This window comes from Ictidomys tridecemlineatus, chromosome 10, assembly GCF_052094955.1.
Source record: "Ictidomys tridecemlineatus isolate mIctTri1 chromosome 10, mIctTri1.hap1, whole genome shotgun sequence".
Classification (NCBI taxonomy): Eukaryota; Metazoa; Chordata; class Mammalia; order Rodentia; family Sciuridae; genus Ictidomys; species Ictidomys tridecemlineatus.
In genome coordinates this window covers 14,987,962-15,235,849 of record NC_135486.1, presented here as the reverse complement: position 1 = coordinate 15,235,849, position 247,888 = coordinate 14,987,962, and the positions used below count along the sequence as shown (strand labels likewise).

The 247,888-nt window shown below is 43.8% G+C and overlaps 2 protein-coding genes, 1 long non-coding RNA gene and 1 pseudogene across 5 annotated transcripts; 2 read left to right on the top strand and 2 right to left on the bottom strand.

Annotated features, from left to right (window-relative positions):
- The first annotated feature begins 42,946 nt into the window (after positions 1-42,946).
- Nmnat2 (nicotinamide nucleotide adenylyltransferase 2) lies at positions 42,947-185,138 on the top strand. The gene is made up of 11 exons (XM_005319713.4): positions 42,947-43,200; positions 151,389-151,477; positions 152,262-152,329; positions 154,478-154,556; positions 159,025-159,154; positions 160,565-160,645; positions 162,024-162,068; positions 166,135-166,211; positions 179,911-180,012; positions 180,113-180,180; positions 181,274-185,138. The coding sequence occupies exons 1-11, from the start codon at positions 43,116-43,118 to the stop codon at positions 181,374-181,376; spliced, it is 927 nt and encodes a 308-aa protein (XP_005319770.1). The 5' UTR covers positions 42,947-43,115; the 3' UTR covers positions 181,377-185,138.
- LOC144367143 (uncharacterized) lies at positions 94,809-101,878 on the top strand. Its single transcript, XR_013426431.1, has 4 exons — positions 94,809-95,074; positions 95,857-96,033; positions 99,636-99,722; positions 101,113-101,878. It is a non-coding gene; the product is annotated as an uncharacterized LOC144367143 (long non-coding RNA).
- On the bottom strand, positions 172,609-177,749 carry LOC144367234 (small ribosomal subunit protein eS1 pseudogene; annotated as a pseudogene).
- Positions 185,139-188,163: 3,025 nt separating the features above from the next.
- Lamc2 (laminin subunit gamma 2) lies at positions 188,164-246,729 on the bottom strand. Of its 3 annotated transcripts, none has more exons than XM_005319714.5 (23): positions 246,463-246,729; positions 228,022-228,210; positions 219,487-219,622; positions 216,187-216,285; positions 213,187-213,323; positions 212,270-212,392; positions 211,016-211,205; positions 208,139-208,251; positions 206,796-207,014; positions 206,026-206,208; positions 204,960-205,205; positions 202,345-202,490; positions 200,798-200,957; positions 200,289-200,494; positions 199,259-199,338; positions 198,045-198,194; positions 197,180-197,324; positions 195,974-196,123; positions 195,374-195,488; positions 194,276-194,475; positions 192,321-192,479; positions 192,128-192,227; positions 188,164-189,850 (listed from the first exon to the last, which is right to left on the bottom strand). In XM_005319714.5, exons 1-23 carry the CDS (start codon positions 246,539-246,541, stop codon positions 189,597-189,599), a joined length of 3,579 nt encoding a protein of 1,192 aa, XP_005319771.2. In that variant the 5' UTR covers positions 246,542-246,729; the 3' UTR covers positions 188,164-189,596. The 3 variants fall into 3 exon arrangements, with proteins under 3 accessions (XP_005319771.2, XP_077878587.1, XP_077878588.1); XM_078022461.1 differs by lacking the exon at positions 246,463-246,729 and adding an exon at positions 244,145-244,286; XM_078022462.1 differs by lacking the exon at positions 228,022-228,210.
- Between the last annotated feature and the right edge of the window lie 1,159 nt (positions 246,730-247,888).

The window sequence follows — 247,888 nt, the reverse complement described above, 5'->3', positions numbered from 1 at the left end:
GAATGAAGCTTTTATGTTTGTGTAAAATAGTTACTCCTTTATCTCACGTCTGGGGCACATAAATCCAGTGAACAGTATATGAGCAGATCTGGTACACTTACGATATAAAATTTATGAAAATATTACTACTGTTATTAAATATTTTGGAAACAAAATGGAATCAGAAAGATGAAACCTTTTGTAATAGTTTGCTGATTGATGTTCAATAAGCATTTACTGAGCACTTATATTTCAGGGACTGTCCAGGTTATTATGAATACTATGATGAAAGAAACATGTTCCCAGTCCTGGAAGAATTTATCTTCTGGTAGAGATATTGTAGTAGATAAATGATTAGGAGGTAAAATAATAGGTGTAGTAATTGAGGTAAGAACAAAATAAGAACACTGATGAGGTCAGAAATAATAAACTTAGACTTTTACAGGGTTTGTTATGTTTTACAATATCCCTACACACTAGATAGGACAATAGCAACATCACATTTATGCTAATCTTTTTTAAAAAAAAACATTTTTTTTAATTTTTGGAAGTAATTGGAAATAATACCTTTATTTTATTTATTTATTTTTATGTGGTGCTGAGGATAGAACCCAGGGCCTCACATGTGCTAGAAAGCACTCCATCCCTGAACCACAACCCCAGCCCCACATTATGCTAATCTTAAAAATAACTTAAGGGCTGGGGATGTGGCTCAAGCGGTAGTGTGCTCGCCTGGCATGCGTGCGGCCCCGGTTAGATCCTTAGCACCACATACAAAGATGTTGTGTCTGCAGAGAATTAAAAAATAAATTAAAAAAAACTTAAAAATATGATTCAGAAAAATATATTATTTGAAACTTACATATATTGCTAATGCACATTTTATTGTCTCATCTCCTTCTACTGTCCCATTTAACAGACTTGATTGTCATCCAGTGAAGTAAAAAATCATAGAATGCAAACATTTTTCTGCATTAGGTTTTATTCACCTTTTCCCCTTGCAGCTGTAAATTAAATATAAATCAAAAGAAATTGTCCTATTTCCATTAATCCTACCAGATTTAAAATTATTTGGTTTATCTTTCTGACTCAAGTGATTTTGTGGAAAGTTCATAAGTAACAGGTCTGAGTGTGTCCCAGTTCTTTCATCATGGCATCTAAACTTCAGTTTGCTGAGGACATTACCTATCACAGGCTTCCTGTGAAGTTTAATAATGATATATTTTGACTGTTACAGCAACTGAGGTTGAGGCAGAAGGATTACAAGCTCAAGGCTAGCCTCAGCAACTTAGTGAGACAGTCTTAAAATAAAAATAAATAAATAAAAAGGACTATGGATATGGCTGAGTTGCTAAGTGAACCCTGGGTTCAGTCCCCAGTACAAAAAAAAAAAAAAAAGATACATATTGACTGAATTTATAACATGTATAACACTGGCACATAATAAACATTCATTTCCTCTGCCTTTTTGCTCTTTAATATCAAGCTAAAATGAATAACTTAGGACTTCTGCAACATAAAATTATTTTTTATCTTTTAAATGAATTAATTTTTTTAGTTGTTGATGGACACAATACCTTTATTTTATTTATTTTTATGTGGTGCTGAGGATGGAACCCAGTGCCTCACAGGTACAAGGCAAGCACTCTAATGGTGAGCCACAACCCCATCCCCTAAATAAAATTATTTTAAAAAATATTTTTTAAATAATACTATAGTCTTTGTGCATAATACTCATAGATCTGAGCATACTTCCAAAGCTATCATTTGGTGGTAGAAGATCAATTTCTTTATTCATAATTTTGATTAAAGAAAAGAACACTATATCAGGATATTATGAATTAAATTCTAGAAGTTTGAAATTTTTCAAAAACCTTTATTTTTAACTAAATACTGAGAACTTGCTGAGAAGTTACTCTTAACATTCTCACCAAATATACCCAGAGCTTCATTAACCTGACAATTAATACATAGCAAGCCTCCTCCCTTTTTATAATAATAGATCCCACCTGTTCCATGAAACCTTAATAAGTACTCATGTATTTTAATATTTAACCTACATATTCTGAATGTTTCCAAGTCATGTGCACAATTAAGCACTTAATAGATGTGTTTCTATTTTGATGAGAATGATTCATTAATTGCATACTTGAGCATACTGAGTGGTGTTCTTTAGTACCACACCTGAGACAATGGAGCTAAGTAATTCAATCAAGTGAATGATTCATTCTCTTCAAATAATGAGTAAGATACAAATTGGCATTTAAACTCAGGTCTTCAGTTGCACAAAATTTCTTAGATCAAGGGTCAGCAGCATCTTCAAAGAGTTTACCTAGTGTATGTTCATTCATTCATCCCTAAGAGGGAGTTGCTTAGCCTGAAAAATAGTAAGAAAGCATTATAGTCCTAGATCCATGGAAAACCACTTCTGGTTTGGGAGGCAATAGGTTGCCAGTTAAGAAATGGTAGTCAAGGGCTGGGGATGTGGTTCAAGCGGTAGCGTGCTCGCCTGGCATGCATGCGGCCACAAAAACAAAAGATGTTGTGTCTGCCGAAAACTAAAAAATAAATATTAAAAAAATTTCTCTCTCTTTCTCTCCTCTCTCTCTCTCTTAAAAAAAGAAAAAAAGAAAGAAATGGTAGTCAAGAGTGATCTTTATCTGTCTCTCTTCATTTTCCTAGTGTTTACTAAGGGAAACTACTGATTTCCAAGAATTTCCCCAAACACTCAAGAAGCAAATACCTCTGAGAAATTACTACACCAGAACACCTGATAATTTAATGTACACAATCAAAAAAAAACAAGAAGAGATGCTGACAGGGAAGATGGAAGAGTATTTAAATATAAAACAAATACCTTAGCCTCTCATCCTTTATTGTCAGAGGACCTTAGTGTTAGTGCAGCACTTTACTACCCAAACACAATGCTAATCAAAGCCATCCTGTGGTCCCAAAATCACTGTATTTCATGTCAATGTCTGTTGTATTTGTGTTATCCATGACTGCGGGGTTTTTTTTAACAGTCAACTAAAGGAACATAATTAATGTCTTCTAGTCTTTTCTAATTTCTGCTTTGTAGATATTTTTGAGCACATAGAATATGTTGCTGATATTGTCATAAATCTGTTCTTCAAAACTACAGGAAACCACATGTTCATGTATGTGCACAGACACATATCTTCTTCCTTTCACTGCCATTGTTACTTGCATTTCAACTTAAAATGTGATAAAGATGAAAAACAAAGAAACTTAATTTCTGAATCTGAACTTGAATGGGATTCACCTGCCTCAGCCTCCAGAATTGCTGGGATTACCAGTGGTGCCACAGTCTGTCCAGCTGAAAATGCAAAGAAACTTGAAGCAGGTTCATTGCTCTGAAGCATACCAAGGTTATGTACCCAAGCACAATTTCACTTTGCTTTACTAGCCCAGTCTTCTCAGGAAACTTCTATGTATCAGTAACTTAGATGGTTTGTCCCATGTTTATGAAAATTCTTAATATCATTGAATTAAGAAATAAGAGGACACTGTACAACAAATTAAATGGTAAATTAATGTGTTCTTTAATTCCACATTTTAGCCATATTAAGCTTTTTAAAAAGCTTTCTTTTGATTTTCCTCCTAGATCAATGTCTCTACTGGCTTTCCATTACCCTTAGGACTTTGTTCCCAATCCTTTGGGTGACCTGAACGTTCTGACCCCTGCCTGACTCTTTTCCAACCCCCACCTACCTACCTATGCACCACCTTTACCACTCCACCTATAGTGACCTCTTAGATATTCTTCTCAGAGATTTTAGACAAATGGTTCCCTCTATATAGGTAACTTTTCTTTCCAGATTACTTTTCTCTCTTTTGCTGAAAGCCTATACCTGAACTTCTTTGGACAAATCTCCTCTACTTCCCTACCCGCCACGACCAAGCTAAGAAACTATACTAGTACTGTGCCCATAGCACTGGGCCCTTCTTCTTGGCACCTTTCATGGGTATAATTCTTTGTTCAATGTTACCTCCCATTATAAGCTCTGTAGTGGTACTGTGCTTGTTTTGCTCACTGCTGTATTATCTTTCTCCTAGCAAAGTGCCTGGTACAAATGGTGTTCATTAAATGTTCAATCAGTAAATTTAAAAAGAACTAATACTGCTAGGTGTGGTGACATATGCCTAGAATCCCAGTGGCTCAGGAGGCTAAGGCAGGAGGACTGCAAGTTCAAGGTCAGTCTCAGCAATTTAGCAAGTTCCTGAGCAACTTAATGAGACCCTGTCTCTAAATATAACATAAAATGGGCTGGGGATGTGGCTCAGTGGTTAAATACTCCTGGGTTCAATCCCCAGTACCCAAAACATAACATAGGGTCTACAGAGATAGTTCAGTTGATCAATTCCTATCTTTCTTTACTTTTCGAAACAAACTTATCATATCTAAATCAAAATTTTACTTCTACGAAACTTAATCTGGTATATCCTTATATTAAAGAAAAGTTTGATGAGTTATGGATCCTCTACAAATTCCCTATGTATTCATTCTTTAATTCATATATCAAAAGTATACTGAGAATTCACTTTAATGGTGAATAATGCCATCTTACCCCCAGAGATTAACGTTTAGAGGAGAATTAAGCTAAAGGGTAGTTATATTGTAAGTGATAAATGCTGTCAGGGTGGATGTCTTTGGAACCATTCTACCTTGAGATTGAGTGCAGACATGCAATCAGATAATCTACATTAACATCCCAGTCAATTTCAAAGTTCTTCACAATGAGACTTTGATAGTTCACTTTTTCAAATTCTGTTTCCAGCAGGAATAGGAATGCATATTACCTGCCAGAAAAGTAATGGAAAACCATGGCTAAAAAATAGTCCATTAAAATATACCCAAAGGATGTGAAACTACATATAAAGTATAACTGTGAAATAGAATTGCATAGACAAATAGCCAGAAATAGAACAGAATGTTAATAGCAGTTATTTCTGTGGTATCACATATTTTTCAGTATCTCCCACAATTAACAATTAAAGCCAATTTTATTTTTCTTGCTGTTGTTGTTAGGGGTTGTTGTGTTGTTTTGTGATGCTGGGGATCTAACCCAGGGGCTTGCGCATGGTAGGCATGTTCTCTACCACTGAATACATCCTCAGCTCTGTTGTTTTTAAAGAATGCTTGAACTATCTACTATTTTACAGGAGCCTGAAACTAACACTGGAAATTAAAAGTCAAATTAAAAATAAATGTAATCGTTTTTCACAACCTAATACTTGAAAACAAGATCGTATTACAGGAATTCTGTGATTCTAATATAGCATCTGATACTGATACTATGTACGAGTGAAAATTGGTGTGTATGATCACTTTTTGAATGCACCGTTACTTGTTACTGGGTAGTGAGTTCCTCAGTTCTTGTCTTCCCTAAAGAAAGACTTTGTTGAGAGATACAAATAGAATAATCATAAAGGATTTATTCAACAAAACAAAAGCACACTCCAGAGAGCATGAGCAGGCAATCCCAAAAGAGGGGGCCGCCTGGGGTTTCCCATGTGGTGGCTTTTAATATTCAGTTTGGAAACTCTTCCTCATGTATTGCGTATCCAGGGCAATTACTGCGGCTTCCCACTATAGGTTGGTGTGCCTGCGCCGATTTCCCCATGTTGGAAAATTTCGCCATGTTGGAAAATTTCCCATGGGAAATCCATGGGGGTGGGGTGTGTGTGTCAGAACCACAAATGTAAATGATATTACAGTGAGACCAGATTCACCCTTGGACAGTGTCTCAGTGCTCTGCACATGCTCCAAAGTTGAAGGCCAGTTCCTTACACTGGTCACACCCAGTTCTTTTTAGTTTTAAGAAGGCAGTTTCTGGCCGTGAAGGAGGTGGTTTATGAGTTGGGTTCTCTATCTCTCAAGGTGAAGTGAACTTTCATCACTGGAGGTGGAGTGAGCCTGTTCCTCATCCCTTCATCCTCTTGCTCTTGTCTGCCTTTCTATCTACTTTAACATCACAGACCAGCTCTTAATCTACTTCTGGGAACCATCACAGTCTGAGAAAGATGGTAAAGCCTGCGTGGGATTAACCTGAGAACCAAGTGAAGTCAGAAAAGTCTAAAGCTAAACCTGTATTTAACCTTTTTGGCCTTTTCTTACCTTTGTAATTCTCTCCTCATCAACTTTAAGGCACACCCTGGCCCCTCCCAGTTATGTAACAACCTGCATTTCCTCATTTCTCTGGAATGTGACCAGTCAAGAACCACAACCCTTCCCTTCCCCATCCCCTTTCTTCCTTTTCTCCTTCCTTCCCCCCTACTTCCTCTTCTTCTTCTTCTTTTTTTTCTTTATTTCTTTCAAATAAAAAGGCAGAGAAAGAAAAAAGAAAACCCTGAAATCTGGAGGAAGAGATAGATGAGCAAAGAAGCACCCTGCCTGGTGGTAATAATATTGTTAGACATTCATACATCCTGCTTTCCAGAAGAGATTTCAAGAAGAATCTAGATCTTCAATCCATCTTAAAAGCAAGAAAAGCGACTTTGTGGATGCTGGAAATATATTTTCAAACTCAGCAATCTTTAACCTTTGAATGAGGCATCCCAAGTTTTGTTGTTATGGTCTAAATCAATGATGATTCCATTTAAGATCCAGTTCAAGGAGCCTGCTATACACTGAGAAATTTTGCATTACCATTTTGAAGAACATATCATTTGAATTTGGTCTTTGGAGCCAGATACATTGTAATCCTAGCCACTGGGTGGAGAGGCCTGAGGCAAGGAGGATCTTGAGTTTCAGGCCAGCCTGGGCAGCATAGTAAGAACTCTTCCCACAATAAAAAAATGAATTTGGCCTTTGGATATAAAGTGGACTGTCACCCTACTCTTACATATTTAGTAAGAATGAAAACATCATTTAAAAACAAAACAAAAAACTGGTTGGGGTTGTAGTTCAGTAGCAAAGCAGGTGCATACTTGAGATACCGGAGTTGATCTCCAGCACCACAAAACAGAGCAAAAACAACCAAAAAACAAAAACAAAGAACAGTGCACAGTGAAGTCCAGAAGTTAAACTACTCTATACTTTATAGACTATATAGTGAAGTTAAACTACTCTATACTTTATAGACAGAGATAGTCAGGATCTTGAGATAAGTTTAGAAACCTTTAAATTAAATATAACAATGTCTTATAAATTTTTATTCTTTCAGAAAAAATTGTTTATGGTACTGGGGATTGTACCCCAAGGCACTTTACCACTGACCACACCCCAGCCCTTTTATTGTTTATTTTGAGATAGGTTCTTACTAAGTTGCTTTGGGTCTCACTAACTTTCTAAGGCTGTCCTGGAACTTGCAATCCTCCTTTCTCAGCCTCCCGATTATTGGGATTACAGGTGTGCTCCACCATGCTCAGCTCTTTCAAACTTTTTGAACTATTTGAAAATACTAAACATGCTTTATGTTTGTTCTACTGAATCTAATGACATTTTCTTTTTCATTCTACCACCCTAACCTCATCTTTAATTCATTATACTGATGTGACTCTGGTCCTATTAAGTGTCCTTTATCTGAATCATTGGAACTAGAAGTGTTGTAGATTTCATATTTTTCTGATTTTGGAATATTTACATGTACATAATGAGGCATCTTTGGATAGGACTGAAGCCTAAACACTAAATACATATATGTTTTCTACACCTTATACATATAGCCTGAAGGTAATTTTATATAATATTTTTAGTGCACCTGCATTTCTACTAGAAATCATAACATGAGGTGAGGTCTGGAATTTTCCAATTGTGGCATCATGACAGAGCTCAAAAGTTTTGAATTTTAGAGTATTTCAGGTTTTGGATTTTTGGATTAGGGATATTAACCCTATACTGATTTTAAAAAAATGCATAGATTGAAGAAATTTAGGACAAAGATTTATGACTTTAGAGCAAGAATTTCAGCATCAGTGTGTTTATATATATATATATATATATATATATATATATATATATATATATATATATATTTTAATTTCTCTTGATTGGTGTATACTAAGATAGTCAGAGAAGAGACTATACACTGCTTCCAGCCCAAGCCAGAAGCCCTGGAAATTTATGAAGATTCTAAATAAGTTTATGACATTTGAGAACAGAGGAAATATGAATCCCCATTACAAGTAAAGCCAAAAAAGTTAGCAAGATCACAGAGTTCCAGAATGTCACAGGAAAAGAGTCAAAATGATATTATGAGCTCACACTTTGAATTTCTATATCTTCTCCAAGAATTTCAATAAGGAAAAAAATGAAAAGACATCTCTGGGTTCATTATCATAATAATCGTCTCTGGGTATCAGAAACAAAGGAGCAGCACAACTGGGTTAGTGGGGCTACAGTTATGGCTCTGAATGTCTTCTGTGTCTGGAAGCAGGTAGAAGCTGGCTGGGAATTTGAATCTTTCAGAGCGGTGGCAATCAAAAGAGCGGTGGCAATCAAAGGCAACCTATACAGGCTATAGTGCCTTTATCAGTTTCAGTGTAAAACTGGGATTTGGGGAAAATGTGACTTCTACCCTGGGCTGGATTAAAAAACCTAAACAGTGGCTTAGGAGGCTGAGGCAGGAAGATTGCAAGTTTGAGGCCAGCCTGGGCAACTTAGCAAGACCCTTTCCCCCCCAAAAAAAAATAAAAATAAAAAGGACTGGGGATGTAGCTCAGGGGTAAAGTATCCCTGGGTTCAATCCCCAGTAACAAAGCCACACAAAACAAACAATTGCTTGGCTGGGATGGTGGAAGAAAGCAGAAAAATCAGTGCACACAAAATGGGCCAATCTGTTTTCTACCTCAGTAAACAGACCTACCATGTCCCCAGTATCCCTGAGAGACAGAGTCTTGGGCTACTTACTTCTGGACTAGGGCTTCTCAAGTCTACAAGGAAGCTACACTAAAATAGGAAATGGATGGAGTAAGTAGAAGAGTAAAGAAAAACGACCACTTACAAATGAGCTGCAAATTACAATTTGTGTTCAAGGAAAACTAAATTAAAAAATTAGCCAATCTTTCAAGTTAGTTTTTATGTAATCTGTGAGTTTCTAATTAAGATTATATTAAAATATCCAATGTAGTTGTTGTAATAATTTTTCCTTATAATTTTGTTAATTTTAGTGGTTTTTTTTTTGTTGTTGTTGTTTTGTTTTGTTTTTTTGTGGTGCTGAGGAGTGAACCCAGGACCTTGTGCATGTGAGGCAAGCATTCTACCAACTGAGCTATATCCCCAGCCCTAATTTTAGTTTCATATCACGGTTAGCTGCACAGAATTTCTTTTACTTTTTAATCTTTACCATTATGTAATTTATATTTATCCTTACTCATTTTTCTTTGCTATATACTATTTTGATACTAATATTAAATTTTGACTTTCTTTTTATTGGCATTTGCTTGCCATAAATTTTTCCTTTCTTTATTCTTCCCTTTCTATATTATTTTATTATGACCACACCTTTTGTAAATAGCAAATAGCTGCTTTTTAAAAAAATTCTTGACAGTTTATGTTTTTTAACTGAAAAGTTCAATTCACATGAGTATAATCACTTTGAAATTATCTCTATTATTCTCTGATATACTTTTGATTTTCTGTTTACAGTACTTTCTGGATTGGTTATTGTTGCTTATTTATTTGCCCTTTCTGTCTTCATTGGATTGATGATTTAAAATTTTCCTTTCTTCTACCTCTGCTGATTTGAACTCTGTAGATTTTATTTTATTGTTTTTTAGAAGGTACTCTTGAAACTTTGGTGTGCAAATTCAACCATTTACTTACTTAACAATTTCTGAAGTTTTAAAAATACAACTCTCATTTTGCTCCAACAAGACTATGTTTTGCTACTTGATGCATAGAGTGGTTACTTTTATCTGGAATTTTAGTTTCATATTTATGAGAACATAAAACTATTGCCACACAATCAATTGATAATTATATTTATCAACCTAATTTGTTAAATTTTGTGTTTACCATTTATTTACTTAATGCTACAATTTTCTTCTGAATTCACTTCTTTTCTTTTCTTTTCTTTCTTTCTTTTTTGGGGGGGAGGGGGAGGACACAGTCTCACTAAGTTCTTTGCATCTAGCTAAATTACTGAGGCTGGCTTTGAATTACAATCCTCTGCCTCAGCCTCCTGAAAGGCTGGGATTACAGGAGTGCACCACTACACCTAGCTTCACTTTTTTTCTCGTTGCAATATGTCCTTTAGTAGTTCTTTCAATAAAAATTTATGGTTGGGGGTGAGGCTGGATAGTGAGATGTAGAGATCAGTGTTGCCAAATATTTCCCCCTCAGTGCTTTGGAGATGTTACTGAATTGGCTTCTGGTTCTCTTGCTACTGATAACTCTGGTATCTAATTATTCTCCTATGGGTCATCGGTGTTTTCTCTTTGATGGCTTTTGAAATTTTCTCTTTATCCTTAATGTTAAACATCTTCATTACAGTTCATCTAGGTGGGAATTTACTTTCAGTATTTTGCACTTTATATGTAATTTTATTTCAAGAACCTTAGGAAATTTCCAGTATTGTCTCTCCAAATAGTACTCCAACCATTCCCTTTTTTCTTTCTTTCTGAAACTATTAGATATGTCCTTCATGTGTTCTATATATTGCTGTATAAGAAAACACTCCAAAACATACTGGCAAGAAACAGTACCCATTTGGATAGATACATCAGATAAAACTTGTCTCTGCTTCACAATGTCCAGGGTGCCAGATGAGAAGACTTGAACAACAGATGGTCACTTGAAACTGCTGGGAGATTTTTTATTCACATATCTAGAGGAACAAAGTGTGGGCCAGGCTGGGATAATAGCTTGGGATACTTGCACATGTCTTCATCACAGTGGCCAGAGGGTATCAGACTTCTTCCATGGTGGCTCTGGACTCCAATAGTGAGTATTCCAGCAAACAGAGCTGAAGCTGCATGGGTCTCAGTTATCTAGCCTCAGAAGTCTCAGATTATCCTGTCCACCAGTAAATACCATAATACACTGAGGACAAATAGTTTACCAAAAATGTAACAATAGAGCAACAATTTGAACCTACTTCCTTATTCCACTAAGAAGAAGACCCATAGTCTCCTCTCACTGGATACAAATAAAGCATGAAAAAGTTAAGAACCATAATTGAAAACTAAATCTCTTAGCTAACTAGGCTATTAATTTGATATGGGTATAAACAAAATGAACTCTTCAAACATATTTAATAATGAGATTATAGAAGCATTCCTATTAGAGTCAGGACATGACAAACCTACTGTGACTTCTACAGTTAACATTATACTATAGGTTCTAATCCTTGTATTTAAGACAAGATGAAAAGGTACTTGATGATTAGCAGGGAGAAGTAAAAATTTATACACTCCATATTTAGTAATTCTGCTTGATAAAATATCCCATAAATAAAATTCAAAGAAAATTTTGAATAGCCTGGGAGAAGTTAATTGTAAAATATATATATAAAACAAAGCATTAGTATTCAGACAATATAAATTACTTTCATAAATAAGAAGACAACCTGATAGAAAAATAAGAGAAAATATGTAATCCGAAAAATAGAAGCAAAATATCCATTAGACAGTAAAAATTTCTAAGTCTAACAATCTCATGTGTTGGCAAGGAACTAGGGAAGTAAGAAATCTTAACTATATTGCTAGTAGAAGTATAAATTGGTACAAATACTTAGGAGAGTAATTTAGAAATTCCTTGCCTTGTTGAAAATGCATACATTCTGTGATCCAGAAATATCTCTAATTCTAAAAAATGTTGAAAATATTCATAAGGAAATATTGATTTATTTATTTAGTAAATAAATGTTTATTACGTTGCCATCTAAACCAAGTATCATGCTAGACCATGGGAATAAAATGATGAACAATACTACTCTTGTGAAAGGAAAGAGACTTATAGGTAAGCACATATGTTAGTCCTGGCAATGGTGAGTGCCTGGAAGTAAGTTTATTAGGGTGAAGGGATGGGGGCTGGAGATACTATTTTAGGTAGGATGGACAGGTAAGGCTTTCCTATGAGAGAAAATTTGAGGAAACTTAGAGAAGTAAGGGAGCAAGATCTGTGTTTAAATTCTGAGGAGAGTGACTGTCAGACAAGAAGGAAAAGCAGTATTAATGCTTTGAGGTAGAAATAAGCTTGAAATATTTGAAAGAAAGAAAGAAAGAAGACCAGTGAGGTGAGGTGGAGATACTAAGTAGCAAGTGGGAGAGAAGAATCCGGAGAGTGGGCAAGAGCTGGGACACAGAGGCCTTTAAGAATAGGTAGGGAGTTTGAACTTTTCTTTTTAATTAAAAAAAAATTATTGTTGTTGTTGTTGTTGTTAGCTATAGATGAACACACTACCTCCATTCAATTTACTTATTTTTGTGTGGTGCTGAGAATCGAACCCAGTGCCTCACACGTGCTAGACAAGCGCTCTACTACTGAGCTAAAAATCCCAGCTTGAGTTTAGATTTCTTAGTGGAATTCGAAGTCATTGGAGGGTTTTGTGCAGAGATATTATTCATTTAATTTTCATAACTTTGAAAGATCAAAACTCCTTATAAATGCTGGTTTGATAAAGGCTTAGGGAAGTAGCCACTCACAGTTGATGGCTGTGTAAAGGATTAAAGAGCAATTTGGAAATATCTTTCAAAAGTAAAAAATGAACATAACCTATGGGCACAAGTTTCATTTCCAAATGTTTATCCAGTGAGTATACTCAATGCAATAGTAGTAATAATGTGAACTATTGGCAATATTATCCTTCAAAATAATGGTGAAATAAAATGGTACAAGCATTCAGTGAATGCCAAGCAGCTATTAAAATAACCAAGACACTAGCTAGCTCTCCATGTACTGTCCTAACATGGAAGAATATCCAAGATATATTGATAAGTGAAAAAAATCAAAGTATAGAGCAGTATGTATATCATGCTCTCATCTGTGTGAAATAAAGAGAAAGTGTATATTTACAAATGAACAAAGTACAAGTGAAAAGAAATTGGTAAGCGTGGTTCTATCTAGAGAGAATTGTTTTAAGGGATAGAGTGAGGAATGAAATATACTTTTCATGATATACTATTTTATGCCTTTTGATTTTGTATATATATGCTACTGTTAAGGATTAGATATGAAGTGTTCCTTAAAGGCTCAAGAAAGTTTAGAGTGAAATGATTAGGTTATAAGAGCCTTAACCTAATCAGTGCATTACCCTGCTGATAGGGTAACTGTAGGCAGGTAGGGTGTGGCTAATACAGGTGGGTCACTGTGGGCATGCCTTTGGGGGTTTCTTCTTTCTTTTTGGTGGTCCTGGAGACTGAACTCAAGGCTTTGCACATGCCAGGCATGCTTTCTACCAGTGAGTTACACCCTGGCCCTGCCTCTGGGGTTTATATTTTGTCCTTGTTGAGTAGTATCCCCCTGCTTCCTGGTGCCATGACCCTAGCTGGTTTCCTTTGCCATGCACTTCCGCCATGATATTCTGCCTCATCTCAGGCCCCGAGGAATAGAATCTGTCATCTATGGGCTGAGACCTCTGGAACTGTGAATTGCAATTAATAAACTTTTTTTCCTCTAATTGTTCTTGTCAGATCTTTTGATCATACTGGCAAAAAAAATCTGACTAAAACAGCTACCTATTCAAAAATAAACCAAAATTAAAAACAAAAGAAAAATCTATAGTAAGGCAGAGATAGCCATTTATTTAGTCATTTAATGTAAATAGACACAACCTCACCACTTAAGTTATTCATGGAACACTACTGAAAAACTATTCTATACAATCAAATTTGACTCCTTCGAAAGAGCACAATCCTGCAGACTCAGACCCTTTCTCACATACACACACACAAAAAAAAAAAAAAAAAAGAAAAAAAGAAAGAAAAGGCGACTTCTCAAGTGGTATCTCTATGGATCATTAAAGAATTCTCACCCAAAACATTTTGTCCTGTTAACTTGTTCCAGCTCTGGAAATCCCTACCTTGAACTTTTTTTTTTTTTTTAGATAAGGGCATTACATTTTCAGGAAACCCCTATTATGCAGCATATATATAACCCTGGCTAATCTGGAAACATTAAGAGGGGTTTCTTTGTAGGTTGCCTAACATCTATTTCCACAGAAATGAAGTTGGCTTAGTGGGAGGCAGTTTAAAAAATCTACTGCATGAAATCCTGCAAAGGAGAGTTACACCCTGGAGATTTGCCATATGAGAGTTCCTAACAGATCTCATGAACACACATTTAGAAGAATTGGGGAAAATAATGGAACTTGTTGAAATTATCGAATACAAATTTATGAAGTGGGGGCTGGGGATGTGGCTCAAGCGGTAGCATACTCGCCTGGCATGCATGCGGCCCAGGTTCGATCCTCAGCACCACATTCAAACAAAGATGTTGTGTCTGCCGAAAACTAAAAATATATATATATATATATTTTTTTAATTTTAGGGGGGCTGGAGTTGTGGCTCAGTGGTAGAAAACTCACCTCTCATGTGCAAGGCCCTGAGTTTGATCCTCAGCACTGCATTATAAATAAAAAATAAAGGTATTGTGTCCAACTACAACTAAAAAACTTTAAAAAATTATAAAAAAAATTTATGAAGTGACCCCTGACTATAGACTAGGGTGAAGTCCTACACTGGAATGACACGAAGATCAAAATCCACAGTTATGCTGGGTGTGTTGGTGGTGCACGCCTGTCATCCCAGAGGCATGCAAGATGATTGCAAGTTTGAAGCCAGTCTCAGCAATTTAGTGAGACCCTGTCTAAAATAAAAGATTAAAAAAGGGCTAAGGATATAGTTCAGTGGTAAAGTACCCCTGGGTTCAATTCCTAGTACCCAAACTGCCCTCAGTAGTATGGGCAGGGATTTTCCTCTTGTAATAATGATTTAGCCTGTTATAAAATAGTTTTCTATATATCATCTACCCTAATATTAATTGATGCATATTCTGGATTAATATTAGTATCTCGGGATGTTATAAAATGTTGCTAAAATAATGTGTTCCATGATCAAATAAGTCTGCATAATAATAGGGTTAAAGTAGGATTTTGTTTTTATTTTCATTTTGATAGGATTTCTCAGAGCCTATAGTGTAGGCAGAGAGAAAAAATGTCCCCAAAAAGTGTTCCCAAAATTATCTTCCCACAGTGCATCTTATGGACTAATGTTGTATGGGACCTTTGAGAACTGCTGATCCTTCCTACCCTTATCCTGGCCTCCTACTTCTATATTGATAATCATTTTTGTCCTGTCTTACCTTTTTTTCCCCCTGAGTTACTACATATCCTCTATTATGATGTTCAGATTTGGAAAATATTGATGACATAAGAAGTGATGCTGAGACCTTCATACAAGGTCTTCTTTAGCATTTATTATCATCCTCCTAGGCATGACTACAAGAGAGGGGCTGTGCATTTTCTGAAGCACATATAATCTGTAACGAGACTAAAGAGATCAGTGTCAGACTGGAGTGAGCCTGAATGCCACATCTCATTGTCTAGGAGGCCTGCCTGTCCTGTAGGTGTCACAATGCCGTGTGTAACCTTGTTTTTTGCCTTCTATTAGGCCTCAAAGGCTGGGTCCATGGCCTGAGCTTAGGCCTCCCCAGAGGGGTGTCTATTTCCACTCTTAAATTTTTTTGTTTGTTTTGGGTTTGGCAGAGCTGGAGATTGAACCCAGGGCCTCACACATGCTAGGCAAATGCTCTACCACTGGCTCTCCATCCTTCCTTGTTCCATTTACCTAAATTCCTAAAATCCATGTGATTTTGTCTACTAAATGATGTGAATCATAAAATAAAACTCCTTTAAGTTTAAAATGAATTAGAATTAGACATTCCGGACAATGGAATGCCACCTCTGTCAAAATATTGCCTGATTTGAAAGTAGAGCAATTCTGGTCAACAATCTCCAAGGGTAAGAGATTCAGGTCAACGGGGCCCCACCTATTATTTTTCTCATGTGCAGGACCCAGGCTCATTCCCAGCTCTGGGGAAAAAATAAAGTGGGGAGGTTCTGATTACATATATATATTGGTTCTTGTTTTTGTTTGCTTGTTTTTTTCAGTGCTGAGGATTAAACTCAGGCCACTGCACTTGCTAGGCAAGCATTCTGCCACTGAGCTACATCCCTGGCCCTCTGAGTACATATGTATTTGTAAAACCAGAGCTTTCTCCAGCCTTAATATTCATCTAAATATTTTGTTTCATTGAAAAGAATCACAAATCCATCTTTAAAGAGCTTTGAAAAATAATTTGGGTTCACCAAAATCTCTTGAAAAGGTAACAGATCGATCACATCACATAACAACCAGTAGAACTTATTAAAATCCCCCTTTCCTATTCATTTAAATGTAGTCCCACAGAACAGCTGCTTCCATATACCCCTGCTCTTCTTTTCTATCGTATATTTACTTTCCATTGTTCTACTTTCTCTGTCCCTTCCCTTTTCCACAGATCTTTTTCACTGTGGAATATATATATACACTTTAGCATATTTCCCTGTTCTTCTGTTTCTTAGCACTCTTTCTTTCTATTACCTTCCCCCACTTACTCATCAACTCAAGAAAGAAGCTGGAAAAGTGAAGGTGGACAATTCTTACAGGTACACTTTGTGTCTGACCTACATATGTTATATAATATAAATTATGTCCTATATAACATGTCACATTCAATATACATGAAATATACATTGTGTTATACCATATATCCAGTAGAATGTCAGTTTAACATGTATTTGTCATGTGTTCTGTAAGATTATCAAATGAATGGACTGATCAGGTTGTTTCTTCTGATGCTCTAGTAACTAGCTCATTCATACCCTGTACTCAATTCTGCTGCAGAGCAAATGGTGTTCTTCTAAGGAGTTTCTCCAAAGACTGTGTAATTAAGCTGTGTGTGAGTAAAGCACATGGACAAAAATATTCAGGTATTTTTCATTCATGTGAATAAAGCTGCCCATCTATCTTTCTCTGGTCAGATAATCTGAGCTCACGTGGGAAGTCCTTTGTGTCTCGCTTGTGCTAAGCAAGATAAGAGAACCATTGAGTAGGAACTAGGTCAGCTGCCTTCCACTGCTTATCACAGTCATCAAAGCAAATTTCTTAGGCTTAGAAGTTTCATGTCTTTTAAATGGATTCCTTGTTCTCTTTTCTTCTATCCAAACTAGAAGATTTATGCTTTTAAGCAGGTTTATACATCATTGTGTGTGTGTGATTTTTCTCAAATTATTATTTTTGGTTTGCATGTCTAATTATTTGCTGAACAAATATATGTAAAATATGCAAATATATATTCAGGCTGAGTATGAAAGTTTAGAATCAAAAGTAAGAACTTCTTCAGAGAGAAACCAAACTAGAAAAAGGAGAGAAAATGTCAGAATATATTCCCTAATGTTCCTACTGCTTGATCTTGGTCAGAGTAAAATCAGGATTCAGTGGTGAGGACCACACACTGTTGCCATGGAAATAATTGTGCTGTCACAAATTTAGTACTATGACTTCATGATGAAGAGAAACAGATGGTCTGGAAGAGAATGAAGACCTAGGGGTTAGCACAATTGTTTGAGGAATAAGCCATCTTAGGTCTTTTTTGGTAGTGGGTGGAAATAAATAATAAGCAAAACCTAGTCATTGTAGCTTTACAAAAGTCACTGAGCAAGAAAGCTTAGCCAGGGTAAAATCACAGAGCTCTTTCCAATGAGAGAAAATAACCAAACATTTTAACTTAGAGGGAAGCACAGGTAAGAAAATAAAATAGCTTACAGTAAGTCCATATTCCAAAGATGCTTCTCCACCCTTCCCTGCCTCTCACTATATCTGACCACTAATAAGGTCAGTAATATCTTGAATGCTTAGGGCTAGCAGTGAGGCCCACATGTGCCATAATTTCTATACTGCCACATTTTTAGCATTTCATTTGTTTTCAGTGTTAGTTTGACAGCCTCAAAGCACAGACTTGGGCTTGAATTTACAGTTGGGTTGGTAAGTTTAGAGATTACACAGTAAACTCAGGGGCATATGTAGCTTACTTATCTTGCTCCTGAGTGGTTAGAGGGCCAGACCAAATTCTCCAGTCATGGAAACAAGTCTCCACTGATAGGGCAATAAAACTAAGATATCTCCATCTACTCAATATTGACATTGATCAAAAGTACCAACTTTTAAAATTGTCATCCTGGTATATTTCCACCAGGATTTTGTTCATGTAAAGGGTAAAATCAATTTCCAAACCTATTGCTGTGTACTGAATGTTTGTGTCCCTTTAAAATTCATATATTGAAATTCTAACCTGTAAGGTGATGGTATCAGGAGGTGGGCTTGTGAGGAGGTGATTACATCATGGGCCTTCACCAATGTGATCAATGTCCCTATAAAACAAGCCCAAGAAAACTCTTTCACCCCATCTACAATGTAAGGACATTCCTTTGGTTGTTGTTAGGCAGAGAAAGCCTATGTAACTAGTCCCCAAGAAAATTTCTAAACCCTGAGTCTTAAAATGGAGTTCCCTGGAGGAAATATTAGCCACAGGCTACTACATTTTCACTGGTAGAAAAGGGAGTATACCTGACGTGTGCTCTCCTGGGCTGGGAGGGAAAGTCTAGGAAACCCATCTGAATATTTCTCCAGATGCTGATTTTTCTGCCTAATCAACCTGCTAGGTAACTTTACTGTGTCACTGTAATAAACTCTCGTGTTTGTGCAATTTTGAATTCTTCTAGCAAATCACAGAATGTATGGTGATCTTGGATACCCCAAAACATGCCCAATCCTTTATTTATTTATTTGCTCCAGGCTCATCTTGTATTTTCCTTGTCCCAACCATAGAAGGAACCATTTCTTCAAGGAGCCTTGGTTTCTTTTATTGGAGGATGATAGTACTTAGAAACCAAAATGTGTATACTCATTGCTACTGGGATGTCATTGCATCTAGGCATTTTCAGCAGATAGAGTATGTACGTATGTTTATTAACACATTTGTATATAATTTTAAAAATTTATTTCCATATTTTTCTACCTTTGTACACACACCACACATACCTACATATACCACACATACTTACATAGATGTTTACACATACAAACATTTTGAATTCATACTAATATTGCTTTTTTTTTTTTTTTGGTACCAAGAATTGAATCTAGGGGCACTTAACTGAGCCACATCCCCAGCCCTTTTTTTTTTTTTTTTATGTCACTTGGAGACAGGTCTCACTGAGTTGCTTAGGGCCTTGCTAAATTGCTTTGACTGGCTTTGAACTCACTATCCTCTTGCCTCAGCCTTCCACGCCCCTGGAAGTGTGTGCCACTGCACCCAGCTGATATTTCGATCTTTAATCTGGAACCACAGTTTCAAAGAAAGAGTGTGTTTTCTTTCTATTTGCTCATATAACTTCTTTTCTGACAGTGAGAAACCTGGTCTCCATTGGCTATAATGTATTTTCATCTTTATTTAGCCTTAGCATATAGATAAAATATATTCAGAATTACTTACTCATACCCTTGTGTGACAGAGTTCTAAACAAAGAAAAATTATGTTCAGTGTGTTTTATTTCAGCCTTACAGTATCCAGTCAAACACATTTCCAAAGTTACTTAGGTCAGCTCCATTTTCCCCAACCATTTCAGCCAGGTTACATCATAGATTTGTAACAGATTTGTCAGCCTGAATTCTATCCTGGGATCCCCCACATCCAGGTTGATTTTTTAAATTACATACAGTAAACTTCATTGTTTTAAATATGTTTGAACTTAATTTGAATAGGCACAACATTCTATGGATGTTTGTAAGTGAATATAATCATGTATCCATGACCACAATATCATACACGAAAAGTTTTGTTTCCCTAAAAATTGTCTCAGGTGGTCCCTTTGTAGCCATCCTCTTCTCACACCCTGGAAACTATGATCTGTTTTCTACATCTATAGCTTTGCCTTTTGCAGAATATCATATAAATAGAATCTGTTTGTGGCCTTTTTACACTTAGCAAAAATGCATTTAAGATTCATCTATGTTGTTGTGGGATTTAATAGTTCATTTCTTTTTATTGCTGGGTAGTCTTCCATTGAATGGGTGTGCTGCATGTTGTTAATCTCTTCACCTCTTGAGAACATCTCATTTGGTTCAAGTTTCTGGTGATTATGAATAAAACTACTATAAATACTCATTCGTAAGTTCCTATAGTACAAGTTTTCATATCTGTTTGCTAATTAATTGTTGAGTCATATATGTTGGACATATATGTTACCAGTTGTACCATTTTATAATCCCATAAGCATTGAATGAGTGTGCTTGTTGTCATAACCAGCATTGGAACTACCAATTTAAAAAACGTAGCCATCCTAATAGATATGTTGAAGTATCTTATTTTCATTTATATTTCCCTAAAGACTAATAATTCTGAGAGTCTTTTCAAATGCTTACATGTTGTTTGTCTATCTTTAGAAAAGAAATCTTTCTTCCCACTCCAGTGGATTTCCCTGCATGTATTAGTGGCTAGGACTGGGTCATATAGTACACAGGCCTCAAAGAGAATAGGGTCAACAGCCTTGAAAAGAAGAAGATGGAAACCAACAGTATTGGCAACCATACTCATGAAGAAAGAGTGTATTTTCTTTCTGTTTAAAAAACAGCCTTCTGGTCTTATGAGCAAATAGTATTGCAACCACCCTTCTCTTAGACTCTGAAATTTCTTTCTTTTTTTTTTGGTGGGGGAGGGGGGATGGGTACCAGGAATTGAACTCTGGGGCACTCAATCACTGAGCCACATCCCCAACCCTATTTTTGTATTTTGTTCATAGACAGGGTCTCAATGAGTTGTTTGGTGCCCCTTGCAGTTGCTGAGGCTGGCTTTGAACTCACAATACTTCTGCCACAGCCTCCCGATCTGCTGGGATTACTAGCGTGAGCCACCACACCTGCAGGAATTTCTTTCTTCAAAAGATTCATAAATATCAATATTTTACAGGTTAATTGGGAAGAAGGTAAGTCTTAATTTGTTTCATATAACAAATTATCAAATGATTTTAGGAACTTGCACATCTACCATTTTATATTGCAGCTTATCAGTAAGTACTGGACTGAACAGGGAAGGCCAAGAACTAATTACTAGATAAAGCTATGATGAACAAACACTAACCCCTGGGATGAACACTCCCTGTGTATACAAATCCATCTGTGAAGCTTCTTAAGCATTTTTCCCTGGACCCCACCACTTTCACAACTCTGTTTAAGATGTGTGTCTTTTGTGTATACAGGGAAAGCAGAGATGTTAATCAAGGATAAGTGAAAAAAAATTAGGTAAATTAAGTTATATGGGCTTCTTAAAGTATCCATACTTAGCTTTTGTTTATATAGAAAAGCTCTTTCTGTTAAAGATTCATTTTGATTCACTCCATTTTAGTTCTGGTATCTTTTTCTACTCAAAAGGTATTTGTGTCTGAAAATTTAAGAGGCTAAATTAATTTTTCCTAAATCTCTAAGCATGAATGTCTATTCAGGAACTTGGTAATTAGAGAAATCCTATCTGTGAGTCTCTGTTTAAAATAAAAAATTCCACCATTAAATCAACCAATTGGAATTATCTCTTTTGTAAACACTGATTTACATATGTGAAGTTTTACTAATATATGGTATATTTTTCTGACTTGGTTGTCTTTAGTTATTTTAATAGTGTTTCCCTTTCTCCATAACAAAATTTCCTGGTAAAATTTCAAGCTCTTTTTTTTTAATATTTATTTTTTAGTTGTAGTTGGTCACAATACCTTTACTTATTTATTTTTATGTGGTACATGAGGATCGAACCCAGGGCCCTCTCTCTCATGCACATATACATGGGCACTCACACACACACACACACCAAACCCCACTTGATGTTCAGAAAAACCCCATCCTGTACAAACTTGCTTTTTTTTTTTTTTTTTTTTTTTTTTGCAGTGAAGCTTTTGGGAAAAGATATGAGTGAGGTTCATTCCACGCCTCCCCACCCTGAACCCCATTTCCAGGACTAACACTTAAATCTGATCTGGGTCAGTCTCATGTGAAAAGTACTTTCTTTTCCTTCAGTATCTGGTTTTGCTAAAGAGTACAATGGTCCTTTTACCATTGAGAATAGTGTGTGAGAGTCAGCCACTAAGAAGGGTCACTTACAATCGCATTGTGGAATTGCCTCCTTTTTGATAGCATATTTAATTCTAATTCATATTATGGCTCCTGCACTTTTCCCAGAGAGGCTGACAAAGTAAAAGACCTGCCATTCCTAATTATACAAAGTTTGATTACTTCAAAGTACCCTTTCAGTGTCATTGATATAAGGAAGTGAACTCTCTACGAGGTTACATAAAAATGCCTCCTCTAGGCCTGGAGAAATAGCTTAGTTGGTAGAGTGCTTGTCTTGCATGCACAAGGCCCTGGGTTCAATGCCTAGCACAAGAAAAAAAAAAAAAGAAATCTTCTATGTGATGAATTTGCCCAAATGGTGTTAGAAATCTTTACAGGGCCTAAGGAAGATTTTAAAGTATTTCATCACAAATGGTCTATGCTTATTCTCTGTCAAGAGCCTTCCTTGAAAGAAATGTGTTATGCTAGAGAGCCTCAGAGCTGAGAGGCGATGGGTGGAGGGAAGCAAAGCAAGGCCCTGATGATCACCAGTTAGTTCTGCCTTACCTCTCCCACAGTCACTGGGATTTTATCTGGCAGGACTCTGGCAGCAGTCACTTCTGGATAAGCTGATGCCCTCAGCTTCTGTCTGGAAATGTCACTAGGCTCCAAAGCCAAAAGCACAGTTATGCTTTCTTTCCTTACGGAGGCTAGTTATCATGTTTGAGGGTCAGGAGAGCTCCAAAGAGAGGTGAAAATTCTCACTAAATTTACAGTCCCACTGTTGAGAGATCAGCTTACCCTGAACCTTGGTCTTGCTTCAAAATGGCAGCATGGGACTTTGTAATAGGAACAAGCCCTGCACTCAGGCAGGCCAAGTTCAAATCCTGGCTTTGCCATTGAAAGTGGTTCGATAATGTTGGGCAAATTATCTGATCTCTGATTCTTCTCATTTGGCAAATGACAAAAATAATCTTTAAAACCCCTCTATGACACACACAGGTATAGAGAAAAAGTCAGAAAGCATATGACTTTTAACATTCTTAATGTTTTTCTTCCCTTCCTTCCATTGAACATACCTTTCCTGAAACTGTTGCGGAGAGTGAGCAAGCGCTTCCTTCTAGAAAGACGGCAGGAGGAAACTTTGTGGACATCTTGCCTGTGCAGGCTGGTAGAGGTGAGCAGAGGGGAAGGTTAAGAGAACAACATGACTAAAAAAGCAGCCTTGAAGGTGAGTCATGTGACATTCCCTCCACATCCTCTTTACATGATGAAATATCAGAACTTCCAGGACTTGGAACCTCTAAGTGCAACTTTTCACCTTCAGCTCAAACAGCCACATGGCCATCAGTTAGTCTTAAGCTTGAGAATGTCCATTCGTATTATTATGGATGTCCAATATGAAGAGTGTCCTCTGCACATGTCTTTTTAGCTTAAATCTGCTGGTAACTTTTAAAATTTCCATATACACATATACAGTTCCAGATTCCTTCTCCTTCCTGAGTCCCCTTTAGATCCTCTTTTCCTGAGAGACAGTTGCTGGCAAGGTGAGCCCCTCCCTTCCTTTTTCTCGCATTTTCTTTTCTATCCAGGGCAACTCCATACCCAAATAACACTTAGGTGACTATCAGCTGTATTTGCTGGCATAGGGGCCAGTCAGGGCAAATGCCACCAGACCTGACAGAATTGGGGGAACCCTTGCTCTATTGTGTCTCTCAGGAAATGTTTTCTTCTTTCCTTTAATTTGGAGGCCAGGGCTAAATACATGAATATTTATCATCGTGCCTGTCACTCAAGGAACAGAAGCCTGCCTTCCTTTTGCCTGATCCTACAGTGTCCCCCAGACAGGGGAAACAAATAGTAGAGCCAACTCTTTTTGGTTCCCCTAAATAACTGTTTGTCCATGTCCCCCAAACCTCTTTTGAACAGCTATTTGTATGTGACGCAACACTAGTGGGGAAAGATCTGTCTTTTTCAAGATCTGTCTTTTACAAGACCCCTTGTAACCACACCTTAAAACAGGAGTGACCAGGGTGAAAGAAAGTGTGAAGCTTCTAGGGAGCCTGGGCAAGGGAGAACACAAACACCAGGATCTCTCTGCAAAGAAGGCAGACCTTCGCCACCTGTCCTGACTCAAGCACTCAGGGAGTCCTCTTTAGGTTAATGTGGCCTTGGAACCACAGTTTACTCTCTCACTTAGCCCTAGGGCCCTTCTCTAAGCTAAGTCAATATGTACTGAATCAAGCTCTAAAGCACCATATTGACAACATGGGAACATCTAGCCAAGACTATTTATACAATGCCAGATTTTATCCATTCAGCCTAGAGATTGGCTACTTTGATCTTCAGCTCAAGTCCAATCACTCAGGTTCTACCTCTCTGGGACTAGCCACTGAGAAAGAATAAAGAAAGGCATCTCTTAGTCTTGATAAGGACAAGGATCTTTGTAACTTTGTGTTCAGATTGAAGATAGCATGCCTATTATCCTTGACAGTTTGAAGTCCCCAACTCTCCCTCTTTCTTAAACCAGGAGTATTGTCAGCTGCCTGGAATAGGAATCAACTTGGAATCAACATTCTGATGCAGTCAAAACCTTGAATAAGTCACTTAAACTTCCTGAGCATTGCTCTCTCCTCATATGCAACATCTGTGACAGGGCCTGCCAACATTTATCCCACAAGATCAGTCATTTGTAAAGACCAAAAAACATAATGTGTGAGGGAGCACTGTGAGCTCTAAATAACTCCACTCATGTAAACAATTATCAGATTGGAATAATAATATTTCTATTATTAATTCCAAATCTACTCTGCTATTCTCATATACAACCCTAGGCTTCTCTGTTCCTCTCTCTCTCTCTCTCTTTCTCTCTCTGCCCCTCTCCCCAGTCATCTCCATCGTTCTACTTGATTCATTCTTTCCAACACAAACACTCATGAAACACATACACACACACACTCCCTATAATTCTTTCATCCATTATTCTAATTCCTGTCAATCAATTTCTTATGAATCACACATTTACATTTCCAAAATAACTACATTTACATGTAATTTGTTCTTGCCCTACACAAAAAGTGGGTACAGCTGGATACAGCAATTAAGGGGGTGTGTCAGTCAGGCTTCAGTTCAGGAAACAGAAACAATTCTAGGTATTTCGAGCAGAAAGTGGATTAAAAATAAAAAAAAATTAAGTGCTCATGAAATTCATTAGAAAAGCTAAAGAAACTGAATTCTAGGTTTCAAGGCCACAGTATAATAGCTACAGTCCAGAGGTCAGCTGCCAAAACTGCCGTTAATGCCATAACTGTGGTGACTAGAATTTTCTTACCACTGGAATGTGGGTACTAGCCTCAAACATACATCACAGTGTGGCAAGAGCAATAGGAACACAAGTTCCTTCTCACTGCCTTCTAAACCTCACACAAGTGCATCTTGGTAGAATCTAATTAGTATCCAGAAATCTAGCTGCAAGGGAGTCTGAAAATGTAGTTTTTAACCTTCTAGCCATTAAAGTTCAAGAATGTACATAGAAAGCTTTGAGGATGGATGCCTACTTCTTGTGTGGTCTCTCCAGATTCTCCATGGGAGCTAACATCAGAGGTTGCTTGTGAATGCACCTGATGGTGTCACTTTACTGGATTCTGGTTGACAATATCCCTGCACAAGGCAGAAACTCTGTTCCTTACAGAGAATGAACAACACAGACTGCCGAAGTCTGGCTTGGCACAAATCAGGAGCCACTTGTCAAAAAGAAACTAACTTTATTTTTAGAACTACAAACGCCAAACAAAACAGCTCCAGGGAAAAACCCTCAGAGCCCAACTGCCACCACCGGCTTCCACAAGCCTCTCTCCCCCACACCAGCCTTTTCCTCCCACAATCCTCCTCCTCTTGAGGCCGATTGGCTGGGTTGCGTGGGCAGAGCCAAAGAAGTCACCCAATGAGCAGCTCCGTGGAGGAGCCAATCAGCTAGATGTTGCTGGGGCAGCTGTGAGCCAATCATCAGCTGGCAGTCTGAAGGGCAGGGAAACAGCCCAATGAACATCACCGCAGAGGAGCCAATCAGCTAGATGTTGCTGGGGCAGTCTGAAGCTTGCTGGCAGCTGGAAGTTTGCTGGGGCCCCTTTGGCTGTGGCTCTCAACATCTCCCCCTCTCTGTTTAAACAACAAGCATGTGGCTTATGGACCGTGCCTGCCTTAGGTTGTCCAATACATATGGTCCTTACCCGTCTTCGGATGAGCTGACCTCAGGGCGTCAGCCTCCTGTCTTAGGTTGGTACCATTGTAATTGGATCTTACCCGTCATTGACTACCGGTCCAGTACAGCCACACCTGTGGAGAGGTCTCAGCGGGGGGGGGGGGGTGAGGTTCTTTGCCTCACCTCTGTTGACCCCCAAATTTTAGCTGAATGATCATGACAAGCAGAAGGGAGGAAGATATACCAAGTCAATTGACGGTTCTGTAAGCAGTTCAGTGTAAGTTCTGTAAGCAGTTCAGTGATGGCTATTGCAGAAACTGTAGATTAGTTTTATCTTTGTCTTCACCGGCACAGGGATGAAGATAGGAATTCTGGCAATAATGACTAAAGAAAAAATTAGGTAACATTCCAGAAGACACTAAAAGAAAACAATTTTCTTAACAATTTATATTATCTTCATCGGCACTGGGATGAAGATAGAAATTCTGGCAATAATGGCTAAAGAAAAAATTAGGTAACATTCCAGAAGGCACTAAAAGAAAACAATTTTCTTAAAAGAAAACAATTTTCTTAACAATTTATATTATCTTCATCGGCACTGGGATGAAGATAGAAATTCTGGCAATAATGGCTAAAGAAAAAATTAGGTAACATTCCAGAAGACACTAAAAGAAAACAATTTTCTTAAAAGAAAACAATTTTCTTAACAATTTATATTATCTTCATCGGCACTGGGATGAAGATAGAAATTCTGGCAATAATGGCTAAAGAAAAAATTAGGTAACATTCCAGAAGACACTAAAAGAAAACAATTTTCTTAACAATTTACATTATAGTGAAGAGAATTATTAAATATAATGAAAACTAAAGGTGAGAGTAAACAAACAGATCTGTTAACCTCCTTTTTTGTTTACATATTAAAACAATTCTTAACAGTTATTTACCCAATTTAAATTAAACCATTTAAATCACGTGAATAAAAAAAAAATATTTGGATCCATCTTTTCATGAGCGCTCATCATATATGATATATAGAAATATGTACATTGGACATACGTACATTCAAACATATAACACAAAACACAAGTGTGCACACATAATATAATACATACAACACATAACACAATAGTAAAGGCCTTATAACTTTTTACAGGTAAAATCTCTATTGCAATGTTTAAAAACTCTATAGTCAAAAAAAAAAAAATAGAACTGATCAGCAAAACATTAACCTAGGTCTGTATGAGCTCAAAAAAATAAAATAGAACTTCATGATATGGGAAAGGGCAATAATAAAATAGATATTGAAAAAAGCATCCTGGTTCTGTCGCAGATGTAAGGATAGCCAAATTGGAGTTTTGGATATCAGCTATTATGGATTTGAGCTAAATCATCTTCTTTTTGGTCTGTAGAAATCGCTTTAGTTAATCTCTCTGGAATCCAAATCGGCTGCTGTTCTCTCTGTGGAAACACAAAAACAGACCCCCGACTCCAGACAATCACTGGGTCAGGATTTTAGTTAATCTCTCCGGAATCCAAATCAGCTGCTGTTCTCCCTGTGGAAACACACAAACAGGCCCCCGACTCCAGACAATCACTGGGTCAGAACCTTGGTTAATCTCTCTGAAATCCAAATCGGCTGCTGTTCTGGGTCAGAACCTTGGTTAATCTCTCTGGAATCCAAATCGGCTGCTGTTCTTCCTGTGGAAACACACAAACAGACCCCCGATTCCAGACAATTACTGGGTCAGGACCTTTCCATTGTCCTGTTAGAATATCTTTCCAAAGTACCTTGGGCTTATGTACATTTTTTGGACACATATGCCTTTCTGCAGCACTAAGTCCTGATGAATCCAAATTTAAAAAGTTTAGAGTAAAAAGCGTTATTTTAAGTTTATCTTTGGGGAATATATACCCCTTCCCAATTCCATCTTTTTGCTTTAATAAGTACATTTTAATAGTTTGATGAGCTCTTTCAACTATGCCTTGACCCTGTGGATTGTATGGGATTCCTGTTATATGAGTAATGCCAAATGATGAGCAAAATTGTTTAAAAGAAGTAGACGTATAACCAGGGGCATTATCTGTTTTTAACTGTTTTGGAATGCCCACAGTGGCAAAATTTTGTAAGCAATGAGCTATAGCATCTTTAGTTTTTTCGCTGGCATGAAGGGAGCCCATCAAAAATCCAGAAGAAGTATCAACTGTAACATGCAAATATTTTAATTTTCCAAATTCTGGCAAGTGTGTGACGTCCATCTGCCAAATATGGTTAGGCATCAATCCTCTAGGATTGACTCCAAGATTAACTTGTGGTAAAAAGGTCACACAATTTTGACATTGTTTTATTATTTGTCTAGCTTGTTCCTTAGTTATTTTAAAACGCTTTTGTAAAGTATTAGCATTGACATGGAATCTTTCATGAAAATTTATAGCTTCTTCTAGTACAGAGAAAATATGTATGTCACGTGTAGTTTTATCTGCTAAATCATTGCCTAAACTAAGGGCTCCAGGCAATCCTGTATGTGCCCTGATATGTCCTATAAAGAATGGATCTTTTCTGTCCCAGATTAAACTTTGTAAGTGTGGCATAACATTCTAGCAATGTGTTTTTAGCTTTGTGTGCCAATAACACATCATCCATATAGTGAAATATTTGTAGTTCAGGATTTTGATTTCTAAGTGGCTGGATTACTTTGTTAACATAAATTTGACACATAGTTGGGCTGTTAGCCATCCCTTGAGGGAGTACTTTCCATTCATATCTCTGATCAGGACCTTCATGATTTAGTGCAGGGATAGTAAATGCAAAACGTGGACTATCCTCAGGATGAATTGGAATTGAAAAAAAACAATCTTTAATATCTATAACTAAAACATACCAAGTTTTTGGCAAAGCAGACAATTGAGGAATCCCCGATTGAGCAGGTCCCATAATGACCATTTCATTGTTAATGGCTCTTAAATCTTGCAGTAATCTCCATTTACCAGATTTCTTTTTGATGACAAAAATGGGAGTATTATGGGGAGATACAGAAGGTTGTATATGTCCTTCCGCTAATTGTTGTTTGACCAGATCATGGGCTACTTGTGTCTTTTCTTTAGTCAAGGGCCACTGAGGAACCCATACTGGTCTTTCTGATTTCCATGTAATTTTTATTGTCTCAGTGGCCCTTTGTGAAAATCCAACCCATGTCTGTCTGTTCCTTGATCTATTTGTATTGGTGCTGCTATACATTGTTCTTGTCTTTCTAATCTTTTTCCTTTCCTAAAACCTTGTCTAGCCATAATAGTGGGTGCATTTTGATTGATATTATTTGTTAATGTCAAACCTAATTGATCTAAGACATCTCGTCCCCATAAATTTACGGGAAGATGATCCAATACATATGGCTGTATAGTTCCTTCACATCCTTCAGGATCCTTCCAATCTAATAGCATTGCACTTCTATCGGGATTAGTCGCCACTCCTAGGCCTCGAAGCGATTGAGTGGCTTGTTGTAATGGCCAATGTTTTGGCCATTCTTGACGAGAGATGATGCTAAGATCTGCACCTGTATCCAGTAGCCCATTAAATTCATGTCCTTGAATATTTAGTTTTAGCATGGGGCGAGAATCTAAATTTAAAGAAAGCATAGCCCAATCTACACCTGTGGAGCCTAATCCCTTGGAACCTCTTTCTACAACATGACTGGAAAATTTATCATGTAGGCTTGGTATTATTAGTAACTGTGCTATTCTATCTCCTGGTGAAATTACTGATATACCCTTTGGAGAACTGGCTATAATTTTTATTTCACCTTCATAATTGGAATCAATTACCCCAGGACTTATCAAAAGTCCTTTTAGAGTAGAAGAGCTGCGTCCCAATAATAAGCCTACTGTTCCTTTGGGAAGAGGTCCTTTTACCCCTGTGGGAATGATTTGAACTCCCATCTCTGGAGTTAGTACTGATTTGGTGGAGGCGCAGATGTCCAACCCTGCGCTCCCTCTGGTTTGTCTGATGAGGGATCTGATGTGCTGGGCACTACCCTGATGGGGTTGCTGGGGTTGCTGGGTTCCTCCAGTGCTCCGTATATTTGTGGTTTGGGGCCCCGGAGCATTGGGGCCCCCTGTCCATTTTTTGGCAACGGAGCCCGATGCCTTTGTCCACGATATTGTGGATAAACACCTTGTCCTTGTTCGTTTTTTGATAATGGAGTACCCTCTATGGTGGTTTGAGGACGGTATTCATTAGCCCAATATAATGGAGTACCCTCTATGGTGGTTTGAGAACGGCATTCATTAGCCCAATGTCTCCCTCTACGGCATCGTGGGCAAATACCCGGTATTCTACTTGTTTGATACCTAGTTTTGTTAAACCCTCCTCCTATGGGGCAATTCCTTTTAAAATGTCCTGTTTGTTGACAATTGTAGCATGTTCTTGGCCTGGCATCTAAAGCCTGTTTTACTGCAGCTGCCACAATTTGCCCTTGTTCATTAATGTCTCTGGCATCTAAAACCTGTTTTACTGCAGCTGCCACAATTTGCCCTTGTTCATTAATGTCTCTGGCATCTAAAGCCTGTTTTACTGCAGCTGCCACAATTTGCCCTTGTTCATTAATGTCTCTGGCATCTAAAGCTTGTTTTACTGCAGCTGCCACAATTTGCCCTTGTTCATTAATGTCTCTACATAATTTAATATATGTGTTTAAATCTTCATGTTTCCATGGTCTAATGATATCTCTACACCAACGATTCGCTTGGTCATAAGCCAGTTGTTTTATAAATGGCATTGCTTGTTCTGTATTCCCAAAAACTCTGGTAGCTGTTTGAATAAGCCTATCTACAAATTCAGCGTAAGGTTCATTAGCTCCTTGTATTATCTTAGATAATTGACCTTGTAAACCTCCAGGTTCTTGTAAAGACTTCCATGCCCTAACTGCATCTACAGCAATTTGTAAATATACACCAGGATCATATGCAAGTTGTTGCTGCCGATCCTCATAAGGTCCCTTTCCTAACAACATATCTAGATTTCTCTGAGGATAACCAGCTGCTGCATTTCGACTAGCCGTCTCCTTGCAAAATTCCTCATTGGCAACCTTCCATAACAGGTATTGTCCTCCATTTAGCACAGCTTTACACAAACTAGCCCAATCTGCTGGCGTCATGCTTAAGTTGGTAATGGATTCGACCAAGCTTACAGTGAAGGGTGCTTGAGGACCATAGGTTGCTACAGCCTCTTTTAGCTCCTTCACTGATTTGAAATTTAAACCCTGGTAAGTTCGCTGCCCTCCTACCTCAAATACAGGGCATACTTGAGATCCTGTCTCAGGATCCAAACTATCAACTGCGGGGGTTGGGAGTCTCTTAGCATATGGAGGTGGTGCTGTTGATTGGACACTTATGCCCTCTGGTGATAGAATGCTGTTAGTAGCAGTCTCCTGTAGAGGCGGTGCTGTTGGTTGGACACTTACGCTCTCTAACAAAAGGGTCTTATTAGCAGTCACCTGTTTTAACTTTTCCCCTGATAGATTTTTCTGCTCTAAACTTCCTTCCTCTGTCTCACTATCTCGAAAGACCTTCTCTTTTACTTGAATCTTTTCCTCTTTCTGACTAGCTCGAGCTTTTACTTGAATCTTTTCCTCTGTCTGACTAACTTGAGAGACTTCCTCTTCTACTTGAATCAATATGTCTTCTTCTTCCTCTACCTCTGTCTGAACTGAAGGCTTTGGACTAAGCAAACTAGATACCAACGTCCACAATGACAATGTGCCAACTGGCAGAGTCCCTGGGTTGTTCTTTTCTATTCTTTTTAAATCTTCACCATGATGGTTCCATTGTGATATATCTAACAACCCCTCCTTAAAAAGCCATGGGCTATATTCTTGTATTACATCAACGTATGCCCTGACTGCTCTTGGTTTTACTGGGAAGCTTCCTTCCTCTAACAATTTACTTAACACTCTTTCGGTTTGTTTTTTACTAATTGCTGATCCCGTATTTCTACTATAATACAACCCAACAAGATGACGCCAAACAAAACCGAGACAGAATCCAATAAAAAGGGAACCACACAAAATCATTATAACAGCCTTTCTATCCTCCTGACATATGCATCCGTCCTTTCTCCCTATCTGTTCCTCAAACGCAAATAGTTTTTCCCCAGATGTGAGTGGTTTTTCTTCCCTCTCACTCATCTCCAGGGACAGGCAAGTTAAAACAAAAATGAAGCAAAACAAAAGAGGAATCTTAGAATGGCTCCCCATCCTCTCGCCCTGCCCTCAGGGGCGAGCAGTTTACTTACCCTCAGTTGCTCCCCGTACGGGCCACCAAATGTCGAAGTCTGGCTTGGCACAAATCAGGAGCCACTTGTCAAAAAGAAACTAACTTTATTTTTAGAACTACAAACGCCAAACAAAACAGCTCCAGGGAAAAACCCTCAGAGCCCAACTGCCACCACCGGCTTCCACAAGCCTCTCTCCCCCACACCAGCCTTTTCCTCCCACAATCCTCCTCCTCTTGAGGCCGATTGGCTGGGTTGCGTGGGCAGAGCCAAAGAAGTCACCCAATGAGCAGCTCCGTGGAGGAGCCAATCAGCTAGATGTTGCTGGGGCAGCTGTGAGCCAATCATCAGCTGGCAGTCTGAAGGGCAGGGAAACAGCCCAATGAACATCACCGCAGAGGAGCCAATCAGCTAGATGTTGCTGGGGCAGTCTGAAGCTTGCTGGCAGCTGGAAGTTTGCTGGGGCCCCTTTGGCTGTGGCTCTCAACAACAGACATGGTATAAAAGAAAGCTTTAGGAGAGAAGGGAGAGGGTGTATAGATCTTATAGTTGCAGGCTTTACAGATGCCTATTGGGATTTATTTGGGGCAGTCTTTTTCTTGAATTTTAAGATGTCTAACTTGAGTAGAAATTTTTAAAAATGCCTGGGTGATGGATCTAGCAATGAGCAAAAATCATACTTTATTAGACAAATATGTTTGAACACTTGCTGAGGACTAGACTGTGGTAGACACAGGAGGTAAAATAGTGAACAAGGTAGAAGCAGTTCCTGCTCTCCTGCAGGGGTTGGGAGAGTAGGGTGTTAGGAAAACCTGACTGATTTTCCAGATACAGAGCCCCCACTCAGTCCCTTATGGGCTGTATAGCTTGAACGAGTTATTTAACTTCTCTTCCTCTATTCTTATCATCCGTGGAACAGATACAGAGAAAATTAAATGAGATAACCCCTGTCAAGTGCTAACCATACTTCCTGGTACATGGTAGGATACAAATAATGATGGAAGAAAGCAGAATGGAATCAAAAGGCAATTGCAATGCAGGGCACCATAAGAAGTTCCACAATATAGGACAACAGCATATAGGGAAGAAGTAATGTAGACCCAGGGGCTATCAGAAGGCTCAGGAAGTAAATCAAGTAAATTCTGAGTTGAGCCAGAGCTAGCTATAAGGGAGGGAGATGAGAAAATAGCATTTACCAGCTAGGAGAGACAATGTCCTACTTGATGATTGCAGGAAGTTCAGAGCATGGCTGGAGTAAGGAGAGTGAGAGGAGGTTGGGAAGCCTCAAGGAGCCAGATCATGAGGAGACTTATGAGATTTTTAAGACTTTAATTTTACCCTGAGGGTACTGGGCAGCCATTGAAGCATTTAAAGCCAGAGAGTGATATGATCTGATTTATATTTTAGAAAGTATCCTTTGGCTGGAGTAGGGAAAATGGCTAAAAAGTGGGAAAGATTACTGGCAGGAAGTTCAACCAGAAGAATTCTTCAGTAATTCAATCAGAAGAGCCTGGAAAGGGACAGAAAGACAAGAAAAACAGAACCATTTAGTAAGTAATCGGCTGGAATGGGGTATGCTTTTTTCACGATCCTTCATCTTCCTTTACTTTATCCTACTTCTTTATTAGTTTTAATTAGGAAACAATAGTCCTTTAGCTAATCTATCTTCAGTGCTGGGGTTGTGGCTCAGCAGTAGAGCGCTCGCCTAGCAGGTGAGAAGCCCTGGGTTTGATCCTCAGCACCACATAAATAAATAGAATAAAGTCCAAATACTACTTAAAAATAAATTAAAAAAAAGATATTCTATCTTCTTAGGGAAAAAATAATGCTCTCTCTTTTGTTAGAGGCTTTCAGAAGCTTGTTCCCATGTTAGTCACTTTATTGCAAATGTAGGGCCATGCAGAAAAATTGAATGACACTTGCATTTGGCTTTCACTTTGGTGGCCTTCAAAACCTGCAGTACAGTTTAGAAATGATCATCCATTCTCTTTTTAGGATAATCTTTTACTTTAAGATACTTCTCTCAGCAGTCACCCTAGGGATAACAAGAAGGACCATGTCACACCATCCATTCCGTCAAGTTCCTGGTCTGGTGGAGTTTAATTCTGGACATGTTTGGTAGTATTAGAAGTGTACCAGTGCCCCCTTAAGAACCCCAGTGACGTAGTGGAGGTAGACCAATTTTTGGCCCCAGGTGAGTATACTAAGAGTGTCCCATGACTCAAGTTGAGCTAACAGAATTTTCCATCTACAATGTGAGCCAAGACACAGAAACTAAGGTTAGTGGATGTTGAAAAGCAAGAAATTTTCACAGAAGAATGATACTGAAGCATGGCCCAGACAAAGATTATAGAGGGAGGTGGGGAGAGGGAAAGAAACTGTGAAGGGGTTTAGAAGTTTCTAGATGCCAAACTCAAGAGAGAATTTCTAACATTGTCCTCAATCCCTGAAATTGCAGCATAAACATCTTGGATTCATCTAGAACCACATTTACTTTGAAATGTCTTGCTCCTTCCCCATTGTTTTCTGTTTTTCTCCCAAATCAGTTTCATTTACTCCTACAATGTGCTAGAGTTCTGAATATTAAAAGAACATTTCCAGATTTAATCTGATTGTTGAACTTCAAATCTGTAAATATTTTCTTCTTACAGCAGTGACGGCGATATTATTTTGTCAAAATTCTTTTCCCTACTCTATAACAATCCTGCCTCATCCAGGTAGTTTAGATGAAGTTAACTTTCCTTCCTGATCAGTTTGGTCAATTTAGAATATTTCCTCTTTCTAGTCACAGTGATGATCAGGGATGGCACATCATCAGTGCAGTTGTAATCAAAGTTTCCCTTGAGACTTTTACTGGCATTTTTGTGAAAGATGCTCTCTCTTTCAATGGGATGATGATTTGTAAGGACAATGTCATACAAGACTGCCAGCAATCACTTTGCTTTAATGAGGACAACCTCCACTGTAGAACAAAGCAATCAGAGAGGAAAGTAAACTGGAAATGTGGAGAGAAAGAAACTGGTTCTTAATATTATTTGAACTCTTGGATACAGCTAGATCTATCCTTTAGACTTCCCAATCATAAGAATCCATAAATTTCCTCTTTTGCTTAAAATCTAATTTGAATAGAGTTTCTGTCATTTACTTTTGAAATAGTTCTGAGTAAAACAAGCAACCGATAAAGTCTAAAAGTGTATATTTACTAACTTTGAGCCACCTCATTACAGGAGTAGAATGAATAATTTCTGAAGATTGGGACTAGCAGGTTCAATTGGTGCAAAAATTTTTGCCTCCATTTCATCTGAAATTAGTTTAGATATTACTGGATTACTGGCAAGTTGTTAGTGTAGTTCAGCTGCAACACTGTATTGTTTTCTACATCTAATTTGGAGAGATAATGGGATGGAAATTCCAGATAAGACAAGACTTATCTACATAGTGAAGTATTGACCTCCTAATGGAAAAAATATTTTGTATTTTAAGTTCCCTATTCTTTATTTAATGCTCCCTTGAGTCAAATGTATTTTCCATTTGGGTGACTTAAAGGAGGGAGGCAGAGATAGTCTCAGATGTCATTTCAGGGAATAATTTTACTTCTTAATCATTTATGCTTCTTTCCAAGTCTGTTGGAACTGATTTTTCTATCTCCTATTTATGCTCTTGGGAAAAGAAATATAAATAGCAATATCTTTAATCTTCAGATGAAATAATTATTTGTACAACTCTAAATATCTGAAAGAAGTCATGATGAATAAAACAGCAAATATTCGAGTTAGCTGAAGAAATTTACTTATTTAAAAAATTTGGGGGGGGTAGTTGTAGATGGACAGAATGTGTTTAATTGTTTATTTTTATGTGGTGCCAAGGATCAAACCCAGAGCCTTACATATGCTAAGCAAGCGCTCTGCCACTCAGCTATAGCCTCAGCCCAAGAATTTTCTTTCTTTCTTTCTTTCTTTCTTTCTTTCTTTCTTTCTTTCTTTCTTTCTTTCTTTCTTTCTTTCTTTCTTTCTTTCTTTCTTTATTGGTGGGGGGGGGATACCAGGGATCGAACTCAGAGGCACTCAACCACTGAGCCACATCCCTAGCCCTATTTTGTATTTTATTAGAGACAGGGTCTCACTGAGTAACTTAGTGCCTTGCTAAATTGCTGAGGCTGGCTTTGAACTCCCATCCTCCTGCCTCTGCCTCCTGAACCACTGGGATTACAGCTATATGCCACTGTGTCCAGACAAGAAATTTATTTTTAATGGCATACAATGCTTATTGGTTATAGAGATCTTCCCACTTTTCTCCCTTTGCTATGTCGCCAACAGTATAGCCATGTTTATAACTGATAACCAGGTTTTAAAATAGGAACATATATCACTTATGAAATGTGATTTGAATAATTAGAGAAATAAATCTGTGTGAGATTTGGGGGATCGAGAACTGGAGGAAGGAATGTTGATCTAGGGACATATTTCACTCCATGAAGGTGAAAACATTTATTTGTAGGGAAGAGGAGGAAAGTAATGGCCATCATTTTAGCTCCACTCCTGATGAGTTTTTCTTGAAGAGAACTAGAGAAAGCAAAGGAAAAGAACTATACAAATGTAGCAAACTCTAGAGACTAGTAAAACATCATGGTTTTCTCAGAATGTTTTTATTAGGAAAACATAAAATAAATAGTCAGTATTATATTTGATCCCATGAGCGGAGAGAGCCACAATTTACATATATCTTTTTATTCTTGTTATGAAGGATGACCCTCAATATTATTTTCAAAGACAATTTATAAACATGGAATATTCACCCCCTGATTTGTGGTGAAAACGCATGAGTAATCTTTACTAACATGAGTGAGCATTAGACTCTCCATATGCACATTTCAAATCAGACCCAACAGACACTTAAACCTGCCCCAGCAGGGAAAATTCTGGGTTGTACTGTCTGGCTTGTGTCACTAGGACACTAAACTGGTTGGAGCAGACTGCAAAGTTTAGGCAGTGGGATTTCTTCTTTTCAGCTTAAAGCAATTTCTAACTGTCAGAAAGTTTTGAAATATTGGACCAAATGATGTTACTTAAGTTAAAATAAGCACCCCTGAGAATAGATCATGATATACATTAAGGTATATCTATTAGGCAAGGGTTGATATTCCTATTTCTATATCTTATAAGCCAGTGTTGTAATCTTCATTGAAGATAAATTCATTGTTTTTTGTTTGCTTGTTTGTTTTTGTTTTTGTTTTTTGGCTATTTGTTTTCAATGGTTGCTCTATTAGCACATCCCTAAAGTCATTACCTTCTAAGATGGACACTTCCAAAACATCCCTGATAAACCCATCAATAGAAATAACTAAACACTTAGAAACAATAGATTTTTTTATAGAGCAATTGTGCAGTTTGACCTGAAGTTGACAATATGCTTTTAAAAACCTCCTTTACTCACTAATTTGATCCATACAGCAATCCTATATGGATACCCCATTTTATACTAATAGTGTGGCTGATTTTTTAAAGTGTATATTATCTTTCAGGCTTTTGATAATTTCACAAAATGTTATATTGATATAAATGTATAGACATAGATATATCTTAACTTAGAGGCAGGCAATTTTAGTTGACAAAATGAAAGTTTAGCAATGAAGGACTTGCCCTATTAGCAAGGAGCAGAGCCAGTTCTTACTTTCCGTGTTTTCATATTCTAATTCCAGAACCCTCTTTAGGCATACAAGAATTAGAGACAAGAATAATGAAAATTACAGGAGACTATTAGGATTGCAATCTAATTTTAGAATTTAAACTATTACTTATGATATAACCTACAAGACTAAAAATATGTTTATTGCCTTGTTATAAGTACTCATCTCATTGTTACTCCCTGGACACTGGGCTGGTAAAAAGAATTTTGTGTTTAATCCATCAATATTTACTGAGCACTATTCTGTATGGGAATTTGAGTTGGATGATTTTTCTTTCTTTTTATTAAAATCAACTTGAGGAGTTAAGTAAATATCCAGTCAAGTTATTCAGAATATTGTGGCCCACTTATCCATTTTTCCTGGATAAAGAGGAAAGGAAAACTTGAAGAGGTGGTGTATTAGTTTATTCAGACTGCCTTAACAAAATACCATAGGCTGGGTAGCTTCTGAACATCCATTATTGCTCACAGTTCTGGAGACTGGAAAATCCAAGTCAAGGAGCTGGCAGATCCAGTGAGGGCCTGTTTCCTGATTCATAAATGGCACCTTCTCACTGTGTCCTTCCGTGATAGAAGGGACTAGCTAGCTCTCTTGAGACCTCTATTACAATAGCACTAATCTCATTCTGGAGGGCTCTATCCTAATCACTTAACCCAAACCCTAAAACCCTACCTCTAAATACTATTACACTGAGGATTATAATTTTCAAAGTATGGATTTTAGAGGAAAGCAAATATTCAGATTGTAGCACCTAGTAGGGTAATCTCTGTCTATTTTTCAACCTCTGCTAATACTTCCATTATATTGATCATCTATGATACCCTCAGTGTTCTATTTACATTACGTCTAATCTTAACATCCCTGTGGCTTGGTGATACTGTTATTCTCATTTTAAAAATGCAGTTCATATAGGTCTGGGGTTGTAGCTCAGTGGTAGAGTGCTCACCTAGCATGCATGAGGCACTGGGTTCTATCCTCAGCACTACATTAAAATAAAATAAAGATATTGTGTCTACGTAAAGCTAAAAAATAAATATGTATTTTTTAAAAATGCAGTTCATATAGCATAAGATTGAAACAATGTGAGAGTGACCTTGGATGATCTGGAAGAGGACTTTCAGTCAAAACTACCAAGGTTTGAATCTGGCTTCATCAGTACCAGTTTCTTGAACTCAGACTAGTTACTTATTTTCTCTGTGCCACTATATGCCCAGCTCTATTAGAGATGGCAGTCTTATAAACTCATAGAGTTATTGAGAGTGTAAAATAAGTGAAAGAGCTTTGAGTGCCAGGGCCTCTAGTAATATCCAATGAATATGAGCTACTATTATTAACTTGGTGTGCCCCAGGGCTGAATCTGAGGGCCTTTTTTCTTGTCTGTATATCTGTTCCTCCCTAGGTGACCTCATTCAATCCTATAACTTTAAATATAAACTATACTGATAACTCCAAAATTTCAATACCAGTGCCATACTAGTACTTTCCAAATGTAAATGAGCTCATGTCATTTCTCTACTCAAGAGCACTCCAATGTCTTCCCATCTCATTGAAAAGCAAGATTCCTAACCAGGGCCTATGAGGCTCTACGTAATCTGCTCTACTTTTCTGATCTGTCTCCAACCCTTTTCACATGGTTTTCTTCAGCGTGTTGAACTCTAGTCTTGCTTGTTGAACACCCCAAGCCCTGTTCTTCTCTGACCTGCTGTACTTGCTGTTATGCCTGCCTTATGCATCTTTGGATATACAGATGACAGATTCCTTCACTTTATTCAGGTTCCTGCTCAAGTACTGTCTCATCAGAGAGGCCGTCTCTGATCCCCTTAAATAACAGAGGAAAGAGAATTTTCTTTCCTTCTTTTTTCTTTTCAGCTTTGTTTATTTTTCTTTGGGGCATCTATTACTCTTGTACCCATTCATTCATTTATGGGCATTTGTTCTTTAGAATGTGAGCTGGATTAAAGCAAGAACTTTGTTTTGTTCACAGCCCCTAAATCAGTGCTTAGTGCATGGCAGACATTCAATAAATATTTATTGCTTAACTATAATTATGTTAATTGCCCAGCTAGTGAAATCTCTTGCTCTTTCTACCCCACTAATCTGCATCCATATGAGGGAAGACACAAACTTCATTATAAATATGTGTTAGTCCTTAGGACTTTTGTGGGGCTTTCTTGGTTGTTTTGTTTATTTTTTTCATTTTGTTTTTAGTTTTTGCAGTACTAAAAACTGAACCCAGAGTCTCTCATATACTAGGCAAGCACTCTACCACTGAACTACACCCTCAGCCTTTAAAAAAATATTTTCAGGCAGGGTCTTGTTAAGTTGCCCAGGCTAGCCTTAAACATGTGATCCTCTTGCCTTAACCTTCCGAGTTGGTGGGGTTATAGGCAAGTGTGCTGTATGCCCAGCTTAAGACTCTTTTATTTGAACTAAAGAGTTTATGAATTTTAGGGTTGATTTACTATCCAGCACAATTTTTATTTATTTATTTATTCTAATTTGTTATATATGACAGCAGAATGCATTTCAATTCATACTATACATATAGAGCACAATTTTTCATGTCTCTGGTTGTATATAAATTAGAGTCACACCATTCATTTCTTCATACATGTACTTGAAGTAATGATGTCCATCTCATTCCACCATCTTTCCTACCCTCATGTCCTCTCCCTTCCCCTCCATCCCTTTTGCCCTATCTAAAGTTCCTCCATTCCTCCCATGCTCCCTCCCTGCCATCCCCATTATGGATCAGCATCCTTATGTCAGAGGAAACAGCTGGCATTTGGTTTTTTGGGATTGGCTTACTTCACTTAGCATAATATTCTCCATCTATTTACCTGCACATGCCTTGATTTTTTTTCTCTTTTAATGCTGAGCAATATTCCATTGTGTATATATACCACAGTTCCTTTATTCATTCATCTACTGAAGGGCATCTTGGTTGGTTCCACAACTTAGCTATTGTGAATTGTGCTGCTATAAACATTGATGTGGCTGCATTACTACAGAATTCCAGCACAATTTTTAAAGAATTTACAGCATTCCTACTACATTCTCTTGGATAAAACAGTGAACAACTCGCTACTCCAGGGTAGAAATTTACCCAAGATTGTCAAATCCTAAAAAGACAAATATCTGTACCTGTGAATCTCAGATTACTGGTTCTATTGTGTAAGAATAGAACATTTGGTCATCCCTCAAACTTTTCCTTCTCCCATTTTTCTGAATCTCAGTCCACACATTTTTTTAAAACTCAGATTTCTAGATTTTTCTACATTTTTCTAGATTTCTTTCCTTCCCTTTTCCTTCATACCCTACCCATCTGCAAAACCTGTAAACTCTCTAGAAACCCTTGTCCAGGGCAACTCCACTTGCATAGGCCACAAGCAGGGTTTCTTAAATGCCTTCCTCATCTTTCCATTTGTACCTTTTCCCCATACAATGGCTAGAGTACTCTTATAAAAATGGAAATTATATATTGCTCCCATGATTAAAAGCTTCAGCAACTTCCTTTTGTTTTTCTACTATAGGTTATTCCACTCAGAAAAACTTCTGACCCATTATCCTAGCTGACAAGCCCTATTTAATTTTGGCCTGATCACCAATACTTTTTATTTGAACCCCCATGCTTACCACTGAGCCATATCCCCAGCCCCTTTTTTTTGGAACAAGGGGTTGAAACCAGAGCTTTGCGAACACAAGGTAGATGCTTTGCCACTGAGCTACATCCAAGCCCCCCAGCCTTTTTTACTTTCTATTTTGAGACAGGGTCTCACTAGGTTGCTTACAGCCTTGCTAAATTGCTAAGATTGGCTTCCAAACTCGGATCCTCCTGCCTCAGTCACTGGGATTACAGATGTGGGCCACCACGCCCAGCACCAACACAGTCTCTAGGGCTTCCCCCCATGCCCATACATTCTAGCCAGAGGAACTTCTTTCATTTCTATAAGCACAGGACACCTTTCCCTGTCCCTGAATATTTGTACTAGCTACTATTGTCTAAATGATCTCACCTTAAATGTTATTTCCCCAGAAAGGCCCTCTCAGACTACCTGATTTTCCCTTCTTATCCACTCTGTTTTTGTCAGAGTGAATTGCATTCCCTTACAGTGTATTGCACACTAGCCATTTAATATTGTCTTTCTCTGTTTGTCTCTCTTCTTCCAGTATAATATAAACTCAGTAAGGAAGTGGGCTTTGCTTTATCAGCAGGATTCAAAATAGCACATAATACACAGTGAGCGCTCAAGAAACATTCATTGAATGGTAAATCTTTGTCTCAATATCATATGTAGGGTCCTAATAGTTTTCTAATACAGATATAGCAACTCTACATATTCTCTCAAACTGATGGGGTTGTGGCAACCTGCACAAAACGGGCCCATGTAGCAGGGGAAGAGGTTCATGTTCCTCCCTATTTCTTGATAAACACTAGGTAAAGATATGGAGCCAATTCACTAGTTCATAATCATTTAATATAGAGCTCACACCATACTTTAAGTATCCATGGTTCTGGACTTGAGTACCAAGCCTTCCTTGTAGATAAACTCTAAGGAACACAGTGATGAGTTAAGTGGGGTGGGGAGGAAAGAAAGGGTAGGGAGAGGCATCAGAACCAGAGATACGAAAGAGGCTGGAAAGGAAAGAGAAGAACTGAGGATAGACAGCGGAGAGCAATACAAAAGCAGACTCGCATCTCGCCGGAGCTGCAAGCGTTAAGGGGAGGCTGGGAGTGACGCGGTTTGCGTCTGGAGCGGCTCCTTGGAGTCCACAGCATCCACCGCCGGAGCCTCGCCTTCCTTTCTCCCTCTGCAGACAGATCGAGACACAAAAAGAGAGGCAACCAACCCCTAGACCAGGGAGAGGGACCTAGCCGCACCATGACCGAAACCACCAAGACCCACGTTATCTTGCTGGCCTGCGGCAGCTTCAATCCCATTACCAAAGGGCACATTCAGATGTTCGGTGAGTCCTCCCGCCTACCCCCGGAGGCGGCTTCCGCTCTCCTCCTTTCGCCGGCACCTGTGTTTTCCTGGGCGGCTGAACTGCAAGGCGTGTGCAGCTCCCGAGGGGTGCGCCGGCTGATCTGGCTAGTGCTAGGTCAGTCACCAATTCCTGGCTCCAAGGAGGGGACGCTGACTGCATTTACCAGACTTCGCTTGCTCGGGGCCAGACCGTCTCGCAGGGGGCTACAGGGTGGGGGAGGGGAGGGGCTGGAGGTGAGTGTCTTTTGGGGTCGGGCGGGGGGTTCTAGGTTGGAGAATTAGAGTGCCGCGGTGCGGTGGTTTGACTTCTTGGCGGGCGAAGATCCGAATGGGGACAGAGGATGGGGCGCGGAGAAGGGATGAGAGGGTTGGAGATAACGTGCTGTTTGTTTAGGATGGGCAGAAAGCTCGAAGGAGTTAAATATGGACACAAGCACACTCGCACATGACACCAGCGACAGGGACTGGGGCTTCAAGGAGATTAATATAGGGTCTGAATGATGGTTGGGGGCGGCCCAGAGGCGAATGTTTGGGGATTGTGGGCCGAGTATTGCTAGCGCGAGGTGGATACTGAATGGGGCGCAGGGTGGAGGTGTTGCTGGCCTGCGAAGGTTTGACTACGTGGACCCGCTGCCTAGGAAGGGGAGGGGGCGGGGCGGCCTCTGCGGGAGGCCGTCTGCGAGTCGGTGTTGACAGATCCGGGCCCAAGTTGGCCGAGGCTCTGCCCAAGGCGGCGATGGCACGCGAAAGACTAGCGGCGTGCGAGTGTACGTATGAATGTGTGTGTGTGTGAGTGTGTGTGTGTGTGTGTGTGTGTGTGTATACGTATGTGCGCGTGAGTGGTGGGATGGGGGCGCACCATCGCGCGTTTGTTTCTTAGAGGCTTTGGGGCGTGGAGAGGGAGAGAGCGAGCCGGGGCTTCTGGCTGCAGGTTTAAGGTCCAGCAGAGACAGGGGAAAGGTGATCGATCGATGCCTGTTGGAGACCTCTCGTCACCGGTGGGGAAACCACGCGGCTTAGCTGCTGCTCCAGTAGGACCCAAAGGGGCTGGGTGTGCGCTTTTAAATCCTAAGGGAGGGACGCGAACGTAGCTCTAGAAGCAGAAATTGAGGAGAAGTTAGAAGTTGGGGGTGCTTTTTCCAGGGACTCATGGAAATAAGGAGTAAGCAAGAGTGAGTGCACTGGAAATGGATGGGACCTGGTGGGCGGCCCTCACCCGGCCCTTGTGTAAGGCGCTCTCCAGAGGCGGCGGTGCTGAAACGCAGGGCGCGACAAGCTGGCTGCGGGCACACGTGTTTACCCGAGTCTGAGAATTGCGAGAGATTTCTTAGGGCTGTTTGATGAAAGCCGGATCGTATCTGTAAAGACCCCGCGAGGCGATTTAGCCTAAAAATACTCTTGCTTCTAAAACTGAAAGGTGTGCCGAACTGGGGCCGCTTTTCAAAAACCCCCTGAAAAGAGTATAAGACCACAATGAAGCAGAGGGCAGATCTGGTAGGCATTTTTACATGATCCAAGGAGGGAACCTGAGAGAGAAGTAGCCATCCCTTCCTCGCTATTCCTTTAGCTTTTAAAAGAGTTTTATTTGGAACTAATGCCAACTTGTCTGTTAAATAAAAGCTTTTGTTCCAGCATCAGGGTAGATCAGAGCATCCTCACCAGTCTTCTAAAGGGTGTGGGTGTCCTAGGAGCACTTTACTTTCAGTTTCTTTTGATTCTAGTCTTCCACTTAGCCTCCTTTACCTCTCTGTCCATATTTCCTCTAGCCATTTTATTTAGATTATCTTTATGCTTTTCCCTTGATCAAGTAAGGATTATCTTTATGCTTTTCCCTTGATCAGGAAAGGATAGGCTTTCTTCAGAACCCCTTAGCTCTAGGAATCTAGTGGGCCAGAGGGTACTCCTCCTTTCTTCTTGGAGCTAAGGATGTGGTTAATTCTGCTTGTTTTAGATCAAAAAAGGGAGTGAAATTTAGAGGGAGAACTAGGGACTCTGTCCTGCAGCTGAAGAATCACTTTGTGGCAGTGATAAAGGCTTTTGTTAGGGAGATGCTGAGCTGCCATGAGCTTTGAGACTAGAATATGTGAAAAGAGATGCAGATTGCAACAGAAGAGACCAAAGGAGACTTTTGACTATGGTTATTATTTACTTGGTATCAGCAGGAGGACCAGGCAAGAATATCTGTCAACAAAGTTGCCCATTAATTAAGGGCAATTCAAAGAGCGACCCAGAAAAAAGATGTGATGTGCTTTCTATGACTTTAAGGAGTTATTACCTAATTAAGGATTTGGCTCACAAACATGTGAAAAGCAAAAACAAGAAGACAAAATAGATATTTAAGAATATGGGGTAAAATCTCTTATTAGGATCTTTGAACTCTTAGTAAATTTTGACATTCACTTTTTTAACTTTATTACAGCTACTATGTTTTTTTATTATTATTATTGATTTATTTTATGTGGTGCTGAGGTTTGAACCCAGGGCTTTACACATGCTAGGCAAGTGCTCTCCTACTGAGCCACAATTCATTTTTGTAGAGCAGTTTCTGGTGAACAAAGCTTTTTACATCTGTTATGTTACTTATTCCTATAAGAACTTTATAAGAAAGGCATCATTATCTCCATCTTACAAATGAGAAACTGATATCAGAAGTTAAGTGATTTTCATGAATCCACATGGAGAACAGGTAAAAGAGTTGTCTTGAACCCCACATTCCTGGTCCTTCTTGTAGAGGCCTGTGTACTGCATGAAAGGCAGAAGGAATGCTCACGAGTTTACTGACTGCTAATCCCACAAATACTTTATTTCCTTCAAACATATACTAACAGATTAGAATGAAATTGACCACCAACCACATGGGTTCCTAAATATGCATCTCCTTAATAGCTTTTTCCCATCTCTAAAGAAAGAAATTATCCATGAACTATTTCCTTCTTTGAAACGTTTTGAAAATTTTTCTACTCCAAAACACAGAAATATTTAATGCAAGTAAATTATCAGACTTTTTTTGAGGTGACTGAAATTTGTAACAAAAATTTTTAAAATAGGTAGCCAAACAGGACTTTGAAATTAGATACCTTTTTTAGAGCCCATCTTTTAAAATCCAATTACATACCAGAGGGAAAAAAGAGAAAGAATACAAACAAAAGAGTGGCATTTAGAACTAGATTCATGCTTCATCTCTGTAAAGTAGCCTTTGTACAATTCTCCGTACATTTTTGAATGAGCTTTCCTTTTACTCTGAAAGAGAAAGGGGTATTGATATTATTTCTTCTATTTGTGACTACAGAATTATATAGGGAAAAATGTGATAGAGATATTTGACACTTCCAGACTCAACTGTAACTAAAATGTTTTCAGGGATGAGTTTTGGGCAAAGTAAACCTATAAACTAATGCTATCATATTTTAAGGGTTTGCCTCATTTCATAAGAAGATAATGTGAAGCTAGATGTTGATTTTTATATGTTTTTTTTAAAAGGAGAGAGAGAGAGAGAGAGAGAGAGAGAGAGAGAGAGAGAGAGAGAGAGAGAGAGAATCTTTTTTGTAGATGGACACAACACAATGCCTTTATTTTTATGAGGAGCTGAGAATCGAACCCCGGTCCCACCCATGCTAGGCGAGCGCTCTACCGCTGAGCCACAATCCCAGCCCTAGATGTTGATTTTTTTAATGTAAATTCTTAGGTTTTACAACTTTAAAGAAAGATATGCTAAAGTATAATCTGTACCATATTAAAGTGTAATTTCTACATACTTAAAAACTAAGAACTTACACCAAACATTTTTATTGCTGTATTTGTCAATAAATTCACCACTGGGAAGTCAACAAGTTTAAATACAAAAGTAAAAAAGGACTAATAGATGGGTTTGACCATAAAAACTAGAATTAGGGGAATTAATCACAGCAGAAATATACCCTGTTTGTTGATGATTTTGCAAAATAACTGGATTTTCCAATGTTTCTGTTTCAAAATATACTTACTTTGAACTGTTGAATCCATTGAAAAGACACACTATCAAATCCTGCTCCTCTTAAAGGGTAATGAAGAGAGCTCTCTACTTGTTGCTGTTGCTACAGTTAGAAATTGTAAGAAAAATGAATTTGAGTTGCTACTGATATATAGAGAGCTGTTAGAAATCAACAAAGTGTTAAATATGCTTGAAATGAGTATGTAAAACATCAAAGCACAGTATTATACTTTAAACTTTTATACTACTATCTCATTTGCTCCTACCTTAAGAGATAAACTGGATAACATTATCATCCCCTTTTACACATGGCAGAGCAGAAATACAGACATAAGTCATTTGGTCAAGGTTATAAGCAAAAATCAGGAAAGAACCAGTTCAGGATATCTAGACTCTCATCTATGATGCCCTTTCTTTATTCCCCTATAATGGCAAGAATGATATTGAGATTCACCAACACTTAAGGAGAGGCGCCATCTGAATTCAGCTGTCAGCAAAGGGTAATGGGAACTTCACAATTTTTTCCTTGACAACACAGGCCCCCAACAAAATATGTTCAACGAAGGTATCTGTTCCCAGTCTCATATTTATAGCAAGAAAAGACTTTTCTTAATATGCTCATGTTTTCTATTTAACATCCCTTCTATGCATACTTCCTCCCCACTCCCAGCTACCTCAGCTAACACCTGTCCACCTTTATTTCTCCAATCATTTTCTCTTATTTTACATCTCAGTAAGTGGCACTACCTTCATCCTGTATAATTGTGTGTGTGTGTGTGTGTGTGCTGGGGATTAAACCCGGGGCCTATATGTATGAGGCAAGCACTCTACCAACTGAGCTATATCTTCAACTGTTCACCTTTAGATTTTAGCTTCACCAGTAGTTTCTCAGAGAACCTCCACTGACCCCTACATTAAGTTTAGCTACCCTGACATTTGCGCCCACATCATTTTATATTTTTTCCATGCTGTGAGTCTCAGCTCATGTTTTATGACTGTTTTCCATGCTAGAGCTTAATCTCTACAGGGTCAGAAACAATGCCTGAAACAGTCCTCTGAAACTTCTTGCACTGTCTCACACATGAGCTTTTGCCTGGTTTCATCATTGGTACATTTCCTAGTACCTAGTATGAAATAGGCTCCCCCAATGGTTGTTGAATAAATAGAAAATAAATAAATGTATAGAATCTTGTGCTAAACAGAGGAATGAGCCTCTTCAAGGGCTGGGATGAGAAACAGGGAGTCATGCATGGTATGACAGAACAAAGAAAAGTTCAGGATGACTCGAGATAAGACTAGAGAAGTAGGTGGGAGTCTGATCAATTATGAAGGCTTATAAGTCATGTTAAAGTACTCAGACTTTATCCTGAAGATATTGAGAAGACATCACATTGTTTTTTAACTAAAGGAGTAAAATAGGCATATCGTTTAAATTAAGATTTAATTGGATTTTGAATGTAGGTTAATTAAGAGTAAAAATGTGATGACCACTTACATAGATATCTCAGCAACACAGGTTTAAGACAGAGAAAATGGTCACTCAGCTTTTTTTGGTGGTATTCAGAGTACAGAGTGAAATTTGTATGTTTCTGTTCAAGGTAGATAAATAGAAAACTCTAGAGGAGTTTGATTGATAGGGAAAGTGAAAAACTCATATTTTTTAAATTCTGAAAATTTGGAAATACATGTTCTAACCAAGCACTGATGCAAAAGAAGAAAATTCCTAAATTCAGTCTCTTTGTAGCCAGAGATATCTGTCTTATAATAAAAGCTCCCAGTAGGTTCCTGTTGAATTAAAGTTCTTCACACAAGAAAGACATTGAAGTTCACTAAAAATATGAAAATTGAAAGATAAAAGAATGGATTTTTTTGGTTTGTTTTTAGTATGAAGTGGGAGAGAATCAAGATCTTAATTTTTAACATTGAGGTTGGGGAGTTGGGCAGAGTTGATAGAGTTCACACAACCCATCCAAAACTTACCTGTCACTGAGATGATGGCTGTAATAATATGCTCAGGTAGATGTTTTGGAATCTACCCCACTTGTTGTTAAGTGGATTGTCCACCAAGGGAGGCATATGGATCACTTGTGGTAGTTTTCCTGACAGTAGCTGTGTCTGCTTATGACACAGAAGAATGGACTGAAAAGGGAAATGTTGATATTTTTGTTTACACAGACAGATTTGCTTGATTTGCTTCTGTTGAATTCACTAACTGAACCTCATGTTGACAGAAGCAAATCTCCCCTCTAGGGTTCATCCCAAACTAAGAAACAGGATATAACCAAGAAGATTGATGTTTTAAGTTTCAAAATGAAGAACTATTTATTTTCAGTTTCTCTTCTCTTTTTGTTTTACTTGATCTCATTCTACATATCAAAGCTTTTCAACTTAGAATTAAGAGACTCAAACACACACACACACACACACACACACACACACGTTATTGAGGATTGAACCCAGGGCCTCGCATATGCTAGCCAAGTGGTTCTACTACTAAGCTACAACCCCAGCCTAATTTTATTTTATTTTTATTTTGAGAAAAGACCTTGCTAAATTTCCCAGACTGGTCTCAAATTTGCAATCTTCCTGCCTGGCCTCCTGAGTAGCTGGGATTATATTCTGTGCTATGTACCTAATTTCATATGCTTCTTAAGAAATAGGTTGATGCTTCCTAAATAGGTTGATGCTTCCTACTGCAAAGAAATGATGAATGTTGAAGAGAGAAATGCTAACTACCTTGATTTAATCATCATACATTATGTACATGCATTGAATTATCATGCTGTACACCATCAATATGTACAATTATTATGTGTCAAAAAAAGGAAACAGTTTGAGTTCTTCTTTGGTAGGAACATCCTTTGAAATGTTATGAATCTCACAGAAACATTTATATACAAGTTTCCAATGTTAGACCAACTCAAATGAACAGCCTAAAGTGTGGAAGCAAACTAAAAAGCATAACCTGCCAACACTCAAGTTTGAACCTCTCTGTTTCTAAGATACCCTCAGACATGAGAGGATGAGAGGAAAATGTAAAACTAGATGGAATGTGGATATGTGTGTGTGTATACACATGTATATATACACATATAAATTTACACATAGTTATTTTTCTATTGATAGCCAGAAGTTGTGGAAATAGTCTGTGCATGACTGGAAAAAAGAATGATGAAAACACAATTTTGAAAATGTTTCTTTTTAGGGCTGGGGATGTGGCTCAAGCAGTAGTGCACTTGTCTGGCATGTGTGCGACCCGGGGTTCGATCCTCAGCACCATATACAAACAAAGATGTTGTGTCCACCGAAAACTAAAAAAATAAATTAAAAAAATTTCTCTCTCTCTCTCTCTCTCTCTCTCTCTCTCTCTCTCTCTCTCTCTCTCTCTCTCTCTTAAAGAAAGAAAGAAAGAAAGAAAATGTTTCTTTGAAAAGATTCAAGTCAGTCCATGTATGTGACCTCACCCCATCTCCACACTGCTAGGCCAGCGCTTTACCACTGAGCTACACATGTAGTCCTAAGATTCAAGTCTGAATTTTATAATATCCTTGTTCTCAGAGCCACCCATACAATGTTCTATATGTGGTCATTGCTTAATTAATCTTTGTGATACTGTAAAAAACTCTTCCCAGTACAGTTCTCCTTCAATTTTAGAGTTCAAATTCCATGCTTAATTGCTCAAAAAAGATCATAAATACATAAAGGAATGCATTAGAAATTTTTCAGTATTTTTTTTACACTCCTTAGTACACAAAATTTTTGTTTAACTGAAGATATTTAGAGTAATTCTTTAAGATTTTACAAACTAAGACCTAGGGTACAGAAGTTCATTTTTACAGAGAATTATATAACTATGGATTTGCTCCTTATCTCAATATATGTAAATGCAGCATCAGTTCACAGGAGAGAAGTTTTCCATAGCCAGAGATATTCCAATTATAAGCATTCAATTGCGCGGAATGCATTTACTTTTTTTGGGTACAGTTTGGCAGCTAGCCTCAGAAGTATTTTAGCTTTAAAAGATGTTTCAACAGCTTACATGGTGCGACCAAGGCCATTCTCCTGACATTGACTCCCTCCTTTTGTATTTTATATCTCCACGATTTATGAACTCTGCAGCAAAGGCAAATGCTATAACCACTACTACCAGCAGCATCTTCCCCTTATTATCCTAATAATGGAGCTATCTTATATGAGCTTTTTAAAAATCCTACTACCATTCAGCTGTTTTCTAGTAAATTATGTATCACATACTTTTCTTCAGTCTTAGACAAGTAAGCCAACCCAGAAAAGACAAGGGTTAAAAGGAGGAGGGAAGGAGGGAACCAGACTCAGAGGACAGTCATGGGAAGTGGTGAGTGGTGGCAGCCCAAAATCACTCTTCTGCTTCACTTTCTCCTGCATCCTGTAGCCATGCTGCCATACGTGGGCCTCATTTAGTGCTTACCAGACAATAGGAACATAAGCAAAGTATGCCCCTGGATAAAGCTGAATGCTCATAGCTTTTCATTTCTTCCAAATGCTTAGGCCAAAGATCTTGAACTAATGCTTACTTCTTCCCTCTTTTTCACCTCTGTCTATGCCAGCAAATGTTTGGGGACCTATCTTCAAAATATAACCAGAATCAACCATTTCTCTCCATCTCTACAATGCTGGTAAAGCCACTGTTGTCTTCATCCAAATTATAGCAGTAAACTTTTTTTTTTTTTGAATTGGAAATTGAATCCAGAGGTACTTTACTACAGTGCTACATCTCCAACCCTTCTAATCTCCCCTTTTTTTTAAAAAAAAATTGTTTTTTTTTAAGTTATCAATGGATCTTTTATTTTATTTATTTATTTGTTTGTTTATATGTGGAGCTGAGGCTGGAATGCAGGGCCTCACACATGCCAGGCAAGTGTTCTACCACTGAGCCACAACTCCAGCCCCTTAATTTTCATTTCTTAAAAAATTGGAGACAGGGTCTTGTTAAGTTGCCAAGGCTGGCGTGTGATCCTCCTGCTTCAGACTTCTGAGAAGTTGTTACTACAGAGACACACCACCACAACTGAGGAGTGTTTTGTTGAGAGCACCAAAAATCACTGGGATTAAAAGCATGCATACCATGCCCAGCTCCATCTGGATCTTAAACTGCTCTCCCTTCATTGGAAGTAATACTCAGTTCTTTGTGTGTGTGTGGTGCTGGGGATTGAACCCAGGGCCTTTTGCATGCCAGGCAAGCACTCTACCAACTGAACTATATCCCCAGCCCTCAATACTCACTTGTTAACAAATAATCAGATCAATCATTAAAATGTAAGTGTCAGCATATCTCTTCTACCTCATTTTTAGCCACCCTCACTGATCTTGCTTCAGCCTTTCTTTGAACTTAATGTTCCCTCTGCCTGGGATGCCTGTGCCCCAAGTCTAATTCAGTATCCTCTAAGTCTTTGCTCCACTGTAAAATCCTCCTGCTCATCCACTGGATGGGTCATACTCTACCCATCGCAGAATTTTAATTGCCTTGCACACTCCCAGTTCCCTGACCCTGCTTGGCTTATGTCTCTTTTCCCTTAACTCTTATCACCTCTTTACAAATATGTTGTTTCCCTGTTTGTCATACTTATTGAATGTCTGTCTCCCCAGTGAGAATTGAGCTCCTCGCACACAGAGGTCTTTGTTTAGTCAGCTGACAAATGCATCTCAGGCTCCTAGAACAGCACCTGGCACAGAGTGGGTGCTTGATTATATGTTTGTTGAATGAGTGAATGAATGAAGTCTCAACATCACTACCATCCTTACCTCAAGACTCCAGGAGACTTGTGGCAGAGGGTAGAGTCACGAAGAGGACTCAGTGGCTGTTAATTCATTCAATACATTTTATTGAGTTTTATGAATGTGCCCTGGCACATTAATAAAAGTAATGACATTCTTTCCTATGTCTCAGGGGATGACCTCTAGATCTTGCACTTAACACAGCAGTTCAGGTGACTGGTATAATGAAACAGGTGAGAACCAGGTAAACTGACACATAGAGGAGGAAGCTGTCACTCTGGACATGGGGAAAGGGCCTTCAGAGTAGTTATTAGTGAAAGCATAAACTTGAAAGTCAGAGCTGCCCATATAAAGGATGAAGATGGCATTCTGGGCTGAGAGTAGGATAAATGTGGAGCCCCTCATATCGTGACCTATTGAGAACTTCCCAGGAGTTGGTTACAAACCTGGAGTGTATATGGGTGGGCAGAGGGGAGGACAGAAAACAGGTTGGGAGAACGCCGTATCCAGGGGGTCAGATTCTACCTGGCACTTTTAGTGAGCCCTGGAAGGATGACAGGATGTGGCAGATGTTGGGCTGCCACCCAGAATGTCAACATTCCTTCCATTAGCACTTTACTAGGGATATGCCCCTGTGATATTATCCAAACATCTTAAAAGTTATTATTTCTGTATCATCCTTTGAAATAAAGAGGGTTTTTCTTTTTTTTTCACAATCTAATTTATTTTCTGAAATGGAACCACTGAACGTTGTATAAGCCATCTCTACTAATGGAATAAATAGGTAAAATATAGTGCTATATATCCCCCCAAAACACCAAGAATAAACAAACAACAACAACAACAAAAAAAAAAAAAAAACAAACAAACAAGGATCCCACATCCTGGATGAGAAGCACTTCTCTCCTGGATTCTAAACTTACCTCCTCTTGTGCTTCAGTGGATGGCTCCTGTTGTTTGAGTCTTCTCAGACTTGGCGAACTCACTTTACCCTAATCCTATCTTCTGTGATTTTGTAAAATTTGGATGTGCATGCCTGATTTCTTTTCCATAGGCTAAATTGTCTGAAAACTAAGTACAATGGAGACCCTTTCCTTTGATACTTGTTTTAGTTCTAATTCTAATGATTTTGAAAAAGATATATATTTCTAATCTTGCTATAAAACTATGATTTTTCATGACTTTTTGAATTATTATAATATCATTATGAAAACTCAAATAAGTGACATTCCAATGAGAGTTGGGCTTCACAATGCTTTATTCCTCAACATTTTTATAACCCTTCATCTTGGTACTCATTTTAAGAGGTGGAATGTTCATTCCATGAAGCATTGAGATGAAACTATATCAATAGCTATTCATACTATTTTTGAAATAGTTATGGGCTTATAATACTTAGCAGCATGTGACTCATCATGTGAACTACAAGTGCTTTAAAATAACGCAATTTTTGCGGGGTGTGATGGCGCATGCCTATAATCCTAGCTTTACAGAAGGCTAAGGCAATTGGATCTCAAGTTTGAGGCCAGCCTGGGAAACGTAGCAAGATCCTGTCTCAAAAATAAAAATTAAAAAAAGGACTGGGAACATAGCTTAGTGGTAGAGAGCTTGCCTGGAATGGACAAAGTCCTTGGTTTAAATTCTCAGTACAGAAAAAAATAATTAGAAAATTTTAAAACAAGGCAATTTTTAAGGAATTAAAGATTGTTATTGATTACAAATTAAAATGAAGAAAGACAATTATTTTGTAAATATAAATCCAATAATTACTTTATTTACCACGAGCCAATCTTTCTAAGCAGCATTTGAAAGTTATTTACATGTTGTGACCCAGGGAATCAAAGTTGATAGGTAATATATGATTTTTCCATGCTGTGAACAATGTGGATAAACAGTGGGTAAATGTTTCAGTTTGTCCTATTCATTTTTTTTTCTCTTTATATGGAAACTAGTAACTGAATTGGTTTGTGGATACATTTAGTCTCTTGGACCCCCATCTGTAAACCAATATAACTGAGGAGCTGACAAACTGTGGCCTGTGACCCAATGCAGCCACCTGTCTTTGTAAGACATGAAACCTCAGAATAGCTTTTACATTTTTAAATAAAAAAAAAAGTAAAAGAAGAATATTTTGTGATGCATGAATACTTTATGAAATTAAAATCTTATTGTTCATAAATAAAGTTTTATTGGCATATAGCCAATGCACATTTATGTGTGTATTACTTATGGCTGTTTTTGTACTAAAATAGCACATTTGAGTACTTGCAAAAGAACTATTTGTGTCCATGCTTCATAGTCCCCATAAACAGCAAAATCTAAAATATTTACTACTGGACATTTTTTATAAAAAGTTTTTTAGTTGTTGATGGACCTTCATTTAATTTATTTAGTTATATATTGGTGCTGAGAACCAAACCCAGTGCTTCCCACATGGTAGGCAAGCACTGTACTACTGAGCCACACCCCCCAGCCCCTACTACTGGACATTTACAGAAAAAGTTTGCCTGCTCTGGGGGTTGGAATGAAAGTGAATCAAGGGTTCTCAACATAGGAAGTGCAGTTGAAGTCCATTATATGGACAAACTCTTTAATGAGCAATTTTCAGTCTAAACTAATCTCTAAAAAGACTCATTTAAGCAGCAAATGTAGTTTCAATTTCATGAGTGTCATTTTTCTGGCTGACTGGGTAAATGATCATGTTCACAATGGGGATGATTTTCTGGCGTTTGGTTTACACTGGACGTTGATTAGCCCCTCTGGCTAATGTTGGACATTTATCTGCTATTGATCATTAGGTATACTTCCCCATCCTTTTCTTGATTCTTCACTACCTCTTTTTTTAAAATTTACTATTTTATATACCTTGTGTTTGAGAATTTGAAAAACCTAGCACACCATTTGCATAAGGCTTTTACAGGCTGCTCTTGCAGTCACATCAGTTTTTCTGCAGCCTCTCACCTCCTTTGGAACTTTGATAGCACTTGGTTTGTACCTCTGATATAGCACTTAGCACACCGTGCCAAGAATCGTAGCTATTTGTGTCCAGGCTTCATAGTCCCTCTTGGACTTAGTCCCTTGCCAGGATCTTTTGACTTTTTAATATCTCCCAAGGTGCCTAGCACAGTGCTCTAAGCACATGGAAGATACTATAAATATTTAGCAAACGAATGAATTATTAAACTGTTAGGAACATTCAGAATTGCAATACCAAGGCAAAATAGGTAACTAGAAAAAAGTCAAGTATTTGGGAACCAGAGATTCATGTAAGACAGGCTCAGGAAACAAGACAGATAACAAATACAAGGTGCCAATGATTCAGGGACTTTAAAGGTGAGATAATTCTTGCCTTCAGATAAGAAAGTTAGAGCTTGCTATGCTGGAACCCCCCTCCCTGAGTAGAGTCTTCACAAATATGGTGGTCACAGTGGGAATCTGCAAGTCATGTTGGGGAGCTATTAAGTATGCAACTTGGCAGGAATTGAATCCTAACACTGTCCACTGGAGGTTTTAGTCAGATGCATGGTACATCTAGAAATGGCTTCTCAGTGAGGTGGAAGTAGGTTTGAGGTGGCAGAGGAGTTGAATTTTCTCTTTTGTATATTCTCAGTTTTAAAAAGATTTTATGGGGCTGGGGATGTGGCTCAAGCGGTAGCGCGCTGGCCTGGCATGCGTGCGGCCCGGGTTCGATCCTCAGCACCACATACAAACAAAGATGTTGTGTCCACCGAGAACTAAAATATAAATATTAAAAAAATTCTCTCTCTCTCTCCTCTTTCACTCTCTCTTAAAAAAAATAAAATAAAATAAAAAGATTTTATGTACATGGTACCCACTTTGAAATTATTTACCAAGAACAAACCAACAAGATAAACATTCTTGGCTTGTCAATTTTAAGTTTTCATTTTCAGAAATCCCAGAATCTCCATTTGAAGGAGATTTCAAAAATCATGCTGATATTCATCCAGTCCTGAAATCCTCTGTAAAACATCTGCATAGTGTCTGTTCAATTTCTGCCTGACATAGAGGGGATGTACTATCTTTCAAAGCAGCCAAGGAGAACTTGGCACAGTTGTGTTTTTCATGATTGTTCCTTCTTTTGGACGGACCCTGGGTTTCTTGAGACTTTCATGCATTGGCCTTAGTTCTTTCCTTTGAGATCCAGGGAGCTGGTCTCTTTGTCTTGTACTTGGGAGACAAATAGTCAACACAGCTAACTCCATCTTCCTGGTCAATCTTTAGGTTTCCTTCAGCTGGACATGCGTTACCATTTCTTCACAGCACCCTGCTCATCTTCGAATATATCCTCATTGTCTTTATCACTCTTATGTTTAATTCACGATGCAGTATTGATGTGGTCTGATGCACTCTGAATTACTGAATTTAATGTAGTGTTTATTCCCTTTATTGGTGCTGTGTCTCTCTTTCTACTTGAATCAGGTGAGGTAAGCTATGACTTACCTGCATGAAATGTCCTGACACTGTGAATAATTGGTCAATTTGGCAGATTGAACTGCTAAACTAGTCCAATTTATTTTTTAAAAATCTAACTGCTATATTGTCAAGATGTGCTGCCTTTGGAACTTTGCAGGTCAGAGCACATGCTTAATTGTATGAGATGTCAACCACACACTGGGAATGACATCCTGCCTTTGAAAAACGAAAGAAACTCTGCAGGTTCCTAGACAAGAAGTTTCTAGATTCTGGAATCAAATTTGATTACAGAATCAAATTTATTGATATTTCATTATTTCATTGTTGTCCCCCACCCCCCAGTTTTAGGGATTGAACACAGGGCTTAGTGCATGCTATGCAAGTGCTCTATCTCTGAACTAGATCCCCTCGTCTTTCTTAAAATTTTATTTTGAGACAGGATCTATATACATTTCCCAGGCTGGCCTCAAATTTGTGATCCTCTGCCTCAGTCTTTGGAGTACCTGAGATTATAGGCACATGCACTACAACTGATTGGGCTGTATGTTTTTTTAAAATATATTTTTAATTGTAGGTGCACACAATACCTTTATTTTATTTTTTAAAGTTAATTAAGTTATTTATTTTTGTGGTGCTGGGGATTGAACCCAGGGCCTTCTGTAAGCGAGGCAAGCACTCTACCAACTAAGCTATATCCCCAGCCCCCTTTATTTTATTTTTATGTGGTGCTGAGGATCAAACCCAGTGCCTCACGCATGCTCGGCAAGCGCTGTACCACTGACCATTGTACTCAGTTGTGGAAAGTTCTGATTTTGTGTGTAGCTCCTTCCCTCACCACCATCCTGTGAATACTGCCCTATTCCAGGATTCCCGTGAGAGTGGAAAAAAATTCCCTTGTTTTCTGCAATGGTTACTTTGTCCCAGCAGAAATGGGCAGTGTCACATTTAAATTGTGCTGGTGGAATCTTAAAAAAAAAGTCATTTTTCTTAGGGAAAATCCCAAACAAATGCAAAAGTAAACAGAATGACCCAATGAACCCCAATGTACCTGTCACCCAACTTCATTAATTATCAGTTCGTTATCAACCTTGATTTATTGATTCCCCTGCGCACTCTCCGACTCCTTTCCTGTATTATTTTGAAACAAATCCCAGACATCTCATGTTTCCAGGGGAGACCCTTTTCACTGGTGTATAATTGCTTCTCAGATTTCTGTCTTTTCTCCATTAACAGATTGGGTCTTTTTCCTCCCTGTATTGTTGCTTGACAGTTTGGGTTGCAGGTGGGGCTGGCGTGGGGACAATGTCTAATTCCCAGCTTTGAGCAGATAGAATGCCTCCACTCCAGTCAACAGTCTGCGATACTTTAACATCAACATTGCCTGAAGAATGTGGGATTTATGGCCATTCCCATCTTTCTCCCATGTGGGGTCCTCTCAGGCTTCCCTCCAGAGGAGGGCTTCCATTAAACACAATGGGCCATTCTTCCTTGACCTGGAACATTCAGCTCTTTATCCCTTGATGTTCAAAGCCATGAATGTGTTAGATGTTTCTACACCAGTGGTTCCCAAGATGGGGGTCTCCAACGCCCATGCTTTCTCATAAATCAGAATATGGATCTAGGAAGCGTTTCCAGTGTTTCTAATCACACATATTCACCCTCAATATGGCATACTTGAGTTAAGTATCAAGTTTCTGAGCTTTTGCTTGAATTATCCGTTTCGTTAGGTGGATTCATACTGATCAGGAGTCAGGATTGGTAGCCGTGGCTATCTTTGGTGAACAAAAGAATGGGAACAATTTTTCTTCCATTCCTTCACAGGAGGAGAAAAATAATTAAACAAATCCTGTTTGGTGACAAATTTAGCCCCTGTAATACCATTGGAATTCTTGACTTGTTTGGCCTGACTTGAAACTCTGTATAAAATTAAAATAAAACCTTTTTTTTTTACTGGTTTCGTAATCCTTCCCTTCTGCTGCTTTAAATCAACTTTTCAACGTGTATTGTCTTGTGTTTTGTTATCATTTGCATTTAAATGTCATGGATAAAGAACTCCCCAGTGAAGGTGAAAGCCCAACAGCTAGCCCAGTAAATCATAGGGCTATGAATATTCATTTCAAAGGTCTGACTTCTCCACGTGAAATTTGCCCCTCTTTGCTGGTTTGGATAAAGTTCACACTAAGCTCTGACAGTGGGCGGGGAAGGAATTGGAGAGGAAGTGAGGACAGTCTCCCTTCTGGCCTCACTAGCTCTGGGTGCTCTCAGGTGGCTCCCCCACTTGCTCCTACTCCCCACTCAGTGCATCTGTCTCTTAGATGCAACTTTGTTTACTTCAGTCTTTTGTGACTTGTAAAAACTTTTGCTTAAAGAAATGAACAGGAAAAAAAGTATTTTTGCTGTCATGAAAGGCCTAGAAGGTGGGGAAAAGGAAGAAGAAATGTTTATAAGCAATCATTTAATTATTATATGACAATAGCTTGGGAGTATAGTCTGAAATTTGGGAATTAAAAGAGACCTGGAAAGAAAAAAAGAAAATTCAACATGTCGGTTAGAGCACCCTCAGCCCCTTTTCTGTTTCCCTTTTGAACCTGCCTCAGAGGCCTTTGTGGGAAACGGAATCACCTAATGAAGCTCATTTTGTCTTGGGGGAGCAGAGTGGGGAGCTTGTTGGCCTGACATCCCTGACACTGCAGCATTTTCTGGCTTGTGTTGTGGCCAAGCTTGTTCATCCCTTTCAATAATCACTGTAAACTCACAAGTGAGCTAATATTTACTGAACTCTACTATGTGCCAGTTGCTGGTTTAATTGCTTTCCTTTTCTTAGCTCATTTCACCCTGAAAACAATTCTATTATCATCTGCCTTCAACTAATCATTAGAGAGTTTAGGTAAGTTGTGTCAAGAAACATAACAAGAGTTCACAACCCACTTGAATCTAATGTATGAAATATGATATGTCAAGAGCTTTGTAATGTTGTGAACAACCAATTAAAAAAAAACAAACAAAAACAGAAACATAGCAAGTGAATGGCAAACAGTAATGTGAACCTGACTTTTAAAATTTATTTATTTATTTATTTTTGTGGTACTGAGTGTTGGAACCAGAGATGCTCTATCACTGAGCTACATCCTCAGGCCTTTTTATTTTTAGATGGTCTCACTAAATTGCCTAGGTTAGCCTCAAACGTGATCCTGACTCAGCCTACCAAGTTACTGAAATTTCAGGCACCCACCACCATGCCCAGACTGTATTCTGACTCTTGAGGTGATAGTTTAAGCTACTGAAGATGCTGTCTTGCTTTGGTGTTGAGTGCAATGCAGTCCTCAGCACTGAGTTAAGGGCTGTGACAATGCAGAAATAGGGGTCAGGTCTCGTTTGGAACTTGCATCTACCAAGTGGGCCGGCACCAAGGTTTAGATGCAGAGAGGCTGGTGCTGCTCTGGGGAGCTTGCTGAAATCAGCTGAGTGTGCAAAGGCAGAAGACTCTAGTCCACCAATGAAACCTGTAGGTAAGTCCAGGGGACAGAGAGAGAGGAGCAAGAGAAGGGCACATCCCAGAACCAGGAGCCACTGGAATATCACCCCAAGAAGCTTGGGAGCAAATCAAGAAGGGTCCTGGGTGGTGACTGTGAACAAGCCACACTTGCCTTAGTGCTACTTCAAAGACCCAGAGTCAGAATAGATGAATTCTTTTACACTGAAGTTTTTAATTTCATTTATTTTTAAATTTTCAATATTTTTTCTGAACCCAGGGTCTTATTCCTGCTAGGCAAGTGCTCTACCACTGATCTAGATCTCCAGTCCTCTTTTACATTGTAGTTGATTAGATTATGCACAGATAACTGTTCAATAATCTCTCTCCCCCTACACACTGTAAAAATCAGTATACCTGCCTGGGCCATTGTGAGGATTAAATGGAATAATGTGCATCTTCTTGAACTGCCTACCCCTTACCTTGGGCCCAATGCTCTCTTGCACCCCTACAAATTCCTAGACCTGAGCTCTGACGAGTGCTGTAGGTTTTGCTAAGCAGTTTGGGACAAGATGGCAGAGCTTGTGGTGCAGTCACCAACAGCTCTCTGAAGATCCCACTCAACTCTAGGGAGGGGAAATTCAGTTCTTCTCCATAAGGCAACAGGTTTGTCTCCCAGTTTTCCCTACTTTCCCCCACCTCCTCTCAGTTTTCTTGGGCCACCTGCCCTTCTGTCAATTTTCCCATCTCTAAATCCCTTAGCTGGCTCACCCCACTCAATAAGCTAAAAATCCTCTGCTGGTCAAACTCTGACAGCTGTGGTTTTCCAACCATGTTCCTGCCCCACATACAAAGATTACAGCCCATCATTTCATAGATGGTGTAATGGTGAATACCAAGGGGTAATATTGGCTGTCATTGCCAGTGATGTCTTGCCCTGGTCCAGTATGCACTCACTCTTGGGGGTCTGGGTGCTTGTGTTAGTGGAGGGTTGAAGTAGCTGAGGCAGAGGAGGGCAGGTGCTCAGCATTGATAGGTGGACGTTGTCAGTGAGCATACAGAAGCCACCAGAGAGACAGACTCCTGGCTGGGACAATTTACTCTCCTTTTTGAGGCTACTGGTAGCTTAACTGTCAATGAGAACATTGGGACTGCCTGTGCCCAATGGATGGAGGACCTCATTTAGGTGTGAGCCCGTGGTGGGTCCTGCAGGGAAAGCTGGGGAACTTTTGCCCTTAATCTCCCTGCAGAAGGGGTGGGCAGCTTCTGCTGCTGCTGGAAGGACCAGAGCAGCTGTCAGGTGACTGCTCCTCCTCTGGGAGGACTGGCAAGAGAACCACGGTTTGGGGCCAAGTTTTGGTCCTGTCCTCACCCTATTGACTCTCTCACCCTTACAGATCCTCTCACTGGAACTAAAGGTGACTTAGGGTAGACACAGCCTCCACAGTATAGAAAATAATCAGATTTGCAGTTGGAAGGGATTTGAGAGGTCATTCATTCATTTATTGGATACTTTCCATGACAAAGAGCTCACTTATAGTCACTTTCATTGCTGGGCAGCTTCATTTATTAGAAAGCTCTTCTGACTTAAACAAAATCTGTGCCTCATAACTTGGGTTTGTCCTATTTCCACCTTCTGAAGCTGTCAACCAGGCTCTGTTTTATTTAGCTTTAATGTCACCCCATTTCTTGGCACATGGACTGGGAATCTTGAACATCTTTTTTTGGGGGGGGGGTACCAGGGATTGAACCCAGGGACACTCAACCACTGAGCCACATCCCCAGGTCTAATTTGTATTTTATTTAGAGACAGGGTCTCACTGAGTTGCTTAGTGTCTCGCCATTGCTGAGGCTGGCTGTGAACAGGTGATCCTCCTGCCTCAGCCTCCCAAACTGCTGGGATTACTGGCGTGCACCACTGTGCCCAACTTCTTGAACATCTTTGATACCCAAATGTATAATAACACATATTTTAGCAGCCCCAGACGGCTATGTAAAGCATGATCCACCCCATTATAAGATACAGGGTTTGTGAGTGGCATGTTAATGACTTATTATTGGATATCTAACATGGCTCATCTATTCTGCTCCCCATGAATCTCTTTCTGTTTCCCCTTCATGGCACTATCCTCCCCTGGCAATATTTTAGATTTTTTTTTTTTTATCGTCTGTCTTTTCTCAAAGAACATAGACTCCATGAGAGCATGACCTTGTCCTGGTCTGTATTATCTTATATCACATCCCACATTTAGAATAATGCTAGGATACAGGGAATAACTCCATTAGTATTTTTTAATACATCAAGAGCCAGATTCAGATGGTGAAGATCTTAGATTCCATTAGTATTCTTTGAGTACTCCAGAAAGGGGCAAGTTGATTTTTTAAAAGACTGACTGGTAGAGCAGCAATGAGCCTAATCCTGAAGTAAGTGATGTCTTTTCACCCCAATTTTGCACTTGTCATCTGGGTGACCCTTAAGCTGGATATTTAATTGCTCTGAGGCTTACCTTCCTTATCTGTAAAATGGGACTGGCATTCTGGGGATGAAATGTGACTTTGTAGGAGAAAGAATTTTTATGAGCTGGAAAGCATTATATAGATATGAGTTGTTGTTATTATGATTGAGGTTGTAAAATCTTGATCTAGTAAAAAGTGTATTTGGGGCTGGGGTTGTGGCTCAGCGATAGAGCACTCACCTAGCATGTTCGAGGCCCTGGGTTTGATCCTAAGCACCACATAAAACTAAATAAAATAAAAATATTGTGTCCAACTAAAAAATAAATATTAAAAAAAATAGTATATTTGGCCTAAGAATGAATAGATCTTCTACTTGAGGTGAGTTAATTTCTGGAGTGCTAGGGATCACTTAATTTTTAGAAATGCTCTTTACAAGTTTGCTTACTAAGTCTGCCATCGACAAACACTTGAGTGGCTACTATGTGAGGCTTTATTCCACTTGAGGTACAGCATAGAACAAAACAGGCAGAAATCCCTGTCCTCCTGGTGTTTACAGTCTAGAGGAAGCAGAAAGACATGAATAATAATTATGTGGTACAGTAACATTCTAAATGTCAAGAAATAAAAAGAGAAAAAAGGAGGATTAAGGAATAGAGAGTACTGGGGTAGGGGTTGGAATTTTGGGATATAGTCAAGGGAATATCTCACTAGAGATGATGCTTGAGCCAAGACTTAAAGGAGATGAGAATCTGACCATAGAGACGGTGGGGAAAGCATTTTAAGGAGAGAAAATAACAAGCACAAAGGCCCTAAGCTGAGAGTTTTCTTGTATGTCCAACAACAAATAAATAAAAATGAGACTAGTGTGGAGGAAGAGAGATGGAGGGATAGGTGGCATTAGAGAGAGAATGGATGGCCAGATTGTGCAGGGCCTTATAAGACATTGTAAGGATTTTGGCTTTTATTCTCAGAGGAAAGAGCTATTTGAAAGACTTGAAGAGAATTGTTACATGGTCTGACTTCTCACTGGACTTATTCTGGCTACAATAATAAAAATAGAGCGTAGATGTTGAGCACTGAATGAAATCTAGAGGAGAGACCATGATGGTTTGGACCAGGGAAGTGGGAATAAGAAGCCACAGGATTCTAGATGTGTTTTGCACGAACTTCCATAGGATTTGCTGATCTGTTTTGGTCAGAGAAAAAAAAAAAAAAAACAACCAAGACTAAGGATGAGCCAAGAGTTTTAGCCTGAGCCCTTGGAAGAATAGAGCTCCCTTTTACTGATGTGGGGTGACTGTTGGAAGAGTGGGTTTGGGAGAGAATATCAGGTGCTCAGTCTTGGACATGTTACTTCTGAGAGGTTGATTAGACGTTCCAGTGGAGATGTTGAGTAAGCACAGAAGAGCCCGAGCCAAAAATAAAAAAATAAAAATAAATAAATACATTGGGAGTCATCAGCATATTGTTGGTATTTAAAGCCACAAGACTGTCTGAGAATAACCAAGGGAGTAAGTGTGAATGCAGAGGTAGTCAAGGGCTGAGTGCTCTGCCATGGTTAGAGGCTGTGGAGACGGGGAAGGGACAGCCAGGCTGACTGGGAGAGAGCGGCCAGCGAGGCAGAGGGAAGTCAGGAGACTGCGATGCCCTGGAAGCCAGGGGAAGTACAGGCTTCAAGGGGGCTGTCAAATGTCACTGAGATGTCAGCTAAGGTGAGCAGAGAGAACTGACAGCATCCCAAAGAGGAGATGTGGAAAGCTTAGACAAGAGTACATTTTCCAGAGTGGTGGGGACAGAAGCTGTGAGTGTAAAATAGAAGAGGAACATAACTGCAAAGAGCAAATTTAGACACTCTAAAGGAGGATGGAGGGGGGTATAGCTGGTGAAGGACATGGGTCAAGGGAGGGTGTTTGCTATTTATTATTTTTCCAAGATGGGAGAAGGGATGGCATATTTGTATGCTAATGGGAATCATCCCGCAGATATGATCAAATCTCTAGTACCAGCCAGACATGGGAGAAATCTTGGACAAATGTCCTTGAGTAAGTGGGAGGGGTTGGGGCAAGGTGAAATGGAGAAATTGGCCTTGCCTACAACCACCAACCACATATCCATAGTAGTAGAAGAGAAGGTGGAGAATGTGGGCTCTCGTGCAGGTGGGTGGGCAGATAATGGAAAAGAGGGCATGGGGAAACTCTCCAGAGAGCTTCTGTTCTCTCAGAGAAATAAGGAAAAAGGTCATCCTTGCAGAGGGAGGCCAGGGACGTAGAGGAGGCATTGGAATTTGAAGTGAAGAGAGGAATATGAAAGAGGAGCCGGGACAGCGGGACAGCGCCCAAGGATTTGGTGATGAAAGTGTTTCTCCAAGGACTTTGGGAGGGAACTCTTCAGTGTCAGTTTAGCTTGCATTACCTCGGATGTTCCTATCCTTTCTTCAGGCTTTCTTGGTTAAATTTGTATCAATTTTTAGGCATAAGTTTTGCCTAAAACTCATTTGCACATCACTCCAAATGATTTCAGGCTTATCAGAACAGCCATGGTGTTTTCAAAATTAACTTTTTTTTTTTTTTTTTTTAAAGAGAGAGTGAGAGGAGAGAGAGAGAGAGAGAGAATTTTTAATATTTATTTTTTAGTTCTTGGCGGACACAACATCTTTGTTGGTATGTGGTGCTGAGGATCGAACCCGGGCCGCACGCATGCCAGGCGAGCACGCTACCGCTAGAGCCACATCCCCAGCCCCTCAAAATTAACTTTATAAAAATAAAAAAATGTTATGTACTAACCTACGCTGACCTTCAGAATGTTCCAAATTTATGCAGCATTACACGGTTCAGTTTTGCCTTCACATCATTCATTAGGAGGTCAATCTTGACCTGGGAGAAGAATTATTTCCTTTGTTTTGGATAAATGTGTTATCCTTTACATCCCCCCCCCCCCCCCGTAAAACGGTTTCTCTGGCAAGGCCTGAGTTATATTATGTATCTTAAAAATTTTAAGTGCTCACTTGAATCACTACCTTTTAGATAGCTTCAGAGTCTCCAATTTTGGTTTTAAGTATAATTTGTATATCAACCATTAGACTCAAGTAGTCAACCAGTGTTTGTGAGGCAATTATGATGCACCTGCCTGGAAATCATAATGTGCAGTGATAGCAGGTATGTATTTGGCATTAACAAAGTACCAGGAGGCAGGGTGGGGTGCCTTCTCGGGCTGCCTACTCATAAGGAAATTGAGGATTGACGGGAGTGGTGGGTGATAGTGTATGAAGGTAACCTTGGCTGTGACTTTCCCTGCCCCCCCTCCCCCGCTCTTTGTGCTTAACCACTAAGATATATGCTCAATTCTTTTTATTATTATTTTTTAAATTTTGAAACAAGGTCTTGCTAAGCTGCCCAGGCTGGTCTAGAGCTTGCGATCCTCCTGCCTCAGCCTCCAGAGTAGCTGGGTTACAGGCATGCTTGGCTTGCGACATTTTCTCACTGTAAGCATTAAAGCAGGCATATTTCTTCTGGTCATGAAGATGTGTATCTCTCCTTTCTAAGGCTGACCCATATCAGTGGCATTTTCAAATCGCTGTTTTAACAAGAACTGCATGCTGCTCACCCCGCTCAGAAACTTCCAGTCCGTAAATGACCGTGGGGACTGTGGCGCTGCTCCCCACCTCCCTTGCCATTGCTGCCCACAGGAGCTGCCAGCACAGCTGATACCCTACCCACCCCCGCCAGGCCCTGGCACCACAGAAACCATCTTTTAAATGGCGATTTGTTTCCGTCGTGCTGTTACCACGACTTTCCTTGCTTCCCGGTTTCTTTTAGATTGTTGAGAATTTACTTCAAGGACAAAGCGAAAACTAAAGTCTTCCTTAATGTCTACTTTGCACAGGTGCTTCTGCCTATGTGGTCCCATTTAATTCTCAAAACAGCCCTATCAGTTGGGTTTTATCCCCATATTTACAAGACAGGGACACCCTGTTGGTGAGATTTATGTGATTTGACCAAGATCATGCAACTTCGAAATGGTACAAACTTGGATTCAATGCAGGTATTGTGTCAGAGTGGAAAAATAAAGATATTTGTAAAGAAAAAAAAATATTGTTAATTCCCTCAGTTCCTTCTAAGATGGGTCCCAAGGGGTGTGTTCTTTGCTCCATAGGGATGACAGGTGTGAGGGGGTCAACCCGAGACCCTACATTATTCTGTGAAGTAAGAAAAGGGCTATAGAGATGCAGGAGGAACAATTGTGACCTGCAGTGGTGGAGGGGTGGCAGTGTGAGAGGGTGGAGGGATGGCCAGCTGGCAGGCCAGGGGCTTGCTGGGGACGGAGGCCCAGTGGAGATTTAGAGGAGAGCAACTGCTGTGCTCTGCGGGAGGTTGCTTCCTCTCTCCCTCCCCACCCGAAATCTCCAGCAAAGCCCCTTCTTTCCCTTGGGCTCCAAGACACGTGTGCTTCTCAATGTGAGAGTAATGAGATCATGTTGGTACCCTCACTCAGAATGGGCTGGCAAAAAACCAGGGCTGCCCACATGGGTCTGGCGCACATCTTCAAAGCCCATTCTTTTTAGAATATTCACTTCATGAATATTCACTGAGAATTTCTATGTGCCAGGCATTGTTCTCGGGTGCCAGAAATACAATGTTAAACAAGAAAGATGTCTTTGCCTTTCTGTAGTTTATGTACTAGTGGGAGAGACAGACAGTTTTAAAAAACGAGAAGGTACTATTAAAAAAAAAAGACAACAGAATCAATTTTTAAATGTTGGGAAGAAAATTTCTTAAATTTCTTGGACATGTGTCTCCTTTAGTAAACGGAGACTACTGAACCTAGGAATAATGGCTTATGGACATTTGTTTAACAGTGTTTTAGTTATTAATTCTAGATACTTAGTGCATTAAACATGGATGGCTTATGTCAAAGATGTGGCTGGTTTATTAGTAATTTTAAAAGGGAGGAGGTACCTAAACTGTGTGGACCTCCCAATGTATTTGGCTAAGGCATATTTCTTTAGGACCTTAAATTGGCCCAGAGCATGGAGAGAGACCTTACTTGGTTATCCCCAGGTCTCCTAATGCTTCACCTTTGCTTCCCCAAGCAAACCTGTGTGCCTCTGTATCTGCAGCCCACCAGCCTGCCTGCCTGGTAGTCCTCACTAAGGTACGACCATAGTGTAATGGTCCTGTCCATGGTTTCTCAGCTCTGCAACTTATAGCTGGGCCATATTGGGTGAGTTACTAACTTGGGCTTGCAGTGTCCTTATCCTGATGTGAGTAATACTATACCTGCTCCTGATCTTCTTGTGAAGATCAGATTAACTTATGAAAAGTAACTAGAAGAGCACCTGGCACATAGAAAGCTTGAGGTAGACTGAGCACTTATTACCCTGGTGTTATTTGAACTGACCTCACTTGCCACTGCCTTAGGTCCAGTCCTGCTGACTGTCTACCTCTCCTCTTCACCCCAAAACTGAAAGGCCACCAGTGCTGAGCTTTGACACTTCAGAGTTGGGGTTACAAGAAAAAGAGGATTGCTTCTACTTGAGACCCATGAAACAACAAGAAAGTGGTGTTTTGAGTTGGAGCTTGGAGATGGGGAGGACAAAGAGATGGGGAAAAGGAGAGGAAAGCCATTCTAGTCAGAGGGAAGGAACACTGGAGCCAGCCCTGAAGTACTGGGGGTTAGGTTTGTTTGCTGAATGTATGAGTTCAAGTCCAATAGACAGGAGTGGGAACGCAGCAAGCTAGTTCGAATTGTGGAGGTAACTGAAGGATAAGGTTGTTGGTATCAGACTTTATGGGCAAATGGGGAACTATTGTGGATTTTTAAGGATCCAGATTTGTTCTGTTACAATGTATAGGTGCAGGTACAGGGGCCATTAACCCCAATGTCAAATGACACAAAGCTATGTAATTTTTTAAAATCTCCAATTTATTTTTTTCTAACAAGTTTTATGAGTCTATTAGCTACCCCACAAGAATTGGGCAAGGAAATCTAAGTAAACTTATTACATATTTATCATTTTCTTAATAAAAACAAATAAAAAACCCATAGGGATTTTCCATCATAGATATATCAACTTTTAGGGCTGTAGATGACCTTTTATGTAACATTTAATCCATAAATATAACTACTCATGCAGATTTAGAATCATGTACATTATGAATTGACATATTCATTTATAAATATTGCCTTTCTTCAAGTACATTCCATCAAATGATCTTATTCAAACTCATCAGACAGGCCTTTTTAACATCAATGTTTTTGTCAAATTGAAAGTGAATTTTTGAATCATCAAAGCACTTTTGAATACTTACCAGAGCACAAGTCCTCATGAATAATTATATGCATGTTTAAGTTGTTTGATATGAAGCACTTCTAGCATCTGTGTATAATAAAATTTTATCCTGTCAATTGGTATAACACAAGAACAAAGAATAGATTTGATTTGGCACTTACCCTATAGCTAGCTATTCAAGATCTCCACAACATAGGTACTTACTGGATTGCTCTTTTCAGTTGCTAAAGAATTTTTCATTTTGTGCAAAATGTTGACACAGTGATATCAAGTAGAAAAGGCAAGATACAAAAAAAAAAAAAAGGAAAGAAAGAAAAGGTAGGATATATACTTATAGAAAGATAGAATAACCTCAACTATGAAAAAAATAATATCCAAACACATATTTTGCTTTTTAAAAGTGATCTTTAAAAAGCTCCTACATATACCCAACCCTTGCTCTTGTGAGGTTATAGCCCCAGGAATAATCATTGCACTTATGTTACTTTTTTTTTTGCTTCTCCCTCTTACCAGTCTCATTAGATGTTTCCCACAAGCACCCGAACAGCAAAGGCAGAGGTTATTTTGGATAAATATAACATCCTCCAAATGGTATATCGTTATGACTGAAAGAGCACATCAAAATATTAGAGACTGTAGGATTTTTTATTTAAGTTAACCCTGTGTTTCCTGAGGGATTTGATGTGGGGGAACCTCACCCTATATTTTGGACATACATGTTCTTTCCTGTTGACAGTGCCTGGTCTTGGTTCCTTTGTTCAGAGTCTTGATCTTTTCTAAGTGGTTATAATTTTGCTTTAAAGATAGTCCTTCAAATAACATAATACTAGAGCAAAGTTAGGTAAACAAAAAGGACACAACAGTTTAATTTCCTAGCGCAGTCTTCTCAACAGTCATCCCGTCTGGGTTCTTAGGTTTCTTCTCTCTAGAGTTTCCCTGACACGTTGCTCAGTGCTCTCCTGTGCTCTCAGCTCCTGGGGCCTTCTCCTTGAGCCCCTCGTCAGCTGACCTCAGATGCACCCATTTACTTGTCTGGCTCTCTAACTGGATGCTAGGTGACCTGAGGGCAGGTACCATGTCTTGGTCACTACTTCAATCCCTGGCACAATGCCTGAGAAACGAACGAAACAAACAAGACCACACACCCTCATATGACAAGGAATCATTCCAATATCTTGGAGAGTTGGTGCAAATTTCAGATGATGCCATATGCAGACTTTAATGTTTGTTGATTCCAACTATGTACACACATTCGGATCGCTCCCATCTGTTGCCTAAAGGGATTGGTGGCCAAATCTCATGCATGAGGTGATGAAGGGAGGACAGGCAACGCCTGCAGCTTAAATATGGAGGCTCTTATGAAAAGAAAAAGAAAAAAAGAAAAATCCAGGCTCTGTTTGTTTACACCAAGGCTTTGGTTTTGTGACAGTGCCAGGCCACACCCTGTCTTCCTGGATTGTACGCAAGTTTGGCCTGTCCATAGACTGGTAATCTGCTTTGGCTTCTTTTATCTCTGCTAGACCTGCACCCACCTTCTTCCAGGGCTGTCTTTCGTAGGAGTATTTTTAGATTGTTAGATAGCTGGGGAATGTTTTTTCCAGGAACTTCTGGCATCTGGGGATTTTAGGCCATCGCTTCACCCACCTCAGACACTGTCAATAGCTCACGTTTTCCGACCACGCAAGGACATGCATACCTATAGGCTGTCATTTGCAGTGTTCTTCTTCCATCTGTTCCATATTTTATGATGTCTTCATCATACCATATATGCAGCATTCTGCCCAGCACTCTGCTCAGTCACCCCTAGTGACTGGCAGGGCACCCAATATACCATGGGCATTCATCTTTAGTGTTTTCTTTCTCCTTTTTCTATTCTCTCAGCCAGGAATATCAGCACCTCCTGCTTCAGGGCAATGAGAAACCCTGTCTGGGTAGAGATGTGAGCCGGGAAATTACTCCTCCGGCCAGTCATCAGCCTTGGAGCATGATGGCACAGAGCCCGGACTCTGGAACCAGATGCCTGTTTTGGATCTTATTTCTGCTGTTTACCAGTTATGTGATCTGGGGCAAGACTTAATTCTTTCTGTTCCTCAAATCTCTCATCTGTTAAATGGGTATATAACAGTCTCTATTGCATAGGAATTTGGTGAGGAGTAAATGGATTAAAATACGTGAAATGTTTCATGCTGGGTTTCTGTTCTCCCGACTAAAAGGCTCAGGGGTCACTCCAGTTGAACTGGGCTAACTGGGCTGCACAAAATAACCACACAAGAGACACAAATACCTTTTTCTTTGGGGTCACTGTGACGGCTCCTCTGACCTTAAGGGTCCGCAGGAAGAGAGAGAGAGCACAGGCTGACCCTTTTTATTGAGGAGAAGCTATTCAAATGAGGCAAGGGGTCAGGTTTCAGGGGCTGAGTCTATCTTCATGTTGTCCACTATCAGCAGGTTGACTGACACCTGGGTAGGCCACACTCAAAGGCACAGTAAGAGAAGGGGACACACACAAGGTGCTTTCATGGAAGGTTCTATCCTTAAAAGGGCAAGGAGTTATATTACAAAGGAACAGGTGAGCAAGCATAGCTTCACCATGGGGCTGTAGCAAGACACACTCATGCACGAGACACCGACCCTCCGACCCTCGAACCCAAGATGGGTGGGGAAAGCTCTGCCACATTTCTGTGACTGAGTATGACCCAGTCACGTGCAAGGTTGGTCTCCCACAGTTTCACACAGAATAATTGTTATTTTAAGTTTTGTTTATTTATTGTAGCAGATTAGTACTGATGTATTACATATGCTATTGGCTCTTGCTAACTGGAACGGAGCTGACCACTATCACCAGTCCATATGGGGTCAGTGCCTTCCTGGCAAGGTAGGGGTCAGCTGTAGTTTGTTTGTGGAGGCTGAGATAGGGAAGACACAGAGCCTATCTATCAGTCTGGAACGGCAATGATTCCCATCCTCCCCATCATGTATATGATCAGTCTCTCAGGCTCCCTCCTCTGATCCTTCTTAGAAAATTCTTGCCACTGGGCATCCCACGTCACCTCTCCCTCACTCTCCCAAGTGGTTAACCCAGGTCCTCATTAAACGGCTACTCGACCATTGAAGAAGCCTCTCCACTCTATTCTCTACCTTTGGTTCCAACATCCTATCCATTGAGAAGCTTCTAGAACGATCTTTCTAACACAGTTCTCATCTTCCTTCTCTGCTGAAAACTTGCACTGGCTCCCTATTTCCTGCAGTGATGTAAGATGCTATGTGGCCCTGAGAACTGCCGCTGGGTATGACAAGAGCCTGATTTCTCCATCCTTCCGCTGGCCTTCTACTCCGGCCAGTCCCTATATGTCTTGCTTCCTACTTTTATTCAAGCCATTTCCTATTCCAGATAATCTTTCCAGCTATATAGTTCTTTGAATTTCTACCATTAAAATTTCAAGGAAGCTTTCCTGCCAAGATTCTTTACTTATTCAGTTAAAAATTTTTTTATCTTCTTCTATACTCCATGATAGATGATTTTTTTTTTGCATTTCTATATAGTGCTTAGTGTAGACTGCCTTATGTATTTGTATTTACTTTTACTTACTTCAAAACTGATTTTTAGATGGCTAACAAAATGATATGGTAGTATTTGTCAAAATTCATTGAACTCTACATTAAAAATAGGCTCATTTTATTACTTGCACATTATACCTCAGTAAAATTGACTTAAAAAAGAAGAAATATAGTTAAAGCATAGCAGAATAAAAATAAGTGGAAAAATGGTGTGAAATTAAAAAGAAAAGATGGGAAAGTAAAAGAAGTTCAAGGGAAAGGTTAGTATAAAAATGTATGCTAGGGCTGGGGTATGGCTCAAGCGGTAATGCGCTTGCCTGGCATTCATGGGTTGCTGGATTCAATCCTCAGCACCACATGAAAATAAAATAAAGATGTTGTGTCCACCGAAAACTGAAAAATAAATATTAAAAAAAATGTATAGATTTCCATGGCTACAAACTTTCCTCTGAGCTTCCCAGGTGCCAAAAGAAATAGAAAATTATGACCAGAGAAGTAGAGATTTTCCTAGTTTTGAAATCTGATCAAAATCAAGGGCCCTTCTGAAGAGAACATTGTGTGATCTGTCAACAGTTTTCTCAACAATAACCCATGTTAAATGCAATAAAGAGTGGTATGGGTTGTTTCTTATAACATCTCAGTTTAAATTGCTGGCAGAGCATCAAAGTGCAATTTAAAAAAAGAGTTCTATGAAGGCCTACAGTAGTACAATTTAAGTGCACAGCTTTCTAATGGTTTGGCTGGACTAGGAAATAAAAATTAAAATAACTGTAAAAATAGGTCGACTGCTTATCCTTCAAGTAAGTCCTTAAATTAATGTATCATGAATAAGTTTTTTTGTTTAATATTTGAGGGAGTATATGGCTACAGAATCTGTGGCCAAATGTTGGAGTACAGGTGACTAATGACATCAATCAAGGGCAGACCTTTGTTTTTGAAACTCTGTTGTCATGTGCATAGATGTTTAAGATTGTTATGTCTTCTAGCCAATTTGATCACTTTTATCATTATCTTTATTGCTGATAATATTTCTTTGTCTGAAGTTTGCTTTGTCTGAAATTAATACATCTTCTTGATTTTTTTTCTTTTTTGGTCAGTGTTCATGTGTATATCTTTTCCCATCCTTTGTTGTTAACCTATGTCTTTATATTAAAAGTGAAATTCCAGAAGATAGTGTAGAATTGGAACCTTTTAAAAGAATTCCATCTGTTAATATTGGATTTCTTTTCTTTCTTGAAAAAAAAACCCATATATATATATTTAACCAGGAATTGAACCCAGAGGGGCACTGAGCTATATGCCCAGACTTCTTTATTTTGTATTTATTTTGAGACAGGGTCTCACCAAGTTGCTGAGGGCCTTGCTAAGTTTCTGAGGCTAGCCTCAAACTTGTAATCCTCTTGCCTCAGCTTCCTGAGCTGCTGGGATTATAGGTGTGTGGCATTGTGCTTGGCTCAATATTGATTTTTTTTAAACAACATCTTTATTTATTTTTATGTGGTGCTGAGGATCGAACCCAGTTCCTTCCACATGCAAGACAGGTGCTCTACCACTGAGCTACAGCCCCAACTCCATTAATATTGGATTTTTAACTAGTTTTTAAACTAATGTGTTTAGACTATTCACATTTAAAGTGATTATTCATATGATTGGGTTAATTTACCATCTTCTTCAGTGGTTTCTATTTGTTCCAAGTATTCTTTTTTATATTTTATTTTTTTTGTCTTCTCTAGGTTTGATTGGAAAAATTTCATGTAGTGCATTCTGCTGTCATATATAACAAATTAGAATAAATTTTAAAAATGTTAAAAAAAGAAAAAGTTTCTATTCCATCTCCTTTATTAGCTAATTATTTGTTAGTGATTATCTTGGAGCTTTAAAATCCCAGCGCGTATGAGCCACTACTGTAGAGCATGGTTGCCTTTTCCTCTAACTCTGTCTTCTATATTTTTGTTATGATGCCCTAGAAAGCAGGATTATGTCATGTTTACATTTATTTCTTTTATTTGACTCTCAAATATGGCCCATCTAATAGGTGCTCCGCTAATAATATATTAACAATGTATTGATATTTAATGATTTATTAGGTTAATATATGTTGATATCATCATTTGGATATCATCATTTGGATCTTTAATGTTCCCCGAAGGCCAATGTGTTAAAAAGGCTTAGTCCCCAGCCTGTGTGCTACCAGGAGGTGATGGCTTAGTGGAATGATATTCCGTCATTGGGAGTGTGCCCTTGAAGGGGCTGCTGGGACCCCAGCCCCACTTTCTGGCTCCCCTACACTCCCTACTATGAGGTTCTGCCTCACCACAGGTCCTAAAGCAACGGAGCCAGTCAACTGACCATGGGCCAAAACCTCTGGAACTGTGAGCCTAAATACATTTCCTCCCTCTGAGTTGACCAACTCAGGTTTTTTGTTATAAATGACAGAAAGTTGGCTAACACACTTAACACACAATAAATATTAATGAAACTGAACTGACATCCTGGCTCACCCTGTCCAGCTCTCCTTATGTCCTTTCCTTGTTTCTCTCTATGCTGACCTGGAAGGATGGGCATTTAATTATATTACCTTTCATCCTGACGGCATTTAGTGGGTGCTCACTTTTAGATACTGTGGGAGATTTTTTTTTAAAGATACATAAGATAAACATAAGACAAAAATTTTGCCCTTGAGTAGTTTCTGATTATGTCCACAGAGGTCTATAGTGCCCAGCAGAATATGATTAATGCTCTAATTATGAACACAGAGAGCCACAAGAACAGAGAGGGAAGCATCCATGTGCCCATTTTCTCACGAATACGCCTCCAAGTGGCTGCTTTGTTCTGGATTTATAGAGGGAGAAGAACTCACCCTTTGCTTTTGATGGATGGTAGTCAAGAAATAATACCAGGAAAGTGTAAGGAAATAACAGAGGGACATGGGAAAGCATGTTAATAGAAGAGTATGTGTGTGGGTGGGAGGGAGGAACAGTTCCTTCTTCCAGAGGACAGGGGAATGGCAAGTGGTTGGAGAAAGAATTAATGCTAACTTGAGGCATCTGAGAAGGTTATACAGAAAAAGTGGAGTTTGAATTGCCCCTGAGGCTGAGTAGAACTTGAATATGTGGGTATGGAGGAAGGGAATTTGCCACAGGAAACAGGCTGGGCAAAGACCCAGAAAAGAGTCAGGAGATGGAAGGCAGGGAAGTGTGAGTGGGGAGTAGATGTGGGGGTCAGAGGTGGGAGTGGAAGACATGGCTGGAGACGGTGGCCATGGCCGGACAGGGGGCTGGCACAGTGCACATGCTCAATTAATAGTTTCCAAATGACTGGATAAAGAAGTGGAAGCCGTGGACTTGTTAGGACTTCATTTGTTTTCCTAGCTAACGTTGACGAACTTTGAATAGGGAAACGGTCCAATCTTATTATGGTGGCAGCTCTGTGAGAGACAGGATGGGAGACAAGGCTGAGAGGGGCAGGGACACGAGGCAGGAAGCTGTGGTGATTGTCCTAAATGGCCTCCCTGCCCCCAGTCCTGCAGTTCTGAATTCTCTGCCTCTGAAAAGCCAGGCTGGAACGCTTCCCTCTTCTGAAACGTTTATGGGTCAGTGAATGTCAGCACTCAGGCTAAATGCAGAGCAGTTTAGATGCACCCTGGAACATCAACACAGCCTATTCTTAGGGAGGGGACCAAGGTCTCCCAATTGTATTTGTGCCAAGGTCAGCCTGACTGCACAGGATTTATATGGAGAGGCAACACTTAAGGTGACTGTCAGCCCTGAAGATCGTCTTAGCCTCAGAAACTTCTGAGCCTGATGGTCCTCATTTCTGCCTCTTCAGGGAAGATTGGAAGCCACCCGACTCTCCTAGCGCTTCTATTTGATATTGACATTGATGAACAAAGGAATCACAGGATCCAGATTAAGTAAATCTGTGTTTCTAGCATGTGGTACAACACAGTTGGAAAATGCAAACAAATCAAATGTTCTGAAAGTGAAATGAATGCAAACTAAGTCCTGGAGAAATCTGTCGGGATCCAAGCATTTCTTTTGCTTTCATCTCCCCTTTGAATTAACACCATTTTCTGAAGCTCGGATGTGAATCACTGCCCCTTCTGGAGTGAATGATTATGACTCAGGCCTAGTTTAAGTGGATGATCCCCCACAATGGGGAAAGAAAGGCTGTTGCCCAGACCCTGGGATATATGGACAAATCCCTGGAGTCCATCTTGAATCAGTCTGTCCTTTCCTTTTATTAATGCTTCTTCTTAAAATTCTTAAATGGCATGACAGTGTACTGGTCAAGAGTGGTCCAGACTGCCACCCCTAGATGTGTGATTCTGGGACAGTTATTTAATCCCTCCAAACTTTGGTTTTCTCACCTGGAATTTGGGGATAACAGTATCCAACATCTGGGTCATTGCCTAAGGGTTAGCTGATATGGTAGCTGAAATGTATTGAGCAAAGAGACACATAGTAAGCGCTCAGTCTGAGGTAGCTCCTCTCTGTTATTAACCAAAAGTAAAGCACAGCTATCTTTAAGGAGAAGGCAGAGGGCTTAGAATAAGTGCGGACTCTTGTTGTGGACACTTGCTCTTTCCTTGGCATGTGAAACATTGTGGGCATTCATGCAGTGGTTTTTATAGGAGCCAAGGTGGGTCCTGCCAGACCAAGAGCTGAGCATGACAGTCAGACCCTACTGCATCCATACTTATTCTCCAATCATAGGGGAGAAGAAAGGAGAAGGCTCTGGTGGTGCATTGAGAACTATAGAAAAGGCCCTTTTGCAACTAGGCTCCTCAGACAGGACCTCAGGAACCTGACTCATCTGGAGAGTACTGGCTTTTAAAGAGAGTCATACATTGTATTTGGCAGTGTTGCCCTATCTTTTCCTGTTTAAGATTACCAGGAATGTTGGGCACTGTGGCAAAAGTCTGTGATCGCAGCTATTCAGGAGGCTAAAGCAGGAAGATTGCAAGTTCGAGGCCAGCCTTGACAAGACCCTGTCTCAAAATAAAAATAAATAAATAAAAAGGGCTGGGAATAGAGCTCAGTGATAAAGCCTCCTGGGTTCAATCCTCAGTACAAAAAAGAAAGAAAGAAAGAAAGAAAGAAAGAAGGAAGGAAGGAAGGAAGGAAGGAAGGAAGGAAGGAAGGAAGGAAGGAAAGAAAAGAAAAAAAAGAAAGAAAAGAAGGATTAACAGGAAATGACAACTTCAAGGGCACACAGATAAATAGAGAATCTACTCTCAGGGGAAGTAGGGGAAGTGGTGGCCTTGGCCCCTCTCATCTGACTTAGGGTGGAGTGCAGCAGAAACAGCCCACCTGGCACCATCCCAGGTACTCTGATCCAATAGTTCTGCTTAATCTGTGAGCTACAGAAGTGGGACGCATGGGCCTGGACTCTATAGCCTCCCTGGGAAGCTGGTCCTTCCTATATGGAATCCAGAAAGACTCTGGACCTTCTGGTGTTCAGGAGGAAATCCATGGAGGGTGCTTTCTACCCCCAGGATCTGGGGGATTAACCTTTGCTACTCATTCCTGGTCTCAAATTCCAGGCTGAGCTGCTCACAGGGCTTCAAGGCCAAATTCTTTTTGATGTCATAGACTATCTTATCTCTATAATAACATCCCTGGAAACCCAGCTGCTCAGTTGGTCATTTTCTAGGCTCACTCTTTTGGATTTTGATTTGCAAAATCTCCTTGGAAATTATCTTGAAAGGGTAAAGTTTCTAAGCTGGAAAGCTTGAATTAAAATGTAAAAGATTAGGTATTATTAAGTTCCTCTGTTACACCCAGATTCCTGAGATAGTTAAGACAACTGCCCTACTGGCCATTTAGCCTAGGGCCCTGTGCAGTTTGTCACAGGGCCCGAACCAATCAGTTTGAATGTTTATCCCGCTTAGGAGTGACCAATCACCCCCGCCCGACCTGTTCCCGCCAATGAATGTGCCAATCACGTCTCAGAGTTGTTGTTCAATTTTCCCGCGCCTCATGATGATTTGTTCTGATGTATGCAAAGCCCACCGCCCTCTCCAGAAAGTGTACTTAAACTCTGCTTGACCTCTGCTCTGGGCTCCGGGCTGCTCTCCCTTCTTGAGTGAGCATGGAGCCCCAGTGCACTGGAATGGATCCCCAATAAATCCCCTTTTGCCAATTGCATGGAGCCAGTCTCTTGTGTGGTCTCTTTCTCCGACACTCCGCCGAACCCTTACAATCTAACCATTAAATTAAAAAGTGAGGGCATTTTTTTTTTCTCTTGTGTTAGCAGAAGTAGAACATTTGAAGACAGGACAAAGAATCAAGCAGTTTTGCAGTAGGTTCTTGGACATTATTTTCATGCAAATTTGTATCTATTTTTTGAGGAACAGGAAGGACCTGGGGCTCCATCTGCTGTTCCACACAGGTGGCCCCACTCAGATGACAACTAATTTTCTGTAGTTGAAGGCCCAGGCTTGGAGTCCATTTTCCTCCTCCCGGCTCTGTCTTGGTACCCTGCTTTCACTCCTGGGCTTGGTCTCCCCTGGCTTTGCCGTGCCCTCTGGTGTCTTTCTTCCCTTGTTTGCGGTGGCTGGCATCTCCTGTCATCTCTGTGCCTGTGTCTTTCTGGTGTGATGAACATCTTCTGCTCCTCATTTATGTTCACTAGCCCAGTTCCTTGGGGCATGCCGTTGTTTCTGGAACTGCTTACTGGTTTCACAGTTCCTTGTGAACCCCCGCTTGTTTTCTGAGAGAAGCAGGTATTGCTCGCCCTCTTCACCACACTCCTCACCAGGCAGAGAAGATATTTGAGATGCCCAGAAAGCAGTTTCCTGTCTCCTTGCCCTCCAGCCACCAGCAGGCCCAGCAGAGTTCAGAACACCTGAGTTTCAGGCAAACTCTAATTTTTTAAGAGCAGCCCCTCATAGCAAAATTGAGAGGAAGGTACAGAGATTTCTCAAGTCTCCCCTGCCGCCCCCATGCACAGCCTCCCATATTATCAACATCCACCACCAACACGGTACATTCATTACCACTGGGCTCCATTGGCACCGTGGTCATCACACAGAATCCATGGTTTACATTCGGGCTCTCTTGTGGTGTTGTGCATCCCATGAGTCTGGACAATGTATGGGGACATATAACCACCATTATGGTATCCACTGCCCTAAAAATCCTCTGTGCTCTGCCTTCTTATCCACCCTCCTCTCAATCACAGGCAACTGGGCATGTTTTTAAGAAAAGGTTTATTTTGGCTGATAGTTCTAGAAGTTGAAGGTGGAGGGGCTGCGTCCTCTTCTTGCTAGTAGAGTCCCAAGGTTGTGCAGGGCATGGCACAGTGAGATGAGTGAGACATGTGTGTGTGTGTGTGTGTGTGTGTGTGTGTGTGTGTGTGTGTGTGTGTGTGTGGTGTGCGCCTCTGATCGCTCTCCCTCTTATAAAACCACAGTGATTCCATCATAGGGGCTCCACCTGATGGCCTTATCCTTTCCTAATCACTTCCCAAAGGCCCCGCCTCTAGATTAAGGCCTGATTTAGGCCTGATTAAGTTTTTGCCCTCCTAACACCTCACAATGGGGATTAAACTCCGAATGAGTTGCAGAGGGGACAAACCATTTCCAACCACAGCAGCAGCCTTTTCCAATTGGTTTCTTTCGACAGGTGACGCGCGCTCCTCATATTAACAGTGATGAGAAGTTTGTCTTCAGTTGGCTAAAAGCGTCAATCACAACCACCCCACCTCCTTTTTTTCCCTTACTGAGGTCACCTGGAAATCCAACCGGAAATGTTTGTCAGGCAGTTGATCTGCTTTTTTTCCTGAGTAAAAGCACAGAGACCCTGTGGTCAGGCAACACGCACTCACCTGCTCATTGGTTCCACATGGTTTTCCCGCAGCCCAGCGCTCTAGGAGGCCCAGCTGACACCGTGGAGAGTGTGCTGCTGCTGCAGCGGGAGCTGTCAGGCCTGCCTGCAGGGGTGCTGGTTGGCATAGCATCGGTATAATTGGGAGTCACCATAGTCTCCTGTGATTTTCCTGCCAACACTTGAGATTCCAGAGGCAGCACATATTTTTCTGGGAATATTATTTTATTCCCTAGGATCGAAGCATCCCAGCCGGTTCCTTCCCCTCAACTCCTCCTCCTCTTCCTCAGTCCTCTCTCCCAGCACACTTGATGTGGAGAGCAGCCTGCTGGCTGGCTGGCTCCGTATGCTTGGAGGTTTTTCAGTTTTCCTCCAGGAAAGGGTGAAGTGGAGAAGGTGGATAGGATTGAGCTGACTGAGTCTCTCCTCTTCTCCTCTGTGTCAGGTCCTCTGCCCTATCCTATGCATACCTGGTGGGTAGATAATTTCACTCCCACATTAATGAAGAGGCTCAGAAAAGGCAGATTGTCCAAGGGCAGACACTTGGTGCATCACAAAACTGCTTCTGGAACCCAGGTCTGTCTGAATCCTGAACTCAGATTCTTGCCAATACAGTAGTTTGGTGTATACATGTGGGAGGGGGAGTGGGGGGAGCTGGTGGTAGTGGTGGGAAGCAGTGGGAGAGGATAAATCAGGCTGTGAGAATCATCTCTCTTTCTTTCCACCTTGAGTACTGGCTTTGAGGAGCACCTTGCTGCTCTTCTGCTCTGGCTAGAGTACAGCCATGTGTCAGGGCCATGTGAGGCCCTAAGGACACAAGTTCCCATTTCCCAAGAAAGACCTCCCTTCTTTTCAGCAAAGCCTAGTGGGCTCCAGAGTCAGATCTTCTGAGTTCTAATTTCAGCTCTTCCTTTTGTTAGTGATGTTACCTTGGGCAATTTTTTTGTTGTTGTTTTGTTTAATACCAGGGTTTGAACCCAGGGGCACTTAACCTGAGCCACATCCCCACCGCCCCCCTTCCTGTATTTTATTTAGAGAGGGGGTCTTTCTAAGTAGCTTAAGGCCTTGCTAAGTTGCTGAGGCTGGCTTTGAACTTGTGATCCTTCTGCCTCAGCCTCCTGAGCCATTGGGATCACAGGTGTGCACAGCTGCAGTTGGCTTGGGCAAATTTTTAAAACAGTGCTCTGGTTTTCTCTTCCATAATGGAGATAATAATCCTATCCTCCTTCCTAGAGTAGTTGAAATCGTAGAGAAAGAAAGTAGCATGGAGGATGTCAGGGGCTGGTGAGTGGGGAGTTGGTGGTTTAGTGTAGGGTTGGTGTAGAGTTTCCGTTTGGGAGGATGAATCTTCTGGAGAAAGGGGTTGGTGATAGATGCTCAACAATGTGAAGGTAGTTAGCACCACTGAACTCTAAAAATTGGTTTAAATGTTGAGTTTTTATGTCATGAATGTTCTATCACAGTTAAAAAACAGAATACCTTTCTTAAAGGATCTGGGGCAGGCTAGAATGAGATACTAATGTGAAGTACTTAGGGCCAAATCTGGCCACAGTAAATGCTCCATAAATGGCAGCTTCTTGTACCCTCCAGGCAAGAGGGTACTACCCTCTGGGTATCACCTCTCCCAGAGAAGTTCTGGAAGCTGGGGCAGAGCTTTGTAGTGCAGGCTGCCATAAGAAGGGATCTCATAGCTGTACCTGGAGCAGTTCCCTATCCTGAGATTAGGCAGCTGTTGGGACAAGGGCTGGTGACTTCATTTCAGTGGAAGAGCATTCACTACCGAGGTTGAGCATCAAGGTCACAAATGGAATGTTGCTTGCTCAATTGTCCCACTTTGCACAGACTCACCCCATGGGTGGCAGGCTCTGATGTGTGGCTAAATTTGATGGCTAAGCTAGAACAAAAGAATTACCAACCCACTGAGGAAAACACCCAATTAAATGACCTCACTGTAATGTGTCTGAGAAGAGAATGATGTTTGCATGTGTTCCCCGTTCTTGCCAAAACATATTTATGGGGTGTCAACAGGGAGAGCAGAAGGTGCAAAGTGCTTAGAGTTCAGATCAGGAACAGCAATGGCATGATGTGGAACAGAGGACAGAAAGCAGACACATACAATAGATCTCCAACAGAATCTGCATCCTGGGAAGGGGCTGAGTTCCTTCAAACCTACATGCTTCCTCTATATAATCTGCCCCACACACCCAATTCTGCTCAGACGACCTTTATTGTGTCTTATACAAAGACCTTGGGCGCAGAGAGAGCAAACAACCCAGCCCAGTGGCAGGGAGCAGTCTGGAAAAAGACTTCCTTGTCCTCAGTATGGCCTCCAGGAATCCATCTTAGTGCATTGCAAGCAGGATGGCTGCCCCCAGTTCTGAACCCAGAGGACCCTGGCCCTCTGTGCAGACTTGGTCTCCAAGGCCCTTCCGGCAAAGGAACTGAGGCTGGCTGCATGATCTAGAGCTTTCACACAGTCTGAGGTGAAAGACCAAGTTTTTATTTTGTTTTCCTTTGTTCTTAGTTTCTAATTCACTTTGGGTTCAGTACTTTCATATATTAAACACCAAGTGAATAAACGAAGAAATAAATTATCAAAACGAACTCAGAAATAAAGGAACTCAAAATGCAAGACCGTGTTTTTAAATCATTGCCTTCAGCAGACATGCACTGACTGGTCATGTTGCTGAAACAGTTTCTAGGTGCTCACTCTTCATTTTTGTGCTTTTATGTGTGTGTCACAGAGTAACAAAATGGTTTGCATGACCTCACTGTGAGTGGTTCTCTTCTATATCATGGTCTGCAAAGTGGTATGCCAAGACAAATCCATCAGTGACAGGGAAAAAACCATTGAAGGCCTATATGACAGCACGTCCTCTTTTAATTTTTATTTTTGTTGATATTTTCCATGTACAGAGCATAATTGTGAAATAACCCATAGATAATTTATATATACAGAAACTTTATAAGCACAGAAATCATATATGGTGAGTTGTTCTCAGTCTTCTTACTGAAGGTTATATGGTTAACAATGTTTGAGGTCTGCTGCCCTCAATTAGTCACGTAAAAAGTTACTGTTGTGCCTCTTTGGACATTTCTTATCTTGCATTAGGCTCCTGTTATTTAAGATTTTATATATTTAGGGCTCTCCTAAAATTATAATACAATTATGCGTTCTTGCTTATCTATGGTTATTTCCTTATTCATTAGGCAGAGAAAAGCTTAGATGTGATGTCTCAAGACACTGCGTTAGGATGTGGGAAAATGATGATGGCCAGGAAGTAATCTCTGTTCTTTAGGATGTACATGTCTAATTCCGGACAGAGACTTGCAAATTGATCATTGCTTTTGCTGGAATGTGCAATCAAATAATCATGTACAAGAAGCAAGCCTGAGGCATTAAAAGTGGGAAACTATGGAGAGTTGGTGCTCAGAAAAATGTGCCCAGAGGAGAGGCTGAGGAATGATGAGGCTTTGCTTTGGCAGAAGGAGGTACTCTATTGGGGGTAATATTAACATAAAAGGCACAGAGGTCTTCCCACCCAGTGCCCACTCACATTCCCTCCGGCTATTGTTAAAATCTCGTAGATCCCTAAATTAACATCTATCTAGAGCTCTCATTTTAACATAGGATCATCCTCCTCTTATGTTGATTCATCCTCCTCTTATGTGTGCCTCTGTCAGCTCATGCACAGTGGCACTGCCATCTATCCTTCTACCCACATCTGACTTCTCCTATTTCTCACCCCCACATCCTTTTTGTTAATATGTTTGATTCTACTTCCTTAGCATGTCTTAAATGCATTTCCTTTCAATATAAACAATGATAAAACTTTTTATAAAGCTACTATTTTTGACTACTGCATGTTCTTTTAAGGCAGGAACAGAGACTGAATCATCTCGTAAGCCTCGGTGACTAGCATCTGGCTATACAGGACTAACACTAACTGCAGCTGCTGCTGCAATCTAATGCTCATGTGGTTGCTTAATGAGTGCCAGTGTTCTAAGCACTTTGTATGTAATAGCTCACTTAATTCTACAAATAACGTATTAAGGTAATTACTATTATCATCCCCTTTTACAGGTAAAGAAACTATGGCACAAAGGTTAAGTAATCTGTCCAAGACCCAGAGCTTATAAAAACCCAATGTTGGCCAGGCATGGTGGCACATGCCTGTAATCCCAGTGATTTGAGAGGCTGAGAAAGGAGGGTTGAAGTTTGAAGGCCAGCCTCAGCAATTTAACAAGGCTCTCAGCAACTTAGTCAGACCCTGTCTCAAAATCAAAAAAAAAAAAAAAAATTAAAGGGCAGAGAGCTGGAGATGTAACTCATTGGTAAAGCATGTTTGGGTTAAATGCCCAGTTCCAAAACCAACGTTGAATGAATGAATAAATGAATACAAGAATGGAGTAATAAATGAATGAGACCCGTAAGATGCGTAAGATGGTCTGGGTCCTACAGTAATGGCTTCTGCTCATGTAAGTAATTATTACTAGATAGTAATAATACTATCTCTATTGTGTGTAGTTTATAGATCAGGAGCCATTCTTTGTGTGTCTTTCTCGGGAGGCACTAATTGCTATTTTGGCAGTTGTAGTTTGACCAGGGTTTTGTGATGCTTCAGAGAGAATAGGAACCTGATATATATGATCAAAAGAAGTAAAGGACCAAAACATTCTGGATGAGCAGGCAAGGAAAATGGCTGGTCCAAGGTGTTATTTTGGTTGGAGGTATGAGTCAGGGGTGGCCTATTTGCAGCCTGTGCCTGCAGAGTGATGCTGGCATCCTACCTCATTGAGCCCTTGCCACAGAAACATCGTGACAAGTATCCCCCAGGGAGCCACATACCTGGGGTTTATACTGCACAGTGCCACCTGCCATTGTCCCTTATTTAAACAGCTCATTCTTGACAACGTCATCTCATCTATCACTTTGGAGCTTGGTTACCACAAACACTTGGTTGTCCATTTTCCTAATCCACAGCAATGGTGCTGCCTGGACCTGTTTGCTGACGTCCTAAATTACTAATCCTCTTGGCTTCCTTTGGTTGCTATGGGGTTCCGGGGTCCTGCCTTCCACCATTGAGAAGGAGACGCCATGGAAAGGGTCCTGCTCACTCCTTCAGTGCCCTTCATAACTAAGTAAATGTGAAGACACCTCCACTTTTCCTGATACTCATTTTCTTTCTTTGTCCCAGCTAAAAATAAATACATGAATAAACAGCCCACTCTGATATATAGACTATCAGAACCATAAGAAATCATCAGGACCTGCTGGTTTGATCTCTTCCTTTTAAATATGGGCAAACAGGGATCTAGAGAAGATTGAGGATCCTGTGTGGGGGCACAGGTTGAATGGGAACCTTTGTCAGGTTCTGGGGGACATGGGACATTGCCTACATTTCTTCCTGCAATTTCTACTTATATATAACAAAATTAAACTACAAAGTGATTTTAATACTTTCCTGTGATTTTTTTCTAATCTCTGTTTACAAAAACCATTTAAAAATCTATTTTCATGTCTTCTTTGCTGTTCCTTTCTCCAAAATATTCTTTAACCTGGAATGATGAAGGAGGAGTGGGTTGTGCAATTTCACTCCTCTGTACTAGTGATTCTCTGTTAATGGAGGGCAGCTGCCCCGGATCCCTGAAGTCAGATGATACTTGACTCTCTGCTTTTCCTGCAAGTCCTACTCTGTGAACTCCAGTGATTAAAATTACTTTTTGGCAATCATCAAAATATGGCCTTATATGTAAATATCTGGTTTACCCAGGCATCTCCCCCAACATATTATGAGCTTTTTGAAGGCACAGAGTGTCATATTTCCTTTTATGTCCGTAGTACATACTGCAATGTCTTGCACAGAGCACATGCTCAATAAATGACTGCAGGATTAATGAGTGAGTGTAATTTTCATTCTGGCCATCATTCACTCTGGGCTTACACGCCCCCAATAAGGAGGACTACTTAGAGGAAATGGCCTTTGAACTGAACTTTAATGGAAAGAAAGACAGCTCATCATAGCAGAAAGAAGAAAGTTGTTTTTATGCACATAGAACCATCCACACAAAGGCTTGGAGCAGGAGACTAAAATTACTAGTTGCCCATCAGGAAATTAAACAGCCTATCCATTCATTAGAGAAAGAACAAATGACAGGCCTGTGCATTGCCAGACGGTTAATAAGCAAGAGCCAGACTTGCTATTATGGAAAGCCAGACTCTGAATGTCATGTTACCCAACCCTCTCAAGCCACCCTGTTCTTAAGGTCTTGCTATCCAACCTTGCAAAGATGAAGCTGGGTACTGGTGCAGGGTTACAATCCCTCTCTCATAACTGTCTCTTTCCCCTATTTCACAAGCTACTGAGTGACTTATTTTTGTTCAAATGATCTAATGCGGAGATCAGCAGGGCTATGTCACCCCTTAGCCTAAAGTGGTTAGAAGTCCTGTGGTGTGTGTGTGTGTGTGTGTGTGTGTGTGTGTGTGTGTGTGTGTGTGTGTATGTAGGGGAGACCTCGTAATATACCCACTGGCTTCTTCTAGTTGAGAGCCCTACCTTTCAGACTTCCTTTGGCCATGTTGAAAATGGTCTGCCTAGGTCAAAGACACTTCCTAAGGGGAAACATGTCTAAAAGGAAGACAAAGGAATGAGAGGGTCTGAAAGATGTTGAGTGTCTATTGGGCACCTCAAACTCTGCCTGATGCTTTAGAGATCTCATTTATTTCTCAAAATGGCCCTGGGAGACAGGGAGATATGAATCCCACCCCCATCCTTCATCCTTTTCCCTCCTTCCTTCCTTCCTACAGTTAATAAAGCTAAGGTTTAGAAAAGTGAAATCATCTTTCTCGAGCTCACATAGCTAGATGATGGAGCCAGAGTCACATACAGGCCAAATATAGGAGAGCCTGGGATTCTCCTAACACAGAGCAGCAGCCGTAAAAGTATCTGAGGCCAGAATAGATGTTTATTCAGAAAAGATATACAAATGACCAAGAGGCTTGTGAAAAGATGATCAAATCCAGGCTTGGTGGCACATGCCAGTAATCCTAGCAACTCAGGAGGCTGATATAAGAGGATCTCAAGTTCCAGGCCAGCCTGGTAACTTAGACCCTATCTCAAAATTAAATAAGAAAAGCAAAAGGGCTTGGAATGTAGCATTGCCAGACAATAGCAAGAGCCAGACTGGCTATTATGGAAAGCCAGACTCTGAATGGCATGTTACCCAACCCTCTCATGACACCCTATTCTTAAAGTCTTGTGTTCAACATTACAAAGTTCCTGTAGAGTACTGGTGCAGGGTTACAATCCCTCTCTTATGACTGTCTCTTTCCTTCCGTTTCTCAAGCTACGGAGCTACTTGTATTTATTGACCCCCTGAGTTCAATTCCTAGTAACAGACACACATAAAACAAAACAAAATAAAACAGGGCTGGGGCTGTAGCTCAGTGGTAGAACGCTTGCCTCGCATGTGTAGGGCACTGGGTTCGATCCTCAGCACCGTGTATAAATAAATAAAATAAAGTCATTCTGCCCATCTACAACTACAAAATAAAAAAAAAAATTAAAGCAAAACAAAACAAAAAACAAGGATACTCAACAACATTAAACCATCAAGGACTTACAAATCAAAACCACTTCACACTCACTAGAATGGCTATGATAAAAAAATAGATAATATCAAGTGTTGGTGAGGATGTGGGAAATCTCAACACTTAGGCTCTGCAGGTATGAAATGTAAAATGGTTGTTTCAGAAAACACCCTGTTTATTTCTCAAGAAGTTAGACGTAGATTACCACGCGATCCAGAAATACCACTCCTAGGTAAATACCCAAGTGAACTGAAAGCATATGTCCACACGGAAGCTCATACATTGATGTTTATAGCAGCATTACTCATATTAGAAAAAAGAAGAGAACCAGCCAAATGCCCATCCGCTGATAGTATAAGCATATCATGGAATAATATTCAGCCATAAAATGAATGTGGCACTGATCCATGCTACAATATGAATGAACATTAAAAGCTTTATTTATGTTAAGTGAAAGACAACAGTCATATGATTCCATGAACATGAAATTCCCAGGAAAGGCAAATCTATAAAGACCAGACTAGTGGTTGCCAGGGACTGACAGGGAGAGAAAATGGCAAGTGACTGCTAAGGGGTGTGGGGCATTTCTTTAAAGTGATGAAAATGTTCTAGGATTAGATGGTGACGATGGCTGCACACTGTAAACACACTAAAAACCACTGAACTGTACACCTTACAGTTGAGGGTCCATTTGATGGTATATGTTTTGTATTTCATTAGGGCTGTTATAAAAAGCATATATCAGACCAGAGGGCTGGCTTTAGCTTCAAGTGTTAGCTAACCATACTTAGGAAAAACGCTAGGCGTTGAGTGCATGCTATCGTGATTTAACAATAACATGATTGACAGGGTGCTTCTGAGAGTGCTTGGAAATGAGGCTCTTGATAAACAGTCAAAAAGGAGAAAGCACACCCCTTTTGGTTCTGCAGGGAGGTACTTTACCCATTACAAGTCGTATTAATGCATCTCACAGGGGTGAAGATGCCAGGGAGTATCCAGTCAGTAGGCAAGACATCCATCCGTTATTTGTAATTCAATATGATAAAGGTAAACATTACTAGGGTTTATTGTCACTTTCATTTGTTAATTTATTAAAAAGTATTTATTGAGCACTTGCAGGGTGCCAAGTTCTTGGCTAATTGTGTTTTAGTCTTTGCATTTATTCCCTCAAACCCCTCATGAAGTATCCCACTCTGCGGATGAGAAAACCGAGGCTCACATAAGAAAACTGTTCAAAGTCACAAAGCTAGTGAGTGCTAGAGACAGAATTTGTGCCAAGATTGTCTAACTCCAAAGCTAAGGGTCAGAGTGTTGGCTTGGAGAGTCAAGAATAAGCAGTGCCCAGTCAAGTGTGGGCAATGAGGATGAGGGGGGGTATCAGAGCCATGGTGGGCAAGTCATACTCTGCCCAAACTCAGAGGTCAAGTGCCTGGGTTTGAATCTTGCCTCTGCTGCCTTATGGGGAGGTTGTGCAGATTTAATGTGCATGAGCGCGAGACGGCCCTCAGCAGAACTTGGCACATAGTGCACACTCACTCACAGAGATTTTATTATTATTGCTTGCACTTGTTCGAGGTCATGGCTCTAAGAGAAAAGCCTCTCTGAGCTTTGGAGTTGTCATGTGGATAACTCTGGGCTGTGGGTTTGGGAGAGAGGCAGAGTAAATAAAGAAGATGGATGGTTTCTATTTCATCATTTTTATAAGGTTTGAAATTTTTTACAATCATGCATTGCTTTTTGAGGGGGGGAAGGGTACCAGAAGATTGAACCCAGGGGCACTCAACCAGTGAGCCATATCCCCAGCCCTATTTTGTATTTTATTAGATATAGGGTCTCACTGAGTTGCTTAGCACCTCGCTAAATTGCTGAGGCTGGCTTTGAACTCATGATCTTCCTGCCTCCGCCTCCCGAGCCGCTGGGACTACAGGCGTGTGCCACTGTCATGCATTACTTTTTAAAATAAAAAAAAGTACAGTGATAAAAATGCTTCTACCCATAAAAGAACACTTACAACTGCAAGGAAAACCACCCTGGGAGGAGGTGGGGGATCCGTGTTTATTTAGTTCTTCAGGAACCCCAGAGAGCTTGTCTTCTACCTGCAAGCCACAGATCAAAGTCTTTGCGGGAGGGGCCCCAGGCCAGCTTATAGATTCACTTTTGCTCCTTCATTCTGTTTTCCATTATAGGTAAATTTGCTGTCATTTGATCTTGACAGATGACCTAGCTGATGTCTCTGGGCCTCAGCTCTGCACAGGGCATCTCTCAGATGCCTTCCTGCTGAGTACTCCCCAGATGGGTGACATTTGCAGGACTCTGCAAGCAGGGTCTTCCTCCGAGAGACTCTTGGGGGGCTGAGGGGGAAGACTTGTGGAGTGGGAGTCTAAGAATTTCAGTCAGGGGTGGGATCTGGGACTGAGTAGAAAGAAAAGGTGAGCGGCCAGCGTCCTTCTAGATGTAAGATCAGCTGTCTCTACCACTCATCTGGGAGTGAAGCACACCTATACAGTTTCTCTCACTCTGCCCTGAATTTTCCATCTCAACTCTCTAAGCTTGTTTTCTTTGGCTGAGATTTGGCTTTCTCATCTGTGAAATGGGCTTAATATTTTCTTTGTTCAAAGGATTTGGGGAAATCTACTTAGTTCTGGTCTGAAATGTAAGGCTTCTGTGAGCAAAGTATTGAGCTTTTTTGGGGATGGAGAGTGCAATGATGGAGAAATAAGAGCAAGGCCAATTGAATGACTCATCATTGGGCTTAGAGGAACCAGAGGGTGTATAAAGACCCCTAATTCACATATAGATTTACAGCCCCCAGAATTTAATATTTTATTTCTAACTTTTTCTAGGAGCAAGGGTATGGATGGTGCAAGGACCAAGGATATTTATTTTAGAATATTGTAAAGAAAAAAAAAACAAGCAAAAGCCTAGAGTCTTGCAGGTCTCTTTACAAGAAACATAACTAGAAATTTTTATATCCAGACTAAAGTTCTGAGAACAAGTGCCTCCCAGTTCTTCCTGCTGAGCCAGATCTCAGCAAGGCAGGAAAAAGGAGACAGCCTGAGGGCTTTGCTCCCCTGTCTGAGCCGTCTCCATCTCACATAGCCCTCCAGATGACAAGATGCCTCCGCCTGGTCTCCTGTTCTTGGACAGAGGTTTACCCCAGGCCAGTGTAGCCTCACCCAGAGAAGGAGCAGAATTCAGAGACCACGTGGCCCGAGTTATAGATGATTCAGGAAATCAGGAGGTTAAAACCCCCAGAATCTCCCACTGCTTCTCCTCTGATGTGCAACCAGAGGGTACAGGGTTAGCTGCAGTCCTGTTCCAGCTAATAATCAAAAGGGATTTTCTCTTTTTATTAATTCTTAATCTTCTATGGAAAGATTTCTAATGGCAGAACATATATGTGTGTATTATTAAAAGTTCTTATTTTATTAATGTCATAATGTGGGACTGGGGGAGCTCCAAGGAATGCAGGGTGTGTCCTAGCCCCCATTTCCAAAAAAAGAGGGGGTATTTTTGGAGATGTGATAGAATTATTAAGTTACATATTAAAGTCAACTATATGATGATGACAGTTTTGCATGTCTGTAATTGGTATTAAGTCTCACCTTTTAAAATTTCCTCTTTAAGTTAGGGTAGGAAGAAAATCCTAGAAGCACATTTAAACAACTCAACTAGCAATGAGACTTTAATTGAACCATCTCTGACCTGGTGTTTTATGCCAGTTTATATGCTCAAGCTTTGTTCAGATGAACACTTTCTTAGCTCTGTATCATCAGGATGCTCCTGCCTCTGGATCATTTGTGCAACTTAGCTGGAATGAATTGGGAGCAGCTTGGCAGGGTGCCTGCACCCCACACCTTTCAGTTCATTGCCATCCAGAGAGGAGGAGATGAATGTAAAAAGACAGAAAAAGAGTGAAGCCATATCTTCTTGGCCCGACTGAAGAGTTTGGAAATGCTTAGGACCCAGCATGCTTAGGAATCTAGAGCTGGCAGACCATTGATGAGGGAGAAGTGATGAGACTTATTTGCCCCAAGTTCTCTTTGGTGGGAGCCTCTCCCGCTTCTCTGACTTGGTTCTCTGTTCTCCATATGAATACGCAGATCAGGGTATTGCAGAAGGTGCTTGTACAATTTCACCTTTACATCTTTACTTGAGCCTTTTCTCTTTCCTCCCTACCTTTCAAGGACCAGCTCACGTTCTCCATGAAAGCGCCCCTGGAATAGCCTATTGAATTTGGTATCTCTCTTCCCTGAGTCACCTAAGCATGTGTCCTTGGTATCTTTGATCTTCCTAGTATTGTTTTTCTGTTCCTCACCAATGTCCTCTGTCCTCTTTTATCCATTCCATGTCATAAACTTAGACTTTTGGAGGTCAGGGATTTGGTCTTACTTGTTGTTTTTATGCTATCCAGAGTATACAGCATGAATCCAGACCACTGTGGGCACTAAAAATTAAATATTGACTGTGAGTTCCCTCAATAGGCTTGATTCTATTAGTGAAAAGTGGATATATGGATACAGATATATCTAGTTTAATCTAGAAAACACCATCTTTCACTGCCACAAGAGGCCCTGGAAGCCTGACAAAGTTTCAGCACCTTCCAAAGGTGAACATTTGTCACCTCCTTGCTGGTTAACACAGCTTGTTTATACACCGTGAGTACCGCAGTTGTGACAACTGGCCCATGTTTTATCCAGCTGATCTTGTCTCTGGCTTGGCATTAGGGGATCCGTGGAGATGTAAGATCTAATTGGAGTTGGGTCTCAGCCAAGTTGAAACAAAAATATTTGGGATCTAGAACAGATATGTGTGATGGTGGTGCCACATTTTCACGCTCTGTGATTTAGCAGGGACATGCTAAACTGTACATCTGGCTGGGTGGGGGCCTGGTACCCCAGGTTGTTCCCTAGCATTGCCAATCAGAAAGACTTCAGGAGCCAATTTACTGCTTAGAGAATCCCAAGAGACTGGCATACACCCGTCTAAGAGTCTCTGACTCGTGGAAAAGTGTGCGTAAGGGTTCTGGCTTGGACAGAACTAGGTTCAAGTCTGGCTCTACCACCACTAAAGGACTGAGACAAGACAAATTACATTAAAATTCATTTTTTTGAAAATCTGTAAAATGAGGAAATAGTTCACTTCATGGCATTATTTTTATGATCAGATGAAATGGAGTGGCAGGCATGTAGTAAATACTCGGTCCATCCTCGCTATTATGGGCTGGCTACTTCCACATGCTGAGTGACAGGCTCAGCCCTCCGCAGCAGCTCTCCATTTGTTCTGGCTTTGAAGCAGGAGACATTGTTTTGGAAAGACTTTGCAGAACCTCTTCTATCCTCAGAGACTCTCTGAGGTTCCCAGAGAAGGGTCTAACAGGTGTAGAGATTAATGGTGTGTTGTCAAAACCTTTTCTGAGTGCCTGAAACTAAGGGCAGCAGATCTTCTGTCTCTGCAGCAGGGACTCTCTGGGTTGCGCAGCACCACCCACACAGGACAGGAACACGCTGTGAGCAGAATGTGGCTGGGCATCTGCTGGAGAGATAGCCATTAAAGTCCGTGGAACAGAGCAAGCTACAGGAGCCCACGCCAAGGCTACAGTTCTGATCTTGACCTCATTAGCATCTTTCCCGACCAACCAATATAATTCGTGTCTATTAATTCATTCACTCAACAAAATTTTATTAAGTACCTGCTCTGTGCCAGGCACTGAGAGGCTCAGGAAGTTTTCATTCAATTAGGGGAGTCAGATGTTAATCAGTTTGCCACAGGAATAACACAGCACTGGTTCTCAAACCTTAGTGTGCATCAGAATCACCCAAAGGATTTGCTAAACACAGACTGGGGGCCCAGACTTGCCTTCTGATTTAGTAGGTCTGGAGGGGCCCAAGCATTTACATTCCTAACAAGTTTCCAGGTGATGTTGCTGCGTCTGGGGTAGGAACCACACTCAGAGAACCACTAATATAGAGTTACAAACTGCGGTAAGTTCTCTGGATAAGAATATAAAGGGCTATGGGAAAGCAGATGAGGTAGTGGTGGTCCTAATTCCCATCTAAAGAGTCTTAGAAGGCCTTTCTGAGGAACCGGCATTTAAGCTGAGCCCTGAAAGAGGAGCAGGTTTGAGAGGATTGGGGTGTGTTGGGAGGGGGAGATAAGGCAGCCACAAGAAAGGAGCAGGGTGACTTGGAGAAAGGAGGCCAGTGTGGTTGCAGCATGTGGGGTGGGGCTAGGGAAGTCGCACGGTGATGTCAACACGACAGGGTTGGATGGACCAGGCAGGACCTGGGGATGAGCAGAGGGTTGTGGGTCTGTGCCAAGGTCAGTGGGGGAGACTTTGTTGAGCAGAGAAATGACAGGCTGTGATTTCTGTTTTAAACTCTAACTCATTGTCACTGTGTGTAGGACAGAGTGAAGAGAGGGACAGTGGTAGAGAGACAGGGAGGAGGCAGGAGGAAGCTTTTAGAGAAGTCCTGGCCGCAGTGGTGGCTTGGCTGTGGGTGAGTAAGGATAAATATGAGGTACTGCTTGGAGGTAAAAATGATAGAATTTAGTGATGGGTTGGATGTGAGGGAAGAGAAGAAAAGGAAAGAATTAAAGATGGTTATAAGGAAATATAATGAAATTATAACAGCAAAACAGATGAGAGGATCTTCCTTAAGTGCTGTGTCCACTTTCGCTGATAGTCTTTATTTAACCCCTTTCATTTCTTTGTGTTCAAGCCAGCCTGTACCCCCCTGTTATTCTGGGGGCCTAGGTAATTGCTGAAGCAATAAGCTACCCTAAAGATAAGGGCAAAGCTCTGGCAAATTTGAGGCTGGGGAAGTCGCACAGTGTCCTTTTGACAAACATGGTAGGGAGAAAGGATTGTCCAGAAATGTGGACTCTCAGTTCTTTCAAACTTTATCTTCTAAACTCTTAAAGCATTCTCCAGAGAAAGCTTAATACTGTCATCCTTACTGAGCTGTGGCACCCTTGTGCCTTGCTCCCTGGTAGAACGGAATAGAGCGAAGTCCAGGGTGGGGGCGAGAAGCACCCTGGCTCCCAGGTATCATAGTGGGGCCTCTGGCTCCAGCAAGTAGAAGTAGGTCATGAGCTGCAATCAGGACAGGAACGGGATGTTCCCAGCTGGAACTCTGAATACCGGTGAGTCAAAGTGGAGGTTCCCATGGCAATGAGAATTCCGCCTCTTTTTTTGAGACCAGCAGCCCAGCAATATGGGGGTGAGTCAGTGGTTTCTTTGAAAATCGGTTGAATTTTTTTTTTCATTTTTATGTCTCAGATTGGGAATATCTATGAAGACTCGGGTCCTGAGCATTTGTAGTTTCCCGTGGTTTCCCACATGGCGATGCAGTCTTCGGAGAGCAGCTCCAGCAGCAGTACCTCTCAGTGTGTCTTTTCCCCTATCCACTGCACCATCCCCAGAGAATGAGGGACTTCAAGGCTCCTATGGCATGAGGTTTTCTTCTAGCTTAAAACTCTTTCAAGGCATTTCAAATGTTCCAACTTTTCTGAATATGTATGTGTATATATATATATATATATATATATATATATATATATATATAACATGTGTGTATATAACATGTGTGTATATAACATGTGTGTATATAACATATGTATATATATATATATATATATATATAACAGAAGGATGAATAAAAAAGATCCAGCTGTTTCCAAAAGATCTCTGAGAACCTCTGAAAACCTCTTCCCTGCCTTTTCTATCTCTTTAGGATGTATTCAGAAAAAGATATGGCTGGGGCCCCTTCAGATAGCCTTGCTCCTCGAGTTAGACTACATGCCCAGGCCACTCAGGCACCCCAGTGCTACCTCTCAGGATGAGTTGGAGGATTCTTGAATCATACAATCTCAGAGCTGAAAGTGCTTCACCCCATAGCAGGTTCAGCCCAGAGTTGCCTGAGACTTTAAAACTTCAATTGAACAAGGCCCTCCCTATGGTGAAGGACTTCCCTATAGTGAAGGTATGGTCACTGTGTTCTTGGGATCTGCCATTAGTTTTTATAAGTCCTAGTCTTATAGACTGATTTCACAATAATCAGGTTTGAGATTAACTGACATGTAAAACCAAATGACCATATCTGCTTTTTTTTTTTCAGTGAAGGATAGTCAATTTCAGAGACCAGAATTCTCATACTCTCTTATCCAATGTCAGAGCATTCAGGAGATTGAATTAGTAATGAGATGCTTGCTTAGTGATCAAAGCTGCAGAGCATAGGGAGGTGAATGACCTTGAAGGATCTTTGTTCTGGAACAGAAACCCCTGATAGACCATCCCAGTGTAACAACACTCTTTTGGGTAATAAAAGAATGCTCAGGTGCCCCCTGAACTGGCCTTTCTCTTCCTAGGATAGCCCTGAGAAAACAAGTGTTGATAAATTCTGTTCCTTTTGGGTTTATATAGTGTGCACTGAAAGATAGCCTGTTGGTAGCACATTGCATTTTATTGGTTTTCAACTGTCTCAATGCTAATATAATTTGCAGTTATATTCTCTTAAATCACATCCTGGTCACCGTGACTCTTGATTTATTGATTTTTCTCTGAGGGTGAATTGATTGCTAATAGCATCTCTTTCCACCAGTCCTGAATTTTCATATTCTTTCAGGAAGCCCACTGAAGTCCCCTCTAGCACTACGAAAGGACCAGCAGCTCACCCTGTCCAACAGTTGAGAACTTGGATCCCCAGGGCAGTTCACCCCTCTATTGGAGGCTCAGTCCTTTCAACCAAGTCTTAGTCCAAAAGGGATGACCCAATTAGAAGATATTAGCAATGTCCAACTGTTTGTCCAGTACCTGCCTTGTGGACAAAGTTGTCTAAGAACTGTGGGGGTTATAAAAGAAGATAAGTGAGATCAGGAGCGGATAGCTGGCCCATCTCCAAAGTTCTGAAGGCAAGGAGGGTTCAGACCTTCACGGACTTGGCAATTTGTATCCTCAGCATCCCCAAAGCTCATCCAATCACGTAGAATGACACTACTCTTGTCTGCCCAGACAGAAGTAATTGCTGCTATTCTAACTTGTCCATCAGGGCTTGTCCATCAGGACTCTGAGTGTCTGACACTCTAATGGAAAAACCTGAACCAATGACCCATGTGAAGAGTTGTAAGGGCAAGGTTAGGTTTGGCACAGAGGGAATAGGCAGCTCCCAAGACCCTAGGAGGCTTGTCAGAGTGTCTGAAAATCCTACCATGCCTGTGGATCCTTTTTATTTATTTATTTATTTATTTTGCATGGGGAGTGGATTATAGTACTTTCTCCCAAAGAGTCCCATTATAATGCAAATCAGTTTATATGAAACCATCAACAGGAAGACATAAGTGATGGAGCAAAGAGCAAGACGTTAAGCAAATAGGGCCCAGATACTGAAGCCCTATCTGGAGTATGAGGAGCAGGGAGATTTTGATTGCTGATAGGTTGGTTGGTGGCAGTGGTGGGGACATGGCTGCCAAGTACTTCTCAGTCCCCAAAGCAAGATCCCATGGTGAAGTTTTAATGTCATTTTTGCTGACACAATTCTGGAACTGGGAGGTTCCCTTCCAGATCCATCTTGAACTCAGTGAACTAGCTCATGGTTGAAATCCCAGCTCTCTACTGGAACAGAAGTCCGAAGGAGGTCCCCAAAGGAAGGTTAACCTCAACTCAAGCGGTGAGGATCTTTAATGTTGTAGAAAGGAATTTAAGAAAGGGTCAAAGTGACGCACAGACAGACTTCAATTGAGAGAAAGCAAGAAGTACACATTCTGAGAGGCAGGATAGAGTGTGGGTGTTGGAGAGAAATGCACTGGCCACATCCTAGCCTGGCATATTGATGTAGGTAAGATCTAGAGTGCTGATCTGATCTCAGAGGGTATTTTTAGTCCTCCTTTGTGTTGGTAACTGCGTATGTTAACCATGACCGCTAGGCACTATTCTTTGTTTTTGGTGAAAAGTCTTTTAACAATTTCCCTGTCAGGGGTTTTTATTGTTCTGCCTTGTGAACAGTGTTATATTCATGTAACATTGAAGGTTTGATCAAAGTCTGATGTATAGATCAAGTAATCAGAGCCTAAAAATATAAATCACAAAAGCATTTACTTCTTGAGCAAAGGCGTTCTCGGACTTGTTTTTCTTTTAGGTCCAGGTTATGAAATAAGTTATTTATGGACTAGTGATCAGGCCTAATAATCGATTGACTAGTGCTGTTTGTGATCCAGGTGTGCAAAAGCAAACTTCTGGACTTTCGATTCAGGTGAAAGTGGACTTTAAATCTGGACTTTTACCATGGCCACTCTTGTCCTATGTGTCTCTTTTCTACCTACTTTTTCTTCTTTTTTTTAAATTTTAATTTTTTATACATGACAGCAGAATGCATTATAATTCATATTATACATACAGAGCACAATTTTTCGTGTCTCTGGTTGTACACAAAGTAGAGTCACACCATTTGTGTCCTCACACATGTACTTAGGGTAATGATGTCTGTCTCATTCAACCATCTTTCCTACCTTCCTGCCCCCTCTTCCCCTCCCTCCCCTTTGCCCTATCTAGAGTTTGTCTAATCCTCCCATGTTTCCCCCCAGACCCCAGTATGAATCAGCCTCCTTATATCAGAGAAAACAGTTGGCATTTGGTTTTTGGGGATTGGCTTACTTCACTTAGCATTATCTTCTCTAACTCCATCCATTTACCTGCAAATGCCATGATTTTATTCTCTTTTAATGCTGAATAGTATTCCATTGTGTATATATGCCGTACTTTCTTTATCCACTCATCAACTGATGGGCATCTAGGTTGGTTCCAGAGTTTAGCTATTGTAAATTGTGCTGCTATAAACATTGATGTGGCTGTGTCCCTGTAGTATGCTATTTTTAAGTCCTTTGGGTATAGACAGAGGAGAGGGATAGCTGGGTCAAATGATGGTTCCATTCCCACTTTTTCAAGGAATCTCCACACTGCTTTCCATATTGGCTGCACCAATTTGCAGTCCCACCAGCAGTGTATGAGTGTGCCCTTTCCCCCACATCCTCACCAACACTTATTGTTGTTTGTCTTCATAATAGCTGCCATTCTGACTGGAGTGAGGTGGAATCTGCCTACTTTTATGTCTTCTCTCTTACCTCGGCTCTACAACCTAATGACTTTGCGACGTAAGTAAGGGACTAAATTTCTCTGAGCCTTAGTTCACCTACCTTTAAAGATAGAAAATAATACCCAGTAGGACTGTTGGTGAAGATTAAGTGAAATTGCCTGTGAAGTGTGGACGTGCAAAAATGGAAATTGTTATTCTCCTTTTATGTCTATCGCAGTTTCCATTAGCGATGTCCATGAAGAATTCCTTCTACTCCACTTTCAAGGGCCTTATCTAGATGTAAAATTGCTAACTTAAATATTCCAAGGACTGAACTGTAATTAAGAATGAATTTTGACAAATTAGTATTGGCTTGGAAGGCCAGCCGTGTGTATTCTCTACTACAGATAACTTACATACCTGGATGGTAAACTGTGCTAATAAAATTGTCCTCTTCCTGAAGCAGGGGCTCATTCTTCCCCCTTATCTCCTTCTTCCCTTTATCATCAAGACTGCCAGCCTTCAGGGTATCTTTAAATAATTTCTCTCAATTTTTTCTCCTAGGTTGATCAGGGCTGACTAAAGTAGTTTCCTGATTGGGGTGAATGAGTGGGAATGAGAATCCCCTGTCCTCCTGGACTCTTTAGGTCACCACTCTTGCTTGGTGTTTGAGGGAAAGGAAAAGAAGGAGGACCCCAACCGTCACATCACTTGATTTCTTTATTCAAAGCTTTTTCCCACCCTCGGAAGGTGAGCTCCGGGAGGACATCTTGTATACCTCCCTGTGCTCCCTGTGCATAGTGTCTGATGCACGGCAGGGATTCAATATGTTTAGACTCATGAAGGTATGGGACTGTGGCCTGGGGGGCACGGTTCCAGGCAAGTCTAGGAAGGAGCCAACTCTCTAAACCTTCAGACCACACTCTGCCAGTCCAAGTAAGGGAACTTCCTATTTTGGTCCCGTGACACACATCTTCCAGCAACATCAGCATCTGGGTGGTTCTTGAGCTTTCCTTCCTTCCCAGAGGGTTGAGCCTCCCAGTTCTCCCTCCCCAGGTTCCCAGCCTGCATGGCCAATGTCCATTTTGAGGAGGAAATCAGAATTTGCTGTCCCTTCCTTCCCCAGTGTTGGCTTACTGCTCTGGAAATCTCCTGCCCCCCTCACACCAGCCACATGGGAGATTTTTCCTTTGGCTTTTACCTTCTGGGCCCAGGCCACCCACTGATGTTGAGGATTTTAGCCATATTATTTTCTGTTGCTCTGAGTGCCAACAGCACACTCAGCAATAGACCCAAACATGCAAAGACACAGCTCTCGCCTGCCCCAGAGGCTTGCTGGGTAAGTTAAACAGACAATAAAATGCAGACTTCAAATATGCCAGAGGAGAAGGCATTTAAAATTCTCAGCGGGGGCTGGAAACAGAAAGCTTTTAAAGTCTTTTCATTTCTTTCTCTTCCTTTGCTTTCAGCATCGGAGCTGCTTGGGAGTTGTCCTGAGTCTTCTCTGTCTGGGTGACCATTTAAGGATGACTGACTGGTCCTTTTGTGAGCAGGCAAAGGCCTCGCATTGCTGACTATGGGCGCAGAGAGCGCCTCCCAGGCTGCCTGAAGGAGCAGAGGGAGGCACCTAAACTTGGCAGCAAACATTTCCAAGCCCGATTTCCACTCTCCCATGCAGAATGGTGTTATTAAATTGATGATTCAGGATCACAAACCAGCACAGCTCTGTCCTGTGGGGGAAACATAATCCTTATGACAGCTTTCACCGAGCTATTTCTGAACACTAGAAACCAGTGCCCAAGACAGTGTAGATCAGAAAGCAGGTGAGCCAGGTGCTGTGGGTCAGGTGGGCCTGGGCTGGAGTTCCACAGGTAACTCTCACTGCCTGACTTAGCGACAGATGTAACTGAGGCACCCAGGTGCGCTGAATCTGCCTTATGTCCACTCTGGTGTCCTTTCTCCTAGCAAAGACCTAACTTGGGATCACATCCCTCCTGAGTGATGTGAGGAGAAATTTCAATGACTTCTAAGCATTCGCTTCCTGATCTTCTGGTGTCATTTCAGGAAAAGTCATGCACCTGAATAGAAATAAAACAATGAACTCAATTTCAGGTGCTAAGATCTCACCGAAACCGTAGAATGCACAATACTTCCTCAGATCTGAAATGAGTGGCATGACTGGATGAAGGAAAGAAGTTTTAGTTTGGGTTTCATTAAAGCAAAGGGTCACAGCCACACTGGGCTTCAAACTGATCTGTTGTGTTATGTGAAAGCATTTACCTTTTTCTCTATCATTCCCTACCCACTCCATTCTCCCCCTTCTCTTATTCTGTTTCTAGTATATTCACATCAGCACACAGGTCCTAGGAGCAAAGAACATAAATATCTCGGTTACTCTAATCTTTGTGTTTGGTGCAGCTCCTTGTACATGGGTACTGATGGTGAGGAAGTAAGTACAGATGATTGAACCACTGTTTTTACTCCTCATTCCCAGAATACACAATTTCCATTCCAAGTCACTCCTGTGTGTACATGTACATTCTCATGCATGAGTACATGCATGTGTGCACATGCATTAGGACTAGGCAAACCATGTTCCTTATTCAAGGGACCAAAAATTCTCTAAATGATGCCTTTTCTTCGTTGACTGCTGTAACTAAACTTCTAGCCAAACTGAAAAGGATGTTACCCAGGCTGAGAAAAACAAGAAGAAGAAGGAGGAGGAGGAGGAGGAGGAGGAGGAGGAGAAGAAGAACATTTTATACTAGGTCTTGACATTGTAAAAAAGGTAGTTGAGGGCACACTTTCTGAGTGGGGGGAGAAGGAGATATGTAAGGAATCCTCTTGGGGACACCTTTCCATGTTCATTCATTCCCCGCTCTCTGCCCAAGTTACCATTGAAGGTCGCCATATTTCTGAGGACACAGTGTGCTGTCTCTCAGAGTTGGCATGAAAAAAAAATGGTTGAAGTCAACTGCTGAGGGCCATTACCAAGTAGGAATGACGCATTGAAATTTCCTTGCCAAGTGTACCCCATGCTGCTTAGAGGACATTCGATGGGACATTGCATGCATGCTTTCATAAGGTGACCTTGCTCAAGGACCAAGGCGGATCCGGGTTTAGAGCTGACCAGGTTTGAGGAAGTAACCGGCTCCTTGAGTTTAAGGCGTTGCCAGTTTAAGATAATGGGTTTTAGGGAAGTTGGAAGTTGAAGATTATTGCTGGGATTAGGGTGTTCCTGCTGCTTGTTCCCTTTGAGTTCTCGTGAGATTAAAATGGGATTGGGAGATAGCCTCGTGGAGTAGGTGAATTGTGCGGGAGACGGCCGAACACGTTTGCCCCTGGACCTGTGTGGAGGCGGTGTGAGAGCTGGAATAAAGAATTGCTGTTTGAACCTACAAAGCTGTGTGGTGGCTCGTGATTCTGGTGCCAAGCCAAGACCTTGGCAGTCAACTGGTCTAAAAGAGCATGATGATTAGGGGGCCTTCTGCTGTGGCTGGATGTGGTTTGAGTGTGTCCCCCGAGGGTTTACATGTTGGAAGCTTGGGTCCTCCATGTGGTGATGATAAGGAGTAGTGGGACGTATGAGAGATGGAGTCTATTGGGAGGTCATTGGGGGTACTATCTTCAGAAGGGAATTGTGGTGGCTGCCTTCAAAAGGGAATAAGGTATTTCTTGTGTCCAGAGTTAGTTTATAAAAGAGAGAGCTGGCCCCTCTCCTCTCTCTGCCTTCCTGTCTTGCAATGTGGTCTCTTCCTCTTACACAGACTCCTGCAGTGATACCAAACATCTTGAGGTCCTCACCAGAGTTCAGTCCATGCCTGTGCCCATGCCCTTGAATCTCGAGAACTGTGAGCTAAATAAACCTCCTTTCTTTATAAAGTACCCAGCCTCAGGTATTTTGCTTTAGCATCATAAAATGCTCAGGTACTCCATCCTAACATGAGGATAAGTAAGGGTAGTTCTCAAGAGAAAATAGTTTCTGTTATAAAATCTGAGAGGTAATAGGAATCCTTGCTATATGATGTATGATATCTTTAAAAAAAAACAGTGCTACCACAGTCACTCAGAGGCAAAATATTTCCAAGTAATTTCTATTCTAGTACTAAGTGATTGATTCAAAGATACAAAGATAATACTAATAACAACAAATACTTTTTTTTTTTTTGGTACTGGGGATTGAACTCGGGGTGCTCAACCACTGAGCCACATCCCCAGCCCATTTTAAAATATTTTATTTAGTGACAGCCTCTTGCTAAGTTGCTGAGGGCCTTGCTAAGTTACTGAGATTGGCTTTGAACTCACAATCCTCCTGCCTCAGCCTCCTGAGCCACTGGGATCACAGGCGTGTGCCACCATGACAAGCAGGAAACACTTTTATAACACTTATGTGTGTCCAGTACATTCTTAGGCATTTTCCATAAAATAATTTAATCTGATTTAATTTTTTCAAGTGCCCCATGAGGGGGCTACTATTATCATCCCCAGTTTAGAGATTATGAGCCAGGGATTTGCAAATGTCTTTGTAAGGACAGAACCCTCACAGGAGAAAGTGATCATTGGCCAGAGGAGGAGACTCAAGGAAATGCCATAGTTGCTTACAGGAAGGAAAGATCACTTCCTACCTGGAAGGTCAAGGAAGGCATCACGGAGCAGGTGGCATCAGAACATGGTCTTGCTTTGCCATGGAAGGAATGGAGTTGGGGGTGGGTGTGTGCAGGGATGCTCCGGGCAGTGAGCAGTAAGAGCAGATCTCCTAGTATTAGGAGGAGACAGACGTGCAGTCAAACAATTATATGGAAACAAGGTGTGTGCCCCCATGGGAGTTTGCATAATCACCAACTGGAACAATGGAGAAGCAGCCCAGCATGGCGGTTGAAAGCAGCCTCTTTGGAACTGGTCACCCTGAGTTGGAATCCCAGCTGTATTCTTACTATGTCACCCGGGGCAAGCAACTTAACTCCTATGAATCTCAGTTTCCTCATCTATAATACAGACAATTATGCTTGCTTCATTGTGCTATTGAGAAGTAAATGAATTTAGCACAATGGTAACACAAAATAATTTAGTCAGTAAATGATAATGGATGAGACTACTGCTGCTGCTAATGATGATGAAAATGATGTCTGCCTGCCTGGGGTTTAGGAGAGCTTCAAGAATACCATTTAATCTGAGCCTTGAAGAACGAGTAGAAGTTTGCTAAAATGTAATGGAGCAGCAGTATTTTAGACACAGAGAACTTCATGAGCAAAGACCCTGGAAAGAATATGTCAGGCCCTTTTAGATAGCTCCATGCAACCACAGTTTTTTAAAAGCTGGGTTAATGGCAGGGTGTAGAATTAGGGGAAGATAGGAAACTGGATAAGGAGATGAGGTCCCATCTCAAAATGCCTTTTAATCAATGCCAAAGAGCTCAGCTTTTGTCTAAAAATTGTAGAATCACTGGAATATTTAAAACAGGAGGTGAAAAGGTCAGAATTAGGAGTTTGGGGAAATTAATTACTCTTTCTGAAGCTTGCAGGATGGGTTGGAGAAGGCCAATAGACATATAAAGACACTTTTGCAAAAGTCCAAGGGAGAGAGAGGGGTACTAACAGCTAGTTCTTTATCTCAAAGTCCAGTCTTCATCCATTCAAGTAGTTTTTATGGAGCATCCATGCAGTTCTATCTGATAGCATAGAGGCTGCATTCAATTGAGATAGACATAGAAAAAACAAGAAAAAAATGGCCAAGTTAAATATTGTAGAAGAATTAAGTTAGACAGCATAATGCAGGTGACTGGGAGAAGCAACCTGAGGCAAGAGGTCAGAAAACATCACTTTGAGCAGATGACAGGTAAACTAACACCTTGTGATGATAGCATTGTGGTTGTTCAATGGGTGTTTGTTGAATGAATGAATGACCAAATGAAAGAGGATGAAGGAATGACGGAGAACATGAGTGGTAGCAGAGGGGAGGGAGAAGGAAGAGCTTGGTGGTTAGTTGCCTAGGCGGGTAAGAGAGGGAGGCTTCAGTGACCCGGAGGTAACATCCACTGCAATAAAGAGGAAGAGACACATACTTGAAGACAAAAGATCTTGCATTAAACTCTGGTAAAATGAATTTGAGATGACTTTAGAATGTTCAACAGGATATGTTAAGAGACTGTTTGACTGGAGGGTCTGAATACCAAGAGAGAGAGCTATTTGAGGACGAGGACTTGGAGAGCCACCATAGGGGTGTCAGTTGGAGTGTTAATCTGAGAGGGAAAGTGCATCAGTAAGGAGAGTGGAGGGCAAAGCCCTGAAGAACCTGGCCAGTAAAGCAAGCATCTAGTCCCTTCTTAGAAAAGTCTGAAGGGCTGTCCCTCACAGTGGGAGCACACAAAAGAAGAATGTACACTGTGATTTTCCCACAGTGGGTCCAGGCTTCCTCCAGCCCACTTCAGAAAGCACTTTGAGTAGCCCTCTCCAGCGGCTGTGACCTGCGAGCCTGAAAAGCAGGGAGCCACCACTGTGGAGGTTTTTCCAGCAGCATGGGAGATTGGTCACGTGGAGAGTCTGCTTTGTAGGCCTGGCCCACAGCAAGACCAGCAGGCAGGGCTCCCTACATGGCAGGAGGGTGGGAGAAGGGGTGAAGATAAAACAGTCACAGGGACAGTCTACGGGAGCCCCCTGAAGGAGTTCATGGATGAATTTTATCCCATGTAAATGTCTTTGGGGCCCAGATTCCATAAATTAATTTGGCCATTGTGTCCAGGTGAAAAGAACCTTTAAGAAAATTGAGAAAATATGGACTGAGGTTAGGGCTCAGAGGTAGTGCACCTGCCTGGCATGTGTGAGGCACTGGATTCAATTCTCAGCACCACATAAAAATAAATAAAATGAAGGTCTATCGACAATTAAAAAAAAAAAATTAAAAAAAAGAAAGAAAATTGAGAAACTATAAGTATTCTGATTCACCTTTCTGGGCACTCCAGAGATGACTCGCTCTGCGTGTGCTGGATGGAATTAAAGCCATCTTAAACACGTGAGTCTGGAAATAACCTGAGTTGAAGAAAACAGTTTCTCATGGTTACCAGTGACTACCATTTATTGTGTCTGGCCACCTGTTCCAAATGCTTCACTTACATTATTTAAAGATATCATGGCTGTATGTCACCACTAGGGCAATTGATGAGTAAATACATGACAAAGACCTGGTATTTCCCGAATCTTGGATTGAGCCATGGTAAAATGCCTTTCTTGTGACTCAGCGCTCAATTCTGCCAAACTGCCACCAAGAAAAGGGCCAAGGACTTGAAGTTAACAGACGTGGGTTCAGGTTCTGGCTCAGCTGCCCACTCACAGCATGACCCTGGGCAAGCCACTTAACCCATAGAACCTCCGTTTCTTCCTCGGCAACACGAGGACATGTCTAGCTTAGGTCACAGCTCATCATCAGGACCTAATGGAAGAATGCACGTGGGGCCTTGTGTACCACGGTGAAGGATATTCATCTAATCATCATCACCCCACCCTTAGCATAAATCTAGGTTGTTAGGTGGGACCTCTGGTCCAAACACTTTGCTCCCCCGCCGTCCGGGCACGTGCTAGTTGCTATAATTAAGCAGCAACCTGGCAGATCATCCTTGGATTGCCCTTGTTTGGCCCAGTTTAGTAGGCCTGGGAGGACAGGTACCTCCCAGCACCCAGGCAGGTATGTTTACACCATAGTCTGGCAGGTATTTGCAAATAGATAGATAGATAGATAGATAGATAGATAGATAGATAGATAGATAGATAGATAGTCAGACTGGGATTTTTTTTTTTTTAATCTATCTGTGAAAAGCAGCCAGTCAGGGAACACTTTACCACCTGGGTACCAACCAGCTGCATCTGTCTGAGATGCTTCTTCAGCTGGAAGCCCAGATGTCTGCTCTTCAGTGCTCTGGCCCTCTGCTGGGAGGCAGCACCCTGGAAGGGAGGAGCCAGAAAGGCTGATTCTCTAGCCTGAAGGCTCCTTGTGAGGCTGGCTGGCAGCTGACCTTAGGGAATGTGATGGGACCTGGCTGTCTGCTCAACCTAATTATAATCAGCCCAACAGGCTCAGCTGGTCTTCCAAGGTCTTAGAGCCACCAACACTCCCCACTGCATGGCTCTATGTTTTCAGGATCTTGGTTCTTAATGGTACTGGCCTGACCTCCCAGGACAGGCCTGTGTGTTTCAGGCATTAATGAACACTTCCAGCTTGACCTCAGGCAGATGTGCCTCCTTCAGGGCCTCTTGCCAGCCACACAGAAGGTCGAGATAAAGGGACCTTAACTTTAAGGGTGCACATGGCTCTCCCTGGCTGCCAGGGTGATTATCAGACATTATCAAAAAAGGTGTTGCATGAGGACTAAATGAGATCATTCATGCCGAGTGCGTAGAGCAGTACCCAGCACCTGGTAAGCATTCGATGAAACTGACCATTATTTTACCTTCCTCGCAGCAACCCTGTAAAGAAGCTAGGATTGTCATCCAGGAAGCTAGACGGGTAAATCTCTTGCCCCAGGACCTTTAGCTTGTGACTGATGGCCCCCAGATTCCTCTGGGCTGGGCTTTCTCCCTGCTGAAGGGACCACAGCAGTTCTTTCCAAGCACTTCCTCTGAGCCCTCAACCCTGATTAAAACTCTGATCATAGGAACTGACGCTGTCATGCCTACCCATAATGGGATATATGTCCCTAGGGGAGTCCTTGTGGAAAGGACAGAGGGGCAACTGGCAGGACCCTAGGAATCTAGCCAACAGCCAGTAGAGGCACTTGGCTCTGATCCCCTATGACTTTCCTTGCCTACTCCATCCCCAAAGCCTGAGACAGAGTGAGGCTTTCTGGCAAATCTTGGAACCCAGGACAGTTTCAAGCTGCTTTCTGCTCTCCCCAGCCACCCTGCTGTCTACTGTGGGGTCTGCTACTGCTCCTCCTCTGCAGCCTCCTGAAATCGATGCTGCCATCTCAGTCCTTAGATGAAGCACAGATTTCCGTCTGTGGTCAGCTGTGGAGTCTAGGAGCAGTTTCTTAGACTGATGGAGTGTACTCAGGAGACCTGAGTTCCAGTTTCAGCTCTTCCATTTACCAGCTTGGGCAATAGTAATAACAAACCTTAACACCAACTTGACAGAACAGCCTCTTAAACTTTATTTCATGAGATTCTCATAAGACCATGTGAGTAACCAGGTCAGACTGTCTTACTTGGCGTTGTATTGAAGAGAATCTGAGGTCAAGCACTTGATCAAGATCATCCCTCTAGTAAGTGAGCGACCAGGACCCCGGCCCAAGATTTTAAAACTGAAATTCCAATATTATTTCCACATTGTCATTCTCTCTCCCCTTCCCCACCCCACCTCATTTTTCATGTGCAAAATGAGGGTATTTGGAATGGACGATCTCTGATGTCCCTTCCAGTTCTCAAACAGAATTAGTGTCTGTCATTTTCTGTTGTACCCATATTCATCTGGAGTTGTAACACCTGGATCAGAGTTGAGATCTTTCAGATCTTTTACCACTCTTCTATCTGTGTCCTGTAACGTCCACTTTTATAGTGACATACGCTTTGTTCAGGGAGAGGACCTATTTGAAACCAATAATAAGAGAACTAGTAGCTTTACTTCTTGAGTTCTGTTCACAACTGAAGAAGCAGCCCTATCAGTGTGCATGCACCCCAGCATTCCTGCCCCTGGCACACTGAACATCGAAACACAGCACAGACTTCTCTAAGTAAGGAAGCCAAGTTGGTGACATCTTCTAGCATTATCTAAAGGCATTTAAAGGCATTTAGACTCTTGGAAAATGGCAGTAATAGTGCAAATGGATTGGGGAGTATTGATGGCACGAGATATCTAAGTGATGAAGAATTTTTAAATGGAGCAGGAAATGATTAATGCCAGAGGCAAGGCGTTCCAGCTGAATCCTGGGTCCATTAATTGTAAAAGCCCACAGACTGATGGCAACTCTCGCTTAGAGATGCTTCTTAAACAGATGGTATTTTTTTCTGCAAAGAGGAGGTGATGAAGATTATTGGTAGAAAACCTAGATTTAATATCTTATTTTTTTTTAGTAAATGACTTTAACTCTTTGTTTTAGATTTGTGATTTATAAAATCTATATTGTAATAGTAATAAAATATGTATCAAACAATGGTGTAAAGATTTTAAAGATAAGTTGATATTTTCATCAGAGTAAAACATATTCATGGCTTAAACAGTATAATGTTATTTACAGGTGGTAAGCAACATTCTCTCTCTCTCTCTCCCTTCCCATCTATATTTCCAATTTTTTCTTATTTCCTTCCTTTCATGACCTTATTCTCGCCCTCTCATTGTGGAAATGTTTTTTATCTTAAAAGTTTTTTTAAAAAATTACATAGAGTGGCAAACATTCACTGAGTTTTGATAAGTAAATAACTCCTAGATAACCAACTCCCCAATAAAGATATACACCATTTATTTCCATTGCTTCAGAAAGTTTTCTTTCACCCCTTCCAGCCAATTCTTACCCTTCATAGATAGTCGTTCTGATTTTTGTCACCATAGGTTAGTTTTGCACCCACAATCTTCATGTAAATGAAATTACACAGATAGTTTGGTATTTGACTTTCTATACCCAACATAATGTTTTTCAGAGTTATCTGCGTTCTTCCAAGTAGCATAGTTTATCTTTCTTATTGAGTCATATTCCATTATTTGAGTATATCACTATTTATTTTACCATTTTTCTGTTAATGGAAATTTTGGTTGTTTCTGACTTGGGGCTATTATGAATATCCCTGCTATAAACCTGAGGACTTCTCTGATCTTTGTGTTCAATTTATATATATATGGAAATGTTTTTATTTCTCTTTGCTAAGTATTTAGGAATGGAATTACTGAGTTTTATGGTGTTTATTTAACTTTATAAAGAACTACTATATGGTCTTCTTCAGCAGTTGTCATTTTACAATTCCACCAGCAAGATATGAGAGTTCTGGTGCCTCCGTGTCACCAGCAGATCTGACATGGTCAGTCTTTTTAATTAAATGTCCTCATATTGGTCTAAGTGATATAAGATATATGCAGAGGGAGAAACTGAGTACTCTCTCAGTGCTCTTTTTTGCAATTTCTTGTGAGTCTGTAATTGTTTCCAAAATAAAAAAGAAAATCAAATATATTGTCATTGTTTTAAAAAAAACTGGTGTGAAGTGGTATCTCATTATAGTTTTATTTTGCACTTCTCTGATTACTAATGATGTTGAGAACTTTTTCATATGTTTTGGGCCTCTTGTATATCTTCTTTAGTAAAATATCTGTTTGATTTTTCATATACTTTCTTTTGATGGGGTGTTTGTCTATTATCAAATTGTAGGAGTTCTTTAAATATTCTAGATATCAGCCATTAGATTAACAGTGTCTTTTGATGAGTAGGAGTTTTAATTTCATTTAAAAATTTATCATTCTTTCTTTTATTGTTAGTACTTTTTCTATTCTAAGAATAGAAATATTTGCCTATTCAAAGATCACATTTATTTTCTTCTAGAAAATTTGTAGTTTTACCTTTCATATTTAGATAACTATGCTATGTTTCAACTCAAATTAATTTTTGTGAATGTTATGGATAGGATTTTTTTCCCCACAAATTTATCTACTTGTTTCAGTACCAATTGTTGAAAAGATTTTCCTTTCACCATTGAGTCTCTGTTGTTGAGAATCAATTGGCTGTATATGTACGTGTCTCTGTAAAGCCTTTTAATCAAATTGGACCTCCTGAAATCTTCTCTCTCTCTCTCTCTCTCTCTCTCTCTCTCTCTCTCTCTCTCTCTCCCCACTCCTTCCTATCCACCTCTCTCTCTTCTGTTGTGCTTTGCCTTCCTGATTTTCAACCTCTTCCAGTGCTTTTTAGAATTTTCAGTTTGGGCTGTAATATTTTTAATGGATAAGAATCTTTTCTTGTCCTATTTGTTCCCTGGCCTCTGTTATTTCTTCTTTTCACATTTTTTATGGGTACATTAAGGTTGCACATAATGGTGGGATTTGTTGCTACATATTTGATCATGCACGGAATATAATGATATGATTTAACCAATATCACTCGCAGCACCATCCCCCTCCCTCCTTTCCTCCCACCCCCTTTACTGATCTCCTTTTGATTTTCATAAGATTCCCCGAAAACTTTATTTTTCCTTCTTCCTCTCCAGCTTCTGCATATGAGAGAAAACATAAACAACCCTTTACCTTCTGAGTTTGACTTATTTGGCTTGACATAAAGGACTCTAGTTCCATCCATTTTCCTGCAAATGGCATAATTTCATTTTTCTTCATGGTTGAGTAAAACTCCATTGTGTATATATACCACATTTTCTTTATCCTTTCAACCGTTGATGGACACTTATGGCCTCCATCATTTCAATGTTCACAATTATGTTCAATGTAAACTTGTTGGTGAGGACTTCTCTGATCTTTGTGTTCAATTTATACAATCCCCTCTGCCCCTGCTAGCTTTCCCTAACCTCATTCCTTGCTATTTTGTTTTTCTCCATAGCATTTTTCATAATATGTTATATTATACTTTTTTTAAACTTGTCATGTGATTCATTCCACTAGAATTAAGCCTTCATGAAAGCCAGAGTGTTTCAGTATTTTGTACACAAGTGTAACTGCTGTGCTTCTTATATCTGGAGGAGTGCCTTGCACAAATAGATACAGTAAATATCTAATGAATTAGTTAACAAATAATCATTTCCTCTTTATAGCATTCTGTTCTTAATTTGTGGACACAAAATCTTTTTATATCCCTCTGCAAATATAATGATAGCTTTCTCTTCTACTTTCTTCATTTCCTTTGTCACTTAGAGCTCCTCCCACCCCATTGATTTTGGTTCTCCCCTTTATGTTGTGTGTTTTCTTCAAGTGATAGGTGATCCTTGGCCGTTCATTCCCTGGGCCCTGTTGAGTCATGGATGGGGTTTGTTGACTCTATGGATGTGTGAAGATGTTTCCACAGATATTTACCTTTATTTATTTATTTTTTTCTTGAGCTATTCAGTTTCTTCAAAGAGAGGCCTCAATTTCCGGCTTGTAGAATATAAGCCAATCTGCTAGTAGTCTGGGAGCCTCAGGGGAAGAGGGCTATGGATCTCATGGTTTAGGAAGAGATTTCCATTTAATCAAGCATATGTTCCCAAGAGCACTTCTCTTCTGCACCTTACTTTGCCTGGCTTCTCAGAGAGTAGAGCCTCTTAGGATTATTATTTACTCCATGCAATGCTATGCCATCAAGCAGGGCAGCAAACCCACTATGTGGAGAAGTCAGGGGAATGGGGCTGAACAGCCTGATTTTTACCCATTCCACCTGTACTCAGCTCCACCTGTACTCAGCTCTAAGGTAACTGTGCCTCAAATCCTGAGTCTGTCCAAGGTCTGAGGGTGCAGCTTGGCTTGCTTGTGATTGGCGTTTCCATCTTCGGCACTGAAGTTTTGAATTTCTCCATTCTACTGATTCGATCACCACTCACGTGACTGTTTTCCATCTTCCCAAAATGTGTCGACATCCTTTTCCTAGTGATACCTCCCCTCTCATTTTCTTTCTTTGAGATTTTTACCTTTTTATTCCTTTACCATACTTTTAGGGGTGATTCCAGTCTGCTATGTGTAACAGCATAAGGATTAAATAAGAAGTGAAGGAGACAGTGGCTTATACCTGTTAATAGTTGTCATGTTTCATCTAGTCACCCTCGCTTGATTCCTAATCTAATCAACCAGGTTTAGATTCAATTATGGTACTGCTGTACTCTAGTAACACTGTGGTACCAGCGAGGGTTACAAACCAACAAAGTAAGTTCACTGTGGTGATTCAGGAAGCCATTAGAGTCTATTGCCAGAGAATAAAGTTGATGTGAGAGGAAATCACATAAATTTAGGGAGCAATTTCTGACTGTACTACATGTTCCTCCCAGAAGAGAGTTTCACAGAGTTCAAACACTCTCATAGCGAAGGTCTCTGCCTCCTGCTCCCCTTGGAAACCTCTTTATCTCCTGAGAGCATCTTGTGCTCAAAGGATCCCTCGGTTGTATTTATAGGTCTTTACCCAACAAACTTTGATGAAAGCCTACAGTGTGCAAGCTACTTGTGACGCTGGGGATTAAAAAATAAATGAGACACGATCCTGACTTCTGAGATCCTACAATCGAGTTGGAAAAGCATATATTAAAAAATGATAAAATAAAACCAATTACAGCACATAGGGATAACTTCTAAAAAGGGTATGCATAAGTGAATGTGGTACCAGAGAGAGAGGTGTGCTCATCTAACTCTACCCTGTGGTGCCAGCCAAGTTATATTTTTTTCCTAAGCTTCAGGTAGGTATCTGTTTTAGTCAGCTTTTTCACTGCTGAGACTAAAAGACCTGACCAGAACAACTATAGGGGAGGTAAAATTTATTCGGGAGCTCATGGTGTCAGAGGTCTCCATCCATACACAGCAGGCTCCATTCCTCGGGGCTCAAGATGAGGCAGGAAATCATGCCAGAAGAGTGTGGCAGAGGAACCAGCTCACATGATGATCAGGAAGCAAAGAGAGAGAGGCTTCACTCTCCAGATACAAAATCTATACCCCAGAGCCATACCCCCAGTGAACCACTTGCTGTGCCTCCAGTTCCCCCAGTTAATCCCATCGGGGGGGGGGGGGTTTAACTCACTGATTAGATTAAGGTTATGACGTGATCATTTATCCTCCAAACCTTCTTGCATTGCCTTACACATGAGCTTTGCGGGGACACCACATCCAAACCGTAACAGCATCAGATAGTTAGAAGTGTCCATCCAAGGAGACCTAGCCAAGCTGTAACTGAAGGTGACTACAGCAGAAGTACCTTCAAGCTTGCCTTCAGCAAAGGATCAGAAAAGGTGCCCCCAATCACTTCACCACAGAGGAGGGACAGGGGAGACCCTGCTGGTGGCCACCTTGGTCATCCATTCACATATACTAAGGAGTGAAGGCTGTCTCCCCACCTGCAGGTATGCATTTTGTAAGTTGTACATTTTTGAAGATGTAGGGATAGAATAGGTCAAACCTTGTGATTTCTACCAAATATTTTTAAATTGGACATCTGAATTGATGGTGCTGCCATTAATAGAGATAGGATCTAACGGGAGAAGGAAACTTGTCATTTAGGAGTTGTTATTTTGGTTGTGGTTGTTCAGAGACTTTTCACAGAAGCCCTCTTAAATGGGAATAATGGAATAGCTGAGGGGATCCAATGAGAAGACATCTATAAGGTGCCCAATAGCTTATATTTCACAATCATTATTAATCCACCTGGTGAGGCATTGAGACCTGGCTGAATTGGATTTCTGTGAGAACCTTTCAGTGGGGAAGTCAGCCATTGTCTTTCTGGAGAGTTCTTCTGCCCAGAGGAATACCAGTCACTCTAAATGGCCACCTTAAGTCTTAATATCTTAAATAATTAAGCCACCCTAAATTTTAATATATCAGGTAAGTAACAAATAATAAAACACAAACACTCAGAACTATATTTACAAAAGTGAAGCCCCTGGTAAAAGAGAGAGAGAGAGAGAGAGAGAGAGAGAGAGAGAGAGAGAGAGAGGGGCAGGCTTCAACCCATCTAGTCCAGATGGGTTCTTGAACTAGACAAAGACAAAATGGCTCTGGGGGTTTATTTAAGGATGTATGTCAAAGAGACAGGAGTAAGATTTCAAGGGAGGAGTCTTGCTTTGTGATGTCAGGTTGATTGACATCTTGTCAGTTCACACCCATCTCAGGTGCTATGTGGGATTTTAGGTAGAGTTTGAGGGGGAAGTTCACCTGCTTCAGGCAGTCAATCCCTGTGGGGAGTGCCCCAGGGAGTTCCCAGTGCCAGACTTATCCCCGTAGGAGGCTACAATGCGCAATATAGTCCACACATAGCCCAAGGAAGACTTGTGACAATAACCGAACCCCAAACTATGCTCTAGTTCCTTAATTGTCTCCATTCAGGACAATATCATGTGACCTACTCCTAACCTGCTAACCAGAGTGGACAGGAAGTGCAGAGATTCCTCACTAGGGCATACTGAAGCCCCCCAAACACCAGTGCTCAGCTGTCCTGGGTGTCTAAGTCAGGACCTGAAGGATGGCTGGTCCTGTACTCACCTGGACTGCCTTCCATGGGGCTTATGGCAAGGGCAGACCTGGATAGACTCTGGAGTGTGTTGAAATTCATCCAGCTGAATCTGGATTTTCATCCTCAGTAGGCTTTCATAGAAAGCATAGATCGTGCTGAAAGGCAAGAGGAATCAACTCTCTTGGTGGGGTCCTAAAGACTGAAAGCTGTTGCATGTGGTGGGAATATTGGTGTAGAAGAGAGTGACTTTCTCAAATGGGGCTCAGAGAACTTTGAAATGGGCTTTAGCCTCTGCAAGGGGGAATAGAGATGGACACTTGCCACTTGAGGTTTCCTTTGACATGTTGTGTTTAACCAGATTGCCAAGGTGACAGCTGGGGTGGCTGGGAGACCAATGGAAGAGAAGTCTGATAAGTTGTTTCCTTCCCGGTGCCCTCTTCATTCAGGAAGGAAAAGGCATCATGACATTCCCTAAAGTGTTGGACTTACATTTATCATCGCCCCCTCTCAGCTTTCCAGCTTACTGGGAACAATTAGATTGCGCTGGAAGACCCCTGGGGTAGCTGAGGAGGGCGAGTTTACAGCCGGAAATGATAGCACTAACAGCAGCACTTATAAGTCAGGACGGGGAGCATGAGCATCAGATTCTGTGAGGAAACCAGGGTGTCACCCAGAAGTGGCTTGAGTCAAGGGGAAGTCAAGTCCCTTAGCAAGTGGGTATTTCCTATTATTACTGTAAAATACTGCCACAAGCTTAAAACAATGCAAATTTGTCATCTTGCCATTGTGGAGGCCAAAAGAGTGAAATGGGTCAGAGGGGCTGGTCTTGCAGGCCGAATGGAGGAGTCGATTTCCTTGCCAATTCCATCTTCTAGAGGCTGCTCGCATTTCTTGGCTCATGGCCCCACATTATTCTGATTTCTGCTCCCTTTGTCACATCTTCTCTAACACTCCCGCCTGGCTGGCCATGAGGCTGGGGAACAACTTTTTGCAGTTGTCATCTCTGGGCGAAGTTACCCTGAGATTTCTGATGGCTGGTGGCCATCACTGCTGCAAACAAAAGGAGAAGAAATGGCAGACATCAGCAAGAAGGGTGGGCGGGCAGCACACCCAGACCTGGGTGAGGCTGGGATTTTTCCATGGATTCCTAGAGAAATGGCTAGATCCAAGGAAGCTGTGGAATTTCCTTCTGGGATTTAAAAAGTGATTCTGGGGTGGTCTTCCTGGGCTTGGCTAGCATGTTGTCCTTCATGCTCAAAGGCAGGCGAGAGTATCTTTTTGATGTTTTTCGAATCTCTACCCCTTCGCTCCCTGTGGTGCAGGGCTGGCTGGTGACCTGTCTGGTTGCATCTCACTTTCATCCCAGAGCTCCTGAAGATTCCAAGCCTCACTTTCTGTCTCTTCTCTGTTTTTTTGTCCTCAGTTTCCCTTCCCTTTGGTTCAAGTCTACACAACCGAGTCATTTATTCAGCATTTGATGCTTTTTAAATGGAATATTCTCAGTGACTAATATCACATTCTGGCCCTTGTAATTTAATTCTGCAGTGTATCCTGGACTATCATTTCCTCCAAGGACAGATAAGATAAGGCTGTCATTTTTTTTTTTTAATGCCCATATTGGTGAGATCAGAGAAGACAGAAAGGAGCAGGCTTACTTTGAATCTGGGCTCTGCATACAAATTCTAGAAAAGCCTCACTGCCCTTTATCTAGGGTAAAATAAATAGTTCTCTAACAGAAAGCTGGACCTCCTGGCTGGTTGGCACATGCAAGGCTTTGGCAGGGCTGGGACTGAGGGTACAAGTTCCATTTGGGGGGTTATCAAAGAGTGGATGCACAGTCATGGTGCTGCTGGCCAGAGGGTCACCTGGGTGGGGGTGTTGGATGACTTGCCAGCAGTGAGTCTTGGTCAGGCTTTCTGGAAGGCTCAGTTCTCACTGCAGGGTGCCTGAGGGAGCATCCACTCTGAGCCCATCAGGAGAGACAGGGAGTTCAAAAGAAAGCCTGGTGGCTTTTCATTAGGGGGGAAAATGTTTGCATTCCAGGCGCCCAGACTCCCTTGGCCACCCCTGGAGACCAAACCTGCCTCTGCTTCCCTCTGCCACTCAGCCCCTGGCTGTCTCCTCGCCTTTCATCTTGCTTATCCAGCAGGCGCCCTGCCAGCTCCTCCCCCTCCAGCCTCCTCCCCTCCTCCAGCAGGCCTCCTCCTCAGCCTTACTCCTCCCCAGGTCCCCAGCTGAGAGCTGAAAAATAGGCTTTGGCAGCCCTCCACCAGACCCCTCCTGGTCTCATGCATGTTTTATGACAGCAGCTGAGATTGATGTCTGCCCTCTTTCCAGTTCCAGTGCTCCATACGTCACTGCCACCCCACCCCACACTTGCCCCCCAGTTCTGCATGCGTGTGTGCTTTCACTGGAAGAGCCGGGAGGGGCTCATTTTGCAGGAGATCCCAGCTGAGTCTCAGCCTGAAAATTAAGCCTGGACCTTGAATAAACCCAGGGGAATCGGGGCTGGGGTGGGGGACAGGGGCAAAGAGAGCAAGTGCAGAGGAAGAGACAGGAGGTCCCTTAGCATTTCTGAAAGGTTGAGTGAAGATCTGAGGAGGTAGCATCACTGGGCAGGGATTGGGAGCTCTGAGCCCTGAAGGAGGAGAAAACCTTTCTTTGCATATTTTACTGTAGATGTCTAAGAGCCCATGAAAGGAGGAGGAGCAGTGAATAGGAATAGACTTCACCTCCCTGATCCTGTTTGAATTAACCCTTAAAGATACAGGTTGGCAGAAGAAAATACATGTTGAGGTTAATGAGAAACATCTCTCTATTCAAGAGTTCCTTTTGTGACCCAGCTCCATACTTGGACCTTGACTCAGACTTCCTGACGGCTCAGGTCCTCTTCTAGAAGGAGCCTCAGAAGTTCTTCCTCCCATCAGAACCTGCTTTGGCAGGAGGCAGTACCTGACCCCACTATCATCAGCAACATTCTCAAGGGGACTCTTAGCTAAAGCAAGGCTGAGAATGAATATGGAAGTTTCCTGCAGAGGGAGTGTGGCAAGCCAGTCTGTCTCCAGTCCTGCCCTCCTTTGTTCTGCTCTCTGCCTGGCTGCTTTGGTAACACAGACCCCAGCCTGGTGTTGAGGGACTCTGTTTATCTGACCTCCCAGACTCCTCACCAAATCCTGGGTGTCAGAGGTTCCTTGATTTTATTCAATAAATGCACCCAGAGGATACTGTGTGCCAGGCACTGTTCAAAATGCTTTACTCCCATTAACTAAAGTAAAATGTCTAACAATCCTGCATCATCGGCACCATATCTCCATTCTACAGATGAAGTGACTGAAGGATAAGGGGTTGAGTAGCTGGCCTGAGCACATGCAGCTGGGAGGGATGGAACTGGGATTTGAACTTGGCTCCAGACCCTGGATCTCAATCACTGTGTTTCACAGTGGCTCCCTCGTCTCCCTCTTGGACATTCAGTCTCCCTGCTTTGCGGGGAAGAGGAGGTATGGCAGTGAGTAGAATGGAACCGGAAGTCGATAAACCTGGACTATAGTATGGTTGATGCTGTTGCCTGATCAGGTGACCCTGTGCAATGCACTTAAGCTCTTAAGCTCCAATTCCATATCTTGCAAAGTGGGAATGGGATTAGATGATTTTCACTGGATGCTTGCAGGGTCGCCGTAGAGCACTCAGTCATGGGCCCAGCTATACTGAGGCCATCTGGACCCCACCTTGGTGATTACCAGGGGAAAATGGGGCATACACAAAAGTGAACACTCTTAGCAAAACTGGAGGGTGGGCAGCCTCTGATGTTAAGGTGGATAGCTCAAGGTGGTCTGATAGTGTCCCACCACGGGAGGGATAGTAAGGCCTTAGACAATGATCTTAGCAGGTCTGTCACATGGCAGGCTCATTTGGAAATTGCTAAGAGCCATTCCTGGCCAGCCAAAGGTTATCCAAGTGGGTCTCCTCCTAGGCAGGTGGCAACAGAGTATAACTACTCCTGAATGACTTGGAGACACGTAGTTTAATTGGGCTAAAAGAAAACATTTTACTTAATTAAGAGTCAGCACCAAGGAGTTTAAGATTAAAGTATACTATTTCCTCAGTGCTAAAATCTGTGCTTTTCATGTTGTACATTTCTGAAATTGGAATAAGTCTTACAACCAACAATATTTATTTTTAATGTGGAGTTTCTCCCCCAACACATAAACACACACAGCACGTACACACATGTGCTCACGCACAGGCACTATTAAAATTGATGGTGCTGTTAGAATTAAGGAAATAGAATAGTATTACATTTCTCTAGACTATGTTGGTGGTGGGAATAGAAATCATTTTAGCAAGAACAGGTACTTTATCAATAATCATTTATAAATGTTCCTGCCACAGGCAGAAATGGGCCTCAGGAAGGCTAGAAGCCCCAATCTGGAAGGCTGTGGGGAGTCCCTGGAGTATTTCCACCTCTCACCCTTGCCTCTGTCTGTGTGTCTTTCTGCTCACTTGCTTCTTCTGGTTGTACAACCCCAAAAGGGCCAACTCTAGCCTCAGGGAAGAGCCAGATCAGTCTCTGTGTTTCTCTGACTCTCTCTCCTCCAACTGAACTATCAGGGAAAGGATTCTGCTGGCTCTTCCAGTTCAGTCCACAGAAGGTGGAGTGAAGATCAGGGTCACCTTTTATAAACTGGCTGCCAGCTTCCTATAAACGTGGGCCCACAGGGCAGTACAGAAGGACACTGTGGATAAAGCGGACACCTTGCAAGCTCTCTCACCATGGCACTGGTGTTGGAGTTGGAAAGGGCAGTGAGCAGGACACCAGGAGACAAATCTCCTGGATGCGAGCCAGGAGATCACTAGTTCCTGACACCAAACCTGATGGTCAGATCAGCAATGACCACGCTGACTCAGCCTGGGGCTGGCAGAGCTTTGCTCTGATCCCTGACTCCCTCAGACAGGACTATAGGACAGAGGACTGTTGCCCAAGGGCATCACCCAAGGAGGCAGAGATGGTGAGTTCCAAAAGACGATGTGTTAACCTTTATGTTAACGCCAAGGAGACCTTTCCAAAAATGCTCTTTGGGGCACCAGATTTTGCTCATCTCAGTCTCATACTGTGTCCAAAGAAAGCACAGCCCCTTCACAGTCTCTGGAGGAGTGAAGGAGTGGAGCAAGTGGGTAGGGAAGAAGGCAGGAAGCCAAGGTCCTGGCCCCTCACCTTTTTTAGGGCCTGCCAACTCAGTGCTGGAGTCCAGCCTCAGCACTGTGTGGACTGCAGTTCCAGGACCAGGTGATAGTCCCCTCATATCACACCTTCTGTGCCCCTCACCGGCCTGAGTGCTGACTATAGCCACTTTCCTGCTGCCTGGGGAGCTGTGGGGGCAGCTGATGTGATGAGCCACCAACCTAGAGATTTGGCAGAAAAGCTGCTTACTAAGTTGGAGAGGATGCGAAGTGAGAATGAGTGGCATTCAGTGCCAGCTTCTCTGAAATCTGGGTGACCAGGGAGCAGTCAAGGCCAGGGAGGAGCAGAGAGGACAAGCAGAAGTTTCCCAGGGCAAAAGAAAACCAGCAGCCAAAAAAGACTATTTTTATTTCCAATTCTCTAGGCATCCCTCCCAAGACTGTCCAAGTCACTCAGAAATGTCCTTGTGGCATTGAGAAATCACCCAGTGTGTGAGCACAGAAAACCGTGCCATCGTCGAATGAACATTTCCACTCATCTTTGGCCACTCACCTCTGCCACCCATCCATGGGAAATAATTGTTCTAGCAAATGCCGGTCTCTGTGTAGTCTAGAGATGTTCAAATTTGGATAGAGTTGTTGGAACACAGAACAGAAAGAAGTACCAACGTAGACGAACCGCCAGTGTGATAAGAAGACATGCAGGCAAATCAGCCCATTCGGCTTGCTGGATTGGTGGTTCTTACGTCAACACATCTCCACACTAGGCTGTGTGAACCAAGAGAAGTTGTCTCACCAATTTTTGTCTCCATGTTTCCATTCAAAAAAAAAAAAAAAAGGAACTCTGAACACTGTTGAGAAATGATCTTGGTGACGGTTATCCCAATGGTTCCACTTCTAGGTGGTGTGATTGGAAACCAATTCTATTCGCCTTATTTTCTTATTCCTCCCAGTCCTTTTCCACCCGCCATGTTCTTCAATCCTTTCTCCACACTCAAAGCCAATGCTTCAGCTGAGCTTTTTGTTTCCTTCAGTGTACATCCAGAGTCCCTCCTCATAATGGACTGTGTCACCTTGGCTACTATGATCTTTATCCCTTAGTTTCTCAATTCAGCCTCCCAGTCTGGGGTACTTTTCTTAAGATGTAATCAAGATCACGTAGTTTCCTTTCTTAAATGCCCTTAAGGCCTTACATTTCCCATAGAGTATGGCCAACATAACACGGTGCCTGCTGACCACTCCAGTGACACTAGGCTCTTCCTGTTCTAGAACTCTTCCTGCAGTCTTTGCACATGCTGCTACCTCCACTTGGAAAGCTGAGCCTCTCAATCTCTAACCCCTGCATCCTTCCTTTCACTTATATCTCCAAGTAAAGCTATTACTTGCTGCATAACTTCCCTGACAACTATATCTACATAGTTCTCCTCCCCTGTCCCATGTGTGCCTGATTACTGCTTTCTGTTCATTACATTCTTACCATTTTTCTTCATTTATATATGTGTTTGTGTGTGTACTTAAAATAAATATCCATGCTATATGTGTCTCCCTCCCCTGAGTGGTAGACTCCACGGGGCAGGGGCTGTGTCTGGTCCACCTCTGAATGTCAGTATCCAGGCTGGGTACTTGGGACAGAGCAGGCACTCAGTAAATATCTACTTACTTCTGTTTTGAGCCCTCACTGTATGTAAGGAAGTGTACCGTGTGGGAGCAAACAGTGAGGAAATACAACGCACTGCCTGCTCAGGGCACCCGTCACACCACATGATGTATTATTTGAGTGTGAGAAGAGGAAAGATGATGGCTCTTTTAATATTCAAAGCACACTGAAATTACATTTTAAAAACAAAAGCAGGAGCAGAAGGCTTATCTGTTTAGCTATGTGTGCAACGCTCCACTGGGGAAATACAAGGTGAAAGGAAATTTCATTTAACGTCGCTCTAGCCCAGGTGGAAAACTTTGGGCCTATTGAGCCATTTTCTCTATAAGGTTCTGGAGTGATTTTCTCAGTTAAGCCTTCACAACACTAAAATAGCTTAAAGATGTCCCAGAGTCTCTTAAAGAACATGACACTGTTCAATTGTTTTCCATGCAGATACACGTAGGCACCTCTCCAAAGTATTCATGGATTTCAATCCTTTTGCACTTTGTCCGTGTTTGTGTTCAGTTGAAGCAGAGGAAGAAATTGAATTGAGGATGAAGCTGCCAAATGGGAGGAACATTGATGAATAGGAATTGAGTTGCTCGGAGGGTAGGTCCAGTTCTACCATTGACCAACTGGCTAATCTCAGAGCCCTCGTTCAAGGGGCTGAACTAGATTTGGTGTCTTTCCACTAGATCAGGAGGGAAACTCTGAGCTAGGCTCCCTAATCAGAAACTGTGCATCCAGATAGACAGCTGATGTGACTTCTGGTTTCTGAGTGGACTTGGGGGCTGCTTGGTTGGGCCATAGCCACGGAACCCATGTTTACCTTGTGTTAGACACTACTGGGTGCACTTAGGGGTCCGGAGATCCATTCAATTAGCAAATATTTGCCAAGAACCTCCTACACACAGTGTTGGCAGCTGAGCATAAAATAGTGATAGAAGGAAGGCCTAAGTTCCTGCTCTCAGGACTATCGAGCCTAGTGGGGAGACAAGTATCAAGAGAAAGAGAGAGTGAGAAAGGAAGGAAGGGAGGGAGAGAAGTTCAATATGAAGTGCTAAGAGGACAGATGTGAGGTGCTGAGATAGAGGGTGTCATGGGAAACCATTTAGAAAGTAGCCCAACAAGATCCAACAAGGATCGGGAAGGAGGAGGGAAGATGGAGAGCTATCCAAAGGCAGGAAAGGGTCCTGAGTGGGAGTATTGAAGAAACTCCAAGAAAAGCCGAATGGTACCAAATGGAGACTTGACCCACAGATGGTTAAGAAGTTGGAAGCCTGACCATGCAGGGCCTTCTGGGTCAGACGAAGAGGTTTGAAATTTAAGTAAGAGAAACAGTATGACTGGATTTACAGTCACAAGTGTGAAATTTCCCACTTCAAACAGTCCAGTGGGCAGAGATTTAATTTTATTTTAATGCTAACGTGAAACTGAGCTTAGCTCATGAGGGTTGTTTCTCCCTCGTCCATGTATAGTTATTTCTGGTACCTTCTCAGCAATTTCAGAGTCCTCCCCCTCCTCTTCCTTCTCCCTTTCTCCCTGGACATGCTCAAAATTCCAAGGGGGTGTGTGTCTGTCTGATGCTGCAGGAGGACCATCTGCCCCTGTTGATGCTCCGTCGGCTCCCGCTGTACTAACGTTCCTTGGCACTTGTTCCCTCACCCTGGGCAACAGGAAGAGAGTTCTCAAGGGGGCCGAGGGATCTCCACCTCTCAGTTCTGCCCCTTCTCAGCTCTCACCACTGTGCCCCACTCAGATGCCCATTTGGGGCATCTGCCAGAGGCTTCTGACACTGGATCCCCTGGCCCACTTTATGGCAATACCCCAGCACCCCCTGAGCTCTCAGTCTCAGCTAACTTTGGTCCCACATTGGCTTAACTCTCCAACTTTCTCCCCCATTTTTCTAAATAAGCTTCTATTCTACTCCAGCCTCCCAGGCTGCTGCTGCTGCTGCTGCTTTCTGTCTGTCTCTCTATCTATCTGTCTATATGGTTTAGCCTCTCTTAGGAGAAAAGAAGGCCTCCTTTTGCATATGGGGAAAGAGGTTTTATATCTACCTTTGTCAGATTCTGTGTCTTAAGAAGCAAGGATGACAGGGGTTGGGGACACTATAATGAAGGTCATATCTCAGACCCTCTTTCTCCCTAACTGCTCATCGGCACTAACAGAGCATCTCATGTTGGTGCTGGAATCTCCTTGCAGAGTTGTGGAGGGGAGTAGGGCCAAGGGTTTTCCATTCTCAATTACCAAACATTTTGAATTTTGATCCCATGCAATGGGGTGAGGGGTATCAGTGATCAGGGCTCACTTTCCCAGCTCCCTCTACCCTTTGATCATCCAGATGAGACATGGGGCCTCTTGGAATATGGTCATGGAGATGCAAGAAGTTGATGGGTTTTTAGAGGCTGTTAATGAATGGGATATAGGGGCAGAGGGAGAGGGAGGAGCCAAGGGTAACTCCCTGGTTTCTGCTTCAGCAGCTGGGTGCTGGGTCATTATTGCAAGGAGGAAAGAAGTGGGTGGGTGATGGTGGTGGTGGTGTTGGTACTGATTTCAGGATGACTATGGAGAATCTAGTTTTGTATTCATAAGTTTGAGATGTTTGTGAGAGACATCCAAGGGAGGGATACCGGGCAGATAATTAGATTTCTGAGATTACCACTCAGAGGAAAGAAAGGTCTGGGAGGTGATGTAAATTTGGAAGATATCAGCAGACAGATGGCATTTTAAATCATGGGACTAGAACTCAAGTAGTCTCAAGTATTGGGGTGAGGCTTAGGCTTCTGTGTGGTCTTAAAGTTTCACCCCAGGATTTGGGTGAGGAGAAGAACTTAGGCTCCAGATGGCTGTTCCCAGGGGCCCTCAGGACCCAGGGGGTGCATCACAGATCCCCTGACAGCTGCTGCCACTCAGTCTGTAGACCATTAGTCTGGTGATACGCGGGAACACAGGGCCAGCTTTTGAGGAGCCGAGAGAGCAGGGGTGTAAATCTGCCCAGCTGGTGGGCAGGTAGAGGAGTGTTTTCAGATGAGACGGAGGTGCTGATCCCTAAAAGATTTCATTTGTTCCTTGAGCCTCAAGGCTGCAGGCACAATGCAAGAGAATGAAGTCAATCCCAGAGGCCGCTGCACCCAGGTCGAAGAACAGCCTGGGACCTGAGCTTGTTCTCCGCTCAAGGATCTCAGAGGCAAATGACCCTGTCCTCACTTTTTAACTCTTGTACTTTCGGAAAGCCACAGTTCAATCTGAGAAGGTGTCATATTCAGGAAAGTCATTTCAATCTTTCCTTATAATTTCAAAGGAATTCTACCAAAGATATTAAAAGGCATTCAAACAGAGTATAAGTAACATTGTTTAAATTCTTATTTCCCTGTCTGTGTGTCTGGCACATTAAAGCTGCTCTGGTACCACCATTCCCAAACCCCTCCCTCACTCCTCTTCTCTAGCCTTTGAAGCATATCTGTTTATCTGTCTGTCTCTCTTTTCCCTTTTTTACATATATGGGTTTGGCCTGCAGGTACAGATGCCTTGACTTAATGACAGGGTTATATTTCCACAAACCCACTGCAAGTTGGAAATGTATTTGACATGCCTAACCTACTTCATACTCAGCCACACAGAGCCCTGTAGAGTGTTGGTGGCTTACTCTCCTGACCACTCGGCTGACCAGACTGCAGCTTACTGCTGCTACCCAGCTTGGAAAGAACACATAGGAAGGCAACTTGCTGGCCAGGGACGAGATCAAAATTCAAAGTTTGTTTTCTACTGAATGCATACGGCTTTTGCATCATCCCAAAGTCAAAAAATCATTAAGTGGAACCATCATAAGTCAGGGACTGTCTGTACATAATAAGAAAATCAGAAGGAAAGAATTCTAACTTTCCATGGAATTAGGTTGAAACTAAAGGCCTGTGGTGGGATAAAGGAATGGGTGTTTGAGTGTCGACTCACACTCAGAGGTCAAAGGACACTTCCATGATTTCACATGAACTTCCCTGTGTGGGAGCAATCTGAGGTTCAGATGTGAGGTGATGTGCTTAAAGCCGCACAGCTGTAGAAAGGAAGGTATAGCAAGACCTAGAGCTGCTTGTCAGTATGAAGGCGGTGGAGATGTGGGGTGTACACAGACGGTGGAAAAAAGAAACAGAGAAAGAGGGCTCCTCTCTCCTCTCTCACCAGTTTCCCCTCCTTCCCCTTCAGCAGCAGCAAGATGGAGGCAGTCCCACCCTTTGGTCAAGAAATAAGGTAGAGGGCGCTGGGGTTGTGGCTCAGTGGTAGAGCACTTGCCTAGTATGCATGAGTCCCTGGGTTAGAGCCCCAGCACCACACAGCCCCCCTACACACAAGTGAGAAACAAAGAACTGGGACCTGTCTGTCCCCTAGTTTCTTCATCCATGTAAAACAAAGAGGTTAGAACAGATGGCTTCAGATTGAATTCGGTGAACGTTGATGTAACCCACAGAAAATGTCACAGCTGCCTCGTGACCCAGTGCTGACACGGCCAGGTACATAGAGAAACAAATGCCAGGCATCCGAAAATCAATTCACCAGAAGTTTAATCTCTGCCAAAATCTCTCAAAGAACATGTCAAAATGGTCAGAAGCAAAATGGAGTCCCTTTAGACAAGTCCCAACCAGAAAGAAAGGGAAGAAGAAAGCAAGCAAGCAGGTAGGTTATGGAGGAAAGGGTTTCATGTATGCCTGAGAACAAGAAATAGTCACAGAAAGCCTTTCACAAAGGCCAGAATAACCATACTCCAAAAACAAACAGAAACACAAACTTCTGCAAGGACATCTGTCCAACAATGATCGGTTCAACCTCAGATCGATACCACTGTTGTTATTAACCTTTGTAGCCCATGATGATGGTTTCAAAATATTTTATGTAATCCTTGTTCACCTTTAAAGACTTCCCCTGGCCTCAACCTCTCTACTCTTGGAGTTTACAATAGCTTAAGTGTTCCCCTTGAGGTGCTCTGCTATTCCCAAATATATCCCATTATTCTTTGGAGAATCTCTCTCTATTATTCAGGTGGACCAGTCTTTGAAAGAACACAACTTCAACACCGTCACCTCTCTCCACCTGCTGAAAACATGAAGCCCAGAAGGTCCCCATCTTTCTTCCCCTTTCATCTCACCCTCAGGACTATTTATTTCGCCTTCACTGGTAATCCAGAGAGTTGCTTTCCAGAGGACAGTCAATCTCCTGGGTCTGGTTTCTCTCAATTCTCTCTTTCCTTTTGCCCCGTTCAGCCAGGATGTTGGTGGTTATCCCAGAATCCCCCATGGCAGAGAAGAGAGAGGCCTTTGGTGGAGACAGAATGCTTTATCCTGTCACAGTGGAATAAGTCAGAGCCAGGAGCAAGAAAGGGAGATCTCTTTTGTACCACAGATGCTCAGAGACGGGGCGGATGGTGGAAAACTTTCTCATAGGGTCTTCTTAGATTAGATCCTGCTCTCAGCCCCATAGCTGTGGACACTCCCAATTGCTGTCACTTGTCAGTTGGAGGAGGGACATAGTGCTGGTTTTCCTGGTGAGGGCTCTCTGTGAATACTCAGAACAGGGGAGGCAAAAAAAAAAAAAAAAAAAGGAGAGAGAGAGAGAGAGAGAGAGAGAGAGAGAGAGAGAGAGAGAAGGAAGGCAGGAAAGAAAGAGAGAGGGAGGGAGGGAGAGAGGGAGGGAGGTTAAAGATGGCATGTTACCATAGCAGGTGGAAGCAGGAAACAGCCCTGGCCTGGGCACTGAAACACTGCTGAGAAGACAAGTCTTGCCCTGAGACATTCTTGTAGAGCTTCTGGTCCTGCTCTTCATTTTCCTTCTGTTTCTAAGAGAACTGCTGTTTTTTAAACTCAAGAGAAATTGGGGTAATACTTGGTTTTGCTAAACACTTGTGTGTATCATCTTATTTAAACTTTACAACCACTTGAGCATGTATGCGTTGTACTGAAATAATCTGTTTATAAATCCTCCCAACTTGTGAGTAAACTTCTCCAGGGTAGGATTTTCATTGCACAAATCCTTAGATAAATTGTATAAACCCTTCCTAGCACTCAGCCTCATACCCTGGCACATAGTAGGTGTTTGATCCTCGTAGGACGGAAATAAGTGAAACAGATTGTTTTATGGGAATTCACTAAAGTCCAGAGCCACCAGCCAGTTTCTGGTGAGTCAGGACCTGAGTTTAGCAATCTTGACTTCTACCCTCAGTGTGGTTTCTACTGTGGCATAGTCCTGGGGAATGTGTAAGTGGGGGTGTAAGGTGTGCACATACCTGTGTCCCCACAAGGCAGTAAAATAACAAGGAGAATGCAGGGGCTCTTAGTCCAGACCTGGTGTGATTCCTCTTTCTGCTCTTATAAGCAAGAACCTTCTTTCCCATCTGTGAATGTGCTTAGTGATATCAATAGAGCTGAAGTGGGATGATTAAATAAATAATAGTGACAAAAAGGTGATTTTAAAAATTCTTAGCTGGGGTGGTAGCTCAGTGGTGGAGCAGTTGCTTGGCATCTGTGAAGCACTGGGTTCAATCCTCACCACTACATTAAAAAAAAAAAAAAGGGTATTGTGTCCATCTACAACTAAAAAATATATTTTTTAAAAAAATAATCCTTCTGTCCCTTCTGCTCCAGGCCCCAGGCCACATAAGCATGCATCTGGGTCACAAACAGCCTCTGCTCCTGTATCTAGTTTTAGGGAGTCCAGCAAAGTTGAAAGTCTGGTCAGTCGTGTGGGCTGCTTGGTGTGTGTCTCCACAAGCCCTCAGCAGATGGAGCCCGTGGCCTCTGGCTCACTGGGAGTAGGAAGGACTTCGGGCTTTTCCCAGGGAGAGGGGGTTGTGCAATGATTCCCTTCCATGGCCCCTCCCCTTTTGCTTCCAGAGACTCCCTGCCCTCAGAAATTCCTCCCACCACCCTGTTGGGGGATTTCCTTTCTCAGGGAGAACAGGATGACCTCTCTCTGGTTTTCCAAAACTGGCTGGGAATAAATCTTCCAGCGCTGACCTGGCTTCCAACACAGAACCCAAATGACTTCCTCCCTTCCTGGGGGTCACTGCCTCCTCATCCCCCTTCTCCAGACCAAAGAAGGAGCTCTGCTCCCGCCTCTGGCCTGAACTTTTAACCTACAGGGTCTGCAAACAGGCAAGAAGACTTTAGGCTGAGGCCCAGAAGGCCCAGGGAGACAAAGTGGAAGGAGCTCTCAGGATCTGGGCTCAAGTTATACCCTGGGCCTCCCTCTGAGATGAGGCTGAGGCTGAGGCTGCCTTAGCCCCGGGCTGGGGCCTGGTTGAGGAGCTCCATTTTCAGCTGTGTCTGTGGCACTCGGGGCTTCCATAGCACAGGAGCACACCTCAGCCATAAAGCAACCAGTCACCCTGAGGCCTAAGAGGAGTGGCCAGCAGATTGAAAGGCACTCAGAAGTTCTTCTGACCCTGTTTCGTTTGTCTATGAGTCTTCAGAGTTTAGCATACTCTCCAGCTCACAGTTGATGCTAATAAAAAAACAACAAAATTCAGACACCAGTCAAAAATCTTTGAGCAGCCCCTTGGGCACGACAAGAGCCTTGAGGTTAAAAGACCTGGGGTGGGAGGTTCAAGAATCCTTTTCCACCCAAGGGATGCTCTTAGACAGTCTCTGGGCTGTTGCTACTCTGCCAATAAAATGGGGGAGGAAATGGTGTCTGCACTGTAGGGCTTTTCTGCTTCCAAAGACTAGCAAGAGATGACTTGGTTGTGGATGATAAGGGTGTCAGCATACAGAAATCCATGGGCAGGCTCACAGTGGGCTGTGAATCTGGGGCTGAGCATGGCCCTGTGGCTGTCACTTTTGAGGTATGACATGAGTTTTCCAATCTAGAGGGGTTGCCCCACTTTGACACAGGTGAATGAAATTCCCATTTTAGAGTCACTCTTTTGGGGAGAAACTTGGGGCTTTTGTTAAAATGTATGTTTTTTTTTTTTTTTAAGTATGTGTTTGTCATGGAGCAGGTAACATTTATTAATACATGCATGTCTAGTGACAAAAAGTGCTAGATTACTGAGCAACTGAAGGAATGCGGCACAGAGATCTGGACATGGGGCATGCCAAGGATCTGAAACGAGGGACTTTTGACTAGTATTTGGACTTGATGCTGCTGGGAAAAGACCTCAATTTCTATATTAGGAAAGAAGGGGAGTCAGGCAAAGAGTGATCTCTAACTGATTTCTAACTCAGGGTTTGCTAAGTATCAATAATATTTAAGGTGCTCTGCTAAGGGCTGGGGCTGGGGCTGGGTAAGGCAGTGAGCTGGAAGAGATACAGGTCCTGCCCTTCAGAATGCAAGCTAAGTGTCCACGTCCCAGGACAGTCCATCAGTACCCGTGCCTGACCAACTCTGAGGCCCAAGATGCCCAATGGGCCGGTGTATCCTGGCACTGGAGTTGGCACTACGGTGATCTTTGGAGGAAATCTAGGACTGTCATCCAGCTTGGCATGTGATCTCAAAGGACATGAAAGAGAAAATGGGTCAGAAAGAATGTGTGTGCGTGTGTGTCTGTCTGTGATGAAATCTGCTCCCTTTTCAAGCTGTAAGGCCTGGAGGGGAGAGGGGCCAGTCTTCTCCTCTTGGCCACATCCCACAGAGCAGCCATTGATCTCAGGAGGAGTTGGGGCCACAGGCCCCGGGTGACACAGACATTTGGCCTGCCACCCACTCCCTCTTTATTGTTCACATGGCTCTCCATGACCTGTGCTGGAATGAATTCCACATTCCAGGGAGGAATATCCCTGGGAACTGAAGCATGTGGGGTCAGAGGGGACTCTGGGCCTGTAATGTCACCACCACTCCTTAGCAAAGCATGTCTCCGTGTCTCAACACCCCCATGTGCAGATGACATCAGGATTGGGCAGAACCTGAGCCCAAAGAAAAGAAAGCCAGGCTGTCCACCCGCCATCTGGTAGGAGTGTTTGATTTCAATAGTCATTAAGAAGGAAAAAACCTCGAAGAATCAAAGGTTGCAGAGTTCAGACTTTGGTTACTCTGACTTGGGTGGTTTGCTCAGTTCACCGTTTATTCTAACATTTTAAAAGTAGTTTGGATATGATATTTTTATTTTTAACTGGATTGAATTAAACACACACACACACACACACACACACACACACACACACACACACACACACACACCATGGCTTGTCCTCTCTGAATTACGACATCTAAAGAAATCCAGGGCCAGTTCTGGAACATGAGTGATGTGTTTTTGAGTGTTCACTAATGTGGAAATACTTTTCCAGTGGTGAACTTTGTGCTTATTTTTTCCTGTTGTTAAGACAATATGTCTGATAGTATTTTATTTCTGTTATGTCTTCCCTGAGTGAGTTGAGAGTCAGGGATGGACAGCCACTGAAGTATGATGTTGGCCCAGTACATGTTCTTTTGTTCTTTTTTTGTGGTACTGGGGATTGATCCCCCTGGTACTCTACCACTGAGCTGCATCCCCGCCACCTTCCCTACCCGCTTTTCTTTTTTCTTTTTTTTTTTTTAGAAAAGGTCTTATTAAATTGCTGACATTGGCTTTGTACTTGCAACTCTCCTGCCTCAACCTTCCAAGTCTCTGGGATCACGGCTGTGTGTGTGTGTGTGTGTGTGTGTGTGTGTGTGTGTGCGCGCGCCACTGTGCCCAGTTCCCAGCCCTTTTAAAATTTTATATTGAGACAGAGTCTCACTAAGCTGCCCAGTTTGGCCTCAAACTTGCAATCCTCCGGCCTCAGTCTCCCTCTCTCCCCAGTAGCTGGGATTAAAGACCCACACTACCCCGCCCAGCATGAATAGTCTCTTTTATTTTTTAATCAGCAGCAAAACCTTTCCTGTTGAGGTAGACTATTAATCTGAATAACATGAGAAAATATAGAATTGGTTGGAATATTAACATGAAGCATTTAATTCAAGCTTTTTATCAGTGATTATTGTATGTATTTATCTCTTAAAATCTGCATGAGGTGATATTAGGGATTTAAATTCACAAAACTACCACAAACAATGTATCCAATTCCCCCCATAAGTTACTGTACCTGTATATAACAAATTCACTTTTAGACTGGAAATTCTGGCATAAGATCCCGAAGGACATGAAAGCGAACATGAAAGGATCTGTGTTCGAGCGCCTGTGCGACTGTGGTGGAATCTGGTCCCTTTTCAAGCTGTAAGGCCTGGGGGGGGGGGCAACCTTCGCCTCCTGATCACATCCCACAGAGCAGCCACTGATCTCAGGGAGGTGTTGGGGTGACAGACCCTGGGTGACACAGGCATTTGGCCTGCCACCCACTCCTTCTTTTAAGTTGCCTGCGCTTTTACACACGTGTGTGCTGTAGCTGAGCACAGGGCTGCACACACCCATTAAGTATTATTGGATATCTAGTTGATAAGGAGCGGCCAGAAATGGAGAGACGTCCCATGGCGGAGGCAGCTCTGCCCCCATCCTCCACACCCTGTGTCCTTCTGTGTAACCTAACCAACTTAGTTGAGCATCAGTTAGGTGCCAGGCCTTGGACCAGGTGCTGGAGAGCAAAGAAGAAAGAGTAAACCACAGTCCTACCGTGATAGGAAACTTGACCCAACCTGTCCTGGTGAGTCTAGAGTTGGGGAAGGACAGAATCAATTCCATCCCTGAAGGTCAGAGAAGGTGGCATGGTGAGTTGGATTTTGAATGGTTGGCAGATGTTACCAAGATGGGGAAGAGCCTTTTAGGCAGAAGGAACACGTGTGTGAAGGCACACATTGCTGGGGGAAAAGGTACAACAACGAGCTGAAAGTCTCAGATATAAAAACTCCCTAAATATGCTGCACTAGGGAGGGTGGGCCTTGTCTTTCAGACAAGAGGCTGGGGAAGGGCTGCAGGCATGTAAGAGTGTGAATGGTACCTCTGGAAACCGGCAGAAAGGTCCCTGTGGGAAACACTGGGGACTGCTTCTGACATTCAGCAGCAACTGCTGTTGGCAGAACCTGCTTCATAAACATGTGGCCCAAAGCTGTTGCTCAGCAAAAGCCACCCTGTTCCCAGTGGTTTCACACCTGGAGACAAATCCCAACTGCAGCCGGAGCCCTTGAAATCAGAGCTTTCTGCTTCAAGTCCTTGAATCCAGTCTTCTCCACTGGGACTGTACATTGGTAATAATTAGTGATTAATTAGTGTGTGCTGTTGATGCTGGATTTTAAGAGGTCTGTTTGTCAAAAAGAAACGCTTAAAAGTGAAAATATCTAAACATCTAGCCACAGTGCCAGGAATACTGATAAGTCTCTGCTAAACACGTGTTTTCTTTTTCTTACTAACCAAATTCTCAGTTATCCATGACAAGGGAAAGAAAGTTCATCTGGTCAATCCAGACACCAGAAGCTGGACTTAGCTCTCTCTCTTTTCAGTGGTGATTACTCAAGTCACAGCCCACTGCTGGTTAAGAGATACTGGATCTCAGGCAGGGCCCCTTAGATTCTTTGTAGTTGTCCTGTTTTAAAGCACAGGTTCCTTAATAACCTTACAAGAAGATACTTCTTTCTTTTCTATTCCATGCTAAGATTGCAAATTTCTAGATTTGTCATGGTTAAACTGAACAGAAGGCCAAGATGTGTGTGTGTTGGGGGAGGGGGGCAGAAATTAGGGACATTGTGTCCAGTAATAACCGCACCATTGAACACTGGGAGTAGGCCTCATGGGAAAGGGCTCTGGCTGGAGAAATATTGAATAATAAATATGAGAAAGAGAAAGTACTGGGAACTGAACTGAAGCAAATTATATTCCATGCATGTATGATTGTGTCAAAATGAACCCCACTTTCATTTATAACTAGGATGCACTAATAAAAATATTTTTAGAAGAATAATAAATCTGAATAATTAAAACAAAATGAGAAAAGAAAAAGAGATCCTAGTATCTAATAATAAAGCAATGTTGTTACCAAGCGGGGGTGTCATGGGCGTGTTCAAAATGTCCGCGCATAGTTGTAACTTAGTTCAATTGATCGCCACAGCAATCTATGAGAGGCACTAACATTAGCCCCATTTCACAGATGAAGAAACTAAGAACTAAGAAGGTGTCCAAAATCACACCACTGAAAAATAGTGGAGAGCGGATCTGAACCCAGAGATGCCCCGAGGTCCCTGGAAAATCCCATTCTGCAGGCCCAGGCCCCTAGGTCATTTGCCAAGTGTTCATCCTTCCTGCAGCTAGAAAGAGAGGAACTCAATCGACTCACCAATATGTCCTTTCCCTCAAGAAATACACGCAGGCGTGTTTACAAGAGGCAAATAGTTTACTATCAAATGGCTTAAAAGGTGGTAATAATATGAATAAACAGACAGCAAAAATGACCAAGTAAATTCAGTAAGATATTAACAAATGAGGAATCTAGGAGAGTGGGATATGAGAGTTCTTTGCACCATTTCTGCAGCTTGTTTGTTTCTGAAAATTTTTTTTAAATAAAAGAAATGACCAAAAAAAACCCAAAAAAACAAAAAAACTCTCTAACTAATGTACCTAGAAAAAAATACCCTCTTTTTCTCTTTCATAGTATGATTTTAAATTTCTAAATTCATTGTAGTTAAATTGGGGAGAACCAGAATGTGTGTGGGGTGTATGCCCATGTGCATGGTGTGTGTGTATGTGGGGGTGTGGTGTAGTGTATATGGTGTGTGGTGTGATGTGTATGGTGTGTGTGTGTGTGTGTGTGTGTGTGTGTGTAGCGCCTGAACTGTGAGATGAATTGTACAACTCATGTTTTTACTCTCTTCTGAAATGAACCCCATTTCTTGGATCTGCATGAGAAAAGAATAGTAGTGACTAGATTTCACCACCATTAATCATCAAGGGATCTCTTGAAAACAGAAGGGAGAGGTGTTGGGGATATGGCTCAATCGGTAGCGCACTCGCCTGGCAGGCATGCAGCCCGGATTCCATCCTCAGCACCACATACAAACAAAGATGTTGTGTCCGCCGAAAACTAAAAAATAAATACTAAAAAATCTCTCTCTCTCTCTCTCTCTCTCTCTCTCTCTCTCTCTCTCTCTGTCTCTCTCTTTAAAAAAAGAGTGAATATGAAAAATGTTATAATTCAATAAATTTGGGAGACAGTGAATAAAAAAAAAAGAAAGAAAATAGAAGGGAGACCATCAGGATAGAAGAAGGGGATCAGGAAGAGGAAGGAGGGGAGGATGGAATGAGATTGGTCAAATTATTTGCATGTTTAAATATGCCACAATGAAACCCACTATTGTAATAATTAATGTGCACAGATAAAACAAATCACCCCGATTAGAAAGCCCATCCCCTGAGAGGCAGGCAGTAGACTCTGCTGAGGAGCTTGGCTGGGCTAAGCCTCTGTCCATCCGCCAGGAAACACAAAGAGGTCTCTGCTATTGAACTTTCAGGAGAAAAGAAAAAAAAAAAAAAACTCGGCTAGTAGAGAGCCAAGAAACCAGGGCAAAGAGTTTTACCTGATTATTATGTAGCATTATTTTAAATCTAGAAAATAGAAGACTGCAGAAAATCCTTTTAGTGCCATTTGTCTGAATTATTCCTTCGAAGCTTTTTCACAAAGAACCAATTAAGTAATTAGGGCCTGTTTGGAGAAGGGGTCTTCTCTGGTCTTTGGCCAATAATTCCCCCCAGTTGCCCAGTAGCTTGGAGGCCTGACACCTGAGGCTGAGCTTTGGCTTGAAAAGCAAAGGCAAGGGAGCAGAGGGAGAAGAGAACTGGAAGGTGGGCAGCAAGGAGCCTGGTCCCGAGGGCGGCTCTTCCCTCCAGCAGGGGCGGATCTCAAAAAAGCAGCCTCATGGGTGAGCAGGAGCCTTAGGATCAATCTCTCACGACCCTCGCTGGTGGTTTGGAAGCCCCTTTGACATGCAGAACATTTGTCATAATGTTATTCCACTTGGTCACTTTTTCTAATAATAGTCCCTTGTGCTAAAAGGGGCCGAGTGGCAGATTCTGAAAGCCCAGCGCCCTCTGGGGGGGGTCAGGGTTCCTCCACCTGTGTTATCCCTGTTGGTTTCCACTCCACCCTGCAAATGGAAGTCTTGCTACCTTGACCTTGAATCTGTCAGAGGACTACATTACAGAAGTTTAGTGTAAAGATCTTGCTTGGCTTTCTTTTCTATTCTAGAAGAGGGCAACACTTCATTCCATAAAACAGAATGTTTTCACGAGCTGAGCAGATGAGTTTGGTTTTGTAGACAAAAAGGACTTGAAAGAAAGCCGCAGCAAGCACAGAAAATCTGATTGGCCATTTCAGAGTTATTTTCTTTGAAAGGCAGACAGGGAAACAGAATGACTGAAAAATAACTGATTTGGTGAACATCAGGTTATTTTAAGATACCTTTTCTGTGAAAGAATCGAGGCAGAGAAAACTTCATTGGGTCAATTAAAACTGATTCGTTTGGGAAATTTAGCTGTTAATCTCTCTCGTTCTGCTCTCTCAGGTCAGATAAACAGCCTAGTTTCAGCTTGGCGATGTGGAATCTTAGGGAGAATGGCTCCATTCTGAATTTTAGTCTGGTCTGTGAGGCCCTGGGCAAGAGCCTGGTGAAAAGCAATGTCCTCGTACTCTTTTTAACAGTACTATTAACCTGTTGGACTAGATAATTCTTTATTATGGGATTGTCTTGTGCATTATAGGATATCTAATAGCACCTGTGACCTCTGCCCACTAGATGCCATTTATTCTTCCACCCCTGTCTTGACAACTAAAATGTCTCCAGATGTTGCCAAATATGCCCAGGCAAGGGCCAAAATCAGCCTTGGTTAAGGATGATGGATCTAGAACCTCTTTATCAATAGGGGTCTTTTTGGTCTTCTTGAAGAACCTCTGGAGACAGGAGAGGGACCAGTGCAGACTGAGTGGCACTGGATTTAAATCCAGGCTAATGCAGGGCAGAGGAGGAGTGGATTTGCTATCTGAGGCATTCTGGAAGAAGGGTTTGAAGGTTGCTAGTTCTCACTGGAACATAAGAGATTCTGCACTGGTCGTTCATGCAGGGAGTTTTTAAAGTAGTCCTAGGATCGGGTGGTACAGGAAGCTAACCTAGAGATATGAAGGTTTTCCAGGCCTTGGTCTTTGAACATTTGTGGATGTGGCATCCTAAGAATGTTTGGGAGAGTCTATCTGAGTCGCACCCAGACCAACTCTCCAAATTCACTGATGCTGGCAATCTTTCTCTTTCCTCTCTAATTAAAACTGCCCTCTCTGAAAAAGGTCACAGAATTCATCTTTTACATTCCAAGAATAGAGCTTTGGACTGCCTGGGGCAAATTTCCATGATTCTTCAGGTGTCCACCCTGTATTTTTAGAATAGTTCCAAGAGGGTTCACCTGAGAGAAAATACTTGCAATGCTTTAAATTAGAGTGGAAAAAATAAAGTCTAATCTTCTAGGGGGCACTGCAACTGTAGCTGAAGAATGAAGCGAAACAGAGTCAGAGAGAGAGAGAGAGAGAGAGAGAGAGAGAGAGAGAGAGAGAGAGGGAGGGAGGGAGGGAGGGAGGGAGAGAGAAGTGTGCTAACCCACTTAATACGTTTAGCATGAGAATACAGGGCTATGATCCTTATGGATTTTGTTTGTGTTTCCTTAGTTCCTGGGGTCTCCTTTTGACTTTTGTGATGGGGGGGGGCAGTACTGCACTCATTTCATAAACTAAGGCAATAACACCAGGTTGATGAATGCAATGCAGGGTTCTAGGAGTGAAATTCACCCAGGTCACGTACAATCATAACAAAATAATCTGCATAATTAATGAACTGTGACAAAATTCAGTTCTATTAAAATGCAGTCATATGTCATTCAACAGGGACACATTCTAAGAAATAGTCTTTAGGCAATTTCATGGTTGTGCAAACATTATAGAGTAGACTTAAGTGAAGTCAGTTACAACATCAGTAGGCCACCTGATTTTACGGGACCACCACTGTGGATGTGGTCCGTTGTGGACTAGATGTCACGTGGTGTATGGCTGTTCCCTCCACTCAATGTAGACATTCTGACTTTTAAAAATAATATCTTGTTATCAAATACTTGAAGATGCTCACGAACGTCTCTCAGAGGTCAAGGGTGGGAGATCTGGAGATTGGATCTCTCACGCCTCTGTTATTTCTTCCTGGACTCTTGTAATGGGCTCCTAATTGGTCTCCCTGGCTCCACCCTTATTTCCCACCCAACCGCCAAATAATTTTTTATAAATGTGAGATTGGATCATTATTCTGCGTAAGCCTCCCCTTCCTGTCTTCTCCTGCGCGTCTACCTTTGGCACCCACAGTTGTCCTAATACCACAGCCACATGGCCTGGCTCTCCTGCCTGAGAGAACCATTTTCTCCCAGGCCCTGCCACTCTTTCCATTCTGACGGAGGGGTGTGTTGGAGAAGCCAACCCACATCACCCAATCTTCCCTGTTCCCAGTTTTATTTTCTTCACTACTAGTATTGTCACCATCCAAAGTTACCTTATATTCATAGTTTTATTTAAATGTCACCATCCTACAGGTATTGAACTACTAACTTAATTTTTTGGGGGGTGCTGGGGATCGAACCCAGGGCCTCATGTAGGCTAGGTAGGCGCTCTACCACTGAGATATATCCCAGCCCACCACCCTTTTTAATTTTTATTTCGAGACAGGTTCTTGCTAAGTTGCCCGGGCTGGCCTCAAACTTATGATTCTCCTGTGTTGGCCTCCTGAGTAGCTGGAATTACAGGGGTATACCACTATACTAGCTGTAACTTGATTTTTACCCCCTCATCTAACAGTATGTTTTGGAGATCTTCCCATGCCAAACCAGTTAGGGCTACCCCATTCTTTTTAATGGTATGGGCCACAATTTGGTTTAACTGCTTCCTTATTTATTTCTGATTTTTTACTATTACAAATAATGCTGAAGTGAAACATCCTCTTGGATTCATCTCTGTGCACATGCTCAAGTGTTTTCTGAAGTATGGATTCCTGGAACTAGAATCGCCAGGTCAGAGGTTGTGCCCATTTGTCATTTTGATGGATGCTGGCTGCCATATTGTTCTCCTAAAAGGCTTTATCCATTTATCCTCCCACTAACTATGTGCTAGTATGTACACTTCCCCCTCATCCTCACTAATTAAAGTCATGTCTAAAAGAGTTTTTACTTAATTGACACATACGGTGTCTTATTTCCCGCCACGATCCTGAGGGTGATTTTTATACTGTTTTGTGCTGATGTCTCCCAGAGTCTTGCCTCTGGGTCAACTGGGAGAGAAGTAGCAAAATTCTCTGTGAGCTCCAAGAGTTTCACAAGACAAATGAAACCTTTCAAAGCAACCTCATCCATCGCAGCCGAAGCCTCCTGTGTCCCACCGCCAGCAGAGTTCAATCAATAACCTGGTGAGCAGTGGGCCAGCCGACATTTCCTGCTCCAGGTCTCTCTGCCATCCATCTTCTGAACGCCCGCAACTCTGAAGTGAGCCAATCTGCCCAAGAGCAAGCAGCAGAGCGCCAAGGCTAATGTGGCTTCTCTGGCATTACTCAGAACCCTTTGTCTGGTTTCCCTTAAAGAGGAGCGAGGATCAGGGTCTGGTAATAGTCAGGCCTTCTGTCTCTGCAGATGGCTTCCCAGGCCCAGAGGGGAACATCTGCTCTCTCTAAGGGAGGGCAGGACAATAGAAGCAAGGAGCACCAAGAAAAACATCTTCTTGGGGCCGTTAAGGAGCTTTGCTTAGATGTAATGTTCTCGCTTTGGCAAGCTGCATATTTTTTTAAGGGTTTTTTGAGTTTTCCTGATCCTCCTCTGCCTTCTTCCCTGGAGTTTTTGGACTTCCAAGGAAATAAAAATCATTTTCTCTGTGCTGATCTTTTGTTAAGTTCTTTGCATGTAAGGACCCTATGAGCTGGATATTATCACTCCAGGATAGAGGTGAGTGGGCTCAGTAACTAGTTGGGTAACCCAAGGTCACCCAGCCAGTAATACCTGGGCAGGATTTGAACAGAGGCCTATTAGCTTATGCTCCACTGCCTTCTAGGTGGGGGCTCGTGTCCTAACCTAAGTAATTACAAAGTTTATTTGGGGGTGTTTACAGATTTTTGTGGATTTCTTTAATTTTAGTTTTTTTTAGAGTAAAGTCCAAATAATGTATGTATGTAGACTGGGTCTCGCTATGTTGTCCAGGCTGCTGTTAAAATCCTGGGCTCAAGAGACCCTGCCACCTCAACTTCTCCAGGACTACAGGTCTGCACCATCATGTCCAGCTGGAATTATTTTTATTTATTTATTTTTTTGAATTTTTTATTGGTGCATTAGAGTTGCACATATTGATGGGATTTGTTGTTCCGTTTTCATACATGCTTACAATAAAATTTGGCTAGTATGGAATTATTTTTAAATGGTGTCCTTTCTGTGTCTCCAAAACAGTCCTATACATGGTACATTTTTCTGTGAGTGGACTCCCTTGCTTCACTTTAGTGGTAGCTGATACATACCTGTTCTTTGGTTCTGTGCCTAAATGTTTCACCAGTTCATTGGGCAGCCTTGTCAAGGTGGGGAAAGGGCTCCCAACTGACGATATTAGCTTCTGGTTGCTGCTGGAATAAATGATCAAAAACATATTGGCTTAAAGCAACACAGATTTATTATCTTGTAGTTTTGGAAGTCTTAAAACCAAGGTGTGAAATATACAATAAAAATTTTAAATGGTAACAACAACAACAACAAAAAATCAAGCTGTGTTCTCTCTGGAAGATCTAGGGGAAAATACATTTCCTCATCTTTTGCAGCCTCCAGAGGCCATCTGCATACCTTATATCATGGCTCCTTCTTCCTGCTTCCAAGTCAGCAGAGTAGCAGCTTTAGATCTCTCTCTCTCTCTCTCTCTCTCTCTCTCTCTCTCTCTCTCTCTCTCTCTCCTTCTATTGTCACATCTCCGTCTCTGACTCTGACCCTCCTGCACCCCTTTTATAATGATGCTGGGCCCATCCAGATACAATACAGGCTAATTTTCTCATTTCAAGATCTTTAAATTGCATGTGCAAAGTCCCTTTTGCCATGTAAAGATAACATTCACAGGTTCCAGGTGACTGTCCTTGGAGGGCTGTTATTTGGCCCCACAACCATGGTCAGGGACTAAAGTCTCCTGGGACCTGGAGCTTTTTGTGTTAAAACCAAGAAAGTCTCCACCAAACTTGGACAGTTGGTTATCCTAGAAAGAAGCTTCTGGTTGTGGAAAAAAATATTTCTTCTTGGGAAAGTAGAAAAAGAAGATGAATACCAATAACAAAGCTGTAAAAGATCCACTGTTTTCCCAACAGCATTTCTTAGGGAAAAAGCAACGTTTTTGTTTGTTTTGTTATGGTCCAGGGTCTCACACATGATGGACAAGGCTCTACCGTGGAGCCACATTCCCAGCTCTTTTTATTTTACTCTGAGCAGGGTCTCACTCAGTTGCCCAAGCTAGCCTCTAACTTGCAATCCTCCTACCTCAGCCTCAAAAAGGTTATTAAGGTGTGGAAAAATAGATTTGTGGTTTAAAATAGAGCCCAATTCCATGCAGGTGACAGAGCTGTCACCCTATCGTGAAGCCATGGTGGGCTTCCTGCCTTATGGGTCCTCTTCCTGCCTTTAGTCCTTCCCCCTCACCTTCCATCCTATCCCCCGCCCCAGTCCACCCACCCACCCTGTTAAATTTAGACTTACAGTCTGTGGGTTTCCAAAATAATTCTCTCCTGTGTTTTTGAGTCTCGCTGAAGGGAGAGCTTCATTCTGTGTCATATTTTTGTGTGTATATTTAGTTTGTGTCATATTTTTACCCATATATTTAGCTTTCCACTTCTGAAGAAATAAATATGTATATTAAAAAAAAAATCTTTTTCAACAATGGGTGAACTCCAAGAAGCCAGAAGGTTTTAGGAGACTGGGTCCGGGATGGGAATCTGGATGGTTTTTGCAGTGGAAAGGATTTAATAGGGCCAAACTTCTGAGGTGGCTCTTCAGGGCTGGTTCATTCCACAGGGCCTGTCAGAAGTGACAGGTGTGGAAGTGAGGTCATAAATCACTCCTCCTCCCTGAAGACAAAGGGACTTGGATTCTCTCCGGCTGAAGGTAGTGGAACAAATGGGATCACCAGTAATGAGGGAGCAGCGTGGCCTCCAGGTGACATCCTGACAGCTGGCACAGGACTAGGGGCAGTGGCTGTAAGAACCAGAGGAAGGGCTAGAGGTCGGGAGCTAGAGAAGGTCAGGATTCCAGGGGTTCTGGGAAGTGTTTGTGCTTTCTCTGGTGAGTTCAGACAGCCAGAGGCGCCTGTCGTGGGGCCAGGGGAGCTGGAGGGAGGCAGAGATATTCAGAGTCTCGGGGTCTCCAGTGCATCTTCTTGGCAGGCTGCTGTGTGCCTGGGTGTCTGCTTAGATGCATCCCAACCCCTGAGTCTCCACTGGCCACAGAGACTGGGCAGATGGACACACCACATCTGGGTACCCCATCATCCCCTTCGAAAAGCTAACTTTCATCAGTTGCCTTCCTGAGTCAGAGAAACAGGACCCCAAAAAGAGGTCTCTCACGCTCAAGAAAAAAACTGTGGCCTTGTAACCTCAAGGGACTTTGTATGTCATTGCTTCTTCTAGAGTCAGGGGTAATGGGTCCAAGGGAGAAAGAAGGCATCGTGTTGGTGTCCTGTCCTCCCGGTCCTCTGAGGTCTGATGACAAGCATCTGCAGATGGCCAGCCATGCAAGGGGGAGCAAAGCTGATGGCTTTTCCTGGAGGGGGCACATCCATAACTGGCCTGTGCTGACTGGGGGTGTCAGCCCACCCAGCTAATCCTGTCCAGGGGATGCCAGGGAAGTGCCCATGGCCCCACCTATGGGTCAAATATCAGAGGTAATACCTACCCTTTCAGACTTATTTCAGACTCAAGTATAATTTTCACTTATGACATGATTGGTCCACCTTCCTCTCCTGGCTGTTGGTTGTCAGTTCCCAGTTTAAGGTCACCTATGTCAGGGAGGTGTCCCGGGCCACCCCATCCCACCGGGATAGCTCCCTCCTGGAGTCCTAGATCACTGAACATCCCTGCTGTTCATTTGGGCATCTATTATCTATACTGTGTCCACTCATCAAACATCCAAACTCCTTAACCATGAGGACTGTGTCTTGTTTTTCTGAGCCCCTCCCAGCAATTGGCCCAGAGCCTTACACATAATAAACCCTCATCACATATTGTTAGGGGATGTTCAAGGTTCAGCTTGGTGGCCTGGGGTGGGGGGCTCAGTCTCCTTTACATTTTTTTTCCTTTTAATCCTTAAACAGAGATAACTCTCCTGGAGGGACTCAGCTTGATTTCTTCCTTTATTATCCAGTGTTTGATCTTTCTACAATTTAGAATGTTTACAAATCCACACAGCCTTTGTGAAATTCCCAAACCAGGAAAATACAGCCAACTCCAGCTGTGAAGACGGCTGAGGAGGGGTCATTTCTGATTGCAACCGAAGGGTTAAAAATTGAGATAGTATTGATGCCCTGACCACAGTGTTTCCTCCATTAACTCCCTGGAAGGGGAGAGGAGATTACGCACCTCAGCCAGGAACCAAGGTATGTGTCTCATGAATTTTTATTAACAGAAAAATCCTGTGTCATGTCTGTCTTAGTGGGTCAGTCCAGCACTGGCTACCAGGAAGGGAGATTTAACTGGGTCCAGGTGGCCTGGGATAAGCCGTGGGACACAGTAGACCCTCAGGGTCCTGAGGGCAGGATACAGAAATGGTGCTGCTAGCTGTGGGCATGGACCAGGTAAACCAAAGAGCAGGTCAGACCTGAGTGTAAAAATGTTGGAGCAATTTGGCTCCTTCCCTGGGACAGAACTGGTGGACAAAAATAGACTACATTTTTTTGGAGGCCTGGCATGAAATTAAATTCCAGGGCCCAAGCTACAGCTCTGCCAATGGGCTGGCTTCCTGCCAGTGTCCAGAAAGTCTTTGTCATGCAAGGTGGAGGTGGTGGCCCAGTGGGAGAGGAAGGAAAGCCTTTTTGTACCCCCCCCTTAACCTTGCAGGGGGCTGCTCTATCGTTAGTCTATATATATATATTAGTTGTACACAATACCTTTATCTTATTTATCTTTAATGTGGTGCTGAGGATCAAACCCAGGGCCGCACACGTGCAAGGCGAGCGCTCTACCACTGAGCCACATCCCCAGCCCCTATCTTTAGTCTTCACTGTTCAAAACATAGTCCTGTAGTCCAGCAGCATTAGCTCTTTTGCAGGCGAGAGCGAGTATGTCAGAAATGCTGATTCTCAAGCAAGTGAGGCAAGGGGATGCCCCTCAAGTGCAAAATTTAAAGGAGCACCCAAATGCTCAATAATTGAGATATACACTATTTTAAGATATCAAAATTAATGCAAAAAAATCATGATGAACAAAATATCAACATTTTAACCAAAGGCACTCTCTGACCCAGTACTGGAATAATCTCACCCTGCTCCCCTCACCTTCGTCTCAGCTTTGATCTCAGGCTCCACCCCAGACTACAGAATAGGAATCTACTTTCTAACAAGATTCCCCCCCCCGCCAGGATTCCCATGCACATCAAAGTGTGAGAAGCACCGCTTTAGAGGACACCCTGCCATGCCTTAACAACCCCAAAGCTTGGCATTCAGAGGGCAGCAAAAATGGAAAGGGAGGGGCAGAGAGAAAGTTCCAGAAGCCCCCAACTGGAACCAGCTTGCTTGCCACCTTAAAACTGTGATGTGTGAATTAAAAAAATCTTTTTTAAAAAATAATTATCAACTCATGGGAGAGTTGCAAGGATAATACAGAGAGATTCCAGCTGCCCTTCATCAGTTTTCAACAGTGGTTATCATCTTAGTCCATTTGGACTGCTGTAGTGAAGTACCTTAGATGGGGTAACGTATAAAAAAACATGAATTCATTGTTCACAGTCTGGAGGCTGGAAAGTCGAAAATCAAGGTGCTGGTGGATTCCATGTCTTGTGAGATTCTGCTCCTCATAGACCTTCTGTGTGTTCTCACATGTGGGGAGGGCAACAGCAGGGCACAGGAGCTTCCTTGGGACTCTTTCATACTCTTAAAATCTTTCTGGGATGTTGATAGGAATGCATGAAATTGATATAGCATTCTGGGAGGAATTAACCTCTTTACTGTGTTGAGTCCTCTAATCTATGAAAGCTATTTACTTAGATCTTTTTTTATTTCTTTTATCAGCTTTTTGTAATATTTAACATACAAGCCCTGTATCTGTTTTTTTTTTAAATTTATACCTAAGCATTTCATTTTTTCTGAATGACAAGTTGCCTTGTGTTTTTAGTTCAGTTTCCATGTGTCTGTTGTTAGCATATAGAAATAGAATTCATTTTCTTATGCAGATCTCGTATTTTATGACCTTGCTGAACTCAGCTCACGTCTTAGTTCTAGAAGTTTCCTTGTGGATTTCTAAGTAAAAACCATCATGTCATCTACAAATACAGATAGATAGTTTTTCGAAATTTCCCTTTTTTTGATTCTTCTGTCCTTCATTTCTTTTTCTGACTTTACTGTGCTTGCTAGAAAGCTGGTCCAGTGTCAAATAAAAGTGGTAAAAGCAGAGGTCCCTGACTTGCTCTTGATCTTAAAGGGACGTGCTTTGTCTTTCACGCTTGACGTTAGTTGTAGGTTTTTATAGGAATTTCTTTATCAAGTAAAAGAATTTCCTTTTTATTCCTACTTTACTGACAATTTTTGTCATAAATGAAGGTTGAATTTGTCAACTGCTTTTTCTGCATCAACTAATAGAATCATATGATTTTTCTCCTGTTAATAGGGAGGCTTACACTGAATGATACCTCAGATAGTGAAACAGCCTGCATACCTGGAGTCCAGGCCTCTTGGTCATGGCATAAAATTATTTCTTTTTATATATGTAGCTGGATTCTATTTGCTAATATTTTGTTAAGGATTTTTTATGTACATATAGTCATAAGTGATGTTGATCTGTAGCTTTCTTTCCTTCCTTCTTTCTTTATCTTTGCCTGGTTTGGGTATCGGGATAATACACAAAATGAATTGGAAAGTTGTAGAGTTGGTAATTCATTAAATGTTTGATGGGAACCTCTAGTAAAACCATCTGGGCATTGTGCACATTTATATACATAAATATAATTTATGAATTATATAATTTATATAATTTATAAACTTGAGTTGATCCTCATTACAATCTTGCAAAGAAGGCATTTTAAAAATATGGAACTTAAAGCTCAGAGAAATTAAGTGCCTAGCCCAAGGTCTAAAAATCTTCTTATCCCAAGTTCAGTGTCATTTCCAGTATTCCACAGTTCTGGGTTTGTCTAGGCAGACTTTTCAGGCATTTGAAATCTCTTTGGGAAACAAGGAAAGAGAATCATTGGATGTGTTCCCTGTCACTTTTGTTTAGCTGGGTTCCAGTTCTTTCTTGCTTGACATGCCTTTCAAGGTAGAGAACAACAAGACAACTAGCAAACTGCAGAGTTTAAACCTAGGAATCTCAGTAAGATCTTATAAAGGCACAGTCTGAAAGATGGATGCTCCTTGCATGGCTGTGATATGTCCCGCTGAAAAGCCCAGGGGCAAAACAAGAAAAAATATCTGGATAGAGGAGTGAATCCTGCTTTCTGTGTCCCTAAGCATTTTCTGGAAAGTTACCATGGGTCATCTCCCTTATCTACCCTCACCACCCACATCAAAATTTCCATTTTGGAATGATTATCTCTCTGTGTGTGTTACAGATCTGGGATTGAACCTTGGTCTGCTAGGCAAGTGCTCTGTTACAGAGCTTCACGCCCCATGCTTTTTTTTATTTTTGAGATGGGATATCACCAAGTTGTCCCGGCTGGCCTCCATCTTGTGATCCTCATGGCTCAGCCTCCCAAATCACTGGGAGCACCAACATGTGCCACCACGCTCTGCATTTTTATCTCTTTTAAAATAGGTCTTTGACACCCTAGACATTTTCCACCACTTTCACTATGCCTTCTGTGAATTTTTCTTCCAACTCAGAGCATGTCACATCCCTGTTTGACAGCCTTCAGTGATTCCCTGTTGTCCTTAGAGGCCGTCTATATGGTTGGTATCTATGTATGTTTATGGTTCTCAAACTTTCCAGAACAGGAGAATCACCTGGGGAAAACTACTTAAAAATGCAAAATGTTAAGTCCTAACCTCAGACTCTGGTTCAGTTAACTCTGGACTTGGGACTTCAAATCTGCATTTCAGTGTCCAACTTCCAGGTGATTCCCATGCAAATAGTGTACAAAATACATATGATGCAATAGTTACCCTGGGTAAAGTTCACACCCCTTGACCTGCTTTCTGGGTCCACAGCAATCCAACTTTCTCAGCCCACAGCACCCTTCCCTTGCTCCCTGCTCCCACTCCCAGAAGACCAGCCACAGCCCAATCATCATGCTGAGACTAAACCTGTTGGGGAGCCGGCTTTTCATGGTACAATTTCTGCACATCAACTGGAACTCCTCACTCTGCTTAGAAGACTCACCTTCACTCTGTCTACTGAAGCCCTATCTTTCTTCAAGGCCAAATTTTAATTAGTCTACTTTTTCCAAGAAGTCATTCTCGGCTCCCCAGGGGGAAATTCCTTTTCTCCTTCCTCTTCGCGTCTCAACGATGGCACACAGTAGTTCAAACTATAGCTTTGCCACCCACTGCTAGGTCACGACCAGCTTTTTATTTAAATTTATGATTATTAGACTAAGAATACACTGGAGAATAACAACGCCTAGTACAGTAATGAGGGTCTTGTAATATGTTCCAGTTAAATATACATATGTGTGTTTTGTGTCCTGATTTCAACGCATCCCAGACTGTAGGTCGTAGTAAAACAAGAACATTGAAGGCCACTGCTGTAGCACTCATCCAATTCAGTCTCGTTAGAACCATCAGGATGACTTTCTGTTTCCCCGTTATGTGAACCTTTGAAGAATAATAAATAAAGTTCTCCTCACCCTCACATTCCTGTAGCATCTGTCAGGGGGGTTTTATGCTCAATAAACATTTACTAAACTGAATTGAACTGCATGATCACAGTAACTCTTCTGGGTTTAACTCTTCAGGGTTATAGGGTTGGGGTGATTCCTTTCAGAAACTGTCTCTTTTCAAGGCAGGGAAGGTTGGAGCATTGCCTGGAGAGGGGGTTCTTTGTCTTGTCCAGGAAAAAGACAGCTTCTGAGGCAACTCATTGGTACAGTGGATTTCCCTGAGAATTCTGGAGCGAAGTCTGAGGATTGGAGTGGGCGGTTCTCTGGACAAAGAGAGATGACTCAGCAGAAGGACACCCTAAAGAAGCAAGAATAGGGACAGGCAGATCCATAAGTGTTCTGGGTGTGAACATTTAATGAGCATCCACTGCTCAATAAATAAGTCACTCTCTTGAGTGCTTAAGAACCAAAGGAGTCTTTAGCCTGGGTGACAAACTGGACCATGCTTGGACTACAGTTGTGTTTTCTTAAACCTTCCCAGTGCTTCCAAAGGCAGTGTCACTGTTTGACCTATGTGAAGCTGCATGCAAATCATTTCATGCTCAGCTTGCTTCCCACTCCTGTGTTAATTGCACATCTCTTTGAGCCTGAGTTGGGAACCTCTTTCCTACTGCAAAGAAGAGCCCTGTCTTTGAGGAACTCAAGAGAAGAGAAGTTGGGACAACATCTTTCAGAGACAATTTCCAGGCCCCTGGGACTGAGTGCATAGGAAGTAGTAGGGCAAAGTCCAGAAGAGGGGACATAGGACCGAGAAGGCAGACTGGAGTGGAGTTGAGCAGGGCTTCTAGTGAAGTGCTTGGGTGAGGAAACAGTAAGGAGAGGGCACTTTTTGGAGGGAAGGGCGAGTAAGGAAGTCCTGGCTGATTGCAAAAGAGGACCTGTGACAGCCAAGGGCCAGATGTACATGATCATGAGGAAGACTGGGATGGGAAGAGCCAAGAGAAGGGAAGATGGGCTGTGGAATTCATTCAAATATCAGAAGAGTTTAATTACAAGGCCTTGAACTTGGCCTCAGCATAAGACTTGGAAACAAGTGAAATAATATTGCTCTTTTAAAAAGCAAATGTGATACAACTATTAGAATAGCTAAAACCCATAAAACCAACAACATGAAATGTTGATGAAGACATGGAGCCACAGGAACTCTCACTCACTGCTGGTGGGATTGCAAAACGGTACAGCCACTTTAAGACAATTTGCCAGTTTCTTATAAAACTAAACACAGCCTTAACCATATGATCCAGGGCCACATTCTAGATGTTTACCCAACTGAATTGAAAACTTATGTCTACACAAACACCTGCACGTGAATGTTATACCAGCTTTATTTATAATCATCCCAAACTGGAAGCAACTAAGATGTCTTTTTGGCAGATTGATGGGTGAACAAATAGAGCTATATCTAGATAAGGAAATACTATTTAGTGATAAAAAGAAATGATCTGTTAAGTCCTATAAAGATATGGAATAAATTAAAATACATATTGCTTAATGAAAAATAGAAAATCTAAAAGGCTTTGTATGATTCCAACTATATAGCATTTTAGAAAAGGAAAATCTCTAGAAAGGTTAAAAAAAAATCTGTGGTTTCCAGAGGTTGAGGTGAGAAGGAGGGACAAATAGATGGAGCACGGCAGCTTTTCATTTATTTAATGAATACCCTATATGATGCTATAATGGTGGTACATACAGAGCTCTGTAGCACAGAGTGAGTCAGTGTGAATCATGAACAATAGTTAACAATATGTTCGTATTGATTGGTCAGGTGTAGAAACACTCTATTCTGGCACAAGATGATCAATATAATGAGGGACACTGTTAGGTGAGAGGTAAAAGGAGGGCTGAGTATATGGAATTCTATATACAATCTGCTCAATTATTTTGTAAATCTAAAACTGTGCTCAAAATAGTCACTCTCTCTCTCTCTCTCTCTCTCTCTCTCTCTCTCTCTCTCTCTCTCTTATTATTTTTTTTTAATCAAAGAGATTTCACATTGAAAGAGTAAAAAGAAGCAAATGTGGTGGGAATTATTTTTAGGTGTTAAAGAGAACCAGTAAGACAATCCTGGAGAACGCTTGTCAAATGCTCAGCCGGCCTCAGCTCTCACATCCACATTCCTTCACTGTAAGATCCCCATCCTTTCTCTGAGACGCAAGCTCAGGCCCTGTTGGGATTTGTATAAGGAGCCCCCTAGGAAGCAAAATATGGCTAGACTTTCAGCTCCTTCCTAGTTTGCTGAGCTTTGTCATGAAAATACAATTGAGCTTGTCTGATAAATTCGGATAAGCAATATCACATTCCTTCCAAAGGAAAGAAGACTTTTCTCTGGCCAATTTTTTTTTTTTTTTCTCAGCCAAGGGTAATGACGGTGGACTTGCAATTCTCCCTAATTATGTGAAAGGCCCTTTACCTTGTTTTGGTGGTTTTTCTCTTCTTAGTAACTAGATGAAGCAATCAGCACATCTTTCATATCACAAGGAGCCCTTTCCCCCCTGTCTTTTTAAACTACTGCTTCTCATCGGAATTTCTGCAAGTGACAATAGAGGTAAATTCCAACCGGTTTCTCTAATGGCTCTTAATGAGGTGTTTGTCTTAAAGCCCTCCTTGGGCTCCTCTGACAGAGAACCTTTAAAACTGGATTAATCCTCTTGAGTTCTAAATCCTTTCGCTTCAGGGGCTTCCATAACCTTTTGAATCACCAGCATTTGCTTTGAAAGTTGACACTTCCTATTTAAATGGCAAGAAATAAGCCTTGGCAGTGGAGAGCTGAACATATTGATTTCAATTATCACCTTTAATCCACACCTTTCCTCTTTGTCACGTGTGATTTTCTTCTCTTAATTAGAAAGAGCCAGGGATTATCTGCACAAAACTGGAAGGTTTATCGTGATTGGCGGGATCGTCTCCCCGGTCCACGACTCCTATGGAAAACAGGTGAGTCTCTTCCTTTGCCCTCTGCTCCTTCACCCCACCCCTCTCACCTGATTGCCCCTCTGGATAAAACTGCCCCCATGGTCTGCGATGCTAAGATCCTTGAAAATGCAAAATACTCCAATACAGAGTCCCTTCTGAGTGCCCCTTGTCTCAGGACATCAGTTAGACCTGAAGGAGTGGGTGTTGGGGCAGCAGCTGGGAGCAACTGCTGCCAGAGACAGGCAGCCACACACAGTGCCATGCCCAGACAGAGCTCATTAGAAGAGGAGCAGGCACGCCCGCGTGTTGTCCCTTGGCCTCAATGCCAAATTGGCACCTGGTTATGGGTTGAGCAGCCCGGGGCAAGTCTTTGTTGGGATTTTAGGAGAAAATAGCCTATGCCTTTAAAAATCTGATTTAAAATTCTTTTGCCTGCCCCTACCTTCCTGTGTCACTTTTCCTGGTCATACCCCTTCCTCCCACAGACACCTATGGTAGGCGCTGGGGAAGCCATCTGTGTTGCCGGGCTGTGCCATAAGACCAGGCTGAGTTAGGGCTCCCCTCTGTGCAGGGCACACTCCAGCCTGGTTGAGCTGGTACCCTCCCACCTCCATCTTCCTTTTTCCTTCCCCTCGCGGCTCCATGCCTGTCTGTGGGGCAGATGGACAAGTAAAGGGGTCACAGCTCTCATTCCCTCTCAGCACCAAAAACTGGTGGCACTTCAGTAACGGGTGGGCTTGGGCTGCCGTTCCAGGGGTGCTGTGGGGAACAGGGGCCTCCCAGTGACTGCTCTGTTGCTTCCCAGGGCCTCGTGTCCAGTCGACACCGCCTCATCATGTGTCAGCTGGCCGTCCAGAACTCCGACTGGATCAGGTAGGGCTGGCCGCAGGGGCCAGGGCAGGCCCTGAGCTCACTGTGGGTGGGGCTGGGAAACAGGAAGAGCCCGCAGTACTTTGGACCCCGGGAGGGCAGGGCGGTGGAGGGAGGCTATCAGCCGTGGACAGGTAGACCTCCAGGGGTGGCCCAAGTGAGAATTTCAGTTTTGCCCTCAGCGATCGAGATTTTGAAACTACAGAGGGAACTTCAAGGGTTTCCTCGGCTTTGGCACATCTGGGTCCTGGTGTGATTCTTAGAGCTTCCATAAGCATCACTGGGTTTGGGGGGACACCTGGCCAGAAAAATCCCCAATACCCCCCACTTTCAGTCCTCTTCACTTCCAGTAACTCTCATTTCCTTTCGGAACGTTCCGTGCCCTTGGCAATTGCCCATTCCTGGGACCCACACTGACTCCGGGACAGAGGTGTGGGACCTGTAAGCATTGCCCCGAACGGTGTTCAGACTAAGTCACACCCAGAGAGGGCCTTTCCGCTCCTCGCTTTGCCCAGTCAGACATGCCCCTAAGATGGCAGTGTTCCCCTGACCCCATCTGCCGAGCTTGCAGCGTAATTAAAGCAAGCTTCCAATAATTATGCTAATTATTCTCCCCTAAATTCCTACCGCTATCATTTGCATGAGATGATGATGTTTTTTAAAAAGTCGCAGCACACCATTTGTGCTCTCATTTCCCCTGTGGAGAGATAAGCAGCACCTCAAGGTCTCCCCGAAAGGAGAGAAGTGATGGGAAGCTGAGCTCAGACGAGGGGGGCAGAGTCAGCCCAGGAGGGACAGTGGGCAGGCGGAAACGAGGGCAGCCAAGGGAAGCGACAATAATGACTACACGGTGGTCCTGGCCACTGGAGCGCAGTGAGTTGTGTGAGAAGCATGTGCCCTTATGGACTTTCTCACCCCCTCGAGACACAGGTAGGTAGAAAGACAGCTGCTCTTTCTCAGATGGGACACAAGCCAGGAGAAGTCAAAGGGCCCGAGCGACAGTCCATCTGTGGTCGAGTCAGGATTAGAAATGAGGCTTCTCCAGGTCTCCCAGGGAAATGGAGTCCAATCGGGAAAACATTAAGCAGGAGGCTGTTCCTGTTTGGATATGCTTAGAAGATTCTGGAATAATTTCCTTATTCATTCAGTAAATATTTACTGGGTGCCTACTGGCTGCCTTACACTGTTCCAGGCACTGGTTAAATCAGAATTGAAATCACCACCAGAATTGAGATCTCCAGGGAGTCTAAGAAGGAGCTGTAGAGACGGGAGCTGGCAGGCCCCCAACCCAGGGAGCCTGTGTAGCCAGGTCAATGTCTGGTCATCTCTGGCACCTTGTGCACCCAGAACAGGGAGGGGGGCTGGGGATCTGGGAGGAACAGGCTCTGGGCAAAACCCTTCCATAGCTTTCAGTTAGTGCGATCTCATCTGAAAACCTGAGGTGTTTATGCATGGTAAGGGGTGGACAGGGAATGCTCAACTGCTAAAGAAATGTTTGAGAAATATCCCAATTTAGCAGCTCATTAAGTTGGCAATTAAGCCCGAGAGCCTCATCAGTCTGCTTACCTCACAAGCTAGCGCGCAGGAGGGGTGACTCTAGGCCGGAGCCTAGGCCTGGTCTGATTGCTGTGCCTCATGCCCAGGCCTGCAAGGTTCCCCAGTGCTCAGGGAGGCAGACCCAGGTGATGCTCCAGGATCTTACCTGCCTGGCCAGGGAAACCAGAGCCCCCATCAAGTGGGGGCTTAATCTTTGTCACAATCCTGCAGGATTCAGAGGATTTGCTTTTGTAAATAAGAGCAAGACACTCCACTAAGTACTGTACATATGAAATTTACTAAGTCCTTCTAGCAAAACCATAAGATAGTTGCTACTGTTATTCCCATTTTATCGATGGGAAAATGAGGCACTGAGAACTCGCCTACCCAGCTGGAAAGGCTGAGGCTGGGGATTTAACCCAGGCAAACTGGCTCCAGCATCTTTTCTCAGAAGCTTATACCAGACTCCTCTCATTTCACACAAGAGGAAGCTGAGGTCAGTTTCACGCCCAGGTTTTATCTGAGTAGAGATCCAAGCCCTTGATGTGACCAGCTTTGCCCCCTGAGCTATGGAGGGAGGAAAGAGGGTGGAAATGGAAACTCTCTCCATGTTAGGGTGGACCCGTGGGAGTGCTACCAGGACACCTGGCAGACGACATGCAGTGTGTTGGAACACCATCGGGACCTCATGAAGGTGAGCCGGGCCCCAGCCAAGGGGCGGGTGGACTGCGGGGAGACAGGGGAGGGGCTGTGCCCACAGAAGCCAGGCATCAGGAACAGGGACTGCTGCCTCCTAGCTGAAGAAGCGTCCTCCTTCTCTGCTGGCTGTAAGAGGGGCCAGTCAGGGGGTGGGGGGGTGGCAGGAAGGGAAGTGGTGAATCAGGAAGGAACCCGGAGCAGCTCGGGGTGGGGGGTGGGGGCTCCCTGCCTTCCACTCTCTAACTCAGCCTCCCATTTGGATGTGACATGATATTGTTGCTGCTGCGTGTGATTTGGGCAGCTTTCAACAACTGGGAGCAAGTTCAAGGTGGGATAAGGAGAGCACAGCTGCAGGACTTCAGAAAGCCAGGAGAAGGGAAGGCTGGGCCGAGAAAGGCAGAAGAGAGGTGCTGGAGCTGGTTTGGGCAGCCAGGCCCTCTGCTCCATCCTCTGCTCCATGGGTCCCCTCACTCCAGGGAAGGCCGCTGCAGCAGGGCACCACACACCTGCTGGCCAATGCTCTGTCAATCCCATTCATTGCTCCTCACAAAGCCTCAGGGCAGATGGTGTCTGATCCCTGCTTCCTTACCTGGTCAAAGGAAGCCCATGTACCTGAGGTCACACCGTGAGGGCCCAGTGAGCACTGATGGATGATAACTCCCATATTCCTGATTGGAGCCCGGGGCCTGCGTCTGGGGCCTGTGTGTGTCTGGGCTGCAGACTCAAGGACTGGCTGCCAGGTTAGAGTGAGCTATCCACAGCCAGCAGCACCGACAGTGTGCACAGAAAGCACCCGTCCCAGATCAATACCAACCCATCGATCCCACAGTGACAAGATGAAAATGGCACCGTCAGTGGCAAGAACCTGATGAACCAAGATGACAAACCATGAATTGGGCTCTCTCCCCTGACTCTGATGTAGAGCCCTCCTAGGCCCACACCACCATCAGCAAGCTGTGGTTCCCATCTGGGGAGAGCCTCCATCCCATCTCGGCCTGTCACTGTCTTCTCCTTGGGGAGCACCCCCTGGCCCCCTCACTCCACCAGCCACCCTGCTGAGCTTCCTTTCACTAGACATGGAGCTTTAAGGCTCCAGACCATCCTGGGGAGCCAACAGCGAGAGAAGTAGGGAGGCCAACTGGCTCCATCTATTAAGCCCACCCCCCTTGAAAGTGAGTAGAACTGATCTCCTTTCTGTCCACTTGTGGAACTCTTCACACACATTCTGACTCTTTCCTGATTTCCTGAGTCACCCTGACATGCTCCTCTGTGCTGGTCTCAGCCATAGAAATAAAAGACACACCATCTTTCTGCATAAGGATGAGTCAGTCAGGATAGGCTAAGATATGCTGAAGTGACAGGCATCCCTACATTCTCAGTGACATCACACAAACTTATTTCTCACACTCCATGCCAGCCTAGGGGGGTGGTCACCTGGAGGTCTGCTCTCCTTCTAGTCACAGATGCCTCAGAATCCATGACAAGAGGGAGGAATCAGGGGACCTTGCAGGTATTTCTTTTCTTTTCTTTTTTTTCCTATGAGCCAAGCACTCATCAAAAAAAAATTTGATGAGTTAACATCAGATTATTTATTTTGCTTACACAAAATAAGGACAAGGGAACTTCACAATTTCACCTGTTCTCCCCCGAATCCAGATTTCTCTTGGAGGACCAGATGTGACAGTTTGGTTTGATTGACTCCCCCATCCCCCCTTAAAAATAAGTCTTGGGCAGTGTGGGGTTATTTTCAGTCTCTGGGAGGGATCATCCGGTGTCTGAGGCCTGGGGATGGAGGCAAAGTCCCCAGCCACCCATCCAGGAGATGTCACTCTCAGTAGTGTCTGGTGTCCTGATCTTTGCTCACCCAGGATGACAGTGGGTAAGGAGCAGCAGGTCACAGGGGCCCCCTGACCCTCTGGGAGATAGAGCTCTCCCTGGGCGGACCCTGGGGCTGAGGGTCAACGGCCAGGGGAGAATCATGTCAATCATGTCCCCTGTGGTCCCTGAGGTCCTGGGGCAGGGATGCAGGAGGCAGCTAGTGTCATAAGACGTCCCCATCCCCAGCAAGGTTGGGCACCTGGCTAAGCGAGGAGAAAGTTGGTGTTCCTCCTCAGGGCCTGGCCCCTGAGCTTGGCACCGCCTGAAAGGGGAGGAAGTGACACCCAGGGGAAGGCTGGGAAGTGAGGCCAGCACCGTCACATTCAAGTTCAGGGTGCAACAGCTCAGTCTGCCCCCCAACAAGCCCCATACTCAGCTCCCCTTCATGGGCCACGTCCCTTCTGAGAGTCACGCCCTGCCCTTTATAGGCACAAGGACCCAGAAGTTCCAGGGACACGTCCATGTTTAGGCCCCCGGATCCGGAAGTTCCTCAGACATCCGTGTTTAGGCCCCCGGATCGGGATCCAGAAGTTTCAAAGGTGCACGTCCATGTTTAGGCATCCAGATCCGGAAATTCCTTGGGCGCACATCCCTGTTTAGACCATAGCATCCAGAAGTGCCTCAGGTGCACGTCCATGTTTAGGCCCCAGGATCTGGAATGCCTCAGGCATCCATGTTTAGGCCCCCAGATCCGGAAGTTCCTCAGGTGACGTCCATCTTTGGTCCCTCGGATCTGGAAGTGCCTCAGGCGTCCATGTTTAAGCCGCAGTATCCTCCTTGCAGTCATTTCTGAGCGCTGGTCATAGTTGTGGCCATTAAGCCTGGCTGCTGTTTTGTTGTCCAAATGACCGGGCTTCCTGGACACTCCCTCTTTCACTCTTGCCCAAAGCATGAGTCTGGACCAGAGAAACTCAGCCAGAAGCCCCAGCTGCTTCTGGCTGATGGGCAGAGGCTGGCTGACCATTTAGGTCACAGATGGTCCCCTGCCTTGGAGCAGAAGCTCGGAGCCGCTTCCCAATCCCCCTGAGCCTTCCCAGTTGTGGTGTGAGGCCAGTGCTCCTGGCATGGAGAAGAGATGTGTCAGAGAGACAGGCGCTCGGGGCTGTTTGGAGAGGTCTCTGAGCCACTGGGAGTTGACAAGGGTGGGGGCGGGACATACTGTCAGCCATTTTCTTCTCTGGGAGAGAAGAATTCAGTGGGGTTTGTCCAGCAAGGGGGAGAAATTCCTCAGCTAGTTAATAACCAGACCCGTTATTAAATGAGAAAATGTGCCACTTTCTTTTCTGGTGGTAAAAGAATAACAAAAGGAGGCAGACCACGCTCCTACTCCATCAGCACAGCTGGGCAGAGAAACCCACAAAGAGACTGAGAAGATCGGAGTCCACAGCCCCAGCTGGCTCCCAGATGTGGCTGCATGCTGCTGTGACCTTTGCCTATGAGGAGCATGACAAAAGTGACAGGTTCCCCCACAAGACACAGGCTGCTTTTCCAGGGCCCAAAAGGACTTGCGAGCCATTCTGCCTGCAGGGTGGCTGTGGGAGAGGTGCTCAGACCATCATCCCAGCCTTGGAACTTGGGGATTCTTTAACACTGCAGGACTCTGATCCAGAAAGAGTGGTGGGTGGGAGTGGGTGGTGGGCACCATCGCTCTCCAGATGCTGCCTTCAGGGGAAGGATCCTGAGTAAGAAGTGGCCCTTGTGAAGCTAAGGGACTGAATACTGGCCCTTTGTTTCTGCTGCACCATAGCTTTTCTCCCACTCACTCTGGGTGAGGGAGGGTTGCTTCTGGGTCAGCTGTGAAGAATGCTGTGTGATCAGCTCTATGTTTTCTGCAGCCCTGGAGGAAAGCAGCAGGCCTGATAGCACAGGATAATGAAGAATACACATCGAATTTCCGCTTGGCTCTGGAATGTGTATTCACGCCACTGAACAGGCCAGAGAGGGCTCAGAACCCACCCACTCGCTTCCTGCAACACCAACACAGCCCATTCTGCCTGGCGCTGCTCTCTTGCTTGGCTGTGTTATTGACATCTCTGGCCTGAAGAGGCTGCAGGTGGCCATAGTACCTCGTGTTTGCATGACCTTTCCCAAGCTCACGGAGCCCTTTTGCAGACATGATCTCATCTGAGCCCCATGAAGCAGGCAGGGAGAGCCGATATTCACGAGACACAGAAGGTTGTCCTTTCGGCTGACGCTCACAAAGTTTCTGCCATCTGTCAAGCCCTCCATAGGCACAATGCATGTGCTCAGTAATCCTACCACAGTCAAAAAGGCAGGTAAATTGTTAGACTTGAGTTGAGACTCAGGACAGATGAAGTAACTGTCCAACGTCATGTAGCTCAAGGGAGGCAGAGCCCAGATTTGAATCTGTGTTTGTATAGTGACATATCCCATGCTTTTTCCTCTGAGCATCCCTGTCACCTGACAGCCTAGTGACTACATGGTGCAGTTGGATCTAGAACTGATGCCCAGGGCTCTCCCTCAACTGTGATGGACAAACTGATGACCATTTGGAGATAACTGGGAAACGCTTTTCAAAGTCACTTAGCTAATGTCACAGACTCAGTCCTTCTCCTTCTCCCTAGAGGGTGACTGGTTGCATCCTCTCCAATGTCAACACACCTTCCATGACACCTGTGATCGGACAGCCCCAACATGAGACCCCCCAGCCCATTTACCAGAACAACAGCAACGTGCCCGCCAAGCCCACTGCAGGTAGGAGAATGTTGGTACAGTTCGTTTCAATCTTCAGAATCACTTAGAGGGCTCGCTAAAACACTCACAGCGGGGCCCGACCCAGAATTTGATTCAGTAGGCCTGGGAGAGGGAGGAGGATTTGTATTTTTAATAAGATAATGCTGATGCTACTGGTCCATGAACTGTGCTTTCAGAACTGTTAATAGAGAGCATCACCATTAGAGAGAGAGAGAGAGAGAGAGAGAGAGAGAGAGATGATGGTGTGCAATCTTCTTGTGCATTTAAATAGAATTACATTAACTAGAAATTAAATATACAAAAGGGAGCATTTTTCTCTGCCTCTGCCAGGGAGGTCGAAGGTCTTGCACAAGGTCACACGGTGAGGAAGTGGCAGGGACAGGATCCATACCCAGGCACTTTTAGTCACCTCATTAGACAGAGAACAAAGGCCACCAGCACTTACTGACCACCAAATACTGTGTGTCTGAACAGTGCGCAGAGCTTTCTATATGTTCTCATTCACCGCAGTGATTCTACCCACAGGTGCTATATCCCATTCACTAATACAAAACGGAGATTCACAGTACAGGTTGCTAATTGCCTATGGTCAAAGGGCTAGAGTTCATACTAAGTACTGTCAGGCTCTAAGGTACACACTCAAATTATTCTAGGCAATTCCAAGAGTCAGATACTACTGCTTTTCAAGCCTAGGGATCATAAGCTGTCATATTTTGGTCTATTATAAACTGGGTAATTTGCAAAGAGTCAGAATCTCAGTTTGCATTCAGCTACTTGTGGGAGCTCAGAAAAAATTTCTGGACTGGAGCCCAGAGAGATAATTGAATACCAGATCTCTCTCAGCCAGATGAGATTTGGGTGTTACTTACTGTCCAGTGGATAGAGCCTGTCCTAAGGATAGACTCACGACAAACCCAGCGAGGAAATGCTCACGATATAAAAATGAGAAAAGCCAATAGCACAAATACCCTTTAAAAACATAGCATCTGTTCACTTATGTCGAGACACCTGCAAACATACATTTTAAACATGGAGGAAAATCATCACTACACCAACATGTTAGTGGTGATTATCTCTGGAGGTGGGATTAGGGCTGCTTTTTGTTTCCCTCTTTATATATTTTCCTCTTCTGAGTTTTCCAAGTTTTCAAAAGGGTCATGACCATGACTAGGAAATAGATTCCAGTCTGTGGCTCACCATGCTTAGGCGTTGTGTTCACCTTGGGCTGTGATCAAGGAGATGGAACTTTTGTTGTGATCTTTCTGTTCTTTCTCTCCACCCTCCTTCTGCCTTCCGCTCCCAGCCCTACCCCCCACCCCCAGTGCACCCCTCCTGTTGACAGTGGGCCCCAGGTGTAAGTTGTGAGTGGTTCTCTCCCTCTGTCCCTGTCTGTCTTGCTCTCTCCCGTAGCCAAGATCTTGGGGAAGGTGGGAGAAAGCCTCAGCCGGATCTGCTGTGTCCGCCCACCCGTGGAGCGCTTCACCTTCGTAGGTAAGGGAGCCATGGTCTTCTTTTCCCGTCCTGTTTCCTTTGTCTCCTCCCTCCGGTCATCAGCAAATACCCACAAGCACCTACGCTCTGATCTGAATGTCTGGGTCCCTCTAAAATAGATAACATTGAAATTCTAACCCCCAAGGTGACAGTTTTAGGCAGAGGGGGCCTTTGGAAGGTGATTAGGCCCCAAGTGGAGCCCTCAGGAGTGAGATCTCTGCCCTCACCAAAGAGGCTCCATGGTGAGGATCCAGTGAGGGGTGCTGTTCATGAACCAAGAAACACGTCCTCACCCGTCACCACGTCGGCCAGCACCTTGATCTTGAACTCCCCAGCCTCCCGAATGGTGACAGATACACTTCTGTTTGAAGCCACCCAGTTCATGGCGTTTGTCATAGCAGCCTAAATAGACCAAGACAACTTATGGTCGGGTGACCATTTATAGAGCAATGGCTGGAAGAGGTGAGCAGGACTATTCCAGGCTCACGGTGCCAGTCTGTGATGGGATCCCAAAAGGCATGGCCCCCTGGTCTTGCTGCCTGGGCAGATTTCACGGCCTTTGCCCTCCTCCAGGCTGTGCTCATTCCTTATCCCACACCCCACAGAATGTGTCTGTCCACCTAAAGGGTTTTGATCAAGAAACTGTCCACAGGTCACAATCTGCCCCTGGCTGGCAGTGCCTGTCCTACAAGAGGCATGAGCTTTTCCCTTCAGCTCTGTCTTTTGCCTGTTCCCCCAAAGCTCCTCATGGAGGAGAGCATCAGAGTCCCTGGGACTTTCTTCTGTGAACCCTCAATTTAACTGCAGACCCTAAGCCCCGGACTTTGATCCCTTGGTTCTTGGGAGCTGACTTCCCCCATTTTTGAGGTTTCCAGTTTCAGGCATGATGAAAAAGAACTCAGGAGGCGGGGAGGCACGGGTGAGAAAGCGTCACGCCAGAGGCTCTGCTTTCACATCTTGCTTTGTGCTGTCACTACGCTCTGCCACACAAAAATGACAATGTCCCCAAGTTTCCTGGCTCTTTAAACCAGGTAGCCCTCAAGGAGGAGGGCAGCCTCCTGTGACTCCAAAGCTGTCCCCCTGAGTTTTGAGGCTATTGGTTTGGGGAAGCCTCCGTAAGATACTGCGCGTGTGCGGGCACCTTCTCATCAATGGTTCCCCAGGAAGGGGTCTCGCTCTGAAAATCCCAGAAATATGAAGTCCTGCTCGGGGAATGGAAGGACACGCTCCCTGTCCATTGTGGGCCAGCCTGGGCCCCACTCTCTCCTCAGATGCCCCTGTGCAAGGAGGCACGGTCCCCCCATCCCATCCCAGATGCTCCTATCCAAGGGGGTCTCCCTCCCTGATGTCTCTGTGCCCCTCTTTCTTTCCTCCTCAGATGAGAACGCCAATCTGGGCACCGTGATGCGGTACGAGGAGATAGGTGAGTGGGGGTGCAAAAATGGGGCAGTGGGGCCACCTGCATCCACGCGTGGCACCGTGGGCAGGACAGAGACTTGCAGGGTTCGCAGCAGGATCTGTTCTCTAAAGAGTGCTCTTTCCCAGGCTGAGATCCCATTCTTACGTAGCTTCCCTTCAACATCTCCTGCCCAGACGCAGGCCAGTCCCCTGGAGGTAGGACTGGATCAAGTGGCAGTTTTCCTTCAGAGCCTCCCCTCCCTCATCTAAAAGAATGAGAGTTGAGCTTTGTGCCAGCGGAAGGGACCTTTCTCTTGACCACAGACACTGCATACGATCAGGCCCAAGAGTCACCTGCCTTCCATATCAGAGGTTTTTAGTGCTTGAAGGCAGAGAAAGGAGGGGTGGCAATCACCTCTTCAGCCTCCCTGCAGCCCTGGGCTGGGCGAAGGCACCCCCCTGTCTCTGTGAGGCCCTGTGCCCAACCCAAAGCCAGAGCAGGTAGAGGGCAGTTGCACGGAGCTGCCAGGATGAGAAGGAACCTGTAAGTCAGAAAGTCACTCAGCAAACTGAAATCTCTCCAGGGTTCCACGGTAGGAGACACAATGAGGGTCCAAGTGCCTGAGCTGGGGAAGGGGGCAGTCAGTGGAGCTGGAGCTGGTAGAGGTCTCAGGTGACAGGGAGGGACAGTGACAACAGGGATGCCTGGATCTCTGGAATGAGAGGACACTGAATGTCCAACAAACACATCCAGTCTTAAACTTCCAGCTGAAAAGATTTTTTTAGACATCTTCTGCTGCTGCTCTGCTCTCTCAGGGCCTAAGTGACAGCTCCTACCATGGTCCTGAAGCCTGGGGATGTACCTGAGACCCTCCGGGATCTCCTAAGAGGGCCAGGAGTTGTGACATCATTTCAAGGTGCTTCTCTGGGTCTTGCTCTCTGATCAGATACACACTGGTGTGCCTGAGTTGGCTCATATTGGCTTGCTTGAACCATGTGAAAAATTTTAAGGAATTTTGCAAAACAATTATTAAACAGAATCGTTACTAAAAAATTAAGTTATAATAACTTACGGTTAAATAAATTGTGTTAAAAACAAAGATAATGAATACTCCTCACTTCCTAATTATCTTACTATGTTTTAATATCTTTTACTCATCCATACATCACAGTCTCAGGCTGCAGGAAGGAGCACCTGGCTTCCTTGGGTGCTCCCCTAAATAAGCAGGGGAGCTTGGCTCCAGGTTTGAGAGCCCCAGAGCATCCCAAGGCAGAGATGGGAGTGAAGATGTTCTACCTCCCTGCAGCACCCGGGCTCTGTATTGGGCCATCCTGCCCAGCTCAGGGAGATGCCCCTCCCCTTCAGAGGGCACCATGGCTGTGGGTGCATGTGTACACAGTGCCCTGCCGTTGCCCTGTGCCTTCACTTACATTAGCTCACAGTAGCCCTGTGAAAGGCAGAGGTCGCCAGGCCCAAGTGCATATCTTCTCACTCCCAGCTGCATGGTGAGCCTGTAGTCACTGCCTGTAGATGGAGCTGGAGATGGGTCCTTAACGCTCTGGCCACCCACCCACCTCTGCTCCCTGAGAGAGAAGGGGTCTGCCAGTATCTGACAGGAAGGCCGTAGGGGAGGAAGAACTCTTAGGTTCTGAGAAAGGAGAGCTGTGTCCACTACTGTCAGATGGACTCAAGGTGTGGCCCAGGTAGCCATTGCTTTGGGGTGCCCTGAGAGCCGGGATGGGCCACAGGGCCTGGTCTGCACATAGCTGGGATTCCTGGGCAGGGAGTGTGGAGGGAGAGGTCTCATCCTGGCTCCTGGTCCTGGATCAGGGTGAACTGGGGAAGGAGGCAGGGTTCAGCAGAGCAAGAAGGGAGCCACCCTGCCTCGGGCCCTGGGACTCACAAGTCCCGCTTTTTAAAATCCTCTTGCACACTTCACAAGGAAAAGCCATCTTCCAGCTCCTTCAGCACCTGTGATCCCATTTCCACATTCCTAACAGCAGGCTGCTCCTCCAGGGCTGCCCCAGGCCAGGGGCTCCTGGGCAGGAAACTGGAGGCTCTTCCAATAAACCGGGAGAAATCACTGCTGCCCTCCAGTGGTTGCACATGGGACTTCAAGTCCTGCCAGGGCTGCCTGTAGGTGACCTGCAAGAAAAGACAAAGACCTCACTCTAACTATTTGGTGCTTTGACTCATGAAAATATCACACATTATACTTGGGTGAGAACGTGAGTCCCTGTCTTGGGAATAGGAAGATTCATTTTCATGGCTGTAAGCAGGGTTTTCAACCTTGGCACTACCGATGTTTGGGAAAGACAATTCTGTGTTGCAGGAGTTGTCCTGGGCACTGTAGGGTATTCAGCAGCGTCCCAGGTCTCTATCCACTACATGAGAGGAGCAAACTCCTCTCCTTCCAAATCTCGACCACCAAAGATGTTTCCAGACACTACCAAATTGCTCTTGGCGATTGTAAAATTGCCCCCAGCTAAGAAGCACTGACGTAGGGAAAGCCAAGACCAGTACATACTCTGGATATGGCCACTGAACTGAACCATCAGGCAGCCAGAGTTTCAGAGCCTCTGGTTTTCAACAGAGAACTGACTTGGAACTCTGCATGGCTCCAGGGAACAGCAGATTCCAGGGATGCACCCATCTGGATCTTCTCTGCAATACCAAGCCCGGTCACCTCCACAGTGGGGGTAGATGGGCCAGCAAGTCCATGTGATGACATGGATGGGGAGATGCCACCAACTGGGCAAGCATTTCCCCAGGCACCCCGTGCTGCAAGAGCGGAAGTACCATAGATAGGCACCAAGGCAGGTGGGGGAAGCTCCAGGCAGCCTGCGTGGCCTCTGCGTCAGCTCGTTGTTGGCTCATTCACTCGCCAAGTCTGAGCGCCTACTGCATTCCAGTCACTCTATCAGGAAATATAAAAAATTAATTAAGGTTCCTGCACATAACTGTTCACTAGATTGCAGTACACAGGGAAAATGCAGGAATATTGAGGAGTTAAGATTCTAGCCCTCAGTGAGGTCCGCAGACTGCGCAGACCCTGGGACAATGAGATGCCATGCTGGCACCATCTGTTGTCAGCCAAGCAGCCTTCCACCTGCTTCGGAACCATCTGGACACCTGTCCTTATCTAGCTGTGGGGTCTAAGGAAGGCAGAGCCCTCAGCAGGAGAGCTCATTAGACAAGAGGCCTGATAGCCTGGGCTTTTTTTTTTTTTTTCTTTTCTTTTTAAATACTTCAGGATTGAACCCAGGGGCACTTAACCACTGAACCACATCCCCAGCCCTTTTTATTTTGAGATGGGGTCTTGCTAAGTTGCTTAGGGCCTTGCTAAGTTGCTGAGGCTAGCTTTGAACTTGAGATTCTCCTGCCTCAGCCTCCTGAGTCACTGGGATTCCAAGAGTGCACCACCTCAAGCAGCAAGCTTGGCCTCTTGACATGAGAGTCTGGGCTGCCTGGGACCCATGAGCAAACACCATCCTGAGCCACATCCTGGGCAGAGGGCTTTCCCCCACGGTGTTACAAGATTCCCTGGATTCTTCTTTCCCCATGGCTCAGTTTACTGCCTGTTTAAAAATGACAGTGGGTCTCACGGGGAGAATGCAGAGTGGGCTTAATGAGGGAAGGAAAACAACTGAGAAGCAGGAAGTCAGGGTGCTGGGAAGAGCCTGGGGAGGGGAGGGGAGGGGGCCTCAGCCTCACTGTCTCCAGCCTATTGCTGATGACAGTGGCCATGCCTGTTGCTGGCCCAGTCTCTGCTAGGTCTCTTGGGGTGACCAGCCATTCTGGTTTAGCCCAGAAAGACCTGTGCTCTGGGCGGTAGGGACAGTGGGCCACCCTTGTGCTCCACTCTCCCCATGTGAGTAATTTCCTTGGGAGACAAGGGTGACCTGTAAATGAGCCCCAGCAGGAGGGAGGTTCCTGCACTGCTATACCCTGGCACGGGCTGCTGGGAGCCCTGGGCTGTGCAGCCCCCAGGGCCAGAGTGCGGGACGTCTGGGTTCATGAAGGAGGAAGGCAAAGCGGAGTACTCCCAGGCCTTCTCTTACTCCCTCTGCCAACTTTGCTCCCTCCTCAGAGCTGCGGATCTTGCTGCTGTGTGGCAGTGACCTGCTGGAGTCCTTCTGCATCCCAGGGCTCTGGAACGAGGCAGATGTGAGTAGCAGGTTCTGGGGCCCCACATACCTGGGATGGGGAGGAGACACTTGACTTTGGTCTTCCCTCCTCCAACTAGAAACGCTTGCCTCCCCTGAGCTCCCAAGAGGGCGATCCATGCACATCCCTATGGAAGAAAATTCTCACCCACCCCATGCTAAGCTGCTCCTTGGGGTTGTTCCCATGAAACTCCTGGGGAAAAACATGGTGTTCAGAACACCAGGCTCCAAGTGGGGCTTAGGGTGTGTGTAAGCGGGGGTGGGAAAGGAAGGATCAAAAAAATCCCTTTGCCCTTTGGAGATTGTAGTGTGTGTTTTATTTTCCTTTGATTCCTTCTGAAGAGGTCGTAAAATGCACCCCCTAGAATACCACTGATGAGAGAAAAGGGGTCAAGAGGGGAGATGATAATGGTAAAAGGTCAGGAGGATCCTCTGGCAATTGACTTGGAAAGAAGCCGTTAAACTTACCCCACTTAGAAGCTCTTGTGGAGATAGCTTAACACCAGCCTGATTCATAAATTCCTCCCTTCTCACATGAACTCCTTTTTTCTCTTTCTCCTTAATTTGTCTGGTAGCCTGAGCCCAGGCTAGCTCCCAACCTCCAGCCCCAAGCAAATGGAATTACCAGGGCGGCAATTCCAGACTTTGTGTTTTTTTAAATGAACTTGCTGTGCTGTGTAAATCCTCCAGCTCCTCTGGTGAGGGAACCCATGAGGCCCCCGTGGCCCACAGCTCAGATGCCAATCACAGAAATGATGAGTTTTGCAGGAATGGTTAATTAACGAGATAGCCAAATCTGAGGAGCAGGAGCCCCAAGTCTGAAAGAGTGTAGGGTATTTACAGAGTAAAGAAGCAAGGTGGTGTGAGGCATGGTGACATCTTGGCCCTGTGGTGTCAAAAGGTCACCCAGTGGACATCCATGCAAGCCCACGTGGAGGGTCGGTGGGTTCAAATGGCTTGGGCTACCTATGAAAACCATGTAGACAACCCTTTCTACATCAGAGGTGTCATTCATAGCAAAGCTATTAGGAGTGGACTGTTTAGCCTAGGATCTCTGAAACTGGTGATAGATGTCAGTAAGTAAAACAAGTGGAGCCGGGGGGCTCATTCGGGGGTTCCCTAGGAATCACCCAGATCCTCAGTTATTTTTTATATCTGTTAAATCTATGGAATGTTATTGACAGCATTTTGAAATTTTAAAGAAATATGGGCTGGGGCTGGGGCTCAGCGCTAGAGCGCTCGCCTAGCACGTGTGAGGCCCTGGGTTCCATCTTCAGCACCACATAAAAAATTTAAAAAATAAAGGTATTGTGTCCAACTACAACTAAAAAATAAAATATTTTTAAAAATAGACAATACAATCCCTGCCCCCAAGTCTTAGGAGGCATGACATATACATATGAAATCTCTTCCTGTACATTTATGTATCTCTGGAGAAAGAGACAGAGAGGCAACCTTCAGGATCAGACTCAATATCAGCTCTACTCCACCACAGCTCATGACAAAATATATTCTGAGCTTCAGTTTTTCCCATCTCTAATAATCATAGGCATAATAATAGTACCTGCCTTGTATAGTTTTGGAAGTCTTAAATGACAGGGTCTATTTAAAGTGCCCAGCCCAGCACATGTCACCTAGCTGTTCAAGCTGAAGGGCACTGATGCTAATCTACACAGGGGTGGGATAGCCAAGAGAGGCGGGAGGGTTCTAGGGAAGCCGATGATAGTCCTTTCACCTCCACCCTGGAACAATTTCCTGCAGGTGAAATTTTAAACCTCCTTTGAGTTTTGGATTAAGTGGCTTAATTAGTTTCACTTTCTCCCTACTTCACAAGGTACTGTGAAAGCAATCAGCAGACCAAGTTCTGTGCAAGTTCTCAGCAAGGTCCTGCCATGAATCAAGGCAGAGCTGGGCAATGCCCATGGGGCCCCGTGCCAAGGGGAGGCTGGCTCTCATGGAGGAATCTAGAAGGAGGCACTGGGCAGCCTGGACTGCAGCCTAAAGGAACCCTGGAGCTATTTGCTAAGAGTGACCTGTGGGAGCCTCCATGGCAGGCACAGGCAGGCTTCCTGGATACCAAAAATAAACTGGGCCCTGGCTGAGTGGCCTGTCTCTGTCTGCCCTCCAGTTGGATTGCTGCTGATGTGGTTCTCTTACTTGCCTCTGTAGCGGTGGGTGCTCTTGGTGTTGATGGAGCCCAGATTTGAGGACCAGGAGTAAAAGCCCGGGTCTCTCCTCTTCTGGTCGGTCCCCAGTGCTGAGACCAGGGTTGAGTGGTTAATATGGAAAATCAGAGAAACTAATAGCTGTTGATTTTCTAGGAATGTGACAGTGAAGGTGGAGAGTCCTCACCTCTTCCAATGTGTCCCCACTCTGTCACTTGGCCGGGTCCCAATCCCAACTTTCTTGCCTTTCTGGATTCCTAAGGAAAATCCTAGAATTTCAGCCCCTCATGGTTGCTTGTACAAAAAGAGAAGGGGTCTTCCTATCTCATTCCCAATCCCCAGTCTGAGTTGGGTGATTCTGGAGCACCCTGTGGAAGCCGGGAATGGATAAGATAGTGAACCGACAACAAGGTAGGTGATCACCTCGTCCCAGTTTTAAAACTGGAAGTCCTGGAGGTGGGGTGCAGGTCAACGGTAGAGCACTAGCCTCTCATGGGTTGATCCCCAGCTCTGCAAAAATAAAACAAAGCAAAACTGAAAGTCTTACATTCTTAAAACTCCCTCAATGTTGGGCCAAGTTGGATGGTTGGTCACCCTGGAGACCTAAGACATCCAGTTTGGCTGCTCAGAGGGCACAAATGCCCCTCTATCTGTCCTGTCCAGGGTGGTGAGAATTCGGTGTACTACAGCAGCAGCAGAAGGATCTGGATCAAGCAGCCCCTCACAGCGGGCCAGGGAGGACTTTCAGCCTCCAGCAGACCTGCATCCACTCCCCACCTGCCAGCCAATCGCTCATCCCCCTGACTCACCCACAGCCAATCCGTGGGGTCCTTAGAATCTCATTGCATCTGAGATAGAGGGAAAAAATATCCAAGGAGCCGTTTCCTTACATAATGTGTGTGAGTGACTCTCAGCCTGCAATTGAGGTGTGCCAAAAATATCACATTCAATTCATTTAAGTCAAGTTAAAATTCCATTCCAAGTCCCTGCGCTCAAGGATGGTAGAGGTTTTGTCTCATTCATGACTGATTAGCAGACGGGAGAGGCTCTTGGGGGACCTGAATGTGAGGACAGTCCTTCAGGCTCATTCACCAAGGACACCACCTCTCCCCTGTGGTAGCCTTTGTGGCTACTTGAGGGTGAGGGGGCTCCTCCCATGCCCACCAGGCTGTTCTCATGGGGGCTTTGCCCTCCGGGTGCTGTTGGGTGGGAGACTTCTTCCAACTCCAGCCTCTTCCTGTTGTGACAAAGTTGCGGGGTGGGCAGCAGAACCTCTTCTTCCTTCTTTCTATCCTGAAAGAATCTTCCCTGTCTCTCTCCTCTCCTCGGGACACCTAATGAAATTTCTCCAGTGAATTTAAAGCCATTGACTTCAAAATATTTTTATCCTACAATTCCTCTTTCAGAGCCTCCGGCTCTCTGCTAGAAATAGGGGTAGGGCTAGGCCACCCTGTCCTTATTTGGGAAAGTTGGAGCTCAACCCTCTTCCTTTCAAGGAACCTCTTTCTAGACGCTCCAGGGTGAGCCCTGCTTACACTATGAGCGAGTTCCGCCGCCATCAGGGGCTCCCCCGGAAGTGGCCCATTTTAAAGGATCTCGATTTCTCACCATGAGATTCTCGGGAATGAGATAGGTGAGAGCTGCTTGGGATTCATTCATCCCTCCTTCACCCTGTTATCAGAACACATGCTCTCCTTGCCTGGGGCCCACATGATACCTGTTGACCACAGACCTCTGCTCAGAGACCAGGAGCCCAAAGCCCTTCATCTGCCATGGCTGGGAACAGGACAGCAGGGAGAAGAGCACAAGGCCCCCCGAGCACTTTCCAGCATCTTGTGTCTTCTGCCGGATTCTCAGAAACAAGGCAGAGGAGAAGCCCCTGGCTCAAACAGGTCTGGGGGGGGGGGGGGGAACGGGAGCCCTGCATCCTCTGTAAAGAAGGCTGAAAGACAGAGGGCCTTCTTTTCACCCAGGCTGAGGACCAGCTGCAATGGCCTCTTGGATGGCAGCATTGCCAGGGCCTCTCCCAGCCTCTCCCTGAGTCAGGTTTGCCCTCTCTGTTGCCTTGGCTTCTTGAACCAAAGCTCTCCATCCAGAAATCTGATTTCACAAGGAAAGGGACACTCCACCCCCTCCAGGCACATTCCTTATGGCATGTCCCATTAGTCACAAAGATCCATGAGCCCACAGTGAATTCTGACCTTCGCTGACCAGCGACACACCCTTCCCCTTACATTCCACGGGGAGAAAATGCCATACATATTCATCGAGTTTCTTTCAAGGGGAATACAAAGGAGCTCCTGTGTGGCCCTGTAATGGACATTTTTATTCTTGATTTCTGATGGAAATCCAGACCCAGGATCAGGCTCAGATCAGGACCCAGTCCGATATGCCATCCCATCTGGGTTCTTTATTAGAGAACTAGTCTCCCACAAGAGCCCTGATCCTGGCTTCCTGCACCCTCACAAGCACCCAAGCAGGTCTCCAGGCATGGTCAGGAACTGTGGGGAATCAAGACCCAGAGCCGTGGGGTCAGCCAGGACTGATTCACGAAGCAGAAAACGTTTACACTCACTCCCTCCCGACATAAAACCTTCAGGGTGAGGACCTGATGCCCCAGCTGCTTTGTCCACCATATTATAATGGAAGGCAGGAAAATTAATTCTAATTTTAATATTTCTTCTTTCCATCAGTCCTTCAACATACAAACATATATTTGCCCTGGAGGCCCATGCTGTCTAAAACTACCTTTTTATTATATCTTTCCTTTATAGAGCATGAAATAAAACATGAAAAATTTATAAGAGTTCCCAAATCCAGTCAGCATTTAATAACTGTTGGCTGTCTTTCATTCATTCATTCATTCATTCATTCATTTTAAAATATTTGCTGAACACCTACCTACTAAGTGACAGGCACTGTTTTAGAAATGGAGTAACAGAGGAAAACAAAACAAAGTTTTTGACCATGGACTTTACTTCCTAATGGGAGACAGAGACAATAAACAATTTGTATCTCATGGGTTATCTCATTTAAGAGCACTTTGGTGAAATGGAGTCTCTATTCCTGTTTTAGAGATATGGAAACTGAGGTTTAAATGGATCATGACTTGTCCAAGAGCATACAGCTATAAAGTTCTGGCCGGTTGAAATAGGGTTGTCTTTATTGGCCTTACTTGGAAAGGTGTGGACTTTTGAGGAAGCAGGCAAAAACCATTAAGTGTACCGATCACCTGTATTAGCTGGTCCCAAGGGTATTTGTGTTTTAAATAAGCAAGCCTCAATATTTATCCCAAAGGAGTGAAACTCTCCAAGTGGAACATCAGGCACCAGAAATCAGCTAGTGAGGGAATTGATTTTTTCCCCTTTCTCTTTTTGCACTCCTTAAAGACATTCCACAGGTTGGTTCTAATTGGCTGCACCTTACATTTTTCCAGCCAACCCATCAGGGGCTAACTGCTTCCTACATCCATCAGCTATGGGAGAACAACCAAAGAAAATAAACAGAGGAAGAGCCTCAGGCATTAGCCACTCCACAAGAAATCCCAGGGCCCCTAGATAAATGGAGCAAAGACAAACATTCAGTGATTCAGGCTCAGATGGTTTTGATCAGACAGCCCAGCTCCGGTGGGGAGGCCTGATGGACTCTTCCATCCCAGGGATTAGGCTCCCCTCCCACTGATAAGCCCACTGCTGAATTCACAGGCTGGGGGAGGAGCCTCAGCTCCTGCCTGGGGGATTCTGGTTGTTCTCATGTGAAAGATGCAGTTGGTTTTCAGGCCTTTGAGTCTGGAAACCCCTGCCTTCCCACACTCCCAAACTGGCAGTGGGAGTGCGGGTGATTTCCTGTGGGAAGCCCGTCGTCGGAAGGCTCCTCCTTGCATTTGCATTGAGAGCATCCTTGAGCAAAGTAGGCCCCGCCAGCCAACCTTCCCACCAGAGAAGTGCGGGGGCCAGAACAGCTCCGGGCCTCTCCACTGCAGTGGATGGAGGTGGATGGAGCAGCTGCTTCCAAGCTCCCCACATGCGGGCGGCTTCTGGAAGCTCTCTCTGTGCCTCCTTTCTTAATCCACTCAGAAGAATGCACCCTTGTATACTGTAGGGGGTGATGTGGAGCAATGAACTGAGAGAACTCACTGTAGGGTAAGCTAGTAGAAAAAAGTAAGATCAAATAAGATCGAGTACTATTGTCAAATTGTAATATTTTTCAACACATTAAAATATGATTTTGGGGGGTATTTTGGATTGAACCCAGGGGCACTTAACCACTAAGCCACATTCCCCCAGCCCATTTTATATTTTATGTAGAGACAGGGTCTCGCTGAGTTGCTTAGGGCCTTGCTAAGTTGCTAAGGCTGGCTTTGAACTTGCAATCCTCCTGCCTCAGCCTCCCAAGTCGCTGGGATTATAGGTGTGGGCCACAGCCCCTGGCTTAAAATATGAATCTTCTCAATGGATCCAGAAGAGGCATGAAGTAATGGAAAGTGTCCTTAAGGGAGATCAGAGTGGGTTCAAATTCACTTAGTAGCTGCAGCTTAGACACATCACCGCAACTCACTGACTCTTGTGTTGTTTTTTTTTTCATCATGAAATGAGAATGGAGACACACGTCTCAGAAGACAGAGGTTATGTTATAAGGACAAAGGGACAATTAATGAAGCTCCTAGTATTGTGTCTGGCTCATGGTTGATATTTTAATAAATGCTTCCTCCTCTCACTGATGGCCCATGTTCACCCCTGACCATCCCTTCTCTGGAGATGACCCACAAGTGGGCCCAAGGCTCTGTATCTTGAAAAGAGAGAAGTGTTTGGGAGAGAAGGCCAGGATTCTGAACCCTGATCTAAGAATGATGATCTTACCAGGTAGACTTGCCAGGGCAAGTCAATGTATCTTAGATTCTCTTGAACCCTGTTTAAAACACTCAAATGGTTTCTCTCTGCAATAGGAACAAGATCCCATCTTCATTGTGATCTGGTCCTTGTTTATTTATTCTGCCTCTCTGTGCTCCAGTTTTCCCATCCCAGGGCTTTTGCAGAATGGTGGCCTCTTCCCCAGATAGCCCTGGGGCCCAGTCCTTTCTCATTTCTCATTGCAATTTAAAGGCCCACGCCAGTAATCCCAGTGGCTCAGGAGGCTGAGGCAGGAGGATCAAAGCCAGCCTCAGCAAAAACAAGGTGCTAAGCAACTCAGTGAGACCTTGTCTCTAGAAATAAAACACAAAATAGGACTGGGGATGGGGCTCAGTGGTCAAGTGCCCCATAGTTCAATCCCCCTTACCAAAAAAAAAAAAGGCCATTTTATTCTGTATCAATATTGTACTAATATCTGCCAAATGTTTTCTTTTTTAATATATCTGTTTATTATTGCTTCCCAATCAAAGGTAAGGTCCACGAGTGAGTGCCTGTATTGTTCACCAACACCAGAACAGTGCCCAGCTCACCAATACAAATTTACCACATACTCAGTACAGATTTGCTGAATGAAAAAAATGACGGGGTACCGGGGACGACTCCATTGGAGGAGCTCAGCCCACAGGATAATCTGTCGCCAGTGCCGCCTGTGGCCCAGGTTTTTGCCAGTTACCTATAATCCATTAGCCACCACAAGATATTAGTCACCAATGGAAGGTAACTTGCCCCATCCTTCATCACAGTAGATACAACTGAAAATGACCTTTTACTTAATGTCACCCACTAGATAGTGATCTAGCCTAGAGAGGAAGTCATTTCTACCTTGCCCATCCTTGCACCCCTAGTGTCCAGGAAGGTGCCTGGCTAAGGCTACAGGGAATCTACCCACCCAAAGCATCCCTGAAGCTCGGCAGGGCAGGCCTTGGAATCCCGCCTCTTGGAGTCACAATGGGAACCCCACATTCCTCCTAAAGATTTGCTGCCTGGGCGAGTGTCCTCTCTCCCAAGGCCAAGTTGCTTCCTGCCTCAACATGTCTCATATCCTTCCTTCAGATTCCCCACATTTGGAGAAGCAGGGTCTGCCCCTCCCACTTCCTCTCCTCCCTGCCATCCCTATCTCCCCTGGGAAACCTTTGACCAGAAGAAAAGATATGATCAAAGCTGTGCCTGAGCAGGAAGTCCAAGCAGGATGAATGGCACAGCCCCCCACCCCTGAGGCTGACGCAGGCCAGGCCTAAACTGAGAGGGCCATTGTGTGCAGCACAGAGAGAAGACCATGCCCTGGGCCTGCCCACCCAGGTCAGGCAGTTCGAGGGCACATGGGCCGGGAACGGGGTTTGCCAGCCGGGAGGGCCTTGCTGCATTGACTGCTCCTTCACCTCCCCAACCCCAAGGGCAAGACCCACGAGAACTCTCCAGGTCTGCAGGAGGTGCTGGGGCAAGAGCTCAGATCCAGGGACTACACACCCTGGGCTTCCTGGGGTCAGATGTCTGCCCTGACCATTCTTCAAGGGTCAGGGGATTCTCTTGCTGGAATTCCCAGAGATGCTGAGGAACTTGTCCTTACATGTCGCTCATTTTCACCTTATCCCCGAGTCAAGCCAGAGTGTTAGTAGTAACAGCAGTTAGGCCACCGGTTGTGTGTGCACCCCACAGGCAGGTGTGCAGCTGAAGGATTAGGGATGGATTTCAAAATCCCTGGGGTGAGGTCTGGAGAATCTGTTTTGTTGTTCATTTTATTTTTGCACAAATAAGACTTCTTGTCGGTATCAAAATTCTGAATTTCAAACAGATGCTTGGGCTGCTGGCTCATGTCCATTGGCTTGTTCAATCTCAGCTGCTGTCTCATCTCCAGGAATTTTTCCAGAACTACTACCTTCACCATGAGGCTCCGTGAGTTTTCTGCTTCAAACGGGGCTTCCTTAGCATTTGTACTTTTCTAACAAAGACATCATGAAGAAGATGTTGCGGACGTTAAGAGATTGGCAAGCCTTTTCTTAGTCTTTCCCAATGTTTTCTGGATTCTTTTTATTGACCCCTTCTTAGGCATTTGTCTGTACTCCTCTGGTCATGAATCCCATCATCTCCAGGATCTTCTGAGCAGGCCAAAGCATAAGAGGTTTTCTGTACATGATTGTTGGCTGATTTTTCTTTTCTTTTTCTTTTTTCTTTTGTCAGTCCTGGGGACAGAACCCAGGGCCTCATGCATGCTAAATAAGTGCTCTACCACTGAGCTACACCCTTAGCCCAGGCTATATTTTTAAGTACTATAACAACACAGAGCTGATGAAGCAAATAACCTTCATAGTTTTGACATCAATGGTAGCTTCAATTATGGTCTGCCACTTTTTGACCATGGGGCACATTTTGTCCCCAGTAAGATCCATGCTAATGAAAATGAGTTAGGCAGCTTTTGCTATAAACACTCTCAATAATTAGCTTGAATTTTCTACATGCATCATCATCATTGTGCAGATCAATAAGGCTCACTTCAAACACAGAACCCCTGAGGCCATCAGATGCTATTTTGGTTCCTTGAATCCTTATGACTAGTGCTTTTCCAGTGTTTCTTAGATCGGACATAGCGGGTGCCATCATACCAATCTTTCTTAGAAAATGGATCCAGCACTTTCTTCTTGGCTTCACTTTTGCTGCCTCCTCTAAGGCATCTGTTCTGGCCAACCACTGTGGTGCTGCTCAGAGACCCAAAACTATGAAAATGAAACTCTCATGAGAATTTAGACCTATGGGATGGGTGCACAAGGGGTGCAAGTCTAAATAGTGTGGCCATTTGCCCAAAAGGTGGTATTTAAGTGAAGGGCTTTGAGCCAAGAAGGAGTAGAATTTGACTTATATTTTAATGTTATCAGTCTGGATGTTGGAAATAGACTGTGAAAGGCAAGAGAATAATGGGAAGACCAGAACAATTCAAGTGAGAGGCAATAGAGTTGCATTAAGGTGCTATTACTGAAAACTTGATAGTTTAAAGCAATGCCTAGTTATCATCTTCTAGTTCGGAAGCCAGAAGTGTGAAATAGGTTTCAAAGAGCCCAAACTGAGTATTGGTGAGACTGCACTCCCTCCAGAGGCTCTAAGGACAATCCATTTGACTTTCACAGAGCTTCATTTGTGGCATTCCTTAACTCGGGCCCCTTCCTCCATCTTCAAGTACAATGGTGTAGCATCTTCAAAACTCTCTCTGCCCCATGTTCACATTATCTTCTCCTGTGTCACAGGAGATACTTATTATTTATTGCCCTTAGGGGCTGCCCATATGACTCAGGATAATCTCAAGATTCTTGGTTAAATCACATCTGCAAAGTCTCTGTTGCTATATAAGGTCATAGGTTCCAGAGATTAGGACCTGGGTGTCTTTGGGGGTCATTATTCAGCTACCAGAGGAGATTTGGAACAGAGTAGAAGTGAGGAATGAGCAGTTTTACATTTTGTTTCAAGATAGAGTTAATTGGATTATATTAGGGACTGAACGTAGGATGTGGGAGAAAGAGGAAATAAGGAAAATGCCAAGGTCTTTGCTCTGAGCAATTATAAGAAATGAAAAGTTCTCTAGGAAAAGCATTTCTTTGGGGAGAGCTGTCTATTTACTTGTGTTAGCAGGCCCACAGGCTCAGGGGCGTATGAAGTTTGAGATACCCCAGCCAAGTGGCATGTTGCGAAGACAGCAGCTGTCACATGAGTCTCAAGTTCAGGAAAGAAGTCTACGCTGGAAATATTAATTCAAGAGCCTTTAGTGTGTCTCTAAAGCTTTGAAATGGAATGAAATCATTAAGGGTGTGAGTGTTGATAGAAAAAGAAAGAGGGCCAAGGACTGAGGTCTGGTGGAGTCCAGTGATTCAAGGTCAGAGGGAGGAGGAGGAATCAACACAGGGAGGCCAAAAAGGAGCTGCCAGGAAGAGGAGGAGGATGCTCAGGAGAGGGCGGTGGTGTCTGGAGGCCTGGTGAAGACAGAGGTGGGGGTGGAACAGATCTCTAAGCCCCCGAGGAGGTGGGCCTCAATGAGGGCACCTTTCACCCACCCTAGCACCTAGCGCCCCTGTTCCTCCAGCATGAAATTGAAGCCCATGCCCCACTGTCTGGCCGAAGGAGCAGGCTTGCAGCCCTGCAGAGAAGCTGCTAAAACCTAGGGGTCTTTTTCATGAACCCTGTCTCCCTCGCCCATCTGTGACTCCTAGGGGCAAGTCTGCCACCTGTTTCTAGAAATGAGAAACATCTCAGGCAGCTAGGTCTCCATCTGCTTGCCACCCACAGAGCATCCTGGCACAATTATTCATTGGGTGTCAGGTCATTAGGTCCTGAGTGGAGAGAAGTAGCTGGGCGGGTGTCACGTACAGGGCGAATTCCCCCAGGAGGACTCAATGCCATCCTGAGCTGTTATCTCTGAGCTTTAAACTGAAATGCTCACTTTAAGTAGTCCCATTATCACACGCACCGTTTATCGAACATCTACGCAGCTCTCAGAATCAGTAGGAAGGCAGATCCTACATCATGCAACCTACACCCCATCATCTCGAAACACCTACCTAAGCAGGCAGTTTAGGAACCTCCAGGTATGTCCTTTGGATGGATGCTGTCTCTTCTCTCCTCCCCTCTCTCCCCTCCCTCTTCTCTCTTTTCTGTCTCTTTGCCATGCCAGTTTTTCCAGAGTTTTAATTCAGTAAGTAAACCACGGACTCTCGAATCTGGTTGCACACTGCAATCACCTGGAGATTTCTAAAAATACTGACCCTGGTCCAATTCTGAGAGATTCTAGTTTATTCTCTGGGGTGTGAGCTGTGCATGGGGATTTTTTAAAGTTCCTCAGATGTCTCTAATGTGCAGCGAAGTTTGAGAATCAGTTACTACATAGTGAATCCCAGTGTGGTATTCTAAAAGCAATGGCAAGAGAAGCTGAAGCCCCCTCCAACTCCCTGCCCCGGCTCTCCCTAACATTCCTGGCCTATAGGACAAAAGATCTGACGCCAATTTACCCGATCTGAATACCTCCAACAGATGCAGTGTGTGGTAGGATGCTCTGTATCTTCCAACTGGGAGAGGTGGCAGGGCTCTGATATTCCGCACCTCACTGGTAACTTCTCTCCACAGCTTCCCTCCTCGGGTACTCAAAGCCTTATTTCAGCAACATCAAAGTTCCAGTTGCAATTCTAGGTCCAGTTGTGAGCAATGGGGAAAGCCACCAAAAGTGGATAGAAAAAATCCAAGGATATGGGCACACACACACACCATCCCATAAATCAGTCCTACAAATGGAAATCAGTGGGTAGGAAGATCTTCTAGCAGAGGAGAATGGGTTATGATGTTCCAGAATGTCTGGTTTTGTGGTTTGAAGAATTACAGGGGGAAATCTGGGTCTCTTCCCGTCAGAGCAGATCTTGCTCAATAAGCTACACTGCCTAGAAGCAACTTGTGTCCTCATCCCCTCCACCATCTGGGATCCATAATTGGCAAGATCTAAACAGTAATACGCTAATCCAAGTCTGTCAAATGCCATCATGTCCAGGCTCTTTGAAAATAAAAATTGGCACCAATTTCCAGGAAGCCTCTTGGTAATATGTTTCAAGACCTTGAAATAGGTCCAGTTCATTTCCTTTTATGCAATTATCTTATTCCTTATCCTAAGGAAATAATCAGAGATGTGATAAAAGATTTATGTATAACGATCTTCATCAAAGTGTTATGTACAATTGCAAAAAAAGAATCAGAAGTAACTGTATACTTCCCACAATTTAGGGCTGGTTTCATATACCATGGAGTGTCTTGCTGCAGCAGACAATGAAATATATAGATTGTTAAAACTTGTTTTCAAATAATTTTTATTCATGTGAGGAAATGCTCACAATATAATACTACATGAAAAAATGCAGATAAAATGACTAATTTTGCATGAGAATACCACTGTGGATATAGACACCTGCCTGTAGAGAGGGAAACACTAGGCAGAAATACACTAACATGTTAACAGTAACCACCTAGATATCTCATTCCCCCCCTGCCCCCGCCACCCTGGATCTTCTAAGATTGTATTGCATCCATAGTCAGAAACACAAAGTAAAAATATTATTATTTTTTCAATGAAAGGAGGGTTTATTTCTTATTAAGTGATTCTACTATAGTGATCTCAGAAGTGACCCCAGTAATAGTCATGACCATCTTGTCTCTGTATGTGTGCACACAGTGATACCGCCTCTGCTTGGGCTGCCCTGGGTCCACAGCAGCTTTCAAATGGGTAGGCAAGAGGGGTGCTCTAGTCCCTCTCCTGAGCCCAGCTGAGGACTGACAGCTCCTTGCTGGACATAGGGTGTCTACTGGGTGAGAAGTATATGTCATTCATGTTTTTCTGCACCATTATGAACTCAACAGGAACCTCAGGAATTGCAGAGGTCTTGTCTGGACACGCAAGTATTTATTAAGGATCTTCTGGGTGCCGGGCAATGTTCCCACTCATTCTGCTGACACTATACTGGTTGTCACTTAAAGTTGCTGACTGGTGGGGCTGAGGCGGCAAGTTGGGGATTAAAGTTTGAAGTTCTGCTTGGAAGAATAGAAGTCACTTGGTCAGGGCTTGGGAACATGGTTTTCACCAAAGTGTTGTCTTTCTCTTTCTCAGATGGAGGTCATAGTTGGGGACTTTGGGATTGTGGTGGTGCCTCGGGATGCAGCTGACACAGATCGAATCATGAATCACTCCTCAATACTCCGCAAATATAAAGTGAGTCCTCTCCCTCCCTCCTGGTATTTCTCTGTGATGTGGCCCTTCCCCAGGAGGAATGGAGGGGGCTAGCAACCTGCTCTTTCTGCTCTATCCCCAGAACAACATCATGGTGGTGAAGGATGACATCAACCATCCCATGTCTGTTGTCAGTTCAACCAAGAGCAGGTACGTGTGACACGTGGTCAGACAGACTTTGATCAAATTGGCTTCCAAGTGTCCATACAACTTTCCTCAGTCAAATGAAACCCTTCAATTCATGTGGACACTTGCTGCCTCAGCATTCAGCCCTCTTTTGGATCTCATCTGCCCCCAGCCATTTACTTTTATAAGTGGGCATTGTACATTAAATAGTCTTAGCTAGTTTGAGAGGAGAGGAGGATTCTTGGTTTGAGGTGCTCAAGAAACAAGATATTAATAAGGATATGGATGAAGCTGCCATAAAACCAATATTCAGAGTTCTAAATAAGGTAGATGTTTAGTTCCCTCTTCCGGAAATCCAAAGGGATTGGGTCTCTGGTCTCTTCACATGGAGCTTCCAAGTCTGGTCCGCAGCTGCCGTGATGACTTTTCTCAGCCACTGGGCAAGAGCAAGGTGACGCCCAAGGCAAGAAGTTGATTCAGAGCAGCACATACAACTGCCTTTGCATCCCACAGGCTCAGAGATGGGGGGAGGTTAGGAAACAGCCTTATCCCTTGGCAGCCAAATGTCTAGATGCAATTCAGGGGCCTCTATTGACAACCAAGAAGGAAATAATAAATAATAGGGTCCAGTTAACAGTGTCTGCCATGAACCCTAAGTAGAAACATCCAGTGAGAGGGCGAGACGTAGCCTAGAGAGGTCTGGAAGTGTAAAACTGAGCATGTGTGTGTTCATTGAAATTCTGGGTATAGATGAGCTCACAGAGAGAGTCAAGAAGAGAAGGAGCTGGGTACATTGGCGCATGCCTCTAACCCCAGCTACTTGGGAGATTGAGGCAGGAGGATCACAGGACCCTGTCTCAAAATATTAAAATGGCTGGAGTCATAGCTCAGTGGTAGAGCATTAGGCCCTGGGGTCCAACCCCAGTATCACAAGAAGATGTCTTCACAGTGGGGGAGGATTTGCAAAGACAAGAGGGCTCTTCCCAACATGGACCCAAGGGAAGGCTGGGGATGTGGTTTTGGACTATTAACCCTTTTCGTGAGAGACAGGCCAGGCCGGTGTTTCCGACGTAATCCAGATGTGGATGTCATCTGATTGCTGTCTCTTCTCCTGCAGGCTGGCCCTGCAGCATGGGGACGGCCATGTTGTGGATTACCTGTCCCAGCCAGTCATCGACTACATTCTCAAGAGCCAGCTGTACATCAACGCCTCTGGCTAGCAGCCGCACAGCTCTCTGCTCCACCCTCCCCTCGTCCTCTACCGACACACACTGGCCCCGCCAGTCTCTGTCAGTCCCCTGGTTTCTCTCCTGCCTCTCTGTTTGTCTGCATTTTCATTTTGACTGTTCTCCGCACTTGCTGACTTAACCCCCCACAGTGTGGGGGACCTGCAAAGAACCATGGCATTCCCAAGTCCACCATCTTTGGACTAACTTTCCTCTAGTCTCTGGGTTGGGGGTGGGTGAGGGGAAAGGGTGGGAGTTGGGGGAAGTGCAGTCCTTGGAGATGTACTGGCGTCTGTCTCCCAGCATGCTCTAGAGAGGCGGCTCTGGTGCCCATCCTCCCAGCATGCTCTGGGGAGGCGGCTCTGGTGCCCATCCTCCCAGCATGCTCTGGGGAGGCGGCTCTGGCTCTCTCCTTCCCAGCATGCCCTTTACCACAAAGGGCTCGTTTTCTTTCTTTTTATTGATTTATTTTTCTTCGTTGACTTCTTGTAGAACTTGGATGAAATCAGTGTCTCTGGTTCTTTATGTTTGTAGTCTTGATACAATCCCGTGGTATTACTTCCCTTTTGATAGGACACTATAGCCAGCCTCAGCACTCAGTGAGTGCACGGAGGGCCACTTCCAGTAGAGAAGACTGAGCCACCTCCGCTTCTCCAACACACACACACACACACACACACACACACACACACACACACACACTAGCAGCAGCGGCAGCAGCAGCCTTTGGTCTAGAGTGAGACTTTCAGGTTCTAAAGCCTGGGAGCCAAGGCTGGGAATCGTGGGGATTTTCAGACCTGAAGTCTATTTCTGAGTTTCAGACCATTTTCCTGATGGTCTTCTCACTTCCCAATGGCATCTGTACATGGACTTCTGTGAGCTGTGGCTGATGGCACTATGTGGGTTCTCTGCCAGCCCGGGCATTTCCAAAGAACCTTCAGAACCACTTAAGCCCTCGGAGACCATGCTTAGACATGTTCCTGCATCTGAGAAGAATCACACAGGCAAGGCCAAATCCTGATAATCCAGTCATTTCTTTAAAAAAAAAAAGAATGCTAGGAATTCCTTCAACTGTAGAGATCTTTGCTAATTGGAATTATTTATTGCCCATTTGGCTGGGAACTCTTTCGTAATGTAAGTCCAGGAGGACCTAGGGGAAAGCAATCTGTTACCCCGAGGGGAATCAGTGATTTTCACCTACTTCCGCTGAGGCCACCAGACCTGAGGCCCATTCCTTCCTGAGAAGCAGTACCTTGGCTTTGTGTCTGGGCCTGGTCCTCTCTCCTGCAGAGCCCCACAGCCGCAGGTGCCACCTGAGGAAATCTGCCGGACACAGGAACGGGTTCTCGGAAGAGAGATCATGGAGCGATCAGGACCACTAAACTATTTCCCCCCTAATTTCCGGCCTTCCTCTCTGGAGACAATTTTGACAGACTGTGTTCAACACCTCACTCATGCCTGCTTAAAGAACTCAAAGGAAATCACACTCCTGCTCTGTGTCTCCCATCCGGTCTCTAGCTCTGGGTTCCTCGTTGTCTTTGAGGAGGGGTCCCCAAGTATTGTGTACTTTGATCCCAATCTATTCTGAGTTACGCCCCAGGCGGGACCTGAGTCTCGGGACATGTTCCATGTCTACAGTACCCTTCAGTTGCCTCCAAGAAAAGGAAATGGATTCAACAGAGGAATATGACAGAGTGGCCCCCAGAGGAGGTGTATGGCTCTTGAATTATGGAAATAACCTTCAAAGGAAGAAAGGGAAATATACTGTTCATGTCTCTTGGGTTAGGAACCATGGAATGAGAAACTGAAAAAACATCAGAACTCATGCTCCAACACCTTCCTCTATAAGTTGAGGAAGCAGAGATCCATGGGATGGGTGCCTGGTCCAAGGTCACACGACAAGTGCAGAGCCTGACAGAGGACGTTGACTCCTGACACAGACGAAAACGTGGAGCTGAGTGTCCTGGGGCAGCATGGCGTTTCCAAGGACCTGAAGTTTATGGACAGAGTTTACGAGGATGCACACGAGCAGACCTGAGAAAGACAAGATTCCTTTTGTTCCTTTGGTCCACTCTGTTATTCTGCTGGACTCTGGCCAAACCCCATCAACTCCACAACTCAAAAGAAGGAACCAGGCTGACTCTGTACCCTCCGTGTGGGGGCAGGAGGACATGTGGGAGTGGGAGGGAGAGTGAGGTGCACCAAGGAAAAGAACAGGTACAGGAGAAGTAGATTTCTAGGAAGCAGACGGAGCAGGTTACATCTTGGTATGGCGCAGGGGTTGTGTTAAAAATCACTTTCCTTTCATGAAAGCAAAGTGAATCCCCTTTCAGGGTAGAATGGTCCATTCCCCACTCTGCTCTGTTCTTCCTTTGCTGGGAGAAGATCAGAGAACCTTTCTGAGGCCAGGCCAGGACAGTGTGACTGCAACCCAGTCACAGCCACCACCAGAAAGATGGAGTTTCAAGTGGCATCCCAGGCATCGACAGGATAACTGCTAAGCCCCGACTTTCCTTCTAGGAGTGGTCCTTCCTATAAAGACCAATCCAAGGAACTATGGCATGGCTCAGAGATAGTGAGAAAGTCAGAGCCTGGATTAATCATGTCTAGAGGGATCTGGAGCCTCATTTCCTGCTATCGATAATCTGCATCACTCCCATGTTTCTGCAAGTGGCTGATGTCAGAACAGTCAGGAGGGAGACCATTTGTTTCAGTGACTCGCTCCCCAAGGAATGGCCCCCTGGGGGCTCTGTGCTGCTGGCAGTCTCCTTAGTCTCACATTCCCCAGCCCCAGGCAGCCTCTGGGCTACTGGCTTTGGTTTTCCTTGAATGTACATCAGATCAGGAGGAAAGTCTCTTTCTGAAGTGCCTGAAACCAGAGGTGGAGCTTCTAGAGACACTGATCTTCCTGTCTCAGATGGGCCCGCTTCCCCAGTGTGCTCTAAAAGCTCCAGCTTCTCAGAATCAAAGAACTTGCCGGTGGAACCGAGAAGAAAGTAAGACTCAATAATCCAATGACAGCAAAAGGCAGAGAATGACAGGGAGAAATCTGTACTACAACCCAAATCTGCTCTTCCCCAGACGGATACACAGACGCATTTTTAGGGGACTAAGAGAGAAAAGCATGTTATCGTGTATGTTTTATTCATCAAAAGAGTAATGCAGAAACACAACCGTCGAGTATGAAAAGCTCAGGATCTCTCCCAAGGTTATGGCAGGAGAAGATGGGAACAAGGTGAGATGGGAAGGGTGGAAACAGGGACTGATTTTGTAGCTCATAAAATTAGGACACCTTAGAGATAGCATCGTGGTGGTGATGATGCATCTGCCAAATTCACCCAGTCTGCACTTTCCCGTAGCTGCCCTGTAAACTAACTCTTCCTGTGGTTTCTTTGTCGCGTGAGTTTGGAGTGTCCGTTTCGTTGGCTCCAGTTGATAAGGAGTGAGGTACAGCTCTTTCCTTTCGGTCTAGTCGCAGGCCCAGAGCTCAGCACCATCCTCGTGGTCTTGAGGGTTGGTATGGGGAGGAGGCAGCTTTGTTTCTTTTTTTTTTAAATCACTTTTTGGTCATCTATCTGCCATTTTAAGGGTAAATTTTGCTTTATGGAAATCAAATCATCAATAAAAATTACATTCAAGTTGCAATACCATTTCCACAGTGAAATATTTTGAGTAAAATTTTGTTGCTAGAATAGTCACGGACAAGAGTTTTATCAGCAAAATGTTTCAATTATGTTAATAAATAAGACAATGCTACTGCTAGAGTCTTGTGTCTTGGTCTAGAACCTTCCCCTATGTGTTGCTCTGAGAAGTAATCACTTTTTCTTTATAATCTTAATTTGATAGGAGACAATAATTATAATATTTCCTGCCTGGTTCAGTTGATTCTATACATAGCACAAATGCCTATAATCCCCATGAACTCAGGAGTCTGGGACAGGAGGATTGCAAGTTTGAGGTCATCCTCACCAACTTAGTGAAACTCTGTTTCAAAATAAAAAGGACTGGGGGCTGGAGTTATGGCTCAGTGGTAGAGCGCTTGCCTAGCACAGGTGAAGCCCTGGGTTAGATCCTCAGCAGCACATAAAAAGATCAATAAATTAAATAAAGGCAGTGTGTCCATCTACAACTTAAAGAAGAAGGAGGAGGAGGAGAGAGAGGAGGAGGCTCTGATGCTTTAAAAATAAAAAAGAGCTGGGGATGGAGCTCAGTGATAGAGCACCCTTGAGTCATCTCTAATACCAAAAAAGATAAAAGAAAAAGGAGGAGGAGGAGAAGTAGTATATATAACCACACCCAAGGATAATAACAGGAAGAATAATTAGCAGACTTGTAAATCGTGCCCAAGTTTTCTCAGTTTAAAAAAATAAAACGAAATCTTAGATCCTGATTAGCCCACATGGCCTAGGATTGTTTAAATTTGGTTCTTAAATGAAATTAGTACTTTATGAATTAAAAACATGTTTATGAAAATTCAAAATGAGTTTGGCCTGAAAGATCTTAACTAAGACAGAAATTGTTATAATTTGGCAATGTAAGCAAATGAAAGTGAATAATTTGTTCATTGCTCAACCCTGTTGAAAATATTCATTCTTATTTCATCTTTAGTTGTACATCCTGTATTGGTTTTGGTCTAAATGGTGATTGGCACTGGCTAATCATCAGCGGTGATTTAGAGGGGAAATGGCCGTCCCCTCTTAGGCCAGCTCACTTTAGAGTCAGGAACTTGTTTGTCAAAAAAAAAATTTTTTTTTAATCACTTTGGTTCTTAGGATTCCTTTTTCCCCTCTTAAATTGGGATTAGCTGGCTTTGTGTGTATCCATGTGGGTTTTGTGGCACATCTTAGTGATACTTGATATGCCTTGTAAATTGATTACTTGAGTTTATATTTGCTACTTTGTACACAAACCTAAACACTGCTTTTTTTTCCTGTCCTAAGAATGCGTAATGATGACAGTATGTTTAAAATTGAGTATAAATATTGATTTAATTTGCTAACTTATACTAACTTTAAATGTTTACACTAAGTATGAATTAACACACATATACATAGGTATTTTTTTCCTTACAGTCTATAAGTATGCTTCAGATCTTTGCATCTCCTAAGAAATTCTGTGTGGCCAACGCTACAAAGAAGGCAGAGGAAACGTCTATTCGTTGTTTTCCATGTGCGGCAAGAACCCATAACATTCCTATGACCATGCAAAACACTAGGATATGATAAACATGTTCCTGGCCCTTGAGACTTGTTCCAAACACTGGACTGAGCTAAGCATCTTCTTACCATTTTGTCTAGCCTCCCCACGAGTGCTGGAAAGAAACCACTTCCTGGGATAAGATCAGAAACACATACACTAACAAGTTGTATTCTATGGGCGGTTTCATTTCTAACCCCCTCTCCTCTACTTTGAGTCATGGCTACTAATAGCACAATTAATCAGAAAGCTCTCTGAGGAGAAATACGAGAAATGTTTCACTATAGGTTAGATACTGATAAGAAATCCCTTAACTTGGCAGGTTCAGGCCAAGACTGGCAACTAGTGGCCAGGTCCTGGATAAGCTACATCCTCTTCTTCTTCTCAGGGTCCATTTGTCAGGTCCTCGGAGATGAGGGAGTCCCAAGAGTCACTTGTCCATTCCCCAGTCTCTCCTGGGGGATCATGTCCCATTTGTCAGGAAAGACTTTCTTTTGACTTCCTGAACAATTCATTGCATCCAGGAATCTTCTCTTGGTGGCCTGCAGCCTGACTATTAACTAACGGGATTCTTCACCAGGATCCCTAGAATGTGGAGTCTAACTTACACTTGGCAGAGACAGATAGTCCATCAATAATGAACTCTCATGAAGAATTATCCCTGAGAAATGGCTTTCCACCAAGAGGTAGCATCTTCCAGACCCCTGACGAGTGAGATGTGGTCCTAACAGTGGGTTTCTGACAACAGTGGGTTTTAGTGGGAAGGTGAAGCCTCGCAGGCCTGGCCCACAGAGACCTCCCACGTGCCCCTTTCCTCCGGGTTCTTTCTCTTCTGCCCAGCTGGAATGGTGACAACTCTGCCCCTCCCCAGTGCAAAGGCAACCTCAGAAGTCACGTGGTATAAGAAGCAAGGCCTCTGAAATGACCATATGGAGTCCCGCTCTGCCAGCCTGCTCCCTACCTGGTCTATTACGGGACAAAGAAAAAAAATAGTGTATTCTGTTTAAGCTATTGCATTTCTTTAGCTCTCTGTGGCAGAGCAGTTAATCTACCCTAATTAATATAGACACATTTTCTGGCATTTAGTTAGTTACAAGAAATTTGTAGGATGTACGATTGAGCAGGCCACGTCAGGATTATAAAGTCAGAACAAAGTGATCAGATTTATCAGAATTTGGGGGTCAATGTGAACAGAAGCAGAATCCTTCCCTCACTCACGTGGGTAGATGGCCAAATCAACATCTTAATTTGTTGAATTTTAATTTGTTAAGAACATGAGCTGTGTACCACTAACTACAATGTTCCCTTTATTTTAGAGTGGATGAAAGATGGCAAAAACATCAGTTACACCCTCAACCCAGACTGCATTGTTCTAGAAATAAACCTCCGTGCTTAGGATAGAGCATCCACTAAGCTTCATCATGCTCTTGTGCTTGCAAAGGGCCAAATAAGATACTTGGAAATAGGACTTAAAGATGATAACTCTAGGAACCAGTGGCATGTCGGCGGTATTTTCATTTCCATTGTTTTGGTTCTTTCAATCTCAGGCTTAGAGTTTAATAAAATTAGAAACTGACCTCAAGCATCTAATGATAATTCTTTATTTTAAAACAGTCCACAAACAACCAAGGAAATATGGAAGTGAGGCAACGTGAAGGTCTCCTGGGTTGGGGTGGAAGCTTCTGGATCCTTGGGCAGTTCCCACTGGTGTTATGACTCAACAGTCCACTGCCATCAGCTGTGGAAAGGGATGGAGGGACGGCTGGAATGTGCAGCAGCGTGGACAACCCAGAGCCATTCCAGTTTTGCTCAAACTCAAGTGGCCCCGTGGGAATGTCTTGCAACACATGTTCTGTTGAGTAGGAGGTTGCAAAACAAAGGGGTGACGGCAATAAATACCACTTGTGATGAGCAAGGTTCGTAAGTTTAAACTTACAAAGTTAAGACATTTGTCTTCCTCACTAGACGCTCAGCTCTGTGGGGCAGAGGCTATGTCAGAACTGAGTCACCCACACTTGCACACAGTAGGGACTCAATAAATATACTTTGGAAGGATGGATGGAAGGATGGATTCTACCCAGCTCAAGAATAAGTAGGGATATTCTCTGCTAGAGGGAAAGGAAATAAAACACATAGAGGCATATAATTTCTAGTGTTTAAAAAGTAGGATTGAACTAGGACTAATAAAACTTCGAGATAATTTCACCTCTTTCAATGCCCAAATGACATTTTTCTCTCACTTTGAGATCCAAAAGTAAATACCTTCCCAATGTTTGCTTTGCTGGTAGGAGACGCTTTAATAAAAACATAGTCTCTAAGATGCCATGGCATCATTAAGAGAAAGGGTATCACACCCAGGCCCAGGGTACAAGGGTGGCAGATCACCAGCAGGCACCATTGCTCCAAACAGGCCAGCCTTGCAGGTCTTGAATCCATCACTGCTCACTTCTTCCAGCCTGAAAGTCGAGTCCTGCTCAGGTGCTGGGCGGTAAGTGGGAAGAACTCTGGTCAAGAAGAAGCTTACGGCGGACAGCACAAAGCAACAGTACTTCCCTGGTCACAGTGTGATAGGATCTCTCTCTCTGCTGTCACATTAGGAAGGATTTGATGCGTGGGCCAAGTCAAAAATTTTTCCTTTAGTTGCATTACTTGCAGGACAAGATAACTATAATCCAGTGGCACCTGTCCGGATTCTAGGACTCAGTTTATGACTCTTCTGAGGCAAACATTTGCCTGTGCAGTTTTTCCTTCCAACCAGTCTACTCTTGGGTGCTGAGAGCCTTGATCAGTCTCAAACCCAGCACTATTTGCCTCATTGCACAGGAAACAAATAGTACATCCTGGTGCCACAAAACGTCTGCTTGGCCACAGTCTCAGGGATGGGGTCCGATTTAATTGACCTGCGCACACCCATTAAACGTGTTCCAATATCCCCATCCCACCCCACCCACATGAGGAAGCTCCTGAGCCCTCAGATCTGTATCCCAGGAATCCCAGTTGAGAAGTCTCGGAGGTGTCTCACTGTTGCTCGAGAGCCTGGGTATTGTAGCAGCCCGGGGGCAGGTTGTCCCTAATGTTTTCCAGGTTCTTCACGTCCGCCAGAATTCCATCTATGCTTGTCTGCAGCAGATGGAGGTGGCCCTTCTGTCGACGCGCCCTCTCCTCCAGCTCTGCCATCAAGGGCCTCAGCTGGCTGTTGATCCGGGTCTTGGCACGGAAAAGCTCCTCCTCCAATAAGATCAGTCGCTCTTCATCCACAGCATTAGGCTGGTCTATTTGAGGGAAGGAGAAAAGCTGCAGTGAGATCCCCTGGCATGAGATCCCTTGGCACTGGCATGAGTGCCGTTCTGCACGCTTAACAGATGCCTGTTTCCACCTGCCCAGAGTAAATGGTCTGCTATGCACTTAAAAGGCTTATTTTTATTAGAAATGATCTAGAAAAAGTTTGAGTGTAGTTATTTGTTAGGTAGAACGCAACAACGCTGTTCAATGCTCTGCAAAATGAAGTTTGGAGTTTTCCTTTCACATTAGGCCCGAAAGATCATGCTCTCAAAGAGGAAGGCTGAAGGTCACAGGGGTCTAAACATGATCCGCGGTATCTGCCTGCCACAGCTCACCCCTAGGATTAGAATCAACCCCAAATTCTGCTTTCGGAGTCACCCTTAGGAAACGTCTCCCTGCTTTGTACTGGAAGATCTTTAGAAACTGGCTGAGCTTCAGGGTTTCTGAAGGCCAAGGTATGCTTTGCTATTCGGAGGACGGATTCCAGCTGTTAGAAAATGATGTAAGACTTTATTCTGGCCTGAAACAGTGGGAATCTGGCTAGGTATCCGTTTATTCCCAATGTGAAATGTAATCACATTTGTCCAGGTATGTTTTACCCATAAATTAAATAAAAGCTAATGTCAGCATGAAGGGAACCCGGCCAGTCCTGCTTAGTTCAATTAGGTTGAGTGGCCCTCAGTCAACTTAAACTCAGGGTCAGGATGCCTCCCACGTCTGGGCTGAAGTGGTAGTGTTTCAGTGCCTGCGTATATCACACACAGAGCAATGAATCAGTTATTTGCTCCAGAACTCAAGAGGACACAGGGGGTAGAAGCAACAACATAACAGAAATATTGATCCAGTGAATCTATCCTTCATGGAGCAGGGGAGAATTCAAGAATTTAGGGTTCTCTGACATGCAGAGAAAGCCAAGCAAGCTTGGGAAGAAACAAAAGATCTATGGGAGGGACCTAGGCTACTAGAAAAGAAGAGGAATTTTTCCAGGCAAAGAAATCTCAGTGTGAATCCTGCCTACACAATTTACCATGGGATCTGCAGCCTCAGTTGATTTCTCTGAGAAACACAATCACAAAAATATTTCAGACCCACCTCTTAGGACTCTTATGAGACTTAAATGGTCTTACACCATGAAAAAACACCAGGGTAGCACCTGGCACACAGCAAGTGTCTCATGCTCCCCACTACCTGTCTCTCCACGCCCTCTCATTTTCTCTCATTTTAAAGGCTCCATTAGTTTCATTACCCTTTTTAGGAGACTAATAATGCTGCTAAAACGGGGAGTGTTTGATCCACGGAGAGCATGTCACTCTTTGGGGCTTCACTGGGTGGCAAAGCAGACCCATTAGTAGAACAACATTGACTACATGGGACTCCCAGGGTGATGATGATCCTCCACAGAAAAACCGGGCTTTAAAGTTGTTCTACTGAACTGGAAAAGTAGAGTTAAGCCTTTTTCTGAGTGTCACTAGAATCTGTGGCCAAATCCCTACTTTCTTAAGCCACTGCAATCCACGCTTGATTGAACAGGCCAAATGAGGATTTGATATCCGCTCTACCTAAATCCAGAATTTTAATTAAAATCGTTTTTTTTTTTTTTTTTTTTTTTTTTTCTGGGAGTGATTCTGTTGGGAAACCTGATTCTCTGCCACACTGGACCGCTGGATCTATTTTATCCTAAAATGTTGCAGTATCTTGTGGATCTACTGTCTTTGCATTTCTTCTCGTCATCTACCCAGACAGCTCAGGTTTCCCTCGCTGGTTTCACTATGGTTTCCCTTGGGTTTGGGGTTGGTGAACAGCAGAATCAGCACGCGGTCCTTCACTTCACAGACCAGGAGGATCCACCCCTACATCTTCCCCTCACCACTCCTGCTGCCTCAGACTGGCAGAATCCTAAGTGGCCTCCTGTCCAACCCCCCTTTATGCTCCCCTGCATCAGCTACCCAATAACAATGTTATTCTTTTGCTTAAAACTGTCCACTGGCTTCTCAGGATGAAGGCCAGCCTCCGCAGTAGGACTCTCACACTGTCCAATCTTCCCACAAAGTTTCCAGAATACATTCAACCACTTCTTCAACCCACAGACCTCCACCTCTAAGTGCCATAGGTACTCAGTGACCCATTTTAGAGACAGTAAAACAGAGTCCAGAAATACAAAGCAGACTGCTTAAAGTATCTGGACCTGGAAATAAAGCAAATTTCCAGACACCCTTAAGGAAAGTGGCGATTCCCAGTCCCAGGGAGGTTGTGGAGATGCCACAGACCTATCAGATGTAGGATGCCGTCCAGGGTGCTGAGCGTGTCTTGGATTGTAACGCCTGCATTCTTGGCTCTGGTATCAACTCTCTGGGCTTCTGTAATCACCTGAGGAGAAAGAAGAACAGACTTGCCTGGGATGGGTATTTTCCATATTGGTGACTTTAAAGGGATCCCCCAGGGAAAGAAGCCGTGGCTCACCATCTGCACCGCATCCCTGTCCGTGTCAAACTCCAGCTGCCTCCTGGCCAGCTCTGCTTCCACCTCCCTCATCTCGCTCTTTAGAGTGGCCAGTCCCTTTTCCATGGCCAAAGCCCCATCTGCAGTCACATTGGCTTCCAAGTTCAGACTCCCTATCTCCTGGGAGAAGAAAAGGAGCCAGGGACGGAAGGAGAGAGGGGGGTGAGGCTCAAAAACATCCCAAGGACAATTGTAGAAAAAATACAGCTGCAGCCAAGGTCTGATGGGTAGGTTGGATGAACAATGCGAGAGTCAAACTGGGGACACACCCTTCCCCAAGCTCTGCCTCAAACAACAGAATCTGGGGTACGTCTCTACGGGCTGGGAGGGTCAGCACCGAGACACTGCTTCCCTCTCGGTGTGATGTTCACCAAACGCTGAAGACAATTAGCAACGATTTGAGAAAGTCCAAGGACAGGGAACTCGCGTGGCTCTCTGTCATGTTCCTGTGCTGCTGCGGTCTTCTGAATGATTTTACTAAGACCCCCAAGGCAGCTGAGTTTGCAGTGGGGAGAAGGAATAGGGTACCCGTGTGGAGTTTTTGTTTTTAAAAGGACAAAGCGTATCAATAACTTCCTCAATAAAGTATTAGTAAGCTTCAAATTGCTGGTGTCCTTATGCTCTCAGCTGTGTGAAGAGAGCTACATGAAGTTGGTCATATACTCAAGGGGCTTAACATTAGAAATTGTTTTTGCAGATTACTGAGTGATCTCAAAGTGAGGTCAAATAGCCCAGATACTTCTAGAGATCCCTCTGGGCTTTCTAGAAGCATAAAATTTCTAGTAGTCATGTTTGCCTAAGAGCTAAGAGGCCCTCTTCCAGCTGAGCATCTCTGCTATCGTGGCACTTAACACGTGGGTTGCTGGTGTAGCTTGTTCATATGCCCCATTACACTGAGCACTCCTTGAAGAGGCGCACTGGGTCTTCTCCTCAGCACCAGGCAGAGTGAGGCCAGAGAAAAATGAGTGAGTAGACCTCAGACACAGGATATGGACTGGCATAAAAGCTCTAGAGCCCCTGAATCTCATCATCTGGTATCAAAACATGGGTGACAGGTGTTACAGGTTGAACAGTTAACTCCCTAACAGGTATGTTGAAGGCCTAAATCCCAGTACCTCAGAATGTGGCCTTCCTGGGACACTGGATTGCTACAGATGTAATTAACTACAATGAGGTCATTCTGGAGCATGGTGGGTCCTTATTCCCATGTGACAGATGTCCTTATAACAACAGGCAGAGACTCAGAGGTGGGAAGCACCATGTGATGGCACACACAGAGATTCGAGGGACAGAGATGCGAACCAAGCGACATCAAGGACTGATGGCTACCACCAGAGGCTAGGGAGAGGCAAGGAAAGATTCTCCCTGAGAGCCGGCAAGGGGGGACAAGGCTGGCACATTGATTTTGGATTTCTAGCTTCTAGAACTGTGAGAAAATAATCTCTGTTGTTTTAAGCCAAAAAAAGTTTGTGCTCTGGAAAACCAATACAACAGTCTACATAAAAACCATCTTGAGCCAGGCACGGTGCCTGCAATCCTAGCTGCTCAGGAGGGCTGAGGCAGGAGGATCGCAGGTTGGAAGCCAGCCTGGGCAACTTAGGGAGATCCTGTCTCAAAACAAATAAAAAGGGCTGAGGATGAAGCTCAGTGGTAGAGCAGCTCTGGGTTCAGTCCTAGAAACCAACAACAACCAATCTTGGGTAGTTCTTCTCAACACTGTCCCAAAGGGAGCTGAAAATGGGATCTCTAACACTTAGTTGATTACAGTCCCACAAATCAATTTGACAGTAGGGATGGCCACGTGGATCTGGGGCTCCGATGATGGACCACCACAGGCTCGGAGCCCTAGGGGTCAAAATGAGCCCGATGCTCTCTCCCCTGGGGCTGGGCCAACCTGCACCTCGACTCCTCTTTACCTGTTCTATCTCGCTGGAGATCTCCAGGGCCTCCCTGGCCGTCTTCTCTGCACTCCGGGCGTCCGCTGAGGCGCTGCCCAGGGCCGCTTCGGCCTGCTGGGTCTTGTCACTGGCATCTGCAACTCTCTGGCTGATGTAGGAGAGTCTCCTCAGTGCCTCTTCGGCTTCTGCCTTCCTGTCTTCCACCTGCAGGTCAAACTCTGAAATAAAGAAGGAGATTGCCCTGCAGATGCAAAGAACCTGGGAATGAACAAGAGGGGCTGCTGGTTTAACGAGGAATGCCTGAAAGAGGGTCAGTGCAGACCGGGGTGGGGGAGTGAGGCGAGGAGTACTCTTTCTTCTCCCAGAGCCAGAGTTAGTCACGAGTCCCCACCAGGCAAGAGAATCAAGGCCCCAGGAAATAAGCAGGCAGAATCTCTGAGGCCCAAAGCTTCCATCCAGAGCCTTAAGTCCCAAACTGTCAAGGACAAGAATCAGGAGCTAGATAGAATGGGGCACAGAGGGACTTTCAATGAAGGAAACTGGAAAAATTTAGGAATGCCCATCTTTGATTTGTTACTGAAGATGCTGAAATTTTAACCAAATCGGCAAGGCATCCCCCAAACCTCCTGAGGTCTCGATTCCATGACCAAGGGGGCTCTGTCTTCTCCACTGAGCAACCATAGGGGTTCCATATTGGAACCGATCAGGCAACAGAAGAAAGAAAGAAAGAAAGAAAAGAAAAAGAAAAAGAAAGAAAGAAAAGAAAAAGGAAAATATCTGTAGAGCAACGAGATGTTGGATCTGTGAGGAATCATATCAATCATTTCTGTTCGGGTGTAGAAAGGGTATGTGAGTTGTCTATGGTCACACTATGAGCTCACCCAGGTCACCAGACCCAGCAAAGAGGGGAACTCAAGCCTTCTGAGACTTAGTTCAATTCTTTCCACTACTTACATTGGATATTAGTGAGTTTTTTCTTTAGAAAGATATTTATTAAGCATATATTAAAAATATCCCAGTCTACCCACCATTAAAGAGATACATGAAGACTCAAAACCCATCAGCCATGACACTTCCTTTAAAATACTCAGGTGACCTGGACCATGAAGCACTAACCTCTGAGGTTCTTTAGGATGTTCTCAACTTCATAAAAAGTGGCATTGCCCATACTTAGTGCTTCTTGGGCTCTGCTTTTAGCAAGGTTGGCACGGGAAAGCAGCTGATCTGATTTCTGTAAATAGACAGAACAAGATTAGAGAAAGTACATTCCTGCTGGCAAAGTCACCCTGACACATTTCTCTTCATGACAACAGAGTGCTGTGATTCACCACACAGTCTAGGGGTGCTGGAGCAACCCCTCTACAATCTGGGATGGAGCAAACTTTATAAGCCAACCACATGTGCCACCTAAGGAGACTTCTAGTCCACCCACAGGGATGGGGAATAGTCTTGCAAATCATTTTAAACTCTAGGTGCTTCCTGAAGTCAAGCTAATAGACAGACCAAAATTAGACCCAGGAGGTCGGGTCCTATTCCAAGGGTTGAGTGCTGACTCAGTGGGTGGAGTTAATTACATCAAGGTCTGTCTCACTTCCTCCCTCTGTGAGCTGTGGCACCGTGACCTTCCGAGAGTTTCGAATGGGTCTTCTTGCCATATTCTTCCCACGGTAGGCATTTGATACTGCTTATTGAACGGACGAATTAACAAAAGGATACCTGTCTCTCATTTTTTCCATTCTGTAAGAGCTGCTGGGTTTCTTTTTCCCAGTTTTCCAGATTGCTCTGCACACGCTCGAACTCATCCATATGCCTGGTCACCAGGCTAGAGAGAGAATCAGTTTTTTGTCTGATTCTCTTCGCTTCCACCTGTGGGCCCAAAGAAGTGAATGAATCTTGCCCATTACCACACCAGCCTTGTTAGGACCTGGCACCAGTGTTTGAAAATAACAACAGGTTTCAGAAGTCAAGAAAACCATCCCTAACCATCCAGGCTCAAAGCTTAATAGAAATGAGACCTTGTGCCCAAGGGAAATCAGGCGGCAGCAGGACCCTCGAGCATCAAACGGGTTTTGCGTGTGTGTTCCTTTGTATTTATTCAATTTTATCATTTTAGCTTATATATTCATGGGAACGTGTGTCCATGGAAATCACTGGGAGTGCTTTTTGCTGCAGGTAGAAAAGTGGATTCTTCTTCACTGAATAAATTGGGAACAGTGAAGAGGATTAATGGCAGAAACGATGCAAAAACTTTTGCTAACAAAAGTCCTCTGTACAGAGAGATGCACCAAACTTGACAGTACTTCCCCACACATTCCAACAGTCCCCAGAACTAGGGAAGAGCTATAAAGGTTTTACCCACTAAAAGGCTCAGGATGAAAAGTCCAAGGGTGTAAAAGCTGGGGTTTAAGAATAAGAAGATGGATACTAAGAATCATGCACACTCTTCCTACTTTAAAGCAAGAAGGGTAAATGCTGTGGTTTGACTATGTGGGGGCTGTTGAGGGCTTGGTCCCCAGTGGTGCTGTTGGAAGGCCGTGAAGCCTTTGGAAAGGAGGACTGAGAGGGAGGTCCTTAGGTCATGGGGGTGCGCCCCCCGAGAAGGATTGTGCAATCCTGCCTGTCCTCTTCTCTCTGTTCCTGGCTCAGGGGTGAACTTTTGCTCTGACACAGCTCCCTCTTAGTGCCATCTGCCACTCTTTCCAGAACTGAGCCCATGCAGGTACCATGCCAAAATCATGAGCCAAATAGACCTTTTCTCTCAATATGATAGTTGCTTCAGGAATCTCACTGTAGTCACGAAACGCCGGCTAATACCGTGAACATGGAGAAGAAGCTGAATGCGTTGAACGATATGATGGAATCCCTAGCGAAGGAAGCATTTTTGGCCCTTCGTAATCAAGCACACAGGCAAGATGCCCTCACCTGAAAGGACCGATCGTCCACTATCTGAAGCCCAGACACGGAATCCAGAAGGCCGAGACTGTGCTGATAAGACCTATCCGCTTCCACGTCAGTTTGGGTGGCTTCCCTTGACAACTGCTGGGCCAGGGTCTTAGTTTTCTCCAATCTGTGGGGAGGAAGAGAAGAGAGTTGAGGGGAAAGAAGGACTTTCAAAACTTAATTTTATTTTTCTATTACTGGGATTTGAACCCAGGGTCTTGAGCATGTTCTACTACAGAGGCACAATCCCCAGCCTTTTTTAAATTTTATTTTGAGACAGAGTATTGTGAAGTTGCCCAGGGTGGCCTCAAACTTGCTCTCCTCCTGCCTCAGTCTTCTAAGAAGCTGATATTACAGGAATGTGGTAAGAGTCACCTCCTTTTATAAAAGCCCAAATTGATCCTGTTCCTTTAAAAGTACATAATTAGAATACTCACAAGAGCCAGGCAAGGTTATGTGTGAGATATGGGACCCTTGCCACAATCTAAACACAAGCCTCACAGTTTATAGAGGTCAGGGTGGAAAAATTCAAGCCAAATTTCCTAATTCCTGGTAGTATAAATACATTATTCTTATATTCCTTATACTATCAAGCGGGTGTTTGCACATACCATTCATACGCTGCAAAGGGTAGTCGTTTCTGCAAGTACTGCAATCTCTCAATCTAATCATAAATTTTACTAAGGTTAATCAACCTTCTTCCAGCCTTGAAGATATTTGCTTTCCCCAAAGTAACCAGCTCATTCTCTTGTCCCTCTAATTAACATACATTTGAAAAGAAGCCTAGTGCATTACACTGAGAGGATCCAGGTTTTATGGGCCGGAGGGAGAACCCACTGAAACTTGCCTTCCCCTGAGTCCTTGTACCACAGAGCTGTCCGAGACGCCACTTCCGCCAGCTTCACTCAGACCCTGGTGGGGCAATGACAGCGCTTGCTGGGAATATTTCTCTGTTTCCCTTGTTAGTTGCTCCATGCTCCTGGCTGATGCGACATGGCTGAAAGGATTAAAAACGGAAGAATTAGTTTTCATAGCAAAAGGGCTCCTTTTCTGTCTTTCGTGTAGATAAAGGGAGAAGAGTGAGGAGACTGGTTTGGTTTTTCAGAAAAAAACAAAACAAAACAAAAACTAAATCCAGATTCGATGGAATTAGAGGAACTATCAAGAAGCCTGTGTTCTGGAGATTTTGCCTCCTGTCACAGGCCCCGTGGTCTCTTCTGTAGATGACACGCTTAGTGGAGGTGGGCCCTGGGGAGGAGTGGGAGCAGTCTCAGGGTGACAGAACATTGCCCCTGTAAACTGTTTTCTGCAGGGAGAAACCCCTGGATCTCATTTTGTCCAGGTCCAACTCCCTACTCCTTTGAGCCCAGGCCTGATAGGACAAGCTTGTGAGTAAAAGTCCCCCGTAAGCTCCGTTTTCCAGATTTTACAAAGTGATACTAAAAAATCAAAACTAACAACACCAGGGCTCTGGAGGCAGCTCAAACTATGAAAATCCAAGCCAGCCCCCCCTTCTGCTGACTGAATTCTTCTTGAGATTAGCAGGGTCAACCCCTGCGCAGCAGACCTCTAAGACACAATAGGATTTAAAGTCAAGGCAAGCACTGGGGAGCTGCCTGTTAGCAAGCTCCTGCAAGCTGGTCTCCAGGAGGAAGTGCCCCTCTGTGCAAGACACATAGCAAACAACTCCTTGCTCCTCACTCCCACCCAGGCTTGGTGTGGGACCCTAGGAGTCCCTGACAGCTGCAGAATTTCCTTTTCCAAAGGCTCATTCCTTTCACAGGCTCCGAGGAATCACACTGGACAGACACCAAAGCCATACTGTGAGTCACAGAGAAGTCTGGGAAAGAAACACTCCCACCCCCCAACTCTGGCCAAGGACCCCGTCCAGGGTCCTCCTACGTATACTAAAAGCCAAGCAGTTAAAACATGGCTTCAAGGCAGGAGACGGCTGCAAAGGAGGCTGGAGGGAATGAACTCGGGTACTGAATACCCCACAGTCTTGTTCAAGTTTAGCCTTGAGGAGCCACCTGGAGCAGAGGTGCCTCCACTGCTGCTCACCTGTCTGCCAATCTTGTGGCCTCCTGAGCCAGACCCTTAAGGCCATTGGACCCCACATAGTGGTCTACGGGAGGAATTTTCTGTGGAAAAAGGAGACTTAGTTAAGACTTTGCATTTGACTGTGGAGCCTGAGCAGGTGCAGTTGAAGTGTGAGAACCACTTGTCATTGGCCACAGATTTCACACCCTGACACACCAAGAGAGTCTCAATCCACCATGAGCACGCAGTTTAAAAAAAAAAAAAGTATGTGTAGATAAGAACAAAGTAGAACTCCAAGTTCCAAAAAGTATCTATAAAGATAAGGATGCATTTAAAAATATATGCATGTACATTCTTATCTCTATGTCAAGTCCAGTAGCATATATCAAGTTATAACAGCAGCTGTTTAGCAGTAATAGGATCATTGGGGATTTTTATTTCTTTTCTGTATTTTATACAAAAAAATTTTTTGTAACCTTGGAATAAATTATTTTTACATGTGATTTCTTCATCATATTTCTATTTCTTGTTTCCTTTATTCATCTTCTACCCATCTGCTTATATTATTGTCACCATAGCCTTCTTTATTCAAAACAGAAGAGTGTTCAACCGAATCCCTCCCTCCTGCCACACTGCAAATTACATCATTAGGAGAATTGCTGTGACAATATTTTTCTTCCATCTGCAGAACTGTCTTTATTGGGCCACTTCCTTTCTTCCTGCCCAACTTCCTTCCTCCTTCACTCTCTCCCTCCTCATTCATTCATTCATTCATTCATGCAACTGACATTGTCAACCACCACATACCACGCTGTGGGCTAAGAAGGCAAATTTGAGCAGAGCTAAAATAAATGGAGAGAACATGATGCAGTCAAACAGGAAATTGTAGGAGGCCAAAGACACAAAGAATAGGTGTGACTGTTGCAAGGAAGAGAGGTCCCACTACCTGCCAGGTGGACCAAAAGCCCAGAGAGACAGAAAGTGAGCAGGGGGAGCTACTGGTGGGTCCCCCGAGCAGTGGTTCTGAGTACCCCAACCCAGCCAAACCTACACTGTTTTTCAGGGAAGCTTCGCTTTCCGCCAGGCTCAGGCGCATCTGGGTGACGAGCCTGCGGGTATCCTGGACTCGGTTCTGATACTGACTGCTCAGGGCCCGAATCCTTTCTGCTGTGGTCTTGAGGTCATCCAGGCGATTGCGGTAGCTGTTCCCTTGGCTCCTCACCTTGTCCAGCTGGCGACTAAGGGTCCTACTAACACCTGAACCCAGAGAAGAGGGAAGATCAGCGCTATTCAGGTTGGCCCAGAGCTATCTAAAATGATGGAGGGTTGACTGGCTCGTGACGACATGATAAATACCCATAGAAACGCGCACGCAAACTGCTCTTGAAGATCCATCATGCAGGTCTCAGGAGTGTCACTGACAGCCCTCTACTTGGGCAAGGGCTGGTGGACACACCTGCTGAGCCAGTGTCCAAGGAAGAGTCTAGGACGTGCGTCTAGCAATTCTTTCTAGACATCAGTCCTCTTCTGGCTAAAGGGAAGTCAGTCGGCCTTTCTCACCTTCTGAGATCTGCGCTTCTCTCAGAATATCCCGTAAGGCCTGCTCCGCCTGCTGCATCCCGCCTTCCAGTTCTGAGCCAGGTACTGCAGCGCCACCGCCACCCTGAGCCTTGGAAATCAGGGCCTCCAGGCTCTGGAGCTGCTGCATAAACTGATCCATCTGAAACCACACGGGAAAGAGGCTCAGAATGGAGGATGGAGACCACACCCAGCACCAGGTACCCAGGAGACAGCAGCGAACCACTCAGAGACGCTCGCTATGTTCTGGTGGTTCAGTTTAGACTTTAGAGACTGGAGTCCTCTAGCTGTGTGGCCTGGCACAAGTCACTTTCCCTATCTACTCAATGGGGACAATAAACATAATGATACTGCCTCATAGAATCATGACTGGCACTACACGAGTTAATATTTGTCAAGTGCTTACAGCACAGCTGGAAGAAAGTTCTATGATAGCTTGTTCCATAGACAACATTTAAAAACAGGTTGAGTGTGTTCCACATTCAAAGTTCTGTTTGGGAATTTTATTCCCCAACCCCTCACTCCAGAAAAAAAATAAATAATTAATAATAACAACAAAAACCTCAAGTCCATTCTTCTTTGGAACTTGGATGGGGGAATTTCTGGAGGCCACTCCTGTTTGCAAAGCCTTCATCCACTCCTGGACTTCACTTATCTTTGATATGCTTATGCTTTTGGTTTTAATATTTTTTAGCTGTATATGGGCACAATACATTTATTTTGTTTATTTAGGCTTTTGTTGTTGTTGTTTTCTAATGTGGTGCTGAGGATTGAACCCAGTGCCTTACACATACTAGGCAAGCGCTGTACCACTGAGCTTTATGTTTTTCTGCATTCGTTTTGCAAGGGTTTCTATTGGAAAAATGTCTAGATGGAGAGTGGCATATTATAATGGCAAGAACTGAACTCAGAATCTGGAAGACAGAGTGGCATTTCCCAGTTCCAGCTGGCTCTATCACTTTGAAAAATAGCAAGTATTTCAAGACTTTCTTAGATCAGTGAAAACTGAGGCCAGAATATCTTCCAACTCAACTCAGTCATCATGATTATCAAACAAGACTATATCTATAGAAGATATAGATATATACTATATCTTATAGTATATATAAGAAGTAAACCTGTATTATTATTATTATTATTATTATTATCATCATCATCATCATTCAGAATCTTTTTAGTACAACAAAATTTACTATTTTCAGTACTAGGAATTGAACCCCGGGGTGCTCTACCACTGAGCTACATACTGAGCTCTTATAATTTTTTATTTTGAGATAGGGTCTCACTACATTGCTGAGGCTGGCCTCAAACTTGTGATCCTCCTGCCTCTATCTTCTGAGTCACTGGGATTACAGGTGTGTGACATGGTGCCTGGCTAGTACAACAATCACAAAAACAAAAACAAAGATAGCAACTTCCCATCCTCAGGAGACTAGGGGGTAGCTCCTAGATCCAGGACAGAACCAGTCAGTGGGCATATAAAGGTTCGATTCTGTGGGGTGGAAGGCGGTTAGGAGCAGCAGGCACACCTGAATCTTCACTTGATTGTAGCAAGCTGGACAGCTGGTTAATGCTTGGTGCTCACAGTTGAGGCCACCAAATCCTGGCTTGCAAACACAGCTGCCATCACTTCGACACTCTACAGGCTCCGAGCCCATGGGGTTGCAGTTGCAAGCTAAAGACAGAGACAGACAAATGGAGCATGCTCGTCAAACTCATCCCAGCAACTGAAGGTATAGCCAAGATAGAAAGGAAGAAGATCAAGTCTCCAATGGGGAAGAGTCGTTTGTGGCCCTGGCCATGTGTCTTGGGTTAGATTCAGTCCTTGGCTATGCCTTCAAGCACATTCTCAAAGTATGTAGACCTCAGGACTCACCTGCAAGTTTGTTTGGTGTGTGTGGATGAAAAGGTATCACGGTGGTTCCTCTCATTAAACTGTAAGCCTGTTGGATATTTTGCTGTCTTTGCTCCTAAGGTAAATAACATTTCTTCTGGGCCTATTATGTGTGAGATGTAAACATCTCTCTCTGTTTTACAGATAGGAATGGGAGCTCTGAGAGATTGAATAATCTGCTGCAGTGAGAGCTCAGAAAAAGCCAGTGATGTAGGAAATCTACACCATTGATCTAGGAAATGCAATAAGAAAGTAGTACCGTTACTCATTTGATCAAATTTATTAAGTACCTACTACATACTAGGTTCTGTTTTAAGAGTCAAAAATAAAACAGTAAGTGAGACATTGCTCTAATGATCCCAGTGATTCTATCTTCAGTGCTCTCAAAACACTGATCCTTGGTTTATACCCAAAGGACTTAAAATCAGCATACTACAGTGATGCAGCCACATCAATGTTTATAGCAGCTCAATTCACAATAGCAAAGTCATGGGTCCAACCTAGGTGTACTTCAATAGATGAATGGATAATGAAAATGTGATATATATATATATTTTCCCCCCAATGGAATAACTCAGCTTTAAAGAAGAATGAAATATGGCATTTGCCAGTAAGTAATTGGAGTTGGAGAATATCATGCTAAGTGAAATAAGCCAATGCCAAAAATCCAAAGGCCGGAATGTTTTCTCTAATATGAGGATGCTAATTCACAATGTGGTGGGTGGGTACTAGAGAAAAATAGAGTTACCTTAGATTAGATACAGGGAAGTGAAGGGAGGGGAGGGAAGGGGAGGTGGGGATAGGAAAGATAGTGAACGAAACAGACATTATTACTGTATGTATATATGTGACTGCATGACCAATGTGATTCTACAACATGTACACTCAGAAAAATGAGAAATTATATCCCACCCATGTATGATATATCAAAGTATGTAAATGCATTCTACTGTTATGTATAACTAATCAAAACATTAAAAATTTAAAAAACCCCACTGATTGGGGGGTGTACTACCATTATTTGCACACACATTTGTGACTTCCTTATCACCATACAAGGACCTTGGGACCCGGGACTGACTTGTTCATCATTATAACCTTAGTATCTAGGCCCACATTATATACATGGTTGGTGCTTGATGATATAGAGTTGAATGAAGACCAATTTCTTTGGAATTGTAAATTGTCAGTATTAATAACACTGAATAACTAGAAATACAGCGCTTACAGTGTGCTTTCTCATATGCCAATTTATTTTATCTTTGCAAACATTTTGAGTTAAATGTTAGTCTAACATATGAGGACACTGAGGTTCAGAGGGATCAATTGGCGTGATCAGCACAATGCGCTAGGTATGTCACAAAACCGGACTTGAATTCAGCACCACTAGTGTCATCTAGAATCTTCTTATCACAGGATATTTTCCAGAACATCACAGCCAACTCTAAGTTGATCTGGCCCATGAACAAGTCAGTCCTGTCATGCTCCTGGGTGAGAAGGCCCCTCTGCAGAGAGATGCTCCGGCCTTTCCAGGTGGAGACTGCGGCGTGAGGCTCTTACTGGAGACAGGCTCTTGAATTCTGCTCCTCAAGGTATCTGGGATCTTTGGGACTAAGGAGGGTCTGGGGCAGGCCTGCCCCTCTAGATCTGAACTTGCCTCTGAAATACAACCTGTGCAAAGGATTGCTGAGGACCCATCCGATCCGGGCTTTGATCTGAAGCAGCCCTTAGGAATGCTCGGCCCTGGCTACTGCTTTGAAGCTGAGCCTTCCTTGGAGGACTTTCAACAGTGGCCCTCCATACCCCGAGCATGCAGACTTCCTGAGAGGGTCTCTTAAACTTCTCTGCAGTTTGCTCAGGCTTGGCCTCAAGTCATTCATTACTCTCCAGTAAGAGGTCTGGCAGCCACCTCCCCCTACTCGCCTCGGGATTGGGCATGGGACCTGGCTCCATTTTATCTCCTCTTCCACTTAGGAATGTAAACCTGACCTTTTTTACATCTCCCACCCGGCTTTAACCATTTGAGAGCCTCTGGCTCTGCCTTCCAGATTCCTGGGAGTTGGGGGGCGGGGGGGGGGAAGCAGTCTTAAGACCAACCTCTGAGGGAGAAAGGTGGGCTGTTTCTGGGATGGTTTGATCAGAAAACCAAAGCTGCATCATGACATTCCCTGGTAAACAGGGCAAGCTCGTACACACACGTACACACAGGCGCAATCTGTGTGTGTGGGGGGGTAGGGAGCGCAGTCCTACCTCGACACTTGTCTGCTGGGTTGGGAGCCAAAGGGTCCCCGAAGTAGCCAGCTTTGCACTGGTCGCAGTGGACTCCGGCCGTGTTGTGGATGCACTTCAGACACCTGCCCGTCAGCCGGTCACAGTTCCCAGAGGCACTGGGGTCGATGTTGTTGTTGCACTGACAGAGCTGACAAGGCCTCACCGGGCCCCGCTCCCCGAAGGGGTCCCCAAAGTAGCCATCAGCACAGAGTTCACAGCGAGCGCCTGGGAAAGAACAAAGGAACAAATGGCCAAGGCCAGACGGTCACCTGTTGGCAGCAAGACGAGACAGAGAGGCCTAGAGTGCAAGGCACCCCCAGAGAGCCAGGGAAAGGTGCTTCTTCTGTGACCCCAGAACAGTACGGGTCAGGAGCAGGTGCATGACAGGGTTGGCACCACCCCGTCCACAGTCACCACAGACTGTGGAACACAGCAACATCGCTAGGAGGCCTAACTGGTTGTTTTGGGGAAAGTCAGTAGCAACGTAGGAGTGGTGAGAGTCTAGAGACATCACCACGGCTGCTGCTGGGTTTTCTTTCAGACTGACCAGCACAGGGATGCGACATTGAAGAGGTGACTAAGATTTCCTTTTTCAAAAAAATGTTTTGTGGTTGTAGATGACATCATGCCTTTATTTTATATTATTATTATTATTATTTTTTAATGTGGTGCTAAGGATCGAACCCAGTGCCTCACATGTGCTAGGCAAACGCTCTGCCATGGAGTACAACCCCAATCCCTAAGACTTCTTCTTTACTTTGGGTCATTAAAAAACATTTCAAACTATGCATTCGGTCAGCATCTTCTAACTCCAAACCTCCCAAAACAGGAGTCCATGTTTACTCCCTTAACTGCGCTCTCTGTCCTTGCCCAATCCACTTCCCCTCTTGGTGTCGAGATAGTCTTATCTTTAGAATAAGCACATTTAGATTAACCCAAAGTCATTAAAATTTTCTAGAAAATTCCTAGGAGTAGATTCTCTTGACATGGATTCACAGCACCAGGACAGGAAGAAGCTGGCTGCAGAGCAGGCCTGTGGTCTTACCAGTGACTCCGAGCGGACAGTTGTTGCAGACCACCTCCTCTGTCTCGGGCATCACCGAGCAGCTGAACCCATTGTGACAGGGGCATGGCTTGCAGCTGCGGGGGTCATGGGGATCATTATAAAATCCAAGGGGGCAGTCGGCACACTCGATGTCAGGATTCTCATCCCCTGAATAACAATCTCCTGGGAGGCAGAAGAAGAATGGAGGGGCAGAGCAGTGAGCAGGGTCAGATAATGCGTTTCCTTCAGAGGAGCAGGGGTTGTGTGCAAGCCCACAGCCTTCCTTCCCAGTACCTGGGCACTGGCATTCACCCCTGCCCTCTACCAGACCTTGAATTTCAGCTTCACTCTTCTATGCTAAGCAATGTACCCTACCTCCACTATCCACAACTTAGCACTGTCCCTTGTCCTCTGTGGCCTGACACCATTGATTGCCCGGTTCATTGAGACCCCCACTTGCCTTTGATCTCCCCACACAATTCTTGGAACTTGATACCCACTCCCCCACTGCACTGAATCGGGACAGACAGCCGTTTCCTGTAACCTAGCACCTTTCTCACAACCTTGTGGCATTTCCTTAATGAAAAGGACTGAGCGTAATAAGGCTCCCTGTCCATCCTCCCCGACTCCAGCCCGCCTCTCCCTAATCCTTCCCCATCTCTGAAATGAGTTCAGGCATAGTATTCCTCACTCCGCTCTTAAGTTTCACGGGAGACTGTGGTCACCTGGCTGCACCCCCAGTCACCTGGTCCAGGTGTCATTTCACTCACCGGTGTCTGGATCACAGGCCCCTCCCCCTTGGCAGTTACATGGAACACAGGTGCCAAAAGGCCCCAGTCTTGCTGAATCTCTTTTGTAGCCAGAAGCACAATCCTGGCAGAACTGTCCCTTGTACCCAACAGGACATATACAATGTTCAACCCAGGGTGCTGGGGCTCCAGAGACAGGGCGGGCTGAAACCAGGGTCACGTTGTCAATGTACCCAGTACCTGCAATAGAGAGGAGAGGCTAGAAGTAGCAAGTGGTAAGGCTAAAAGATTTGAAATCAAGCCAGGCATGGTGGGCACGCCTGTAATCCCAACAGCTCGGGAAGCTGAGGCTGGAGGATTGTGGGTTCAAAGTCAGCCTCAGCAATTTAGTGAGGCCCAAAGCAACTCAGCAAGACCCTGTCTCTAGATAAAATATTTTTTAAAAGGGCAGAGGATGTGGCTCAGTGGTTAAGTGCAACTGGGTTCAAACCCCGGTACCAAAAATATAAAAAAATAACAAATGAAAAATATCTGAAATCAGGCCTCTCTAGATTTTATTTTTCTCCACTCCTGACAGGCGGTGTCACACAGGCTCTGGAGCTGGAAAAATCATGGTTTAAATTCTGTCTCCACCCTCACAAGCTGTATTAACTGGCAAATCGATAACCTCTCCACAGCTGCATATCCTCAACTGCGCAAGAGAACGGTGCTATCTATCTTCTAAATTTGTGTTGAAATTAAACGACAGTGTACGTTGTAATGCACATAATAACAGTTCAGTAAATTGCTAGCAAACACCTTCTCCACTTACTGCCTTATTAGCTGCATTAGTGACATGGAAATGGGGCAGGCCAGCCGTGCTTCCTTTTTACAGAGTGCTAAAAAACACTGGAACTCTCTCTTATATAATTCCAGCTGGAACCAGGAGGACCCAACATGTGAAGTTCAAAAAAGAGAATTAACAGGATCCACGAGGATGTTTAAACTCGGCAGCAGTAAGTACAACCCAAGAGGAAGGGTCAGTCTAGGAATGAACCCGTGTGCCCTAGAGCCATTTCTGAGCTGGAGAAATACACCCAGGTGTTGTAGCTTATTTTCCTCAACAATCAGCTTTCATGGAAATTCAGAGACTCTTATAATGAGGTGATGTCATCATTATTCATTTACCGGTTCTGACCTCTTTAAAAGAGGAATGTTCCCCTTTGAGAAATTTCTAGAATGTAAAAATTTAGACTTAATCAGACTCTGAGTGAAAACCATCAAGCAGTTTATCGACTTGTTTGGAGACAGCCCACCCTCTTAGAGAGCTGAAGCAAATCACACTAACACCCAAGAAGAGAGTTTCATTTCTCCCAGGCCCTTACTGTATTCTCCATACGTAGCTCGGATCTGAAGGGCCGTGAGGTTCCGCAGTAACCTTCGAAACTCAAAATAGCTCAGCTGGGGGCTCCAGTTACTGCTTGGATGTTCATTTAATCTGCGTAATTCAAAATAAAAATCTGTAAAAATCCAACTCATATCACATCACCACCTGATACAAATCATGCCCAAGAATGTGGGAACACCTAGGGCCCTTGGTACTCCTGCTTAGGGCATGCGGGACTATGAGCTTTATCTCTTCCTAAGCAGGAACTTAGAGCTTTCTCCCTCCATGGGGAGGTCAAGTCTGCAGGAAGTGATGGAAGGCCAATAGCGGGCAAAGTCAAGCTCCAGGGGTCATGCTGCCTGAAGCAAGGTTGGTCCCAAATCTTCAGACACCACACTGTATTCTGGGCCATGTAGAACCTAAATTAGAAACATCTTTGGGTTCCAAAAGTCCTGACCCTCAAGCACTACCATTTGTTCTTTGTTTTGTTTTATTTGAATGACTTGTCATCTGAGCACATTTTACTTACTCCTTTCTAGAAGTTTCCATCTTCTACTTTGTCCACCATCTAATACATCTAATACTTTCCCATCTTCTACTTTGTCCACCATCTAATACATCAGAGTGTCTCACTGCATCCTGTCACTAGTCCCTGGACTATTCTTTCTAATTAGGTTTTGTTTGTTAGTAGAATATGCTTCCAAGGGCAACCCCTACCCCTTTTTGTTTCATTCACTGATGGGTTTAACAAAAGGTGACTGTGCTCTTGGCTTGTGAGGCTGCAGGAAAAGACAACCAGGGAGATGACCAGCATTCAGCTGGGGGAAGTTGGTGGGCAAACAGTTATAAAACACTGGGGTGAGCGTTATTACAAATGCACGCACAGAAGGCCACGGACACACACTAGGAGGCTGTAACTTCACCTGGGATGCTGAGAAGGGCAATAACAAGGAAGAACAGGTAAGCTGAATCTCAAAGAGAAAGTTCACCAAGCCATGAAGGGTGGAGTAGATATTCCAAGGAGGAAAATTGAGTATGTACTGTCAGAATAAGGAGCACTCAGAAATTTAAGTACCCACTTGTGGGGTATGTGCTCTGGGTCTTCCTTTCTCCATTCCTAGTATCTCTACTCTGGGCCACCACCCTCAGGTAAGCCACTGTGGATGTCTTCTGATGGCCCAATGAAGGACCCTACCTGAGCTGCCTTCCACATGGCATCTGCTCCTCTCTCACACCTGACATTTCTCAGCATACACTCTCTCAATGGCTTTCTACCATCTTTCCAGCACAGGCAACTCTAAGCATTTTGATACGCAACACCACCATGATGGGTCCATTTTCAGCTTCTTCCACCTCATCTGCCCACCTCCCCAAACCACTCTGTGTCCCCGCCATAAGTATCTCTTGCCCCCTATATTACAGCTTTTCACAGCCCCACTTATCTTCACATATGGGGGTTGTTTGATAATGTTTCTTGCTGGCAAAGTCCCAGGCATCTTTTCATTCTCCGTCTCTTCCTTAAAGCTTTTCTTGGCTCTTCTAGATAGAATTAGGCTCTTTCCAAGACCCCATGAGCATGTTCTACCACTAAGGCAATTGCCATACTCTTTTATGTCTGCTTGCTTGCTTTATTTATTTATTCCTGTGGTGCCAGGAATGCAACCCAGCACCTAGTGCACGTTAGGCAAGCACTGTACCACTGAGCTACACCACCAGCCCTTTATGTTGGCATTTTGATGTGTTCCATGGCCTACTAGAACAGGAGCCCTTTAGGACGAAGACCACGTTCCATCTTTACTTTCCAGCCTCTAACCCAGAACTGAGCACTTACTAGGCACAGCTGCCTTCCCTGACCTCTCTGAACATGCCAATAGAAATCCTCATTGTATAAGCGCAGTCTCCACGGACAGTACCGTCCAGGGCCCCACATGACCTCATTCTCAGATCTCATTCCTCACTGCCCCCCACTTCATGCTTCTCATCCACCAGGAATTTCCTAAATACGCAGCCTTCCTCAAGCATGGTGTTATGTTTTAGATTTGTGGGGTCCCCCCAAAGCTCATGTGTGAGACAGTGGCAGAAAGTTTCGAGGTGAAATGATTTGGTTATGAGCGCCTCAACCTAACTGAGGCATTGATCCAGGGACAGGGATTACCTGGGTGGTTACTCTAGGCAGGTAGGGTGGGACTGGAGAAGGCAGGGAGTTGGGGGCATGCCCTTGGAGTATGGCTTCTGTCCATGTTGGGGGGAGCTCTCTCTGTTGCTGCTCCCTGGTGCCATGTCCTGAGCCGCTTTCCTCCACCACACCCTTCCACCATCATGTCCTGCCTCATTTGGGGCCCTGGGGAATGGAGCTGGCTGTCCATGGACTGCGAACTCTGAAACTGTGAGCCCCAAATAAACGTTTTTTCTCCTCTAAATTGTCCTTGCCAGGGCTTTTGGTAGAAGCAGCAAAAAAGCTGACTAAGACACCAGGTATTTCCTCCTCCTCATTAGCCACCCCCCCACCAGCTTCTCTTTCCTTTGAAGCTGCTCTGCACACTGTCCTGCCTTCTCGGGAAGCTACCTTTGATCTTCTAAGTGGAGGGAGGGGGGCAGTTGTGTCTCCATGTGTGTTCAAAGCACCTGTGCTCACCCTGTCTCTCTCCGCCACTTGACAGTCTGCCTTGCTATCCTCTGTTTATTTTCTCTCCCATTAGCCGCCAGCTGCTAGAGGGAAGGAAGCACGCCCTGTCCCGATCCCACACCCGCCTGCCAAGCCAAACGTGCTCAGAAAAGCTTGTTGACCCGAATGAACAACTGAATGGATGAACAAAGGGCTTGGACGTCAATCACAGTTCGCTCTCTTCCACCCACTGGAGATCTCTCTTTTCACCTGAACACGTAAGTCTTGGTGATTCCACAAGGCAGCGTCTTGCTGAGGGGCATCAAGGGAGCTCTGATCCGCAGACCAGCGCCTTCTAGGATCACATCATGGGCAGACGGGTGTCGGCCTCCCCGGTCCACACGGTAGTCGAAAGACAGGCTTTGCCCATAGCTCACCTGCTGATTCCCAAGAAATTTGGCTGTGCAATAGAATTTTTAATAAGATCAGTTGGGAAGCCTGGAAGGTAAACCCATTTCCAAGTCTGCATCCATGTGGGTGACCTCTCATGGAGTCTCATGTTACCCATCCCACACCCCCAGGCCACCCTGACGGAAGTCAGTGCCCAGCATCGGCCATGATCATACCATTTGGGCTATGAAACAGGGTTCACTACTGAAACACTACAAGGGGCTGACAATTCCATCTATTAGAGGGTCCACAGCCTGGTTCTTATGACACACAAGATCCAGGTAAATCAGCAAGGGTGCCATTGGCTACATAATGCCTTGTGGTTTATAGAAGCCTTTCATGAACATCATCACATTTGATGCAATAGTTCTGGAAGGCTGGTATTCCCATTCCCATTTAATAGTTAAGAGATCTCAAGTTCAGAGAGGTTAAAAGAACAGCTCACCCAGGAATCACTTTTTGGCCAAGGATATGATCAGAACTAGAATTCCAGTCAGAATTCTTCTACCCAGACACAGACCACTGACTGATATATGCATCTGGATATATGTGTGTATGTATGCACATATTTGTACACAGACACACATGTATTTATGTTTTACACATATAAATTTATATTTACATATATTACATAGAATATAATGTTATACATTACATGTATAGATTTGAATACATAATTAGTTATGTTTGTTGTTATAGTTAATTATCCACTATTCATATATTGATTATATGAGCTTTAAAAAATGCCTTGTTTTTGCTTTTCCATCTGTTTCTTGATAGACTCACAGAGTTGACCACACTTTTTGATTTCTTGCCTTGGTGGGAAACCTAGAAACTTTCAGTTGATTAAAGTAGGCACCTCAGCCAGGTCTGCCCTCCAGGACACCCAGTTTTCTCCAGAGTGCCATGCCTTAGTGACTTCATTAAATTGGGCGTAAGCCCAGATGCCCCCTGGAGGCACCCCTGCCCTGAACGCCAAGCGATATGGATTCCACGTTTTGTAACTCGATTTTTCTATCCTGACTTCCTAGTGCTCTCCCTTGGCTTCTGTAGGAAGAATTCCCCCTCACCTACCAGGAGCCACAAAATAGACGGGGTCTGATCGTCGGGCTGAGCTGTACACATCCCTGTGGCGCTGCGACCAGTGGAGCTTCGCAGGGGACCCGTTTCTTTGGATGGCCTTCCAGCCATCAGCATCTGGAACACAAATAAAACCGTCGCACTGGAGACGAACCCTCCACCTCCACTGAGTCATGGCAAGATTGCTTGCCCAAAAGTCCTGTTGAGGTAAAAAGTGGGCTTTTCCTAGTGTTTCCACATTCCTTCCTAGAGTTCAAAATCCCCCATGCGCCTCTCCACTTGGATCTCAGCTTCACTGGCTCCCACCCCACAGCTGCCTTCACTCCTCGAGTCTGATCTTGAGATAAGAGAGCATGTTTTCATCTGCCTTTAATTTGTATCTTTATTAGAGTTATGGAAACAAGGCCTGGCCTTAGTGAGGTGAGAGGGTCCATCAGATCCAAAGAGAAATGTGAACAAGTTGAAGTAATATCCATTCCCCGCGTGTTTGCAGTGCTCTGTAGCTTGGTAACTCACTTCGGATTCATCAGCTCGGGTGATGCGTGGGAAAGGAGTGTCATCAGTGAGTGTGGCTTCCAGGGGAACCTTCATAAACCCCCAATCCAAATGAATGACTCTTTTGTGACTTTGAAATAGATGTGGGTGGGAAACGCAGGAAGATAAAAAAGTGAGTCTCTTCTAAGTCATTTTTTTAAGTCATGCCTACGCTGGTGTGAGGGAGCCATTCAGCTGTGACTTTTTCAAGATGTGGGGGTTTGCTTTATCACCCTGAAAAAATGGTGAACACTTAAAACTATGAAACAGTTGTTAAACATGATTGGAGACTCCATTCAATGGACGGAGAGGTGTTTGTCTGTAGGGACAAATCCCTATGCAACCTTCAAAAACAGAACCAGAGAACGGGGCCTTACCTTGATGGAAGGTGGAGGTGATCTTGTGGACACTGTAGTCCACAGAGCTGCGGCACTTGGCTGAATGTCCATAGCAAAAACACTGGGTGCAGCCCTCAGGGTTCCCCGCATCCAGATGATAGTAACCTGGGCGACACCTGGATTTTAGAAATTGGGATGATATAATAGGTTATTTCTTTTTTTCCCCCCCTTTAGTACTGGGGATTGAACTCAGGGGCACTCAACCACTGAGCCATATCCTCAGCCCTATTTTGTATTTTATTTAGAGACAGGGTCTCACTGAGTTGCTTAGGGCCTGGCTTTTGCTGAAGCTGGCTTTGAACTTGTGATCCTCCTGCCTCGGCCTCGGAGCTGCTGGGATTACAAGCATGTGCCACCGACCCCAGTGGTTATTCCTTATTCCATGTAGAGAACATGCTGGTCGATTCAGCCTCTCTCTACTTTCTTCCCCTCTTGGCCCTTTTAATTGTCAGAGAAGGAAAATGGCAAGTTTCGGGTACCACCTCCACCCAGACCATCTGATGAACAACCATCCTCCCCACCAAAAAAGAGCGTGAGGAATGTTCTGTCTCTTCCTAGGTGCGGCAGAATCAAGTTTGCCTTGATGTTCTGGAAATAGCAACTGACCCATCTTTAGTGATGGATGGAGGTCAGATGGGGAGGGCAGGGAGGGATGGGGCAGGGACACGTAGAGCTGCCCTGTCCTGAAGCCAGTGTTTAATGGGACAAAGTGAAGACCAGGAGGGCAAGGCTCCTGCCTCAGCATCAGCTCCCCGTCCTGATCCACAAGAGCACTAGGTGTCGGTCACCATCCCTGCCCCCCATACCCAGGCTCTGGTCCACCAGGGAAAGGGCAGGTGAGGACCTGACAAGGAAGAAGGATGGCCAGAGCCCATCTGCTACAGCAAAGTGCAGGCTGGCCGTCCACCTCTGCCCCTGCCCAAGCCCTCCAGAGGCTTCCCCAAGGTCAACTGCAGGCCAAGTCTTACTGTGGGAGCTGCAGGGAAGGCAGCGGGGAAGCTGGGGAGGCCCGCTTCTCTATTGAAGAGCTGCCTCCTTCCACATGAAACAAGGATGGTTTTAATGATCATTTTCTTAGCACTTATGTTGTACCAGCCACCTTGTGTATATTCTCATTTAATCCTCCCTATAGCCCTAGGAGATAGAGATTGTTTTTTTCTCCAATTTCTTAGATGAGGAGACCAGAGATGTTAAGAAACTCATCTGAGGTCATAGAGCTGGTAAGTGGTTGAGGCAAGCTTCATGTCCATCTGCCTCCAAATCACCTAGTCAAAGCCACCGGACCATCATGTATCAGGGGTATGTTCATTGTGTCACATCCCAGAAACGCAGGTTAGCTGAGGACAACAGATGCTTCAGAGAACCTATGTAAAGCAAGCAATGTGTTTTTTCTGAGAGCAAGGGTTTAACAAAATCACTGTGGGGGCTGGGCTGTGGCTCAGTGGTAGAGCGCTTGCCTAGCATGTGTGAGGCACTGGGTTAGATCCTCAGCACCACCTAAAATAAATGAATAAAATAAAGGTTTGTGTCCACCTACAACTAAAAATAATGTATTACAAAAATCAATCTGTACATTAGAAAACAAGAAAGGAAGGACCCAATGGAGGGATGAAGGAGTGGAGTGGAGAGGAAGGATAAAGAATGGGAAAAAATCAGGCAAAACTAAATGGTGGTTTTTAGGAACACATCAGAATTATGAATGAATTCAGTTACGAATAATGCATACCAACTTATGAACAACGCATACGAAATTACAAAGAAAAGCAAGGAAAATGACTACCCTAAAAGCCAGTACAGCAGTCATTTTTAGGGACCCCTCGTGGCATGGGGATGGCATATCTTTAGCAGAGGTCTACTGATTGGTGGTGGCACTTTTTAATGTAACTTTCTGATTCTGTGTTGGATTCTGAAATGAAAAAGGCTCTCGCGGCGTGGCTTCTCTTAACACTTAAGGTATTTCTCCTTGTCCTCACCTTAGCAGCAGAGAACCCCCTGAAAACCCAAGCCAGGAATGTATTTGGCATTTCCTCCGCCCAGGTAGAAGGGCTTGGCAGGGTGCCAGGAACTGCTTTTTTAAGGAAATGGGGAGGAAGCCTTTACCTCTGGGGCCAGCCTCACGGCCCCCTCTAACCTCAGGACAGGAAGAGGGGAGTCTGAGCCTGGTTTGTACTTCAGCAACGTCCTGCAGTGACAACCGCGGGTGGAGGGCTCCTGGCTGTTCCACCTGCCCCGACATGGCGCAGACCCAGGGGGCTCTTACCTCATGCCCCGGCTCATGTGTGTGCATGTAACCACCACCCCAGCCCCGGGGCTGCTCCTTTTCAGTTGACGATGGTTATATATGGCCATATGCTGTGATATTCCCTCTTACAAGGACTTTCCCAACATGCTTAATTAGGCCAGGCGTTTCCCAAGACCAGGGGAGTCACGTGACCTCATTATTGCATACCACCTTGTAGCCGCCCACCTGGGATTCAGAGCCAGCTGGCAAGGGGACTGTCTCTGAGGCCCCTGCCTCTGTCACAGTACAAACTGAGAAGGGGCCCCAGAGTACTATGTGGAGTAGAAAAGTTGTGGAGGCTCCACTGTATTTTATTTATTTATTTTTTGTACTGGGGATTGAACTCAGGGCACACAACCACTGAGCCACATTCAATCCAGCCCAATTTGGGATTTTATTAGAGACAGGGTCTCACTGAGTTGCTAAATGCCTCGCCATTGCTGAGGCTGGCTTTGAACTCGTGATCCTCCTGCCTCAGCCTCCCGAGCCGCTGGGATTACAGGTGTGCGCCACTGCGCACGGCTCCACTATATTTTAAAAAGAACAAAACAAAACAGTTTTCGAGGACAGAGAGCAGGAGGAAGGGCATCAGCACTTGTCTGGGATCCTTTCTCCATAACCGCACTCAAAGGATTAGCTCTCGTGCCAGTTGCCCAGGCACCACCCCTGCTGTCTGTAGGGACATGGTACACACAAACCTATCACAGCGGTCTCCAGTGACAGCTGGCTTGCAGACACAGCGGCTGGCGTCACAGGGCCCTGCGATGCCAGCTGGGTCACAGTCACATTTGGAATCTCTGGGAAAGAAGAAAAAGGAAATTAGGGATGGGCTTCCAAATGCTTCACCACTGAAATCACAAAGATGGCCCCACTCAGGAGCAAGCGTCGCCAAGCTGGGCAAAGTCTGCTTCAGTGAGGCTTCTCCTGGCGGTCCCCACTCCTGCTAATCCTTCTCCACTTTCTAAGGACACAGCTGTCTATGCCGGTGCTGCTCACAGGGCGGTGTGTGGGTGGCAGCCAGTCCATGAACTGTTCGTTACCTACTCTTAATGAGGGGCTTGTGCCAGAATGCAACCCAAGTTCATTACTAAACTATTTAGTTTGGTTGACTTTTTTTTTTTTTTTTGGATACTGGGGATTGAACCCAGGGGTGCTTTACCATTGAGCTTTATCCCAGCCCTTTTTTTTTTTTCAATTTATAAAATTTTAAGACAGGGACTCACAAAGTTGCTCAGGGCTTCCCTAAATTGCTGAGTCTGGCCCTTCAACTTGGGATCCTCCTGCCTCAGCCTCCTGAGTTACTGGGATTACAGGTATGAATCACATCAACCAGTATCAGAATCAAACAAAAGCACTTCATTGAGAGTCCTGCTACTAAAACAAAACAAAATTCAACCAAACTCCAGCAGTTCCACTCCTAAGTATAAATCCAAGGAAAATGAAAATGTATATTAAACCTCTGGGTTCAATTCCTGGACAAAAAAAAAAAAGTCATTTGATTCTGGCATAATCTCCCTGTCTCATGATTAGCACTGGTCTCCATCACTCCTTCTGACACACAATGAGGTGTCTATTTCATGGGTCTCAAACCAAGGTCATTGTCTTTTCCCTATTGATCTCCTTGTCCTCTGATGGCCTGTGACTATATCCAAATTCTGCCCAAGGCTGGAGCATCCTCGACTCCTCCCTCTCCTCACACCCCCCCACCCCCACCCCCACCCCCTCTAGGTTCCGATAGGCTCAGGGCCAGGATTCCTTTCCAAGCTTTGCCTCTCAATTCCCACGGCTCCTCCTTGTCTTAGCCCCTCCATGACTACTGACAAATAGCACCTTCTGGGCACTAAGAACCCAGGACACTAAGAGAAATAGGAAACAGTCTCTTAGTCCTAAGGCAGGGCAGGTGTGTGAACAGCAATGGCACAAGGGCAGCTGCAGCCACCCTGGGACACCTTCTAGGGCCCTGGGGACCCAGCAATGAACAAGACAAAGCAGGACTCACATTTTAGGGGGAGGAACGGACAAGCCAATGCAGACAGAAAATGAGAGATTTGAGGGGTGACAGATGCAGACTAGTGAGGGGGGCCCTGCAGGATGATGAGGTGGAACGGAGCCCCACAAGGCTCTGCATGTCTTTGGGTGCTCCAGGGGTGCAGGGCCACATGCTCGTGGCTCCTTTGAAGAAGGGAAGGCAGGGTGCTGTGGCTGGAGCATGGAGCCAGGAGGGTGGAGCCTGGGCGGCAGGTGCAGAGGGCAGAGGGTCCTGCAGGCCCCACAGGCCCTGGGAAGTGGGGAGGGGGAGCTCAGGGAGAGCTTCGAGCAGAGCAGCAATATGCTCTCCTTCATGTTTGAAAAGGGCTGCTGAGAGGGGCCGGGCCTCGGGGGGAGTCTCTGAAGATGATCTAGAGGTCAGGAAGGGCTAGAAGGGACAATCTGTGCAAAAGCCCAGAGGTAAGAGAGCGGGTGACAACAATAACTAGGTCAGCACAGCTGAGACAGGAGGCTGTGCCATCTGGGCAAGGGGCTGAAAACACGGGCAACGATGTCACCCAACCAGGACCATCTCCAGGCCATTTCTCTTCAGAGTCAAGAGTACGCCGTGGCCATATGGCACTACAGGAACGTACCATCTTTTTCCTTTCCATGACAGTGTAGCTTAAAGTCGCCTAAGTTTGGAGAATGCAGCCCAAAGGTCTGCGTGTGGGAACGGAATGAACAATTCCCAGTGCTTCAGAGTTTAGACAAACCGGATCAAAAGTCCATACTTGTGTTATTTATGCCAGAAGCAGATCTCAGAATCCAAACAAAACCAAGAAAACTTCTAAGAGTAGAGATTTCCCTAATCCTTCCCTAATAGCAGGCATTTCCCCAAAACAAAACCCTCCACATGAAAGCCAAACCAGAGGAGGAAGGAGAAACGGGAACTTCTATCTAAGTCACTCACCAAATAAGACATCTCCCCAATCCAGAAGTGGTTTCTCTATCGCAAAAGTGAAATTATGTGCTCAAGGTTGAAAGTTGGCAGCACCAAGCCAGAGAAAGTCCCAGGATGGTCCCTGGGATCAATGGCCCAGGCAGTTAGCTCCTCGGACTCATCCATAGGCTCTCAATACCAGTAGGGGTCTTCGAGCCACTGACAAAAGGCCCATCTGGACTGCGCTCCTGGCTGGCTTGCCAAATTGTCACCAAACCTAGCCCTTTTCGCCCACCATGCAGTATGCAAATCACTGAACGATGAGTTTTGCCAAAGAGAAAGAGCTTTTGCACAACGTGGCCATGCTTGACAAGGGGAGACGGGAGCAAGTCTCAAACCCACCTCCGGGAGGATAGAGTTCAAGGATATTTATGGGTTGAAGCATGGGGACAGAAGCTTGGAGGTGAAGAAGTTGAAGCTGAGAGGCTTTAATCAGGCAAAGTGGGTTTATTTGGGTTTCCCGTCAGTTGTAGCAATTCCTCTGTCAGTAGCCTTCTAGCTAATGCTTTACCACTCCCCTAGCTCAGCATCTCTGCAGACTGGCTGGGGTTTATGATGTGTTATTCTCCATCTTCTTCCAAAAATGAATTTGAGAGACAGAGAATGTTACAAACTAAGGGGAACCGAGATTAGGTAGAAAAGTTTTTCTATGTCAAGTTCCTGGGGTCCCAGGTTAGAATGTGATGGACTCTGTCCCTCCGTCCTGGTTCTTCACAGGAGGCAATGGTCAGGGTGAAGAAAACTGGTTCAGGAGCCAAGAGTCTGGGCTGGAATAACAGGCCCACCCTCCTCAGTAACGTGGGCCAACTTAGCTTCTCCTGGTTTAAATTTCTGATCTTTACAATGAACATAATGACACCCCCAATCCCTTAGGGTTGGTGTGAGGATCAAATTAGATAACCCACATAAAGTACTCAAAACAGTGTTTAGCACACTTAGATGCTCATTAAATGAAAGTGATCACCGATGGAATGTCATTGTCATTATTCCCATCAATGACAGCAATGGTGGGGTGGGGATTGCTCACAGTTGTCTCTGGTCTCGGATGCACCCGGCGTCGGTGAGCGTGTGGAAGCCTGGCAGACACCGGTCACATCTGTCTCCTGTCACACCTGGCTTACAGCTGCATCGTCCAGAATTGTCACATCGAGCACCGAGAGAACCTGCAACCCACCAGGTGGGGGGAAAGGGAAGATGAAAAGAAAGTATTTAACTTACAACACCTGTGGGAGCTCAAGACACCTAGTAATATCCAGCACCTGCTGCCTCGAATAATTATTTCAAATCATCTGAGCATTCTTCCACCCAGTAGAGATGGTTTTGACAGCTGATGGTTATGTTATCTTCATGAACAGAAATGAAATTGCTCATAAAGTCATTTTTATTTACACATCTGCCCTGATGTGGCATTAGGGAGCACCAGCCTACGGCTTTTCTGAAGCAGTCCATCAAGTCATTGAGATCTCAAGAAAGAAAATCTGTGACTGAGCACATCTGCCTCTTAGGAGTGAGCTCATAGCACAGACTGAGTGACATCCCCCCTTATCTCTAACAGACGAAAACCACCTTTCAGGAATCAGTGTTTGTATGGCAGGGCCTCTTAAAATTTCTTATGTGCCCATGGCATAGATTGGTCTCATTCATTCCCCTGTACCTCCCCTTCCCCTCCCCTTCTCCTCCACATCCCCTTTCTCTGTTCTACTGGTCTCACTTCTATTTTCATGGGGTCCTTTTTTCCTTATTTCTCTCTAGCTTCTGCATATAAAAGAAACATAGGACCCTGGACCTATCTCACTTAACACGATGTTCTCCGGAACCATCCATTTGCCTGCAGATGGTGTAGTTTTGTTTTCTTTATGGCTGAGTAAAACTATCCCATGTACATATACCACATTTTCTTTACCCATTTTCATCTGTTGATGGACCCCTAGGCTGGCTCCATAACTGGGCTATTGTGAATTGTGCTGCTATAAACATGCAGATGCGTGCATCACTGTATATGCTAATTTTGTTTCTTTAGGAAAAACACCTAGGAGCCCATTCCTGGTCTTTTGAGGAACCCCTACAAATCTCCACAGAGATTACGCTAATTTATAATCCTACCAACAGTATATAAGTGTTCTTTTCTTTCCCCCTGCATCCTTATCAACATTTATTATTTTTTGTGTTCTTAATGATTGTCATTCTAACTGGAGTGAAATAAAAATCTCAGCGTAGTTTTGATTTTCATTTCCCTGATTATTAAAGATGCTGAACATTCTTTTGTGTTTTTGTTGGCTGGCGTGCTTTTTTTTTAATATTTATTTTTTAGTTGTAGTTGGACACAATCCCTTCATTTTATTTACTTATTTATTTTATGTGGTGCTGAGGATCGAACCCAGGGCCTCGAATGTGCTAGGTGAGTGCTCTACCGCTGAGCCACAACCCCAGCTCCTGATAAGCTTTTTAAGAGCACAAAAAGGCCCCTTCACCAAAAACATCTCCACCTGCCTGGAGAGGGGCCCCTCACCCTCACACCTTGCTGAATGCATCTCATGGAATGTCGCCCTGTGCTGGCCTGTTAGTGCCTTAGAGTGTGGCTCTCACCTACTCGGTTTTTCAGGGACATGCTCTTAGTTGCAAATGCATCCTCTCAAATTGAGGGTTGATGAAAAATGAGACGCTCTCAGGGTGGAAAAAAAAAAAAAGAAGAAGAAGAAGAACCACTGTGGAGTGTCACCACCTCTCACCGCCTACCTGCCTTTGTGCCCGCCCAGGCTAAGCCCCCATCTTCTCTCACCTGGGCCCCACCTCACTTGCCTCAGCCTCCATCCTCCCCTCTCCATGCTCCAGTCTCCATATGGAAGCCAGCGTGCTCTTTTCGAAAGGTAACTGAGATCGTGTTTTATTGAGGTCCTCTGGCTTGGACCCCACTAGTAGCAGAATCAAATGCAAACCCCACGCCCCGGCCGGAGACCCTGCCTCCCTTCCCTCATCTCTTACCCTGGCTCACTAAGCTCCTGCCACCCAGGCTCCCTTCCTATTCCTGGAAGGTGCTCTGCTCCTTCTGGAATGCTCTTTCCCCAAACTTCTCCTCCTTGGCCCATTTGCAACACTCTGGTGAGACTAGATGTTACTTCCTGGGGAAATCTTCTCCGACTCCTGTATCTAAACTGTCTGCCCCCCCACCCCCCACCACCCCCACTCTAGTCCTCGGCCTGGCTTTACTTTTCACCATCCCTGCTTAGGTTGCAGCCCAGCGCCCCACGCAAAGCAGGCACCTGGAAATCTGCAGGGTTAATGTGTGTTTGTCAAGGAAGAGGGAGGGGCTTTTGTGACAGGAGTTGACCGAGAGCCAAAAGATGAGGTAGAAGGCTAGCTACTTTTATAATGTCCCTGCAGCAGGCAGAACCGTAAAATAATCCATATATTTCAAATAACTGTGATCATTAGGGTGGCCATAATCCACAGAGACCAGAGAATATCAGCCAGAGCTACATGTTTGTTAGTGAGTTTGTTAGTTATCTTTCTGTGAATTTTTAACCCACTAGTAGATTGAATTCAAATCAATAAATGCATTGGCTCTGTGCCTATATAAAGGCTTTTATGAGGCATGTGAAACACGAAAGAAATTAGTCACCTTCACAGTGAGAGTCTGTGAACAGCTCCATGTCACCTTGGCAAGGCTTGAAGGAGCGCTCTGTAATAAGAGTGTAAGCGACATTTTTTGAACACACAAGAGATATTGAGTTAGGCACCTTCTCTGTGCTAGCTCATACTACCTAGTAGTGGATTAAAAGTTTTCAGCTGGATGACACATCAACTTTTGGAGAATAAGGAGCTCTCAGAGGTGCAGGCAGGTAGTGACAAGAGACGTGCTGCCGTTGAGACCCTCTGGAGCAATCTGCTGATGGTTTGGAAAGGGCAAGACCGGCCTGCATCCACCCGGACCATGATGGCCTGGATGGAGAGCCACAGCGGGGGTGGGGGGATGTGGCAAGAGCCATAGTGGACGCAGAATGAACAGGTGTGGGCAGCTGTGGGGTCACGGATGCTGAGGAAGAAGAGACCATCTGGATGACACCCTGGTGCCTCAGTTCACAGCTCTCGGGACTGTGATCTATTTACCCAGCGGAGAAGGCCAAAGGACAGCAAGAGCCTGGGATGAATCCTAAAGTGAAGGCAGTGAGTTGAGCTTCAGACATACGAGCTGGGCTTTCCAGTGGCGCATCCAGGAGGAAGTACTCATCTGCAGCACCAGAAAGAGGCTGGCGACGAAGGTGTAGGAGCCCTCAGCACACAGGCTAAGAAGCCCCAGTAAGCACGAGATCACTCTGGGGGCGCCCAGAGAGAGGAGGGGAAAGCTGTGAACAGAACGGGAACCCCACTGATTAAGGGTGAGGATGTTCAGAGAGGAGAAAGTCTCAGGACAGAGTCAAGCCAAGCAGAGGAACCTAGGGATGGCAGGTCTGGGAATCAAGAGAGAGAAATGAGAGTTCTCCGAGCTGAAGGCAACAGGGTGGAACACGAGAGGCTGCTGGGTTTGGGTCTGGAGACCACCGCACTCACAGCTCTATAAGCGGTCAGCAAAGGAAGCTAGGAAGGAAAATTCCTTTTAAAGTTATGCTGTCATTAGTAACATTAGATTAAAAAAAAAAGTCTCTCTGTAATGAGATGGGTTGTTTTAACATAAAGGCATGTTGACTGGGGAACCCAGAAACACATTTTTTAGACCTTTATTTTATTTATTTATTTTTATGTGGTGCTGAGGATCGAACCCAGGGCCTTGCATGTGCGAGGCGAGCGCTCTACCTGAGCCATAACCTCAGCCCCAGAAACATATTTTTTTTTCCATTCAAATTAATGATAATTATACTTTCAACTTCAGAATATTCTCTCTGCAGTAGTTATTTAGAAGTGAATTATAAATTATAAGAATAATAAGAAGAACCTTATAGGGTAGAAAATATCATACTTGGCTTTGGGTTTGGCCCAAATAATCCCAGACGGTATTCTACAAAGCATTCTTCTGAGAAATATTAACTATGTCCCAGGAAAGTAAGTATTCTGTGGTCAACGGTTTAAGAAATGGTGTAAGCTAAATCTTTTAGAGATTGATAACATAATCATACATTCAGTAGGCAAAAAGCTTGCTCAGCATTTTTTTCTTTCAGTGCTGGGGTTGGAACCCAGGGATTGCACACACTGGACAAGCACTCTATCCCTGAGCTGCACCCTAGCCCTTGTTTAACTTTTTAAGAAAATGTATTTATCTACTCTAATTTGTTATACATGGCAGCAGAATGCATTTCAATTCATAGTACACATACAGAGCACAATTTTTCATTTCTCTGGTTGTACACAAAGTAGAGTCACACCGTTAGTGTCTTCATACATGTATTTAGGGTAATGGTGTCCATCTCATTCCACTGCCTTTCCTACCCCCATGCCCTCTCCCTTCTCCTCCCTCCCCTTTGCCCTATCCAAAATTCCTCCATTCCTCCCATGCTGCCCCCACTCCCACTGTTTAACTTTTAATGCCAATGTTTCTGAACATTGTTGGACATCCTAAGGCAATACCTATTATCATCCTAAGGGTCACAGTGTTCTGTGGGACACTGTCTAGAGAATACTGCTAGAGGAAGCTGGGGAACCAGAAAACAGCCCAGGTGTTAAAGACCAATAGCTCTCAAGTCAAATGCCAGCTCTGGCTCTCACTAGCGGTGTGTCCTTGGGCAAGCTGCTTCCCTACTTCTTTTAAATGATGATGACAACAGATACCTTCTAGGGCTGTTGGGAACTGTGAGCTAATATATATAAAGTGCCTAATTCAGAGTCGCACATGTAGTAGGTGTTCAAAAAAATGTAGTTCATCATGCTCTAAGAGACTAGTCTCTTTCCTACATTATACTGTCATTTACCCCGGAGGCCCGCTTCAAGCCTTCAAAGTTGACATGTTAACTTTCTGTGAACATGACTAACTTATTTCATGACACAAAATTTCCAGAATAATAACGCTGGGTTTTCAAAGTGTCTCACGAAAATAAAAACATATGCCCCAACTCTTAGATTATAAGATAGTCTTAGGGATTATAAACAATTGGCTTTAAAGAACAAATTAAGAAGATCTTTCTGTTTCCATAAGCAATAATTGAATCAATGCACACTTTCAGGGCTTATGTAGATAGAGTGCACATGAGGACTCGGGAAGGTGTTAAAAATTATTATTATTTAAAATTTAATCCAAGAGAGTTTATTTCCTTTTGAGAACACTTGAAAATACATGTGTAAGCAGGTGCCATGATGCACACCTGTAATCCCAGCAGCTTGGGAGGCTGAGGCAGAAGGATCGTGAGTTCAAAGCCAGCCTCAACAATTTAGCAAGGCCCTAAGCAATTCAGTGAGACCTTGTCTCTAAAAATAAAATATAAAAAATGGCTGGGGATGTGGCTTAGTGGTTAAGTGCCTCTGGGTTCAATCCCCAGTACCCTCCCCCAAATACCTATACATATGTACACTTACATTTAAAGACACGTTTTAAACAATAGTTCAAATATTATGATATGAATAATCCCTCGATCAGATTCATAGATATATAAGTGATAATAAAACTAAGAGAACAAGTCCATATCAATGATGTCCACACAGACCTCAAGAATTTAGGTGTCATGGGAGGTAAAAATATACGTTCACATAGGGTTTCAATATGTGGTAATGAGTTGAAGACACTCATTCCTGTTGCTGAGCCCATAACACCATTACCTAAAAAGAAGCCTCACTTTGGAGCATATGAGAAATGGACGTGGAATCCAAAATCTGCAACCACCGTGGGGATGAGTGGAGCTGTGGGGTTTGTTTGCCACACATGGAATGAGCGGCTTCTTTTGCATTTGAAACTGAAGGTACAACAAATTCCCTTGCCAGCTGTGACTTCAAAGGGGAAATGATCTGCAGCTGATTGTGAGACTGAGAAATCCATCACACAGGACATTATATTTGTGCCTCTGGTTTACTGAGCGGCACAGCTGAGGTGGAGCAGGAGTAGTAGGTGGCAGGAGCAGTCTCTGCCACTGACCCAACACTCAACCTGGGCCCGTTAGACCCTGAAGCTTTGGTCTTTATAACGGGGGAGGCAGGACGTGTTAAATCATCAGGGTTGTCAGGCTGCTTTGGGAGCCAACAAAAGATACAGTATATGAAAATGCTCAGGAACAGTGTCAAGTATTAGTCAGATCTTAGAAAACAACGTCCGTGATGTTTTCCCTGGATTCCTGCGGTCTCCCCTGGATGTCACCTTTTAACGTCCCCCCTTTTTTTTTTTTATTTCCTAAATTTTTTCTTTCTTGTGGAGGAAACAATAGGTAACTGTGTCCAGGACGAGGAGGTGGGTTAAACATTAGGTCCGGCTGTCCCTTGCTAGGAGACTTTAGGACACTGGTTGACTTTCTAGGTCAGCTTTCCCACTGTTGAAAAATATTTTAAAATATTCACTGTCAACTGGGAGATGTTAATAATAAGTAATAGGTTAACTGACAGTTTCAGACCAGATATGTGGCTTCTACCAAGGCTTCTTTCATGCTGGAATGTAATTTTTTAAAAAGTTCAGCGTTCCAGGAGATTGGGACCTTGACCTCCATCTTAATTGTACCAACTACAATCAACTCCAATTTGTTGTCAAACAAGCATCATTTTCTTTCTGCCAGATTCTATGATGTATGACTTTTCTCAGATGAGGATACTGGAGCAGGGAGAGGTTATTGAATGTGCCCCAGGTGACCCAGAGGTAGCAGTAGTGCCAAGATTTGAACTGGATCCGGGCTGCCTGGCTCCCAAATCCACCAGTATCCTGTAGACTATGACTCTGACGTGAGCACACGTGGGTTTGAGCCCTGGCTCTGCCCCTTCGCTGTACAGGCTTCTTCCTCTCCCTCTCCAAGCCTTTCCTCATTGATAAAATAGGGGAAAAAATAGCACCGCCCCCTCTGGGATGTCATTGGTAATGACTGATTAGCACTGGATGAACCGCACTAGTAAAGGGCCTGGCCGGGTCAGCACCTGCACACAGATAAGAGAATCACACAACCCATCAGGTAGGAGCATCATCGCCGGCTCCACCGCTTGCTCCACTCTGAGGTTCACACAGGGTCTGGGCGCTTGCCCTCCACGGGAAAGGACAGAGCCAGGCTCCCTGCTCCTGGGCAAGCAGAGGACTCCACACTGAGAAGGAGGAGATGGTGAACTCCTCCCCACCCTTCCTCTTCGCCAAGGTTCCGTCTCCTCTGAAATTATAACCTGTCTCAGGCCTTCCAGGGCAGCCAGCTGACTCTCTAATCACACTCTTGCCGACCCCTCTGCTGGACTGAGCCAACCCCAGTGACTCTCAGAGAAGCTGCATGCTCTAAGTAGCTGGGGACTCCTCCCAGAGGTTAAATAAATGCTCATTAAAGCAGAACACGCTTTCTTCATGAAGTTCTTTGATTCACGGGGAGAACTGCTAACTCCAAAAGATTCTGGATGCTGATTCTATACCACAAAGCTAAGCAAATCTGACCCAAATCACATGAGAATTGCAAACTGCATGAACTTGGGACTGACTCCTGGGGTATGGGCTATATCATCACGGGTCTCCCCAGTTTTCTATATGACACATTCAACCAGCAACTCATTTGACTTCACTGACATCTGCCCACTTTTAGATTCTTTCAACTGCTGCTCTGAATTGGGTTTCCAGAAGGACACCACAAGTAAGCCACGCAGTACAGCTCTCCCCTTTAAGTGGATGAGAGTTTATCATGCTTTTTAACATTTTCTAGCAAAGAGAACTAAACCATGACAAGAAAGAGGATAGAACAATAAGGCAACAACAACAACTAAAATACCTTAACTTATTCACAGAACTATCTGCCTCTCCTTGTTTATATTTACTAACTTGTTTTTACTGTCTGCTCAGGATAAGCACAGCAGGGTGTGCCCACCGACTGGAGCACTGGTTTTGGGGTGGGGAGGGGTCACTTAAAAGAAAAGCAACTAGCTCTCCTATCAACCTGCCTCCCTGTTAGGAGCTTCCTGTTGGTTGTTCTATTTTCTCTTATAAACATCCCATGAAAGACTCTAATCTTCCTATTTGCTTGTCGTCTCTCTTGTGGTTACCACTTCATATTGCTAGCACAAGGCAAAGCACAGAAACCCATCTTTTGGGTTCCTATTTTTCAAGAAGCTGGACAAAGTGATGGTTAAGGAGGATGAGGGACCTTCGCTGCAAGCAAGCAAGCTTCCCTTGTCCCTGACAGCTTCCCAGACTGTCATCTCCCTGAAAAAGTTAATCATGGGGCTCTCAGCACTGGAGTTGAAGTCAATGAAGTCCAAAGACACCAGCTGTTTCCACCAAGCCCAACTCCAAAGAAACACATTCCCTTTCAGATTGAAATTGCTCCAAACTCCAGTGTCTGCTGGATTCCCAGTTTTCTGGAAGCTGCACACCTTCCTCTTGGCCTCCACTTTCTTTTCCTCTTCATCAATCCCTCCTTCCTCCTCCCCTCTCATGCCCCCTCCCTCTCTTTCTCCCCCTCCACCCTTCACCTACCTTTGGGGTTACAATTGCAGGGCAAACAGCGATCTCTGTCTCTGTGGCGGTAAAACCCTTCCTTGCACCTCTCACAGTGGACGCCATCGGTGTTGTCATTGCAGTTGAGGCAGCGGAATCCGTTGCCCGTCTGTCGGTGAAGCTCCTGATCGAAGATGCACTTCCTGGACTTCCCATTGCAATCGCAGACTAGGAAGAGTGGGGGGAAAGGCATCATCAAGAAGAACCATCAGGAACATTCTCCCGGGTGTTTTTGCTGGTAGTAGTATAAATGATGCCGGGTACCACCAGTGGGTTTAAAGTTCTCAATGCAGGAATGAAAGGCACCATCTGGGGACCAGGAGGACTCTTGCTCCTCCTAAAGAAAGCAGCTCTGACACAGTGCTGCTGGGTTGCTGCCTGGGAGAATGTGAACTCGGGTTGCCAGAGTGTCGTATTCTTTAAGAGGAACCAAACATCTTAAATGATATGTTCTTATGCAAAAATTCATGATTTAAGTATCTGCGAGGAATTGACTTCAAAACACTCTGAAATTCCACACAGCAAGTCTACTGGCTGCAGAATGCCCGAGGCTTCCAGCTGCAGGCTCGGGCCCCACTGTCTAACAACTAGTATGTTCTGCGTTCAAGATACACAGCACCTGTCGCTCCAGTGGCGGTCAAGGATGGAGAGCCCATAAGACTGTCGGACAGGTACCTTTTCCGGTCCTCACTTGTGCCCTGAATACCCCTCCCAAAGCCAAGCATCAAAGAGAACCACAGTCCAATTAAGAAAGACCTCCCCATGGTGTCTAGGAAGCTCATCCTGAAAATGTTCCTAAGAGACTCAGGGAATGACTAACATCTCCATGGGGGACCTCAACAGCCAATGAGGTGACACGTGACCTAGCACCTGGCATACAGCAGACACTCAAGATGTTTCAGTCACGATTTAGAAGGGAACGATGCTGGGCCTTGAGGCTGAGGGACGTGGGCGACACCAGGGCTGCTCTTCCCTTGGGAAAGCCACTTCAGCTTCCAAATCTTGTTTCTTCTACAAACATAGACAGCTCATCACCTGCCTCCCTGGATTGTTTAGAGGATCCCCTGAGAAAAGGATCCCCAACACCTTTGCCCACGGGATTCATCCCTCGCTCCCAGGAGCAGAGATCGCTTCCGAGGAGAAAAAGGCGGCCCGGAAGGCAGAGGAGTGTGGCCCGGTGGAGAGCTGGGATCTGAGCCCCTCTCTGATGTCAGACCTACTTCCTTCCTCCGTGCGCTCGTCTCCATTGGCCACGCAGCCTCAACACAAGCCTGTTTCTAGAGCGCCCAGGGCCAGGACTTATCCAGAGTGCTGACCATAAAGTCCACAAATGGGCCCACATGTGCTGAGCAGCTGCTCCGGGCAGGGCCTGTGTCAGGATGGGAACCAGCAAAGACGATGAAGTGAGTCTAACGGACTTCCTAAGTGCTGCCTCTCCATAGTTTCTAGAACTTTCTTCTGCTGCTTTAAAGGCCATCTCATCCACAGGAAGTCAATGACATCTACCCAGAGTCCACTGTGTTTTGAGGGCTTCACGTTCATCAGCTCAATAATTCTCACCGTCACATTTTAATGTGGGTTTATTATCTTCACTTAACAAATGAGAAAACGAATACCTGGAGAGGGTAGTTGTCTTGCCTAACGACACCCAGCTAAAACGCAAAGGTATAATTTGCTCCCAGGTCTGACTCCAAAGCCCTCGCCTCTCCATTTTGTCTTATTCTCATGACCCTGATTTAGCACTGCATGTAGGCACTCTTACAAATCAAACAGAGGCTCCTGCCGCCTCCCCTGGAATCTGTCCTAGTCTGGTAAAATGGCCTGTCCTGCCCTTGGTACCACTGGGGCTACAAGTCACTTTTAAAGTGTCTCACATTCATCTCTTTCCCTGGAATTTCACCACGTGTTCTTTTCTTCTCTAGAAAACACACTCACACACACACACACACACACACACACACACACACACTCACACACCTACTTTCTTTCCATTCGTTTATTTATTCAACAGATACAGTCGTCAGACACCATTTGACAAGGTCCCGTATCAGTCAAGCCTTTGAGTATCCAAAGACGACCATGGAAAATCCTTAGTTTTCTCCTCTTCAGGTTAAACTGGAGACCTATCACCTCTGGTCTCTCAGCCATTGCCTGTGTCAGGATTTCTAGGATCTTCTTAGCAACAAACCCTAATTTTCGACATCCTTGTTAGCACGATGAGGGTTTACTGGAGTACTTTAGTGTGGTTTGAGCAGCTCACTCAGCTGGTAACGGGACTAGATATTTTCATTCCAAGGATGGAGACTAACATTTCATTAAACTCACAGCCTGTTCAACTTGCACTCAACTTAAACTCCCAGGGCCTTTTCGAGGACCTGGTGCCAAGCTGAATCTTTCCCAACAAATGCTGTGAAACTGATTTCTTGGACTCCAACAGATGCGCCATGCAGCTGTCGTATGCTGTGAAATTTCTACCAAGGATATGGTCGTTCCCATTACAAGAGCTAAATGCGCCGGCCAACGATCCTTGAAAGGTTCTTCAGCTCAATCATCCAGTGAGCCAATGCCCTCCCTGTTCTGCATGCCTGTTGGGAACAAGCTCAAAATACGTGCAAAAATAATTCTTTCTTCTTTTTTCTTTTTTTGGTGGTGGTGGTACTGGAGATCAAATCCAGGCCTCAAACATGGTGCATGCTGGGCAAGTGCTCTATCACTGAGCTATACCCCAGCCCTTTTATTTTATTTTGAGATAGAGTCTCACTAAGTTGCTGAGGCTGGCCTCAATTGTGATCCTCCTGCCTCAGCCTCTGATTACAGGCATGTACCTCCTGCCTCGCTGCTAACTACAAACTCTGCATTGAGCCTTTCTAATTCAGGACATGCTTTTTGCTAGTAATATTTAACTTTAAAGATAGCTCATGATACATGTATCAGGGCAATATTTTAAAAATAGACAAACTTGTTATAATTTTTTTCTTACCACTTTCCTCCCCTTCTGTTCTTTCTCCTCTAAAGCTCAACTTTGGGGGAAAAAAAAGAAGGAGGAGGGGAGGGTGAGGGGTGTTTTCTTTAAGATTCTCAGCCTTCAAGGGGGGTACACTATGTTCCAGCAAGGGAGGCCCTTAGCCAGCATCTCTAGTCCAGAACTTGCCCAATAGGTTACAAATCTATTGCCAAATTATCCTTCTCTCCAAATGGGTTTCCCTTAAGCCAAGGACTATGCCACTGGATGAGGGCACGTAGGGGTCTCGTGTCCGGGACTGGACTGGTCTTGGGATCTGCATGTGATACTCCCTCACGGTGCCTGCAGGACTTTGAGGTTACCAAGAGACACTGGGCTCAGATGCTCAGTTACCAAGCTGAATCTAGCTCAATATGGAGTCTTCCACATTCACTCTCCAGAGAGCGAGGGCAGAGTTCCGTGCTTCTTTTGTGCTCAACGATTCTTTTCTTCATTGATGGGTACTTGAAACATGGTCTCTCTCAAATCATCTCCCAGGTTTAGCCTAATTTCCCTAATCTATTATTAATTTTCATTACTGCAAAAGCCCAACTATGACATTTTAAATTCTAGAATGTTCCTGCACATAAAAGGGCTTTAATGAAATGAACATGACATGGCTTGTGAGTGGTCTTTTTTATTCTAGGACCAATTCCTGCCCACTGCTACCATGAGCTCGTGGGTTGCCCAGGACATTGCCTTGCGAGGAAGGAGGCCACAGGGAGCAGGGGAGACCAAGCCACCCAGCACCCGCTTCCACGGTGGTCAGTGTCCATGTATGCCCCTTAAGGACGAGGGAAATCTGGCTCTGTGTGTGAAAATCCACTGATTTCTAAATGTTGGCCAAAATTTCCTTCTCCATTTTCTTCTTGAAACAAAGGTGTGTCCAAGGGCAAATCTCTGTATTTGATTCTGCACTTCTAACAGGCAGAAAAGTCAGGAAAATAAAGCCTTGGATACCACACAGTGCCTGTTCCATAGTAGCTATTTAGTTTTTATTATTAACATTCTTTTTAACTCCAGGAAACCTATACATGATTCTACTATTGAAAGGACTCCAAATCTCCACGTAGCTGGAGATTTAAAACGCCAACACAGACTTTGGCTCTTCTTCTTCATGGAATCCCATCTCAGAAAACAACCTTTTTTAGTCATTTATAATTTGTTTAGATTAATAAACCCACATTCAATCCCATGATAGATTCTAAAACAAGAGAAAATTCTACCAGTATTTTTATTATTCTTTCCTTCTCTTGTGTTTAGACTTGCTCAGTTTTACATCTAGAATGTTGGGGGGTTTTGGGTTTTTTTTTTTTTTCATTTTTATTTTCTTGCTTCCAAATTTTGGGCCAGCTGTGAATTTCATAAATATCTTGTCCAGTTTTCACCAGGGATCCTTGACACAAATGTAAGTAATGGAAGTACAAGGGTGTCTTGGACATTCCCCAGGTCAGCTGTGAGCCATTAACCAACAGTGCTTTCGTTCGTAGTAGAAGCTTGGTATGTATTTGTTGAGCAGCTATTATGTGCCAGCCCTGTTCCAGACACTGCAGCAAACAAAACCAGTAGATGTCCCAGCCCTTGTGAAATTTACATGAGATTTGGGGAGTGAATAAATAAGATAAATAAGGAATATATAGAGACAATATTAGGATATTGATATTTGTTAAGGAAAAATGCATGAAACAGCATTTAGCAAAGTTAGGTACGCAAGACGGGTGGGAGAACTGAAAGAGCTATATGCTGGATTACTACATTATTTCCGTGCTGCTACTTGTCTGGTTTATGATCTTTGTCCACTTATTTATTGAGCACACTGATTTTCTATTAATTGTCATGAACTTAAAACTATAAACTACTTGCTTATCATTTTGTTGCAGATTTCCCCACCCCCGCCATGATAAATTCTTTTCAAAGTACTTTATGGATATATTTTTGTTTCATTGATTCTTACTCCTTTCCCCTTTCCTTCATCTGTCCTTAGTCAACAAGATGTACACTTATTTCCTTCATTTAATAAATATCACCTTATCTAACAGGGAAGCTATTCAGGGTGCTTGGACCCTCAGATTTTATGAGCCAGAAGATTTCAAAAAAGGGTTTCTGGTGTTTAATTTTGCCAAAGAAGTTATTAAACAGACATATTTATTTGGTGTTGTCAAACACTGAGTGCATTATCCATGTTTGTCTATTATTTCCCCACGAACCGGCCTGGATCCAGGACCTGGTGTTAGATCTAATTCCCATATCACCATATCAGAAAATATAGAAACAAATCAGACTTGAACCCAGAACAGGCCCAAGCCTTCACTAGGTCGAGAAATCAAAATAGGCAGGGTGCCCGGCTCCTTTCACTGAACTGGTTCTCACCGTCACTCTTCTCTGACAATTGATTTATCCCACGCTCTTCCCAAACCTCTCATCCTATGCTCTCTCTGTCCCTTGTTCCAACTCCCCCAAATCCTTAACTGTCGGCCAGGTTCTTCCCACAGCTGAAGGAATGCAATTCATCAAGTTCACTTCAAGCCCCACATAAACACTGCTGAAATGCAGTCATTTTATGCAGATTTTTGCATATTTCTGTAAGGCTCACAAAGCGTGGGTGGTAATTGTGTCTGGCTGTGTGGTGTGCTGCTTCGAGGCTTCGCTGGCACTTAAGTATTTATTATAATAATAACCATAATATCACAGGGTTGCTGACCCACAAGGTGCTTCTTAGGAAAGACCTGAGAGGCAGTCAGACTCAGGCTGATCCGCCCACTGCCACCCACACTCACCGGGAGACTCAGATCAAAGGAGTTGGGATCCCTCTGTAAACAAAGGAGCCCTGCATGCAGAATCCCTCGGGCTCCCACCCCTCACTGAACACACGACTCCAACAGGTTGGGACAGGAAGCAAAGGGGCAAAGGCTGTTTCCAAGCTGTAGACTTTGGAGAATGAAAGGAAACAGAAAATGTTTCCTAGGGTTGGACTTGGGCGAGCCTTGGAGGGGGACCGCCACCAATGGTAACCGTTCATTGAGAACTCATTTTAAATTTCCCATCAGAAATATTGCCCTTTCCAGGCAAGGAATTACCAGAAATGGTAATGAACTGGCATAAATACAATCATCTGTATCCGGCAGATCCTCTTTCTATTGTTCCGAACTTAAAAACATGCCGGTTTCCACCAAGGTGCTCTAATTCCCATGTTTGTCCGATTTGTGAAATCGTACTTTTGAGAGCTCTTACAATAATCACAGAATTAAAAATCCTAAGTTTTGTAAAACCCTGAAGGTGTGGCCCATGCCACACAAACTTACTTCTGGCCTCTTCCACTCTCTAGGTCTCTGGACCCCAGGAGGCACCAGCTCTTGGCCACCACCTGTGCCCTTCAGGCTTGCCTTTGCCTGGGGCACTCCCTGCTCCAGCTCTCCCCAAATCCATTTTCCACACAGCAGCCAGAAAGTTCTTTTTAAGACTGTGCATTTCCCTTGAATAACCTTCCAACACTTCCTCCCTTCTCTGCCTGCTTGGGGCACGCTAACCTTGCCTCTGTCATAGCATCTACCACTTTCTATCCTGGATCATAAATATTTTATGTTTATTACTTAGTTCCTCTTAGCATCTCTCACTTTGCACTCCAATGGTACCAATACAGAGCTTTACCGTGGTTGTTGGAGGATGCATTCATGAAGGGGTAGAGAAAAGAAGGGAGGAACACAGCAAAGGAAGGAAGGAATGGAGGGAGAAATGCAGGCAGCCAGACTCTAGGAATGGCCAAACGAGGACCTGAACGCCCTGAAATTGTCCAGACTAGAGTGACCCACTTGGACATTTCCCCAACACAACTTCCCAACAAATTTCCCCAGTGCAATACACAAAGTTTTTTTGTTGTTTACATATGTAGCATTCAGTGTTAAAAAAAAAAAAAAGCAATATTTCAGAAAAAAAAAGAAGAAAGAAAAAAATCCATGGTGAGATGGGAACAGAAAGAGCCGTGAGGGCAACTGGTATTTTCTGCTCACAGCACGGGAATGGTCTCTGCCCAGGAAGTGCCCTTCTGCGGCCTGAGCCTGGGGCTGCATGCTCTCTGGCCCCACCTGGAAGGAGCCTGAGATCAGCGGGCAGCCATCGGGCAGGTAACAGGTAGCTTGCTTGGCTGCTCTGGGGCTGTGTCAGGAGCTAGGAATTTGGGCGTCGTGTTGGAACCTGACAGTGTGTGCCGGCTGTGATGACGTCGCGTTCTGTGGCTCTCGCTGCCATTTCAGGTGCTTAGCGCATGAATATGGATTCAGCGAAACAGCAGTGCCGTTTAGGTATGAGTGACCTGTAATCTGTGAACGAATTCAAGTGTGAACCACCTAAAGGTGTCATTCAATTCCCTTCCTTGGCCTGGGGTTGTGGCTCAGCGGTAGAGCACTTGTCTAGCCCGTGCGAGGCCCTGGGTTCTATCCTCAGCACCACATAAAAATAATAAAATAAAGGTATGATGTCCATCCACAACTAAAAAATAAATATTAAAAAAAACTTCCCTTATTTAGGGGAAAGGCGTGTGCCTGTGTTCCCTGAGACACCAAAGCTTTCCCTTGGATACGGTGACAACTCTCTCCAGGTTTCCTCTGGCTTCTGACCTCTCCATGGAGGTCCGTTGGCTCCTTTCTTCCTCTAGCTCTAGGTGCTGGTGAACCCTGGTGACTCCTCACCCTCTCCTCCCTCCTTGGCCCATCCCATCCAAGGCAAGGGTTTCCATGGCCTGATAGGGGCTGACTGCCCAAGACGCTTCCATCGACTGCTTCAAGTGGTCAGCGCAAGGCTCTTTAAACGAACAGGTTTAAAACCAAATCCGAGACTGTCCTGCTTCGGGTTGAAAGCTGGAGGCTGTCTACCCAGGTCCCCACCTTTCTCATCTGCTTTACTGAACCTTATTGCCATAACCTACTAAAGCCTCAAATCCTAGTCTGCCGCGTTGGACGGCTTTTCATCACGGTGACAAACACCCGGAGAAAAACACTTCGAAGGAAGAAGGCTTTATTGGCTGTGGTTTCAGAGGCTGCAGTCCATGGCTGCTGGCTCCACTGCTTTGAGTCTGAGGTGAGGCAGAACACTATGGCCAAAGGGCATGGTGGAGAGAAGTGCTTACCTCATGGCAGCTAGGAGGCTGACTGAGACAGAGAGAGAGAGGCCAGCAACAAGATACACTCCCACAGGGCACCCCTCCCAGTGACCTACTTCCTCCAACCACGCCCCACCTGCCAACAGTTTCCTCCTCCTCTCAGTAGTCCTTGAATCTAAGGAGTGGATTAGTCCATGGGTGAGGTCAGAGCCCTTCCTTATCCTTCCATCACTTACTTTCCAAAAACCCCACCTCTGGACATTGCTGCACTGGGGAACCAGCTGTTCAATGCATGAGATTTGGGGGGACGTTCCAAAGCCACACCCTAACCTCCGTCTCACTATGGTCACGCTAGGCCAAGTCCCAATCACCTATAGACCGCTATGGCTTCCTAGTGGGAATTACTGCAGCTTCTCTCGCCTGCCCCCACTCCACAGCCAGAGAAGCTTTTCAAAATACACATTTTCAAAACCTCTCTGCTTCGAGCTCCAAGATATCTTTCCTTTCCTTTCAGGTTAAACACAGAATTCCTTAGCATTGCCTCCATGACTACCATGGTTTTATGCCACCCATTTTTTTCCCGCCTAATTTTGTGTAACATTCCGAACAGGGACATGGACTTCACCACTCTCTCACTCATTCACTTGTACTTCATTTTATGCCCTTACTTCCTCTGCTTCTTAAAATTCTTGATTTGTAAAGGAAAATCATAATAATGGGGAGAGGTAACTTGGAGCTAAAAACTCAACTAGGTTACCCTTTGTTTGTTAAGGAGTTATACAAAACTAACTGAACTGAACTATGGGACACTACCCCCTACTTCAGAGTCAAAGGACTGGTCTGTAAACTGATCACCCTTTTATACTTAAATACAGTAACGAGTACTTCCATGAAGTCAGCTCTACTGAGGTCCTTCAATAAGAAGTCCAGATTATAGCTCAAAATGGTGAATGGAATTTAAGTTGAAAATAGTTGGTTTTTTTGTTTGTTTGTTTTTGTTTTTGTGGTACTGGGGATTGAACCAGGGGCACTCTGCGCTGAATTATATCCCTAGACTTTTTTAATTTGAGACAGAGTCTCATTAAATTGCCCAGGTTAGCCTCAAACTTGGGATCCTTTTACTTCAGCATTCAGAGTCTCTGGGATTACAGGCATGCACCACCACACCCAGTTTATCCTAACATTTTAAAAATTATTTTTACAAATATTTGAATTGCACAGTACTTATGACTAAAGAAAGACACACCTGCTATCTATCGGTTTGGCATCAAAGGCACAGCAAGCTATGATCTTATTTGTAAAAACCAGTCTTCGAACCTGAGCTACACAAGATGAAAAAATATTTTTAATATTATGCTTACATGTGATCATGAAAATGTTTATATGTATTTTCTAGTTCGAAAACATCTTGCATGGAATGTTTCTTTCTAAATTTAGTGTGTTTCTGGGTTTGGGTGAATACTTCAAAACAAAAGCTGAATATTTTGTCACTAAACCAAACTTCATTTGGTCTTGAACTTTATGGTTTAGTGGGTGAACACGTACTTCCAGTTTTATCTTTTTAAAGAGCACCACAATGTGTTTTCTAGTTAGGATAGGGTATTTCCCTCGCTAAGGGACCTTTAATGCAATCCTCTCTCTCACGTTTTGGCAGCCAGCACAGCCAGAACCCCAGGTACCTACTTTGCCTGATCCATTTGCTTCCAGGGACATGTAACTGTCCCCCAGTGTAAGTGGGGCTGCAGCGTCACGCACAGTGAGGAGCCAAATGACAGCCTGGCTCTGATCACATGGGCAGCTCTGGGTGATGGAACATGGGTAAATCTTTCCACTCTAAATTGTCTAAGTCATCAAGAGTCTATGAAACTGAGATCACCACATTTTCCTTTTGAATGGTTATGAACTAAAAGGAGGCGCCTATGATCAGCCAAGGGTTCATAATACATTATGTCACAAGCCAGACTTGCAAACTCGCATGTGCAGTGACTCAGCCCGGAGACCACACCTGGAGATGTTTCCCCTAACACTGGGACACCAGCGCCCAGGTGAACTGTGTGGAAAGGAAAGACAGTTCCAGTAAACAGGGGAATTAGGAGCAACAAAGGAACGTCATGAGGACGAAGGCAGAATCCGAGGGCTCAGTCTGAGTGGGTTCAGAGGTAAAGAGAAGCGAGGAGTAGGGCCCAGGGGATACACCCACCACCTTTAAAGGCATCAGCTACAGCGCTTGTGGTAAGGAGCTCTATGAAAATATTCAGCCTCCAACATGGCACCCCACGCCCCTCTGATCATAGAAATAGAGATTTCTCTGTTTCTATGAGGTTATCTATTTAAAAAAGTCATTCCAATATAGAAAGACCATTTGACTGTTATAAAGCATTTGGGCCTTTCCTACCCAGCCTAGAAAGAGGTCACATAGGCCCCTTTAGGAAGCAGCTGAAATAAAGGAAATTATAGAGGCCCGTACAGCAAGGGGTGACACCTGAAGCAAATGAGACTAAAAGGAGGGAAATCACATTTTGGGAGTCTGAATAAAGAAAATTTTTTTTTAAAAATATCTGATTTATATGGAAAAAAAATTGGAGATAACTGAATTATACATTAAATGTGATTTTTCAACCATTTAAATTTGTGTTCTGTTAGTTCCTTTAAAAAAAAGTTATCTAATGAACAAATATTTCTCTTTAAACCTTTCATTAGTTTTGTGAATAATATGTTTTCATACAAGGAAGTTAGCCGTGGATTTTTTTTTTTTTTTTTTTGGTACTAGGGATTGAACTCAGGAACATAACCTCTGAGCCACATCCCCAGCCCTATTCTGTATTTTATTTAGAGACAGAGTCTCACTGAGTTGCTTAGCGCCTCACTATTGCTGAAGCTGGCTTTGAACTCACAATCCTCCCGCTTCAGCTTCCCAAGCCACCGGGATTACAGGCTGTGCAACTGTGCCCAGGAGCCACGGACTTTTTTCTTTTGCTCTATCCTTCACAGACACACTTAGATGTGTGTGTGCTTACCATGCACCATTAGAATACTCAGTTCAGCTGGGAATGACGGTGACTCGTGTTCATTGGGGAAATATGTCTGAAGTGCATTTGGAAAATAATCTCACTTATTTTCTGAAAAAAAAATTCCATTTGAAAACAACAAATTAAAACCACATTGGTTGAAGTTAGAAAAATGAATTAAATGGGCTCTTGGGAGCTTGGCCATCAAGAAAGGAATGACAAAGTTTGGCCCTTGAAACACTTGGGAAACTCTGAATAATAGAACATGGACAATTTTTTCAACTCAAATCCAAAGCCATCAAGATTTTGGTGAAGGGTTCATGTCCTTTCCAGGGACAGCCATGGGCAGAAGCAACAAATATCCCAGTAGAGCCTGGCCACAAGTCTCCGTCGGGGAGTAGGAGCAAGGTGTCCTGCACCTCAGTGGGACACCCGTGCTGCTTCTCCAGGACCACTGCTCAGCCACGTCGGCTGTGGCCTTACCTCTGGTCCCGAGCAGACCTCAGCTTGTGAAGACCCCCTCCTACCATGGTACAAACTCCTACATGAGGCCAGAACAGCAGCTTTAGACTACTGTTGGACCCTCGGCTGTTGCAAAATAGAACTGAGACACAATCTTTAAATGTTTGGAATCCCCTCTTACCAAGAGCAAAGTAGGCAGTAATTTGAAATAACAGTCTGTGCAAAGTTCATTCTGGCCATGAAACTGAACTCTTCCTGAAAGACTCCAATAGTCTCCAGCAGGGACAGAAAAATAACCTTTAGACACAGCTTCACGATGGTACATGCCTATAATCCCAGCGGCTCAGGAGGCTGAGGCAGGAGGATCGCGAGTTCAAAGCCAGCCTCAGCAAAAGCGAAGCGCTAAGCAACTCAGTGAGACCCTGTCTCTAAATAAAATACAAAATAGGGCTGGGGATGTGGCTCCGTGGTTGAGGGCCTTGAGTTCAATCCCTGGTACCCCCCCCCCCAAAAAAAAGAATGTTCCACAGGCAACTAAAGAACTGAAGCCTGGCCCAGCCCTTCAGTGCCTCCAATTCCCATGTGTGAAAGCAGTACCCCTGCCGGAGCCCAGCTCTGCTGTGGCCCATTGTGAGAATCTAGGCAGTCAATGTACCTCCCTGGCTGTCATCTTCCTCATTTACAAAAACAGAGGCTCTTTCAGAGAACCCTCAAGATCTACTCTCATTTTTATTCTGAAATACTGTAGTAAGAGAAAAAAGTGATGAAATGTAAATCTTTCTATAAGAAATGTTCCATGTAAGTGCAACTGAACATTTGGATAATTTATCTACTTTTTTAGTTAGTTGTAAGAAATGATTTGGCAACAGCTTGATTTTCTTTTTTTTTTTCCAAATGTAGAAATTCATATTCCCACAATAAGTAAAAATAAAATCTGGAAAAGACACAGTTGGAATTCTATAAGTGGTCTGCAAGCCCTGAAGCAGTCCAGCATATGGCTACCTTGACCAGCTGATTGCCACCTCTCTCCTCTGGTAGGACAGACAGGAAAGACTCAAGCCCTTGCATTACTCAGTGTTGGAAGAAAAAGATTTTCTTCTACTTTCATTACTGCGATATAAACAAATGCATGTTCGTCCAGCGGGGAGAGACACATACAGACACAGTCACCCTCAGACACTGAAAAGACGGCTTTTGTCCTTGAATATGATTCAAATATTACATCATCTATCTGGAGATTATATTGGAACACAGCCCCAGGAATGATTCCCAAATTTACTAGGCTTAATCTGCAACTAAATTAAAGTGTCCTTGTATTGATAGAGCTACTATTTCTACACTGTTCTGTAATAGATGATTCAAGTCTTGTCCTTGCAAATTTCTCCAGGAAAAACAAATGTCCATACGATTGAGCCCTAAGAACTTAAATAAGAAACATGTTCCCAACACTGCCTCAGTGCTTTGATTTCATGCTGACGTTCCCATAAACACTGATCACACGACAGCAATTATCCTCCTCAGCTTCTTGGACCAGTGGAGCTAAACCAGTGGCTGCCCCGGGTTCTAGAAGTCCCAAATTTAGGCCTACATAGGAATTTCCAGCTCATGCGCCAACCCAATTCCATATTCCTGTTTACTATATGTGCTTAAATATAAGGTAGATGTTTTTGTTTTTCCAAAATTATCCCTCAGGGGAAAAAAGAGATCCCATTTAAGTGCTTTTAGAATTTCACATATTATAAGGCACTTTCCCAGTGACTTAAGTGTTGTTGGAGGAAGACATGTTAAGCTAAGTGTCCTCCATCACTGTATTGGGTACTTATCAGTAAGAAAGAGGCCAAGCCCTCAGCACAATTCTCATAATAGTGCGTTCTCCTGGGTGCTGAGATTGTCGTAAATAAGTTCAAGATGATACGCTGCAAAGATCACAATGAGTAACTCAGGATAATTTGTAAGCCTTTCCAAAGTTTTGGAAATGGCATACTTTCCAGTGACAGTATCCAAAAGAGATTTAGGACTTCTATCAAGTCATCTAGCTTAGAGTAAGAGATTATGAAAGTGGCTTTAGGAATGACAGATGTGAATGGAAAGAGCGAATGTGATTACTTCATGAAATGTGAACAAATCAATACGGATATGTTAGTATTTATTCTATAAATTACTGACTTTAAATATGTCTGTGGGGCTAATTTACTAAATTAAATACTAAGAGATGTTTAACCACTGCATCTATATTTTTAAATGTTTTCAACATCAAGTTGGCCAAAATTATTTTGAGGGGAGTCAAGGGGGAACCTTTCCATTAAAAAGTGGGGTCACCTGGTGTTCTGGGCATATCCTAGAGTGACCGATTTGATGAATCTGTAGGATGAGGTCTATGAGTGACAAAAGGGAAGAATGACATGAAATCTGATCCGGGAATCCCAATCTGCTTTGGGTCGTCACTTGTGTTACTGAGTTAAAAATTGGGGCTCATTTCAACCAAAGTAGAAAGACTCCTGATCACATTTCTTAGAGGTAAAAGCCTTGCTATAGTTTTGATTTGGAATTTCCTTCAAAGACCCAGTATGTTGAAGGCTCATGGTGCTACTGGAAGGGATGGAGCTTTGGAGGTAGGGCCTAGAGAGAGGTTTTAGGTCACTGGGGCAGTGCCCTTGAGGGATTGTGGGATCTCTCTCTGTCTCTCTCTCTGTCTCTCTCTCCCTTCCCATCTCTCCCCACTCACCATAAGGTGAACAGTTTTCTGCACCACAAGATTGATGTACCCAAAGGCAGAAGAATCAACAATCATGGACTGATATCTCTAAAACTGAAGCCCAAGTAAATCTTTCCTGTTTTTAAGTTGATCATCTCATGTATTTTGTACAATAAAGGAAAGCTGACTAACACAGGCCCTTTCAAAAAAAATTCACCACTTGAAACCCAGAAGGCAATTTGCTGACGTTGGGCCCTCGCAGGGCGGTAGTCCTCACAGTAAGAGCACTAAGGACGGGCGGGCTGTTTGCCAGGCACCAGGCAAAGTGCTTTTCATGTAAAGATCACAATAATTCCTCATGCTCATTTTAGAGAAACAGAAACTAAGCAACAGATGGAGTAGTTTGCTCAAGTCTCAAGGTAAATGTGTCACAATGGTCAATGACGGAGCTAGGATTTGAACCTGGGCTGTCTGACCCCAGTGCCTGCACTTCTCTGCACGACACTCTAGCACTTCAACTATTTGAATAACAGGATCCACAAGGGAACCCACACCTTTCCGGGGGATCCTTTCTCCTATCCACGGCACCTCTTTCCCAGTATCAAAGCATAGGAAAAGCCAAATGAATGATCTACAATAATCACAAATTCTGAATTCACCAATCTTAAAGAAAAAACTGCTTTCAAGTTTACCTGATGGTGGGTAATGAAGTAACCGTATTTATGCTTTCCATTCACATTGGTCATTCTTAAATGACCGGTGTCCTTTAAGTCCCCATCCCTTGTACACACATTTGGACATCTGATGCCAGCTATTACGCCTCGGCTGCTGAAATTCCTCCTCCCACTAACAAAGCACTGGTCTTCTCCATTCTCCTCTAGCCTCAGTGCCGTGTCGTATTCTCCTTCATTGTTCCTCTAGCTCTTCTGGGGTGTCCAGCTCGTCTACATCCCAGGTGATCTCATCTGTGACCAAGGCTTTGCTTTCCTCTTGTGGGCTCTCAAATTTCTCTTCTAAGTGTCTAAAACCATAGCTCTGACCTTCATGGGCACGGCTGCTCATCTCCACTGGCGTCTCTGATTCAGCAGATCTCCACGAGAACGCCTCTTCCTCTCCACTCGCGGCCCAAGCTTGTTCCCAAATCAAATCTTCCTCTTAAAGTCTTTATTCCCTTCACACAGACCCAAAGCCTCAGATCCACCCTGGACTCTTCCTTATTTCTCTCAATTTCCCCTTACTCCTAGCCTTAGTGCACACTTTCTGGATTGCTGAAGTCTTTATTTCACCGTGTGAGCGTTTCTGTAATCTGTTTCTTCTTGCGGTTCCACCACCATGATGGCATCCCTCACCATCTCTCATCAGATTACCACAGTGGCCCTTTATTTGGCTCTCCCATCTCCATCCCATCCTCCAAGCCCTGAAGTGAGTGACCTTCTGAAAACAGATCCAATCATACCCATCCAAACCATCTGCAGCAATTCTGTGCCCCCAGGGCACCATCCTAACTGCACAGCCTGCCCCCAAAGGCCCTTCAAGACAGACCCATGGCCTGGTTTCTCATCTCACTCCTGTCTCCTCACTCCTTCTCCAGCCATGCCTCCCCCTGGGAAGTCTGGTCCCAACCACTGGAGCTGGAGGCCACACACTCTCACCCCATGAGCTCCTGAAGCGGAGCCCTTGCTATTCTCACTGGTCTCTGGGCATTAAGTTCACTACACCTGTACTGCTGCCTGCAGACTTTTTAAAGAAATGGGGTTCCAGGCATTTTAAAGCCATTCACCATAGTTCTCCAGCCTCTCAACAACCCTGCAAGGTTGTATAGTACTACTGCTTCCACTCACCAGGCGAAGAAGCAATCTCCAAGTAGTTGAGGAGCCTGACAATGTTCATAATAAGGAACCAGTAAGTGAATGGGTCAAATTTGCAGCCAGGTCAGGCTGACTCCAAAGCTGTTATTGAGACCAACCCGAAAGTCTTGCTGGCCACATTCCACCTGCAGCAGAACAAGCAGTAAGTAGCTTCAGCTTCTACATGGGTACAGCCCACAGGACCCTCAGATGCGGGTCACTCTGAAATGGGGCAGGTACCATACTTTCAGCACATGCCAGCATGCCATGAATGGAAAAGTCTGAGCACTCTTTCCCAACACCAACCTGTTCGCATTTTCTTTGAGCCCCTAAATGAATCTTTTTGAGGAGGGAATATAATATCTTAAGCAGACTACTTCCAAGGTAGGAGAAAGGCTGAAAATGAGCCTGAACATTGCTTCTAACTTTGTGTCTACATGGGCTGCTCAGAAGGAGTTCATTTTTGCCAAGGGAGTCCCAGCCTTGTGCTGGGGAGTCTGATTTTATTAAACAATCTATAGCAGTCTACATATTTATTTTTGTTACCTAATGCTAACACACACATATACATTCAACTGAAGCCAAGGGGAAATTCGCTCCAATAATTATCTATCAGGTTAAAAACATACATATAGGGTTGGGGTTGTGGCTCAGTGGTAGAGCTGCTTGCCTAGTGTGCATGAGGCACTGGGTTCAATCCCCAGCAGCACTATATTTAAAAACTAAATATACAAAATAAACGTATTTGTGTCCATCTACAACTAAAAGTGTTTTTAAAAAATATATGTAATAGTGTACACTATATGTGTTTGTGTGTGTGTGTGTGTGTATTCCTTATTCCCTCACCTTTATAATGTGGTCAAAAATAGTCTCTAAGAACCTCTGGATCAAACCCATGGAGCTGGCAGTAGTTGCCTGTGTGCCCTGGAGCAAATCTACTTCCCATTTCTTACTTTTTAAATCAAGGGATTCTAAGTAGTTGATCCATAAGCTGTCCCTTTTTAATTCTAGTATTAAGAAAATATTCCTACTTTTATATTTCCTACTAGGATACAACTATTATCCTAACCCTAAGGGAATCTACCCTTCATGGCCATTTTCATACATTTAAAAATTTTTTATTGTATATATTTAAAGTATACCACATAATGTCTCAATATACTCATACATGGTGAAATGGTCCAAAGTCAAACAAATGAACAGATTCATTATTTCACAATTGCATTTTTTGTGCATGTAGCAATCATTCATGGTTTTTAAAATTAATTAACTTATTTGTTATTATGGTACTGGGACCAAACCTAGAGCGTTATTCATGCTAGGTGAGTGCTTTACCACTGAGCTACAACCCCAGCCATTTTTAATTTTTTAAGACAGGGTCTTGCTAAATTGCCCGGGCTGGCCTCAAACTTACAATTCTCCTGCCTCAGCCTCTCCAGCAGCTGGGATTAATTACAGACATGCATCACCACACCTAGCTCATACATGGTTTTCAAAATAGCAGTCAGGATAATAGGGTGAAAGTTCATTCCAAGACAATTTTAGGGAAAAAAAAAAGACTGTAATCAATACATGGTGTGAAAATTGCTCTTGGCTATGGATCTACTGAATAAATTATTGAAATGCCACCAGAAAGCCATATAAGTGTGAAAACTCAGGGTAATTACACACGAAAATATCATGGATAGCAATAAAACACCCGTTAGGTGTTATATGTGGTCTGAGCTGACACATGGGTATAGCCAACAGTTGCTAGGTTCTCAAAAAGTTTTGTTTACATGAACTTAACTTCTCAAGACATGACAGCCATCGGGTGCCCAAGATGGGATCAAATGATAGGACATAAGTGCCCTATAAATGCGCGTTGAATGAATAATGCATGAAAAATTATAAAAAGTAATCTTATACAAAAGTTAAAGGATTTCCCATCCCCAAAATGGAACATGAATTGCACGATTACTGAAGAAGTTCATTTTCAACCTTCGTGCTGTTCATAAGTCGTGGCAAGATTCCCACCCGAATCCCATTAATAAAACACACCCTGGGAAAACATTCCTGTACCTATTACTGATTAAACAGGGGCCTCTTGGGGGAAAAAGAAGAAGAAAAAAATCAAGAAGAAACATTTTAAAAGTAAGGAAAGCACACATTTTAAATCGGGATTTTTCTAATATTCCTGTTATTTGAAACCCATCCCTGGAGGACCCCCATATGCAGGGGAGAAGGGGCTGGGAATCCTCCGAGGTGCTCAGCCCTCACCATCTGCAGGGAGAGGCAGGTTCGCAGCCAGGGCTGTCGCGGAGCCCACTCACCTTCCTTCCTGGAGGTGGCCCGGGCTGCGGGCAGGAGCAGCGAGACGCAGAGGCAGCAGCTGAGCCAGAGCGCGGGCATGGCCGGGCGGGGGTCGCTGCCCGGCGCCTCGGCCGCCGGGAGTCCTGGGCGCTGCGCTGTGCCTTCCCTTTCCTTGATCAGGTGGTTTTATCGACTCTTCTACCTGACTCAGTCCTGACAGGAAGAGAGCCTGTGTTTCAGGGCGTGACTCACCTGTGAACAAGGAGGACCCAGCCCTCCGAGGCAGACAAACGAGCTGTAAACGCGCTCCCCGGCCCGCTCCCCCCGTCCCGCAAGGAGCGCGCACACCTGGCCGAGCCAAGGGCGTGGCGCAGACACGGGATCCTTCTCCGGGAATGTGCCAGATGCCTCTCCCGGGTGGTCCCAGGCAGAATTCACTGAGGTGCAGAGCAGCACCCCCTTCCTCAAACTGGGAGGCCTATTCTCAAGTGCACGGACTCAGAAATAAGCCAGCAGCCCACTTTGGGCTCTGTTCTAAAAGACATTAGGGAAGACTGGTCAGTCCCAGAGTCCCAACAGGATCCTCTTCACCCTCCCAAGGAGGGTCACCTCTCTGAAATACAGTAGCAGTACCCCAGCCCATACACTCTGCTAAGACCGCACTGCCCCCACCATCACCAGGCTGCACCAAGGTTTCTCTCCCGGGCCTCCCTGACTCTTCAGCCCCTGGGCTAGCAACTCATCAGGTCACTGATGGACAGGAGGCCTCCCTGGGAAGACTAGGTATCACACTTTGCAGCCCTGACAACCAGGACCATGATTTGCTCCCATCCAGTGCTCAATAAATGTTCTGTTCAATTGAGTAGGAAAGAGGATCTGGATTTCATCTTCCTTTAACATTTCAGAACATATTTCTCATGCCATTTTCCATGTTCTCATTGGAAAATGTTTCTTGAGACCAGCTGTGAGCATCATCCAAATCCACTGTGCTGGGTGAAATAGTACCCAGAAAAACTGCAAATCTTGGTAGGATCCATACAGTCTCTTCTCCTGGGGATAAGATAGAGAGATAGAGAGAGAGAGAGAGAGAGAGAGAGAGAGAGAGAGAGAGAGAGAGAGAGCGCGAGCAGGCAAGTGCTGTCAAAGAAAAAGCTTAGCTTCCTGGTGGAGACAAAAGTTACCAGAGTTTATATATACACAGTGTATGTATAGACAATCTGTCCAAAACAACCACTCTGGTTCCCCATCACTAAGGCCCACAAAGGCTCTTGATAAATACCTGTGCACTGAATACACGAATGACCGTTCTCTAAATAGGTCTATGGATAATGATCTAAGACAACAATTCAATCCATAAATACAGTGTTGTCAGAGGTGTAAGAATTTCAGTTTGTGCACATAACTGAGACCCGTGTGGGCTGCCTAGGATAAGTGTGGATGGCTTTG

Coding starts and splice junctions, on each gene's coding strand:
- Nmnat2 (XM_005319713.4), top strand. CDS start 43,116: ATGACCGAAACCACCAAGACCCACGTTATCTTGCTGGCCTGCGGCAGC. Junction 151,478..152,261: donor ACGACTCCTATGGAAAACAG/GTGAGTCTCTTC, acceptor GTTGCTTCCCAG/GGCCTCGTGTCCAGTCGACA. Junction 166,212..179,910: donor GGCTCTGGAACGAGGCAGAT/GTGAGTAGCAGG, acceptor TCTCTTTCTCAG/ATGGAGGTCATAGTTGGGGA.
- Lamc2 (XM_005319714.5), bottom strand. CDS start 246,541: ATGCCCGCGCTCTGGCTCAGCTGCTGCCTCTGCGTCTCGCTGCTCCTG. Junction 228,211..246,462: donor GGCCACCTCCAGGAAGGAAG/GTGAGTGGGCTC, acceptor CACTCTTCCTAG/TCTGCGATTGCAATGGGAAG. Junction 199,339..200,288: donor AAGCTTCCCTGAAAAACAGT/GTAGGTTTGGCT, acceptor CTTTTTCCACAG/AAAATTCCTCCCGTAGACCA.